The sequence below is a fragment of the Mobula hypostoma genome, chromosome 8, assembly GCF_963921235.1.
Source record: "Mobula hypostoma chromosome 8, sMobHyp1.1, whole genome shotgun sequence".
Classification (NCBI taxonomy): Eukaryota; Metazoa; Chordata; class Chondrichthyes; order Myliobatiformes; family Myliobatidae; genus Mobula; species Mobula hypostoma.
In genome coordinates, this window is record NC_086104.1 from 61,459,667 (window position 1) to 61,748,024 (window position 288,358).

Sequence of the window (288,358 nt, forward strand, 5' to 3'; positions counted from 1 at the left end):
CATGATTCAGTGATGCCTACAACATCACACTTGCCAATCTGTAACTGTGATGTAGTGTCATCAACCCTATTCCGTATACTGCACGCATTCAAATATAACACCTCCAGTCTTGTATTCACCCTTCTCGATTTTGTCCACCTTTTACACTACAGCTCATCTGCAAACTTGTTAGGAGTCCCACTACACATTGCCTCTGTTTGTAAACTAGCTACCTCATCTTCAGCACTATCACTCCAGGTCCACCCCCTGCTGAAATAGTTTGTTGCAACATTTATGTTCCAAATTATGTTGCAAAATTTGAGAAACAAGTAGATTGGAAACATGCATGATGGAATAAAAGAGGAGTTGAGTGACCATCCTAATATGTAACTCCCTTGTGATATGGTAAATATATGATAACTTGGTAAAGGTAGTGCTGAGTAGAGATACTGAACAAAGTGATTTATAGGGAGAGACTCTAAAACGTGCAGTTAGAAAGAGCATGGATAAAGTGCATGGCAAGTGGATGTTGCTAAGTTGTGTAACTGAAGGAGCTATGGAAATAAGTAAATGAATAGGTATAATTATTTTTCTGGTTATATATTTAAGAAAGTAGATTTATATTAACTGAGTGATGAATGACAGTATTTAAAGGATCTTAAATGCATGAAAACAATGTGAAGAAGCAGGAGTAAAGAAGATAGTTTTTTTGAGACAACAGTAAAACTAGCTGCAATGGTATCTTTAATCCTGTAAAAGACAACATCAGGATTTTGCACGTGGAAGCAAATACAGAAATTTGGAAATTACTATCAGTGATTCATTGCTGGACTCCAGACTGTGACATGAACTCCTCATGGATTTCAGTGAGAGAAAAGAAATTTGGGCTAACTGTCTTATACTTGGACTTCAGCTTCAATGGAGAATTCTATGCCTTGTTTTGATTGGAAGGGATAGGCAGCAAGAGACTCAAGAAAGCGTTCAGCAATTTAATTTAATAAAATCATTTTAGAGAGACTGTTAACTTAAAAACTCTTTTAAATATTTCCAAGATTTTTTTTAATCTAATGCCTCATTAATTTCTGACAGTGCGTTTAGAATTTTTGTGAAGTTTTTAGATCTTTTGAGTTTTTAAGTTTCTTTTCAAGTTTTTTTAAAGTTTTTGAAAATTATTTTAATGCCTCAGGAGCATTCAAAACATCTGTAAGCAACACAAGAACACAGGTTACTGAAAGTTTGACTTAGCCTGACTTAGTCTTTGCTTCTCAACTTCTGAGTGGGACTCATTTTGTATTCTCTAGAAAAAGTTCCTTACGGTGTGGAAGACAAATAAGTGAATTCTTTGCTCAGTATGTTTCCCCATGAATGAGGAAAGAACCCATATTAGTCCTCACACTGGACAATGACGAGGAAAAGATATCACTGTTTTAGGAGGTTCAGAGCAGTTATGCAAAAATAGGTAGAACTCTTGAACGTGAAAATGCTCATATGTTGGAGAGCTAATTTCAATGAGTCTAAAGCATCTTGGCTTTGTTGGATTGGAAATGAAGATTGGCAGGTAAAACAATAAATGAGCAGTGAGCAGTCTTGAGAGAGGAAATAGTTTGTTTACAAACGGGGCACATTCTTGCAGGGAAGAAGGAAATGTGTAGTTAACTAGAGCCTCCAGGAAGATCGAATGTATTGAGATTGAAATGAAACACAACAAAATGGCTTATAATGCATTGATAATTTCTTGTCAATAGAAAAATATGGATAAAATAACATATGTCAAATGAAGAAATAAAGGGCAAAGAGAATACATAAATATTACATTAAAGAACACTAAAGTCATAAATAGGCCACTAATTAAAGCATAAGCAAGGGAATGATGGAGTTGATTATGAACAAGAAAGGAGATCTTCTTTAAAGAGGCTGGAATGTGTATTCATTCACTAAATGAATCTCACCATGAAAGAAGAGGGTGGTAGAGCACTTGGATATGATAAATGTAGATAAAGAAGATGTATTCAAAATGTAGAATGATAATCAGGTCCAGATGGAGCAAATCTTATTTTACTGAGGGAGGTGAGGATGGAAAGTATAAAGGCTCTGATATGAACTGCTGATCCTCCTTAGATGAGTGTGCTATCGGAGGACCAGAAAATTGCAAACATTGCCCAAAAAAATGTGAATGGAGTAAAAACATCAACTACAATAGTCAACTGTCACTGCTGCGAATAATGTGGGAACACAAAATAATAATAACTGGTATCAACAAAAATAATTGATTAAGTATTTTGATGAAAAGAGAGTTGCTAAGAGCAGTGTTGTTGAAGTTGTAGGTAAGGACTTCTGAAAGACTTTTAAAAAGCCTGCACAAGATAGGCCTGTTAAATTTAAAGTCAATAGGATTAAAAAAAGCAGCTTGTGCATGGAAATGAATTGACTACAGGACAGACCACAAAGTGAGATGATAAATGGTTATTTTTTCAAATTTAAAGGATATGTGGACTGTTGGTCTTCAGGGATCAATAAATTATATGAACTGCCTAGACTAGGGTATATTGGTCATCATTTCTAAACTTGTATTTGACAGCAAACTCGGTATTGAAGTAAACATTGATAAGGATACTAATGTGGTTGAAAATCAACACAGACTAGTGAAATGGGTTGAATGAAGTCCAATGATAGAAGGTAAATATCCAAGTTGAAGTGATCCACGTTGGCAGGAATAATGAGGAAAAACAATATAAATAGCACAAATTTAAAGGGATCCAGGTATAGAGATTTCAGGGACACACAAGCATAAGTCTTTCAAAGGATCAAAGAGGTTAAGAAGGCTACTATAAAAACATACAATATATTATAAGAAGATGTCTGAATAGAAAACAACAGAAATAAGATTATAATAAATCTTTCTGAAAAAAATCCGGATCAATGTATTTTGGCTAATTAAGGTAACTATATGGATGTGAGTCACAAGCTTGGAAAGAGTGCAACGGAAATTTATTTGAATAGTATTAGGGAGTAAGAACATTTGTTATCAAAAGTGATCGTTTTTCCAAGAGTAGTGAATGTAAAGGAGGGATTTGATGCTCGTGTTCAAAACCGTGAAGGGTTTTAATGGAGCAAGTAAAGGAGAAACCATTTCCAGTGACAGAAGAATGAGGAAGAAAGCCACTGATTTAAGGATAATGGTGAAGAACTAAAGTAAAAAATATACATCAAGCTGTTATGACTTAGAATGTACTACTTGAAAGGATAGTGGAAGTAGATTCAATAATAACTTTCAAAATGTAAAATTTAAAGCTCTGGGGAAAGAACAAGTAAGAGAAGCAAGTTGAATTGTTCCACATAAAACCCAACACAGAAACAATGGGCTACTTGATTTTCTTCTGTGCCAAATCATTCTATGATTCTTTCCTTCTCTTTGTGTGGGACCGAATTTTACAAATCTGCCCAGAATGTGATGCATTTTTAGATGATGAAAAACGAGCTGGTTAGCAGAGCAATTGCAATAACAATAGATTGCAATAGATTTTAGCATAAGTTCTCAAATTACGATTTGAAAATTGAATATTTCAATTTTTATTTTTGGCCCAGTTGGTTTTTGTCAGTGTTTCGCAAAATTATTGAGAAGAATGATACACAATTCCCAGTCCTTTAAAACACAATCACGGATTGGTTCAGGCTGTAATCTTAATTATTTACTAGACAAGGTCTTCAATTTATTTGTTGTTCAACCCAATTACATATTTTTACCCGTCCTTCCTTCTTCACAACTTCCACTCCAGTCTCTGATCACTCGGGTGGGAACATGTTCAAATACTGTTTCCCTCAAGCACCATGTCAGTAAAGGAAAGTCATATTCTTCAAATGTCAGTTGAAGGAAGTATCAGGCTCATTGGGACCCACCATCAATAACAGAGAATGGCCTATTTGCAGAATGGACAATCTCAAAACCTTTGATAAGAACCATAATTTTGCTTCAACACTGGACTTACCCAACAGTACTGCCTTCTAAGTAAAGCTGGATCAGGTCCTCACCCTCTGTTGAAGGCATGCTTCTGTGTTAAGGACCCTCACTGTACCATAACTCTATGAGCACTAAAAATACTCCCAGCATCAATGTCAATCATGCTTTACACATCTATGTTGTGTGTTCTGTGTCCTCCATTTAGTACATATACACATATTGCCGATTGAAGCTAGCAGTTTAACTATCTTGATTTACAAAAGCTCTGTTCTGGTTTTATGCCCTTTTGTATCTTCATCTTTTTATTAAATGAAAACCAGAACTGTACCCAAAATATATGTGATCTAAGCCAAGTCTGAATCAAGTTCAAGATGATTTCTCTGCTTTTTCCTCCAAGAGGACTATGACCTTGTCATAGGGTTTGCCTCAATGACCCAGAGATCAGTGTTGACTGGAGTCAGGGCTTTATATTTTGGCTCTTGGTAGGATCATCCATGCCAAAGAGGTCTATGGGGAGAGGCCAGACTAGGAGTGGTCCACCAGTTCTCCAGATTCAGGGGTTCAGCTCAGGGTTAACAACCCTGACTGGTCAGACTGTTACAGAACTAGCAATGAAGAATCCTTCTACATCTGAGTGCAATGGTATTTCTGAGTCTCCACACAGAACTTGCAAGACTGACAGAAGTGAAAACTGAGGGCTGATATGATGAAGGAAGCCATGAACATTGCTAGAGAGGTAGGACTTCACTGTTGCCTTAAACGCCAGTGGCATAATGGGTAGTATATAGATAGGTCTCTGCTTTTTAATTTTTCCTTCAAAAGAAAATTCACTTCTTTTTTCGTCATTTTAAGGCTTCATTAACCTGTGCTGCTGCTTTCAGTGACTTGTGAATCTGCACCTACAAATCTCATGTCTTCTCTCCCTCCCCCCCTTAAATTCTTATTTTCAAGTAACATTCAGCCTTCCTATTCTTCCTGTCAAAGTTAACCACCTCACAATTTTTGGCATTGAAATAACTTACTGGTTCCCTGTCCATTTGGTGAGAGTATTATTGGTCTCGTATTTTATTCCATTCTTCGTAAGCATTACCTGTAACTTCCAATCCAGTGTCACTCACAAAGGAGAAGAATTTCAGGTACAAGAAGCTCTTAGATGCCCTCAGAGTAAATTGTGCATTTTGTTAATCTGAGCTAATCAAATGATGCTATAAATTACTGTATGTTTAAGACTACTTTTTTAGAAACCAACCACTTTCCATCCCCATCTGGACTGTGTCCTTCTTGTTCTCTTAATCAGATGATAAACTAGGGCCAGTTGACCTCTTTGCCTTCTACTCCAATGCATGTAGGCTGAGATAACAGGAAACAAAGCACAAGCCAGTACTTTTGCACTGTTTCAATGCAGGCAGATGCCACAGCCAATATTTTCTCAGACGCACATACAACAATAAGTAACATGCTCACAGGGGTGACTTTAGTCTTACTCCTTCCTTCTCTAGCATGAGCGAGGCACTGTAGAAAATGAAAATGAGTAGAAAACATTACTGTCCCCCTGACAGCATCGAGCAATTTAGCCAGTCATTGCTCCCAATGAAACTGAAAGGAGCCTCTTGCTAATGCTGATTTATCTATCTTTATATCTCAGACACAGGTGTGATTTTGCCCTTGCTGGGATGAGAGATCAGACTGTGCAAGTCTCACTCGGTGGTGTACCCAAACCATGCTGAACACTGGTCAGAAAACAGAAAGTTTGTTGTATGCTGCTGATCTTTGTTGAGCCAAGAGGAGTCACTTTAAGGTCGCCTGCTCATCTGCCTCCACAAAGGAGCTGCCAAATTTCCTGACCCCCACCCCCTCTCCTCCACACGCCCCTGATCATCAAGCTGCCTGACAGCACTCATTAAGCGCTGGCAGCCCTCCAGTTTTAATATAGATGACGGCCAATTATCAAAATCAGTTCAGCCTTCTTCCATTGACATTAGGCAGGTAATTCAAGTGGGATATGAAAACCTCCAATGTGTTTGGTGATTCTGGAATGAAGATTGAGGTGGGCCAAGAGAATACCCTGCTCCTTATCCAAATGCATAACAAATTCCTCAAGCTAATCTGAGAGGCAGTGGGGACATTGGTTTAACATTACATCTGAAGCACAGCACCTCAGACCTTGGGTCTATACTGAATTGTCAGCTGGAAATATGCACTTAATCCCCCCCTTTTTTTAAAGCCAAAGATCAGAATTTATCCCTAAGTTGAAGTGAGAAACTGAGATTTTTTGGGAAATATACACAAAATGCTGGAGAAACTCAGCAAGTCGGGCAGTATCTACAGAGGGAAATAGACACTCAACATTTTGTGCTGAGACCCTTCATCAGAATCAGAATCAGGTTTAATAAAATCAGCATGTGCCATGAAATTTGTTAACTTAGCAGCAGCAGTACAATGCAATACATGGTAATATAGAAAAAATGAATAAGTAAATCAATTATAGTAAGTGTATATATATATATGTGTGTGTGTGTGTGTGTGTGTGTATTAAATAGTTAACTTAAAAATAGTGCGAAAGCAGGAATAATAAAAAAAAAAAGTAAGGTAGTATTCATGGTTTCAATATCCATTTAGGAATCGGTTGGCAGAGGGGAAGAAGCTGTTCCTGAATCGCTGAGCGTGTGCCTTCAGGCTTCTGTACCTCCTACCTAAAACTAACAACGAGAAGAGGGCATGTCCTGGATGATGGGGCTCCTTAATGTTGGACGAAGCCTTTCTAAGGCTCCACTCCTTGAAGATGTCTTGGATACTATGGAGTGGAGAGCAATGGGGCAGAAGCCAGAATAAGAAGGTGGGGGTGAGTTGTCAGGTGATTGTTAAGACCAGGTGAGTGGACAGGTGTGTGAGTGGGGTGAGGGAATGAAGTAAGAACCCATGGGGGGTGGGTGGCGAGGTGATAAGTGGAAGAGGTAAAGGGCTGAAAAGGAAGGAATCTAAAAGGAGAGGATAGTGCACCATGGAAAAAAGTGAAGGAGGAGGGGAACTAGAGGGAAGTGATGGGAAGTGCTGAGGAGAAGGGTAAGGGAGAGAGGGTAACCAGAAAGGGGAATGGAAAAAGAGAGAAGGGGAAAAGCGGAGTGACTACTGGAAGTTAGGAAAATCGATGTTCATCCCATCAGGTTGGAGGCTACCCAGATGGAATATGAGATGTTGCTCCTCCAGCCTGAATTTGACCTCATTGCTGCAGCAGAGGAAGCCATGGTCAGACATGTAAAAATGGGAATGGGGAATCAAATTAAAATGGGTAACCATATTTTGCACCAAAAAGAGCGAAGGTGCTCGACGAACTGGTTATCCCCAATCTACATCAGGTCTCACGAATGTAGTAGAGGCACTAGGAGGACCAGATATAACAGACAGACTTGCAGGTGATGTGTTGCCTCACCTGGAAGGAGTGTTCAGAGCCCTCAATGATAGTGATGGAGAAGGTGTAGTGCCTGTCACATTTGCAGGAATAAGTGCCAGGAGGGAAAACAGTGGATAGTCAAAGGAGGATAGTCAAAGGAGTCCTATAGAGGGTGATACCTACAGAAGGCAGAGGATGCAAAGTTCAGTGGCGTTTTTCTCCTTACACTTCAGGTTGTGAAATAATGAAATTAGTTAGACAAAACTGTGATCCCTTGATCACATAAAAAGATGGGTCCCACATTAACCTGATATCCATGCTACACCAAAAATTCGGGCTCCAAATGAATTTCTGATCACTCGTTCACACTAGTATTGTGCTCCAGATTAAAGTGAAAACTGCCTGTTCACCCCAAAATGTGGACCTCGCTCCAGCCTGCGGTCCCTTGCTCCTACCAGAGCTTGTTGAGCTGTGAAGTTAAACTGGGGAACAATGACTGGCATCTCAATCAGCTGATTGAACAAGACGTAAAGTCCAGGGACTGGAAAGGAGGGTGTAGTTTCAGCAAACGTGTGAAAATTGCTGCCGTGGAATTCAAAGTGTCTAATGAGGAAAATGGAACTTGAAGGGAACTGCAGCAACCAGCCAGCTGCGTGTACAGTATGTAGGCCGAGCCTTGCTTTCTAATGGAGCACTTGCTTCTGACCATAGGCCCTCATATAAGATGGCAGAAAGCTGAATGTTTTGTTTTATGTGGAGACCTTTCATACTGAACCTTTTCACAGTGCAGCTGCCAGTGTGGTCTTTCAAGCATCAGATGTTTTCTCAGAGCACACTGCCGCTGCTCTGCCCTGCTCTCTGGGCTGTCTGCATGCTGCTGGCCTAAAGCTCCCTTGCAGCATCCCTGCCCAACAGGCCACAGCTTAGCAGCGCAGAAACAGCTTCATCTGTTTTCCTTGCTGTGCCCATTAGAAGAACAAAAGCATTGCCGTTCAGTTGCCCCCTCCTCCCAAGCCCCCAATCTCCCTGCACCTTAACTTGGAATTGTGGGGCATAAAGGATCTGAGCCCACCTCCTTAACTTCAAATCAGTGGTTCCTCTCGTCACTGTGCCATGTCAAAAAATTAAAAAGTAAACAAAGGTCCTACAAATCCCCTGATTGCATTAATCATTCAAATGACGTATTAGCATTCTTCATACTCTGCTGTTTTGCTTCCAAATTAACACCTCCAGGTTCAAGGGAATAGAAATTAACTGAATTATCTGGCAGCCCCAGATGTCCTGGCGTGTTCTTCCCTGTGACTGATTTAATATGCCTCGAGAACAGCTCTGATGCATAAAAACTGCTAATGGTCAAGAAATAATTTATGACATTTGTAACAGATATGCTGAGCTTTGCTGGCACACGAAAAGTACCAATCATGTGTTGGCTCATCTAGCCAGCTTAATCTCTGCTAGAGTGGTGCCAGCTCGGCCAAGACAGACACCCGATCTGTCCCTCGGTATTATTAAATGCATGCCCAGAGTGATATTTGCATACAATATTCAGAGAATGGATTTTTTTTATTGTCCTTAATCAAAATAAAAGAATGACATCAAAAATAAACGAAGTTGCAAGTGGATGTATATTTTCGTATTGCATAAAGATTGTGCTTTTTTATCCCAGTTATTACAGCTCGTATTGAGAAAGTGGAATTTCTGGAAATGTGGTAATCAATGGAGGAGCTACATATGGCAGGGATCAAAGGTGTTACATAGTGTGTGGTTATGCTTTATTGCCAGCCAATACTGTTAATTAGACAACAAGATCAGAGGCAATATTAAAATCCAATTAAATTGATATGAACAGATTGCCAAGTGATGTACACTAATGTATAATTGAGTATCAAGCAAATGCTAGTCCCCGTCTCCTGCTCCTACCTCCTGAATAAATGATGGAGCATAGAGGACAGAAACAAGTTTGCACATTAGCTCTGCAGCTCAGGGCTTTCATTTGCTTGTTTCTGAGCTGGTGGCTTTAGTTTTATCCCAGCAAATCATATGGTGACTGCATTTCACCATTGTTGTTGTCAGCCTGAATATGCTGCTTTCAGAATACTTAAACAGTGTTAGTGAGTCCACCCTGGTGCTTAGAGGCATCAGAGCTATAGAATCATCTGAAGCATGACTTTTTTTTGGAGATCTACAGTATATTGTATGCACTATTTATATTTACACAACTGCCCAAACCCCATCCCTAGTTCCCTATCCTGCAAGTATTCATGAGTCCCAGCAATTTATTCACACCACATACAAGTAAAGCCTTTCCATGAGTCAACCCCAGTTTCTGAATGTGAGTAGGTTGTATTTCCAGGAATGGTAATGCAATCATATCCAATCTTGTTCTTTGAATTACTTTGCAAATGTCAGGCTTCCCAAAGGAAACTCCAGAGAGCAATCTGTTATTGGGATCTTGGTTAAGATTTACCCACCCAATTCCACCTCCTAACCCCAACCTAAGCCAATTTAACAGCCACTGAAGATAACCCAGTAAACACTGTTCTGAAACTGGGATCTGGCTAACATATTCATGGTGGTTTTTTCCAGCTTTCTTTTAGTAAGGAGGATTCCAGAATCGCTGGGCTTTGAGGAGTTTGAATCGGCTGGCACCTGACCAGACTGCCAGTATGAAACTGACAGAGTTTGGTGTTCTTGTCGATATACTGTGAGGGCAGTGTCACACTCAAGAGCAGCACCACCCAGGTGAGATGGATTTCAAACTTAGGCCACCTCAATTCTGGCAACAGACCATTGGGAGATCCACTTTGGGATGGGCAGGTGAATTGTGAGCAAGGGAATAGGACAGATTTCAAAAATGAATTTGCAAACTACTATGAAGTGCGTGAAGGTACACTAGTTAGCCAAAGACAGACCTGCTAGAAGAACATAGCAGGCCTGGGCCCACAGCATTCAAAGAACAAATCAGGAAACGGCCCCCAGCTTGTCAAAGTAATAGTCACAGCAGAAGTATCATGCTCAGCTCCTGAACTGAATGCCTTTGCTCCATCTGCAAGGCAGGCACCATAGCGCATATTGTAACTGACACTTAGCTGCTCTCGTTGCACACTGCAAAATGCAAAAGTTAGTGCAGAGTGAGAAAGATTTTGGGCCAGAATATTCTGCAAGTTTATCAGTGTCATTCAAAATCAGATGGCACATAGATGAAAAGAAAATGGAGAGCTATGTAGGAGGGAAAAGTTTGATTGATCTTGGAGTAGGTTAGGGGGTAGGCACAACATCATGGGCCGAAGGGCCTACATGGTACTGTATTGTTCTGTGTTCTAAAAACAGTGCCACGATAACAAGGTTTCATTGCAAAGCCAAAGGGAGCCATTGTATTTTAATGATCTAATATGATGAACCAGCCAGTGGAGATCACCAGCAGTCCGTGTCATCACCCTTCAGTGCTACCAACTATCAATGTTAGTCTCCGCCATTTCTAACTGAACATTACTCAGAAGTGCAATGGAAGCAGACATTACTGAGCATAATTACTTATCATCAGTATCATCTTCATTGTGTATTTAAACTGAACACTTTGTAATAACTATTAATCCAGACTATTCATTTAACAAGTTGCACTGACTATTTTTGAATACTGTTGTATACTTATAATTTTATTTTCTCCTGTCTCTGCCTTTCCTTCCCTCCGCATGAGCTTTATGCACATGTCCGGTTCCAACACAATTACACTTTTATTCACCAAAGTAGGATGATGCTGTCAGAAGAGAGCCGGCACTAGAGACATGAATGGTGCAGCAATGAGAGAACCATCAACTTCAGAAGGACCCAGCCTTAAGATGGATAGATAGATACTTTATTGATCTCAAAGGAAATTACAGTGTCACAGTAGCATTACAAGTGCACAGATATACAAATTCACAAATATTACATGAGAAGTAAGAACGAATAAAAAATAAGTTACCTCATACAGTCTAACAGGAAGGGTCATCATTTCCCTGGCCAGAGGTTGACTCATTATGGAGCCTAATGGCCGAGGGTAAGAATGACCTCATACAGCGTTCTTTGGAGCGGTACAGGTGTCTTATTGCTGGCTTCCTTTTCCTAATCAGACAGTGTTTTAATTCTACCTGAACGAACAAAATGAGATTAAAGAGGATTGTGTTCATGGTGGTAGATCTAATGTATGTATTTTAAGGTAGCACATTCACTGAAGTCTGAAGTTAAAATCAGATCATCTTGAGAGTTCCTGTATTGTCAGTATTTTACTTGTAAGGTGTCTTTGAAGTCTAAGTGCTGAGAAGAAGGTTGTGGTTTCAGGACAACAGTTGCCTCTACCTCATTTCTCAGCTGCCGGCTTTGTGATGAGAAGCCCTGCATACAAAGTGCCAGTATCACTGATACATATTTCCACCTGCCAGCCGACCAGTTCCAATGGAGTAGTCACAGAGGACTTGTCTGCACTCTTCATTGGAGCCAGTGTGCCTTATGCTTGCCAAAGAAAATAGAAAAATATGATATAAAAATGTATTTCAATTCCAATTCCAAGTCTCATATTTCCTTACTACACAGGAGAAAGCCATTCATCCCTTCAAATCAATGCCAGCTCTTAGAGCAAGCCTTTCAATCCCATTGCCCAACAACCTATTCTCTCTCGCTTCCTTATCAACTCCACCAGTCCTCCTGTCACCTACCTACTGTACGTTCCAGCCAGCCCATCTTTGGACGTGGGAGGAAACCAGAGCAACCAAAGGTATAATGGACCAGTTCCAAAGAGGTAGCACCTAAAGTGGGGCTCAAAGCTGAGTCACTGGTGCTTTGAGGCAGCTCCTCTGTCAGGTAAGGTCACATCTTGTCTCATGTGCACAGTCATCAGCCTGACAATTAACCCACCATAGCATCCATCTAAATGTCCCCCTGCAATTAAATTATCCAACTACTTTAGCTTGCACTGATATGTTATTAGCAGCTCTGCTAATAACATAGTTGTGTTCAGATCACTGCAAGTGTTGCCCTGAAAATAAATCTGAGAAAAGCTGGGCTCCACGAGCACTTGATTCCCATCTTTTCATTTAGAAACACTTCAGTTCTTCTCCATCACCCAGTAAAACTAAAGCAAAGACCAGGAAGTTACATGGTGGAGAATAATGGGTGCTGACTCCTGTTCCACCAGCCTTTGTTTCATGGTGTTATCGCACCAGTGATCTCAGCCACAAGCCTACAGATAATACACAGCACAAAACTTCCATTTGCCAGAGCCCTCAGTGCATACACGTAACATAGTCTTACTACATTGCCCTGTCCATTATTTTTTGTGGCATGGGCATTAAATCACAAAGTAGAGAGAACAAAGGGAAATAGTGCAAGCATATTATGATCCATTTTAACCTCGAACACAGGCTGCAGTACAATACAACAGATCCTTGAAATACATTACAGCAATTCAGCTGAATATTACAACCGGAGGTATACAGAACACTGGAACTGATACTCCACATCGAGCTCCTCAGCTACTTTACTGTGACCAACAATGGGACAGACTTTGAAAGTGTGACTCATTAGAAAATAGGTCAACTACTTTCAAGACACAAAGAAAATGCAACGTTTGAAGCTTGAACTGAATGACTCTAACTGCTGAGGTTGTACCCAGTGCAAACCTGTATCAATCACTTCTCGATTCAGAGATACAGGACAATGCGTTTCTAAAACATTTGAAAGCCATGCTAGTTCTGGGAAAAAAAGAGTTAACTAGCTGGGTCTGCAGAAAAGCATCATCAGAGAAAAAACTCTTCCCAGCTGAAATAGCAGAATTAGGGCAGAGAGAAGAAAAAAAAAGTGGGATTAAGGTAACAGGTAGAAGTGTTGCGAATCCCTTGGAGTTCCCATTGGTGGCTGTACGAATGGGAGAATGATCCCAGCGGGGAGTTAATGCTCATCATCCCACGCTGCAGCTGAGGCTCACATGACTGACAGGCAGCTAGTACCTGAAAGAGCCATTGATATCCCACTACTGCTGGTACGTAGAGTTGAAAGAGATTTATGGCAGGATAATTAGCTGGGAGTATGGAGAGCAGTAAAAAAGATCAGCAATTAATGTTTGGTGAACAGTAAGAGGATAAACCAACCGAAGTTACCTCAAAGCCATGTATGGTTAGTCATTTTAGCAAAAGTGCAAATCTGTAGTTAAAAGGGAATGCCTGATTAGGGTTTATAATGCTGATTTTAAATCTGAGACTCTGAACAGGTGTCTCTATCTGGCCAAGTAATGAATGCAGATCCAACTAGGATAAAGGTATAGGTCATTAACAATTTTTGCCATTACAGGAATAGACAATGCAAGGGCTCTTACTACTACAGTGCTGGACAGCTCAGCAGGTGCACGCGAATACGAAAGGAAAATAAATAGGATGCTGAATGGGTGTACAAAGCCATTGCTTGTGCTATTGATTCAGTGGGCCAGCTGATGGTACCACAAGCCTTCTTCTATTCATTTCCAGAAGGTACATCTTTCTCTAAGCAGAATTGTCTTTGATTTAAACAGTTTTTTCCATGAAATTGAATCCAGTTTAGGCACAGCTGTCAGGCTTCGCAGTCTCTCCTGCCCACTGTGACTGACTTTACAGTTAATGAAACAAATACGGTAGTCCAAAAGTGGTTTTTGATCAATCATATTTATAATTTACTGAATATTCATCAAGGTTTAATAAAACGTGAACCAAAAGAATATTGTTTCAAATTGCATAGCAAGTATGTATAGCACTGCACTCTATTTCAGGCACAGAGAAATAGTCAATAGGTTTTAACCATTTACGGAATACAGGTCAATTCCACCAGTGGAACAGGCAATGAGTTCCAAAACTTACCAATTAGTATTAAGGAGGAATATCACACCCAGGTAAACAGTTCTAATTCCATCACCGCCACATCACATTCCTCCAATAGGTAATTACATGTGGTTCTATAATCAATTTGCAAACAATTTTTCTGTTACTTTTTAAACAACGACTCTGATCCAAAACATTAGCTTCATTATAGTTACCTTTCATTTATGGTGAACTTGACTCTTTTCCTTGGGAACTCACGAAGATTCATCATGACATCTAGAACTTCGACAAACTTCCATAGATGTGTGGTGTCGAGTGTATTGTCTAGCTGCGTCACAGCCTGGTATGGAAACACCAATGCCCTTGAATGGAAAATTTGACATAAAGTAGTGGATATGGCCTAGACCATCACGGGTAAAGCCCTCGCTACCATTGAGCACATCTGCACAGAGTGGTGTCGCAGGAAAGCAGCATCCATCATCAGGGACCCCCACCACCCAGGTTATGCCCCATCATTGAAATGTTCCCACAACCTATGGACTCACTTTCAAAGACTGCTCATCTCAAGTTCTTGATGTTTATTGCTTATTTATTTATTATAATAATTTTTTCTTTCTTTTTGAGGTTGCACAGTTTGTTGTCTTTTGTACACTGGTTGAGCTCCCAAGTTGGCGCAGTCTCTCATTGATTCTCTTACGTTTATTATTCTGTTATGGATTTATTGAGTATGCCTGGAAGAAAATTAATCTCAGGGTTGTATATGATGACACATATGTACTTTGATAATAAATTTCCTTTGAACTTTTAAATTACTAGAAGCTCTAAAAAAGCCTTTTCTTAAATGTCTAGGACACTCTGAACTAAATAACGATTCTCTAAAGGTCAAATTCAAGGAAACTGTAAAATAAGTTAGCCACCTTTGTACATTTGGAATGATTATTTTGATGAATTTCACATGCTTCTTTAAAGAAAATACAAATGACTTTCGTGCACTAATGAAGGTACAGTCACTTTATAACATATATCATACAGCTTTGCTTACTTAATTATGGCCAGCATATTTCAATCATACTTAATTGGAAAATTTACCTACTCAAGATAATTGATCTGTAAAAGCAATACATGAATTAAAAACAACTGATGAAAGATTTGAAGAATAATTTACTGAGTAAATAACTCTTAAATATACAATTCAGTCCTATCTAAAGTTATGATAGTGAAGGAAAGTCTCTGTGATTAAATGTCAATTTTACTCAAAATTAAATATTTTAATTAATGCTGTATGGCCTGTACAAATAAAAGGAAAATCCAGTTGTCGAATCTACTGTTCAAGATTCACTCTGTTGAGGGCTCTCTGAGTTGGTATAGTCTTTGGGCTTAGATAAACAAGTTTATTATTCTGTTACAGGACGCAGACATTGCTGATAATGCTGGTGATATCTGTCCACCCTTCTTTGCCCTTAATTTGAGGCTTCAGTTAAGAGTGAAACTTACTGGTCGATCCAGCCTCCTAGGAAGGTCAGACCAGGTACAGATGGCAGATTTCCTTCCCTGAAGGACATTAGTTTTATAACAACCTTGTAGTTTCATGGTTTCTCTAAAAAAAAATCCAGGTTCATTTGCTTGAATTCAAATTAATTCTTATCTTACTGTAATAAGGAGCATGTTATGATATTAAAGTCCCAAACTCCAATGCAAATAGTCTCAAGAACTGCTTTAAGTGATAGAGTATGAAAAATCAATTATACCGATGGCTAAAAAATAAGTCAATAAATCAAAACATGTTAAAATATGTTTTATATGGAGGTGCCTCAAAAGCATGTGTTATTCTTAAGGTGAAGGTGAAATGAATTCTTAGTTTTGTAAAAGCAAAGCAAGATGCTGGAGGCTTTAGTCAGATCCTTCCATGATACAGTTAACTAAAAGCAAAGGTCCTTAATGCACTCCATGTTGATGAAGGGCATGCATTTAACTTTGGCCATTACCCCATAGAAAAGCATAACATTGCAACCCAGACTACAGTGTGGTAAATTCCAAAGTTTTCATGAGATTATTTTAAGAAGGAACAGAAAGTAAAAAGGAGCTTCTTTGTGAAGGTTGTTCATGTTGCATTTGATGTTGGGAACAAAGGCCTTTGGCAGCCAGCGTACAGAACTTTATCCTTTAAATCTCTCTTCAAGATGCTGAATAATATCACAGCATCCAATATCCTATGAAAGTTTAAATTATTCAGTGAAGTGATTCTTTGACTTAAATACAGAAATATCACAAAGCTTCTACAAAATACACATGCTTGTTTTGCTCCCAGAATATGACCTTCCTGACATGGTTATACAATAAATAGAATTGCAGCTTTTAAAAATGAATGAATGATGAGCCCCTCCTTTAGCTTGTATAGCATGTTGCTATTCAGTCATATATTGCCCCATGGTTAATGTGCCAAGTCTGCTGAACTCATCCTGGACAGTGGACACACTTACGGTGTACATACCAAAGTGAAGGATAAATTGGTTTGGATCTTCACTCATTATTGTGACCTAATGAGTTGCATTAGAAAACAGACAGTGTGTGAGGACGGTGAAGACTCTTGTGATATTCCACAGTCCAGCTTCCACTTTTGACTGGCAGCAGATGGTGACCAATCTTGAGAATCCACTGGTGCATATGAACTTGAGAGATCCAAAGACTGGAAGAAAAATAAACTACAGGTAGAACTGAAGTAAGGGGCTGTAGAATAATAATATATCAACTTGCACAGTCAGTGTCAGAGGTGGCTTTAGAAATTTCTCTACAGACTGCTGGCTTGCAGTAAGTATCACCAATTAGAGAGAGTAGAATCTGAATGAGAAGACAATGTGAAGGGTACTGTACTCCTTAAGCACAGAGAAGACATTTATACATGATGTGAATAGGAGCAAACCAAGGGACAGTGGAGAGAAAGTGTCAAATAATGACACACTGTTCCCTAACTCCCTCTGCACCAGGATAAAATATCCTTAGACAAAACAAAGCAGATATAAAATGCTTCAATCCAAAACTTGAGTGATCTGTCTGCTAGTCGTCCCGCATGTGTCCATAATGATTTCAATGTTCTTCCTTAAATATCTTCATAGAATTATCAATAAAGGATTTGCACTTTGTACCAGCCTACTTTGCTGAAGATATATACCTAGGTACAAATTGCTAATCAAGAGATTTTTTTGTTCAATCTCATCCCCTTTCTTACCAATCAAAAATAAACCTCACTTTCTTTAGAATAAAGTCTCCACCATTAGCAAAATGATACTTCTATTTTCCATGTGACATCCAGGTGAGTGAAGAAAAGAATACATTTTGTGATCTAGTTATTTTATAAACTAGAAGACAGGACTTACCAAACAAGTCATTGTAGTGGTCAGCTGACCAAATCACGACTCTATTTATTCTTTCTACATTCTCCAGTTAGTAAAAGAAGAGCCAAAATTTTAGACGTCTGTGAACTGAAGTCTGAAGCCTTTAAGTTGGAGCTGAGCACCTGTGTTCCATCTCCCAGAAGAAGTGGGATCTCCCAGTGGCCACCCATTTTAATTCCACTTCCCATTCCCATTCCAACATGTCAGTCCGTGGCCTTCTCTACTGTTGCGATGAGGTCACACTCGGGTTGGAGGAGCAACATATTATATTCCGTCTGGGTAGCATCCAACCTGATGGCATGAACATCGAATTCTTGAACTTCTGGAAATGTCCCCCCTCTCCTTCACCATTCCCCATCCCCTTGTCCCTCTCTCACCTTATCTGCCCATCACCTCCCTCTACTGCTTTTCTTTCTTCCATGGTCTTCTGTCCTTTCCTATCAGATCCTCCCTTCACCAGTCCTGTACATCTTTCACCAATCAACTTCCCAGCTCTTTACTTCACCCTTCCCCCCTTCCCAGTTTCACCTAATGCCTTGTGTTTCTTCCTCCCCTCCCCTCACCTTCTAACTTTGACTCCTCATCTATTTTTCTCCCTAATGGATCATTGGGGATCTGAGTCACCCCAACCACAAACTGTTCCAGCTGTTACTATCTGGGAAACGGTACCGCAGCATTAAAGCCAGGACCAACAGGCTCCAGGACAGCTTCTTCCACCAGGCCACCAGACTGATTAATTCACGCTGATACAATTGTATTTTTATGTTCTATTGACTGTCCCACATACTATGTTCTACATACTACATACTTAAGTTCTACATACCATTTATTACAAATCACTATAAATTAGACATTGCACATTTAGACTGAGATGTAACATAAAGAATTTAACTCCTCATGTATGTGAAGGATGTAAGAAATAAAGTCAATTCAAGTCAATTTAATTCAATTCAATTCCTGATGAAGGGTCTCAGCCCGAAACGTTGAATGCACTCTTTTCCATAGATGCTGCCTGGCCTGCTGAGTTCCTCCAGCATTTTGTGTGTGTTCCAGCATCTGCAGATCTTCTCTTGTTTGTCCTTAACCCCTTTGCTTAATTATCCCTTCTACTTTATATCCTTGTTGGATAGGGCTTTGCTTCAGGAATATTAACATAAAACTGACTGCTAGATAAGGTTCTCCAATGTCTTCAGGTGCATGTTCACTTAGAACTCATATAAATGCCATCAGAGAAAGATTATAACTTAAAACACCTTCAAATACAAAAAGCAAAGCCAGAGAGCAAACTGACAACAGTCTGGAGTTTCACCAGATAACATGAAAATGGTTTACAGTGCAGGGCAGGAGTAAAACCAAAAGCATTGTGTGCTGTACTGGAAATGCAGAATGTACTGTAGCAGCTGCCTGATTTATAAAACTGAGTGACAGGAAACTGTGTGAGGGACGCAATGTAAACTGTTCCTGAAACAGTTTAATTCACTGCAAGGGGTGTTCTAGACAGGCCAGTGGGAGAAAACACCGGACAGGAGAGGATTAAAGGGCTCAAAAGAAATACTCATGAGTAAACAAAAACAGAAAATGTTGGCAACAATCCAATCAGGCAGTATTTGTGGAGAAAGAAATGGAGTTAAGGTTTATGATCAATAATCTTTCATCAGAACTTGCCTTTGCTTCCTTGGTCCTGTAAGGAAACTAAAATAGAATTACCTTCCTGCGCCTGGACCTCGCATGTTTTGATTCCAGGCTAGGCTCCACCGTCCCCCATCTCAAGCTTCTGGGGAAAGTGACAGAAGCCTCAGTGACACCGTAACAGCCCAACTCACTTGTTTAAATAGGACCTGGTGGATGGAGACAAATATCTTACCAACTTCAACTTGACACAGCAGTGGATCTGAATGTAGCAGAGTAAACATGTTTGAACTCCACTTAACGGTACCAAGTGGGCAAGTTTAACTTTACCAGTGCTATCCATTTCAGGAAAGTATTTGTTATTATATTTGCCTGGTGTTTTCAAACCAAAAAAAAAATTACGAACTATCCCCATGAAGCTCCATGTAACAAGCTAATGCAACTCTATGAATAAAATGTCAGGCCAAACAAAACCTTTCAAAAGTTTATCTAATTTTTATATTCTACTCACTCAGCAGAGCACAGAGTGAATACTACATAGTCAATTTGCTACTCATAAACGATTCTTGTGGTCAATTATAAAAGGTCACTTAATGGAAAATATTCTCTCTCCTAAACTGAACATGTTTAAATTGTCTAAGTTCTAAGACCCAAGCTGGAACAGTAAAGAATGTAAACAGTAACAGGATCTGAGAATATGCCAGATAGCCCAAGAAGAGAACTATAACAAGGATGTAAGAATCTGAAGCAGATTTTGCCATTCAGCCTCTCAAACCTGCTCTACCTTTCAATAAGATTATTACTGATCTTTTATCGAAGCACAACTTTCAATTCACTAACCCCATTTTCTCTTAATTTCCTCAGTATGAAAAATCTGTTGATCTGTCTTGACTATACTCAGTGACTGAGACTCCACTGTCCTCTTAAGTAGACAATTCAAAGGATTCAGCACCCTTGGGTGAAGAGATTTCTCCTCACCTTGTTTCTGAATGGCTGACCTCTTATTTTGAGACTGTGTCCCACATTCAGGACATTTAGCCTAGGGAAGCGTGATCACTACATCTACCCTGAGAAGACTTGTAAGAAGTTCGTATGCTTTGATACAACAACCTCTCATTTTTTTCTAAATTCCAGAGAGTATACTTGGTCAGCTAACCATCAAAGGACCATCTCCTCTTAGTCATCTGTCATTTTCTCCAAGTGATTCTTCTTATGAGTTTGGTATAGAAAAATCCAGAATTGTAATTTGCTTATTTCACATTTAGTAATGTGGAACTTTGTAGCCAAAGTAATTCCCTTTACCTTCCTCAATACTTATTTCTATTGTGAATGATCCAAGTATTACCTGACTGAAATCTCTCTACCAAAAGGTCTTGAAGCTAATCAATTTAAAAGTTCAAAACTGGCATTGTCTGAGTAATTAACGGTTGCAGAATCAAGAGAAGTGAATCAAGTTAAGATGCTTTTCCACTGTAATTTGGTTGATTGATTGCATAGTCCAGAGGGGTTAAATGCCATAATCCTGCACCATGTTCCTGTCATTGAGTTCAGATTCAAACAGGCCTGCCTCAAGTCTTTTCAAGGGGGGCTCTGTTGTTAAAGATGCTGAAAAAATAATTAGCCAATGGACCAAAAATTCTTCAGTCTCTAATAACATGTTAAACTAATATTGTTTGGGAGACCCCTGGCCATTTGGTTTGAAACAGCAATGTTCCATCATCCGCAAAGCTCACAATATTACATGATGGAATGGGCCTAATGCACAGGTTTCTAACTACCACAGTGAGCCTAAGAGAAGAGATGACACTGCAAACCACACATAGAGGTTAAGATACTGAGAGAGAGAACAGAGAGGTCATCTGTACGTTCAGAAGATGGCTAATGTTGTGCCTTTATTTAAGACAGGCTGCAAGGAAATGCCAGGACACCACGGGCCAGCGAGCCTATCATCAGTGGAAGAAAAGGTACAGGAGGGAATTCTGAAATACATCATCAATTTACATTTGCAAAGGCACAGATTAATTAGGAACATGAGAAACCCTCTTGATGCTGTAAATCCAAATCAAGACACACAAAATGCTGGAGGAACTCTGCAGACCAGGCAGCATCTATGGAAACGAAAACAGAGTTGACATTTCAGGCTGAGACCTTTCTTCAAGACTGGAAAGGGAGGGGGAATATGCCAGAATAAAAAGGTGGGGGAGGGGAAGGAGCATAGTGTGACAAGAATACACATAGATTAAGATGTTAGCTGGCCTGGGCTGGCACCAGTGGGATCAGCAGTTGGTCTGCCACCTGTCTTCAGGAGAAAGAGAGATAAGGAAAACAATGGAGCAGCATTTGGAGATGTTAATGAAAGGACGGGAGAGTTTAACGGAAGGAGAGCTGTCAAGATCGGCTCCCCCTTTGAACCCTGAACTGTTTGAAGTGATGGACAGGCGATACCCCAGCAGGGGGATAAAAAGGGACAGGTTCGCTAAGGCAGGACACACACGACACCCCGAGGTAACAAGACCCTGGAAGCGGTGTGTCTCCCACAAGTTGGTGGGAAGTTTTGGACGGCTGGTCGCGGAACAAGCCATAGACGCACAGGGTGGAAAGGCACGATCGGCGGGAACCTGGTGTGTGTCCACCCTTGCCTGGGTGCCAGGTTCACCGCAGAGAAATGATCGTATCTGGAAATGGAGGGGTCACGGTCGGTGACCTCAGATGACATCACAAAGGGCTCGCACGAAAGCTGACTGCGAAGAATATCGAAGGTCTGCGTGGAAGCCGTTTGAATATTCATTCATTTTGCTCTCTCTCTCCTTCCCCCACACTGTCCATCTCCCACGGCAGCGATTACTGCGAACTGAACTGAACTAAATTGAACTGAACTTTGCGTCACTTTGAAACTGGTGATTTACCCCTAGACAACGATAGAGCTTGATTGATCCTGTTATCTTAATTCTGTGTACATGTGTGTTTATCATTGCTGAACTGTTGCATTTATTATCCTTTGATTAGAGTACTGTGTTGTTTGTTTCTTTAATAAAACTTTCTTAGTTCTAGTAATCCAGACTCCAACTGAGTGATCCATTTCTGCTGGTTTGGCAACCCAGTTACGGGGTATGTAACAATAGCAAGAAGGTGATAGGTGAATTCAGGTGGGTAGGGAAGGTAAAGGGCTGGAAAGGAAGGAAACTGATAGGAGAGGAAAGTGGATTGTGGGAGAAAGGGAAGGAGGACAGGACTCGGAGAGACACAATAGCCAGTGAGAGACCAGTATGGGGAATAGAAGAAGAGCAGAGGTGGAGGAATATTTTTACTGTAAGGAGATATCAGTATTCATGCCATCAGGTTGAGGGTTACTCAGATTGAATAGAAGGTGTTGCTCCTCCACCCTGAGTGTGGCCTCATTGTGGCACATGTCAGAACAAGAACGGGAATTGGAATTCCAGGAAATTCTGCTTTTGGCGGATGGAACAGAGGTGCTTGACGAAGTGGTCCCCCAATTTACGATGGGTCTCACCAATGTAGAAGAGGCCACATTGGGAGCACCGGATGCAATAGACGACACCAGCAGATGGACAAATAAAGTGCTGCCTCTCTTGGAAGGACTGAATGGAGATGAGGGAGGAGATGAATGGGAAGGTGTAGCACTTTGGCCGTTTGCAGGGATAAGTGCTGGGAGGGAGATTAGTGGGGAGGGATGAATTAACAAGGGAATCACGGAGTGAAGAATCAGAATCAGAATCAGGTTTATCATCACTGGCGTGTGACGTGAAATTTGTTAACTTATCAGCAGCAGTTCAATGCAATACATAACCTAGCAGAGAGAGAGAAAAAATAATAAATAAAATAAAACATAATAAATAAACAAGTAAATCAATTACGTATATTGAATAGATTATTTTTTAAAATGTGCAAAAACAGAAATACTGTATATTAAAAAAAGTGAGCAAGTGTCTAAAGCTTCGAAGTCCATTTAGGAATCGGATGTCAGAGGGGAAGAAGCTGTTCCTGAATCGCTGAGTGTGTGCCTTCGGGCTTCTGTACCTCCTTCCTGATGGTAACAGTGAGAAAAGCGTGAAGCGAGAGTGAGGGTAGGTAAAGATAAGTTTGGTAGTAGGATCCCTTTGGAGATGGTAGAAGTTGTGGAGAGTGATATGCTGGATGTGGAGGCTCAAAGGGTAGTAGGTGAGGACAAGAGGAACTCTACCACTGTTATGGTGGTGGGAAGGTGGAGTAGAACAAATGTTCAGGAAATGGAGGAGATGCAGGTGAGGGCAGCATCAATGGTGAAGGCAGGAAAACTCTGTTCTTTGTTAAAATTGGCATCTCTGATGTCTTGAAAAGGAAAGCCACATCATGGGAACAGATGCGGCAGAGACGAAGGAACTGAGAAAACGGGATAGAATTTTTACAGAAGACAGGGTGGGAAGAGGTATAGTCAAAATAACCATGGGAATCTGTGGATAGTTTGTCCCCAAAGATAGAGACAGAGAGATCGAGAAAGCGAGGGAAGTGTCAGAAATGGACCAAGTGAATTTAAGGGCAGGATGGAAGTTGGAGGCAAAGTTGATGAAATTGCCAAGCTCAGCATGGGTGCATGAAGCGGCAGCAATGCAGTCGTCAATATAGTAGGAGTATTACCAGGGAAGGCTTCAAACATGGATTGTTCTACGTAACCAATGAAGAGTCAGGCATAGCTGGGACCCATGTGGGTGTGCGTGGCTACTCCTCGAGTCTGGAGAAAGTGGAAGAGGCCAAAGGAAAATTTGTTGAGGGTGAGGACCAGTTCTGCCAGACAGAGGAGGGTGGTAATGGAGGGGATCTGGGTGGTTCTTTTATTGAGAAAGAAGCAGAGAGTTTTAAGGCCTTCTTGATGGGGATAGATGTGTATAGGGACTGGATATCCATGGCGAAAATGAGCCGGTCAGAGCCAGGGAATTGAAAGTTAGTGAGGAGATTGAGATCTTGAGAAGTGTCATGGATGTAGGTGGAAAGACATTAAACCAAGGGGTATAGAATAGAGTCAAGGTATGAGGACACGAGTTTGGTGGAACAGGAGTTGGCAGAAACAATGGATCTTGGGTAGGAGGTAGAAGCAAGAATTGCTGGGTAAGGGAACTATGAGTTTAGTGGCAGTGGATATGAGTTCTCCAGAGTTGATGAGATCAGTAATGGTGTCGAAGACAGTTTTCTGTTGGTCCAGGGTGGGGTCCTCTTCAAGATGTAGGTATCAGACGTCTGAGATTTGCCACCTGGCCTCGGCAAGGCAGAGGCCAGTCTGCCACATTAGCACCCCCTTTGACTGTGGGTTTGTTGTAGGATTAATTAATGATGATCAGATGACTCAAGCTGAGTTTCTGAAGAGCTTACCACAGGAATTGATGAGGCCAGGGCAGTAAATGTTGTCTACATAGAGCTTATCAAGGCCTTTGACAAGGTCCTTCATGGTACACTGGTCTGGAAGATCAGATCACACGTTGAGCTAGCCAGGTGGCTACAAAATTGGCTTGGTGGAAGGAGTCAGTGGGTAATATTGATTTTTAAATTGTTGATCTGTAACCAGTAGTGTGTGGCAGGGATCAATGGAGAATACTCTGTTACTTGTGATACATATTAACAATTTAGGTGACGTGACAGGAAAGTTTGAGGATGGCAGTGAAAGTGGTGGTGTGTAGACAGTGAAGAGTTGTCAGTAGTTACAAAGGGATCTATCTCAACTGGGAAAATGGGCAAAGGGATGGCAGATGGAACTTAATTCAAACAAGTGTGAAGTGTTGCAATTTGGGGACATGCCACCACCACTACTTTATCATTTCATGTCTGAGTTACATTTTCCAGACACTCCTGTACCTAGTGTCACTTCATAATCAATCTATGTATATAAGCTATCTTATGCATTTATATTGCTTGTGTTTTAATATTAGGTGTTCTTTATCTTAGAGTGTTTTTATATGCTATATTGGAACAATTATTTCATTCTCCTTTAGATTGTGTACTGGAAATGACATTAAACAATTTTGAAATAAACCAGGGCAGGACAGTAAATGACAGGACCCTGGGGAGTGTCATAGAACAGTGAGACTTAGGAGTACAAGTATGTAGGTCCCTGAAGGTGGTAACATGTAGACAATATGATGAAGAAGGCATAGACACATTTGCCGTCATCAGATGGGGCCCTGAGTACAAGAGCTAGGACGCTGTGAGAGATGGAATTTTGTGTGCATTTATGATAGCCATACAAGAGAAAGAGTGTGATTAAACCAGAGAGGATGAAGAGATTCACAAGGACGTTGCTATTGAGGACTTGAGTAACAAAGAGAGACTGAATAAGCTAGGACTGGTTTTCCTGAAGCAAAGGAGACTGAGGGGCGTAGATGAGGTGGATGGCCAGAGAATTTTTCCCAGAGTTCAGAAGTCTGAAAGCCTGAAATGAGAGGGTGGGGGGATGGATTTAGAAAGGACCTGTGGGACAAGTCTTTTTAAAAAGCATTGTAGATGTATGAAATGAACTGCTAGCATATGTAATGAAATGTTTAAAAGACATTTGGACACGTTCATGGATAGAAAGTGTTTAGAGAGAAATGGGCCAAAGGCAGAAAAATGAGACAAGCTCAGGTAGATGTGTTGACCATCATGGGCAAGTTGGGCCAAATAGCCTGTTTCTATGACTCTAGGAAGGGCTAGACTGGAGATGGGGGTGACTTCATGTAACAACAGAAGGGATATTATTGAGGAAAGGTCTATGAGAGATGATTGAATAGTGATTCATACATGCATTTGGACAATGATTTTGGAGATGTGGAAGGAAGGACCTAGCAATAATCTTAAAAGAGGACCTCCATGCAAATAAATGGACAGCAGCAATCCAGGAAAAACAGGTTCCAATTAATGAATACCAGTTACAGGCCATTTCAATGATTGTTGTCTGCACCAGTAGCAGACTCTTCCAGCATAACTGAATTTTGGCTCAATGCCTCTCTGCATGTGTATGATGGACATTGAACATATTTTCCCAATGCAGTTACCTTTGTATTAAAAGACCCTGAACAGGTGTGAATTTGATTCCTTTGCACAGTAGCCCAAACATTGAAAGAATTTCTACAGTATCCCTGTGTCTTTAAAACATGCCCCTTGATCCCGCTGAAACCATTTCACCTCGAAAGAATGTTACTGTAAGTCATCGGTAAAACTGCGAGTGCATTCCCATTCTTGCTGCCAATGACATTGCTTTATTTTAATTTCATGTGGGTTTCAGTTTATAAAGTGTAATCCCTGTAAGAACAAGCTCAAACTGCTAAGTATTTACTAGAAATAATCAGATGAAGAATACACTGCTTTTCTCAATAAGGAGTTTTTATTATCATGAAAGAAAGGAGATCTACTGATACCACCTCCCCATGTGTTGTTTTCACAGATGTGTACAGGTGGCAATGATTTTTGTTCCAGTGATTAACTATAAGACTTAAGAGCAGAATTAGGCCATTTAGCCCAGCAAGTCAGCTCTGTACTTGAGTGTTCAAATACTTGTACAGTCCCAGAAGAAATCATGCAAGCCTCTTCTTGTACTACTGTCGATAATGAAGTCTCTCCTTCCCACTGTCTGTCACCTTCATCTTCACAATCCTCTGCATTCCCAGGATTTGGTGTTCTTCCCATACTTGTGATCATCTGATACTTCCATTCCAACTAACCGGACTGTGAGATTGACAGGGAATAATTGATTGAGCAGCTATGCTTGTGTGTATTTATGTTTTCTTGTATGCACAAAATTGTATATATCACTCTGTGTGTGTGTTTGTGTGTGTGTGTGTGTGTGTGTGTGTCTGCTGTTTCTGTGTCTAATGGAATGTGTGTACAGAAGTGTGTCTATTATTTATTAAAACCTGAGTATACAAGACATACTGTTTTTTCATTTTTGAAGAGACTGCAATAGAAGTTTTTCAATGAAAAAAAATTATTGTATCAATTATAAATTTTTTTTTATCCTGTTGTGTGGATCAAACACTAGAATTACACTACAGTCGATTCCAGTTACCCAGACTACTGGGGCAACTGCTTACCTGGGACAACTTTTAAAGACAAAAACAAATTGAGAAAATTGCCGGGATTCCCTGCATTTATTTGGGACACTATGCCATTTAATTGAGGCAGAAGACTCGCTGAACTGGTTCTACCTAGCGTCAGGCATGCACACTTGTGTAACCATTAGGCGGTACACCGTACTTAAAGCAAGCATTTTTAAAATAGCCACAGTTGTGTGTGTTCATGTTCAAAACGCAGTGATTTTTGTCACTGTTAGTTGGCGAGAAATAAGCAGCAAGACAATTCAGAATTGTTTTGCTCATTCCTGTTTAAAGCATTTAGGCTTGGAGATGACAGAAATGGCCAGGAGTGAAAATAAAATGATGTCACTACTTTAACAAGTTATTCAACAATGAAGAATTTAAAGGTATCTATTAGCAATCATCTTGAATACTATAATGAAAATGAAAATTTGGAGGTTGCAAGCATTAATAGCATTGTATGAAGGCAGTCCATTATCTGCACGAAATGCCTGCACTGATTTGGTTCGTTGTGTATACTGGATGAATTCCTCCATTGATAACTATTAGAAACTAATACACAGTTTTATAATACTGTAGTACTATTAATAGTGTTCTAAATTGTTCGGTATTTCATTTAAAAGCATAATTTGTTACTTATTTTGTCTTTTTATACCTTTTTAACCATTTCCATGAAACTTGAAATAAGTGGGGGTAGAAGGAGACTGTTTGCTTTAAGCATGGTGTAGCGTCTAACAGCCACACAAGTGCACATGACTGACGCTAGTTAGAACATGGTTAGCAAGTTTTCTGCCCCCATTAAGTGGCATAATGTCCCAAATAAATGAAGGGAATCCTGGCAATTTTCTCGACTTGTTTTTGTTCTTTAAGAGTTGTCCCAAATAAGCAGCTGCCCAGAAGCTTTGCCGCTGCTTGTGTGTGCGGGGGGGGGGGGAGGGGGAGGGGTCTTTGTAGCTCTGACGTTTTTCTATCATTCATTCTTTGGGGTTTTCTTCTGTTTCATGGATGTCTGTGAAAAGTAAGAATTTCAGGTTATTTATTGTGCTTGTTCTCTGATATTAAGCGGAAACATTGAACTGTTAAACTTCAGCTAATTGGGGCAGCCACTTAATTGAGCCAGAATGTACTGGTCCCGATGTGCCCCAATTAACCAGAATCCACTGTATTTCCAAATAACTCCGAATCTCAGTGGGTTTAAAATGTAAGAAGATTCGCCTTGGTGCAGTGAATGAGCGGTTTCATGTGGAGGGAAATGAAGGACAAGGCTGAGAAAAATCTGCAATAAATGGCATTGAAGACCAAGAGGTGGGCATTGTTTACGACAAACAATGTCAGGAGATTTTCAGCAGCTGATTTTGTGGTTTCAAGAGTGTCACTTCCCTTAATAGCTGCTCCATCAGCAAGTGAGGACAGAAGCAAATACTGGGGATTTGAAACAAAAACAGAAATTGCTGGAAACTCTCAACTCTGCAGGCCAGGCAGCATCTGTGGAGCAGAAAAACATGAGTTAACACTCAATGTCCATGACCTTTCTAATGGAAGGATCTAAGGTCAATAAATTCTTGAGCTTTTCATCTCGAGTCGATACCATAACAGACATCCCATCCTGTTGCCTATATTGTGTGGCACACTATTCATGCTCCCCAATCCCTGTTTCAAAATGATTAGGTTCTCAAAAAACTAAAGTAATGAATGAACTGCTTTGAGAATTTGGAGTTTATTGTTTCCATGCTGAATAGGGTTCTGCGTGATGGAGAAAACTGTACTGACTTTTAGAGATTGCTTCTGCATTTTGGTCTGCAGTAGAAGGAGGTCTCACCTTTTCTAGGGGATAGCAGTATTGCGGCACTGGGAAGCCCATGTGAAATATCTGAGAAAATTCACTCCTCATGGGCCTACCCATTTTTGAACAAAGAGAAAAACTTTTATAAAACTTATGACATTTGTCTCCACCCATCATGATTGTTTCTTCAGTGCTTCTGGACTCTTTCTCAGTATGAACCTTGGCAAAACTGGTCATCATCTATGGAGCTCACTCCAACGGATACACTCTTCAAGAAAGACAGCAAGTATAAACCAGGAAAAATTTCCCCATATCTATGTCCCTTGTAATTTCACATACCTTATTAAGTCCTGTACATACAACAGAGATGTATATAGAGATCATTGATGATAAATGATCATAGTTTTAGAGGAGATCAAAGGAAGATTTTTCTTTCACCCAGAATTGTAGGAATCTGGGGCATACTGGCTGAAGCAGAGACAGGCACAACATTAAACAAGTATCTGGGCAAGCACTTTAATTGCCAATACATAGAATGCTACCAAGCAGTGTTGGTAAGTGGGATCAGTATAGACAGGTCAGCTGGTAGGCTGACGGGCTATTTGACTCCGTTATGGGGGTCAGTCAGGAAAGTGGTTGGAGTAGAGTATCATGCATGATTTCACTGAATGGAGGAGATACATTGAGGATCCACATGGCCTACCCAATGCTTTCATTTGTTATTACCTCAGCTAAAAGACAACATAAAATCAAGTTCCAAGACCCAGTCAACTTGCATCACAATTCATTGAGAATGTGTCTGATCATCTTCATCAAATATACTGTCCATTTATTCACAATTGAATGAATGAATGAAAGAATGAATTTATTCACAATTCAATGAGAGCGTGTCTGATAGTCTTCATTGAATATACTGTCCATTTATTCACAATTCAATGAGAATTGCCTGATCGTTTTCAACTACACTGTACATTTATTCCATAATTCAATGAGAATATGTCTGATTGTCTTCACCAACTACACTGCCCATTTATTCCCATATCATGAATATTCTCACACTCCAGATTTGTGCTCTTTGTTGCTAGGTTGTCCTACAGCAGCCCTAACTGAAAATGTATCCTTGCTATATGAAAAAAAATTAAGTTTATTCCTCACTAACTTTCCATTCTATTATCTGAAATGCTCCATTTTACATCAGTTGACTCACCATAGAAAAGGAAATTAACCTGAACTGATCAGTCTTGGCTCAATCCCAGAATTCTTACCTCTGAGTCAGTATTAAAGTGTAAGGGATCCTTCTACACTCCAGAGAATGGAGCCCATAATCTAATTTGCCATTCCAGTATAGTACCAAGCAAGTGCAGTAAAGTACACTTTTAATGAGATGTTAAACTAATAGCTGCACTCATCCCCTTCATGTTTAAAAACGTAAACATGAGGAATTCTGCAGATGCTGGAAATTCAAGCAACACACATCAAGTTGCTGGTGAACGCAGCAGGCCAGGCAGCATTTCTAGGAAGAGGTACAGTCGATGTTTCGGGCCGAGACCCTTCGTCAGCTCTAACTGAAGGAAAAGCTAGTAAGAGATTTGAAAGTGGGAGGGGGAGGGGGAGATCCAAAATGATTGGAGAAGACAGGAGGGGGAGGGATGGAGCCAAGAGCAGGACAGGTGATTGGCAAAAGAGATAGGAGAGGATCATGGGACAGGAGGCCCAGGGAGAAGGAAAAGGGGGAGGGGGGGAAAACCCAGAGGATGGGCAAGGGGTATAGTCAGAAGGACAGAGGGAGAAAAAAGAGAGAGAGAGGAAGAATGTGTGTATATAAATAAATAACGGATGGGGTACGAAGGGGAGGTGGGGCATTAGCGGAAGTTAGAAAAGTCAATGTTCATGCCATCAGGGTGGAGGCTACCCAGACGGAATATGAGGTGTTGTTCCTCCAACCTGAGTGTGGCTTCATCTTTGCAGTAGAGGCTGTGGATAGACAGATCAGAATGAGAATGGGATGTGGAATTAAAATGTGTGGCCACTGGGAGATCCTGCTTTCTCTGGCGGACAGAGCTTAGATGCCGGATCTCCCAGTGGCCACACATTTTAGTTCCACATCCCATTCCCATTCTGATATGTCTATCCATGGCCTCCTCTACTGTAAAGATGAAGCCACACTCAGGTTGGAGGAACAACACCTCATATTCCGTCTGGGTAGCCTCCAACCTGATGGCATGAACATTGACTTCTCTAACTTCCGCTAATGCCCCACCTCCCCCTCGTACCCCATCCGTTATTTATTTATATACACACATTCTTTCTCTCTTTCTCCTTTTTCTCCCTCTGTCACTCTGACTATACCCCTTGCCCATCCTCTGGGTTCCCCCCCCCCTTTCCTTCTTCCTGGGCCTCCTGTCCCATGATCCTCTCATATCCCTTTTGCCAATCACCTGTCCAGCTCTTGGCTCCATCCCTCCCCCTCCTGTCTTTTCCTATCATTTTGGATCTCCCCCTCCCACTTTCAAATCTCTTACTAGCTCTTCCTTCAGTTAGTCCTGACGAAAGGTCTCGGCCCGAAACGTCGACTGTACCTCTTCCTAGAAATGCTGCCTGGCCTGCTGCATTCACCAGCAACTTTGATGTGTGTCCCTTCATGTTTAATTTGTTTTACTTGTGAATGCTGTTTATATTATGCCGCTGTCTTGCTGCTGTAGGTAAGTTTATCATTGCACCTGTGCATATGACAATGAATAGTCTTCAACCAACCTAGATAAAGAAAGTCTTTATTTATCTTAGTAACACACACAAAATGCTGGAGTAACTCAGCAGGCCAGGCAGCACCTATGGAAAATAGTACAGTCAACATTTCAGCCCGAAACATCATCTGTACTCTTTTCCATAGATGTTGCCTGGCCTGCTGAGTTCCTCCAGCATTTTGTGTATGTTGCTTGGATCTCCAGCATCTACAGATTTTCTGTTGTCTTCATTTATTTTAACCATGTTGTAAAACAAGCTTTGGTAATAGCAGCTGTGCTTAAAAAATACTAGATTGATCAAAAAGTACTTTGGTGTGTATGTGCATACTTCACATGAAAAAATCCATAAGCCATAAGATTTATGAACAGAATTAGGCCACTTGACCCATCAAGTCTACTCCACCATTTCATCATAGCTGAACCATTTCCCTCTCAGCCTCAATCTCCTGCCTTCTCCCCATAACACCTCATGTCCTGACTAACCTTGAATCTATCAACTTCTACCTTAAATCTGCCCGATGACAGCCTCCTTGGCCACCTGTGGTAATGAATTTCACAGTCTGCCTAAAGAAATTCCTCCTGATTCTGTTCTAAATGGACACCCCTCTATTCTGAGGCTGTGCCCTCTGGTCCCTACCATAGGAAACATCTTCTCCACATCTACTCTATAAGGCCTCTCAATATTCGATAGACTTCATTCTAATGAATTCCAGCAAGTCCATGTCTAGAGCCATCAACCAGTCCTTGTATGGTAATCCTTTCATTCCTGGAATCATTCTCGTGAACCTCCTCTAAACCCTCTTCAATGTCAGCACATCCTTACTTAGATCAGGGGCCACAACTGCTCAGAATACTCCAAGTGAGGACTCACCAGTGCCCTGGAAAACCTCAGCATTACATCCTTTCTATTCTAGTCCTCTTGAAATGAATGCTAACATTGCATTTGCTTTCCTCACCGTTGACTCAATCTGTAAATTAACCTTTAGGGAATCCTGCACAAGGACTCCCAAGTCCCTCTGCACCTCGGATCTTTAAATTTTCTTTCAAGTTAGAAAATAGTCCATACTTTAATTGCTTCTAACAAAGTGCACAAACTGTCTAAGTCCTTCTGCAGCCTCCTACTCCTCCACCTACGTTTGTATTGTTCACAAACCTGGCCACAAAGTCATCCATTCCGTCATCCAAATCATTGACATATAACATAAAAAGCCATCCCAACACAGACCTCTGTTGATCACCACTAGTCACTGGTAGCCAACCAGAAAAGGCTTCCTTTATTCCCACTCTTTACCTCCTGCCAATCAGCCAATGTTCTATCCATGCTAGTATCTTTCTTGTAGTACCATGGGCCCTTAACTTGTTAAGCAGCCTCATGTGCAGCATCTTGTTAAAGACCTTTGGAAAATCCAAGTACACAACATCCACCAATTCTCCTTTGTCTATCCTACTTGTTATTTCTTCAAAGAATTCCAACAGTTTTGTCAGGCAAGATTTTTCCTAAGGACCCTGGCAGAAATATTTAAAATGTCGCTGTCTACAGGTGAGGTGCCGGAGGACTGGAGAGTGGCTCATGTTGTTCCGTTGTTTAAAAAAGGATCGAAAAGTAATCCGGGAAATTATAGGCCGGTAAGTTTAACGTCGGTAGTAGGTAAGTTATTGGAGGGAGTACTAAGAGACAGAATCTACAAGCATTTGGATAGACAGGGACTTATTAGGGAGAGTCAACATGGCTTTGTGCGTGGTAGGTCATGTTTGACCAATCTATTGGAGTTTTTCGACGAGGTTACCAGGAAAGTGGATGAAGGGAAGGCAGTGGATATTGTCTACATGGACTTCAGTAAGGCCTTTGACAAGGTCCCGCATGGGAGGTTAGTTAGGAAAATTCAGTTGCTAGGTATACATGGAGAGGTGGTAAATTGGATTAGACATTGGCTCAATGGAAAAAACCAAAGAGTGGTGGTAGAGAATTGCTTCTCTGAGTGGAGACCTGTGACTAGTGGTGTGCCACAGGGATCAGTACTGGGTCCATTGTTATTTGTCATCTATATCAATGATCTAAATGATAATGTGGTAAATTGGATCAGCAAATTTGCTGATGATACAAAGATTGGAGGTGTAGTAGACAGTGAGGAAGGTTTTCAGAGCCTGCAGCAGGACTTGGACCAGCTGGAAAAATGGGATAAAAGATGGAGTTTAATACAGACAAGTGTGAGGTATTTTACGTTGGAAGGACAAACCAAGGTAGAACATACAGGGTTAATGGTAAGGCACTGAGGAGTGCAGTAGAACAGAGGGATCTGGGAATACAGATACAAAATTCCCTAAAAGTGGCGTCACAGGTAGATAGGGTCGTAAAGAGAGCTTTTGGTACATTGGCCTTTATTAATCAAAGTATTGAGTATAAGAGCTGGAATGTTATGATGAGGTTGTATAAGGCATTGGTGAGGCCGAATCTGGAGTATTGTGTTCAGTTTTGGTCGCCAAATTACAGGAAGGATATAAATAAGGTTGAAAGAGTGCAGAGAAGATTTACAAGGATGTTGCCGGGACTTGAGAAACTCAGTTACAGAGAAAGGTTGAATAGGTTGGGACTTTATTCCCTGGAGTGTAGAAGAATGAGGGGAGATTTGATAGAGGTATATAAAATTATGATGGGTATAGAGTGAATGCAAGCAGGCTTTTTCCACTGAGGCAAGGGGAGAAAAAAACCAGAGGACATGGGTTAAGGGTGAGGGGGGAAAAGTTTAAAGGGAATATTAGGGGGGGCTTCTTGACACAGAGAGTGGTGGGAGTATGGAATGAGCTGCCAGACGAGGTGGTAAATGCGGGTTCTTTTTTAACATTTAAGAATAAATTGGACAGATACATGGATGGGAGGTGTATGGAGGGATATGGTCCATGTGCAGGTCAGTGGGACTAGGCAGAAAATGGTTTGGCACAGCCAAGAAGGGCCAAAAGGCCTATTTCTATGCTGTAGTTTTTCTATGGTTTCTATGGAAACCACGTTGACATCCCATCACAAATCACTCCATCATCACTAATTCCAACCCTCTCCTCACCCATTGTTTCAGGTTGTAAAACAAACACTCTGATGTTTCTACACCTTAGCGTCCATTGTTCCAAACTTTATGAAGCACCAAAGAAACACTTTTGTTTTACATAAAGGGAATTATCAAAATATAAGTAATAAAGAAAAGTTGTTTGGCTCATCTCAGGGAACAGTTTAGTCAATAATACATTCTATCAATGAAACCAATTGCAGGGCTAACCCTTATTAACCTAAATTCCTTGCGTGATCATTTAGCACCTAAAAAGGTGATTTGGTAGTGCCTGAGGAGGGAGAAAATCCTCTGCTGTTCTCTGGGACTTGATGCAGTATTTTCCAGGTGCTTTAATAAAGTTTCTTCACGGGCTGAGCTGAAGATTCTTCATATGATACATTGTAACACCTTATAATCCAAATGCACGTTTAGGTTTCTGTTATTCCAGAAAAAAATATTAAATCTATTTAGTTTCACAGAACTCATTATAAAGGGAATTTAAGATGACGACATACCAAATTAATATAGTCCAAAATATGAAGCTGGTCCTCCTGTGGAATATAGAATATAATACTACACCAACTACACGATCATCTTAGGAACGAGTTATTGTCTTAAGTGATACATGCCCTTAACACTTTGTATTTTAACTTTCTCATTCCAGATACTAAAACCAAATCAAATTTCAAATAATCACTAAACACATTAATTATAATACAACAAAAAAAATTTATTGAAAGGAATACAAAATACATGTTTCTGAATCCAGGGTGACTTGCTGAAATAGAATACATTTCATAGCAGCATATATACACTGTCAGTACAATGTCTGGTTACAGCATTGTAAAAGGTTGACAAGGTGCTTAGTATTCTCATAACAAGCTCAAATGATTGTTCAGAAAGATTAAAGAATTGTCATTTTTTTAAAAAAACTGACTTTACAAGTTTATTTCTATGACCCTTTAAAATGGAGAGAAATGTGTTTTATTTTTACATTTAGGACATAAAACAAGGAATTCTAATAAATTTTGACTGTACTTACAATCATAGCAACACCAGCAATACCAGAGCATGCTGTAAGTAGTGTCCTTTTCATTCTGTTATAGTAACAGAATATGTCTTTCTCAGTTAATGAGCTGCCAATTCTGGTGTCATCTACAAAATGTAAAAATCTGTACATACAGAAGATCCCATACAGATGCAACTTTGAGACCAGCGTATTCCCGATAAACGGAATTTGTTCCCAAACATCAGTTCTGATTGTAACCATCAGTAATAGTGCAGTTAGACCTGTCACAGCTGAACTTGATTCTAATCCATTGCACAGTGCAGGACTCAACTGCGTTTATCTCTCTGCAAAGGAGAAAAATTGCACCAAGCAAACTCTGTTTAATAAATATGGATAGGCATCTGAGATGGTACCCCATTGCCTGATAAGTGGTAAAATGTGGACTAATTCCCGGGAATCTTCACATGACAAGTAGTAAGCAATGACGGAAAGGTGCATGCTGTTGAGGGACAGAACATTAGCAGAACAGTCCCTCTGGGCACATGGAAGAACCTTCTTGCTGGCCATTTGCAGAGTGAAATTAATGGAGTCTTGGCAATAGGCCACCTGCCCATTCATTCACTTTGCACAGTGCAAGGCAGAACCCAGAGGTGCAAACTAGGCTGAATATAGGGGCAGCAAAAAAATGATTCACAAATATTCCCTTGAATTATGCATAGGATTTTTGTTTGCCAGTAATGAAATGATTGGAATCTTACTAACAAGACCCCTTTTCTTAAAATAAAATCACACTAATTTTTGAAATTTGTAATTTTGCTTTGTTTCGATAGTGTATACTGATACCATTGGAGAACAGTTTGGAGAAGTTACCAATCCTAATGGTCTGTTGGGATTGAATATAGCGCAGGCAGCTGATGCCAAGGTAGTCCTCACTAATGGTGTTAATTGTGCTCCAACACACAGTCAAAATCAGTAAATAATCCAAGACCGCTCTTCATGATGCCATCAGGACCAAATACTTAAATAATTTGCAGTCAAAAAATTAATAGAAGTAGCCAAAGAAGAATAAACAGGCAAACAATCGTAGTCCTATGTAATGGGTTGATGATGAGACAGTCTCACTGGCATCACTCAATGCATTCATTAATTTTGTTTAAAGAAAAAGAATAATCTGTCTCATTATCAAGAACACTGTAAAAGTTTGATTTCTGGCCAACAGGAAGGGCACAGTGACCCAACTACAATCCTAAAGAGGCCAATTAAGAAGAATAGAAAATGAGTTGTCAGGAATTTCCAACTTGCAAGCCAAAAATACCTGAAAGGTAAAAAAAAAGAAACCAAATTTGCTTGGCAGTGCTGAAAAAGAGTGACAGGTGTGAGTGCATGGCAATCATTTCAACAACAATTTGATTAATGAGTTTACCCATAAAAACCAAGCTGCTCTAAGCAGTTACTAGAAATTCTCACCTTCCCCTCCTCCTGCAGATTAGCCACGCCCCTTTAAGGTTTTGGGTGGGGAATTTGTGTTTGTTTTTTAAATGCATATATATTTGACACTGATTGTAATTTAGCCTTTCACCCTACATAAATGCATTATCCTGTTTATGTGGAATGTCTTTATTTATTTTCATTGATCTGACACGCAAGTTCAATCAAAATTGCTCTCAGACATCAGGCATTATTGTATGTTCCTGCTTTCATTTCCTTCTAGCCATTCCAGTGCAGTCCCATACTCAAATCTCCATAAGAATCTGAAAATCCTACAGAATCCTATTAAATCCTATAAGGCAATAAAAAACCTCCAAAATTCCCACAGGATCCTATAGGTTATTAAACAGGATTTCCTTAGGGAATAATTTAATGGGATTCTAACTACTGACTAGTGGAAATGTCTTACTGCATTGCACAGTTTTAAATGTTACATATGAAAATTCTATAGAAAAAAAACAGTGCATTGCACAGAGAAATTCTACGGAAAAAGTGCCTTACCAGAGAGCGTCTTTATATCAAATATTTAAATGTTTTAAGTTATGAATCTCATACTTTTCAAGCACTAGCTTTAGAAAAAAATTACATTACTTCGTTTCCCTTCAAAAGGGAGAATGTCCACGTAGATTCCATCGGTTGGAACTTTGTTGATGGTGCTCCAGTCTCACCTTGCTGAGCGGCTGAGGCAACCTCTGTCTGTTTTTACTCCAGTGGACCTGTCCAGCTGGGTTTCACTGTGGCTGTAATTGAGACAGATAATAGCCGTAATACCTCACCTATAAGGATAAGATTTGGTGAATTAATAGACAAATACAAATCGAAGAAGAAATTTGAAATCCAGAGATTTCAGGAACAGTTAAATAAAATGAATGTTTGCAAACTGGATGTTCATCATTCACAGGGACAATGCAGCTTGGTTTGCCAAACCTCCAGGATTTCCCTGCAGTTTAACAAGAGTTAAAAACTGATCTGGAGGCTATCAAGGCAAATAATCAGTGGGGCATTCAAAATTGCACCTCAGGTAAAAAAAATAATTGGGCACTGTTCGTTAAAAGTTACAAAACCATGCTGGACTTGGACAAAGGATACTCAGAAGCCAGAAATTACCCAGTCAGTTGATGAAGAACTAATTAGTTTGGAAAGCAAGTGTGCTGCCAGGTGGAGCTGTCTGTGACCATTAGTGAGTTGTAAGGTCAAAGTCAGACACTTCAGGAATACAACTATCCAGAGCCGATGACCTTTTGATATCACAGCCATATAGATGTACAGCACAAAAATGGTCCCTTCAGCTTGCCTTTTTCAACCATTTTGCCCACAGCTTCCAATCAAAAAAGCATCTTTTCCCACCACCCTCCTTCCCCTATCCCCACGCAAATTTCAGATCCAATTAGCCAGTCTGTATTGGATTCCATGTGTCATAACTTTCTGGATCAGCATACAATACAGAAATTGTCAAATGCCCTGTTCAAGTCCATATACTGCCATGTCATCATCGGACTTAGTTACCACCTCAAAAACTCAAGCAATTAGGATTTCCCTTGCACGAAACATTGCCACTTTCCCTCATCAGCCACTGCCTTTCAAAATATTCACAAATCTTATCCCTTGGAAATTCCTCCAATAATTTCTCTACTACAGCCATAAGGCTCACTAGCCTGTTGTTACCTGGAACTAATTTAGCTATCCTCTAATCTTCTGGTACCTTACCAGAAGATGCAATAATCTCCCTCAGGGCCCCAGATATTTACCTTCCTTGCTTCCATAGCATTTTGGGATTTATCAATCCTAAGGCATTCCATGACACCTAATGCCCCTTCCCTAATACTGACGTGCACCAGACGATCAATATACACTTTCCATGAACTAACTTCCCTGTCCTTCTCCTAGGTGAATACAGAATCACTGCATTTATTCTGGATCCTCCCCACATCTTGTGGCACCACACACATTACCTCCTTTGTTCCTAAATGGACCCACTATTTCTCTGGGTACCCTTTTTTACTTAGTATAATAATATACTGTTTTTGGATTAATATTAATTTTACTTCCAATTATACTTCATAGCCTCTCTGTCGTCCTAATTTCTTTCTTAAATTCTCACTTACACGCTCAATATCCTCGATTCCAGTTATCTATAACTGCTGTATGCTTCCAAACCTTCAATATCCTTTGTCATCTGAGGTTTCCCAATCATACCATCTCTGCCCTTCATTTTACCAAAACATGCTGGCCTTGAATTCCTGCAAAATCTCTTTTAAGATTCCCACTTATCAGCTGTCATTTTACCTATATGCATTTGCTCCCAATCTTCTTTCGCCTAATCCTTTCTTATGCTATTAAGACAAGCCTTCTCCCAAATTAGGATCTTAACTTGAGGACCAGGCTTAACTCTTTCCTTAACTACTTTGAAACTTCAGAATTATGATCACTGTTCCCAAAGTGTTCACCCACTGGCATTTGTACTACCTGCCCAGTCTCATCTAGTTATCTAGATATCATCTCCAAAAACTCTCTTGGATGTACTTACAAATTCCACTCCATCAATGCCCCTTGCACCAAGGCAATCCCCAGTCAATATTAAGAAAGTTAAGATCTTCCACTACTGTAACCCTATTGCTCTTGCATCTTTCTGCATTGGAACTTCTGCAAACGCTGAGGCATCCTGTTCAGAAAACTCTTGGGAAGTGTCAACAGGTACAAAAAAATGCAGCTCCACTCAACATTCAGGTTAGAGAAAAGATTTTCAGGAGTTTTGCCAGTCTAACCTATTGCTGTAGCCAACTTCTGACCTGCAATGTTAACAGCTAACTTTACTGCACAAAATCAGTTGTAATGAATGAAAACAGTTTATATTTTAAGAAGATTTCATGATTAGTGTGCCACCCTATCTGACTCAGTCACTTCTATAAGCAAACACAGTTCCAACAAATGAAACAATAATTGGGGATGATTGTATTTCTTTTCACCTAAACCTAAATAAATCAAGAAAAGACGAATTGTCTTGTAGTATGCACTTAAATACCAATGATTCAGTTTGTGGTTGATCACATTATGATCTTCTTAACTCCCAATAATTAAGCTACAAACTGAGTTTCAAAGAATGAGAACTCAAAATGAACATCAGTTGTGTGAGTGGATTCACACAACTGTCACATCATCAGCTCTGGCCATCTCACACCTTACTGTCTGACTTTACTTTTAAATGGTATCTCAGTCAGGCTATACACTCTTCTTAGTACAACAAGAGCTTCTACACATGCACATCTTCCCACTTAGCTGTTCTTTTTTTAATCCAGTAATTGACTTCCACTGTCTTTTTAAGTTAATAGCACAGTTAAATATTACAAATCAAATCTGCAAAAATATTACAAAAATATTACAAAATGCATGAGTGCAAAAAATGAGAAAAAAGGAATACTATAAACTTAATAGCTTGATACAACAGAAGAAAAAATATCTATTCCTACTCAGAAATCACACTTCTCTACCTGGCAACAATCTACAATTAATCCAAACAGAAAATAACTCCTGAGTTACAGAAAGTTGTAAAGTTACTCGGCTCCATCATGAGTACTAGCCTCCACTGTATTCAAGACATCTTCAAGAAGTGGTGCATCAGAAAGGCAGCATCCATTATTAAGAACCCCCATCACCCAGGGCATACCCTCTTCTCACTGTTATCTTCAGGAAGGAGGTTCAGAATCCTGAAAGTACACACTCAGTGATTCAGGAACAGCTTCTTCCCCTCTCCCATCCGATTCCTATACAGATATTAAACCCATGAACACTACCTCACTTTTTTATATTATTTGTTTTTGCAGTATTTTTAATTTAATTAGTTAATATACATATATATACTTACTGTAATTGATTTCCTTATTCTTCTCTATATTATCATGTATTGCATTGTACTGTTGCCGCTGAGTTAACAGATTTTACAATATACTGTACGCCAGTGTTATTAAGCCTGATTCTGATTCTGATTCAGTTGTATTTACCCGAGATGATCTTTAGACCACCCAATTACACCGTTACTGAGTGTGCTTATTTCCATGTCAGTGATACGTCTCACTCCACTTCTGCCTCAGTTCATCTGATATTAAAGCCTTTGTATCCTTGATAGAATCCAAAACCACAAGTCACCATTTAAAAATAAGAGGATGGCCTTTTAAGACAGGGAATATTCATTCTCTATATATTCTCCCTGTTGAAACCCTCACAGCATTATATATTTCAAGGAAATTCCTTCTCACTCTTCTAGATGTCAGGCCGACTCCCCAACCTTTCCTCACATGACAACCTGACCTCTCCATGTGCTTTTTTTTTGCATAAGGGGATCACAAGAGGTGGAAGCAATCTTGAATGTTTTATTTTAAGAGAGAGGGTAAGCAAAGGGATGAAAGGTTACCGAAATTTGGTGGGAATGAGGAGGTGAGGTTACAATCAAATCAGCTTATTGAATAGTAGACACAAATCAAGAGTTCATATGGTCCATCCCTGTTCCTAATTCATATTCTCATATGTTTGCTGGCATGATAGCAAACAACATGTCCACTACAGACTTAACCTCAGTACATCATCACAACTTTCTTCTTAACCTTTCTCTTCAAAAGCAGACATCACATCTCTGGGCCTTTACTCACTAGAGTTTAGAAGAAAGAGGGAGAATCTCATTGAAACCTACTTAATATTGAAAAAGCTTAGATGGAGTGGGTATAGAGATGTTTTCAATAGTGGGAAAAACTAGGACTAGAGGGCACAGCCTCAGAAGAGAAGAACGTACTTTAGAACAGAGATGAGAAGGAATTTCTTTAGGCAGTGGGTGAATATGTGGAATTCATTGCCTGAAACAACTGTGAGGCCAAATCGTTGGGTATATTTAAAATGGAGGTTGATAGGTTCTTGACTATAGACAGCGTCAAAGGTTATGGGGAAAAGGTTGGATAATAAGGTCGAGAGGGAAAATAAATCAGCTTTGATCAAGTGGCAGAGCGGTCTTCATGGGCCAATCTCACATATATCTTATGGTCTCATGGGATTGGTACTAATGAGAAATTGTTGAATAATTTCATGTGAGAACCAGTGTTACTCGAACTTCTATTACTGAGCAGCAGTACACAGGTAACATCTCCATATGTTCGATAGCAAATTCACTTCACAGTCCAAAAGAATGGGCCTACATTAAATCTTTGCTAAACAAAGATCATCTACAAACCTACTGCCATTCCATGACAATAAAGATCCACAAATAAGTCCCAGTAAAATGTGAACTATTTCCCATATTATACGACTCACCTGTTTTACAAGGCAGGCACCTCTAGAACGGAAGTACAGGCATTGAACATCTAAATTAATGTAGTTGAAAATGAAAACCTAAAACTTAGAACTGAACTCGTGGTCTGCTGGGGAGGTTTTGGCCTTCCTGAACACATCTGAGGTATAGACTGCTGAAGGCAAGAACTAACATTGTTTCTGCAAAATCCTCCAAATCCATTGGCAGATAAGTGAACTAGTCTCAGTCGTCCCACCACCTCCACCAATCCCAACATCAAAGCCCTGATTACCCTCTGTCAGCAACAGACTCCTGCAACAAGCACTTTCAAAGAGCAGCGTAAGGGTTCGAGGATGTCTTCAAAGTCTCCTTGAGAAAATGTAATATTGTCCCCAACTAAGCAGCACATGACTACTCTAAATGGAGAAGAAGCAATAGGGATAGTAGTTACTATTTCAAATCCTATTAGGACCACACAGAAACCCATTGTAAACATCAGAAGAAATGTACCAGCTCAGAAAGCGTTCACCTGCCTACTTTGTCAGGCATCTCCTGCACCACCCCCAGCAAAGTTTGCAGATCCAATATTGACTTCAAAAGCTCCCGCAAAAACCACAATGGAAAAAACCATAATGGAAGAAAGTCTTTAGGGACTGACTCTCAGAAGAAGCTGTATAATAACAACAAACAAGCTGACGAAAGAACTCAACGTGTCAGGCAGCATCTGTAGAGGCAAAGGGATCATCGATGTTTTGGGTCATTTGGGTCATGATGCAGGGTCTCAATCCAGAGTATCGCCAATCCCATCCCACCTCCCCACCCCTCCCCCCACACTACCACAGATACAGCCTAACCTGCTGAGTTCCTCCATTAGCTTGCATGTTGCTTCAGATCCCAGCATCTGCACTAGTTTAGTGCTGGAAACCAAATACAACTTTCATTCCTTCTATCTTTCAGTATTTTGTGGAAGGTAGGAAATCGCACCCGGCTCTATTTCCCTTGCAATAGTTTTCAAATGTTATCGTTCCATCTTTCATTAGGTTTTGGATACTATTTTTAAAGTTCTCTCAGACTATTTCACTTTCAGCTTTCCATGCAGTTGTGCAATCCTTTTCTCAACCCATACTATACCCTTACTTATGAAACTGTAATGTGCACCCAGAACCTTGAAGCAGGTTTGTGGGGGAACCAACAGACCAAATACTGCATTGAATATCCACACAAAATGGTGTTGGAGCCACCATCAATGTATTTTTTGCATCTAATGACAGAATAGCATAAAAAATTATTTCAGTAAGACACTCTATTAACACAACATAAAATTTCGTAGCTAATGAAGGGAGCTGAGCATGATAACTAGGAGTAGGGTTCAGTACTGCTGAGCTTAGTTTCGGCCAGTTTGCTCAATCCCTACATCTCATTGCTGGTAAGTGAGATTTGGCTCTGTGCTATTAACACTGCCTGACTTTGTCAATGCCTTTAGAGGTTGGGAAAATGGCCAGTGCCTGGGTTTTCCATGACCACTGTTTGGAACTCAGTGACACCCTGCACAGTTGCGAGGTTTGACATTTCTCACTATTTAGGATGAATGTGAATGACTATATTAGAGAGGATGTCAGTGAACATGAAGCTCCAGTGCAATAACAACAACTCACATTTATGTGGCATTTTCAGTTGAGTAAAGCACCTCCAAAGGGAAAAATAAAGATATTCAGCAAAGCAGGGGAGAGTCAGGAAATAAAGAAAGGAAGGTTAAAGAGGAGGGGAGTTCCAACAATGTTTTGAAGATAAGGAGAGAAGAAATACAGTACAGGGACTGAGGACCTAAAGTGTACAATCAAGTTAGAGAAGACTGGAAAGAGAGAAGACATATACTTATCAAATCTGAGAGAGTTGATGGGAACATACAGAGCACAAGATAGGATTGATGTGCGATTTGTGTAAGTGCAGCATGGACTCAGTGGAACAAAGGGCCTATTCCCATGTTTCTTGACCCTGCATCTCCATCACAAGTTTAAAGTTCAAGTTCAAAGTAAATTTATTATCAGAGTACATATACGTTACCATATACAACCCTGAGATTTTTTTACATGCAGACATACACAGTAAATCCAAAAAAAAACACAACAGAATCAATGAGAGACTGCACCCAATCGGACAGATGACAACCAATATGCAAAAGACAACAAAATGTGCAAAACACAAATGAAAATAATAATAATAAACAAATAAGCAATAAATATTAAGAATGTGAGATGAAGAGTCCTTGAAAGCGAGCTGAAGTCAGGGCTTATTGCAATTGAGAGACAGGTTTCTGAATTCAGTGCATTGGGGAAAACAGTACAGACTGACAAGACAGGAAAAACAGGACAGTAAGTCTCGGCTGAGGAATGTCAGAGCTGAAGTTTCTGTAAGATGGAGGCTGAGATGTTATTTGAGCAGCAGGAAATCTGGAGGTGATAAAATGAGGATATAGGTCTCGTGGTGGGAATAAAGTGTGGAGGTGGAAATGATAAAGTGACCCTGGTGATGGACATGAAATAGATGGGTTGAAGTGGAGTTGAATGCCAAACAGAGAAACAAGCATCAGAGTAAATGGGGCTCGAGGGGGAGGCAACAGAGTGGAGTTTCCTTTGCCCACATCTTGACAAAAGCCAATCAGAATGGAGCTGAAGTTATAGGAAAAAGAGTTGGATGCTATCAACAAACATGCAAAAGCATGTAACCATCGTCCAGAGTTGAGGCCCTTGGGAGACGTGATGGTAAGAAAAACAATGAAAAGAAAAACTTTATGGAATTCTGAGCACTTCAAACATTGAACACAGTACACAGAAAGGTCAAGATTTGAAGAGCAGGGAAGGATAAAGTATTTATGCGTTCAACCTAACACCACACTCACCCTGCATAATAACCATCACCATCTTCACTCACTTAATACAATCCAATTCATTATAATCTGAAGTGATGGTAACAGCCTGTTCAGACACTGATGGAAGAGCTGGATGAAAGCTCTGCAGTCAGCTGAAGGTAGTGGTGGATCACTGCTCTTTTCACCTCATCATTTTAGATGCATTTTAATAAAATATCTAATTTCAGTCTCACTGGAAACTCTGTTACTTTTGCAGGCTTCATGCAACATTTACAGCTTCTACATTTTTCCTTAATTGGCTTTAAGACTGGCAGAGAAAGGGGCCAGTTCATGTTCAGAGAATGGAGTGGGTAGGAGGAAGGAAAAGGAGGAAAAGAAAGACTTGTTATGTAAAGTTTAGTGATTCAGGAAAGGCCCCATATGTCAACTGCATTTCCTTTCTGATTACCGTTTAATTAGTTTCTACAATTGAAAGCACTGTTTCTCAAGGACATACATGTAGATGATTGTGCCATCTGCCTGTAACATGGTTCTCAAGAATTTCAATTAGCTGCTTTATTTCTTTCTCCAAACAAGAAACCAGAAACTGAGCCCCACCCTTCTGCTGTCTCTTCTATTATTCTCCATTAAAATATAAGTGGCAAGTTTTTGTACGCCACAACTAATGGACTATTCTATTTTGTAGCTGACATTGTTTGCCGTGCCTCCCACAGGCCACCAGACAAAATGCTTTTTAACCTTTGAAGACCAGTGTGGTGAAAATGCTTTCAGAACTGCCGTCTCTCAGCTCACGCTTGTCGTTCTGCTGGAGAAGTGGGCCAAACATCCAGGATTTGACAGCTTGCGCTGAACTCTAACAGTTCCGAAGAGCAAACAATCATTTTAGAGACAAAATAAGGTGCTGTTGTAAACCTTATTGTTGAATTACCACTACAGGCAAAAGATTAAAAACTGGAAGGATTAAAAAAAGGCTAAAATTTCTGTCTGTCCGTGCTTTAGTTTCCTATTATTGGTTGATGTAAATGAGATAGTCCCAAGGACAGAGTATGTGGAAAATAGTGGGAGGGGCAAATCCGCTTTTGTTTAAAATAAACGCGTATCTGTGCACCCGTGCATCCACTTGGAACTTGCCTGCTGTTTAACTAATTAACGAGCAATTTTAACTAAAGGAGCTAGCTAAATTTTTTTTTGAGAGGGGAAGCCAAGAAATTAAGGCTGCATGCCATAAAACATTCCTGATATTGTCTACTAAATCTCGATTAAATTTATTTTTAAAATATAACTTGATCCGCTGCGTGTTAATTCCTGGTGATTAGAATGATTATTTTACAGGACTATTAATCATCCTGTTTCTAGCCTACCTAAGTCAATCAAAGTAGACTGTTTCATCTTGTCTTCCTTTATTTGATCCTTCCCCCTCCGCTCCAAAATCTCCCCAAGCCATTGTCAAATGATCCTTCCACCAATTCGGCAGTACTCTTCTTTCTGCCACCAGCACCTTAACTAAAAACTGCTTTTCATTTGAGTTAAACAGGTTATGATATGTGGGGGGTGGGGGCTTGATCCTACACTTATCCAATATCCTTACACACTCTTTCCAGTGGCTATTAATGCAATAGTGAGAAATGATAGCAATCACTGATTCTTCCTGTTTCTATACTCCAGGGACAAGGACACCTCTGAATGTTCCTCCAGCTCCTTCAGCTGTGATGAGTTAGCTCAGCTGGGACCCTGTCTCGATCACCCTAAATGGAAGAGTAAAGTGAAAGCTGTCAATATATTTGTAGTTCCGAGTGCCCGTGCCAGACCGTTCTCTCAGTATACAGTATATGTAAGCGTTCAAGGCTGTCCAGGAATACTGCCTCTTCTACCTGGGATGCCTCAGAGATGACGGCCAGTATCTGGTGGGGGTTGGCCTCTTGCACCCAGCTCCTCCGGGCGGCTTAGCCTCGACTAACAAAACTTGCTCTCTGGAGGAACTCTCAGTGCTAACAGCAGCAGCCACGGGCACTGCAGATCAGATCTCCACTCTGAAAAAAATCCCTCCTATCGGCAGTCGCCAGGGGAGTAAAATATACTAAATTACATTTTGCAGGACAAGTCTTGAAATACTGTACTTGAAAGAACGTTAATTTACGTTAACAAGCAGCCAATTACAGCAAAATGTTGTACATTGAATCTGCTACTAAATGGTTAAAAGAAAATACAGTGGGCCGGATTAAAACAAGTAAATGTAAAGTCTACCGCCTTTCATTTGGCTGACAATTCTAATTATAGGATTTTAAAATTTAAGTGCATGATTTATACAAGTAGATCTGACCTCTGCGGAAAATCTGCTCTCTCCATCTCCACCTGGCCCCTACCCCACCCTTTCCTAATGCCTGACATGAAAGGTCTACAACTGATTCCAATCAAAACAAGTTCCACTGGTACGTTGGGCTACTGTCCAAGAAATGTGTACATTTCGTGAGCTTGGCTATTTTGCCTGAAGCCAGCGATGTGCGCGGACATGCGTAGCTCGTTTTTTGCTCAGGTCAGACTAAGAATATCGGAAAAAAATCGTAATAAACCCCACGAAATCCCTTTACGTAATATCTTTCACTTCTGGCGTCATATTCGTCTGAATCTATCATTAACAATAATTCCCTGTCCGAAGAGTTGCGGTGTTAATTGCTAACTCTTCATTCAAAGCAGATTAAAACACAAATTTACTAGGGAGACCACGAGCAGTTCCGACATACATTAGAAAATAAAAGATTAAGATAAGCAGATAGCATGCAAGAGACCCTGCCAAGTTAAATGAAGGGCAAAGGGTGCGTACAATCACAGCCAAACGTTCACATGCTTGGCTGCAAGAAGAGGGATCTTTAGAAGCTTTGGCTCCACCTTGCCCCGCAGCGAGCTAACCTCGACTACAGCTGTACCATCTTTCACTCCAGTGGACTTGCTTTCCGTAGACAAATTGATTTGCAAAGGTTCAAACTGGCAGCTCTGTCTGCTTTGCATACAGAACGTTCCTCCGTGTCACAATAAAAGTATCTGAGGCAGACAGTGGGTCGCAGCGGGAACGGGCCGGTTCAAAGTCCAAACGACACCCTCCCTTCACCCTAGTCTGGTTTGAAAGGTCACCGCATGTCTAGGACAAAAAAAGTCTCAGGATCTGAGCCTTTATTAAAGGTCAGCATTATTCAACAGCAGTTCACACGCTGGTGCTCAGAAAGAGTGCGCGCGCACACACATAAAGCCCCTGGAGCTGCTCCGTGGTTACAACTGGAAAGGCCGGCTACTTGTGAAACAATACTCCCTGCCCAGTGCACACGGTAACCACTGGAGTCTGGAACGCTTTAGTGTGGCTTTGGCGCGTCTTTGCAGGGTTACAACACCTCAAAAGACAGTGAACTGCACCCACGACTGATTTGCTCCCTCGGGTATTTCCTGGAATCTTGTCAGTCCCGCATCATCAAGTTCAAGTTGATTGTTCTTGTTGGCTTAGTCTCGGACATTTTATCCACTTTTCAAAAGAACAAATGCAGATTCTTCTTTATACTCCTTTCATTTATGTCAACCATTGGTCTCAAACTCTAAGAGCAATTTAGTTCATTCACAAAACGGCACCTTGAAGAGTGAAGGTTATATCTTTGGCTGTCTTTGAATTCTTGATGTTCGAAGACATCATCATATTTTAGCTAAATTAATCCATTTTTTTTACTTATCGACCATTTTGTGGAAGAGTGGTTAATGGTCAGGAACTATTAATGGACTTTGTCAACATTGTGGTTGGAATACGGGATCCACAAAGTAAAATGGGGAGCAACAGGCAATCTGCTAGAGGAAAGGAATTGTCAACGTTGACAATTCCTCCACAACCTCAACCACACACACACACACACAAAACAGAATCTGCTTGACCTAATGAGTTCCTCCAGCAGATTGTTTGTTGATCCAGATTGTAGCATCTACAACACCTTGGGGAGTAGTTCTTGGCTGCTTTGAGGAGATTGGTGATAAACTTCCCCATAGGTGGTTGGAACTCTGATTTTTCTCATAACATCTAGTACATCATTCTCATCAAAGTCGTAGGAGATTCAGTTAAGGATTTGTGACCAAGTCCTCCTTACCTTTGTTCTAAAAGGTCACCCCTCAATTTTGAGGCTGTACCCTCTAGTTCTGGATACCCCCACCACAGGAAACATCCTCTCCACATCCACCCTATCTAGTCCTTTCAACATTCAGTAGGTTTTAGTAAGATCCCCATGCATTCTTCTAATTTCCAGTGAGTACAGGCCCAAAGCTGCCAAACACTCCTCATATGTTAACCCCTTCATTCCCAGAATCATCCTCATGAAGGTGCCTGAGAGTCAGGGTACTTGTATCAAGGAGAGAATCATGGGTTCAAAGTGTTCTTTTCATTAGGTCAAGACCTCCTCTCTGTCCTCCTCATGGACATAGGGGTAAGGTTTTCATGCAGACGATAACAGGTATCTGCAATTGACTGCCAGAGAAAGTGGTGGAGGCTTATTACAACATTTAAACAGCATCTCAACAAATTCTTGGACAGGGAGGGTAAGAGGGATAAAAGCCTAATGCAAACCAATGGAATTAACATTGTTTGGCATCATGAACTGTAAAGGCTAATTTCTCCGCTGTACAGTTCTATGATTCTAGCTTGTATCCATTCTTGGCTCTCAGCAGGTGGGCCGTCAGATGTTTTGACCTTACATGGCTCTAAAGGTATTGAAACCCCTGTACATGTTATGGTTAGTAGTGGGTCGTTGGACTGCTTGCTTTACTTCCATCATCTTTCCTTTAGCTGCCAGATTTTACATGGACCTCAATCTTCAGCAAAGCTATTTATTTTTCCTCAAGGCATGGTGGAGCTTCCATCAAAAATGACCCATAATTGTGGTTAATAAGCTCTTGTATCTCCTTGTCATTGTGATCAAATCAGTGGGGCTGCTATTTTTTTATTAGGTAGAGAAGCCAGGAGTCTCTTTACAGGTGCTAATAATAGTGAATTTCAGGCCAGTCCAGACATATTGTATGCTGTGAGAGTATCAGTGGTTGGAGTGTGTCAGATAGCCTATAAGATACTGCCTGATTAAATCTGCGATTGCAGGGCACTTGAGACCATCAACATTGAGATCCCATTTCTCTCACTGGAACAAAAGCAGAAATTCTGGGAGAACTCAGCCAAACAGGTAGGAGCTATGTAAAGAGAAACCTGTCACATTTCAGGTCCAGAACACATCCTCAGAACTCGGCCTTCATGAAGGGTTGAATCGAGCTGAAGTCTGTGTGGGATGAGCTGGAGCTAGAGACATCAGCTGAGGAAAGAAATGTGGCTACAGAAGCAAGTTTTGGTCAGAACCTTGTCAAAGAGAAGAAGGGAAACAGAAATAGAAACAGTGAGCAGAGTGGAGCAGATGATGGCATTCCCATCAGAATATTTTTTTTGAGATGGGGATATCCAGAAAAGAAGCCATAGTGAATTCAACAGAAATGGAAAACAATAAAACTTCAGATGCTGGGATCTTTCAGAAAAGTTCTGAGGAAAGGTTGCTGACCTGAAATGTTGACTGGTTTCTTTTTCTACAGATTCTGCATGAGCAGTGTTATCTGCTTTTGTTACAGGTTTGAGTATCTGCAGTTTATTTGTTTTCCACTTCTGTTGCTGGTGTTGTTTTCAGATAACAGAGTGGTTGAGAAATTAATCAGTCGACTTGTCATGGTAGATGTATGACACAGGTGGTATGGACCTCCTTGTAATTTCTCACTTGGATAATGAAATAATCCAGATTCCTTTCATCTGGAGGTGTAATGGACATACTTTCCAACATGCAACAACTCCAAGGGAAACAGGGCAGGGTGAATTAACTGCCATACATTTCTTTTTACCGTCTATTCAGTCAAGAAGGATTATGGAAGATCCTTCCAAACTTCCAGTCAGTAATTCGGCTCCATCTTATGCCGGCTTTATTATGCCATCCACTCTGTGGTCTTAGTGGGTTTACAACAGACTCAGCATCAAAGCAGAGTAATACCAAACAAGTATGCACTGACATGTTTCTCAGTCTTTCTCAGTGTGATGCTGCATCTCACCAGCAGCAAGCTTCCCCTTGGAGTAAAGACAATCAAAATGATAATGAAAACCTGTTCAGCCTGTGTCACATCAACTCCAGCACCAACATCATCTCAACTTCAGTCATCAAGCTGCACGATATGTATGCTTGGAGGCTAACCTCCAAATTATCAGTGACTAATTGACTGAACTAGACAAAATTGTGCTTTACATTTAATATACATGTATAAGGGCCTCTACCAACTTGTTCCTGTTGTACACCACCATTCTCTGATAAGGAAAGTCCATGATGATATTCTGAAAAATGTGAATTGCTTCTCATATCTTGGTTGTCATCCTCAGAGAAAGCAAACATTAATGATGAAGGTCACCATTGCCTTCAGTGAGCCAGCAGAACCTTTGGACATCTGAGGGAAAAAAAAGTTTAACCATCTTAAACCCAGCGTGGTTTACCAAGCTGTCATGATACCTTGCCTTCTACATGCTTCTGAATATCTACAGCAGATATCTCAAAGTATTGGGAAAATACCAACAAACTGACAGAAAAGTTAATCAAACAAAGATAAGCATCCTCTAGACTAATATATCCAGCACTAAAGCCCAAGTTACACTCAACCAATTCCTGTGTAGGCCACTTAACAGACACCAGATTCCCAAAACATGCACTCTGTGCTTAGGCAACACAAGACTGCTGATGCTGGAATTCGGAGCACAAAGAAAAAACATCAAAAACAGTACATTCGTGATGGAGAAAGACGGACATTTCAAACTGCAAGGGTAAGAGGTACGGAGAGAGAGTGGGAAAGTAGTGTCAAGGCCAAGACTAGATCAGCCACAATCTTATTGAATAGCAGAGCGGGACAAGGGACTGACTGACTGACTGACTGACCCCTACTCCTGTCCCTCTGAAGCTGGGTTGTGTATTCTCAAAGCCTCCTTGAGAAAGTGCAGCGTCCTCACAGACCCATGGCAACTCCTGGCAGCAGACCACCCAGAATGGAGAAGGAATGGTACTGAGACCCTGGAGACCATTATCAGGAACCCAGTATAGGGCACAGCAAGCTTGGTTTTTTTGTAAAAAAAAAACTGTCAGCTAAAGAGTGGCTGCTTGCAAAACCTCCAATGGTCAAGGTCAAAGTAGAAGGAGTCATCACCCACTTGGTCCCAGTTAACTCAACTCTGCTTGGAACCACGGCAGTCTGGTGGATACACTTAATCGGAGGGGGGGGGGGACAAACTTCTTCGACTTCATATAAAGAGTGAACGCACTAGGTGAGGAAAGAGAAGCGATGCTCCACCTATGGGAGATGCTGGCTGGCAATGCAGCTGCCTTACAAGTCATGCGAGTAATTCACTTGCTGAGTGACACTGGCTTTGCCGACAAGCCAATTCAATCGAGTGCCCCAACCAAAGTAACAGGAAAAATATAATAGATCATATTTACCCATTTTCTTTCAGACGTTTTTCGCTTCCTTGTCCCTCCTCTGCCGCGGAGGCGGTGACTCACGGTGGTGCGTTGTTCCATTGATATTGGTGGATTTATAACTCTTCGCCCAAGTGGCTGTCTATCATGTGTGGACCTGGACAGTGAGCATCACTAGGTTTAATGATCATTGAGAAGAGGTGCCTATTACATTGCCCAAGGTGCAAATCCAATGAGTTCAATAGCTGCATGTTAATCAGGAGTAAGAACCATGGACAAATATTCTCTTCCAAAAACAAGAAACAATTACAGTTATCATCTTGCTCTCCTCTATAACTGCACAGACTGTATGTCAAAGTTTGTGAAGGGCTACTTCTTTGAATTCATACATGTCAAAACAAAATTTTGTAACAAGACCAATGAATTTAGAATTAGTTCAATCAACATATGGCCCATTTATTCAAAATATGTCAACAAATCAATCCTTAATTTATTACACTATTATTTTGGGAAAGTATGCTTATCAGTAATGGCAAATCCATTGACAAGCCGAAGGTCAGCTTATTAATGGAACTGAAAAACTATCCTGTAAAATACTTTTTGTAGGGGCTTTAGCAGTAACACCTATAATGACACCTGCATGGTAAAAACTCTTTAAAAGTGAACTTCTTTACCTTCTAAGTTACCATGTAATTTATAGACCTAAGGCATATATCAGTCTTAAGACATGTTCATCTCAGAAACTGCAATCCCTTTATACATTTAAAGGGGTCATTTTTGTTAAATTTCCTACACCTGTAAATGCACAGAACATCTTCATTTCTTATGCCAGTTGGAAAGGGAGAAATTATTTCCATATATTACTGCTAATATATGAAATGATCAGTTGGAATTGTTCGTGGATGCTGTAATACCAATAGAAAACAGAAAATAGTGAAAGCATTCAGCAAATCAGCCTACAACTATGGAGGGAGAAAGTAAGTTAATATTTCAGTTGATGAGAGTGAAAGATAAAACTGTTCAAACAGGTGTGAAACGTTTTGAAGGAATGGAGTTAACTTTCAGCAACAGTGAAGGCATGGCAGAGATAGCCCATTTACACGTATCTGTTCATGGGATGTGGACTCAGCTGCTGTGCCACCATTGTATGTCCATCTAGAATTAAGTCAACTAGTAAAAATCAGAGAGATTTGCCAAACTGGAATTCCATCCAGGCCGGACAAGGTAAAGGTCCCAAAGGGACATTAGTTAACCAGGTTAGTTTTTACAAGAATCTGGTAGTTTCATGGCTGACATTTTTTTTTAATAGCAAGGTGTCACAGCTAAGCATAAACTGGGAACATGTATAAGGATGCATGTAAAATAAGGACAAACAGAGTGGAGACATTCCTTTAGTGAAAGGTAAAATGATACTAGCCAGAGAAGCATGATATTCTGAGTACTTCTCCCAAACCAGTTGCAGATAACAACATTTTGTAAAAGTAAAAGAAGGTAGTATTTTTAAGTTTCTAAAACTAATTTGTTATCTATAAGTGCCTGCACTTCACATCAATTTACCTCTGAGCAACTTTTTTATTTGCAAAGTATCTCAGAGTAAATAATACGCAATGACGAGCACTGTAGGCATGCTACGTTGGTGCCGAAATGTGTGGCGACACTTGCGGGCTTCCCCCAGCACGTCCTTGGCTTTGTTGGTTGTTGACACAAACAACACGTCTCACCGTATATTTCAATGTACATGTGACAAATAAATTTGAATCCTGAATCTACAGATGTCGACCAAAGCAAGAGTTCATACCTGATCTCGGTGCTGTTTACTTCACACTGCAGTGGGTACTTGTCTGGATCAAAATAAAAACTTCCTGTCTGCACATCCACCCAAATTACACAGTTTCAAGTAAAATTAAAAGACTGCCCTAGCTATTCATTCAGTAAAGTAAAAGAGAAAGCCCTGTATTTATATTGCACCATTCAGTATATAGTTTCACAGCCACTGAAACATCTTGTTATACAGTTACTGTTGTAATGTGCACCCATATCAGCTCATTTATGCATGGATGTTTTGCACAAACAGCAATGTGAAAATGATCACGTATACCCTCAGTGGCCCTTTATCAGGGAAATCCTGTACCTAATAAAGTGGCCACTCAGTGTATGTTCATGGTCTTCCGCTGCTGTACGTGTTGTGCATTCAGAGATGCTCTTCTGCACACCACTGTTGCAATGTGTGATTATTTAAGTTACTGTCACCTTCCTGTCGGCTTGAACCAGTCTGGCCATTCTCCTCTGACCTCTCATTAACAAGGCATTTTCACCCACAAAACTGCCACTCACTGAATGATTCTTTTTTTTTTGGGGGGGCGGGGTTTGCACCCCCCTGTAAATTATAGACAGTTGTGTGTGAAAATCCCAGAGAATCAGCAATTTCTGAGATACTTAAACCATCCTGTCTGGCGCCAACAATCATCCCATGGTCAAAGTCACTTTGATCACATTTTTCCCCGTTCTCTTTGGTCTGAACAACAACTGAACCTCTTGGCCATGCCTGCATGCTTTTATGCTTTGAGTTGCTGTCACAGGATTGGCTGATTAGATATGCATTTTAACAAGCAGATGTACAGGAGTACTTAATAAAGTGACCACTGAGTGTATATTATTGCAAATTTGTTTGATTGATAAATATTGCCCCTAACACCAGAAATAACATCTTGTTTTTTTCAAATAATATTCAGAGTCCTATAACATAGGACCCTGAATATTATTTGAAAATATAATGTCAGGAGCCATCGTTTAATAACCCAATGTAACTGCTGCCAAGGCCCAAAATGCCATTTCCATTTATACTTAATCATCAGTATAAGTATGATTATCTCAAATATACTATAGATAGTTGCATTGTTGATCCTTTCATTTCCATTGAACATATTTTATTTGTTTTATAGATATTAGAGGTGAGGTTATTCAAACATGGAGAGAGTGTGGGGAAGAACTTTACTCATCAATTATTGTACCTGGCCTGACCCAAACCTCAATGCATGTCTGAGTACTAAGTCAAATCCCATCAGTCTCAATTTGAGCAGCCAGGTTCTGCTAGGTTTAACCATCCAAAAGATGACATCTCTAACAGTTCAGTCCTTCATTAGTACTACACTGAAGTATGAACATCAACTTTTATGTTCAGGACTCTGGAGTGGGACCTGATGTCAGAGGCTTCAGACTCAGAGGTGAAAGTGTAACACATTAGCCATTTTCAAGAGCATCATGCAAACTAACGATATAAAATAAGACAACGGGACTGAATTAACAGTGAAGCAAAAAACAACTGGCTGGAGGAAATCAGTGAGTCAAGCAGCATCTGTGGAGGCAAAGGGCAAGTTGATGCTGACGCAGGGTCACGACCCAAAACTATTGCCTGACGAGCTGTATTCGTCCAGCAGTGTGCTTTTTGCTCCAGCTTTCAGCACCCGCAGTCTCTCATGTCTCTAAATTAACAACAGGCTTGATTATTACCTCGTACAACAGATCTAAATTTATTAAACAAAAATATCTTCCTTAGCCCATTGTAATATTTCACTACATCAGAACGGACAGAACTCTGCTGATCAAATGGATTCATACAAGAGCTGTCTCTCATACTCTAAAGGGTTATAAGTTATCATAAATTAAGCTATTTTTGTAAATATAGACATGTTATCAATTGATGAGATGTCTAGAATTATGGAACCACAAAACTCCTCCCTAACTGATACTTCATCCTTGTTCTCACTAGACATTGCGATTACCATTGACAAAAAAATTATATTCAAGCAATTTGGACAGTCTAAAAGTTACATCTTAGAAAATACATCTTTTTATATTATTTACTTTTCTCTCCATTTATAAATAATGTCCTATCATTTCTAACTGGTTTGGTCAGGGAACCTTGTTCTTTCCCACTGCCCCTAGGTTGCTGTGCGTGCTATACTATCTCTTCCTTGAAAATACTCTGGCTACAAAATGCCCCGTTAAGACCCTTAGATCATGAGTGACCTCATTTGCATAGGGAAGCCCCTTTTAATTGTATTTTTATCCATTTTGCAAGGCAATCACTCTCTGAAAAAGGCCACATATTATCATAAGAAAAATGGAGGAAGGCTCTGAATAAACAGTAATTAAATGCAAGAAGTCATGTGATGTCTGACCTGGCTTCAACAACACAAAGCTTTTCATTTGAAGTAATTCACGATCTATGGTGGTATTAGGGTACAACTCCTGACATCCGCTGAAACACTTGGGGACCGGTAGGTGCAGTAGGAGAAAAATGACCAAGTTTAAAAGCCGAAGAAGCAGACTGAATTGCTGAATCATTTGTCGATGAATTTATGTGAAATAGCCAAACATATTTATAGCTTTCAAAACCTTCACGACCATTTTACAAGTTACAATGGTCCACAGGCTTTTTAATATACTAGAAACTGTATGTGATTGTGCAAAGCCCCAGGCGTTTTACATATATTATATAAAGACCTCACAATGCAGACGTCAGGCTCCCAGACAACAAAATCCAGACAGCACTACTACACAGAAATGTTTGACAAAGGTGTCATGTGATGTTAAGCATGAAACCTAACACATGAACACTAACCTTTAGACCTCTCTCAGTATTTGAAATTTAGATTTGGTTTAGTTACAGAATCCCTTCTATAGGTCTGAACTGAAAGTCTGCACTAGTACTGCACTGACATTACTGTAAAAGGTTTCCATCTTGTATATGAGATTTATGCCACTAGACATAACATAGATTTGAATTTCTAAATGCTTTCAGGAACACTGGTCTGTGCTAAATCTCAAACTTATATATTATGTTGTTTGAAATGAAGCACAGTTTAGCAGCAGTGGCTGTAGAAGTGAGCCAGCAGATTTGCCATGCACACACTTATACATGTGGTAAAGCACTTCTGCTAGAAACAAAACATAATATTCTCTTAAAGTGACTGTAGCCCTTGCTGTTGGCCTGTATTCCTTCTCTGCCAGAACTAATTTCTTAAACACATCTCCCACTCTCAATTTCAGTCAATAAATGTCCATGTAATTGCTTGGAAATCTGGTTTCATTGCTTCCAAAAAAAGCCTCCAGTGAATCTTAAAAGATAACATGCATGTCGACCATTAGATTTGTGAATTAAAGTAAACTCTGCATCTAAAGTGTGATGCTTTGATTTTTTTTTTCTTTTTTAGTTGTGCTAAGGAAAAAGGGGCCCAATTTCCATTCCTTGGCTTCAAAAAGGAGGTACTCCTGACATGAAGACAAAGCAAGGTCTTATGGTAGTTTCTTCAGAAATTGATGTCAAAGGATTATAGCACAAAAAAAATCAAACAGTAGAATCATTTCAGGTGGGGCTAAGAAATAACAAGAGTCAGGAAAGATTGGTGAGTAAATTGATGGTATATGAACAGGTAAGGATCAAGAGATATACTGTAGACCACGTGTAGGCAGATTGAAATAGATTAAAAGATGTTTATTTTTTTCAATAGGTATGTTTAGAACCAACAAGTACTTCAGATCTTCTGTGGTGTAATAAGAAAGGGTTAGTAATAATCTGTAATTAAGAATTTGAAGGGAAGAGTAATCTTAATATTATAGAATTTTACATAAAGAACACAAACGTTTACTTCAATCCAAACTCAGGACCTTAAATCTAAACTGCAAACATAAGGGATGTGAGCTGGCTTTAGTAAAGTAACAAACTACATTGGACGATATGAAATAAAACATATAATTATTAATATTTGAAGAAACAGTACATAATTTACATCTATATTTATCTCTATAGGCAAAAAAATGTAAAGTGAAAATATTGTAGTCAACAAGTTAACAATAATAAATTCTCATTTAGTCTGTATTTCTATGGACTTATTGTGCAATTGACAAAGATTTCTAAGCATATTAAACAATTTCAAATTACTTTTCAAAAGTGTAAGTTTGTCTGGGGTCCTGACGCAACTTTGTTCACATGCCCCTATTATCCTATAGCACAGTGAAATAGTAATCTAGTCCAGTGCACTAAAGTCTATGCAACAAAACAGTCTTATGTGTGTTATGAAACTAAACTCTAACAGTAAAATTGATTTCAAATATCATGTTAATGTGAAAAAACATTTTTAATGGATTGCATTTTTGTAAGGATATTGCAGTAGTAGGAAGGCAAGCGGTGCCTTGACCTGTAGTGTAAGAGTAGAAACGTCTTGCTCTTATTATATACAACCCTTATGAGACCGTATTTGGAATACTGTGTATACGTCTGGTCTCCCTTCCTCAGGAAGTATATATTGGCAACAAAAGGAGTGCAAGAACAGTTCACTAAATTGACACCTGAAAGCATATGGGAAGAAGTTAAGCAGATGAAGCCTAGATTCTCAACTTCAGAAGAATAAGAGGTGAGCTCAATGATAAATATAACATTTTTACCGGGGGGGGGGGCGGGTGTTGACAGAGAAGATGGCTTCACAAGCTGGGGTGTCTCCTGAACCAGGAATCATTGTCTCAAAGTTATGGGTCAGCCTTTAATTATATTGATTTTTTTTTTAAGTTTTCTACCAAAGGGCGCTGTGGAGGTTCAGCCATTGGTAGATTTTTGGATATAATGGGATAGGGCTAGTGAAGGAAAATGGCCCTGAGAAAAAGGTCAGGTATCAATGACTGGCAGAGTAGGCATAGTGGCACAGCTGGAAGAAGCACTGCCGGACAGTTCCAGAGAGACAGGTGGACTCCTGACCTCGACGTTCTCTCACCAACCAGCTGGGTTTCCTTTGGCTGCAGTTTCCTTCCATGTTCCAAAGTGTGTTGGTTGGTAGTTGTTACTAATGTACAAGGAGGAAGAGAAAAAACAAGGAATTATAGACCAGTTAGCCTGACGTTGGTGGTGGGAAAGATGCTGGAGCCAATTATAAAAGATGAAATTACGACACATCTGGATTGCAGTGACAGGATCGGTCCAAGTCAGCATGGATTTATGAAGGGGAAATTGTGCTTGACTAATCTTCTAGAATTTTTTGAGGATGTAACTATGAAAATGGATAAGGGAGAGCCAGTGGATGTAGTGTACCTAGACTTTCAGAAAGCCTTTGATAAAGTCCCACATAGGTGATTAGTGGGCAAAATTAGGGCACATGGTACTGGGGGCAGAGTACTGACATGGATTGAAAATTGGCTGGCTGACGGAAAACAAAGAGTAGCGATTAACGGTTCCCTTTCGGAATGGCAGGCGGTGACCAGTGGGGTACCGCAGGGTTCAGTGCTGGGACCGCAGCTGTTTACAATTTATATTAATGATTTAGATGAGGGAATTAAAAGTAACATTAGCAAATTTGCCGATGACACAAAGCTGGGTGGCAGTGTGAAATGTGAGGAGGATGTTATGAGAATGCAGGGTGACTTGGACAGGTTGGGTGAGTGGGCAGATGCATGGCAGATGCAGTTTAATGTGGATAAATGTGAGGTTATCCACTTTGGTGGTAAGAACAGGAAGGCAGATTATTATCTAAATAGAGTCAAGTTAGGAAAAGGGGAAGCACAACGAGATCTGGGTGTTCTTGTACATCAGTCACTGAAAGCAAGCATGCAAGTACAGCAGGCAGTGAAGAAAGCTAATGGCATGCTGGCCTTCGTTATGAATGGGAATTAAGTATAAGAGCAAAAAGGTCCTTCTGCAGCTGTACAGGGCCCTGGCGAGGCCACACCTGGAGTACTGTGTGCAGTTTTTGTATCCAAATTTGAGGAAGGACATTCTTGCTATTGAGGGAGTGCAGCGTAGGTTCACAAGGTTAATTCCCGGGATGGCGGGACTGTCATATGTCAAAAGATTGGAGCAACTGGGCTTGTATACTCTGGAATTTGGAAGGCTGAGAGGGGATCTTATTGAAATATATAAGATTATTAAGGGATTGGACACGCTGGAGGCAGGAAGCATGTTCCCGCTGATGGGTGAGTCCAGAACCAGAGGCCACAGTTTTAGAATTAGGGGTAGGCCATTTAGAACGGAGTTGAGGAAAAACTTTTTCACCCAGGGAGTGGTGGATATATGGAATGCTCTGCCCCAGAAGGCTGTGGAGGCCAAGTCTCTGGATGCTTTCAAAAAAGAGATGGATAGAGCTCTTAAAGGTTATGGGGATAAGGCAGGAACTGGATACTGATTGTGGATGATAAGCCATGATCACAGTGAATGGCGCTGGCTCGAAGGGCCGAATGGCCTACTCCTGCGCCTATTGTCTATTGTCTAGGTAAGTGACACAGTACAATCAAGGTGTGGGGAGTGGGTGACTGAGGAGTTGATGTGAGTGTGCGGAGAATAAAACAGAACAAGAATGAGTAAATGAGTGTTTGATGATTGACACTCACTCTGTGGACCTTTTTCCCTGCTCAATGACTATTCTTCTGCCATTTCTTATGCTCATACAGTATCTTGGTTTGCACTTATGCCACAAAACATAAAGTACAGCAGCACCCAAGGTAGGACGAAGCTTTTTACTGCTTACTATTGAATTCTTAATGTGCTGATTGATGGTTCTTCAATGTCACGAAAGCAAGGCATGAGCAAAAAAACAGTCTTATGACATAGAATATAATTTTCAGTGCAGAAATTCAAAAAAACAAAACTTTTTTCTACCTATTAAAAAGAGGGAAAGTTGTTTAAGGAAAATTGGTCTGAACACTATTGGATATGTCATCATATGCTATGAAGAAACATTGGTGACTATGATTCCATTTACAGCTCCTCTTCGCATAGTTGGTAACTTACGTGGACAGTGGTTTTAGCACCGTGGTGGCAAAAAAACAACAGGGGTTCGCTCACAATAAGGTTATCCTAGATGGAACAGAATGACAGTGATCTTCCATAAAAGACTTGAAAACAAGTCATTCACCTCTTGTGCGCCCACAAATGGCTGGCAGAGATTGAACTTCAGTTACAGGATATCTGCCTTATCTGGAAGTTAGAGAAATCATGGAAGTCACACAGGCATAGAGAGGGTGCAAGAAACAATCAACATAGACAAGGAAATATACAGTTTACAGAATGGGGGGAAACAAATTAAGCCCACTGAAGAGGGTTACAATAACATCATTAAACCATCAAGAAAAATTAAGAAGCAATTTTAATGCCAGTCGGAGTTGCAATTGTCCTGGTGCATAGGGAAAATATGTTAATTGAGACTCATTTAACTATGATTTTAAAACATTAAATGTTTCTGTATGCACAATTTTTACACTATTATTATAACAATGTCAGAACATTCAGGTATCTTGCACAATATAATAATCTATACACAGAACATCACATGTATAATTTAGTACTTAAACAACTTCTAGGTGGCCTTATTAAGGTTGTGATTATGTCTCATATGTTATTTTGATAAACCACCTTAGTCCTTTGTTCTTACTTGGATAACATTTCATCATTTTCTAATTAAAATCTATCTGGTGGTCAGAGCTATTTGATATTGTGGTATCCCATCCACAGTACCTATAAAACAAAATTTTAGCTACACACACAGAATGTTGGAGGAACTCAGCAGGCCAGGCAAGAGTACAGAAAAGAGTACAGTCGACATTTTGGGCTGGGACCTTTCATCAGGACTCAATTAAAAACAAAATTTTAATTGAGTGGCATAAAAATATTGTTCTGCATAAACTTATATGCATGTCTGAACAATGTCTGTAATCTATTCATGATTTACTGGCACAACAGCTTAAATAACTTATAATCAAGCTTTGCAGTAATGCTCCCCATGGCCAGGACTTGCTACAACAGTTTTCCGCATGTATTTACTGTTTTCTGATAGGCTAAAGGTTAAATCATACAAAAGTAAGCTCAGTATAGTTTACTTTGACTTTCTAATGCTGTCTGTGCCAGCTAACCTTTGGTCTCCAGACCAGTAAATGCATATGTTAGATGAACTTCACCTTTGTACCCTACCCTTTAAAAAAAACACATAACAAAACCAAACCACACAATAAAACATTATTAGACAGGCTTAGTTCCTAGGGGGGAAAAAACTCTCCTAATCTTTAAATAGTTCACAAAGCCTGAAGGGCACTTGGAGATTGAATACTGTATTTAAGAAGACCAGATCACTTCCCCTCCCACAACCCCTTTTCAGACTAACAGCTGACCTTTCATCCTTTAAAATGGACAAAAAGCAGACAAAACACATCAGTGTTCAGCCACTTGCTTATCTCAGCTGTCCACACCTTGCATTCCAGGACCAACTATCTGTAGACTTTAACCTTGTATATTTGACAAACAGTTGGGTCCTGAGTAAGGGCAGCAATATATGTCATTTATATATGTGTGTACGTGAAAACAACCACAAGAGAACAGGGATATCAAGGGGGAAAAATGGGTTCATAAGCGTTTAAAAGACACTTCCTGAGGCTGGTGTTTCAGAATGAGCAGTTTTAGATGCAGTTGAGTTTCGTGTTTCACTGGACTGACATCAAAGTGCTTGATAGCATTAAAACGTGCTTAAAATCTAGTCAAATATGCATTATAAATGACTGATGGAAAATTAATTTTACAATCTTTGAAGTTCTGCTGGATTGAAAAAGCCACATTCTACTTTCATTTTGTTAGTTCTGTGGTTCTTTTTCTAAATCTAGGAAAACTTAAAGGACTATTATTGCTTTTAATCCTTTTGAATTGAACTACATTCAAGTTACTGTCAGTTTAAGCACTTAAATCTTTATTTTACAGCTATCCAGAATACCAGAGGAAATCTTTGAAATTCATATCACAAAATCCATGAATAAACTACATCAGATCATTAAAACTATTCAAAAATATCTAATGTTTCTTATTAAAACTACATGCTTGTCATCAAGCTTGAATACAAGGCAACAACAACAAATCTTTTCAGGCAACAGATGACAATGCTATACCTTTAAATAAGGTTCTTGCCAACAACTCCACCACTTTAACTAAAATTGATAACAAATTACAAACGCAAACAACAAATTACAAAACTTTTTTTGTGATATTTAAAATGCACTGGTCAATGAAAGCAAAAATATTTTAACTGCTCCCATCTTCCTCTTCCCGTTTTATTGCTTGTAATTTCCTGAATTATTTACGAATTCTTCTCTTTATTTTATGTTAAATTTTTTTCTCTCTCCCTCACATGCACCTTAGGAATATCTTCTATTGTCATTCCTACATCTCTGTTCATCCATCATTCTTTTACAAACACATCTTCATGTCACAAAACCAGAGTGAAATGTGAAAGTATATTTCTCTCACTCTCAGTTACATTTCAAAACATCAACTAACCTACTTCCTTTGTTCTGGCAGTGGCAGAGATCCACTTTTTTGAAGATATTGGAATCATTGTCTCCAGTTCTGGACAAGGGCTGACAAAGTGCCAGGTAGAAGCATCAAAGTGATGTATAGCATCAGGACACAGATATACAGTCTCAAGAAGTGCCAAAGCAACAGAACCATGTAGTGAAACCAGTCCTGATGAAGGGTGTCGGCCTGAAACATTGACTGTTTATTCCTTTCCATAGATGCTGCCTAGCCTGGTGAGTTTCTCCACCATTCTGTGTTTGTTGTGCAAATAGTGAAACTTGTCTTGTTAAAAATGCTGCATCTATGGGGCAGGAGAGACAGTCAGGGAGTAAGCAATACCCAGCACTCAGAGGGTTGAGGAAAGGAGAGTCTGCATTGGAGGTGTAGGGCACATTTCACTGACTGGAAATTGTGCCTTGTGGGGAGGTGTGGTGGGATTGAAGCCTCCATCACGGAGTTGTTGATTTGAAATGGAGGGTGGTGGGGGGGGGGAGGTGAATAGTGGGTCAGAAGAGGTGGGGAAAGCAGATGTCAGGGAAGGGAGTAGAAATATTGGTGGTTTTGGAGGGGAGAATTATGAACGATAGGTGATGGACGGAGTCCAAGTCTAGCTCATGCGATGAAAACAGGTTATCCTATGAGTATTCTCTGAATCACACTCTTAATTATGTTTGTGATGAGAGGATTGCTGTCAGAATACATCTCCTGACAAAGCCTGATAGTATCAGAGAGTTGTACAGATAAGAAACGGCCCTTCAGCCCCCTTCATCCATGCCAACAGTGATGCTAATCCCATTTGCTTACATTAGGTCCACATTCCTCTACAGATTTCCTGTCTGAGTACCCATCCAATTAGCTTTTAAAGATTCTGACTACCTATGCCCCTCATAGCTTTATAAACTGCTACAAGGCCATCATACAGCATTGTACATTCCAGTGAGAATAAACCCACCTATCCATTCCCGGTAAATCTTATCTGGGCTCTCTCTTATGCTGCCACGTCTTCCTACAGTGTGGTGACCAAAGTTGTGCACAATATTATAAGTGCAGTCAAACCTGTTGCAACATTGCCACCCAACTCCTATATCAATGCTTCAGCATATAAAGGCAAGTATACCAAACGATTTCTTCATTATCCTTTTCACCCCACTCCATTTTTGTGGGCCTATGGACTTTCACCCTAAGGTCCTCCTATACATCAATGTTCCCGAAGTCCCTACCTACCATATCCTACCAAAACCTTGCAAAGTATATTACCTCTTCCTTCAGTTAGTCCTGACGAAGGGTCTCGGCCTGAAACGTCGACTGCGCCTCTTCCTATAGATGCTGCCTGGCCTGCTGCGTTCACCAGCAACTTTGATGTGTGTTGCTTGAATTTCCAGCATCTGCAGAATTCCTGTTGTTAAAGTATATTACCTTACACTTGTCTGTATTAAATTCCATCCACCACCACCTCACCCAACTTCCCAGCCTCCTCCCTCCTACCCTTCCTCTCATAATCATCTACCTTCTCCTCTTTCATCTTATTCTCTACTCCTGCTAACACGTACAGGCCCTACATAATTACCAGGCTTTGGAACATAGCCACAACTCAGAGACCTGCTCTTAAGTATCCTGCTGTGCACTTCAGAATCAGTCCAGGCAGCAGAAGGGTTGATTGGGACACTGATGGCCTGCTGAACAATGTTCCAGGTGGCAGCAAAGCTTACTAAGGTCCTGAGTCACCCTTGTGTCCAGCTGGCATTGAGGGCCAGGTTTTCAAGGGGCCTCATTTGTTCTCAAGCACTTGACTTCTTGTCTGGCATGCCAACGCAAAATTGAGAGCACCGTGGACAGAACCAGGAACAACAAATCATAACTGCTTCCTATTTATCAAGCATTCTCCTTTCTTGGGGGAATACCTGCAAAACTCAGGGAATTTCCAACAACCCATAGATTTTTTTTTAAACACAATCAAATATGGCTGCAATCCTTCAGAGCCCCTTGATGTCAATCTGTTGCTGGTCTCCACTAATGTTGTGAATACAGTATTGCAGCTGGCATTCCCTAGTGCTTGTAAAGAATCTGGATGGACAGAAGTAGACGGGACATGGAATGGAAAAGGATAATTGGTCACAAATTTCAATGACCTCACGGTTACTACCAGTGAAGAATGGGTGGATGACCAAAATATCAGAGTAAAACCGGTGAAATTCATGTACACTGGAGAGTGGAACTGCGAACATGCACAGAAACACGAGAAACTGCAAATGCTAGAACATTTGAGCAAAACACACAAAACGTTGGAGGAATTCAGCAAGTCAGGCGGCATTTATGAAAGGGAATAAACAGTCAACAAGACCCTTTATCAGGGCTGGAAAGAAAGAAGGCAGAAGCCAGAATAAGAAGTGGGAGGAGGGGAAGGAGTACAAGTTGTAGGTGATAAGTAAGACCAGATGAGGGGGAAGATGGGTGGGTGGGTGGGGGAGGGCGGGATTAAGTAAAAATTGGGGAGGGGGTGGTGATAAGTGGAACAGGTAAAGGGTTGAAGGAATATAAAAGGAGAGGATAGTGGACGATGGAAGAAAAGGAAGGAGGGGAACTAGAGGGAAGTGATGAACAGACGAGGGGAGAGAGGGTAACCAGAATGGGGAAGAGTGAAAGAGAGAAGGAGGGAGGGTGGAGTGATAACCAGAAGTTGGATGAATCCATGTTCATGCTATCAGGTTGGAGACTACCAGACAGAAAATGAGGTCTTGCTCCTGAGTTCCATTTCGTCACAGCAGTAGAGGAGGCAATGGGCAGACACGTCAATATGGGAATAGAAGTTGAATTGAAATGGGTAGCCACTAGGAGATCCTGCCTTTTGTGGTGGACAGAGTGAAAATGCTCGAGAAACCAGTAGGCCTAATCTGCATTGAGTCTCACCAATGCGGAAGAGGCTGCACCAGGAGCTTAGGATTCTATAGGTGGCCCCGACAGACTCACAGGTGAAGTGTCACTTTGTCAGTCCTAATGAGGGGTCTTGACCCATTATGCCAACTATTTATTCCCCTCCATAGATACTGCCTTGATCTGCTGAATTCCTCCAGCATTTTGTGTATGTAGCTCAATATGCACAAGACTTTGCTTTCAACATTATTTCAAATGTGCTGATTCGTCTGAGTGCACGTAAAGAACGTGGATGCTCACATCCATCAACAGAATCATTCTGTTAAATGTAATGCACACACTTATCCATTCCAGATACCAATGAGTTAACGCATCAAGAAGCATTAGCTTGCAATCTGTGGAACGATACGACTCTGCATGTGAACCTGAGTTTGAAATATACTATTTACAGGGGAAGCGACACCAACTCAAATAACAAAATGGGGCAGATCTTGCACCCAGCCGCCAGCATTCTTTTGGACTTAGCCACATCTCTCCACTGAATTCCTAAATTCTACTGCTGCTGTAGATTAATCCACGCTGCCTGTGTCACCAACTGAGCTTGAACTTCACTTCTGTGCTTTACATGGAGTCCAGCAGGGCAGAACAACGTTACACAGACTATCCAACTCTGCGGCTGGGCTATCTGCTCACCGAGTCTGTACCAGGTTAATTCTAAAAGAAGACTACTGAGAGATGAGTAAATAGACCTTTTTTGTTTGATTTACTACAATCAGTATGTTGTTAATTGTTTCAAACTCTATACAAAGGTCTATTTTTAGGGGTTTTTTTTACATTTTTTGAATGTTATTCTGATTTTTAAATAATTCTCAAGTAGCTTTTGAATGTTTGTGAAAGCCTTTTACAATGTCAGTGACAGTTTTGACAGCTGGTGAGCCTATGGGTAGGACCTCATTGAGTGTCAAAGCCCGGTGGTCAGTACAGCTGGCTATTTATGCTGAGAGAGGCTTTACACTGTGCAGACAACACCAGTGTGCAAGGAGCCTACCTTTCAGTAGTAAGATAACAATACAAACTATGCTGGAAGAAACTGATCCAAGCTCAGTGGAAGGCTTGCTTCAAAACACTGAAATGTAAGAAATATATGGGTATAGTCACCTTTTCTGTAATCTAAAATAGTGAATTACAAACATCCAAATAAAGATTGAGCTCTTTATTCATCCTTATGATAGAGTATGATATTAAATGGTTCCCTAGCATGATAAATGGGGTCTTGACCTCACAAACTACCTCGTTATGACCTTGCACCTTATTGTTTCCCTGCACTGCACTCTCTCTGTAGTTGTTACACTTCATTCTGCATCATCACTCTACCTCAATACACTATGTAATGATGTGATCTGTATGAACAGCATGCAAAACAAGCTTTTCACTGTGTCTTGGTGCATGTGACAGTAATAAATACTCTTGTCCCAATTGCATAATCACTCACAAGCACAAATATTATTCACTTGCTACAGGACAGAGTGAGAATTCTGTTTAATTAACATATCATATCATTGCAGAATCTGTTTCCAAAACTTAGGAAGCTCCAAGAGGAGCCAGCACAGGAAGAATAGCTACAAGGGACGTTCAACCCGCAGCCACCTTAGCCACTGGGAAGTTAGTGGCTTCTTTCAAGAGTCCTAATTTAAAGAGCTTCTGAGGACTTGAGAGAACTTGATAGCAAAATTGCTCAGGAACACAGAGGAAAGTTTTTGGCTTTGTTTGGGAATGAAAGGTAGAAAGGCTTTCCAAATGCTATGCTCAGTACGGAGTGGCACAGTAGTATAGCAGTCAGCATAATGCTATTACATCACCAGCGAACGAAGGCGCATTTCCACTCCTGTCTACAAGGAGTTTGTAGGTTGCTCCCACATTCCAAAAATGTACGGGTTAGTAGGTTAATTGGCCACATGGGTATAACTGGGTGGTGCAGGCTCGTCACACTGGAAGGGCCTGTTACCATGTATCTCTAAATCTAAATCCACAGCCTAGCTGAATGCTGTTAACGATATGAAAAAATGTCTGCATATCTTGAGCTTCTATGCATGACATTCTGATATACTGACTTGTAGAAAGTGCCCAAATGAGGACCTGTTGAGGGTTAATTGGTCAATGAAGAGTGTCCAACGATTTAGAGCTGTGGTAGGTTTTCTTGAACTCTGAACTTAAACTGTGGTCCTGGCATTCATTCTGCCACTCTGCTGTCCTCATCAGAGATGAATACAACCTCCAGTGATACCGATGTTAAATCAAGATCTTGCATGAAATTTCGATTCACTTTCAGAAATACTGTCATAGACATCAGTAACACTGGCACAGGATATTCAGAGAACTTACTTTTTTTCAAGTTTCTAATAAAGCAAGCTGAGTAAACAAGACATTGTGAAGCGTTATTTGAAAATACATGTTTACAGGCAGATTCTTATCAAGGAACATATTATTTCACACTTGCCAGACTGTTTAGGCTCTAAAGATGGACTATCTCCTCAGACTAGATGATAATGTTTAACCACAGAAGGCCAAAGCTATTTTTTGATACACAGCATTTTTAAGAAAGTCGTAAAACCATATAGTTGTGCAGTAATTAACTACCTTTATGGGAATTTGTGGCCCATGACCCATGCCTGCCTTTGACCTGTTACTGTTGTTATTTTTGATTTGTTTCCAAAGAAAATATATTTGAATTTAATAAAATGCGTTCTTAAAGAAAACATTTGAACCTTGTATAAAGTTAATGGCTAGAAGTCTAATTTTGATCTCAACATTTTGACTCTATTCTCTGTTTTGACCATCTTGTTGCCTGATATTCATGGAAATTTAATGATTATATGCCTCCAAATAAAGCTACAAAGGAACCTTTAGCCCACTCACTTAATCCTGATGAAGGGTCTCGACCCAAAACATTGACCGTTTATTCCCCTCCGTAGATGCTGCCTGACCCGCTGATTTCCTCCGGAATTTGTGTGTCTGTGTTACTCTGGATTTCCAGCATCTGCAGAATCTCTTGTGTTTATGCCGTTAACATTTACCACCTATCTTTACAAATGTTAGTAGATTGTAAAATGCTGACTCCTAAGGCATTTCATTAGTGACAGCATTCTAAACTATTTATCCAAACGTTTGCCTACTGTCTATTAACAAAACTTATTTCATTGCAACCAGTTGCTGCCAATCCCATAAACCTTATGTGTGCCTTATTGAATGCCTTTTGGAAAACTAAGAACACCCTACAACTACTGGTAAGCCTTAACTCAGCTAGCAAAGAATACTAATTACTTCAAAGACATAAACAAGATCCAACTTATCCTCACCCAGTCACAAACCCTAGAGAGAGACAGGTAGTTAAGGTGTCCTGGGTTATGTATTAAACATTATTCCACTTTCATAAAAGTATATTGACTTAGCCTAATCATGTTATGCTTTTCTGGGTGGTCTGTTATCAGTTCCTTACAGGATTTCAGCAATTACCTGACAACTCACATCAGATTAGTTTGCTTGCAGTTTCCTGTTTTCCCTTTTCCTCCTTTTATGAAATACTGTGTTTGTTAGATCTGCTGCTTCCCTGTCTACTATAAAATTTTCACAACAAGGAGAGTTTTGCAAGATGACAATGAGCGCACTATCTCTGCAGCCATTTCTTCTACACTCCTAAAATCCAAGCCTTCAGGTTCAAGTGGATTTGTCAGCCCTTCCTCCCATCAGTTAGTCTCATGCTTTTTCTCTTGTGATATCACAGATGAATGAACAATTCACCCAGAAAATTCTGGTTAAAATCTGACACCACAAATACTAAATTACCTGGGACACTTTAACTACTTGTCTCCTTAGGGTCTATGACAGAGTAGGATAAAATGACTTCAATGCCTCGTTATTTGTGTCTTTGAAGTAAAACAAGCTCAGCTCTATTTCAAACCACTCGTAGGGTTAGGGCTGGGGGTTAGTGGGAGGGGTAAAAGGATTTATAAGATGTGTATTTACAAAAAATGTGCAACAACCCAGAACAAAGCACATCTCCATTCATTCGTCCCCTGTCCTCCAGTTTGCTGCAGTCACACAATGCAAATATTACAATTAATGTCAATTTTTATATACCTTGGGGCCAATTCAGGAATCCATTTTACTATGAACTTGATAGTGACAGACATTATGAATTGTACACATGTGCAGAGATTTGTCTGAAGATTCCACTGTTCATTTATCTTGCTGCCTGAATTTCCAAAATTACTTCTGGCAGGGGAGAAGGGAGTGGTTGGAAGCTGCAACAGGAAAAAGTAGGGGGCCTAGACAGAACATTTCAACATTGAAGTAAAACTGCATTCTAATTCCCTCCATGTTATTCTCCTGTCCTTGCACCAATACGGCATAGGTCATACTGTGACTGCAGCAACAAGAGGTACAAGGAAGTCTGGTTAAGGTTTGGAGTGAATATTTATTCAGAAATTCTGAACATACTACAAAACTAATTTTCCTTTCTCTTCCAGCTGGTTTACATCACAAGCAGAGCCAGTACCAAAAGGAGAGCAAGATGGCGGGGGGGGGGGCACGGGGGGAGGAACAACACCTTATAATCCATCTGGGTAGCCTCCAACCTGATGGCATGAACATTGACTCCTCTAACTTCCGTTACTGCCCCACCTCCCCCTCATACCCCATCCCTTATTGCCCATCCTCTGGGCTTCCCCCCCTCTCCCTTTCTTTCTCCCTGGGCCTCCTGTCCCATGATCCTCTCGTATCCCTTTTGCCAATCACCGGTCCAGCTCTTGGCTCCATCCCTCCCCCTCCTGTCTTCTCCTATCATTTTGGATCTCCCCCTCCCCCTTCCACTTTTAAATCTGTTACTAGCTCTTCTTTCAGTTAGTCCTGACGAAGGGTCTCAGCCCGAAACGTTGACTGTACCTCTTCCTATAGATGCTGCCTGGCCTGCTGCGTTCACCAGCAACTTTTATGTGTGTTGCTTGGCAAATCAGTTTGTTGGGTTTCTCACAACAGCCCAAACGTGCAGATGTACCTAATTGCTAGAGTAATATTCATCCCATAACCCACCTCGAACCCTTCATGGGAAGCTGGTTCTGCCACTGGAGTCCTCTTTTATAATTCAGTGGAGCTACCAATGGATTCCCAACGTGACAGAAAAACAATCTAAGAAACGTCTAGAATACCATAGCAGGGATGTGATGCCGAGACTTTATAAGGCACAGGTGAGGCCTCACCTTGAGTATTGTGAACACTTTTGGGCTCCTTATCTAAGAAAAGATGTGCTGGCATTGGAGTTGGTTCAGAGGAGGTGCACAAGGATGATTCCAGGAATGAAAGGATTATCATATGAGGAATGTTTGATGGCTCTGGGTCTGTACTAGCTGGAAATTAGAAGGATGGGGGCGGGGGGGGGAAATCGCATCTAATCCTTTTGAATGTTGAAAGGCCTAGACAAAGTAGATGTGGAAAGGATGTTTCCCATGGTGGGGGAGTCTAGGTTAAGAGGGTACAGCCTCAGGATAGAGGGGTGTCCATTTAAAACAGAGATGCAGAGAAATTTCTTTAGTCAGAGGGTGGAGAATTTGTGGAATTTACTACCACAAGCGGCTGTGGAGGCCAGGAGTATTTAAGGCAGAGTTTGATAGGTTCTTGATTGGACATGGCATCAAAGGTCACGGGGAGAAGGTTATGGGGAGTGCAGCTGAGGAGAGGAGAAAAGGATCAGCCATGATTGAATAGCACAGCAGACTTGATGGGCCAAATGGCCTAATTCTGCTTCTATGTCTTATGGTCTTAAGTTAGGGTCAACTTTGTTCTACTGAGATTCTGCCTTTTGCATTAAGGATCCTCATTTCCAAAAGAGATTCTGATATAGGCAACGACAATGACAACACAAGTCTGTGAATGTCTGTCTTGGTGCAATGCTGCATGTACTTAAACTCTATATATCATGCCAGTGCAAGACCAAAGTCACACCACAGTGTTCACCTTTCATTGTAATCCAATCGGCTATGTCCACCAACTGATTAGCAGCCATATATACAGGTAGTATTACAGTCTCCTGCCAAAAAAAAGACAGACTTCGCAGGTTGCAAGTTCTGCACAACAGTGACATCTGTTGCAAGGACAACCACAATATAACTCACACTATCAGGACAACATGACAGGGACAGTCCTCTCAACTGCAATCTCAAGTCTATCTCCATACATACTGTTCTAATGATCTAAAATTGGTTTACAAAAGAACCAATAGAAGCAATGAAAGCAGGCAAAAAGAGTAGTGCAGGGGTTCCAAACTTTTTTTATGCCATGGACCAACCATTAATCAAGCTTAGGAACCCATGGAGTAGACTAAGATTGATTAGATTGATAAGCTGACTGATGTAGGATGTTCAAAATGGGTTTGAAAATTAAATTAGGGATTGTCCACAAATAAAAGTAGTGAAAAAGTGCATGTTTGGCACCTGTGGAGAAATTGGGGGCAGTAACCGTTTGCGATTATTTTCAAAATAAAATGTTGAATCTCTTAAATATGGCAATTTTAAGTCTTGTTCATGAAGCAGTGGTAAACTGGTTCATGAATTTTAGAGTTTCATATACCACTCAACATTAATTTAATGATCAATTTTATATGCCTGTGTGCTTACAAAAGGTGGCTTTGAAAGGATTGGTTTCTGACTATCACAGACAGCCTTATCTAATGACCTTGGTAGGACACCCTTAACAAAATTGCTCCAACTTTGTAACGTCCATGCCGACAACATGAAACATAGATTTATCCCCAGAATTAATGGTGTTGGATGCACAAGGATTATTGGGTAAGGAGCATCAATAGAATAATATTTCCCATTAGTCTTCATGAGACTGATTGACACATATCTGCAAACAAGATGAGGCAGCCAATATTCAAACAGATTCTTTACCAAAGGTAAGTCATGGATATTAAGGATTTAAAGCTCCCATGACAATTACTCTTAGCCAAAACCAATGAACAAAAAATCAAAGGTCAGCTTACTGTAGATCTGAAGTTGGAAAGGACAAGACATAACACAAGTAAAAAGCTTGGGACTGATAGAGCAAAAGCAAGAGCAATCAATAAAGTTCATAAAGATCCAGCTACTTCATAATCAACCATCACTATGATCAAATACTGAGTCTTTCAAATGTACTATTCAAAAAGTACAGTAAATGATTTGAATTACAATGTGGTCATTGCTATTCACAGTGCACTGAATAAAACATAGATTAGGGCATGGACTGTATACAAAGATCTAGTCTTCAGGAAGTCAACAGCCATTAGTATATTACTCAAACATAATAAATATCTTGGATGGTACACGCCCAAAACATTATTGCCCCAAAGATATTTATTTTTTATCCTGACCAAACAGCAATACAACTTCACTTTAACAAGTAAATTGTCAGAGGTTTGTTCACCTCAAGGAAATAACAATAGAAAGGCATCATCAAACCATCACAACAGAAGAATATAAATTAGAACACTTTAAACAGAAGCTAGTGGAAATGAAGTGAATGAATCAGAAGACGAGATGTCCAACATGGCTTATGGGCACTGTGGATCAGCCACCCATTATCAAAACTATTTAACTGAGGTAATACCATCTATCCCTTAAACTCTGTGTTAGCATTGTGGCAATGGTTTCCTCTCAATCTTACTTAATAAAGAATCTCTTGTTATCTTTAGGCCAAGAAGTGTGAAAATCTGATCAAGAAATACAACAATTTAATTGCTTCCTCTTACTTACAGAGATCCCATATGCTTAAAAGCACTGCAAATCAACTATGAGGAAAATCTCTAGTGTTCAGTGAGACTTTTCTTCTGAACTTGTGTGTTTCTGTCATATCGGCTAATTTCTGTTTGTTTCAGCAGAAAGCTGTACTTTTTTCTGACCCATAATAGATAAAATTCCATGGTAATGTAGAACTAGGATATTAGTGCTGAGGCTTTTTTCCCCCTAGAGGTAAGGTCAAAAGCTTGTCTAGTTACGAGCTTAGACAAAGTAAAGTAGTTCAGTCTAAACTGTATCTATTTCCACTGAGCTATGTATAATATTACACTGAAGTCACTAATTTAGGGATGTCAGAACCAGGCCTTTTGGCCTTGAAGCAGCAATGTGTCCACACTTCAATTTATACTGATACCTTGGTCCTGGACAAGTACCTCAAGGCATTATTTGAGCACCTGAAAGTATGTGGTGTACAAACATAAATGGTTCAAAAGATGTATCAATACAATTAGAAATATGAAGTAAATAATTGTACTAAAGTTTCGATTTCTGTTAACTGAAACCTGGTTTCATCCAGCAATTAAGGACCTCACATACCACAATATATAAGAGATCATTATAGAAAAGTTTGGATTGCTTCTGAAAAACAGATATAGTTCAGTTCATGGTATTTTTTTGTTTCCCGCTTCACAGAAAGTTCACTCAGGACAAACAGGTAAACAGATATCTGAGTTTATTCAGGCAATAAAGAGCCCAAGGACTGATGACACAAAGTAATAAAAGTTAATTGCAATTCATTCCTTTTCTACCTAGGAATTGTACAATACACTATACTAATCACTCAGAGATTGTATCTCCATTAGCAAGAGAATATAGGCCAAAGGATCCATCGTGATCATCAAAATTAAATGATCTTGGGTGGCAGTAGTGCTGCATTTTAGAATTTAATCTGGTTTTTAGCTTTCTAGACAAATAAGCTTGTATCTAAAATATAAACTGACCATTGCTTATTACAAATCAATCTTTTCATTTTGATGCATGAAGCCAGAATTGATTCTCACACCTCAAGCTCAAGGAGACACTCTCTTAACCCTTGAGGTAACACTCCTGCTGTTATTTGTAATTCTATGGGGTTTTTTGATCCAATACAATTTGCAACCTGAAAACCGATTCTTTCCATCTAAAAAATGGGGATTTTGAGTACTGACATTCTAATGCATTTTACTGAACTAATAATATAAAACTAAAATAGCTCTCACAAAGAGATTTTTTACAAATAATATGGTTTCTTTTCTGGTATAAGAAATCTTGTATCCCTATAAATGGAATAATACATTTTCTGCCAATCACATTCTTTCCAATAGAAACATACAATTCCTGATTCTTATCTATCTGAGGAATCATATTTCATCCCAGATGGGACACATTCACTGCAGGGTGTCCACACAGATCTTCTGTGATTATGTTGCATACCAAGCAATGAACAATGATGCACAATGAGGCACTTCATCACGTCAGCAAAAGATGATCAATTAAAATGTGAGATTGCTAATCCTGTTTGTCCCCCTGTCAATGGGCCATCCCATTAGTGTGTTGTGTGACCTATTAGAGGGAGAGAACAGAAATATCTCTTTTTCTCTTCACGTTCTCGTCTCTTCATCCCGACCCACTCCTCCCCACCAAATATGCCAGTGGACAAATAATCACGATTGTACAAGATTCAGACAATTCAGTCCCATGATCAAATCTTTTTCCTCGACTGAAGGAGCTGCTTTCAGCAAGGCCTAGAATCGAGCCTCTGAAAGTACTCAAAGTATACCAGGCTAAGGAGGAGGAGAGAAATTCGCCCTGGATTTCTACTCCTGATCGCTAGCCAGCACCCTTGATACAACCATGCGATAAATGGCTGTTGGATCAGGCTCGGCTGTGATGCTCCTGCAGTCAAACAGCCTACCAGCACTCACTGTCTGGGCTCACACATGAAGAATGGCCACACAGACGAGGTATTGCAGAGCTGCCAACATTCATTGATCCGTATCCACTGTGAGTCACTGCCTCCCGGAGATGAAGGGAAAGAAGAGAAAAATTGAAAGAAGAGGTTAAAAAGACACAACTTCAAGTAACGTGAATAGTTTTTAAAATCAACACAAACAAAGAGCAGCAAAGAAAGACAAGGAAGAATTGTAAAGAAGGGAAAACACCATTTGTACTTGGAAATGATCTAGGCTTTGGATTCAAAATTAACAACAGGAATAAAAATTGCGTGCTTTCAGAAACTCAATCTCACCCCCCTCCGCCCCCTCCCGTACCATCCCAGCCGCAATAATTTTACACTTTTAACGTATAAAGTACCCAGGATAGGCCAGCAGCACTTCATTACCAAACCCAATTTGTTAAGGAACAAATGCGACTGCATTGTGTTATTAATCCCCCTACTGCTTGTGTGTCATTTAAACATTTTGTTAAATAAAAGGAAATTTGTTGAGTCTTACATCTCAACAATAAAGTATTACTATATTTAAATTTAAGTAAACATTAATCAGAAATTCAAAATTTGCATCATTTACAAGCACCATGCAAAAATTTCTTCCAGATATAAAAATGCACTCTTTGTACAAGCAAATGCATAATGGAAGCTCTATGTACAATTTATAGCCATGCCATTCTCTACTGCAGTATTAATGCTATGAGAGCATTGATGTGAAGTAAAAGCAGCACAGTATTGCAAAGCAAACAACATTTTGAAAAAAGCTTTTTAAAAGATGCCATTGAGTAAGGGAAGGTTTGTTGTACAACAAAGTTCTCTAATTTTTATCTAGGTCAAATAAACAATAGAATCACAGTATTGACCATATGGATGAGTGAAGATAATACCATTTTACTGTCTGTAGATTGTAATAATGTTTATATAATTTAGCTCATCATTCTTTTTAAAGTACTTGTTTGCAGAGTTTTCCCTTAAATAACTTTTTGAAATGGGATTTTTGGATTGGCAATCAGTAACTGGCGGATAAATGCTGGATCCTGAATTATTTAACCTTTTCTGATTGCTTGGACGAAGAGACCAAGGGTACTGCAGCCAAATCTGCTGGTAGGCTAGCAACTTGTTAGGAGGACACAAAGAGTCTGCAAAGGGATATAGATTGGATAGGTGAGTGGGGCAAGAGCCAATAGATATAATATAATCTGGAATATAGCAACAGCATTCACTTTGGAAGAATTAAAAACAAGTTATTATAGAAATGGAGTGTAACAACAAATTGTTGCAGTTCAAAGGGTCTGGGGCTCTTGTACAGGAAACACAAAAAGCTGGCATGCAAATATGTCAAGTAATTGGGAAGGCTAATGGACTATTTGCCTTTCTTGCAAGGAGTATGGGGTGTAAAAGCAGGGAACATACGAAACAATTTTGTAGGATGCTGATGAGACATTATCTGAAGGATTGTGTACGGTTTTGGCTCCATATTTATAGAAAAATGTGTTTGCATTGGCGGTAGTGCGGAGTGAGTTCACTAGGCTATTTCTGGGACAAAGGTATGAAAGTAAAACAAAAGATTGAGCCTATGATCATTGAATTTTATGAACATAAATGATTCTAAGGAGGATTGTCGAGATGGATATCAATAAGTTGTTACCCCCCCAACCCCCATAGTAGAGGTGTCTGGAACAAGGGGGCAAACTTTAAGTCTGAGATGATGAAGAGTTTCTTCTCAGAGAATCATATCCCCTCTACTCTAGACAATTATGGAGATGTGAGTCCATAAGTATATGTAAGGCAGTGACACAGACATTAAAACTACAAAGAAGTTGAAGAGAATGAAAGTGGGGAAAGTGGTGTTAAGTCCAAGATTGGATCAGCCAAGATCTTATTAGATGGTGGATAAACTTCAAGGGGCCAACTGGTATATTCCTGTTTCTCATGATGTTGTATTATAAACTTTTGCATAGGTCGTTATTAAGGAAAATCTGTTTGAAGTAATCAAAAATGTTTAGATTTTTTTACGGAGGGAAATTAATACTTTTTTCAATAACATTTTTTGAGATTAATTACACATATATGTGCCAGCAGCTGGTGACATTTTGCCAGTTTAGAACATTTTCTTTTCTCCAGCAGATTTTCCAACATTTGGATGAGATGAACTGAAATGATCAGACTGTGGGCGATGTATTTGACAAGTGCCCCATTATACAGTAGAACAGGATTCCCAATATGGACTGAGTAGCCAGCACTGTCACACATTTGAGACCTTGGAGATGCCCCAGATGGAAAACTACTGCACAGACAACTCACCACAAACCATTCTCTCACAGCCATCTCAAGAAATGCACTGAGATAAACCTGTCAGCCATCTACCTTCTTGAAAATGAATGATGCAAGTCCTTGGAAGACAAAAAGGGAGCCCAAACCAAAAAATGTACAGATTAGAAAATTCATGTGAACACATTGGTGAATCAACTTGCAAAAATAGAGTATTTAACCCGATCAGAAAAGGTTTTGATTTCTTCTCTTTAATTTGGAATTTCAATTGATTTAGTTCATTGGAAAAGGAAAAAAGAATCACAATGTCTCAAAAACTGAATAGGAGAAAAATTAGCCTCAGGTTCCCACCACTAAACATGAGTGCAAACGCTGCCATTGTTAACGTTCGTCTCCACACAATCAGCTTCCCTATGAAATTGAACAAGTGCCAGTGAGTTCAACTGGTAACTAAAATGCTCACACATGTTCAGAGCTGGTGACTAGAAGTTAATTCCTTCCCAATATTTATTATTTACCACTGAATGTGCAACATTAGTACAATAAAGCATTCATCTGCCACATTGTTTGCAACTTCCAGTATACTATCTGTTGCCAAGGTGCGTGAAACATAATTTAGTGAAGGTCAAATAGTTAACACAATAAAGATATTTTTCTAGTTGAAGTTACAACAGATCATTTCTAGTTTACTCAGCGTCAAGTACCTAAACAAAGGCTTCATTAATTACTAATGAAAAGTGGTTTAGAACAAGTGTCGTTAAAGGGAAATTCAGGCTTCAAACAGCTTCTATTTAATACACAGATCATCATCCATTACCTACTTCGCAGTAGTAAATTTATTTTCATCGCTTTATTTACATAGAGAAAGGAAGTTCCAGTCTAAAGATCCTCCATTTACTGCACAGCAGTCATTAACTGCTTTGAAGAGATTAACAGATTTTTGTCACCAGGGAGCTGAAATATCTGTCTTTCCTAATTTTAGTAGTAAAGATAAAAGTGACAAGAATGAAAAGAGTTATTCTACATTTTAGTTAATATTAGGGAAAGCAGAATCTCAGCCATGAGATGAGATTTGAGTGTTCACTGCAGCTACAAAAACAGAATTGGAATCATGAACAGAGAGGAATGCTGGACAGTGGTAGGCCATTCAGTGCTTCAAATTCTGTCATTCAATTAGATCGTATCTGATTGCTACCTCAACTTTAGTCATTACTATACTCTCTTTTGACCGTGTCCAACAGAAAGAATCCATCTCACTTCTGGAATATTCAACTGACTACATATTTACATTTTGAGCATGTAGGGGAGGGGAGCTATAGTCAGGGACTGAAATGTAGTTCCAGATTTTTACAGCCCTTGTGCCTTGTTCAATTTTAAGCTTACCCAACCTTACCTGGACTCCTGCCACCCAGGAAACAGTTTCACTATATTTAACCAATCAACTCTTTCATTCAGTTAAATCTGATCCACATTCAAAAGAGATGTAACAATAATCTCTTGAATCTTGACTCAATCCCTTCCATAACCATACAAACAAATCTCTGCTTCAGCAACCCCCAACCCCACTGAGGCCAGGCCAATACATCCATCCTCGGGTGTGGAAGCTGGAAGTGACCGAAGCACTAGATAGGATCAAATCAGTTTTATGTGCCTGTAACAATAACTCCATCCTTTTCTATTTCGATCCTTTAGAGATAAAGCCAATTATGTCCTGTTTTGGCAAAACTCATTAATCTGAAATATTCACTGCCTCTCTCTCCAACATTATCTGATTCTGCTGAGCAATTCCCAAATTATTTAAAATTCCACGACCTTTTAAATTAATTTTCGTACCTGTCTACTAAGTTGCATTAATTACAAAACTTGAGTTGCTAAGACTCTGCTCCTAGGTTACTATTTAAAGAGTGTATTGATCTATATTTACTTATTCATATTTATTGAGACACAATGCAGAATAGGATCCTCTTGCCCTTCGAGCCATCCTACTCAGCAACCCCCAATCTAACCCTAGCCTAATCACAGAACAAATTACAGTGAACAATTAACCTACTAAACTGTACATCTTTGGACTGTGGAAAGAAACCAGAGAGCCCGAAGAAAACCCATGCCTTCCACGGGGAGGACACACAGATTCTTAACAAATGACATCAGAATTGAACTCCTATGCGCCAAGCTGTAATAGCCCCACACTAACTGCAACACTATCATGACACTCAGAAAATGAGTATTTCAAAAAGATGAGCGTGGAAAAAAAAATCACACAGAATGCAGCCAATATAAACCCAATAGTTTTGGCGTCTTAACTTGTTTTGGCCCTGGCCTTCTCTCCCCTACACATGGTGCACTGTTATACGGTCAGTAAACATGGCGATCCGGTTCTCTGTTCTTTGTTATACATTTGATAATTTTTTTTGAAAAGCAGAGTCATCAGCATACGTCCTTGGAGGACATCACTTGCCACTCTAAATTGACCCAAGGGAATACATCAATGCTGAACTCTGGAGCAAGTAAATGGGAATGAGGACAGAATATAGTAAAATGTTTAAAAATTGACTATGTATACATGAGTGCTTGATTGAGGGATTGGAGATGGTGTGCTGAAGGGTCTGGTATTGTGCTGTCCAACACCATGATTCTATGATGTCCAACCATCTGGAGCAAATGGCTATATTTCCCCATTGTCAGCATATCTTCTGTGGGAGGAATTACTTTTATAGATGATATTTAGCTACAATCAACTCTAATGGAAAGGAACAAAACATTGAAAACAAAAATACTGAAGCCTGAGATTTTCACATTTCAGAATCCAGAAAATATTGCAATCTGGTGCACTGGTGCAGATCTGGCAATTCATGACCACCATTTAGTTAAATCAAGGCAGTCACGTTGAAGTTGTTTTGAGAGTGATATACTGGGTTTAATATTAAATTCACTTTCTATGCTTCAAAAGCAAAAAAAATAGTTCAGCATAAGGAAAAGGTCCTGGAGATCTCAGTACTCAAGAAAAAAATCGATTCTTTTCATCTATTTTTTTCCTATTCACATTAAACTCTTCCACAGACACCACCAAATTTAATAAGGCTCAGCTCCCCTATTTTACAGTCAGTAATGGGATAGAATGTCAGAAGCTAGAAGTGCTCCAGGAATATGAAACACTTCTTAAAGTACTGGTATATAACATCTATACAATGCAATTAAGCCAATATGACACCTTGGAATTGTGTCAATGTGCACCATTGGTTAACATTAACAATGGGAAAGAATGCTAAGGAAATTTGAGTCCTGGGGAAGGGTCTCAGCCCAAAATGTCAACTATCTATTCATTTCCATAGATACTGCCTGACTTGCAAAGTTCCTCCGGCATTTTGTTTGTGTTGCTTGGGAAAGAATGGCAGCTGTTAGAGGAAATTAATTTATGCCCTTCTTTAAAAAGATAGGAGTGTCTTTGATTGGAATTCCACTGTGCACCTGGAGTTGCAGTAAATGCCATCTAATCAAAGTTTTACAGTTTCTGACTCATAGCCTTATTTAACGCTTATTCTAGGAGCAAACTACACTACATAATAATACTAGCAATCAGCAGTTATATACTTCAATACACTGACTTGGCAACAGTAAAACATTAATAAACCCAACAAGTGATACCAAACCTCTTCATGTGAGTCTTACTGCACACCATTATCAACTTGAAGAGTATTTTCACATTTCATTTACTGGAAGTGACACTACTTTGCAAGTGCAGTATCTACTAAACAAAACTCCTCAAAGTTACCTAAGATGCTTTCGCTGCAGCCTATCTAACAATTTATTCCCAATGTAAAGTTAATAAAAAGAGAAATTTAATATGACATAAGAAGCATGAAGGATTAATTTGCCAGCATTTGTTTTCAGTAATAGCATAAGGACATCCAACACAGTTTGCCAATCTGAAACAAGTGACATTCAAACATGAGTTGAGCAAAGATGGATTGGGTGCTTCATAGTGGAGAGTCAGCACAGAACAATGTGTGTTAGGGAAGACTGTGTCTGGGTAATTTGGTTAGTGTGGTGCCTTTCAGGAAGGCAACTAGAGCAACAGTGCAAGTAGAGCCCATAAATATCATCCCACCCACACAGCGGGATTTCACACCACTCGAATGCTACCAATAGTGGTAGTTAACTTAATTAGCAAAATATAACTTTCTGAAAAGTTAGACAAACATTGTTTAGAAACAGTTAATGTAACTCCAAATCACGAATTGTTTTGTTTTTTTTTACTATTCCAAAGCCATCATCAGTAAAAGCAGTTGGATCTTCATAAATGTTTCTAATCTCCTAAAATTCTTATGTAGTGCCTTTAACTTCACAGGACTATTATCAAGCAACATTTCACAGTGGAACAATGGAAATTAGGATCACACAAATAATCACAATTGAATAAGATTTAAAGATGGAAGAGTTTTCAGATAAAGAGACTGAACATGGATTTGAACCTGTACAGTTGGTTCTTATCTGCTTTGTATCAAGGCTGATCAAGTGACTCATGGGTAACCAGGGTTGGACAATAAATATAAGTAACACCACAGCCCCAAAACATGCTTTCTTAAAAAAAAGCAGATTAAAAAGCAGCAAGTTGTTTGTACAAAAGCAGTTATTTTCCATGTAGCAAAACTCCACCAAAAGCAATGAGATGAAATTGGTTAGATGAAATTAGATGTATTAGTTAATCAATTTCTGTTCTATTTGCAGAGTGAGTAATGTTAGTTAGGCCACTAACTGAACTTTCGGATCTTCAGATGAGTCCAAATTAAAAGGTGAGGTTCAGAATTTATATTTTAAGAAAGAAATTGTCCTTGAATCATGGATCACTTTACATCTTTGTTCGATGGAGCTGTTCCTTCAAGGAAAGAAAACTTATTTCTAATGTCTTTCCCTTTTTCCCCCTTTGCTTTTCTGGTGCTACTTTGTATGTTAGTTACAGATCCTAACATTCCTAATGAAATGCACACTTTTCTGAAATAAAAGGATCTGTGAAACAAACTGATTTTTAGTGTGCATAGAAAGTTAAATTACCTCAGCATATGTTTTAAAATAACAATATGATTGAATAAATCACATCAATTGAAGTTGGAATACCTAATGCAGAGAATCTGTCCTAAAAATATCCTTAAAGCAGACCTGGAATTTTCAACTCTTAAGCAAGTGATCGCACCATCTAATGCTAATAGATTTGTACATTTGCAGTTTTCAAAGGCTGACAGTTAGAGAATGGTGCCTTTGATTTGTTACACTATTCTTATCAAATGTTGTAACTTAATAATGCCATAAACAAAATAAGGTATTGCAACATCTGCAGCTTCTAGATCCCTGAAAAGAGACTTAAATCCTTTGTGCATCAGCAATGCAGAGCTAATGGCCTAATTCTGCTCCTATGTCTAAAGGTCTTTACAGGTGTCTCCCTTTATACCCACCCTTTCCTTTTACCAAAGCAAAAACTGTTTCTTTAGAAACTTACCAATGTATTTAAATTTAAAATATTGTTTTTATGTGAATTGTTAAAACTGCAAAGGAAGTACTGTAAGTGTATCCAAAATTTATGAGAACATGGGGTCACACTTGTATATGGTTTTACAATAGTGCCTTCCATGTTATGCCTGTCACATAAATCTGCCCATGAAATTCTCATAAATGCACAAAGGGCTTACAGGTTCACGATTTTATAATGCAATTAATGTGTAACAGTTCGGGGAAAACACCATTTCCTTTTGCCACTTTGATTGCAGTATTTGGGCTACGTGGTGCATGCATCTATGAGTTGTTTTAAGTATGATAGTTGGTGTACAAAGAGAGCCAATATAAATACACAAGTTCACGAAGGTTTAAAGCAGCAGGGTTCTCCATTTGGCAAAACTGAACATGAAGCAAGTTAACTTTTAAAAAATACATTTTCCAATTAAATCATACACTGGAAAAAAAAAGTGCAACGGAAATTTGGAAAATAGACTCAGAGACATCATCGTATGAAAGAACAAAATAATAGTTCAGGTTTATTTCTAGATTCTGTTAGACATTTTCAGCATTTGGTACTATACAACCTACACTTCACATAAATAGTGAAGAAAACTATGGTTCAGTTCTACACTTCCTGCTCAAACCTCAGGAAGAGTTTTCAAACAGGAATTTGAGACAAAAATAAAGTGGGAATCCAATGTTTTATTAATATTTTCCCAAAAAGTCTACTTTTTGGCTAGGCATGATTTCTGTTTATAATTTCAATATTTGACGATGCCCTTAAAGCCAAGGTGGTTTACTAAAGACACAAGAGATTCTGCAGATGATGGAAATCTTGACCAGCACACACACACACGTTGTAGGAACTCAGCAGGTCAGGCAGCATCTATGGAGGGAAACAAACTGCCGACATTTTGGGCCAAGACCCTTTTTCTGGACTCAGATGAAGGGTCTGAGCCCGAAACATCAACCTTTTAATTCCCTCCATGGATGCTGCCTGACCCGAAGAGTTCCTTCAGTATTTTGTATGTGGTTTACTGAAAATATTTCCATGCTAAAGATGACAGGTTATGGCTAAATTGTTATTCCATAAGGATATTCCAGAGATCTTCAACTTATTATGAAAACTCTGAGTGATAATCTACTCATTCCCCTTCTAAATAAGTAAGACAAGTAAAACAAAAGGAAGTGTGCACTGATATAAAGCTACTTTCTAAACTGAAAAGGACAGAAATGAATGATACTGTAGCTACAATACAGATTTAAGAGATTAATCTATTACTTGGTCATGTAAATCATAGATTGAAAATGCTTAGCTAATGTAGTAAAAGACAACTAAAGCAGAAGGAAATAAGCTACAAACTACTGAATGGGATATGGGATAAAGCAGTTAAGGTATTTCCATGCCACACGTGTTCATTGTTAAAACAATGATTCCTGAAATAATCATAAACAGAATCACAGGTAAACATAATTGTTAATTTTGCCAAAGATAGTTTATATCATAAAATTAGTTAAAACATGGGGGGAAATATCTAATATTGAGCTTCAACATAATTATCAACTTTTATAAAGGGAGGGATCACATTTACAGGATGCCCAAATGAGTGAGCTGGTTAAGCCATGGGCGCAAAATTGGTCTGCACCGGTGATGCAAGACATATCCAAAGCAAATCAGCAGGCTTCCTTATCTGATTTTCCATTCCACTGAACTCAATTGCTTGCACTGCAAAACAGGCTGCCAAACTGAAGGCTTATTTTCTGCTTGTGGCAAAATCCAATTTTACTGCCATTGTGTAGCTGACCCACACAGGCAGAAGATTCCATTTGTGATTCCTATCTTGTGCCAAGTCATTAGCTGCCAATTCAAGGCTTAGACTAGGGAGCTGGGAAAAATATAGCCAGTCAGGATCCCCAATCCCAATTCTCCTCCAGTTACTCTTGTTGCATGTGTGCCTGCTTCAGGAAAGGAGCAGTCTCACTGAGGTGTCTTTCGTGATCAAAACGTCTGTGAGCATTCAGTGTCTCAATATCAGTTTTAAGAATGGCAAGCTGGGGAACGAATATGGCTTCAGAAGAAGTAAGAAAATGCCAAAAGGTGTGATTTGAGTATCTTAATTCCAAACTTTTGACTAAAACATACATATGCACATTTCCCTTTATTACACGCTTGCATGAAAATCCTGAAATTATAAACAATCCTTAATTCAAATCAATTAAAAAGGAACTTTAAATCAGGCAATCTGATATTCAATAAGTAAATTCACTGCCCACTGCCATACTGAGTCATGCAAACCAGATTCATCTACATCCTACACCAAGGAAGTCGATGCAGATGATGGAGACAGAACGAATGTAGTCAACATCCAAAATAAGGCTAAGAATAAAATCTCTCAATACTGAGCAGTACTGAGATACATCGCTCAAGGGAGAATTGGACTCTCCTGTCTTTGGAGACACACATCATTATGTCACCGCATTGAAAATGAAGAAACAAAACTGAAAGAGATGTTTGAGAACACACTCTGGGTTGTGTTCTAAACAAAATTTGAGAAATTACAGGATTCTTATCGATGAGATGAACCCAACTGATGTGAATTAGATTTTCCTGCAACTGCATAAGGCGCAGCAACACCACCAAAAAAATGTTAGTGCCTGTCATTTTACCAAGTTATAAAATTTTAGACATCAACTCTCAAAGAAAATACCTCATAAGCAGAAGATGCAACATTAATAGTACCATTAGAATAACTACACTCAACAGTTTGCTGACTCACCTCATGGAAGGTCCAGGTAAATGGACTTAGCAATTAATTGATCTGTTGTAATTTACTTAATAGGTAGTGCTTGTATTTTCAACTACCACCTGATCATCATTTAATTCTAAATGTATGGATATGGTGCACAAGTATGAAGATATTCATGCACTTTTAGCGGAGAGGAATTGTGGGAGAGAAATTGGCATCAATTAATTGATCATTTTACTTAGACATTGCTAGCAACAAAGAATTTATTGTATGCTTCATTCATTTCATTGATTTATGATTATATTATTTTTGGATAGCCAATGAACCTGCACAGTCCTGCTATGTAGCCAGCAACCCCCTCACCCACACAGGAAATAAAGCTGCGGATGGCACACAGTGAATTTCCTGGTTGTCTGATATGTTAAACCCTTTCTGAAGGCAGGCAAATTTCTGCAGCCTGCTACCAAACTCTATATGGGTCAGAGAAAGGGGTCACTGCAGAGATCTACTCAGCTGAGCAAAAGCTGTGTACTTTGATTATGCCATACAAAAACAAATGACTAAATAAATTTAAAAACTAAAATAATGAGGAAAGCAATAAATAAGCACACACAAGGTTCACCAATTAGCTTTAAATTTTTTATTAATTTTTTTCATAAAGGGACAAAATGGGCATGTGAACAGGATAATGCAGACAACTGCCAAAACACAGACAGTGGTTTCCAATAGACTCCTGAACTTAACAAAGACCAGAAACAAATACAATAAAAGCCAGGTTGTAATGACCTTTGGTCACTTAAACAAAAAAAATAAAAAATAAAATGAAAAAAAGATCAATTTGGTGCATCTGTTTTAAACAGCGCACATAAGCAATAATAAATAGTGAATCCCATAGTAAAAGATAAATGTCAAGTTACAACAACAGCTTTTATTACAGGAATAGAAAAGGCCGATAACAAAATATTCTGCATTGCCATTTACAAAAAAGTATTGACTCAAGCGGCTTTAATATGCTTTGCATATGAAATTTTCCCAATCTAAATATAAAGCACCATTTAGTTTTTGGCAATGAAAAAACTGCAAACATTTAATTTACTGCATATGAAGTTAGATGCTGGAATGTAGTAGGTGAGAGGTTAGGAGACAGAAGCACACTACAGAACAAACATTAGCTTGCAGTACTGTATACAGTATGGCAGCAGGAAGGGAAAGATATGTACAACCATCCACTTTGACCATTGGCGCGACGTTCTAAAGTTTCCCCAAGCAGCCGTTATACGACCTCTTATCTGTACAATGTCACGGGTGTATTCTTTTTTTGTTTGTTTGTTTTTTTGTTGAAACATACAAATAATTCGCACTATATTATCCTGCCAAATTAAAAAAATATACTGTGGCAGCCTGTTTTTTTTTCCACTACCAAAAAAAGGTACATTGATACCTTTAAAGAACAAGCAACAGTTAAAAATACAAGCTTCAATATAAATACTATAGTGCCTACACTAGGTGAACATTTATTTCAAATAACCATTCTAGAAATACAGAAAAGTAGAGACCATAAATGTGTTTAGCATAGGAATCAACATGTGTGCATTTTCCTATAGTTAAGTACTATATATATATAAAACATATATATATATATAATCTTAAACCTTTCCCAATGCAAGTTTATACAACCTGAAGAGCTGTGTACCCAAGGCAGAGTATCCACTAACTGTTAAAACATGTATAAGTCTTGGCAACCACCAAGACACTGAAACCCTAAAATATAGTTCTCCCTAACTTAATGAAGTGTTTTCTTAAAAAAAATCTTACCATTTATACTTAAAAAATCTGTACAAAAATTGTTGCACTGTAGTAGTGAGATTATTTATTCTAATTGACTGCAGTCCCATTATCATCCGCTGAGGAGACATGCTGTTAAATCGTGTTGCTTTACATTTTATATTTAGCCAGGTGCACTATTCTAGTCAATGACTGGCAAATTGACTCTAAACAATCCGTTCATTTTTCTTTCCTTAGTATTTTAGGATTTTTTCCCCTTAATTATATGTTTGTAAACTGGGAAAATTGTACAGTGCACTTAATTGTCCTATCCAAACTGTCTTTTATCCTTTTGTCTTTTTGCTCAGCCTCTGTACCCCTGATTAAAGAAAGGGCATAGGAGTCACAAGCGGAGTCAAGTGCTATTAAAATACAAGCTCGGGGTGGGTGGGGGGGGCTGGTAGGAGTATTAATGTATCATCTTTATGTTTATACAACTACTGTGTGGTGCATGAACCAAGCATGACTTTACGGATCACAGATAGGTGCTGTGAGATTAATGGAATTGTCAAGACATTTTCCTCCTTTGTTCCTACTATTTTGTTACTTCATTTTATTTATATATTGAGTATTGGTTAACTCGCTGGTAGCCAAAACTATCAAGTGCATGATGCAGAAGCATCACTTGGGTTCAGCACAAACCCAAGGCTACTCCTCCAGAAACTAACTGAAGAACAGAAAGAAAACCAATACAGTTTCAAAAGATCCAAGGCACTCAGATTATTCTTTTTTCCTTTAACCAAACAATGGCATTCACCCAATTTTCATCTTCAGTTTTATTTCCTTTGCCAAAGTCAAGGCCAACAATTGTTCTTATGGTCTAATTTAATATATTAACATTTCAAGACAAATTTTCCTTTTGTAAAAAAAAAGGACGGCTTTAACAGTGCGAATTCCAGCCTGTCCATAGAGGGTTAAATAAAGGAATCTACTTGGCGGGGAGGAGGGAGGAAATTCCCCCTTTTTTGTCTTCCCTCTCTGTGTTACGACCCAAACTATACATGGTGTGTGTTACAGGACACTATGCAGCATGGTAGTCTTCTTTCAAAAACCAAAGAAAGGACAAAGGGTTGGTTACTCAGCACTAACCGAGGACAGAATTAAATTGCCGAACATACCATACATGCTGTCTAAAAGAAAAAAACATACACAACACGTAAATTATTGCACAAGAGAAAGGCTCGAATTTGCGTAAATGCAATAGTATTGCCCCGATACAAATCATGCATTCATCAGTGACATTAAAACCAGTTGTACTGGCATCAAGCACATGTTCCTTACGTCCTCAGCTTCCACTTGGTTTTGATCACAAGAGAATAGAAAAAGCTATAGGGAACTTGAGCACCAAAACACCTAATCAGTTTTTATATCATTATTTAACAAGCGCTCACTGTGCCATTTTTTCATGTGTTTCTCGAGGGTACTATACACGCTAAAAGGCATCTGACAAATTTCACATTTGTAAACGTCTTTCCCCACCTGACCGTGCGTTTTCATGTGTCGCGTAAGCTTGCTACTCTGGGCACAGGCGTAGTTGCACAGGTCACATTTGTACGGTCTCTCGCCCGTGTGGCTTCTCCGGTGGACGGTGAGATTGCTGCAGTTCTTGAAGATTTTCCCGCAAAATTCACATGTGTCACTTCGCTTGCCCTCTTTGGAGCTGGGCCTTCCCGGGCCAGGTCCAGTGATGTGGGGCGTGCTGCCCCCACTTCCTGTGCCACTCCGACCTGAGATCCCACCGTCCATCTCTCCTGGAGGAGTGGAAAAGCGTAAACTTCCATTTTCTGAAGAGTGCTCTGATGAAGTTGCAAAAGGCGATTGTCTGGAGTCTCCAAAGCTGAGGAATGGGTCTTTCATCTGCCGTGAGGCAGCATAACCAGCAAGCCACTGTGAGTAAACATTATCTGTGGGAGGCAAAGGTGCTGAGGGCAGGTCAAAGTCTTTCTCAAGCTTAATGCGTTTGGAAAAAGGGCTGAGGGATGTCGGGCTACCCAAGATAGGCTTTTTTGATATGCCCCCAGAAGCTGATTCACCTGGAGAGGAACCTCTCCCATTGACTGTACCATCATCTGTGCGATCAGATTCACCAGCGACCGAGTCTTCATCATAAGTGTCTCTGTGAACTTCTGCTTCAGAGGAGAGATGAGTCCGCTTGTGTTTTTCAACAAGAACTTGATGGAAGGCCTCACCATAGTGCTGCATGGTGTTCATGGCAATGTTGTGCATCACTTCAGGTAATGAGCTCTTCTCCTCTATGGGCCTTGAGCTGTTCTCGTGATGGCGCCCACCCTCAAGACTGACACCAAAGGCAAATTCAGACCTATTTTCATTCTCGGTTTCCTCCTCTTCCTCCTCCTCCTCCTCCTCCTCTTCTTCCTCTTCCTCTTCCTCCTCTTCTTCCTCTCCATTTTCTGGAATCATATTGGCATCGGTTTCACTCTTGTACTTGGCTACCACAGATTTGAGAGCACTGCTGGCACTGCCAACAAGGTCACTAGTACCAGGTTCAGGAGAGCTTGCAGTGGAGAGTCCATCATCCGACTTGACCGTCATCGGTGATGACTTGTGTAAGTGTGTTTTCATGTGCCTCTTTAACTTGCTGGCCTGAGTGCAGGCATGATCACATAGGTGGCACTTGTATGGTTTCTCACCAGTGTGACTTCGGCGGTGCACTATCAAGTTACTCTGAAACTTAAAGGTTTTCCCACAGAATTCACAAGACTTGGACTTGAGCACACTCTGGGCAGGAGCCGATGTGGACTGGAGGGGTGGGAGGGGTGGTGTGCTGAGAAAAGGGGATTTGTTAGTTGATTGGAATGGTTGCAATAGCCTTTGCATAGGACTAGGCCTGTTCGGTGACAACGGAGGAGTGGAGGTATTGCCAGCTAATTCCCTAAGTCTCCTAGAGAAATCCATTGATGGTGGCTCAATAGGTATGGAATTAAGACGCAGTACCCTGTCAAAGGCACTGTTGTGATGTGCTGCCGCCATAGCCATCTCCTCAGCACTCAGCCGATCCATTCGATGGGGGTCTAGGTGATGCCGGGGTGGAGGGCTAAACAACGGAGGCGTAGGGGGGAAGCGGCCTTCTACAAGCCCTGGTGTTTCCCGAGAGACGGGCCCAGACATTCTCAGCAGGTTGAAAGGACTATTATCTGCTACATGAAGTCCATGAAGCGGGGGCTGAGGGCCACAATCTGCCCCAAGTCCTGAAGGAATGCCAACCCGTGGGGTCAAGGGACTTCCATGCTCAGTCTCCAAGTAAATTCGGAATCCATGGGTGTTCTGGGCATGTTGGAGGAGAAACCATGCGCTGCTGAATGGCTGTTTGCAAGTTGTGCAAGTGTAACTGCTCGGCTCATCCTTCCCTGCAAGAGAAAACAAATAATGCCAACATGAAGACCATGCAAACCACGCTCAGCTGCCAGCTTCAAACATTTACATAAAAAGAAACTTCCAACCCAAATTTAATGGAAAATGTAAAAACACCAGCAGACAACTTCAACCAAGTTGAAACTGAACCAATTTAATCTTCATCCAAAGCGACCAAACTATGAAGAGATCTACAACTTCACATGGTAACGCTGTTGCAGTGGTCACTAAGGTCATCAAGTATATTTATTTATGCTGACTTTATAGGTGTATCAGTGTTAATTAGCAGAACAAAGCAGGCAGTAACTATTAATTTCCCTGAATTTTATGTAGATACTTTAACTAGGAGTTGATTTCTCTTGGTAACAAATCTGAAAGACTCTTATAATTAAATAGGAAACAATATATGAACATTTCTCATTATTCTGGACAAACCACACACCATTGCTCATCTACTTAAATAACCTCACTTGTAATGGTAATTTTTCTTCTGCCAGGTAAATAAAGTCGCTATAGAACACATATTTCTCCAACTGTCTTGGATGTTTGCTATCTTTTAAAATGTTGTTCAACCTTTAAATGTGTGTCAGTCTATAAAAGAAGAATATTTGATTAAAACAAGATGAAGACAACAGTTAGAAAGGCTCCTAACAGGGGGAAAACACATCCACAAATGTGTCTTCATTTCAATCCCCTATGTAATCACGCAAACCTATCCTTTCCTATGTTTGAGAAGATCAGATTCATAACTATTTTTATCCCTTCTTTCCTCGTCTTCAAATTTATCAGTTAAGGATTGGTACAGTGTTATTTTTCCCACTTTATCTCCTCCATCAATCCATTTGATGTTTGTCTGGGTAATAGAGAAGTGGAGTGCTACATAGCTGAGGCACAAGGTGGGGGGTAACTGAACAATAAGTCCCGTAATTTCCCTTGAGACAGATGAAGACATTCTCAGCAGATAGAAAGACTACTATTTGCATGAAACGTGTGACATGAAGGTCTCACCCAGGTGTTGGTCACCTTCCAAGATTTCATGTAGGCATAAATCCAAAGCAGAAGATGCTGCCCAGACATCCTGATCTACTTCTCCCTCCCTTACTCCCGGGCTGCTGACTTCTGCTGCTGCTCAGCTGAAATCAGGTTGAGCATCAAAATGACCATCTTCTCAACTGTGAGAGTCACTGGGCAACAGGAGCAACATGTCTAACATATATTGACAAGAATTTTAAGAAGATAACACAGAATAACCAAACCTGCAGCAATAAATCCGAAGAGAAAGCAGTGTGAAGCAGTTAATAGGCTTTGGTGGAGATCTATTGAAAATTGGGTTGAAATCTTCAAAAGGTTAGAATCAGTCTGTGCTTTTGCCAGGTACGTTTTGCAGCACCCTTACATTTAGGTCATCATGAACAAACTCAGATATTAGGATATCCCACTTTTGCAAAGCCACCAACCCCTTAAACAGACAGTGTGGATATTCTGCAGGCATTAGAGGGAGTGACAGCAGTTCCCAAGTGAGGCCCCACAACCTCACACCAAGGGATATGACCCTATTGAATGTCTCCCGGCACTTCATTTCTTTTAGGTCCCTCCAAGAGACAGTCTCCCGAAATTTAGCCCAAGACTTTTTTTCTTCCTTTCTCCCCGGTAGGAGATTGCACAGCAAGTATGTTTATAGGTAGGGAGAATGACAAAAGTTACATCCTTTCAACATAGCACATTACAATAGTTGGTCTTTGATTGTCCTTTTCCAGACATCTGTGAAATAAATGAAGTGTAAGCTGGTTCCCACAGTGCAATTTCATGCCTGGAAGTTCTCCTTAAAAGGATGTTGGCTCCCAAGATGACATCAAGACTTTAAACGGCAGCAATTCCTGGAATAATCAGCATCATAATAAATCATAATTCAACCCCCATCTGATTATTTAGTACACAACTTCAATATTAAGCACTAAAAATATCATTGATAAATTTTATTCATTTCTTAAATTTATTATCTACATTGTTCAAATTCTTTATGCATTTCCCACTATTAAGATGACTCCTGTAGTGGACAGTGGAGGTAGACCTGTCTCTCTGGATGAAGCGTTGCCACCTGTTTCCTATTCCATGTAGCAATAGCCTATATTTTGTACTGCTTTGGTGAATTTTCAAATTATTTAATCTCCTTGAGTCAAATTTAATAAAAAAAAACTGGGTTAGAACCACTGTAATTGGACGCCAGCTCCCTCAACGAATTGTTGGCAGAGGCACTGTTTTTGAAATTTTTGATCAGTGGTCTCTCTTTTGAAGTATCCGGATAGAAAGGGAACACTTTGCACAATGCATTAATATTACAAACATGCATTTGATTAACTTAGTCTGTATTCTCCCAAATTCCCCACAAAATATTTAGGATGAACTTACTATTATTTATTCATGTCGATTTGCAGTAAATATTTCAGTCGTTTTTGCTTTGTCCCTAAAAATCTTTTTTTCACTTCATGCTGATTTAAGTACTATCTCAATCTCCATCTCCTCTAGCCTTTTAGACCTTCACCATATGTAGTTGTACACAACATGCAGGCCATTGTTTATATTGCATTTGAATGGCATTATTATGCAGCTTATGATATTTAAAGCTGCATCAGAATATTTTCTGAGATGTTCTCTGCTTGACAGAGGAACTAAATGAGTAAAACTATAAATGGAGAGGATATCAACCACAGCATTGCAACCACAGAGTTCAAATATCCAGCCCAGGCAAACACACCTTGTATATTTAAGCCACTTGATAGGTAGGGTGGCTATCTCATTATTGCCATTCCTCACGTTATTAATATAGGCAGTATATATACTCAGTGGCCACTTTACTAGGAGCAGGAATGTGCTATTCTGCTGTTGTAGCCCATCCACTTCAACGTTCAACTTGTTATTTGAGTTACTGTCCCCTTCTTGTCAGCTTGAACCAGTCTTCTGACCTCTCTCATTAACAAGGTGTTTTCACCCACAGAACTAGCTGTTTTTTGTTTTCCTCACCATCCTCTGTAAACTCTAGAAACTGTTGTGAGTGAAAATTCCAGGAGCTCAGTACTTTCTGAGATACTCAAACCACCTAATCTGGCACCAATAATCATTCCACAGTCAAAGTCACTTGGATCACATTTCTTCCCCGTTCCGATGTTTAGTCTGAACAACAACCAAATCTCCTGACGATGTTTGCATGCTTCCATGTATTGAGTTGCTGCCACATGATTGGCTGATTAGATATTTCCATTAACAAGCATATATACCTAATAAAATGGCCAATATGTGTACACATATATTAGTAATGTGAGGAATGGCCAGGGGTGAGGAATGTCACAAAACTTTCAATGGACAGGAAACAGACTGGGCCGTGCAGAGACAGTGGTTTCAGTGTGCTGGGGAAGGCTTGTGAAGTCAGACTGTTGGTGTGCAGGGGAGAAGGTTGGGGGTGTAGGTGATTATGTTATCTTGAGAGCTAGAAATGATGGTTTGCTGGTGGGATATATTAGAGGCAGTTGAATTAAATTGAATCTCTTTGTCAGCAAGCTGGCAATGCTGCCTTGGCCATGAAAATCTCGCAATGGACTCTCACTGTACTTGTGTTTCCTGTAAGACTGATCATCCTGATCAGCAGGGTTACACACTTTGCAGCAAGCCACCATCACTGTGGTAAATGTGGGTGTTCAGACAGGGAGACTTCAGTACTCCACCACACTGGGCTGAAGGATGAGCTTGTGCTAATGAAGGGAAAGGCAGAGGCTTAGCCTAAAGTCAGCTCTTGTTTCCTGGGACATGAAGATCATAACCTTAGCAGTTTCGTGGTACAATATTATGAGCTGTGAGCAGAATGGGGAATGGTGGGGCAAACCACTATTACATTTCTATTTACACACCTCTGTATTGAATTCATATTTTTTAAACATTTAAAAATTACAGTAAAACATATCTATCACTGGGCACTTTAGTACATTAATAGCAGGGGGGCATATTAGCAAGATCTATAATAATAGCTGCATAACATAGATTACAGTACTTTATTGCCTAGAGGTACAAACATGTAGTTCAGCCCTCAGCACATCAGAGCATGGTGACACTGTGCCTTCCTACCTAGCTACCACACAGCCCTTTGCTCGTAAAAATGTTACCAAATTTTATTGTGGCAAAGGAGTAGAGAGATGTATCTAAAGAAAGATCTTACCTATTTACATGCCCTTTTATTGGAATATCTTTAAGAGGGTCCATGCAAAAATTTTTGAAATGGGTAATTTTCTCAGTATGAAAGTACGGAAAAGGCCTATCCTCAGCATTCTGTTGAAACATCTTATTTTTGTCAAACACTCCTCGTACAACGTAAATGGAAATCATCCAGCACCAACAGTATTATGAGGGATTGATCAGTAAAGCCCCAGAATGGCAGCTTACCTCCCATCTGCTATTTCTAACTTGGAATTAATTGCTCCAAATCTTCAGCTCCATGGACAAAATAAACAGGCAAACTCAGGTCCTTATTGTTGTCATGTTCAAGTCTTTCCACTAGATACTGCTAGTGAGCGCCATACATACTCTGGTGACCTCTAGTGGCAGAAAGCTGAGCACTGCAATTAAGTGGGGCTGACAACTTTAGCAGGGTGAAAGGTAAACTGTTTAAAGGGAACATGAGAGGGAACATTTGTTCAGAGGGTGGTGAGAGTGTGGATGAGCTGCCAGTGGGAGTGGTGAATTCAGGTTCAATTTCAACATGTGAAGACGAATTTCGATAGGTACTGGACAGATAGGGTATGAAGGGCTATGGTCCAGGTGCAGGTCGATGGAACTAGGCAGATTAATAGTTTGGCATAGACTAAATGGGCTGAAAGGCCTGGTTCGGTGCTGTGATGCTATGACTCCTCGACTCCTCTGAGACGTCATCTCCCCAAAACACTTGTTTCAAGAAAAACAAGTGCTGCAAAATCAATCTCCCATATTTCATTCTTCTCGTGTGGTGTCTACTTCCTGGAAGAGAAAACTATAGAGCTGCAGATTTGAGGTTGTTGTCATTGGGTCACTTTGCTTTGCTGATAAGAGGTACTTCAGGGTTTATATCCCAGAAGCTTTGAGGTCCAGGACTGTGTTCAGCCAAACAAATGTGATGAATGAGTGACTCTCAAGATTCCTAACGGAAGGAAAGGCAGGTCTTGAGCACAGTTATGTCCCAACCCTTTCCCAGAGGAAATGGTATACCTGACCATATAGAACTGGAAATAAAAGGCAGCTTTTGTTCTGAGGTTTTCTGCACAGTGGTGGCTCCTTTACAATAATGTACATAAGTGAGTTGTGTGGCACTGAATGTCCTGCTCTCAGTCCCCGTTTGGTGGCGTCATGGTCAGGGGTGCTAAACCTTTCCAAAGGGATGTTGTACAGTAAAATACTTCAGTGGGGCAGATTGTTCTTGGTACTGTAGGTATAAGAGTGGCAGTAGGAGAAACCTGAGACGGCCAGAACTCCTCCATCCTCAGCCCCGCCCCCCACAGCTTCAGTATATGACAACGGAGGGCAGACCTCAAACTGACAAAGTATATCACGAAAAATATCTGAAAGGTAAGGATAGATTCCCTCCTCATATTTAACTGAGAGGTTCCATTATTTTGGTTTTCCCTATTTACCTTGTGACCAATAACTGGGAAGAGAGTCCACAACTTGTGAGATGAGTCTAGCATATTGGATTTCAAAGGGTAATTGAACAAATATCCATCACTAGGGACCTAGAGATATCCATCTGGTAAACCAACATGTCAACTCTGCACCCATGATGTGGTTAATAGCTACTCACTAGTGAGGCTTTCAAAAAGAAATAAACCCTGTAACCAAAATTACTACATATTATTAACCTATGAATTTGTCTGTGAATGTGTTCATTCACTCCACACTGCTACCATGAGATTATTTGCTACAGCTTGAGTAGATACAGTAATGATGCTGTTTGGCATCACTATGGGATCAGGGATGAGGATATGAGAAAGTAAATGTTGCCTTTAATAGTGAGAAAGATGAAATGGTTCAAATTTACACGGCAATATTTTCTGTTTTATTGCACAAAAACAATGTAAAATTAAATCTGGTAGAGATGGCTACATCCATGAATATAAATGTACACTAAACAGAATATCCTGCAATTAAGTGGCATATTTTACAAGACAAAAGAAAAGATCAGAGTAGCTTGCAGAGCCTCAGATAAATATTAGTGATATGCATTGATGAACAATGTGATTAAGTGTGACTGTCTGTATTTAAACCGCAAAAAGGCTTAATATATAATCATCCAATTGACAAATGCACATGGGCAGCATGAATTTCATCTGCATGAATTTGACTGAATTGAGAAGCTAGTGAGCTTACAATTACCGAACATGGCCTTCTCGTTTTTCCCTAGCTAAATGAGGTTTGATCAAGAGAACAGTGGTAACATTTTCATGTAAAAGCATGGCATAAAAATATGGACAATCAGTATAATCATAATTTCATAAAACCATATCAGTGATTTAACAGAAACATTTCAACGGTAAAGAACCAGAAAGAAACTAATAATTACTATTAGTTATCTAGAGTTCTATGCTTCTTAATCACCAGAGTTTAATTTCATTCATGTCAAGCTCGTTTAACTGCATTTTGCTTGCAGTTCAGTGGCTGCATTCATGTACTTATATTTTGGCTCAGCTTAAGCATTAGGCTTTTAAAATGTGCTATCATAAAGCATAAAGGCCCCCATCAACCTTTTAAATCAGTCCCTATGTTTAAACTTCAAAATTTGGCCCACTATCAGTCCCGAAATTGTACTTAGTGTGACCAGCCAGGAGCAGACTAGTTTGGATCTACCACTGGGCTTCTTTCTTCTATCAGGAGGGTGAGGCAGGTTAGGCTACAGACCCCTCTATTACTCCGTCAACATAACTGCTGTGATTGACCTATAGAGGGGAAAAAGGGCGATTTACTTCAAAGCAGTCTGACATTTTTCCCCAGCCCTACAATAAATTCATTATACTTCTAAGTCAGTTTAAAGGCGCATATATATTTGAGTTCAGCCTCCAGGAGAGTAGTGTCTGAGCAGAGAGCTGCAATGTGTTTCCTGCTCAATTCAAGGCTATTTCATCAGTTAATGAGGCAAACATCTTAAGTGCAGTATCACTAGGAACCTTTGGTTATCCCTTATGTCAATCCAACAATTCCCAACCATCCATGTGGTTAATAGATACTCACTGGCAGTATATTCAACAAGAAACAAAACTTAACAGCAAAGGTATTGTACATTTCTATGCTGACATGAGATTTTGTGTTAAAGTACTTATAATGTAGTACTATTAAGGCTCTATATAGCTACGTATGACGTTGGAATGTGTTAAATGCAGCTTTCCCATTTTTAGTGCCTTTATGTGGTTTGTGGTCCTGTGAGAGAGCCTATAGAAAGTAATACTTGTTTTTAAAGCCTCTGATATTCATCCATGAATGTTGGCCTATGGGCAAAATTTACGTATAGAGGCAACCTGCTTTACATTACAGCTTTCCAAAGCCAGCAAAGACTACCTCATTCCCATTGCCAATGGCACATCAACAGTCTAAAAATATCAAAGAAATAATATTTACTCCACATATCGTTCTTCTTTTGACAAGTAAATGGGCAACAATGACTGCGTTCTGTCTAGCCCTTCATTATGGACCACAATGTTTCAATGGTCACCAGCTAAGTCAAACCACACAGGAATGTCCCACTCCCTTGGGATACTAAAATTGGCAGAAATATGCTGACGCCTGCACACCCTCTGAAGAGTTTCAGAATCTCATCATAATCACCAAAACAAGGAAACTCCATTTCCATTTTATAATGTTCCAATTTCATAAAAACCAACAGTTCCAAAGAAATAACCATTCTCTCTCTCTCTCCTGTCTCTGTCTGCCTGTCTCTCTCTCTCTCTCTCTCTGCTATAAGTTCCAATTTTACCCAGGGCTCGTGCATCATCTGTTAATACACTCCTTGTCAGATCCCATCTGTACTTCATTCACTGAACCAGCAGCAGGAAAGACAAATGTTTTAAAAAAAAACATTTTTGTGGAAAAATTCTTAAGAATCTGCCAGTGGCATGGAACTCTTGGGAGGAGAATAACTTTGTCATTTCTTTTTTGCTGGTTGGATCGTATTGTTTTAGCACTTAGAAGCTCATTTCTTTCTCAATGTCAGAAACTCAAAAAGAGGTCTCCCAAACAAAGTGACATAATTCCTTTCTCTGCACCCTCACCCGACCACTTGTTTAAATAAAGACTAGTGTTGCTTGGTTACGTTCCAGGTGCACTCCTCGTCTTAGTGAGCACTTGATAACTCCATGGGAGTAGTTTCTTTCCCAGATTGTGTGGTTATTTAAAATTGACTTTCATCTGTCATAAATGTGGTCTACCAAGCCTATGGCCAGCCATCAGGTACCCAGCGATACTAGCCCCATTTTCCAACTCTTGGCCCACAGTCTTCTTTGCTACTGCATTTCCGGCTCTCGTATTAACACTGTTTCTGTCAGAACCTATCCTCACCATCCCCTCAGGATGTGTGTTCCAGATTTCAACTACCTACTGGATGATCTTCGAACTTTGAAAATAATTCTTCCTCAAATCACCCTAAATCTCTGACCTATTATCATAAAAAGACCATAAAACCATAAGATTTATGAGCAGAATCGAGCCATTTGACCCATCAAGTCTGCTCTGCCATTTCATCATGGTTGAACCATTTCCCTCTCAGCTTCAATCTCCTGCCTTCTCCCCATAACCCCTCATGTCCTGACTAATCAAGAATCTATCAACTTCTACCTTAAATATGACTTTGCCTCCACATCCACCTGTGGCAATGAATTTCACAGTATGGCTAAAGAAATTCCTTCTCATTCTGTTCTAAATGGACATCCCTCTGTTCTGAGGCTGTGCCCTCTGGTCCTAGACTCCCCCACCATAGGAAACTTCCTCTCCACATCCACTCTATCGAGGCTTTTCAATATTCGATAGGTTTCAACGAGATCCTCCCTCATTCTTCTGAATTCCAGCAAGTCCATGTCTAGAGCCATCAACCAGTCCTCGTATGGTAACCCTTTCATTCCTGGAATCATTCTCGTGAACCTCCTCTGAAACCTCTCCAATGTCAGCATATTCATTCTTAGATAAGGAACTCAAAACTGCTCACAATACTCCAAATGAGGACCTACCAGTGCATTAGAAAGCCTCAGCATTACATCCTTTCATTTAGATTCTAGTCCTCTTTTCTCTCCATTTAGAAAATAGTCCATACTTTCCTTTTATCCACCAAAGTGCATTACCATACACTAAGTCCTTCTGTAGCATTCCTGCTCCTCCACCTATCTTTATATTGTTCGCAAAGTCATCAATTCAATCATCCAAATCATTGACACATAACGTAAAAAGCGGTCCTAACAAAGACCTCTGTTGATCACCTCTAGTCAGTGACAGCCAACCAGAAAAGGTTTCCTTTATTCCCACTCTTTGTCTCCTGTCAATCAGTCAATGCTCTAATCTTGCCAGTATCTTTCCTGTAGTACCATGGGTTCCTAACTTGTTAAGCAACCTCATGTGCTGCACCTTGTCAAAGGACTTTGGAAAATCCAAGTACACAACATCCACCAATTCTCCTTTGTCTATCCTGCCTGTAATTTCTTTAAAGTATTCCAACAGATTTGTCAGGCAAGATTTTCCCTTAAGGGAATCTTGCTGATATCGGCCTATTTTATCATGTGCCTCCAAGTACCCCAAACCCACATCCTTAACAGTCAACTCCAACAACTTCCCAACCACTGTGGTCAGACTAATTGGCCTATAATTTCCTTTCTTCTGCCTCTCTCCTTTCTTGAAGAGTGGAGTGGCATTTGTAGTTTTCCAGTCATCCAGAACCATGCCAGAACTTACTGAGTCTTGAAAGATGCCTCCACAATTTCTTCAGCCACCTCTTTCAGAAGCCTGCATGTAAAATATCTAATCCAGGTGATTTATCTACTTTCAGACCTTTCAGTTTTCCAAGCACTTTCTCCCTAGTAATGGCAACTTCACTCACTTCTGCCTGCTGACACTCTCGAACTTCCAGCATACTGTTCATGTCTTCCATGATGAAGACTGATGCAAAATACTTATTCAGTTCATCCACTATTTGCTTGTCCCCCATTACTATCTCTCCAGCATCATTTTCCTGTAGTCCAATATCTACTCTTGCCTCTTTTTTTTACACGTTAGATATCTGAAGAAACTTTTCGTATCCTCAAATAACAAATAAATTCTTCTCAGGCTTCCACTTGGGTACAGGTATCAAATATAAACGATACTTCTAAGAAGATGGCAGAGTTTATCATCAAACGTTGGTTGTAATTGATACCTGTACCCAGGTGGAAGCCAGAGAAGAATGTATTCGACATACATGCCCGGAAAGCACTAGATCTTTTTGGTATTCTCAATAATATTATTGGCCAGCTTACCTTCATATTCCATCTTTTTCCTCTTTATGACTTTTTTTAGTTGCCTTCTGTTGTTTTTTAAAAAATTCTCAATCCTTTAACTTCCCACTAATTTTTACTCGATTATATGCCCTCTCTTTGGCTTTTATGCTGGCTTTGAATTCCCTTGAAAGCCACAGTTGCATCATCCTGCCTTTAGAATGCTTCTTCTTCTTTGGGATGTATCTATCCTGCACCTTCCAAATTGCTCCTAGAAACTCCAGCCTTTGCTGTTCTGTCGTCATCCCTGCTAGTGTGCCCTTCCAATCAACTTTGCCTTGTTCCTCTGTCACGCCTCCGTAACTCCCTTTACTCCATTGTAATACTGATACACCCGACTTCAGCTTCTCCCTCTCAAATTGCAGGGTGAATTCTACCATATTATGATCATTGCTCCCCCAAGGGTTCCTCTAATGAATTTCAGTTCAATGTACAATAAACAATCCGGAATAGCTGATCCCCTAGTGGACTCAACCACAGGCTGCTCCAAAAAGCCATCTTGTAGCATCCTACAAGTTCCTCCTCTTGGGATCCAGCACTAAGTTGATTTTCCCAATCTACCTGTATATTGAAATTTCCCTTGATTATTTAACATTGCCCTATTGACATAGCTTTTCTATCTCTTGTAATTTGCAGCCCACATTTTCGCTACAGATCAGAGGCCAGAATATTATTCCCATCAGGCTCTTGTTACCCTTGCAGTTTCTTAGTTCTACCCACAATGATTCTACACCTTCTAATCCTATGTCACCTCATTCTAAGGATTGATTTCATTTTTTTTACCTACTTGCCCTGCCAATCTGCTTGTCCTTTCGATACAATGTGTTTCCTTGGGTGTTAAGCTCACAGGATTGTGAGCCTCTGACCTGCTCCTGGAGACCCATTATATAGATGCTATTGCAATTTCAGTTTCTGGTCAATGGGAACTCCTAGGATATTGAAAGTGGATCCAGTGAGATAATGCCATTGAAGGTCAGGGGGTGATAGGTGGCTATCACAGCTGCATTACACATGTGTGGCATAAATGACTCTTGACACCTATCGACACAGTATTAATCTACAGTGCATCTTTGGGATGGGCAAAAACAAAGAATGAATGGAAATTTACACGGTCATGCGAAGAACATGCAAACCTCACACAGGCTCAATGTCATGACTGAATCCAGGTCCATGAAGCTGCAAGGCAGCAGCACCCTTTTCTTAAGCCTGGTCTTAATTAAAAAATCATTACTCTCCTTTTTGCTGATTCCTTCCATTTCCATTCTTTCTCCCTATCCTTCTCTTGTTTCCTTTAAAGTCCTGATGACTTGGTTCCATAGCTATACCTTTCCATTCTCCCGCTATCATTCTCGAGAAAATGTAGGAAGCATCACAACAGGCCCTTAAGCTGTCCTGGTCCATTGACCAGACATACAGTAGATACTCTTTCCAGTAGGGACAATGAGAAAGAGTGATCAACTTTTCTCCAGCCTAGACCAGCATCAAGATTAATTGGAGCACCCTCTTCTCAGATGCTACAAATACCATCCACTTAGAAACATTTTTACAGGGCTCTTAATTACAAGTGTGAGAACCATGTGCAAAGTATGCTTAATCAATGAGTTTAACTCTTACTAAGTGTTTTTGTCAGGGTTTGGGATTTGACAGCAAAACAAAGTTTTGGCAACATAGTTCATAGCAGGCCTGTCAGCCCAACCGATCAGTTGTGACCATCAACTTCTCAATTACACCATCCTATTTCATTTCACCTGCTTCCCATCAACTTCACTGAGATTCTACCACTTATCCCATACACTATGTGCAAGTTACAACAACCTGCCTACCAACTGCACATCATTAGCTTATGAGAGGAATCGAGGCACCTGGAGGAAACCTACACAGTAGAAGGGGAAAGGTGCAAACTCCACAGAGACAGCAGCCGAGGTCAAACTGAGCCCAGGTCTCTAATACTATGAGGCAGTGGCTCTACTGTGCCACAACGCACCACTAAGGATCTGGCGACTGTGACTGTGATTGTAATTTATCTGAAATCAGCCAAACCAGAGTAAAAGATCAGGTACTTGTTAAATCGATTGCAAGTCTTTTCAGCTGGTTTAAAAAACACACACATTACACTGAAAGCTGATTCTACCCACAGAACTGCCTTTGAAGCCTTGGAGGAAAGTACACAAATTAAGAATTTTGCTGGAAAGGAACTATGACACACCTTTCAAAACATTTAAAATGTTTGTTACAAAACTGTTTTTGTGCACTATTGTAAATAGCAAATCAGACTATACATAACTTTGTTCATTTTTTAGTGATTAAAAATCTCAACAAACACATTGAAGTGTGAATTTTCTTCTGATAACTTGGCTTCCACTCTTAAAATTTTATGACAGAGTTCTTCTTTTTTAAAAATTCAAGGTGATAAAATAATTACTTTCTAAAGCTCGACCTGATTCTGCTAGTTCACAGAAGGTTTTACATTTGTGATTAGGCCAATGTATTTGAGTGAAAACTTGAACCAGGTCTCTGGAAAAGCAGCAGAATTCTTTTGCGCCCTGCTTGCCAGCAAAATAGTCCAATTTCCTTTCTTAGAACTGTAAAGAAAAGCAGAGGTGGGGGGGATAATCCGAGTCTTAAATTCCCCTGTGAGTGTTGATGAACTTTGTGCTCTCTACAAAGCCACACGGTTCCCGGCTCAAGTTCAATGATGTTAGTTATGACACATTAATTGAGAATTACAATTAAATTACTTGAATTAACCCTTCTTTCACATTGAAAACAACACTCTTCAATATGGAGAGCACTTTTGATGGCTCTGCCCTAATGATGTTAACAAATGTATGACAGCATCAAAGGTTCAACCACCTTGACATTACAAGAGTTATTTTCCCCTCTCCATTATATTTAAACTCACTAGTTAGTACACTTATACCAAAACCATGTCTGTTTTACTTTAATCACAGTCATTTGAAATAAATACATTACAAAAAGTGATTGACAAATAAGCACTGCTCACAGAGAAAAACAAACTAAATTGTGAATTTTTACTTGCGATCACTCTTCCAGTTATTCTAGTTTAAGCAGTTCCAGGAATCGCACTACCCACATAACAAAAAGAAAGGCACATAAACATCCCTGCTTTCTAAGAGCCACTTCAAGAAAAATTGGTTTTATCAAGATTTCTAGTAGCTTGTGAGAATGTTCAAATTGAAAACAGACCATCAAGAGTAGCAGACAAGTACTGTTTCATAAAAAGAACTCAAAAAAGTGTTTTCAGCTGTCTTCTAGAGGATACTAAAACTCTTTTATTTACCAGCATATAGGCTTAAATTGTCCATGTTATTGTTCACTTCAGTTCAATGTTTTAAAAACACTATATACCAAACTAGCACGATGTAAAGAAACATATGGAATCTGTTTGTTCCTGGCCTAGTTATTACTGACATTACTACTCTTGTTCAGGGCTAAATTTAACCAACAATTAATCCTGGCCTGTAGATTAGAATCTGAACTCCATGATGCTCTAATCAAAATCATATTTTGACACGTTTCTTCCCCCCCCCCCACAACGTGTGCATTTCATTAAATAAGGTTGCAATATTAAATCTGAAAATGCAACATTTTCCAAACAAGACAAATGCAGCAAGTTGAAAGTGATGGTTTCTACATTATGTCAGAGCCTCACTGTTCATGAAATTAGAAGTCTTGGATCCAGCTTTTACTTTTTATTAATGTAGCACACTGCAAAAATAGGACAAGATATTAAAAACCAAAGCAATTAGTAAAATTTGTCTCAGGGAAGGCATTTTCCCCAGAACTTTTCCACTGGCTAATACTTCATTAAAGGGGATGAGCAGCTTTAATTGGGTAGTAATGATAATAACCATTGTAGAACCAACTCCCTATTTCAGGCAATGGAAGGGTTTTGCAATTCATGCAACATCCCTTTTTTGGAATTGCTCTTTCATTTCAATGCAACATTGCTAATGGACTAATAAAACGTCTTGACCCGAGAAGCTATTTTGTTTTCTTTTGAAAATTGGAATTTGCAACAGTAAAGATTATGGGTTGTAATCATTTTACCAGCCGCACACAATTAAAACCAAATTATTTCTATTAGGTCAAAACAAAGATGGATTATGCAGAAATTAAATTAGCCAAGCAGAAAATATATCTAAATTTAAAAGTTTTCCAGTCAAAGACGTTAAATGTCACGGAAGTAGGGCCTGAGGAGGCAATGAAAAATGAATAAAAAGTAATCTTAAATACAATTTCTTCACTTAATGATTGTTAATCTACCAGTTAATATAAAAAATGGAAAACCCTGGCGTTATTCAAAATACATTTAATGGTAGAACAAATGTATTGATAAGCCAACTTTGCTCATGTCATTGTTCCCAACTTTTTTGGGGCCTTTTGGATAATCAATAGCTCACAATAAGGCACAAAGTACAAGACCCAATTGAGATACTCTGTTGCAAATCTAAAGCTCAGTCCGTCAAATGTCACTCATTCTGAGTGCCAATCACTCATTTAGATTTAAAATTGTGACCTATTTTGATGAATGTCAGCCTTAAAAATAAACACAGCTCCATTTGTTTAAATGGGTCTGCAAGCCATGTCACTCTCGCTGTTCATAAATGCCACTCTGAACATTTCCCCTAGTGTCGACAGCCCTGAAAGAGGTTTATGAGCATCAGCAGAATTGTGAGTGTGAATTATTACCTTGTATCTCTCTGTCAGATGTTTGTCATTCTTTCTCATGTTTACTTGAGACAACATGATATAGGTGAAAGGGTGATAAAGAGGATGGTGATGGAAGAGCTAAGACACGTGACTGTGCAAGGATACCTTCAGCCACACAACTGTCACACGGGGCAGCAAACCGGTACAACAACTTATCACAATGCATGATTCCCCCATGAGCTGAATTTCCACTCTTTGCCATGGAGAGTCATTGTACAGGGGGCGCCACTTGCCCATTCAGGAGAGATATGAAGAGAAACAAAACATAGCCAGTCTCTTAGCATGTAATCTGCTGGAAAGCCTGGGGTTGAGTCAAAAGCTGATTACAGTAATAGATGTACAAAATTTAAATTGTTTTAAAATACATTCCGCAATCCAGCAGTGAAACTAACACTAGTAGTCAATGTATCTTACCTTGGATGGATTTAATCTCATTTCCACATAAATTCAATTGACCGGTTCACAAGAAGCTGTCAAACAAAAAGAGCAGCTTCTACTTTCTGAAGGGATTCAGGGCACGCAATAGCAAGAATGGGCACCACAGTAGCGTAGTGGTTAGCGCGACGCTATTACAGCTCAGGGCATCGGAGTTCACAGTTCAATCCCAGCATCCTCTGTAAGGAGTCTCTATATGTCCTCCCCGTGGAATGTGTGGGTTTTCTCTGGGTCCTTCGGTTTCCGCCCACAGTCCAAAGACTTACCAGCTAGGTTAATAGGTCATTGTAAATTGCCCCATGATTAGAATACCGCTAAATATGGTTTGTCAGCTCGAAGCACCAGAAGGGCCTATTCTATGCTGTATCTCTAAGTAAAAAAAAATGCTTCTACATGTCTTGGCAACCATGAAACCAATAGGAAATTCAGGTTCTCCTATGTAAACGTCACCCTTAGTGCAATCACAATGCTGCCATTTTCTTGACTATACAAGCTCCTTATTTCAAGCTTGACCTTTCCTTTCCCCAAAATACAAGGATATTTAAAGTGGGAGCGGCTTCAAGTTTCCGGGTATCAGCATCTTGTGAGATCCATCCAGGGCCTAACGTATTAATGTAATCATGAAGCAGATCTATTTTGTTAGGTGCTTGAGAAGATTTTGTACGTCTCCAAGGACCCTTGCAAATTTCTGTGGATGGACAGTGGAGAGCACATTGACTGGCTGCATCACAGCCTGGTACGGAGATTCCAATGCACAGGATCACAAGAGGCCGCAGAGGGCTGTAGACAGTCAGCTCCATCACGGACACAACCCTCCCCATCACCGAGGACTTCTATAGGAGGCAGTGCCTCAAGGCAGCAGCAGCTTCACTAAAGATTCTCACCATCCAGGGCATGCCCTCTTCTCATTGCTACCTTCAGGGAGGAGGTACAGGAGCCTGAAGACCCACATTCATCATCTTAGAAACAGCATCTTTCCCTCTGTCATCACATGTCTGAATGGTCCACGAACATTACCCTCATTATTTTGTAGTATTTATTCTATAATTTATGGTGATTTTCTGTCCTTACACTGTACTGCTGCCACAAAGCAACAAATTACATGATGTACAAATCATGATAATAAACCTGGCTCTCAAAACATTCAACTGGACTGGATATTGCAACAAATAATGCTAGCACTGACAAAGTGTTGAATGATTATTCATCAACAGGGCATAGCAAGAATTTTAACTTCATAAACATTTCTCCAAAACTGTAGACCAAACAGTAATGGAAACCAAAAAAGAAAAATAAATGCAGATGTGGTGAATCTGAAAAACCAAAAAAAAATGCTGGAAATTCTTAGATCAGACTCATTCAAATAAAGGTTCTCTGACCTGCAAAATTAATGGTTTCTCTTTCCACAGATGCTGCCCGACCTGCTGAGTGTTTCCAGCCTTTTTTTTCCAACAAACATTAATGAATTGCATTCAATATTATGCACTTTCCCAAGTCTGCAAAGCCAATCAAAATATCTGCCAGAGGATATTTGATTTCAAGTTTGATTCAGTATTTATGGCAAAAATTTGTAAGAATGAATGGAACTTCAAACCAAACAAACTCTCTCGTGTAAAGCAGCATTAGTACAATCTGGATTAATCCTGGTTAATGCTATACTGCAACTCTGCTAACATTGCTCCATCAACCTGTTATATCTTATATACAGAATACAGACTTTTAAACAGCAAAAAAACAAAACTGTAGGTTAACAGCATTCCATTTCTACAAGAAACGAGAATGCCCAGTATGTAGAACTGGTCTAACATAGTTAAATGTTGGGTAGTAGCATCTGTTTTACCCACAGGACTGTATTTTTATCGTTGGATTAAACGGTATCATGAGCCAACTCAGGAGACTCAATTAGCTACTGAGGAATGGATTCAATATCATTCATTTCATATTTTGCTCCCTTAAAGTCAATCTGGTCTTCAAGGGGCTGCTGAAGTCAGAGTTTGTTAGATGTAATGATTAGCTGCAGCTCGACACTTAGAGCATTGGAAGTGAATGGCAGTACAGCTCAGCTTCAATTTGCAGATCCTCAGTTAATTAGAAAGCCCTCAAATTCACACAGATGTGGGTCACTATTGACAGTTCTATCTTTGAAGCTTCCTGTGTGACAGTTGTTGAGTTGACCTTCCCCGAGCTTGTAGGATTACCCAGAATTTTACAGTGTGGGGAATTCAATCACTTCTGCCTTCAACAGGAAACTACTGGCAAGGTTACTTCACTGTGCAGTTCCCACATTAAACAAATACTGATGACACCCATATTGCCCTGAAACTAAAAATGCACACTGGAGAAGGTCTAAGGAATTTTGAAAAAAAATTATGCAGGCCTGTGTGTGGTGTAACAATTTTCTTTGAAGACAAAATCTTTCTCTTGAATCTTGTGATTTGTTTACAATTGCTCAATACAGCGTGACTGCCATTATAAAAATCTGGTTAGTATACCTTAATATATTGCATTAGCTTCACAAGCTATAAACTAACTTTCCGTGACCAAATATGTCAAATTATGGCACTTGCACTGTTTCAGGGAATGCGTTTTCATTTTAATTACAGCTGATGGTTTAAGATGAATGGACATGTTTAAATTTGTTTTTCTTGCATGGAATCCCAGAACCTTCATTGGGGTTTTGGAAGTTACATTCTGCTCTTCTGGCATTTTGTTCCATAAAAACCAAATGGTCTGTTATCTTGTAATCCAAGTAGATAAAAATATCAGAGGATGTGACACATGATTCCACATACATTTTGATAACACGTTTTTACTCTATCACCAAAATCATGCCAGACAATTTTCACATTATACACAAAAAAAATCACAGATCAAAGAAACACATCAGTTTGCCAGCAAGAATTTATTTTTATACGAAAGATTCACCATCTGGTGTGCAGTACAAACTGTAATATCAAGAGAAATTTGCAAGTGCATTTAAATTCATAATATAATTGAGAAGGTTCTGTTTATGACTTTAAAATGTATATTTGAAGAAATAAAGATGGGTGGGGGGGGGGAATAGTCTTTTATGGTAAGTGGAATTTGCCAAAGCTTCTGGGTGCGAGGACTTCCAGTGACAGCATTTACTACTGTCATCTCCAAGGGATTCAGGTGGCACATTAAAAGTCAGCTGACCAACGAGTGAACAGCTAGCAAAGAAAGTGGGAAAAATTGAGTAAATTAATAAATCTTCAAGGATGTAGGATCAGGATGACAATAGCAGCTGCACAACAGTTTATTAATGACACTGGAATCTTTAGATTGGGCTGATTTTATGTTTCAAAGCAGTCAGCAATCCCTGTAGCTCTCCTTCCCTATTGAAAAGAATGGTGAGCCTAAGTGGCTCATTTTTGAAGGGCAGGGTCATAGGATCTTTTCCCATGGGATCGAGGTTCAATGCCAGTGCAAACTGCAGGAGTCCAAGTAGGAGGACTATCTAAGCTTCTGGGAATGAGCACACAACTTTATAAAACCTTATTTCAATGCAAATTCATCAATAATCCTCTGATCCAGAACATTCCACATTTATGTTTGATAAGATCAAGTACAATCAGGAGGTTGTGGTGCTTATTGAGTTCTAACTGGGTAAAGAGATAAAATTTCATAAGCCAAACCCTGTCACCCCATTTTAAGAAATTAAGCATGATTGTTTATTTGGAATTGCTTTTTTGAAAACCACTTCTGTGGGCTGGTTAATTAAAACAGTAAACACCATGCTGTAAAAGCAAATGCATGACATCAAAGCAACTCTGTCCCCACAAACATTCACCGCAGAGCTGTTCTTGCAATTTATACAATGTCAATGTCATCGCCAGCCTTTTTATTTTGAATGGGATAACACTGAGCATGAAAATAATGTCAATGGGAAATCCGTGTTTTAGGTTCAAAAAAATAGGTCTGGATTCTGAAAGATGCTACTCGTTGGGATAAATGTAGGTGTAAGAAGTTTCAGTTCACAAATTGGCAATTATCTGGAGTAAGACTCAGAATGAACACCATTGTGTCAGTTAAATCCATATAGATTTATATTCTCTAATTTTAAATTACCTAACTAAATTATTTTTGTGTCTAATCAAATAAAAAGATTGGCCATTTTCTTGAGTGGACATCGTCAAGGTCTGATGCATATTGCATTTCAAGCCTTCAGCATTTATGCATCCCTTTAATAATTTCTAAACTGATTACTACTGTAAACTGCAATTTTCTTCCATGTGATAAAAAGCAATTGAATATTGGGTCTACAGTATTTGCTGTTTAAATAATGACAATTCTGTGTTGCAATATACTTTCAGTCTAATTCCTTGGCTCCACAAACAATGGTCCATATGCAGGCTAGCTGCTTAAGTTCCAAGCATTTTAAGAGGCATAAAGACATTTTTGTAGGATTTATTTCAAAATATGTAAAGTTGGGTACTGCCAAAAACACACAAACTTGAAATACAAAATTTAGAATAATGCTGTCTTATTTCAATGATCCTCTAGATGATGATTTTTGTCTTGAATATGGTTGTCTATATACTTTTGCTAAGGAGCCCTCATTATATTAGAATATCTGCAAAAGATCTTAATCTTCTGCAACCATCCAGAAGCCATGAAAAATGGCACACGCATAGAAGCATGGAACTATACAACACTGAAACAGGCCCTTATGACCCACTCCGTCCTTGTCAACCCCAAAGCCTTTTTATGCTAATCACAGATGCTTGCATCAGGCCTGTATCCCACTATTGCTTTCCTATCCAAGTACATGCCCACGTGCCTTTTAAATGTTTTAGTAGTTTGCCTCCTCTACTTCTGGGGACAGTTCACCACCCTCTGTGTGAAAATATTACTTCACCTCTCAGATCGATTTTAAATTTCTCCCTCCTAACTTTAAATGTGGGCCCCCTACCTTTCGACTCCCCAGTTCAGGGAAAAAAAATCCTGGCTACCTTTTTTTTTCCAGTCCTGCCAAAGGGTTTCGGCCTGAAACATCAGCTGTACTTTTTTCCATAGATGCTGCCTAGCCTGCTGAGTTCTTCCAGCATTTTGTGTGTGTTGCTCAGATTTCCAGCCTCTGCAGATTTTCTCCTGTTGGTGTTCTGGCCATCTATTCAATCTTTGCCCCTCATAATTTTGGAAACCCTTAAAGGATTGCCCCTTATCCTCCTAAATTCCAAAGAGAATAAACTAATCCTCTTCAATCTCTCCCTATAACTGCAGTCCTCCATTCCAGCTGACATCCTGATGACAATTTCTGCATTCTCTCTATTACTACCACATCCTTCCTATAACGTGATGACCAGAGCTGTACAACACTTTAAGTACAATCTAAACAAATGTTTTGATATCCCAACTCCTATACTCAATACAAATCACCTCTTCACTATCCTATCCACCAGTGATGCTGCTTTCAGGGAGCTATAGACTTGCATCCTAAGGTCTTACTGCACTTCAACATTCCTACTGTCTCCGCTACTAATTCTCTACGTCCTAACAGAACTTGACCTCCCAAGTCCATTACCTTACACTTGTCTGCACTGAATTCCACTCTGCCCAATTTACCAGCTGATCTATGTCCTGCTGCACATGCACAGAAACTTCCTTGCCATTTACATGCAAGTCTTCTTTTCAGTAAATGCACCACTTGGCAGAACTAACAAATTATCTTACAACCTCACTCTGTCCAAAATTGCAAGGAGTTTCGCTACTTTTTTGCTGAGCCAACATAAAAGTGCATCCGTTAGTCTTGCGAGACCATGGATCTGTGCCTGGTAAGTCTTCACTCTCCAGGTCACAGGCCTGGGCAAGGTTGTATGGAAGACCAGCAGTTGCCCATGCTGCAAGTCTCCCCTCTCCACGACACCAATGTCGTCCAAGGGAAGGGCATTAGGACCCATACAGCTTGGCACCAGTGTCATCGCAGAGCAATGTGTGATTAAGTGCCTTGCTCAAGGACACAACACGTTCCCTCAGCTGCGGCTCGAACTCATGACCTTCAGGTAGCTAGTCCAATGCCTTAACCACTTGGCCACGGGCCCACACAAAAGTGCAAAGTAGATGCTAATAAAAATCTAAGCACTTGTCTCTCGTTTTAACAGATAAACCTGCTTCCCCAAAATAGAGCAGCCATCAGTTTTTCCAAAGATCATTGTGGGCTAGAAAGCATCCAATATCAAAAACGTACATTTCTACCAAGCGGGAATGTTCCTTCCAGCTTTAGTATTAAAATCAGGCATCCTCCTGATGCATTTCCCTCTCAGACTTACTTGAATTACCAAAGGTTGCCTTCAAAGTCAGAACAACCCCCTCAATTTTGCCTGGAATGGTAACTGTGTGATATGTATACAGGTCCTAGAGGAAACAGAAGTTATGACTGATGACAGAGAGTTTGATTAAGTTATTGAGAAGTTTTCTTCAAAATGGCGTTGGTGAACCATGGCAACTTGTTGTGGGCTACATATAAAACTTCTAAATTAGTTATGAATTACTCTCACTGCAATCTACAGCCTGTACTTTCCCTTTAAGCAACGTACTTTTGAACTGTCTTGATGAACTAGATTTCATGATCTTAACCCTCAAGCATGCAGATATGGAACCTTTAAGCAGTACATCATGATGGCTGGAAGACAAGGAGGAGGGGAGGACTTCAAGCCAGACTGAAACGCCAAGCAATAAAAGCTCCTCTACCCAGCATCTTGTTAGCAAATGCAACAGTCGCTGGAGAACAAGATTGAGGACCCAAGGGCAAGATTGTTGTATCGGAGGGAAATGAGGAATTGCTGTGTTTTCTTTTCAAAGAGACATGGCTCACTCTGAACACACCAGATATGTCAGTAAGACCTAAAAGCTTCCTGATATACAGAACGGACTGGACTGCTAATTCAAAGAAGGCAAAAGGTGGGTGTCTGTGCTTCATGATAAACTCTTTGTGGCGCTCAGATGTGACGGTTTTATCGCACTCTTGTTCCCCCGACCTGGAACATCTAACGATTAAGTGTCAACCATTCTTCTTATCAAGAGAGTTCTCCTCTGTGATTCTAACTGCAGTTTACATACAGCCAAAAGCTGATGTTAATCAGGCACTCGAGATATCGAATGCTGCCACAAGGAACAGCCATCCCAACACATTTCAAACCATAGTCAGGGACTTCATAGGCTTGTTTGAAGAAACTTCAACCCATTTATCACCGGCATATAACCCGCAGCACTAATGACCCAATACAGTACTACTGCTATACTACAATAAGGAATACCTGCCATTCAATGCCTAGACCCTATTTCAGGAATTGTGATTACTCAGTTGTCCTTTTCCTACCTGCAGACAGGCAGAATCTAAAGAGCAAGGCTCCAGAGATAAGGACAACAAAAAGGAGGTTGCTGGGAGCGGCTGTGTGATTGCTTCGAGTGATTGGACTGGGCTCTGTGCTCATCAGACGAGCTGAATGAATACACCATGGTGGTCATAGACTTCATATTAACAGTCTTAGACAAGTGTGTCCCCACAAAATCATTCTGTCTTCCCTAAGCTCTGGATGAACCACGAAATCCACAATCTGCTGAGGACCAGATCAGTAGTGTTCAAGTCTAGTAACCAAATAAGAGACGAGATCCAGGTACGATCCCCCGAAAGTCATCTCACATGTGAAGTGGCAAATCCAAGCCAAACTTGAATCACTGAAGGATGCTCGGCAGCTGTGACAGGGCTTGAATGCTATCATCTCCTACAAAGTGAAGCCAAGCAACATCAGTAACAAAAAGGCTTGCTCCCAGATAAACTCTGTACTCACTTTGATCAACAAAACATGGAGGAAACTTCAGAGACTTCCACAGCCCATGATAACCATGACCCTGTGGTTTCAGTCTCTAAGAGCATCCCTCAGGAAAGCATCCAGCCCAGACGGGGTACCTGGCTGAGTACTAAAGACTTGTGCTGATCAACTGAAAGGTTAACCAATATCTTTATCCTGTCACTCTGATGTACCCACCTGCTTCAAGCAGGCTCCAGTTATACCAGCGCCTAAGAAGAACAAGGTAATCTGCCTCAATTACGATCGTCAAGTTGCACTTTCATCCACTGTGATAAAGTGTTTTGAGAGGTTGGTGATGAAGCATATCAACTCCTGCTTGAGAAACAACTTGGATGCACTCCAATTTGCCAACCAGCACAACAGGCCAACAACAGATGCCATTTCATTGTGAGCATCTGGACAGCCAAGATGCGTATATCAGGATGCTATTTATCGATTATAGTTCGGTATTCACTACTATCATCCCCTCAAAACTGGTCATTAAGCTTCAAGGTCTTGCCTTCAATACCTCCTTGTACAACAGGATCCTCAATTTCCTCACTTACAGATCCCAGTCAGTTCAGATTGGCAACAACAACTCCTCCACAATTGCCATTACCACAGGTGCACCACAAGGCTGTGTGCTTAGACCCCGCTCTACTTGCTTTATATTTATGACCGTGAGGCTAAGCACAGCTCAAATGCCACTATTTAAGTTTGATGATAACACCACTATCTTTGGCTGAATCAAAGGTGGTGACAAATCAACATATAGGAGGGAGACTGATGCGCATCTGTCCTGCACCCAGCAAGTAAGTGCCATTACAAAGAAAGCACAGCAGTGCCTCTGCTTCTGTAAAAATTTGTGAAGATTCAGCATGACATCTGAACACCAATGCCCTTGAAGAGAAAATCTTACTAGTGGTAGTGGGTATGGCCCAGTCCATCACTTGTTATGCCCTCCCCACCATTGAGCATATCGACACAGATCACTGTTATAGGAAAGCAGCATCCATCATCAAGGACTCTCACCACCCAGGCCATGCTCTCATCTTGCTGCTGCCGTCAGGAAGAAGGTACAGGACTAACGACACCAGGTTCAGGAACAGTTATTACCCCTCAGGCTCTTGACCCAGAGGGGATAACTTCAGTCAACATCACTAGCCCACTGTCTGGTACTGCACAGGACCAAAAGAAGAAAGTTGTAAATCTAGTCAGCTCCATCTTGGGCACTAGCCTACAAAGTACCCAGGACATCTTTAGGGAGCCGTGTCTCAGAAAGGCAGCGTCTATTATTAACGACCTCCAGCACCCAGGGCATGCCCTTTTCTTACTGTTACCATCAGGTACGAGGTACAGAAGCATGAAGGCACACACTCAGTGATTCAGGAACAGCTTCTTCCCCTCTGCCATCTGATTCCTAAATGGACATTGAAGCTTTGGACACTACCTCACTTTTTAAAAAATATACAGTATTTCTGTTTTTGCATGATTTTTAAAAATCTATTCAATATATGTCATTGATATACTTGTTTATTTATTATTATTTCAGTTTTATTTATTTTTTTTTCTCTCTGCTAGATTATGTACTGCATTGAGCTGCTGCTGCTAAGCTAACAAATTTCACGTCACATATTAGTGATAATAAACCTGATTCTGATTCTGACCTATGGTCTCCCCTTCAAGGACTCTTCATCTCATGTTTTCAATACTTGTTGCTTATTTATTTATTATTATTATTTTTCTCTTTTGTATTTGCATTGCTTGTTGTCTTTTGCACACCAGTTGTTTGTCTGTCCTGTTGGATATGGTCTTTCATTGATTCTATTGTGTTTCTTGGATTTACTGTGTATGCCCGCAAGAAAATAGATCTCTGGGTTGTAACATGGTGACATATACACACTTCGATAATAAACTTAATTGAACTTTGAGACGAGCTCAGGCATATCATTGGCTGGTCTTGCATCTCTGGCATGGGTGTACTGCCCGAGTATAAAATCAAATTTAAAACCAACATTCCAGTAGCACTAAGGTATAGTTGGTACTATAAATTTTGACAGTCTTGCTGAACATTCTTAAGTGAGTCCATTTTGCTGCCTTCTCCAAGTTCTATGTGGTGGCATTAAAGAAATCACAGTGAAGCACAATTATCCTAGAGATCTAAATAAATGTGCTATAGTTCTCCAAGAAGAAATCCATTCACACTTTTGTTTCTAATTCATTGGCCATGACATCATGAGAAGAGATTTTGATTTGTCATCCATCAGATCATTGTAGAATTGAACCTATTAGCCTCCACTTTAAATTTATTCAATGACTTGGCCTCCGGAGCCATCTGGGGCAATGAATTCCACAGATTCATCACTAAATTTCTTAAATAAAGAGATACCTCATCTTCCCTGTTCTAAAGAGATGTCATTGCTTTCTGAGGCTACGCCCTCTGGTACTAGACTCCCCCACTATTGAAAATATCCTGTCCACATCTATTCCTCATGGAGAAGGAAAGTGGGAAAAGATTTAGATAATGTTGAAAGAACATAGCCAAGGACTTCCTTAAAGAAGTCCTGCTCATTCTAGTCACGGACATGGTTGGAAATGTATCTGGCATTTCACTCCCTTCCTTCAACGTCAAGTGTCCCACGCACTGAAGCTGGATGGCACAATGGTGCAGCGAGTAGAACCGCTGCCAAAGTGCAGCAAGTTGGGTTCAGCCCTGACATCCTGTGCTGCGTGTGCAGTTAGCATGCTCTCCCTGTGGCCATGGAGGTTTCATGAAGGTGCTCAGGTTTCTTCCTACGCAAGATGAAAGGTTTATTGGACATTGTAATTTGCTCCTTATGTAGGAGAATGATATAATCTGTGGAAGTTAATTGGAATGTGGGGAGAATAAAAACTGAGATTAGTTTAGGACTATATTTTTAAAAGAAGGGTGCCCAATGATTGGCACAGACTTGGTAGGCTGAAGAGCCTGTTACTGTGCTGTAAAACCTACCTTTCTAATACAACCTCATTAGAAAGTAATCACAGACCCAAATACACTCTAAACCTGCCGTGATTAAACCAGAAGCAAGCAGTGTCAATGAGGATTGGGGTGAAGTTTAACTTACAGTACTTGCCTGCTCCGTCATCTGCCAATTCATACACATAATCCTGACTAACTTTTAGTTCCTTGCTAAGACCTAAATTTGTGACTTAGCTCAAGTGCAAATGTACACTGATGTCAATACCGAGGGACAGATGTGAAACTAAGGCTCCACACCCCATGTCTGCTCAGCTAGACACAAAAGATACACTGGCACTGTTTGTAGACAAGCTCACTGGCCAATTTACTCTCAGACAAGAGCATTAAATCAATTAAATCAATTAAATATTGCTGTTTGCAAAACCTTGTATTGTGTTACCTTTACCTTGTAACTGTGACGACATCTTGAAATTAAAGTATTCATTGAAACCACCTTGTCACAGATTTGCCCATTTGCTGTATAGGTATGTACGTTCTATAATTTAAAACTACGCCTGTACAGTGTCCCAGCATTTGTGTCATCTATAAACTTTAACACTTGGCTTCCTAACCTATCACTACCAATTGCATGTCAACAATGCATCTTCAATCCCATGGGCTTCAAAGTTTAGCCAACTCTGATATATGGATTTTTATCAAATGTTTTCTCAAGGTCCACATAAACAAAATTTACTGATCTTACATTCCATTGTCCACACCTGTAGTCCCCTTTTCAAAAACAAGTTCAGTCAGGTTCAACAGACATGATCTTTCTTATACAAATCCAAATGAAACTTGAAGTGAACTCCACACTCTTAAACTGTTGTTTGCCTGCTGAGCTGTTATTTTATATCCTCCTTCAGCAATTGTATACAATCCTGGCTATCACAGTAAAAGCAGAAAACAGTGGAGAAGAAACATTTTAAAATTTCAAGTGTAATCCCTGAAACCACCATGCACTGTAAATCCGCCATCACCCAAGTTTTTGCAGGCTATCTGCATTCCTGATCGCAAGGAATCAACATTGTTGAAATGATATTTTGACAGCTCTCTCAATGAGGTAAATTTTCTGAGATTTCACGCTGGACAAAGGTTTCACAAAATGTACCCTTATGCTTATAGGAAGCCAGTCAGAACTAAGACAAGCAGAAATGCACTAACATCTGATATCCAGGGAACTGAAACCATTTAAAATAAGACTTTTATCTTCTCTTTAAAGCAAGAGGCCCAGTATACAATGCTAAGAGTGTTGCACTTAACATCTCCTTTCACAATTGTGAAGCTGAGATCTTTCTCAAATGCTTGTCTAAGGTTGTTATGTTATTGTTTGCAGGGGGTGTAATTTTCAAATGCACCAAGGTACTTTCACATTAAGCAGCAAAGTTTTATTGATCTGCCATCAATCTTTCTTTAATCCATTTCCAAGGCGAAGGTAATGGAGTGGGGCTACAACGAAGAAAGACCAGTCAATTTTTTTCTATTTTTGATAAATCATAGAATCATACAATTTGCAAGGATACAGAGGAAGAGCCGGGGGTGGGGAGGTAGGGTTGAAATGAGTGTGCTACTCTGGTACAGAGCTGAACACGATGGCTATTCAATTGATCGTGTGCCTTTCTGCTCTCTACCAGAGGTGCTCACTGTTTTCAATCCCTACTCCTGGCCTTGCTCTGTAGCCTTCCAATGTTTTCTTCACTCTCTATTTACCTAGTCCCTTCATACAGGTCACAATGGAATGCTTCTAACCCCATGCCCTGTAACAAGTTTTTGCCTCATGTCACTTTCAATTTCCTTCCCCTTTATTTTGTATGTGTGATCTTTAATCTTTAAACTTCTCTACCAAAGGAAACAGTTTCCCACTATCCAATCTGTCCACACTGCCCATCACTTAACATGTTTCTATCAAATCTCCACTCAGCCTTCTCCAAAGAAAACAGTCTCAACATCGCTGATCTATCGTTATAACAGTAATCCTTCATTTCAAAAAAACGTTTGGAAATCTTTTCTGAACCCTGCCTAATACCTTCATGTTCTTTCTATGTGGAAACCATATCTGAACAGGATACTCCATTCGAGGCTGAGCTAATGGTGACATGGTAACATAGTGGTTAGCACAACGCTTTATAGTACCAGCGACCCAGGTTCAATTCCCACCACAGTCTGTAAGGAGTTTATACGTTCTCCCCATCACCGCATGGATTTCCTCCTGGTGCTCTCGTTTCCTCCCCCAGTCCAAAAAAAACCTACCAGTTGGTAGGCTAATTGGTCATTGCGAATTGTCCCGTGACTAGGCTAGGGTTAAATCCGGAGTTGCTGGGCGGTGCAGTTCAGGGGCCGGAAGGGCCTGTTGTGTGCTGTAGCTCAACAAATAGATAAATATTGTCTTATGTAGGTACAGCTTGATTCCACTGCTTTTGTATGCTATGCCTATGTACACTCAGTGACGATATTATTAAGTACCTCCTGTACCTAGAAAAGTGGCCATTGAGTGTACATTCGGACTCGTCTCCTGTTGTAGCCCATCCACTTCAAGGTTCAATATATTGTGCATTCAGAGATGTTCCTCTGCACACACCATTTGTAACATGTGGCTTCTTGAGTTATAGTTACCTTCCTATCAGCTTGAACCAGTCTGGCCATTCTCCTCAGACCTCTCTTATTAGCAAGGCATTTTCCCCCCACAAGACTTCCACTCTCTGGATGTTATTTTCTGGACCATTCTTCGTAAACGCCAGAGACTGTTGTGCGTGAAAATCCCAAAAGATCAGTAGTTTCTGGGAATCTTAAACCACCCAGTCAACAATCATTCCACAGTCAAAGGCACCTAGATCACATTTCTTCCCTATTCTGATGTTTGATCTGAACAAAAACTGAACCTCTTGATCATGTCTGCATGCTTTTATATATTGAGTTGATTCCACATGATTGGCTGATTAGATATTTGCATTAAAGGGTAGGTATGCAGGTGTACCCAAAAATGGCCTCTGAGAGGATATTTTGAACCTATCCTTCCATTTCCAACTGTTTGTACACGTTCCCCCAGATCTCTCTGCTCCTGCATCTGTATTAGAAGAGCATCCTTTATTAATATTTATTCAAAAGTACCCTTATTGGCTTTTGCATACTAAAACACATCACCTCATATTTCCCTGCATTAAACTTCACCTATCATGCATCTACCCTTTCCAATAATCTGTTTATATCTTATTATAATTTATTACTAATTAACCACCATTCACAGTACTGAAAATTTTTGTCGTCTGCAAATTTAGAAATTGCAGCTTGCATTCCATTTCTGGATCATTGATATGGATCAAAAAAGCAAAGACCCTACACATCAACCCTTGGGGAATGCTTCCTCCATTAATGACATCGAGGAATATTTCATTTCTGTAATTTACAGCCTGCCGAGATAATTTGAAGTTGTACATTATTAACAACAATTTTTGGGATAAATTATTTAAGAAATAATATTAATTAATGCTGTTTCTCATATAATCCATATCTGGGGTGAGAAAGGTTGCACATTTCCTTTCCTAAATAACAGCTGGTAATTACCAAATATTATCAAATCGAAGTTTAGTCAGCGAAAGATTAGAATCAGAGACGCCCATGTAGATCAGGAACATAGAATGAAGGAGACATGCACTACAGCATGGACCAAAAGCTGCAGACGAACAAAAGGGAGCGAAAACAGCCACTGGTAGGACAGGAGGTACTTGGCTGGGGAGGGGGTGCTTCTGCAATTGAAAGATGGTGCACTCCTTCCATCAGCTGTACTGGGCTCCTTCTGCATGGCCCTGTAAGATCGGGTTCTTGGTGCCATTCCAAATGCTCCTTTACCATTTAGATCTTCAGTTTTCTTCCTTAGACAGCCAGAGACTGTGCTGGCCCACTGAAGGCGATGATCAATGTCATCGCTGATACCTGCCTCCGTTGAGAACTGCTCCCAATGTTGTTTGCTTTCAATACTGTTTTTCTGTCAATTTGTGTTCCTTGCCCATAAGTTGGATGAAAAACTTTGAAGCACATCCAGCTTATTAAATATGGATTTACCCCTAGTCTTTCACCCTCCAAACCAGCAATGAGCTCGAGATACATTTTAATCATTCACATGAATGTGATTAGCACTGGTACAGTTCATCCAGCTTCCCTTATATAACATAAAATTATGGTTCAGGAAAAGCATGTGCACTTTAAATATAACGTATTTTTAGGATTTAGTGACCTTTGAGTCGAAATTAATTTTCAATAAGAGTCTACTTCAAGCAACTTACACATGTTACCTCTTTCAATGTTTTAGCCAGTGAAACACCCGTTCCCAAGCTTGCTTGGATTTTTTCATCCTAACTATGCAGTTAATGCCCAGTGAGTGACTACTGCTCAGTGCAGTATCACAGCTGTCTCTGTGTAATAGCAAAACAGCTTTCTCATTGTCCGATGCTCAGTGCTTTGTTTGTGGTCAGTCACTCAGCACACAACAAAAGCTTGTTTGACCAACAGTGGTTCCAAAACAAAACCATGTTGGAGGAAGTGTTGTTAACAGAATGAATTGATGTTCAGACAGCCTCCAAATAGCATTCTCTTAATAAACATACATAGTAAAAAGTGAACAAAGGCATTTGTTATCCCTGTTAAATGAAAATGGACAATTGAAAGATCCACAATTAACAGTGATAACAAAGTTCAGACGTTTACTGGGCATCAGTAATGCTCTGAGGGCTTAACAACTTCAAGATTTTTTTAATCAACTCTTCAGTTGAATGGATTGGATAGACAGATACAATGTATGCAACATAGAACTGTAGAGCACAAGTCAGACCCCTTGGCCCACGATATCTGTGCTGAACGAGGTGCCAATTTAAACCACATGTTCTGTATCACTCCATTTCCTGCATGCTCACGTATTCGTCTTAAACAGTGTTTCGTATCTGCTTCTACCACCGCCCTGGGCAACTCTTGTATCACCACTTCCAGGGAGCTAATGGCTCACACCTCAACATCCCTCCATTCCTCAATCTCCTGCCATTCACTGTATACTTTCTTCTTAAATTTGACTTGCATTCATAGAGCACTACAGTATAGGAACAGGCCCTTCATCCCACCTAGACTATTCCATGATAGTGTAGTGATTAGAATGACCCTATTACAGCTCGGGGCGTTATGGACGTCCGAATTCAATTCTGCCACCGTCTGTAAGGAGTTTGTTCGCTCTCCCCATGAACTGCTTAGGTTTCCTCCGGATGCTCCAGTTTCCTCCCACAGTCCAAAGACGTACTGGTTAGTAGGTTAATTAGTCATTGTAAATTGTCCTGTGATTAAGCTAGTGTCAAATAGATGGCTGTTGGGCAGTGTGACTCGTGGGGCCAGAGGGCCTGTTCCATGCTGTAGCTCTAAAAAAAATTAAAAAAAAGTGGAAAGATAAATAAATAAATTATATTCTGCCTAGTTGCATTGACGTGCACCTAGACCATAGCCCTCTGTACCCCTCCCATCCATGTTGCTATTCAAACTTTCCTTAAATGTTGAAATCAAACCCATATCCACCACTTCCACTAGCAGCTCATTCCACACTCTGACTACCATCTGAGTTAAGACGTTCTCTCTCATGTTCCCCTTTAATATTTCAATTTTCACCCTTACCCCTTTGACCTCTAGTTTTAGTCTCACCCAACCTCAATGGAAAAAACCTGCTTGCATTTACCCTGTCTATAACCCTCAATTTTTAAAATCTCTGTCAAATTTCCCCTCATGCTCCTATGCTGCAGGGAATAGTCTGAACCTATTCAGCCTTTCAGATGACTCAGGTCCTCAAGTCCTGGCAACATTTTTGCAAATTTTCTCTGTACTCTTTCAATCTTAATATCATCTTTCCTGTAGATAGGCGACCAAAATTGCACACAATGCTCCAACTTTGGCCTCACCAACATCTTATACAATTTCAACATAACATCCCAATTCAGGTACTCAGTACTCTGATTAATGAAGTCCAATGTGCTGAGACCTCTCTTTACAACTCCTTCTACCTGCGATACCATGTGGAATCTATACTCTTAGATCCCTCAGTTCTACAATACTCCTAGATGCCTTACTATGTTAATCCTACTCTGATTCGTCCTCCCAAACTGCAACACCTCTCACTTCCCTGCATTAAGTTCCATCTCCCCCTCCTCCCATCTCTCCGCTTTCCACAGGGATCGCTCCCTCCGTGATTCCCTTGTCCATTTGTCCCTCCCCACTAATCTCCCTCATGGCATTTATCCGGTCCGCGCCAATGCGGCCTCCTTTACATTGGTGACACCCATCGTAAGTTGGGGGACCACTTCGTCAAGTGTCTCCATTCCATCCGCCAGAAGTTGAACTTCATGGTGGCCAAATATTTTAATACCAATTCTCATTCCTGTCCTGACACATCAGTCCATGGCTTCCTCTTGTGCCACAATGAGGCCGTCCTTAGGGTGGAGGTGCAACACCTTTATTTCATCTGGGTAGCCTCCAACCTAGTAACATGAATATTGATTTCTCCTTCTAGTTAAAAAAAAATCCCTCTGCATCCCCTCTGCTTCTATTCCACACTCTGGCCCCTTACCTCTTCTCACCTGCTTATCACCTCCCCCTGGGTCCCCTCCTCCTTCCCTTTCTCCTATGGTCCACTCACCTCTCCTATCAGATTCCTTCATCTTCAGCCCTTTACCCTTCCCACCCACCTGGCTTCACCTATCACCTTCTAGCTATTTCCCTTTCCCCTCCCCCCACTTTTTTATTCAAAGTGCATTTATTATCAAACAAAAATTCAAAGTGCATTTATTCTGTCATCTTCACTCTTTCTTTCCAGTCCTGAAGAAGTTTCTCGGCCCGAAATGTCAACTATTTATTCATTCCATTGATGCTGCCTGTCCTGCTGAGTTTCTCCAGTATTTTGTGCACATTGCTTTAAATTCCATCTGCCATTTTTTAGTCCTTTTTTTTCCAGATGGTCCAAACCCTACTCCTAGATACCTTACTGTGTCAATCAGTAAGCTTTGATAGCCTTCCTTGCTGTCCACCATACCCACAATCTTGGGTCATCCACGAAGTTGCCGACCCAGTTTATCACATTGTCATCAAGATCGTTGATATTGATGACACACAACAATGATTGCAGCATGAATTCCTACGGCATGCCACTCGTCACAAGGTTCCAGTCTGCCATTCACTGGCTTCTCCCGCAAAGCCATTGCTGGATCCAATTTACTGCCTCATCTTGAATGCCAAGCAACTGAACCTTCTGAAACTTCCCACAGTGCAACATCCAACACTTGCCCAAAATAAACTCCATCAATTTCTCTACTCACATTTCCAACGGGTCTATAACTCACTGAATTCTTTGATAATTTTCCTCACAATTCACAGCTCTGCTAATTTTTACACTGTCTGCAAATTTACTCATCAGACCATTTACATTTCATCCAAATCATATACATCACAAACAGCGGTCCCAGCAAAGATTCGGAATATCACTCCTCCACCCACCACTACTCCCTGTTTTCAAAAGCTAGAAGTGATTTATTTCCACACCAACATTGTCGAGAGGTAGCTGACGAAGACAGCATAGGAGCTGCAGACTCTACCATTCTAGAAGAGATATGGTACCGTAGGGGTGTGGGGACAGGTGGCAGAGAAGGTGTGTCTGGCGGGGGTACCGACACACCCGGCCCTGAGACACCAGGCAAGGTCATTTGATTCCAAACAATTGGTTTATCGATCATTACGGAATGTCTCTCTGATGCTTCCCACTCCCACCCTTTAAATAGCATACATAAATAGCATACTTGACACATAGTTGACTGGGTGGGCAGTTAGGGAAGTGATGCAGTTCTACTGTATATCAGTTACATTGGGTTTCTTCAAAAAGATCAAGTCCTTGGTGTGATGCCCTTCTGAACATTCCTTTCTATTTAGATCCTATTTGCATAGAAACCTTGAACAGCTCCTGGAAAATATTATTATTCAAAATGTAAAATGGCCTAGTTTTCTTCCCTTCTCTCCAGACCTCATAGAGCTCTCCGGATACAGACCTGCTGTCTCTGTATCATTCCAGGGAAAAGTTTTCATTGACTCCAGCCACATCCAGTCTACTATTCAATTAGATCTCAGCTATCTATGCCCACCACAACAGTCTTCTTTGATACATATCTCTTCTAGAATGAAGGAGTTTTTTTCCTGTCTTCTTCTTGTCCTTATTTTGAGAGTGATCCGTGGTTCTAGACATCCTAGCAAAGGGAAGCATCAATCTTAAATTTGTTTGTCAAGCTCAGAAGAATTTAGTTTGTTTCTATTAAATCAACTCTCATTCTTCTAAAATCAAGAGAGTACAGGCCCTGTCTGTTCAATCTCTCCTCGTATGACAAAACTGCCATCCGAGGAATCAATCTGGTGAATCTTTGATATAATCCCTCAATGACAAGTATATCACTCCTTAGGGAAGGAGACCAGACATGTACACAATATCCCAGACGCAGTCTCATCAGAGCTCAATATAATCAGAGCCAAACTTGTTGCAAAAAGAGGCCAACATGCCATTTCCTAATCTTCCAAATTGCTCGCCATTCATGCATGTTAACATTCAATAATTCATATATGAGGAATCTAAGGTCACTCTGAAAAGCAATACTTTTCAAATTCTCAATTTAAAAGTAGACCACGTACTACCTTTACTACCAAAGTGACTGACTGTTTCCACCATTCTTACAGGCAGGACCATACACCGGAGTGAAAGCCTCCCACATCTGTTCAACGGGCAGCAGCAGCCCATCCGGTAACTCAGCAGCCCAGAAGCAACATTAGCAGACTCACAACAGCCAAACATAATCTGTCTTCACCATGGTTCTGTATTTGTACACTTCATACCGCATGTCCAGAGCTGGTTCAGATACCACACAGCCCCCTCCTCTCAGGGCTAAGGTCTGCAAACCAAAGAGTGGTGCCTTCTCACACAGCAAATTTGTTCATTGTGTTGTATGAAAGAAAGGGAGACACTATTATTTTAAACAAGGACCCTGTTTCATAAACTGATTTATGACTATTCCAGCCATCAGCTGATGGAAATGTTCCGGTCAGAAACAGACAATAATAAGGACTGCTAAATTACAGTAATGGATTTGCAGTTCAGTAATATTGCCATTTACAGTTTATAGAATCCTACAACACAGACAGAGGTCATTCAGCCCACTACTGTGCCAGATATTTGAAAGAGCTATCCAATTAGTCACTTCCCCACCTTTTCCCCCTTAATCCTGCAAACTTGTCATTTTTAATTACTTATTCAATCCCTTTAGTAACTTACTACTTACTCTGCTCCCACCACCCTTTTGCACTCCAGATCTAACGCACAGTGAGTAAAATTTTTTTTAAATCCTTCGTATCCCATCTCCTTTGCCAATCGCACTAAATTATGCACATACAGACAACATTCCTGCAGTTATGCTTTTATTTAGGCTTATTTTATTTGTCAATACAGTCATCCACCATTCCCAAGGTACAAGGCTGTTCCAGGCATATTTTAAATGAACCTCACTGCATGCAAGTGCAAGTTGTACGGATTCCAGGTTCTATTTACCTTGTGCTCTAATAAATCTGTCCAGTTGTCTTAATTCCCAAAGTCAGGGCACTGCCTTTGCAGCTTCACCATCAATGAACTGCAAGAGCTGGGTGTCAGAACAACCTTTAAGCTTTAGACTACAAACCCAACGCTGGAGAAAACCAGCTTCACTTAATGTCTAGCGTAAAACCCTCAAAACTCTAGTTAGCAGCAGTCCACTGGAAAAGAATATCATTGTGTCAGGATTATTATTGAAAACATATGTTTGAAAGTGAATGTGAATTCCAGATGTAAAAATAATTTTTACCATTACACAATAAAATAAACTTCAACTAATCAACTGGGGATTTGTTGCTGCTGTGACTTACAACAAGCTTTTCACCTTAAGGACCTAGACATAAATCTTGCTCAGTTTGATATGGTTGAAATCTTTTCTCTGAAGACTAATGGATCCCAATGTGAATAAGTTTTCACAATTTAAACCTAATTCAAGAAAGCTCAAACCCAGATGGTGAAATTACCAAAATTTGGTTCTCCTACTCTGAAACACCACAAAAAAGATTGCTATTTAAATTATAATTGTATCATCGGGGAGTTTTGGGTTACAGGGAATCTGTTGAAAGATCTTTACACTACCATATAGCTATGGCAGAGAATAATGATTGTACTGGGACAAAGAGACTGCAGATGCTGGAGACTAGAACAAGGAGAAAACTTTGGAAGAAAATAGCTGGTCAAACAGCTTCTGTGGAGGCAAAAGGGATAAGTCAACACATTGAAGTGACCCTAGATCAAGACTTAGAGGGAACAGGAAAGTTAGCTAATAAAGAGCAATGTGCACATAAGTAGGATACAGGCTGGCAGATGATAGGTGGAACCAGATGAGGAGGGGGTACCAGACAGATGAAACCAGATGAGAGAGGAAGAGGGACAGAGGCTGGTAGGTGATTGGTTAAGCCAGATGGGGAAGGGATGATGGATAGATGGAACTATTTGGAGAGAAAGAATAGGAGGAAGAAGACAACTAGGTGGATAGTTATGTGGGAGGACAGCAGTGTGTTACCTGAAATTGGGAAAAGTATCTTTATGTCATTGGATTGTAAGTAGAATATGTAATGTTGTCTTCCAGTTTGCATTTGGCCTCTCTGTAGCAAAGGTGAAAGGCCTTTGATATATAGGTTGCTTTGTGAGTGGAATGGGAATTAAAATGACAGGCAAGCAGAAGTTCAAATTGGCCAGTGTGGACAGAGCACAAAGGTTCTGCAAATCAGACACCTTGTCTACACTTGTTTTTACCCCATTAGAAGAGACTACATCATGAGCACTGAATGCAATGAGTCCGGATGGGAAGAGGTGTGGGTGAATCTCTGCCTCACTTGGACAGGTTGTATTGGTACCAAGAGACTATAGATGCTGGAATCTAGAACAAAGAGAAAACATTGAAAGAATGGTCACTGGATAGTGGTGAGTAGAGAGGTGAGGGAGCTCAAGTGTTGCATTTCCTTTGGCAGCAAGGGAGAGTGCCAGATATGGGAAGGGGTGAGTGGGGAGGGACGAATGGACTAAGGAGTCATGAGTAGAGTAGAAAGGAGAGGGGAAGATACGACTGGTAGTGAGATCATGATGGAGCTGGCAGTGATGTTTTGGATGCAGAGGGAGCTGTATTGCTGTTCTATCAGGGGAGTAGGGGTGGGGGATAATGTCAGTGCAGACATGTAGGAATTAGAGAAATATGTGTGAGGGCTTGAATTGGACTTGCAATCTAGAGTTCACAGGTTTAAATCACACCATAGCATGAAAAAAAACTCTGCATGAGCTAGGTGTCAAGAGACCTTTTTCACTAGCAACCTTTGCCAACTAGTTATCAGCTAGCAAACATGCACAGAGAAAGTTGTCTGCTTTCTCAATTGGACATATACTGTAAACTCTCTGACATTATTAGAAGGACAGTCATCTCCAATATCTTGGCCATTATCAATATTACACACAATGTTAGTAGAAACAAATTTGGTCATTATCACCTTGTTGTGGGAGCTGCGCTGCTGTGCACAAATTGGCTGCTGCATTTTCTTCATTACAACCGTGATGTCACTTCAAAAATTCTTTGGTGTAAAGTACTTTGAATATCCTGAAAGCAATGTGTAAAACTCTGCATCAATCTTTTCCTGATCTGTACCAAACAATCCCAGAATCAAATGCAACCATGTAGTGGCACTATGACTACAACCCTAAGAGACAGCAGATATCCCCAGACTCTAGATTTCCCAATCCTTCCCACCACCTCCTAGCCTGGCTACCTGCTGTTCCCAAGTCTGCTCTCTTGATTTATAGGCCCGACTCAATTACTCACATGCTCTGCTTCAAACCAGATCTTGCCACAGTTATTCCCACTCTAAATCTCCTCCTGCTGTCTCTCTCCAGATGTTCCTGTGTTTCAGCTCCAGGCTCTACTCCAGTCCCAGAGTTCATGAGTTGTTTCTTTCCCTCCTTGCTAGATTCTTAACTCCTTACTCCCTTCCAATAAAAATAACTTCCAAAGACTCAGGTCTAACTCCTAATTATTTTACTGCAATGGGTGTGTAACTTCAAATCATTCACAGAAATCATTTCATGCATTTTACACAAAATAATACTTAAAAACAAGACCTTAAATCATAATGGTAAACTTAAGGATTTTAAGCAACATGTTTCGGAAAAATAAATAAAATGCATGATTAGAGAATAATTCAAACATAAATTTAATTTCCTAATTATTTTTAAATTGTACTTAATATCTTTAAACCATTAACAATTTTCCCATGAGAATTAACTCATAATTTCCACCAAAAATAATAAACTCCAGGTGTGATTATTGTTATAATTTACCCATTTAACTTCTGCAATGGACAGGACACACAGAAGTCTGACAGTAGTAATATTGATGTGTATGCCTTTCCCTAAGTGTGATACTGTTCCCTAACTATAGCAAATCACATTGTGCCTGAAAAATTTCTACTTCTTTAATTGAACAACACACACAAAGTGCTGGAGGAACTCAGCAGACCAGACAGCGTCTATGGAAAAGAGTATACTGTCGATGTTTCACGCCAAGACCCTTCATCAGGACTGGAGAAAAAAAAGATGAAGTCAGACTAAGAAAGTGGGGGGAGTGGAAAAAGAAGTACAAGGTAATAAGGGACAGGTGAAACCAGGAGAGGTGGAGAGGGTGAACTAATGAGCAGAGAAGTCGACTGGTGAAAGGGATAAAGGCAGGAGAAGAGGAAATCTGATAGGAGAAGGCCATGGAAGAAAGCGGGAAGAGCACCAGAGGGAGATGATGGGCAGGTAAGGAGGTAAGGTGAGATCTCCTGCCCCTTGTTCTTGATTAGCCAGGGCATCAAAGGGTATGGTGTGAAAGCAGGGGAGTGGGGATGACTGGATGAAGTGGATCAGCCCATGATTGAATGGGGAAGCAGACTCGATGGGCCGAACGGCCTACTTCTGCTCCTATAGCTTATGGTCTTATGGTCTTTTGCATTTTGCATGTGTTGCTTGGATTTCCAGCATCTGCAGATTTTCTCTTCTTTGTGAATTGGACTTCTTTAACTGTTTTAGATTGATGACTAGTAAAGGTTGACAAGTACGGTCTGCTTTAAAACAAGGATTCAGCACGGACTTAAGGTAGGAAGGACAGAACAGATTCTCTACACCAAATGGTAACTAGCTCTAGATTTTCTTAACAACAGCTTTTCCAGTCAAACTGTAGCAAGACATGTCCACCAAGGAAGTGGAGAAGAACAATCTTCAACAGGCTTTGTGCAACTGAACCTTGAGGCAGGGCAGAATCTGGAGCTTTCCTCAGACCAAACTCATATTTTAGAAACGATCACCCTGCAATCAATATTCATCTTTAGGATGGGGAACAGGGAGCCGTATTTGTTCACTTCTGCAACACCAGCTATGCAGGAAGACAACAGCACACTGATATTACTGTTTTGCAGTAGTTATGCAAAATGTGACCCATGGCATTAAATTTTGGCAAACATCTACAAAAAGGAAAACCCTAGAAGTGATCAAACATCTTGGCACAGCTGATGGACTAACTCCCTTTTGATGTCCCACGTATCAATTTCTAAAATCCAGACTCAGAGTTTACCACAAAGGTAATCAGGGTTAATTAGGGAATTTCCAGAAGTATTTGGACAAAAACATTTCATATATACAGAAAATTCTGTTGTTTTTTTTTATTCATAGAATTGATAAATGTATTTGTTCAACTTAGTGTTTTAAAGCAAGGCCTTAAATTACAAAGATAAACATAATTATTTCAAGCAACACGTTTGGGAAAAATAAACAAAGCACTTGATTACATGATAATTTAAACATTCATTTTAATATCCTGATTACATTTAAATTTTAAAACCATCATACCTTGCCCCTTGAAAAATGAAAAAGAGATGCAAGGTCTCCCAGAGAGTATTTGTTAAAATAACATTTGAATTTGTAAGGGCCAAAACACTCTCACACACACACCCTCACTCTCCACTCACTCTCTCACTCTCTCTCTCTCTCACACACACACACACACACACACACACACACAAAATAGAGAAAGAAGAAAACACATCTGCTGAGATCAATACAGGACATGCAGAAGAAGCTATCTGAGTATTTTCTAACTAGTGAATTATGGCCAGCAATAGCACCCTAAAATCACAGAACATGACAGATAAAAAATTAGAAAGCCTAAGTGTCTTACGTGGAGCTGCTTGTATTTCTGGTGTTTATGAGTGCTCGGTATTTCTATACAATTACCTACTGTAATACATTATTCATCTATTTTCACTGCATCTGGAACAATTTAGTGATTAATATGCAATAGCCATGGTGTCTGGTTTAATTAGGATTTAGTAACCAGCAGATTCTGAACACTGACAAACTATTTGGGAATCTATTGAACATATAGTACAGAACTGGTTGCAGTTACTGCTTTATTTCAGAGCGGTACTATTAAACCAACGCCAAAAGATGAAGCAAGTATGTTCCTCAGGGTATGGTCCATAATCGTCGTCAGAAAGGAGCATCCTAATTGAACCTGGAACAAGTCTAGCGGCTCATAGCCGTTTCACCACTTTTAATATTTCACCAAATATTATTTGCTTTAAAAGTCAATTGAATAAAATCAAAGTCATCAGCCCTCATTACCCAGAGTTGTTCAACCGGAAGGAGCCATGTCGGACCATTACAGTCTTGTCTTGTTAAAAAAAATGACATCTTTTATCCCCCATTCTTTTCTTAGTTCTGTAAATTTCTCTTGGCCATATCAATTGTGACTCAGTTGATAAATTTCCTGGTTAAATCAGAACATTTTTGAGTTTACGTCTACACCAAAGGACAGGGGAAAATTCTAACTGGCACTTTTGTCCACGGCTTACAGGGTACTGATCAATTGGAGGTACTCTAGTATAACAAGGCCTCAATCCATCGTTAGAAAGCGATGAGTTAATTCAGCTCTTTTTCTTGCAAGTAGAATATGCCAAGTATATAGAATCATTTTGATTTGTGGTTTTGCATGTGAACCATTGCCTCAACAAGAGGCACCTAACAAATATAAGAAATAACTGTCAGGACAAAGCTGGAATGCAGTTGATGATTTATGTGCTTGCTTGCTGTCAGCTATGGAGAAGTCAGTACAGAACGGGACAATAGTGTTTAAACTTGCTACTTAAAATAGTGAGACAACTAGTGGATTCTGACCACAGAAAGAGTTGCAGCTAGAACTACACCATTGCTTATTTTTAGTTAGGAAAATAGGGTAGTCAATGTTCAAGGTCACAATAAGCTGAAGTCAATAATAAAGATTCACTGACCCACCGTGTAATATGAATGGTGTGATGTACTCAGAGGTAACGACAGAGATTTTGGATTCTCAGAAAGTGGTTATGAAGGTAGTATGATGGTGTTTCAGATTATCCTGTCACAAACAGAAACCATCAAGATCTGCTAAAGATATAAGACCTGAAGATCTGGTTGTTTCCTTCCTTTTCCTTCCACTTGAGATGTGAAAAGAATGCCCAGTGTGACCCAGTGTCAGCACTGTCTCCTATAACTACCGCCTGTCCAGTGTGACCCAGTGTCAGCACTGTCTCCTATAACTACCGCCTGTCCAGTGTGACCCAGTGTCAGCACTGTCTCCTATAACTACCGTCTGTCCAGTGTGACCCGGTGCCAGCACTGTCTCCTATAACTACCTTCTGTCCAGTGTGAGCCAGTGCCAGCACTGTCTCCTATAACTACCATCTACCCAATATGACCCAGTGCCAGCACTGTCTCCTATAACTACCGTCTGTCCAGTGTGACCCAGTGTCAGCACTGTCTCCTATAACTACCGCCTGTCCAGTGTGACCCAGTGTCAGCACTGTCTCCTATAACTACCGTCTGTCCAGTGTGACCCAGTGCCAGCACTGTCTCCTATAACTACCTTCTGTCCAGTGTGACCCAGTGCCAGCACTGTCTCCTGTAACTACCATCTGCCCAATATGACCCAGTGCCAGCACTGTCTCCTATAACTACCATCTGTCCAGTGTGACCCAGTGCCAGCACTGTCTCCTATAACTATCATCTGTCCAGTGTGACCCAGTGCCAGCACTGTCTCCTATAACTATCTTCCGTCCAGTGTATTTCAACAACTGTATGACCATTCCATACTATTGTTCCTGCTGCATAACTAGTACATTATAATCAGATATGATTATCTAATAAGTCTGTCATAACTCACCAACCTGGTATAGCAACAAGCTAGTTATTGCTAAAATTAATCAACTGCTTGCCCTTTCAGGTGAAGGTAAGAGACCCGATGATAATTTTGATGAAGAGCAGAGTGTTATCTCATGTTCTGGCTAATAACCCTCGCCAACCCTTTGTGGAAAAACACATTATCTGATTATTATCCTGCTTCTTTACTACCTACATTACAACCTTATCTCTTTCATCTGGGAGCATGCCAGGAGAACTCAGATGCTGTAATTATAACTCTCTTTAAGAAAAGAGAAGTCCAATTGTAGTCATTATAGAAGGATTTCCCAGTCTTCTCCCAGTGGCAGGCGAGTTTCCTATAGAGTCACGATACGCATTCTATTCATCAAGAGGTACATTTGACGTGAATATCACCACACAACTAATCCACAAATAGAAACAGTGAGCAGCACCAATGACATAGCCTTTATCAGCCTTGCAAAAGCCCTCAGTGTTATCAATTGGGGATTATGGAGAATCCATTTCAAATTTGTTACAATTTAATGTCTGTGTATGATCTGCTTATGCAAGCCATGATTCAACCAACAAATCCATCACAGACTGGGGTTGATTAAAACCATAATATTGCACTAACTCTTTCTTAATAATCCTTGCTGCTATACTCTCTTTTGCTTTGGAATTCCCTGAGGAACAAGGAAGACTCACTTCCACTCCAGCTTTGTGGGTTCTTAGGTGGTTAACAAAACTCAGAAGGATGTGGTGGCTGATGAGGCGAGTGGGGGGTAGTTTAAGACATGCAGTCCTCCTTTAACTGCTTCACCCTACGTGCTCACAATGCACAACCAAAGGGCTCTCAATAGCATCAGGCACGTCAAAGGCCAGAGGTTTCCATTAGTCAGTAGGGTTTTTGCTCTTTTTCAAGGAAGAACTGAGCATTTAATATTTTCAAATCTTAGTTATTGTCTACCTACAATCTTCTCCAACATCAGACCTACGAGTATTTGTTGCTAGAGACTGGTGCTGAGGATGTGAGTGACATAGCCTGTAGATGTGGCTAGAGCCTCAAAACTGGGAATGTTGGCCTGGAAGAGGAAGTAGACATTGGCTCAGTTACCTTTCCTGTAAGTTTGGTGGGTTTTGAAGAGCATTAGTTATATTCTCCATTGTTTCAAGATGTCTCACTTATTACAAGCTCCACAATGGGATGGAATTAATCTACAGGATAAGCAGAAAACAGTTCAACCCCCTCCTGTTTCCATTTCAGGTCTTTAACTGTTGACTTACAGTACACACAGGATACTTGTCTATGTGCATATTTAGAGCTGCACTTTGTACCAACCATCTGGAAAGCAAAGATCTTTTATTTGGTTGTTTCCTTCCTCTTTGACCATCAGTGAAAACGGGATCACTCTCCATTTCTCAGAAATCTTCTTTCAGCAAAAGCAATAATCAATTGCATGTATCACCAGTGCACTAACAGAAACTCCAACTAACTGAGGGAAGAGGAAGGCTCCAAAGATCAAGACAACTAAGACGTGGTTACAGGAGACTCTCCATTTGGTATGGAAGCAGTCGAGCATCAGACCAGAAGTCTCTACAAAGGACTGTGAGAACAACTGAGAGGATCATAGGGTCTCGCTACAATCCATCAGGGACATTTATCAGGAGCAGGACCCCGGTACTATTAAGGATCCTGCCCATCCATTCAGCATCCTCTTTGACTTTCTACCATCAGGCAGGAGACTACAATGCATAAAAACAAGAACGGTCAGGATGAGAAACGGTTTCTTCCCCAGGCCCTTGCTTCTAAACTCCCTGCCGTATCGTATTCAAAGTGTCACTGGTTAATCTGTTCAGTGCCAAACAATATTTAATATTAATGGACTGTAGTTTGTTATTTTTGTGTGATTCCTCTGTAGATTTTATCTGCACCTTCCATGTTATTGTGTGTTATGTGTACTACCGTGCTTTACACCCTGGTTCAAAGAAAGATTGTCTCATTTCTATATACATTATATGGTTATATATGTTACATACATGTATATAGTTAAATGACAATAAACTTGTCTTGAAAGCATGTTTGAGGATCAAAACCACCAGAAAAGTCATAGATTACCAATTACCAGAGATCCTTCCTAGGTGTTTGGGAGACTTGGGCAACCAACCACAGACACCTTAGAACACAGGAGTAGTACCAATGTCATTGTCTGTGCAAAATCCTCCAAATCCATCTGCAAGATAGGTGGACCAATGCCAATATCCTCACCTAAGAACCATCCATCTTGATGGTTCAGATTAGAGTGAACCAGCGCCAACAGGAGGGGCCACATTGTTCACAACCAAGTTCTCAGAACCACAGAGCTGAAATAGAAGCCTATCAGTTGAGGATCTTCCTGAAAATAGACAACAATAATAGCATCACTTCATGACTGAATTGTGTTTCAAGATCTTCTGAAAAGTGCAAATAAAAACATCTTCCTTTTTCATTCCAATTCTTTCTCAAGCTCTGGCGTTTTGTATCCCATGGTCCTGATTACTCTACAATAATTTATTTGATAGTAATGTCCATCAGACTATGAGCCATCATCATCATTATGCGCCATGCCGTACAACATAGGCGATCACGTTCTCATGACCATGATCATTCTTGGCAGATTTTTCTCAGGAAGTGGGGTGCTATTGCCTTCTTCTGGGCAGTGTCTTTACAATTGGGGTGATCCCATTCATTAACAATACACTTCAGAGATTGTCTGCCTGGTGTCAGTGGTTTGCATAACTAGGACTTATTATCAACCAGCTACTCATACGGCCATCCATCATCTGCTCCCAAGGCTTCACGTGACCCTGACTGGGGGTCTAAGCAGGTGCTACACACTGCCCAAGGGTGACCAGCAGGCTAGGGAGGGAAGCAATGCCTTACACCTCCTTTAGTAGAGACGTGTCCCTACCCTGCCACCCTACCATAAGACATAGGAACAGAATTAGGCCACTTGGCCCATCGAGTTAGCTCTGTTCATATTAAAATACCTTCCCAAATTTCTCAAAACAAATCAAATTAGTTTATGATGCAAATATCAGATGAAATGTGGTTCCACTGCCTTCAAAGTCAGCAGGAGGTGCGCAAACCAATTGCTACCATTTCAGCCCCCCAGGACTGTAGAACTAGAAACACTACAGATATAGAAATTCTACTAAACCCTCATACCTTCATTAAGTACAAACTGAAAGATTCCTATGTGGAAGCATAAGCAAATCCTGTTGCCTGTTCAAATCACCATCATTATGTGTTTAAACTATATCTGGAATCCACTCATTTCTGTTACTCAAGACCATGAACAGTGATTTTAGCATTTATTTTAAAGCAGGCAACTATAGCTCCAATAAAGTGCCAGTGTACAAATGCACTATTATGATACTGCATTCATTTGCTTCTGGTGAGGACTGTCAAACAACTTGAATGGTTTCTGAGGGGTTCTCTCTCAAATGCAGAAGTCACAAACTTTGTGGAAGATCCTCACTGCAGTCATTCTGACTGCAATCTAATGCTGAACTTCTCATGGGGATCCGGAACAATGGAGTGCTAACTTCCTGCAGTTTCTCTTCAGTTCCCACAGGATATCTGGGTGCTCAACCTGTGCCCGGCTGTGGACATATTTTGAAATAATTAAACTCACTTCCATGTAATTAACTAATTCATTTCTATTGTTCAATGCTTGAACTGTGTTTGTCTGTTTAATGATATTACTTGCAACGTAACAGAAAACTTCTTCTGATATTTTTGATGTTCAGCAAGTCTATAGGTATGGCTTATATTTGAAGTTGGTTAACTCTTCTTCACTTTGTGCTAGCCATTCATTGATTCAATTTAAAATTGTACATCATTATCATTTGACAAAGGAGAGACTTTCTAAAATCTTTCCTAATGTTGATAGTCATTGTGATAGATGTAAATCTGAGATAGCTACACTGACACATATGTTTTGGTCTTGTTCTATATTGGAACAGTTCTGGAAGTCGGTTTTCTCAACAATTTCTAAAGCACTTAAAATTAATTTACAACTTAATAAATTAACTGTGCTTTTTGGAATAGTTCCTCAAAATATTCATAGTGTTTCTGTGTCTGACCAACATGTTATTGCATTTGTTACATTGATAGCTAGGAGGGCCATTTTATTGAAGTGGAAGGATATATCAGCTCCCACTTTGTCACAATGGTTCTCTCAAGTGATGCTATGTCTTAGTTTGGAGAAACTTAGAAGTCGAACCTTTGAACCTTTATTTGATTTTGAGAAAAGATGGGGCTCATTTGCTCGTTATTATCATTTGAGTTAACTGATATAATTTTTCCACGATCTAATTGTAAATGTTTTCAGTATAGTTTCTTTTCTTGCTGGCGGTTTGATGTTTATTTTTAGAAGTATGACACATGGCTCCGGGGTTGTACACCTAATGGGTTCTTTTTTTTTCTCACTTTTCTGCTCAGTAGGTTTTTTTTGTTATCACAAAATTTTTGTTTTCAATCTTTAAGATGATGGGTTTTTTTGAGGCATTGTAAGTGTTGTTACTTCAATGTACTCATGTTATTTTTCCTATATATACAATAAAAAGATTTGAAAAGAAAAGGTATGGCTTAACCAGCTGTAGAGGCAGTTGTTTCAGTATGTAATCCTTGTGCTACATGGACCTTATCCATCAGTAGTCAACATCAGGGATCAAATTGCTACCGAAGGTAAATTCAGGCAAGCTAATAATGAGCACAGGCAGCACTGAACAGACCAGATGCTGTTCCACATCTGTACTAGGTTCACAGATACGGGTGGCGCAGTGGCAAGACTAGAAGAGCTGTTGCCTCGCAGCTACGAAACCCGAGTCCTAACCCAACCTTGCGGGCAGTCTGTGTGGAGTTTGCATGTTCTCGTGTAAATAGGCAGGTTTTACTCTCGGCACTCTAGTTTCCTCCCACATTGCCACATTCTTGGTGTTAATAGAGGAGTTCGGCTGGGACCAGCACCTAAGTGCCATCACAAAGAATGCAGGGCAGCGCCTCTTCTTTCACAGACGTCTGTGGCGATTCCGCATGTCATCAAAAACTTTGACAAACTTCTATTGATGCACAGTGGAGAGTATCCAGATTGGTTGCATCACAACCTGAAATCGAAACACTAATGCCCAAGAATGGAAAAGCCTGCTAAAAGTACTGGATACAGCCGTGTCCATCAGAGGAAAAGCCTTCCCCATCTACAAGGAATGCTGCCACAAGAAAGCAACATCCATCATCAAGGATCTTCGCCATCCAGGCCACGCTCTCTCCTTACTGCTGCCATCAGAAAGGGGGTACAGGGGTCTTAGGTCCAGGTTCAGGAACAGTTATTTCCCTTCAACCATCAGGCTTCTGAACCAGCATGGATAATTTCACACGCCTCAACTCTGAACTGATTTCACAACCTATAGACTCAATTTTAAGGCCTCTACAACTCATGTTCTCAGTATTATTTATTTATAATATTATTTGTATTGCACAGTTTGTCTTCTTTTACACGATGGCTGCTTGTCAGTCTGTATTTGCATGTAGATTTTCATTGATTCTGTTCAATTTCTTTGTCCTCCTCTGAATGCCTGCAAGGAAATGAGTCTCAGGGTAGTAATATGGTACTGTATATATATACAATGATGATAAAGCTACTTTGAACAGCTCAAAGATTCAACAATGTGCAGGTTGGAAGCCACTGTAAATTGTCCTGAGTCTGAAGGTGACTGGTGGAATTGGGGGGTGGGGGGGGGGGTTGAAATTGGGTGAGTGATTTGGGGAGAATAAAATGGGATTAGTGCAAATGGGGCCTAGGTAGACAGCAGAGACTTAATGGACCAAAGTGCCTGTTACAGTGCACTATGATTCCATGACCTAGATTGGCCCTTACACTGGTTAGTTTGCCAATCTCATTTAGGGCTGTAGTTGTCCTGGCAGAATGGAAAAACCAGCTCAAATTCCATGCTGTGCACATGCGTACATATTGAGTGATAATAGGAATGGGCTTGTCGGTGTTGCCCCTAATAGCTGTGTGTGGTCACACGCAAGGATATCCACATGGAGAACAATAACCTGGATGTGTGCCTTTGAAAGCACATTCCTGCATAAACTATTGCTTCAGGAGCAAAGGAAGGATGAAGATAAAAGTGTTCTTCATCATAAAGCAGTAAAGAGTGTATTAAATCATTTAAGAACAAACTAAGTATGAATGGGAGCAGAACTATGCCAAGGTATATTTTACTGCCCTTTCAATGCATTAAAACTGATGAGCTAAAATTCTCAGCATGGCACCATTCTAGACTGAACAACAGCTGTAATTCCATTCTCTAATCTAGAATTTAGAATCCCTAATCTACATGAGAATTTAGGTAGACCGTGAAGATAGAACTGAATTTTTGGTAAGGTACAAAAATAATGTCAGCCACTCAAACCATCTTCCTCCAGATGGCCCAACAGTCTGTTCCATACTCAGGAGCAGTCATAGATTTTGTTTCCTCCTCAATGGTGCATAACCATTTCCTCAAAATATAATTTTTTTTTTGAAAATGGTTGTGTTAGAATAACTGTATGGTGATTTTTTAAAATCATAACTCAGTGAAATCTCTTGAAAGTTTTTATTTGGTCATCAGTATTAGCAGAAATATCCAAATGCTTTTTAAATAAAAGATTTTCTATATTTATGTTGCTTCAAATATAAGTTGTGCCAATAAAAAGTAAGGTTTAAGGGGACCAGCCATTGTTGGAGTGGACAGAGCTGAATGGGGAACTGAAGCTTTGGCAAGAAGAGGTGGCGGCTAAAGTCCTGGAGGCCATTTTGAATTGGCCATTGTGTGAGTGGGCCAGTGTAGGAATCTGAGGTCTGATGCTTTGGCTCAAGAAGTTTCATCAAGGAAACAGTGGTGAATAGCAGGTAAGGGCAGGTAGGAGTATTTTTTATGCAGTAGTTAATTATAAGAATAACAAATTAAATAAAATAGAGCTTCAGGATCAAGTAATGTGTCGTAGCTGCATGATGTGGGAGCTGGTGGACCCCATTGTGGTTCCTGGCGATCACATCTACAGCAAATATTGGTTGTTCGAGGAACTCAGACTCAAAGTTGATGATCTAGAATCTGAGCTTCAAAAACTGCAAAGCATCAGGAAAGGGAAGTGTTACCTGGATACTGTGTTTCACACCCATTAGATTAACTACTTCAAATTCAATCTATGACAAGAGGGTGTGACTGTGAGTAAGGCAGTTAAGGGGGGCCATGAGGTAGTACTGGAGGAGCCTCAGACCTTAAGCGTGCCCAAAAAAAGTCTGAGACCATTGCCCCCTGTGAGGATGAGAGTGGGGGCTGTAGGTAAGATGAGCTACTTAACCTTGGTACTGTGTGTTCAGGAAACCATTCGGAGGGGAGGGGAGAAGGGAAATATAGCGATAATTCAGGATAGTATAGTCAGGGAAATAGATAATTCTCTGTTGCAAGCATCAAGAGACGTGAGGGCTGTGCTGTCTGCTGGTGACCAGGTTTAGTACATCTCATCTGACCCACAGAGAAATTTGGATTGGGAGGGGAAACATCTAGTTGTTGTGGTCAACCTGAGTAGCAACATGTAAGAAGAACAAGGAAATGGGTTTTGCTGAGGGAATTTGAGCAGCTAGGACCAAATTAAAATGCAGAATCTAAAAAGTTAATCGTCCAAAGAGCCACTGGCATAGGGTTAACAAAATCACAGGGCTAAATACATGGCTCAGATTGGTGAGCGAGAAGTGGGTTTGAATTTGTGGGACAGCACCAGTACTGGGGAAGGAGAGAGCTGTTCCGATGGGACAGGCTCAACCCAAACCATGCTGGGACCAGGGTCCTGGCAAATCACTTAACTAGGGCTTTAAACTAAATAGTAGGGGGGAGAGGACTGTAAAAGTATGGATGGAGAAAGTAAAAGGGAAAGACAGTGCAGGAGAGGTTATGAAAGTCTCCAGAATAAAGAACAAGATGAGAATTTTAGAAAGGGCTAAGAATTTAACTTCAAACAAAATAAAATTGAAAAGCATGGTGAATACAGGACAGAAGGTGTCATACTTGAATGCACTCAGTATACAAAATAAGGTCCTATATTGCATTTAGAAATTGGCAGGTATAGCATTGTGGACATCACTGAGTCATTGTTGAAATAAAATCACAGCTGCAAGCTTAATATAAAAGGATACACATCATATTGAAAGGACAGGCAGGTAGGCAGAAGGGGTGGGGTGGCGTTGTTGGTAAAAAAAAAATTAAATCAAATCCTGAGAAAGAAGTGACATATGATCAAAGTATGTATAATCCTTCTGAGTAGAATTAAGAAACTGCAAGGGAAAAATGACTGATGAGAATTCTGTACAGGCCTCCAAACAGTAGCCAGGATGTGGGATAAAAATTACAATGGGAGATAGAAAAAAACGCAAAAGGGCAATGCTATGATAGACATGGGGATTTCCAATAGATTAGATTAAACTTTATTGTCATTGTGCCGAGTACAGATACAAAGCCAATGAAATGCAATTAGCACCTGACCAGAAGTGCAAAAGAATAGTATTTTTACAAGATAACTGTGAATAAAAAGTAAGTGCTACAGCATACAAATATAAAAGTGCTGAGACAGTCCAATATGGGTGCAATACTGCTTAGCGTGATGTGAGGTTCAGCAGGGTCACAGCATCAGGGAAGAAGCTCTTCCTGTGTCTGCTGGTGCGGGAGTGGAGGCTCCTGTAGTGCCTACCGGATGGGAGGAGAGTAAAAAGTCCATGGTTAGGGTGAGATGCATCCTTGACAATGCTTTTCGCTCTGCCCAGGCAGCGTTTATGTTCTCAATGGTGGGCAATTGGGTGCTAATAATCCACTGGGCAGTTTTCAGCACCGGCTGGAGTGCTTTGCGGTCCGATACGAGACAATTGCCATACCACACTGAGATGCAGTTGGTGAGTATGCTCTCAATGGTACAGCGGTAAAAGTCCATCAGTATCCTGGGACAGGGGTGAGCTTTCTTGATGCTCCGCAGGAAATAAAGGCCCTGTTGCAGGTAGCAGATTGAGAAAATCAGGTTGGTGCTGGATCCCAAGAAAAGGAATTTGTAAAATATCTATGAGATTACTTTTAAGAACAGCTTGTGGTCGAACCCAATAGGGAAAGACAAATTTGGATTGGGTGTTGCGTAATGAAGTAGATTTGATTAGGGAGCTTAAGGTAAAGGAACCCTTAGGAGGGTGATCATAATATGATAGAATTCACCCTGTAATTTGAGAGGGAAAAGTTAAAATCAGATGTATAGTCATTACGGTGAAGTAAAGGAAACTATATAGGCATGAGAGAGGAGCTGGCTCAACTTAATTGGAAGGAGGCACTAGCAGGGGTGACAATAGAGCAATGGCTGGAGTTCCTGGGAGTAGTTCAGAAGGATCAGTCCCACTCAAAGAAGAAAAACAAGGTATCTAAAGGGAGAATGAAGCAACCATGGCTAACAACAGAAATCAAAAACAGAAGAAAGCAAAAGAAAGGTAAACAACATAGCGATAATTAGTGGTAAGCTAGAGGACTGGTAAGTTTTTAAAAACCAACGGAAGAGAGTTTAAAAAGCAATTAGGAGCTGAAAGAAGGTAAGCTAGCCAAAAGTATAACAAAGGATACCAAAAGTTTCTAGAAATTTTATAGGAAGATATATTTTCAGATATATAAAGAGTAAAAGAGAGGCAAGAGTGGACATATAACTGCTGGAAAATGATGCTGGAGAGGTAGTAATGGGAGACAAAGAAATGGTGGACAAACTGAATAAGTAATTTATGTCAGTCCTCTCTGTGGAAGAGTCAGGTAAGTGCCAGAAATTGGAGTGTAGCTATTACTGCTAAGGAGAAGTTGACTAGGAATCTGAAAGATCTGTTGGTAGATAAGTCACCTGGATTGTATAGCCTACACCCAGGGTTCTGAAAGAGGTAGCTGTGGAGATTGAGGAAGCATTAGTAGTGATCTTTCAAGAATCACAAGATTCTGGAATGGTTCCATTGGGCTTGAAATATGCAATCATCAATCAATTTTTTAAGGAGAGGGAGGCAAAAGACAGGAAATTATAGGCCAATTAGCCTGACTTCAGTGGCTGGCAAGCTGATAGGGTCCATTATTAAGATGATGTTTTGGGGCACTTAGAGGCACACAATAAAATAAGCCAAGGTCAACGTAGTTTCCTTAAGTGGAATGCCAGTTGATGCAGTAGAAAGGAAGACAAATGCAATGTTAGCATTTATTTCAAAAGGACTAGAATGCAAAAGCGAGGATGTAATGTTGAGGCTTTTTAAGATTTTGCTCAGACTGTATTTGGTGTACTGAACATAATTTTGGACCCCAAATCTGAGAAAAATATGCCAACAGTGGAGAGAGTCCCGAGGAGGTTCAGAAGAATGATCCTGGTAATTAAATGGTTAATATACGAGGAGCGTCTGAGCGTTCGTGGCTTATACTTGCTGGAGTTTAGAAGAATGAAGGTGTCATTGATAGCAACTGAACATTGAAAGGCCTAGGCTGAGCGGAGTTGGAGGGGATGTTTCCGATAGGGGGCGCAGACTCGGAATAGAAGAGATATCCTTTTAGAACAGAGTTGAGGAGGAAATTCTTTAGCCAGAAGAAGGAATTCATTGCTATTGACGACTGTGGAGGACAAGTCACTGGGTATATTTAAAGAGGGGGTTGATAGGTTCTTGATTAGTAAAGGCATCAAAAGTTACAGGGAGGAGAATGGGTTTGAAAGAGAAAATAAATCAGCCATTATTGAATGGCAGAGCAGCTTCGATAGGCTGAATGACTTAATTCTGCTCTAGATCTTATGGTCTAAATATGCCAAGGAGTTTTCCAAAATTAATCACACAAAAAGATGCTAAAACAGAAGAGAAAATCAAAAATAACTTTATTTCTTTTCCCACAGATACAGCCTGACCTGCTGATTATTTTTAACATTCTGTGTTATTATTTTAGTTGTGGAAAAAAAGACAAAAATTCACAAAACAATTGTTTATTTCATTAATGAAACATTTTAATTTGTGGAAAACACCACCTAGCTTACTTTTTTTGATTAAAAATATTGCAATAATAACACGATACACAAAGGGTTAATTATCAAATACCAATGAAGATTTCCTCAAACACAACAAATTAATTAAAAAGTGTGCAGTGCAGCACAAAGCCCCAGAGGTTCACTCCCCTGAGCAATATTTCGAGTCCAAAAATAGACGCCACAAAGTACAACGCAACAGCAGTCCGAAACAGAAAGGTACAAGTTTATTTAAAATTGTCTTACTGGTAAATAGAATACCCCTGTGGCAATACCATCATTCCAATAAATGTTGGGAAATAATAAATAACTGAATAATTGTTCTCTTCCAAGCGACAACCCCTTTATCAAACTCCTCTCATCTTTTTCCACAATTTTCTCTCTTCTTCTTAAAATTTGCTCAAAATACTAAAAAAGTCCTTGATTTTGAATTTTTATTTCACCAAGTGACTCAGAAAATAAATGTACATCATTAGATAGTTTAGCAGGTCCCGAGATTGAATTGAAATCTTTTGATATGCTTGCTAAGTGCACTACAACCCCTGTTCTTTAGGCAGAGAAGAGTGAACAGAGGGTAGGGGAAAAGCCTTTCATTTTTAATATTTCTCACTAAAACTTGGCTGGAAAAAAATTACTTTGTGATATTGTCCTCCACCATTAAATAGCCATAAAGGCATCACTGTGAATGCACCCAACAAACGTTTGATGCTCAAGCTACTATGGGTTGTCAGTAGCTCAAGCCACTGTAGATCCAAACATTAAACACCAAATCAAAAAAAAAATGAGGCGCAAAGAAATGAATTAAAGTCTAATTCAATAAGGCCATGAACATGGGGACAAGGATCGCAACATGCAATTAACCTGCATCCGAGCAGGAATATGCAGGCAGCACGCCAACTTCGCACTGCCCGCTAATTGTCACAGCTCAACATCAGGCCAGTGCTAAACTGGCTATTCATTAGCTGGGAGCCTCAGCAGGGAATAAATACTGAGTGGATAGTATCATCTGCTAAAACCAACCTTCACTTTTGACAAAAGAAATTGAGGCTGGAGTGGGAGTTGACACTGCTTCACATCTCATGCTGACTGGGAGAACTAAAAGTGGCACAAAATTGAACAACATTTGATCCACAGGTTTCCAAGCATGATACCATAATATTTGGCGAGGGAAATTGACAGGTGAAAGATTAACTACAAAGGAGGTCTAGAGCCCTTCAAAAGTCAGACATAGAAAGCAGAATGGAAGCAGGTTACCCTTGTGGTCAAGCCCTGAAGACCTGATTACTAAAAGCCCAGAAGTTCAAAACGTAGAAAAACTGTATGAATGCATCCTCAAATCCCAAGATTCATCAGTGTATCAGCCACTGTCCCAAAGGCATTGCTCATTAAACTTCTCCACCTCCAGTCTCTCATCAAAAATCTCCGTCGATCATGCCTCATTCATTACATTTCTGTCCCTCTTGTAGAAAAAAAATGTGGCCCAAACTGGCAGAAAGGAAAACTCATGTAAAATTCCAGGCAGGGTTGCCAAACCTGTGACCAGCAGTGGGATAAAATAAATAAAAAGATGACAAGCTCATATCGACTGTTCTTTCACACAACCTACCTCCTCTGCAATCCACACTATCCTAGGATTTTCAATGGCATGGTGAGAACTCATACGTATTATTTTCCTTTCTTGCTGGCGTTTCAAACTGTCACATTATCTCAGAAATCCTACGACCATTGATATGGCACCCATGTTGAACACTTCTGATGAAATGCTGTCTATCAGAAACATCAACTCCAATTCACTCTCTGCAGACTTTGCCTGACTTGCTGAATATCTCCAGTATTTTCAGTGATAAATCTTACAGATTTCTACCATTTGTAATTTTATTTTCAATGACTTTCGTTTAGAATATGGCAGGATTTAATTCATGTATTTGGTTTGGAAGCAGTTACTTTGCTTTTGCATTTTGACCCGGGGTACTGTAATAGTTAGTGACTGTGATAATTTGTGGGAATCTTAGCAAATGAGGAACTGGAGATGGAATTACTTATTTGTCAACGGGATGTATTTAATATAGCTAAACAGAGAGGTAATGTCCAGATAACCTTCTGTCTTCGCCCTCTTGCTTTTTTCTCACCAGCTCCTTGCCATTTATCCAGTGCCAGGACTAGCACTTCTTGGTTAGGTTGTCAACCATGAGCAACCTTTGATTTTCTATAGTAGTTCAAAAGACAGCTGGCCCTGGAGATTACTCCAGAATGAAGGTGTTGTGGGTTTAATATTTCGGTAATATTTGAGTAATATTGTAAATATATTGTTTGATTAAGCATTCTTTGTTGTTTAAAGAATAATTCATCATAATTATATGTATGAAGCACATGATACATGAGTGCCTCGCTTAAAGTAAAAACGAAACTAGACATGCGTTATCTCCCGGCTCCGTGCTTTTCTTTTGGTCCATTTCAGTGTATGTCACTGAATTGAAGAAGTTGTCTCAACATTATCAATTTGGTAATGGGCTTAATGATGCACTGAGAGATTGTTTCGTTTCTGGAATCTTACAAGAAAACATTCAAAAACGGCTCCTAACTGAAGCGCAATTTATATTTAAAACAGCAGTTGAAATAGCTATATCAATGGAAACAGCAGACAGAGATGCAACTGTGTTGCATTCAGGAATTAAAGTGAGTGTGAACAAAATTGCAACATCCAGACCAATGCCGGCTTAAAGGTGAAACTTGCAGAAAATGCAACAAAGTAGGACACATACAAAGAGCATATCAGACAGACAAAAGTAAATGGACTGCAGAGGGAAGAGAATAATATAAGAAGTCAAGTTGCAGTTTCAAAAACAACACTAATCTACAGGCTGTTGATGAACAATCTGATAACGATGAGAGTTACACGGGACTAGGTATCCTTGAGATTTATAACGTGAAAACTAACAATAGACAAGCAACATGGCTTACGCCAGAAGTGAACAGCAAACTAATTAAAAATGGAATTGGACAATGGCTCAGTGGTTTCAGTCATTCCACAAAATGAGTTTGAATGGCACTTCAAAGATACTGAACTGAAGCCTGCAGGTATCCAACTAAGAAATAATGCTGGAGAAAAGATACCTCCTGTGGGAATGACATATGTAACAGTGAACTACAACAAACAACAAGCCACACTAGGTTTGTATGTGATAAAAACAGGATGGTCAGCATTTACGGGGTGTGAGTGGCTGAGACAATAACTCTATTGGAGATCCAACCATTATTTGTATGCTACATCCCCTGTAAAAGAGTCAACTGAAACCAAATTAAGAAAGGTACAGAATGATGCCACAACTGTCTCCATGCCGTACGCCATGAAGTGTTGCCCAACAGAGGACAGACAGGTGTCAGTGCCAACTTCTGTTCCTCTGGTTGGAAAGCATATTCGACCATGGAAGGACCATGCTGCTCAGAAGAACCTTGAAAATAATGACATTAGTGGTTCAATTACAACAGTTTTGGTAGGCAACATATCTGAGAAAGATTGTGATATGTTAATCGGGCAGTTACATGTGAAATGTGCCTTGTTTTTAAGCTGGAAGAGCATTCAAGGAGCTTAGGAAAGTTGCAAGCATTCGGATGTTGTTGGTACAAAGGACTAGAATCTGCATTAAGGTTATTGCATGAGCTTCAAATGGGAGACAAAAAGCTGCTTGTAAAAGTAGATGTAAAGACCAAAGCCCAGCTAGATGAATGGAAGACCAGAAAGAAAGGAGTCAATGGAGACATAAAAAGAGAATATTTACCAGATGATGTTGTGGATGAGGAAACCAAATGGAGAGATCAAATTGTAAAGGGATCAACAAAAGGATTAATAAGAGAACACTCCAGTGAACTAAATGCAATTTCCCAAGGGCACAAGAGAAAGGAAAAGAAAGAGAAAACCGTGAAAGAGAAAAGGAATATGAGGAAGAATGAGAGCGGGAACATACTGTGAGCAAAACCGTGATAGAGATTTTGAGAGAAACAAGGATAAGGAAAAGGAGCACAACCAAGAAACTGATCCGGATTAAGAGAGAAAGAAGCTGGGACCGGGAGAGAAGCAAGAATCAAAATAGATCCAGAGAGAAAAGCCGAGAAAAGGAGAAGGTAGGTGGCTAGAGCTGTCAGAATCACTTCCAGCAGTTTCAGCTCGTACAACCACCACAGAGAGGGCCCCACAACATGAGATTATTTTCACAGCCACAAGTCTCACCTGTCAAACAGACTGACCTCCCTTGTCAGGAAAGATAATGTCCCACAAGAGTAAGAAATCCTGCATAGCGATTAAATCTTTAGGCCTGAATGGGAGGAGTGTCGTATATTTAATATTTCAGTAATATTGTAAATATATTGTTTAATTAAGCTTTCTTTGTGGTATACATAATTCATTATGGTTATATGTACGAAGCACGTGAATGGCATTTGTCATTACACCACCATGTCATTTACGCGTGCCTCACTTGAAGTAAAAACAAAACTAGACACAAATTATCCCCTGGCTCCATGTTTTTCTTTTAATTAGTTTTTATGTTTTGGAGTTACAAAACATAACTGAAAGCATCATAATATAACTGAAATACTTACTAATGGAAAGGTACGTTGCATCCGGAGTTTCTCCGGTTAGCGGACTATTTCCCTCCACGCCTCTCTGACATAGTGGGGAATCGCGTACAAGGCAAGTTACAGCAGTGGTTTACCATTGCCTTCTGTCGGGTGAATTTCCAAAGAGATCACCAGCTCGTAACCCAGCACGGATGGAAAGCGTGCAGGGGAGCCGGCTGGATTCAAACTCTGGTCCTTTCTGTCCCAAAGTCCGGTACTGATGCCACTACGCCACCAGCCGGGTCACTTACTAATGAAACAACATAAAATAAATTTGGAAAAAAACTCAGCAAGTCAAGCAGCATCTCCACATAAAAGAACAATCAGCGTTTCAAGTCTTCAACAGAACTGGGGAAGAGGACTCAAACTAAAATAGAAGATACAGCATGAGTTGCCTTTCAATTTGAATATAATGCAACGTTGGCATTGCCTGGGATCAAATGTGAGTGTGAGTGTGTGCGCGAGCATGTACACATGCACACATGTTGCCCATTTCTCACCATGCTGATCGGTAAGGAGGAATGAAATATCACTGGTTCTTGTTAAATAGAGAAGCTCAAGAGTGTAAGTGAGAGAGGACACACACAGGTCTTGCAAGTATCTCTGCAAAGAACAGATAATTAAGCTCATGGCCACAATCACCTTGACAGCTACTGAAAACATGTTCCTTGTTCTGATGTGAGGCTGTAGTTGTGGCTCCAGCCACAGACAGTACCATTTTGAATCTTGAAGGACTCTTGCCTACTCAAAAAAACAGGTTCCAACAGTCCCATTGTGTATTGTCTTTACATCTTTTATCACTAATCACTTTATCAAAAGAGTTTTTTTTACAATTCACAGTTGCTTGGTCATCATTCAGTGCTGTGGCCAGAAGAATTCCTTATAAAAATAATTTCATAAGGAATCCCAGAAAAATTCCAAGTTATACAATGTTTTCATAAATTTTTAACATTGTTACCAGTTAAAAAAGCAATATATTTTCATTGTTTATAAATAGTGCTTACTTTTACATATTATAGATCAAAATTAATGTCTGCATCATAAGCTTAGAGCAGGTCAAAGTCATCAAAATGCCTTTAGGCAACATTCTCATGAAATCCATTTGACAGTGCTAACCAAACTAAAAAGATGTCATGATTTACACTGGTATTCCAGAGAGAAAAATAGATTAAGGCACTGACATTATGGTTCAGAAAAAATAATCTTAGGGTTAAAAAGAGTGAAAAGAGAATGCAAGAAGGGACCTTTTACTAGACAGAATCCATCAAATGTTCAGAGAGATAAAATAATGTATTGTATCATAACCACGGCAAACATATCACACCAAATGCACAGATTTTAGTCCATAGCACTCATCTCCCAATTTTAATGATTTACACTACAAAGAGACACACAGTTTAAGTGGAGATTAAGTTAGAGTGACATCACAGAAAATAAAAGGGCAGACTAATATATTTCACATTGTGCTTCACCAAAGAACAATGCAAAGCACATTACAATCAGGACATTGCCAAACAGAATCTAGCTGTGTCTATACAGTACATGCTCATGCACCAAAATTCAGCAGCCAACATGAGATATGGATAAGTCAAAATTTAGATGCCAGCTAAAGCTCACACAGCAAAAACGAAGAGAAAAGATACAAAATGGCTTTTTTTTTAAAGGCATTCAATCAAACATTCAAAGCTGGTATTGAGGTAGTTTTTGTGTAAATGGAAAACTGGAAAATTGAATGGTGTTCAATAATAAATGGATGTAACAACACTTCATTAATTTTAATACCAGCAGTGAAAATTGTTCATGCAATCATTTCCCAAAATACTTAAGTATAGCTTCTTTCTAATCAAAAATTTCAAATGCTGTTTTCTTTTTTTGAAAAAAAAATCAGTGCAGGAAGTGTATACAGCTGCTAAATGTACCTCTCTGCAGTCACTTCCTGTGATCTTCCTCTTCTCAGGAACTAAAATTAACTTCAAAATGCTTTAAAAGATGCAAACAGTCTTCAAACTTCTAACAATGCTTTGGTTCATATTAGCAGTTAAATTGTTAGTACAATTACACTCTATAGTCCTGCAAAAGTGAGCCATCATTTTCTGAGCTTAGTATACACCTTGGGAGGTGGGTAGAAAAGTTCACAGTGTTTGAATACCATTTTGTCATTTCGCTGGATGAGTGCAGGTAGAATGGATGCCCCCTGTGATGACATCACTTGCAAGTTGCAATTTTATTGGTTGATTCAAAGTATGCCATTGCAACCCGACTGACATATCCTGCTTAACATTTACAATTTTTATATGCACAGTTTGAGTACTGCTTTCCAGTGCCAGTAGTGCCCTTTTAAATATTATTTCCCCTGGAGAATCTAAGAGTGCGCACCTCCAGCAGCAAATGAGATCAGGGGTCATTCACAACAGCAGCATATCATGAGGCACCAAGATGGTCTTTAAAAAAATACTGCAACTCCTGAGCCTTTCTCACAATGGATAAAAGCTGAAAAGATTGCAGATGATTCTGGAGGATGCATTTTAATGGCACGAAGGTGTAAGTGACCCAGAAACAACAAATGCCTCGGCTCATTCAGAGATTATGAATCATTTGTACACTGGAAAGTTCTCCAATAGTTTTGGATGAAATTCTGATTCCTTAAGAACCATTTCGAATTGACTCTTCCCCCGCCCCCAGCTATAAATGTGAAATATATTTACTGTGTATAACTATTTGACATTTAGTTAGCCATCTCCCAAACAGAGTGCACTCTGATACTTTGCCCACGGTGAGCAGAAATGAACAACTGCAGTTTACTGGAGGATCATCCTTTTAGAAGTTATATTAAAACTTTGCAATATTTCAGAATATGCTGGCAATGTACTTGGCTAAATGCCTTACTCTAAATATTCTACAGGATTTATAATATATCACAAACTTCACATGCCCTTCCAAGCTTTAGAAGTCTGCCAAAACCACATTTAAGTGATCAGGATTCATGGCAACCATTGCCAAATACATTCAAATGCCATGTCTACTTACCTGGCATAGCACAACTACAAGTCATAGATTCAGTTTTAGGATCTGGATGCCCGTGACAAGGATAGCATTTATTGCTCTTCTCCAATTACCCTTCAGGATATATATATATATATACACACACATACATATACACAAATAATATATAATCAACACCTCCATCCACTAACTCACCCCTCCACACCCCCAACCACCACTACTTTATTATTTCCTGTTAGTCACCTTATGTAGACACTCCTGTGACTAGTGTCACTTTATCTATCAATACAATCAATGTAGAAAGCTATCTTATGTATTATTATTATGGTTTTATTATGTTTTTTATTATTGTGTTTTTTATCTTTTGTGTTTTTTTGTGCTGCATCAGATCCAAAGTGAGAAGTATTTTGTTCCCGTTTACACTTGAGTACAGAAAATTACTTGAAACAATCTTGCTAAGCTGCCTTTCTGAACTGTTACAGTCCTTCTGGGAAAGATACTCCCACTGTCTTACTGCACAGGGAATTCCAGGATATCACAGATCAATACATTTTCAGAATACTTTTGAAAACTATATACGACAAATAACAAAAGGCAAGTTTACCAGCAATTTGATTACAGTGAAGTGTATGTTCTACTGGTTTGTGGTGAAATGGTCCCTTTGAGTTCTGAAGAGGCCTAAACCTACCATATAGCAGAAGTTATAGTCTGAAGCCCATACACTTGGAAGATGACCAATGCTGAAGGAGATCATCACCAGGCATATTAGGCAACGTTCAGAGAAGAATTTAAATGCTGAAGGCAATGAAGCATGCAACAGGGTAAACTCCCTGATTATTTGCCTGTTCTAAGAGGAAGGGCCAAATTCACACAGTTTCATATATAATACCACAATTTTGCCCAGTTAAGGTATACACCTATCCTAAAACCATCACCCATGTTCATGAACTAATTAAGCAACACTTCTAGTTTGTAATTCTCAGCCTTGTTTTCAGAACTACGTGCAACCTTGTGCAGCCACCACACACTACGAACCTTGAGAGATACCAAGTCTCTAGCCTGTTATACATCAGGTGGCACCACAACGAAACTTTCTTTATGTTACACTAGTCCTACCACCAAGAGCAACCCCTTGAATTTTTCTGCCTCTCTGAGTCTCTTAAAATTCTGTTTTGCTCTTTGCTTTGATCTATCCCAATATCACCTTATTCAACTCATTGCCAATTTGGTTTGATACCACTTTTTGTGAAAGAACAAAGGGTGCCTATGTTTCAGCCCCATTTACAGGCCATACCTGCCAAGAGGATAAACTGTTGGACCTTTGCAAATCCTCACTCCAGAGAGTGGAATCCAGGTAGAATGAAAGTAACATCAGAGCTCAAATTCAGTGCAGGCATAATGAAAAGGATGGCCGCCACCTTCCTGAATGAACTAATCATTTGGCATGTACGTATAACAATCCAGTTTGTTGTTAGTTTTTCTTCTGGGGAAGAAATTGTTTAACGGTTCAAAGCACGGTACACAATTCAGTTGAAAATAATGTTAATGCTTTGAACCTTGTTGAGTTTGCATATAAAGCAAGCTGCCTATATAGTTGGGCAAAGTTGGAACAATAAATAGAGATTAACAGAGTCATGTTGAGATGAACAGTGATGCAACAATATTGATCAAACATTGAAAACATCACTATTTGTTATATTCATGTGAGACTCAATGGAATACAGCCTGATTTGCAGACAATACCAGTCAGCTGGGGGAGTAAAATCAAAGGAGATGCAGAGTCGGACCGATAAAATATGTAAGTGGGTAGAAAATGGCAGACAAAAATAATTGCAAATAAATGCAAAGCACTTGACATTAGGTAACAAAACTAGGTGACAAATACAGTCAGGATCTAGTGGTCCTGGAACATTCTATGCCCACCTTGTTCTATATACACAGAGACAATCATTAAAACTAATGGCATGTTAAACCACACAGCCAAAATAGAACACAAGATCTAAGTTTGATCTAACTCAATGTGCTGATCAGACTGCATTTTGAGATCATGGTCAGTTCTGTTTGCCGACAGACGACAACATTCAAGCATTGGAGGCAGGGCAGAATTTGCACCGCACTGTTCAAGAAACAGCTATTGAACACCGGACCTCCTTCGGTTTGAAAATTGGAATCTAGGATACATAATGTAACTAAACCCCTCTAAAATAAGCATTCCTACTTTCAGTCAAAATTATCTTTTAAAAAAAAATTACACCATCGCTTGAATATTTGCTTACTTTAGCAATCAGGTTTAACCACGAGTTTTGTTGCAATTTCCTCTGTAGTTCAGCACTAGTTTAATTGCTACTTCGCAACCCAAATTTGTTTTAATTTGTATTAATTACAACATTAAATCCACCTGGAATGATTTCCTCATAATTCTAGGTTTCATTCAAAATAAACTTTAATGTATTGAGCAATGCAGATATTGTAGCCTTAGTTTCCACTTCAAGCAACATTATTAATACAGACTCAGTTGGTGCTGCAATTGGTAAGCCAGATAAAAAAATAGTTAACCTTGCATTGAATAATCCAACCAAAACAGAAATCATTTACTACTGACTAAACTGGACAATGCAATATCTACTGGACTGAATAATCCAAGTAACAAACAATCTGGACAATATCACCACTGCACAAAATGACCTGAATAATGGAGAAGCCAACCACTACTATAAAATTCCAAATAATACAGAATTTAGCAACTACTACTATAAACAGCCCCAGTAATGTAAAGCACAATCAGTTACATGTCCAACAGAATAATTATCAGACTAAATGTTAGAGAGGCCTTGACAGGCAATGATGTCAAATCAGAATCGACTGCTGATCTAGCTCGAAATTCCAGTTATGCTTTCTGACACTCTGCAGTGACTACTGTAATACACAGTGCTTCTGGTAGTCATTTGCATTTGAATGACGAGACACTGAACAGATATTAGCGAATACCAGACAAACTGCACAGAATGTAGGCACCTGTCCCAGTAGATTGTTGGATTGGATACCTGCGTGTATTTTATGAGCTCATCAAAACCTGGTGACATCTTGTGCTCCAACCACAAACAAGAGAAAATCTGCAGACGCTGGAAATCCAAGCAACACACACAAAATGCTGGAGGAACTCAGCAGGCCAGGCAGCATCTATGGAAAAAAATGCAGTTGACATTTCAAGCTGAGACCCTTCATCAGGCTGGAGAAAAAAAGCTGAGCAATAGATTTCCACCTTTTAAATCTACTCCTCAGCTTTTTTTTCTCCAGCCTTCTGAAGGGTCTCAGCCCAAAACGTCCACTGTACTCCTTTCTGTAGATGCTGCCTGGCCTGCTGAGTTCCTCCAGCATTTTGTGTGTGTTGCTGACATCTTGTGCTAATGATTTATAGGTCACATAGGAGGTTACTGATCTCAGATTCAAATCTAAAAGTTCAAAATAAATTTATTATCAAAGTACATAAATGTTACCACATACTGTACAACCCTGAGATTCATTTTCTTGTGGGCATACTTTACAAATCTATAGAATAATAACCATATTATCTCTCTCTGTCTCTGGCTATCCATCCCATAGGATGATGATCGTTCCTTTCAGTCAGTTAGTGGGTTTGATATGTGCGTCCTGGAGTGACTGTACAGGCCGATCCTTGATGGGCACTGCATGCCACATACTTGACAGGTGAGGCCTGGAGGGGCAGCAGGGGCAGAATCTCTGTTGTGGCACTTCCTGTGCCTTTCCTCTGTTGCCTCGTTGAGCTTGTTCTCAGCAGCGGCCACACCTTTTCTGATGGCATCCCTCCACTGTGAGCAACCTTGAGCCAGATCCTCCCATGTTAATGGGGCAATGTCAGATTTCTTGAGGCTCCCGTGCAGAACATCCTTGTACCGTAGTCACTGGCCTCCTTGTTTTCAGGTACCACTAGACAGTTGGCCGTACAAGATGTCCTTGGGCAGCTTTCCATCAGGCATTCTGACAACATGTCCCGCCCAGCGCAGTTAGGCTGACATCACCAAGGTTGAACAGATTCAATGAAAGACCACCCAACTTCGGCATTCAACCAGAGTGAAGAAGACAACAAGCGGTGCAAAAAATAATATATATAACTATTGAGAACATGAGCTTATGAGTCCTTGAAAGAGAGTCCATTGGTTGTGGGAACATTTCAAAGATGGGGCAAGTGAAGTTATCCCCCCTGGTTCAAGAGCCTGATGGTTAAGAGGTAGTAACTGTTCCTGAACCTAGGGGTGTAAGTCTTGAGGTTCCTGCACCTTCTTTCTGACAGCAGCAGCGAGATAAGTGTATGTCCTGGATGGTAAGGGTTCCTGACTGATGGATGCTACTTTCCTGTGGCAGTATTTCAGGTAGATGTGCTCAATGGTGGGACTGGGCCATAACCACTACTTTTTGGAGGATTTTCCACTTAAGTGCATTGGTGTTTCCATACCAGGCTGCAATGCAGCCAGCCAATATACTCTCCACTACACATCAATAGAAGTTTGTCACAATTTTAGATGTCATGCCAAATGTTCACAAACTTCGAAGGAAGTGGAGGCACTGCCATGCTTTCTTCATAATTGGACGTAAGTGCTTGGCCCAGGACAGGTCCTCCAAAATAATAACACTGGGGAACTTAAAGTTGCAGATCATTTCCACATCTGATTGTCCAATGAGGGCTGGCTCATGGACCTCTGGTTTCCTTCTCCTGAAATCAATAATCAGCTCCTTGGTCTTGCTAACATTGAGTAAGAGGTCTGCAGATTTTCAAACTCCCTCCTACATTCTGATTCATGACCACATTAGATTCAGTCAACAACAGTGGTGTCATCAACAAACTTGAATATGGCATTGTAGCTGTGCTTAGCCACAGTCATTAAGTGTAAAGCAAGCAGAGCAGGGGCAAAACACAGGTTTGTGGTGCACCTGTGCTGATGGGGATTGTGAAGATGTTTTTGCCAATCTGAACCAACTGTGGCTTGCAAGTGAGGAAATTGAGGATCCAATTGCACAAGGTATTGAGGCCAAGGCCTTGAAGCTTATTGATTAGTTTTGAGGGAATGATAGTATTGAATGCCAATATGTCGATATACTCTCTAACACACATCTATAGAAGTTTGTCAAAGGCTTAGATGATGCGCCGAATCTTTGCAAACTCCTAAGTAAGTAGAGGCACTGCCTTGCTTTCTTTGTAACTGCACTTGCATGCTGGGCAGGTCCTCACTGAGGAATTTAAAGTTACTGACCCTCTCTACCCCTAATCCCCCAACGAGGACTGGCTCATGGACCTCTGGTTTCCTCCTGCTGGCATCAATAATCAGCCCCTTGGTCTTCCTAACATTGAGTAAAAGGTTGTTGTTGTGGCCCCAGTCAACCAGATTTTCAATCGCCCTCCTACGTACTGATTCGTCACCACTTTTGATTCGGCCTATGACAGTGGTGTCACAACAAACTTGAATATGGTATTGGAGCTGTGTTTAGCCTCACAGTCTTAAGTGTAAAGTGAGAAGAGCAGGGAACTAAGCACACACCCTTGTGAGGTACCTTTGCTGATGGAGATCATGGAGCAGATGTTGTTGCCAATCCAAAATGACTGGTGTTTGCAAGTGAGGAAATCGAAGATCCAATTGCACAAGGAGGCCAAGATCTTGGAGCTTATTGATTAGTTTTAAAGGGATGATAGTATTGAATGCTGAGTTGTAGTCGATAAAGAGCATCCTGATGTATACATCTTTGCTGCCCAGATATTCCAGGGTTGAGCGAAAAGCCAATGAGATGGGTTCCACTGTGAACCTGCTGCTCCAGTAGGAAAAATTGGAGTGGATCTAAGCCACTTCTCAGGCGGGAGTTGATATGCTTATCAGGTTACCAGGACTGGCAAAGCCTTCAAGTACAAGAACATGCATGAAAAGAATTCCTGCAAGATAATCAATGCTGTTATAGAGGAGTGCCTACCTCTTTCAGTTCCATCACCACCTGCCTGGCAGTACAATATAGAAAGATGCCAGTTTTAAAATGATTTCCTGTTTTCTCCCACACTGTTAAATGTAGATTTGCTCATCTGGTGAAAACACCTCCCCCCTCTTGGTATATTCCTCTACCCATAATGGGGAAATTTCATAAATAAAACAGAGAGAACTAAAATATTCCAGTCATCACATCATTCCTAGAAATGTCATCTGTCAAAGGATTACTTTATAATAAAAGACACAGCATATCCCTGGAATACATAAAGGGAAAAGGTAAATAACTGTGCCCAAAAGTCACCAGACCTTTTCCTCTACTCTAAGAAAACTCTACTTACCAAAGTATGGCATTTTTTGAATTAATTACAGAATACAACATAAAATCATAGTATATTAAAATTAAGACATTGTATATAACAGGATTATGAGTATCGTGCCCTGGTTTAATACTGGTCTGCCTTTAATCACACTTCACACAAAGATTCCTCTTAGTCTCAATTCCCAACATCACACTATGGGAGATTAGCTGGTATTATTCTTGTATACACATCTTTTTGATCCCTTGTGATAAGAGCACAGCCAGGAGGATGTTAAAACTGGTAAAATAATCTATGGATTCAGATAACATTCATCAACTGCTTAAGCTTTCCTCCCTCACAGGTATGCATTATTCTGAGTGTGAGATTGGCACTGTCGAGTGGATCTGATGTGAAGTGTTTGCTTTTAATCATACTGCAGAATCAAAACAAAATTTTAAAAACTCAGTGTGTCAATGTCATTGCAATTATCACCGTACAGTTTATTTAACCAGCTTTTCACTTACGAGTTCTGAAACACCCAACAAAAACACTAACAAGGACTATCAATCAAAGGACCAAAGGACCATTCATTAAAGTGCTGATTCGCCAATATTGCTGTTAGATCAACGTTACTCAGTCATCTAAATTCATAAGCAGGCACTGTTCTCAAACCGCAGTGCCCAGGCAGTATAGCAATAGAATTAGAGCTTAATTTTCCCCAGACCTAAATACCAGCCCAACAGCCAATAAATGAATGGTGTGTTTCACAACCATCTTCCTGTTCCCTCTTTCAGAGCTGTTTAACTGCTGAGGAAATAAAAAAAGAAAATTGACTAAGCATAAATATTTAATAATAAAAAGAGCATTTAAATATTTTGGATATAGATTTTGATTAGAAGGCAGTTTTTGTGAGGTGCATGCATTTTTGGCTTTTGTAAAGAAAGATTTCATAACATGCACAGTTCTGGAGTTAGGTCAAGAACTTAGAATATTAACAAATACTGGAATGAGCTATTCCATTTCAATTTACAAGAGTCTTTCTACTTTCATGATTTTGCTGTGACATGTTCATAAACAATAACCTGTGGTATATAATTTATGTTTCCTTAACATTGTTATAGCCAGAGGTGGGGTGGGGGGTGGGTAGTTGGGATAAGTTCCCACTAACTATTAGATGCCCCCGATGTCATGCATCTCAAATAGCCTCTGACAACCAAGTCCAGCTTCTGGCCTCCACGTGTGGCTTAGATACTAGGCCCGGTAGAACCGCCTCTTCTGACAGGATAAGGAGCAAAGGCAAGGTTACTCATGTCTAAAAACCGGTCACTTTGAGCAGATGTGGCTCATCAGCATGGTTCGCAGCTCATTTAGGAGAAGGAAAACCCTAATCTCAAACCTTCACCAACTTGCAGCTATACCTACTTATGGTGAAGGCTTCAGGAGTAAACCCCGAGGAAAAATCTGGAGCTAGAGTCCCTAAGGCAGTCCTACGTTGACTGGCATCTCCTTTGGAGCCACTGGTGCCAAACTGTATCGGTCTCTGCCATTCCTTTGGATTCAACAAATGGAGCCTGCTGCGTAAGTAACAGATTGTTTTGTCCTGGCTTGTGTATACATCTAGGACACAATATCCATGGTCAACCCCAACCAACAGAAGGCCTGCCTCTATCTAATGCTGAAAGAAATCAGTAGCATTACAATTTATTTCAGCTTCCTTTTTGCCGTCTATTTGCTGCTGGTTATAAAAACACAAAATGAAACAGATAGTTAAATTGGTAATACCTTAATTGCATTTTAAATAAGACACCTGCACTGACAATAACTGTACAGCAGAGATTTTTAGCTGATAGGCTTGCAAACAGAGTAAAACACCAATTACCACAAAGTTATACAATCCTCAGAAAGGTCAGATCTAAAGTTTTGTGGCTCAGCATCATTTTAACCACAACTGCAAAGTTCAAAGTAAATTTATTACCATATTCTATCTTAAGATTCATTTTCTTGCAGACATTTGCAGCAAAAATAGTAATGCATTAAAATTTACAAAACAAAATAAGTAAACAAAGGCTGACAAACAACCACTGTGCAAAAGAAACATTATGCAAATAAAACAATAATACTGAGAACATGAGTTGTGAAGAATCCTTAAAAGTGAGTCAGTGGGTTGTAGAATCAGTTCAGTGTAGTGTGACTGAAGTTATCCTCGCCAGTTCAGGAGCTCAGTGGTTGAGGGGTAATAACCTTTCCTGAACCTGGTGGTGTGGGATCTATGGCACCTGTACCTCCTGCCTGATGGTAGCAGCAAGAAGAGAGCATGACCTGGATGGTGGGGGTCTTGAATGATGGATGCTGCTTTCCTGCGTAAGCGCTCTGCATAAATGTACTCAATCGTAGGGAAGGTTTTGCCTGCGATGGATTGAGCTGCTCTGCCTTTTCTCGTTCCTGAGTATACCAGGCTGTGATACAACTAGTTACGATACTCTCCACTGTGCATCTACAGAAGTTTGTCAAAGTTTTTTTGCGATATATCAAAGCTACGCAAACTTTTTTTTAAAGTATAGGCGCTGCCATGCCAGCTTTGTGATGACTCTTACGTGCTAGTCCTAGGGTAGATCCTCTGTAATGTTAACATCACCATATTTGATTCAGCCAACAACACTGATGTTGTCAGTAAACTTAAATAGGGCATTGGAGCTGTACTTAGCCACACAATCATAAGTATAAATTGAGTAGAGAGGGCTACTCACCGAGTCACACTATACAATTTCACAGTGATGGCAAACCCCAGAGGTGCTACAAGTACAGTTCTATTGACACAAAATAGGCCTTCACATCTGAGAATTTTAAGACCAGTGTTTTACGTCCTGTATGCTTTAAGGTTCTTTTTGATCATGACTACTTGTGATATCTTAGAAAATTATTTTCTTTGCAAAATGCTTTTTAGTTTATCATTTCAGAATAGTAACAGATTATCTGGGGGATTAAACACACAAATGCACAGGATGCCATTTTCTATAACATAGCTAACGGTTAAATGCAAATCTGATAACAACATGGGTTTTGTACAATGTCAGAAAAGCAACAGATATACAAATGTAAAAATGTTATCATTTTGAATGCCAAGTCTATTCCATCAATTAGATCATGGCTGATCCATTATGCAACAGCATATCCACCTCATTTTTGCAGTAACTTTGCCCAATGGGGGTAAAAAATTATATCTCAGTTTTAGGTTTTCAATTGGCATGGCCTTAACAGTTTTATGAGGGAAGAGATTTCATGATTTTGATCTTGCCCTACCTAGCTACCCCAACCATCCACCTAACACGTCCTGGACAGGCTGGGATGACAGGTCAGAGGAAAAATTGGCTGATCATTCAAAAAAACAATAAATGTAACATTATTCTAATTATCATCTTCTTCCCTAATACCTACTTTCCTGTTACACCCCAACACGATTACCTCCAAACAGCAAAAAGTTCCTTTACAAACAGTTAGAGCAGGTATTATTTATAAGGTAAACTTCATCCAATTATCAACGGTATTCTCCAACCACATATAAATCTCCAAAACCCAAAAAAAATACTTAAGCAAAATAAAAACAGTTCAACCAAGCTCTGGACTCTTTTTGATCCCTAAAGCCAATTTGAAAAAAATTTCTTTGACATGATTAAACATATTTTGAATGAGCAGTTAATCTTCCCAGGTATAGATATCACTGTGGCATTCAGTACATGTCTGTACATTATATGATATTTATTTTTAAATGGCTCTCGGGAAGAGAAAGAAATGAAAATTAATGAAAACAAAACAGAAGCAGAATAAAAAAAGAACTTCCATTAAGTGTTATTGCGCATCCAGTATATTCCATTTGCAAGTCTCTTTTTTTCCAATGGAAAGTGACAAGCAATTAGTTTTAATGAGAGAGGTGTGGAAGACAGTAGCTTGAATTAAATATTCCCATTCGTCACATACAGCACAGGTCAGCAGTTCCACCAGCAACTTGAGAAGGCAGCCACAGCAGAGGATTTGTTTGGACTTGCAGTTACTTTTGAGACAGCCCAAAAAGCAGCTGTCTGACCCAGAACCACTCAGCAGAGTTGGTAACAGGGTGGGCCAAGTTCAGGCTGGACAAACTTTTCAACTAAATTAATCAACGCAACGCTCCTTGTCCTCCTGATACTTGCAGTCTCCACCATTTTATTTTAGCCTTTCAATCAACACTGCATGCAGGTGCTTATTATTCAACACCAGTGATGAGTGTTAGTAATACAACCACACGGATGACAGAGGGTGTGGATGGGTTTAGCACAGCCAATGGGCATCACACACACATCCGTAGTTGTATTGTCCACTCAATGGCAGAAACCACTACCAAGGCATATTGTGCTTATTTCTAATCTCTACATATTGCCTCTTTTTTTTTCTCCTTTAAGTAGAACCTGCCTACATTCATCGAAACTTAAATTGAGGCCACACAAAGGTAACACAGGAGCTAGCTAGTAAATGCTGAAATGCAGGTTATTTTATTCAGGAAGCAGCTTGAGACCTAAATATAGATATGTTCAGGTCCTGTGCTTTAAATACTCAGAAATCATTGTCAATATCCTTTTCTGGGCCCTTAAATATCACAGGGCAAATATTAACATATAAAATGCTTAGCGTATTCACAATCATTTCCTCTCCTGTTTAACTGAGGGCTTAACTATTTAAAAATGAATACTAAAATGAAAAGAAAACAAGAATTTTGGATGTAGCACAGTACAGATCAATCCCATGCTTCTTCGTCAAAGAAAAGCCAATGCTTTTACGTTCCTCATAGAGTGGCTTTGCAAACTAGACACCGTTCTAGAAACTCCAAACACGGACACAGCATTTTATTGATGACCTAAACCCGACTTCCACAAATCATTTGATTAAAAGGTAGAACATATTCTATAAAGAGGAACAGGGGAGGCAAATATCTCTATTAACTATTCTCCACATAAAAAAATGGAGATTTGAACACAAGAAAGACGTGGGAAAATTACAAATTAATAAGATTATGAGTTGATTTAAGAGTGTTAGAATAATCCCCTCCTTTATGTAAGGAGTTTTCCCTCAGAAAAAATCATCGTATGTTAGAGTTACAATGGAAAATTAATACAGAGGATTAGACCATTCAGTTTTTCTTGCCTGTTCCACTATTCATTACAAATATAGCTGATCTTCCCTCAGTTCCAATCTCTCTATATTACTCTCATTCCCAAAAACTCATAAATGAATCATAGGTAAATTATTGATGTATAACTGTCACGTGCAAAACCTGTTTTGAATATATTCAGTGGCTGAATTCCGGCACAAATCACTAACAAATTTAAAAAATATAAAAATCTTCAAGTTATATTAGCCTTTGGTAAACAAAAGGTTTATTGGATATCTGTTTTTACAAAAAGATTATTTAATTTGGATAGAAACCACTGAGTTGATCAGTTAAGTTAAATTATGAATTGAACTTCACGCCAGCTAAATTTGGTTTTATGTAGTTAGGTTGCTAAGTTGAACAGTTTTGTATCCTCAGAGGATGGGATTTGTACATGAATGATAGTATGTCATTAAGAGTTAACAGTGTTCAGTAAAGGATGTTTTATTGGTAATTCTACTTATCATTTGCCTAGATGTGCCGAAGACCAAAAAGCCTAAGGACACAACATTGGCGAGGATGGGAAATTGCTGCTTGAAGGAGTAGCAGGACAATAATCAAGTGTGAAGTTTATAAAGAATAGGGTACTCTAGCTGGGGCTGAAGTGACAGCAGGTATTAAATAAGGTAGATATGTCAGCAGGTTTAAGAGATATGACTGGTGTCAGCCATTTGCTCTGGAATAAGTTCCAAGACTGAATGAGATTAACAAAATTCTGAGAGAGGATAATGATCAGAGGAACATGACCATATATGAAGGAAGGAAGGTAGAAATATTGCTGGTAATAAAGCCAGAGATTATGAAGCATTGGTAGAATCTTGTCACAAATCTAATACAATCAATTACGAAGGTACTATAAAAACACTGAATGTACATTCAGACCATGTTAAATTGGCAGCTGCAGCGCTGCTTTGTGTATGTAATGGCAAATGAATGAATTCAGGCAAAACTATTCCCAGTAAGCATGTAGAATAACCAAAAGAATGAGCTTGGAACATAAAATTGTAAAACAGTTTAAGTCGGGACATCATGGTGCAAGCAGGAAACAAACAAGCCCACAAAAGAGGCAACAAGGAGCACTGTCCCTTCACAGTTAAGGCAAATGGATACGAGCAGTGGATTCAGCAGGAAAGTGCCTTTGGAGTGCTAAAGCTGGGAGGAGCTTATCATGTGGTTATTGAAACTTCAGGCCTTAGAATGTCCTTTGAAGACTGCCCAGGGTAGCTAAGGGTAGTTAAGAAATCTTATGGGATGTTAGCTTTCATAAGTCAAGGGATAGCATTTAAGCGTCGCGAGGTAATGATGCAGGTCTATAAAACTATGGTTAGGCCACACTTGGAGTACTGTGTCCAGTTCTGGTCGCCTCACTATAGGAAGGATGTGAAAGCATTGGAAAGGGTACAGAGGAGATTTACCAGAATGCTGCCTGGTTTAGAGAGTATGGATTATGATCAGAGATTAAGGGAGCTAGGGCTTTACTCTTTGGAGAGAAGGAGGATGAGAGGAGACATGATAGAGGTGTACAAGATAATAAGAGGAATAGATAGAGTGGACAGCCAGCACCTCTTCCCCAGGGCACCACTGCTCAATACAAGAGGACATGGCTTTAAGGTAAGGGGTGGGAAGTTCAAGGGGGATATTAGAGGAAGGTTTTTTACTTAGAGAGTGGTTGGTGCGTGGAATGCACTGCCTGAGTCAGTGGTGGAGGCAGATACACTAGTGAAATTTAAGAGACTACTAGACAGGTATATGGAGAAATTTAAGTTGGGGGTTATGTGGGAGGCAGGGTTTGAGGGTCGGCACAACATTGTGGGCCAAAGGGCCTGTGCTGTGCTATTCTATGTTCTATAATAACAACAAGACACAAAAACAAATTTGTACATTACTGAATTGTAGTACTCACTACAATTTTGCAAAATATACCTGCAAAGGAAGTTTTTTTACTAACTAGTATTAGTCCAGGGTGAAACGAGCCTGAGTGGAGGGCAGCTTGTTGTCAGCTGTCAGCTGATTGGTGATTGAGCATTTTTTGAGCAATGGGAATATTTATAATCTCCAACAAGTCGCTTAAGAGTAGTTGATAATTTATCAATCAGAGGGAAATGGTTCACGCGTTCCAAGAAGATGGTTGTAGCATCCTAAGAATATAATAATGCATCTTAAGGTGGAAGGCAAAGGACTGAGCATGAAATACCGAGGTTGAGCTAAATTCAAATGATGTCTGGCTTAAATGATACTATTGCAGAACATGTGGCTGCATTAGTTTTGGGGAAGAGCTCAGTGCCTACCAAGATTCTACTGTTTATGGAAACACAATGTCCTAAAATGGGCCCAAGCAATGTTAGAAATACCAAGCAAGTTAGTCAGCATCTGCAGAGAGAGAAAAACTGAGTTAGTTACTGTCACCTTTACATTACAGGATGATAACCCCATGTACTCTGACACTGTTCATATATCAGCAATGATATCTTTTTGTACCAGTCACTGGTAACTTCAGAAGTCGACTGCCTTCCATAAAGGATGTTTTATTATTGGCTCTACTGTTTACCTGAGTAAACAACAGCACCAAAGAATGAATGGACATTAAAAGGATAGCAGTGAGATAGGGAGAGTAGAGGAAATAGGTGTGAAATGGCATGACTGGTCATATAATCATAAAACCAAACCTCCCACATAGTAAGAATAAACAAAGAAACTATTTCATCATCAAGGTCACATTGTCAACAAAGAAAGAAAGTATGACCCATGCTAAACATGTTATCAATATTGCTGTCTTACTATCAGAGGTCAACAGGACTTTTACCTTACTTTGACACGGCTCAGATCATGTTCAGAGGGTTCTGAGTGCTCTGGACATACAAGAAGTTGGAATCTTTCACAGGTCCAGTAAGGACAGTCAGGCCAGTGAACACAGCATTGACCTATCTACTCAACTGCTTTCACCTTAGCTTTCTGAAGCACATGAGATATCACAGGCCATAACTTCACAATTCTCCCCCCAGACCCTCACTGCACAATGTTACATGGCTGCAGAGTTTCAATTTCTGGAGACAGCCCCTTTACTTCCAACGATTTGATCAAGCACCAAACTTAATCAACAGAAGTAGTAGCATTTCTGTCATTGTTAAATGAGTATTGGCAGAGACATCTGCTCCAAACATAAAGCCTCTCAGTGTGTAGCAGATAGAACAGTTGTTTAATGGTTAAAATGTATATATTCAATCGATAGAGAAGAAGGGGGGAGGGGTCAAGGAAGAGAAAGGGGAAGGAAAAGAGGGTCTGGAGAGAGGAAAAGGGGAGAGAAGAGCTACAGGAGAGAGGGGCAAAGGTAAAGAGGGGGAGGGAGGGAAAAAGGAGGCAGAAACAGAGGAGCAAGAATTAAAAAAAACCTGGCAGAAGCAAGTGATTGAATTACCTCACTGAACATAGTTCTGCTTAACTGGTTACTCTGCTTCTGCATAAATCGCCATATAGAGCAGTTCTGCTTCCACATTTCAAACACCTGCACAAACCCCAACAGACCGGCTCGAAGTTGAGAATCCTCACACATGCACAACTTTGCTCTAAGAGAGCAGAGAAAGGAATCATGGGCAAGTATTTTTCACCCACAGGGAATATCCACAACCTGCTGCACTAATACTCTAATTCTATAATTCACTAACTTCTGGTTTAAATATTTGCATATACAATTTGTAAATAATTTCCCTGCATTTAAACAGCTCCATCTTCCCCAATACTATTACTCCCAGGGAACTTAAAGAACCCACCAGTCCTCCCACTCTTTGCCCAAGAAAGCATTTGGTAGAGGACTTTACTTTAAAATTGTACTTGCTCTTAACAGCCGTTCATGAAGGGAGTGGAACTTTTAGAATCAAGCTACTCCACTTCCCATTAAAATAGGAAGTGGAACAAAACAGGTTTCAGCATGTTGATGGGCTGATGATGTCATCAACATGGGAGGGAGGTGGTATCAGGAGAGGACAACGCCTGTGTCTGCTTTCAGTAATCTAAATAACAAATTATCTTAAAACACAGGAGACTTGAAGGTTCTTGGGTTGGGGGATGGGGGATGCAGTAAGGTGAGTGGGAAACCATTTATACTCACTTTTCCAGCTTGGGAATAGGCTTTCTAAAGAAGTATCCTGTCCCATTCTAAATGTAGCAAGAAACAGCAACATAAGAAACATCAAAAATCTGTCAAAGGCAAAAAGCACTGTTGCAATTGAAATTAAATGGAAAGAAAAACTTTGCCACATATTAACATATACTGTAAAGGTTAATGTCCTGGTCTTGAAAAACTCAACCAATTTAAAGCAAACAAATTAATGAGAATAAACATGTTTTGATCTGCTTTCTTGAATGGATGCCCCATGACACATTTTACTTGAAGAGGAAAGATTTTCACATTGGCTAATTTAGAATTTTCACAGTAGAGATGCATCATAAATTAGGCTGATTCCTGGGATGGAGGATCTGTTATATGAGGATGGCGCCTCAGCTCTCAAATTTAGAAAAATAAGCAGTGATCTCAAAGATTTAATTTTTTTTTACAGGGCTTTACAGGGTAGATGCAAGGTTGTTGTTTGCTTTGGCTGACAAGCCTACAACCAGGGGTCACAATCAGTAAATAAGAGGTCAGCCTTTAAGAACTGATACTAGAACACATTCCCTCACCTAGACGATAGTGAATCTTAAGAATTCTCTAAACAAGAGGGCTGCAGGAGCTCAGTTATTGATAGTATTTGACTCAGACTGATTGATTTTTAATGTTAAGGGAATTGAGGAGTATGGGATTAATGCAGGAAATAGGCGATGTACCACAATCTCATGGAATAGTAGAGCAGGCAGAATGGACCAAATAGCTTCATCCTACTTCCATATCTTGTGCACTAAAATCAATTAGTCAGTCCTAGGCATCCAAAGTACAACAACCAAAACTGTGTCTGGAACTATTCGATTTAGTTAGCTTGAATAAAAAATATATAGTTAATGAGAAAAAAGTGAGGTCACTAATTTGTCTCAACTCTTATGGTGCCATTCTCCAATACTCATTCTTCACATTCACAAACTGTTCTTTCCTCTGTTTGCAAGCACTGTAGTGGTAGCATCCCAAAGTGACCCCACACCCACAGTGGTTAGGACAAGTGATTTGCTGTCACTCAGACATAATCGCAGACCACAACATTCACAGTCTGTGGGATATTTTAAAGCAAAATTGTACCATAAAGGTAGCAAATTAATCAACAGAATGAGCACAAATTTTGTGGATTTGTGACATTGAATTACAAACAGTTGTTTTAGAGAGGAACAGATTTTTTACTGCAACTATCACAAACATCCAATACATTGCATCAATAAAAACAAAATGCTTTATATGTAATAGATGGACCCATGCTCCTTTTCCCCCAAATCTCTTGGGATGCTGACCTGCCTATTTTTCAATTTTTACTTGTGAAAACTAGGTACAAGGTTGAATGCTGAACTTCAGTCCTTGAAATCTAAATTTACGCCTCTGCTGCCATTCTCCCTCTCTGCTCAAAAGTCTTAATGTTTCCTTTCGGCCCAAAGCAAAGAAGCAACAGGCCCCATTACACTCATGCAATCTTCCTCAACAGATAATCCCTCAATGCCTTATGACAGGTCATTTCTAAATGGCAAGCACGAGGAGAGTGCAATCTGCATATGCTCTTAAACAGTACAGCTCTGAACTACTTTCAGTTGTGTCTCAGTGCATGAATGCAGTAACCCGAAGGTTACCTAACAAAGCGCAGTCCTTAATGAACGTCAGGGTAGCTCATCTTCATCATGGAGACTATATCATTTACTACAATGGGCCCCACGCTCACAAACCAGCAAAGGAGACAAATAATAAAGCAAAGTTTTCACTTCTCCTGCTATCCAATGTGCTAATAGTATGCTCCAATGTTATAACAACAGGGGAGACAATTCAACCCACCAGGGTCACAATAGCTCCCACTAGCACAGTCCCATTAGTTGCTTCCCCCTCCGTAGTTTCCCTGTAATGCTGCCACTTATTCACTCACATATGTGCTGGTCAATTCTGCTTTGATATTTCACCACAAGCTTACACAAGCAGAGAATTTACAGTAGCCAGTTAATATACCAGCACATTTTTTGTGGTGTGGAGGACACCAGAGCACCCAGTGGAATCCTTGTGGCCATGAAGAGAAACGGAAAGCTTAACACAGACAACACCAAGGTCAGGATCAAAACTCGCTCCTTGAAACTAAGGCAGCAGCACTAACTGCTACCCCACCATACCACCTCGGCTCAACGAAATGTATGTTTGCATGAGGAGGAGCTTAGTAGGATTAATGGCGCCTAACAGCAACTCCTTTGCTTGCATCTTCGGAAACAACTCTATTTACATTTTTAATATCTCTATTTTTCCCTTTCAAGTTTCCTTTGAAGACCCGGAGCTGGAGTTACACGCTGACTACGGTTCTTTGCGGGAATGGGACCCGCTCTCGGGGTTTCAAGAGTGGCCACTGTTCGGCACGCCAAGGTCTCAGCCTAAGAGCTCAGCTCATCTTCGGAGGGCCAAGATCTCGTGGCTCTGGAGATGGGTGGATTGAAGGTCACTGTTGGGGCAGATCAGGGTGTCGTGTGAGATGGTCTGTGTGTGCCCAGAGACCGGAGATCTTTGGACCCAGAGCTCGGAAAAAGTGATGCAACGGACTTTTAACATCGTAAACCAGTGAGTTGTTTGTTATGGCTCCCCTCTTGCTGTGAAATGAAGACACCTCTTTCTCCCTTATTAGGGAGAGAGACAGCCTGTGATGTGTTGAATACTGGGTGAACAAGTAGTCTTTGGAGTATTGCAGGTCTGTGTCTTTTTTGCTGCTTTGCTCACGATTGAGTGTTCGGTGGCGATACCAATGCTTCTCTCATGCCGGTAGGGGAGGGGGGTATTGTTGCTTGCTGCTGCTTACACACAGGAGGGAGGCGAGCTGAGGGAGGGGACTTTGGGGTTCTAACATTTAACTGTCATTCATTCTTTGGGGACACTCTTCTGTTTTCATGGATGTTTGCGAAGAAAAAGCATTTCAGGATGTATATTGTATACATTTCTCTGATATTAAATGTACCTGTGAATCTTTGAAACACAAGAGGAACTGCAGATGCTGGAAATCTTGAAGCAAACACACAAAATGTTGGAGAAACTACCTGGCTGAGCACTGAACACCCGTGCTATTCAACAGGCTGGTGTGTTCACTGATATCTTTATCATCTCGCTTCAAGCAGTCTTCAATTATAATGGTGCCCAAGAAGAACGTGGTAACCTGCCTAAATGACTATTGTCCAATAGCATTTGCATCCACTGTGATGAAGTGCCTTGCGAGGTTGACGATGAAGCACAGCAATGCCCGAGGAGCTCCTATTTACCTACCGTCATGACAGGCCAACATCATGGGATATTTCATTAGCTCTCCACTCAGCTCTGGAACATCTGGACAGCGAGGATGCACAATTCAAGATACTCTTCATTGACTACAGCTCAGTATTCAATACCATCATCCCCTCAAAACTAATCAATAAGCACCAAGATCTTGGCCTCAATACCTCCTTGCGCAATTGAATCCTCGATTTCCTCACTTCCAGACCCCTATCAGTTCGGATTGGCAACAACATCTGCTCCACAATCAATATCAGCACAAGTACACCACAAGACTGTGTGCTTAGCAACCTGATCTACTCGCTTCATAATTACAACTCCCATCCCATATTAAAGGTTACTGACGATGCCACTTTTGTGGGCCGCATTCATCAAAGGTGGTGATGAATCAGCACACTGTAATAGGTGGGAGATTGAAAATCTGGCTGAATGGTGCCATAACCTCTCACTCAATGTCAGCAAAACCAAGGAGCTGATTATTGACAAGAGGAGGAAGCTGGAATTCTATGAGCTAGCCCGCATCAGGAGATCAGAGGTGGAGACAGTCAGCAATTTTAAATTCCTCAGTGTTATCATTTCAGAGGAACTCTCTTAGAACTTTGTGCAGATTCGGCTTGTCATCAAAAACTCTGACAAGCCTCTATAGACGCACAGTGAAGAGTGTACCTGGTATGGGAACACCAATGCTCAGGAAAGGAGAAAACCAATAAAAAGAAGTGGATACAGCCCAGTCCATCACAGGTAAAGTCCACCTCACCATCGAGCACGTTCACGAGGAGCACTGTCGCAGGAAACAGTTTTCATTCAGGACCCCCACCATCCAGGCCATGCTCTCTTCTCACAGCTTCCATCAGGAAGGAGGTACAAGAGCTTCAGGACATATGCCGCTAGGATCAGGAACAGTAATTACACTTCAACCACCAGGCTCTTGAACCAGAGGGGACAACTTACTCATCCCAACACTTAACTGATTCTACCACCTATGGGCTTACTTTTAAGGGCTCTACAGCTTGTGTTCTCAATATGTATTGCTTGCTTGCTTATTTATTTATTTGTTTGTTTGTTTGTTTATTCAGTCATTCATTTATTTTTGCACTTGCAGTTTGTTGTCTTTTGCACTTTGGTTGCTTATCGATCATGTCTCGTTTTTCATTGATTCTTTTGTTTCTTTCTATTTACTATGATGCCCACAAGAAAATGAATGCATCTCAGGGTAGTTTATGGTGACATACATGTACTTTGAACTCAGCAGGCAGGGCAGCATTTATGGAGAGGAATAAACAATTGACATTTTGGAGCAAAATTCTTCATCTGTTCTTGTGTGTGTATGTTTGCATGAATTGTTGCACTCTATTTGCACCTACTCAGCAAATGGAGCTGCTCACCCATGCACACATCAACTTTTGGACATGGGCTAATAAGTAGCAAGTAACTTTAATGCTATAAAAGTCCAAGGCAATGATGACCATCTCCACCAAGAGAGTCTAACCACATACATGATATTCAACAATACAGGTTGATTACTCCTTATCTGAAATTCCAAAGCCTCCAAAATCTGAATTTTTTTTGAGTGCTGAAATGATGTCACAAATGGAAAATTACACAAGATATTGGGAAGTTTCGAGGCAATGTGCAGGTCTCTGTGCACCGCGGGTAGTTCTGAGAAGTGACTTAGTGACCTCATATGTAATGACAGTTCACTAATGAAAAAAATTAGAAAAAATTGCATAAAGTGAAAAATGAAGATCTCGATTGTGTATCGTCAATGGAATGAACATATACCACTCATCGGTAAGCTGATCATGAAACAAGCAAAGATCTATCACAACAAACTGAAAATTGAAGGCAATTGTGAACATTCGGGAGGCTGGTTGCAAAACTTTAAAAAGAGGCATGGTATTAAATTTTTAAAGACCATAAGCTGTGGGAGCAGAATTAAGCCATTTGGCCCATCGAATCTGCTCCACCATTTCATCATGGCTAATCCATTTTCCTCTCAGCCCCAAACTCCTGCTTCACCCCATATCCCTTAAAGCATCCGTTGATCACGAAAATCTAGCACCAGAACAAGTCTACAATGCTGATTGCTCTTATACCTTACATCAAACCTAAAAATAAGTAACATACAAATACAGTGTATTGCTACTCTTAATCAAAACACAACATCGTAGGTGGAACCATTGTTTGTTGGTGATTCAGGTAATGCCCAACGAAGGCCTCTCATGGTCTGAGTCGACGTTCCCCCCCCCCCCCGACCCCAGGTAATCTCCCGATGTTGCTGTGCTGCTTTTGTTACCCTGCACACATTATATTTTCATTATGTTAATTATATGATGAACAAATGTAAGACAAAGTCTGTTTATATTAATTCAGAGTCGGAAAATTATGGCAATCCCTAGCTACTTCACTATATATTCCAAAACACTTCCAGCCCCAATAAATTGTACTCAATCAGTAATGCCACCACCAATATTATCATTATATAATTGACCGAAAACTCATCTGGACCAGCACATAAAAGCTGCAGCTAACAGAACAGGTCGAAGACTGGATGGTCTGCAACAACTAACTTATCACCCCACACTCCAATGACTTACCACCATTCTCAAGGCATAAATTAGTGTTTAATAGAATACTGCCCATTCGCCTGGACGAGTGCAACTCCAAAAACACTCAAAGAGCCAAGCACCATCTCGGGGCAAAGCCTGCTTGGCACCCCACTCATTACCATAAGCCTTCATTCCCTCCATTACCATCATACTGGGGCTGCAGAGTACCCCATCTATAAAATGCACTGGTATTACTCACATAAGCTCCTCCCTTAACCATGACCTTGACCGCCGTAGTGGCTTCAGATACACAAATCTTGCCTTGGAAATAAATTGTCTTTGCTTCATTGCTGAGCCTAAATCTAGAATTCTTACTCTGCAGCACAGTGGAAGAAATGAAGGACTGCAGCTGTTCAAGAAGGTGGCTCACCCCTATCTTCAAGGGCAAGGAGTTATGAATGCTGACCTCACCAGGGTCATTCAGATCCGAAAAACTGAAGAAAGTAGGTTTGACTGCAAGTCCTCAAAGATTACCTAACCTACCAACACTCAACATCTAGGTGTGAATGTGAAGAAGAGTGTGGAAAACAGAGGTTTCAGCATGAGTGTCTATCATCAGGGGAGAAAACTGAGAAGAGAGAAAGCATTTAAAATCAAGCCTAGCTAGCCACAAGTTTTCACCTTTCCCTTCAGAGCAGTCTGGTCACATTGTTGTATTAAGAAAACTCTAAACTTAGACTAATGTTTAGATCTGAACTAAAGTGAAGCAGGTACCTCTGGCAATATTGTTCCTGGTAACAGAAGCAAATGTTTCAGAAGGTTTGGATTAAAACTCTCCCATGGTGCAGAGCACACTGGTGACATTGTAGCTCTAGCCAGACAAGAAGGTTTTCTGGTTAATCTGCTGCCAGAAAACATTTTACAGTAGCTCTTCAGTACAGCTGTCTGCTCTACACCATGACATACAACAGAGCACACACCATTTACGGCTTCTTCACTATTACAGGAACCAGATAAATACCCCTCACTCCAGTACAGTTTGGGTCGAACTCCCACCTTATATGGACACTATACATCATGTAAACAAACATTATATAAGATGCCATGGCATGCGACACAAAGACCTGAAAGAGAAGAGGCTATTCAGTCAAATAAAGTGCCCACTGAGAATGTCACAGATCATTCTCATCCATCGCTGCCTTGGCACCAAACCAGCCAACTTATGCCAGTTGAATTAGCAATTAGTGTTAGGGCACACTTCATAAATCACCATATATCAGGCGGCACCTCGAGTTATATTTAAAGCTGCAGCTTTCTTAAAATTATATATCCCTTGCCTCCACCTTACTCATCTACTACTGAGAACAGGCCACCTTATCATCTTCCAGTGCCTTTTCTTACTGGTGTTCAGAAGGTCATGAACATCCTCCTGAACTGCTCCAACATTTGTCATTAAATGACCCACAGTGCTCTAGACTTGTCATTCCAGGAGTGCGATCCCACCGCCCCCCCAGGAATATTGGAGGAATGCACAATACCAGTCCAAATTAGAGTCCCAGGCCTTCCCTTGGGTGCGACAGGGCGTACAAGCTATCACAGTCTAGGCAGCATTGCTGACAACAGTGCTCCTTTCCTGATGAGTTTAATGCACTCTATGCAGTCTGAATGAAGGCGACTGGAATGCAACCACCTTAGCAGCCTCCAATGCACTGGAACCAACAGTCACCACTGCAGTCTTATGGAGAGTGAACCTGCAGTAAGTATCTGGCCTGGAAAGGGACACCAGCTGTGTCTTTAGGCTCTGTGCAGATCAGCTGCCGGGGCTACTTACAAACATCCTTAACCCTCTCTGCTTTAATACGAGGTTCCCATCAGCTTTGAGAAGATCACTATCACACTAGTACCCAAGAAAAAATAGGTAACTACTATCCAGTGACTCTAACATCCACTATTCTCAAGTGCTTTAACAGGGTGGTCATAACACACATTAACCCCAGTCTCCCAGACAACCTCGACCCACTGCAATTTGCCTACCACTGAAACAGGTCTTCAGTAAATGGCATCTCCCTGGCACCTGAACCCCAAGTTAGCCTATTATTTATTGACTACAGCTCAGCTTTCAATACTATAATAACAAGCACCCACAGAAAGCATCTAGCCGGTGCCCAGATTATATCTTCACATTTGTCATAAGAAATCAAATTTAAAGTGCTTACTAAACCATGCGTACTCAAGAATGAAGATGGTGAATATTGTAAAGAATTGAAAGGATTTCTAATAACTTTGGGCTGGAAAAACTCTTAAGAAAAAGGAAAAGATGCTTAGCTCCACAACAGGAATCTTCTTTGTGATGGCAAGACTTCCTAAGGTCACCAGCACACCAAGACATTAACATAAATATAATAAGAAACACAAACAAAATGTTCTCCAGTTGCTGAGGGGAAAAAAAATTGAGAGTGAAATTTCAAGAACCAAAGGAATCTTTCAATCATTATTTATTTTTTATGTAGGGATACAGCACGGTAAAAAGCAGTTCCGTCCTACAAGTGTGCACTGCCCAATTGCACCCAGGTGACCAGTTAACCTGTTAACCTACTAAACTACACGTCTTTGCAACATACGAGGAGACTGGAGCACCCAGGGAAAATCCACTCAGTCACAGGGAGAATGAATATAGGAAGACCAAGTCCAGAATCGTGAAAATGCTTTGTGATCATCCAAAGTTTTACTTTGGTGAAATCCTGTTTCTTTTCGAGTACCAGTATTGACGTCCCCAATTGGTTATTGGGAATGGGGTTGCTGTAGATTGTTCTTAAACGTGACATCCTCTTTATCTACAATAAATAAATCATTATTGTTAAATTGCTCAAGAAATTGCTGAAATTATTTCTTCATTGTTATTACGTTGTATTGCAAAAAACATTTCCATTTTACCCTGGATAGAATTATACCAGCTCTTCAGATTTTGGTGTCTTTCCAGGGAAATATTACTGTAATAAGAACACCATTTTATTTCCACTGCTTCCTGAAATACAAAATTCCCTTTCCACTATAGCCAGACCAGTTTAAATAAAATGAATCCAAAAAAATTTCCAGATTCCACAACAAAAGTGTCCCAGTCTTCTCTGCCTCGGCTCGCTGATAAGATGGGTACACAGGCAATGCATTTTCAGATTCTATGGATTTTGAATCTGGGAAAATTTTGTTTTATGTTTTCAAGCCCTGCCCCCATCACCTAAGAACCCATAAATTGAACACAGTGGGACTCCTGAATTAATTTGACCATTTAAAAGTCAATGATTTATTCTCAAAATGACCAAATGAAGGATGCAGTGCTACCTCCATGGACAAATGCACCACCAAGCTCAGCTCTAGGGTATTAACATCACAAAGCCTACAATCCTGCTGGTTGGTCTTTGCCAGCTAATTGAAGGCATTCCAGTCAACAGTGATGAATTGATGTCAGTGTTTCTGAGCTGCAGTGCTCCCTACAGTCTAACCGTCAGCTGACACATGCTACTCCAACTCTCACACCCACAACTCTGGATCAAGTGGCTGAAGGACAGATAATTCCTCTACCATAAGCAGCAGCTTAAAATGTGAAAAACAAAGAACACGGTAATACATCGTAACCAAGGACTTGAAACACTGAGGTCAGGAACTCACCAAAGTCGGAGACATACTACCCCACAAACAAACCCATGCCAGAATTTCTATGTTCTGAATCACAGATATAGAGTACAGGTATACTTCTTAATGACAATCAGAACTGATTTAGAATGGTCTCCATTTAAAACAGATTCTAAATGAATTGGTTAAACAGTTTAATCAATTACAAATTAAATAAGAGATTTGTCATTATGCCAGCATGTACTGGCATGATGCAAGACTGTGTACACACACTGGACTCAGTCATTCAGATCCTGTTCCAGAGGAAACAGCTGATGTAAAGCTAACAAAATAAATACTGAAGTGGAATTCTGATCTTTAGCTGGTCAATTAACATTCACCCCAGCCAAATATCCCATCCATAAAACCTGGAGTGTATTTCCTGGGGATAGTTTGGAATCTGTGATGAATGAGGAAGTATTTCTTTTTAAACGATGATTGGGATAAACAGCAAATTAAAGTTTAATAAATATGTTCCGTTCTTTGAATGTTCCATTACAGTACTAGGGTTACAATTTCACTTACATTCCTCTGTTACACTCTTTACATTTTCCAGCTGCTCCTTAAAAATACAATGATGGACAATAGGCAGAGCACTGATCTCAAGGGGAAAGTGCTCTGAGTGCTAGCATTAGTTAGCAATGTAACTAATAGTTCACAGCCTGATACTTAGAAGCACAGAGCTTCTAATTTTAACAGAGTAGCAGAATTTGTGTGGAACAGAATGAGACTAACTCAGAAGATAATGTTGAAAAGAGCTACACAGTTTTCTTGCTCATTCCCTTATGTCAAGTGCTCTCGTCTACACCCTGTTTTTTCCCCTCCAAAGGCTGCACTCTCTATACCAGAACCATGTTGAACCAAGCAGCTAATCAAATGCCCTGATTGTCAATCAGATTCACTCACTGATCAGCAGGCAAATCAAAGTATTTGCTTAAATTGAAACTTAACGTTATCATATCGGTTAATCCCAAGTGCCAAAGTCACCAAGCCCTTACTCTTCTTGTGACCTTCATGTTAATAACTAAACAAAAAGTAATGTTTTACAACTCAAAAGATCTAACACCTCTACTGGATGTTGCATGGAAAGCCAGATTCCAAGCATGAAAGTGTAGACAAACATCCCAATTACAATTGTAGACGATGATTGCCAGATGATCAAAACCAATGTTTATTGATAGTTTTAATTAAAAGGTAAAAGCATAGAATGAAGATCCAATTAAGAACACACATCTCAAACTCCCTAGCCCTACATCACAGATCTCTGTGGTCGCATTCTGTCCCTTAGAAATGTCCAATTTTTTACTCCACCTTCGGTGGCCTTGCCTTTAGTTACTCAAATCAAACCTCTGAAATTCATTCCCCATGTTTTGTTTCTGAATAGACATTAAAACAAGGCATCATGTGGTCAATCCAGTCATTGTAAAAGATCCCAAAGTGTAATTTCAGACAGCTGAGGAAGCATCCCCAGTGTGCGTGTACCCCTCAATCAGTATTACTAAAGACAAATTATCAAGCAATTATCACACCGCTGCTTGTCAGAGTTTGATATTTGCAAGCTACTTCCTAAGTTTCTACAATGACTCATTTCAAAATTGTCAGTAAACTGTTTTGGGACATGCTGAAAGACATAAAACATACATTTAATTCTTCCTTTTATTACATTTCACCAACATTCTCTTGTCCAGGAAATTCCCTGGAAGCTAGCTCTGTGCCCTTTGTACAATTCAGTAACACACCTTGTAAAGATGCATTGTTTATGCTGCATTGCTGCTGTCAATCCCAACTTCATTGCACAATTGCTCGATACTAGCCAGACAAAGAATAATACTCAGCCCCCATATATAAACCTCTCTCCCTCTCTAAAAGCCCACTTTAGAATATTAGGAACCAACTTTTTCCACTTTGTCCACCTTAGATTTTCCTATAAATCACCCATCCCAATATAGTTACTTCACATCTAAAGGATTTCCATTTCAAATCAGGCGAAATATAAATTTGATAAACATTTGCATTATAAATAGTTAATTCTATAACAGATCAATTGTAAAAACTTTAGTGAAATCTTTCTTTACACCTTGCTTGCACTTTCAGACATATTACACATCCTTCATGGACAGACAGTTTTCGTTACTTGTCCTCTGGTTGCTTTCCCCACAGTCTCTGACGTATGGTTACTTGATAAAAGAATGAAACAAAAATACAAAGCACAATAACCTCATGACAGCCTTCAGCCCATCCAGCAACTTAATCCAGCGTACCGCAGGACTCGTGCTGGTTTGAATTTTAAAGATAAATTAACATTTCAAAGAATAACCAGAAACAAAAAGGGGGAAAAAAACGACTCTGCTGATTGGCTATAATGCTAACAATTAGCATCCTGTTGGTTTGAAAAATAAAATCTCTTGTTATTAAATTCTACACCAGGAAGGAGCCCCAAAAATCAAAACACAAAACTTAAATCCTGTAATTCAATATTTAAGATTGAAAAATCTATTTCCTCAAACTGAAAGTTTTACAATTAGATTAAACAAAATACTGTGCTACCAGTCTTAATCAGCAAGAATTAAGTTTTGTTTTGAGTAACACACACAAAATGCTGGAGGAACTCAGCAGGTCAGGCAGCATCTATGAAAATGAATAAAGAGTCGACATTTCTGGCCGAGACCTTTGTTCTGCACACTTTGCTGCATCTTTGATAATTCTCCACTTTGTAGTTTTAAGCCAGTTCACTTTCCTTTAATGCTATCTCTGGAAACTTTCCTGTATCAAACCAACGTCACCACTCATGAGCATGTATCCCTTTCCAAGTAATGAGCTTTGTACAGAAGTGCACACAGAGCCTCGCAAATGCTGGAAGTTTATTCAATCACTATAACTAACATTCTTGCAATGAGATCAGACTCTCATTGGTAACTGGCTTTCACCTGTCCATCAACATTTCTGTCATCGTGACTGACCACATCTACGCCAACAGGCAGACAAAAAAATTAAAATTTATTCATTTACTGAAGGCTGTTAAATTAGCCCAGGATTCATACTGAAATCTGACTGAGGCAGTTAAAGAAACTACCTTTGAGAAGCCAAGTGACAAGTCATTTTTCTGTTCTTTTGTTGTGGAGAAGTATGACATCAGTGCTACAATACCATATACAAACAGCATAATAGGACAAGATGCAACACTGTGTTCATCACTGAAGCCAGGAATTAGGAGCTGCTTTAAAGCTCTACTCTTCATGCCTACCTTAATGAGCAGCAAAATAGAGCAAGCTTCAGACTCTAAACAGAAAGCAACATGCAAACATATAGAGAGACACAAATCAGTCAAGTTACAGATACCTCATGAACTCACCTGACTCATGTGCAATGTTTTTAAGCAAGCATTAAACCATTAATCGAAAATAGCACAGGTTGGAATATGGTTCAAACATAAGAGATTCTACAGATGCTGGAAATCCAAAGTAACACACATAAATTGCTGGAGGTACTTAGCAGGTCAGGCAACATCTACACAGAGAAACAGAATCAACATTTTGGGCCAAGACCCTTTATTGGGGCTCAGAGTGAAGGGTCTTCAACTGTGATCTTTCCCCATACAGAGCTTTTGGGGCAACTTCACTAATCCTTTAAGAAAACCCCTGCACATAGACTTAGGTCATGGAGTGTCCAGACCACAACTTTCTGCCATGGGATCTCCTTAAAGGGCATTTCAGGCATTCTTTTTCTGAGTTGATAATCTTCCAACAGCTATTACGATTGGTCCTAGTCAAGCATCCCTGACAACAGAGCCCTATGATGCAACAGTTTCTGGAATGAGCCTCAACATAGACCCCTGCATCTCTTTCTAGACTTCCTTGACAAATATGAATTCCAGAAGTGTATTCTTAACTGTTTCATTCCCAGTGAAGACACTGCTAATGGAAAGCACACATGGCGATGCACTCTGGCTGTTCAAGGAGGGCAATAACAAGGAGTGCCCTTCCCGCCATCACTCAATCAAGGTGCTAGCGTTTTCTTGAACGTTCTGGTGATCAGACATTTGGCCACGTGACTTCGACAGTTTGATCAAGGAATGATTCTTCAAGATTTATTGTCTCCTTCCCCCAGAGGGCTTCAGGGCATTTGTGCAAACTGCTGCCTGAATTACATGCACAAACATGTTCTTCTGGGATTAGGCGGAAAGGGACAAGCATAGCTCAGCGACAAGGGATGTTCCATGGCCATAGGAACAGGTTCATACTTCGCAACACCAGAGTCAGATAGGATCGCACAACATGGTGAATCATGGTGTTTGTGTGTATCTTAAGGCATCAACACAGCATGATTGCAATTAGGATTATGGCCACATTGGGTGCATTTCCCCCTTTTCTCTGGAGATCTGTATAGACCAGTGCATTTTCAATCTCCAAACAAACTGAAATTGCTAAAGCACAGAGGGCTATTAGATGTGGTTTGCACAGTAGAGGCTTGATAGTGGCCTGGGCAAGGTGAACTGAAGAACTTTTTCTGTGCCACACAATGTTCCCTCTAAGGTGTACATGAAGGCGTGCACACTCATCTTTTGATACTAGCGCAAAAAAAGGAATTTAAACTGCGCACAAAAAGTTGTCACCCTCTAATTTGTTGGCAAATTAAGTATATTCCACAACTGTACACAATCACATTTCCTTTTCTAGTTTCTGATGTGGACAGTGTTGACAACATGGAGTTTGCAATGATTTGTCTGCAGATTTTTGAACTGCCTTATTTATACTGTTTTTATTGAACAAATTATTGATTCACTATGTCAAATTCCAAAGAAGTAAAGGGTGTGAAGCACAAAAGAACTGCTAGTTCATTTAAAACAGAATGGCCCTATGAAACAGTAGAAACTGCTACACCAAAAGCTCATGAGGTCAGGAATGTGCAGCTAGAAGAAATATTTATGCACAATACAGAAACTGATGTCATCAGTGTCATTGTCACAATGCACAAGCTACTGGAGAATTTGCAAGTGGGAAGAAATGGAGTGATATTTGGGAACTTTACTTTTTAAAGTATCATTTAGCAAGCAAATTACACATGGATGGTGTGCACAAGCTCAAGCACGAGAAAATCCTTCATTACCCACTACAGACCTGCTACATTTGTTTTGTGAGAGTGCAGATGAACGAGAGCTAAAATGATCAAACCCAGAGGAGATCAAAGTTCTTATTGACAGTGTTTTGCTAGCTGTTAAAATGAAAACCTCTATATGTACAATTCAGAGCACACATGTTGTCATTGGGCAAAAAAAATTGCACAGCACAAGATTTTTGTGCATACTGGTCATTACAAATTACAGGAAACAATGGTGCGACATGACTTACTGAAATTAACGGAGTGAGTGCCATAGAACAAGTGCAGAATATAGATTCCACCTGCCAGTGTAGCCTACACAGAGTGTACTACACATCGATAGCTAGATTGGTTCCCACAATCAAGGAATACTGTTGCCACAATTCCAGGATCTGCTTCGCCTTAGCTGTATGCTTAGTCCAGGATTTCTGATGCATGTTAGGTAGAGTTATAGAGTCACCAAGCACAGAAATAGTTGCTTTGTTCCACTATATCCACAGCCACCTTCTTCTCCAGTAACCCTATTTGCCTGCACATTTTGTCTCCCTTTCCGTCATCTTCGGGCAGAAAGATCTGATTGAGAAGGGGGACAAGGATGAATTGGGCCAGTTGCCAAAGAATACAACTTGGTTTTGCTGCAAGTGAATTTGGTCTGGTAGCTAACGCTGAAATGGTATCAGATGGCCAGTGGATCGAAGCAGAAGATGACAAGGTCATTCACGTACAAAGGGTTTTTGACTTGAGTGCCTCTGCTCCCAGGAGTTGTCACTGTTTAGCAGAATGAAGAACAACCAATCACAATGACCAGGCTATAATTTCAAACTGGCCTGGCATGTTCTCTGTTATGATCCCCAAGAACAGATAAAGTATCTAGTAAAAAAAAAAGCTCAAGAGAAAGTTATAACAACACCATTTAGGACCTTCCTAATCCTGATTTGATCAAGATCTATACTCAAACACCGGCCATTCCACCATGTCTTTGATTCTCAATTTAAGTGGGTTATTCAGTCCATCTAGTTCATCCCTCTTACGGGAAGTAACAGTTTCATGATTCCAGGGTCTTTATATTCACTATCTACTTCAGATGATTATGCCAAGTACAGTATGTTTGAGGAGATGGTCCTTGACATCAGTTTTAAACTTTGCTTTATTAGCTTGTACCTTTATCTAGTTAATCCAAAACTGTGCTTAGGGTTAAGTGTGAAACTGTGCTTAGGGTTGACCTCCACTGTTCCATTATTTCTCTTATACACCTTCACTATCAAATAATACCATAAGATATAGGAGCAGAATTAGGTAATTTGGTCCATCACGTCTGCTCCAACATTACATCATGGCTGATCCAATTTTCCTCACAGCCCCAATCTCCTGCCTTCCCCAGGTATCCCTTCATCTCCTGACCAATCCAGAATCTATCAACCTCTGCCTTAAATATACATAAAGACTTGGTCTCCACAGCTGCCTGTGGCAAAGGATTCCACAGATTTATCACTCTCTGGCTAAAGAAATTACTCCTCATCTCCATACTAAAAGGACGCCCCTCTATTCTGAGGCTGTCCCCTCTGGTCTTAGACTTTTCCACCATAGAAAAAATCCTCTCCACATCCACTCTATCAAGGCCTTTCACCATCTGAAGGGTATCAATGAGGTCACCCCGAACGCAACAGGTGAAAAATAGCAAGATTGTCAAATCGTTCTTCATTACTTCAAAATATATCAAGTTTTAGCGTCCCTTTTAAATATTTGCTTGTATCTGTAAAATCAGGACAGCACATATTTACCAAGAAATTTTAGAACATCTCAAAATTGAAAATGGAGCTGCAGTGCCACACCCAGCATCTGCTTCAGTTGTGCACATAGTCCTGTAACCTCAGTATCAGCAAAAACTCGCAGCCCGGCATTGCCCATTTTCACGAACTCGGAAAGAAGGGCAGGTGGGATAGCTCAGTTTGGTACAGGAAGAGCATGCTAGTGGTGATAGACCTGATCCCAGTAATGCAAAGCGTGGGAATATTTTCAATCACGTAACACAGAAATAAACAGTGCAATGTGATCTAATTGATAGACTCATATTGTTAAGGGTCAGGAAGACTAAATCACTAAAATGTTTCTTCAGCCTCAGACCTGTACCCCACAGATCCAGCACTCAGGTGTTCTGTTGGATTTCTTCAACTGTCACTTAATGATGAGTGGGCATGGCCAATAATCAATTGTCATTCCTAACTTCAGCCTCGTCCTAAACCCATTCACTGTGCATGTCTGTTTTGCTCTAATGCGCAACATCTTTCTGCCTTATGATTTTGTTCACCTACGAATATTGTCTCAGTTCTTTCTGTACCTTCTCCCATTTCCTCCAACCCAAATTGGCATCATCTACAAATTAGATGAATTCCTACTTTTCGGTATAGACTATCTAACCCAGAAACTGGACCATCAAGCCATTCCAACTGACATCAAGTTCTTGCCCAGGCAATGCTAAGAGCAGAGCCTCAGACTGTTTCAACTCTGTGGTGACCTACACTGCTACTTCCACAAAGCCACTGCCAGAGAAGCAATTCAGAGATTTGGGTGTAAAGAGGGAGGAATACGGAGAAGTATTTATTGAAGGAGGGATGAAAGATATACTTTTGTTAAACATTTAACTGAATGGTCAGTCCTGAATTTCAATCTGTGGTGCATTTGTAGCCAAGCAAGAGAAAACCAAGAAACAACTGTACTTGTGCCAAAAATTAACAGCTCCCAAGATTTGGGTGCAGGAGCCTCCTGCACGAATTTCAGGAAATTTAATGAACATGGCTCAGCCACAATCAAATTGAATGAAATAGGCTTGAAAGGATAAATTACTTATTCTAACACTAACTTGTACCACTTGTATATAAAAACACAGCATTTCTCTGCGAAATGCACCAAATAATTAAATTTTATGTTAGGGACAAGAGTGGAACTTCATGAATCCAGAAAAAAAAATATTGGCATGGGGACTACAGAAGTATAATGTTATCACTTATTTCAAACAAGCAGCTGAAAGGTGTGCATCCCAGAGGGCCCCAGCTGGCTGCAATTCAACATCCCGCCCACATTTCCGTGTTTAAAATAAGTCCTGTGGAGCAGCCCTGCGGCCTTGCAGCATGCAACAGTTGTAGCTGCACAGGCCCACTGTGCAGCTGACTATTACTACTGACTGTCCTTTCACTATGTTTCAAAAAAAATCTTTCATCTTTTTATATAAAGAAATCCAGCCAACTCCGGGAGCAAAATTGCAAAAAATCTGAAGAGTCTGGCAGCCAGGAAGCAAACTCTCTCTTAACATGAGGCTAAGAACTGAGACACTTGAAAATATTTCAAATTCTCAGAAAGAAAATTGGAGTTCAATTGACAAATGCCAAAATTAAAAATCTGTTGCCACTGCCCATTAAAACTCTAGATTACAATTTTAAAAATATAACACATTAGTCATGCTACATTTGTTTGTTGGTGCTGGATTACAGTTCCGTGGTGGTTGTTTCTTTTGTCTAGTTTAATTGAAGCCAAACCAGCCTAAAACCTCATTTATTCTGATGTAAACCAAGTGTCAAGCACTAAAGGGGCAGCTAAAAGTGCCACTTTCAGATAGCCAAATGCCTCATTCTAATAATAGCTAAAGTCCAGATTGGGAGCAGACATTTTGTGACAATGATGAGGCACCTATGCATTGGAGTACCTCAGGTGCAGCTTCAAACTCGTTTCCTCAGAACCTGCAGAAATTCCAAAACCAGCCCTCAACTTCACTAATTCCAACAGTGACCTTTCCTGTTCTCTCTGCACTGCTCGCTGACTGTGTGGAGGAAGGGGTTGGAATACAGCCACAATTATCAACTGCTCTCCAATGTAAACTACCCTTTCTGTTGTTGCAATAAAAATGCAAATTAAGTGGGATGCGAGGATCAATATCCTCCCTCAAAAGTAAATGACATTTTGAAAATAAAATCTGCATTAATTAGCTATCATTTACTGTACTGGGCCAATCCGAACTAACATTTATAATGTATTAAAAATATTTAATGTGTATCCTTATGAACCTTATCCACATCAAAAACTGATGAAGGGGAATTGGCAAGCAATGCTATAGTGCGACAGTGACAAAGAAAATCTCTGCCATACAAACTACAAAGAAGGTGGCCGTTCAGCCCAGTGAGCCCACATGACTCTCAGAAGAGCAATCACACTTTCCCTTATCATAAACCCCTGCACTTTTGCAACCTTTCCTCTTTCACAAGCCCACCAATTTCTTGTTCAATCATTCTGCCAGTTACCTGCACTGGGGGCAATTTACTTTGGCTAATTAGCCTAATGGTATGCCTTGGGGATGCAGGAGAAATTTGGAGCACCCGGAGGAAAGCTGTTGTCACAGAAGAATATACACACTGTAGCCAAGGTCAGGAATGAACCACTACCCCCACCCCCCAACAACCCAGATCCCTGGAACTGTGAGGAAGCAGCATTAACTAACATCAACTGCATCAAGATGCAGTTAAAAGTGAAACAGTAGTCTGATCAAGTGTGTCTGCACACATTGAACATTGCTATTCATCACTTATTTGCCAAGTACTAAATCTTTCATACGACTCTGTGGTCCATGGGCTGTTTCCAGGGAAGCATACATAGACAAACATTGACTACTGCTGAAAGATTATCAAGGCAATCTGGTCAGGCCAAAACTTGCTGGTTGCCCACAAAAAGGAGTTGACCACAACTGAATATTGCAGACAAAATCATTCCAAGGTGTTGAAGAACTCACTGAACTCAGTCATCTCCACAAAACCCAGAATTGAAGACCCTCCTGATATTGCACATTGTGGGGCTGGAAATCCTTGGACTTGTGAATGGAAAGCATGTGGAGGAAAAATTTGTCAGATACAATGTAAAGCTTGTAAGCAAAAGGACTCTCATAATATGAATGGCAACATATTAATATATATTTACAAATGTTATACTTTTGGAAAAATGGAATTAACACCCTTCCTTAAGGGGAAGTTTGCTGCTCAAAATGTTAAAATCAGTTTAATGATGCTCATTTGTAGCTCTATGACTCAGAAATCAACTATCTGGAGTGAGATCACTGATTGACAGAACAAATAATATTCTCAATCCCACTCAAAAATTACAGCTATAGAAAAACCACAGCTGTTTTGACTAAATACACAATAAAATGTTTAGGTTTGTAGGAGGCAGGGAAAAAAAACTCTCATAATATAATACAAAATGGTTCAAGACCCTCCGCAAATTAGAAGAACGATTTATAAATGATCTCAGTATATTCCCATGTTATCCCAAGCAATTTAGCAACCAATGACTGACCTTAACACTGCACTGACAGTAGTTATAGAGGCCTCTTGATTACTTCCAAATTTAATCACTCCATTGACAGTCTTTCAGATGCCCAGACAGAGCTCACATCCTATCTCTCTAACTCAGCTTCATCTAAGACTTTACCTTTTTAACTAATCATCTATTATCATCCCCAGCTCTATTCCCCACTCCCCTCCTCTACTTAGCATAATCTGACCATCACCTTACACCTCTCATCTGTCATATTACGTCTCTCCTCTGTTCACCAATTGCCTTGGACTCCTTTCTCACCACTCCCCTTCTTCGCTTTGTAAGGCCATCACATCTCTTAACTCTCAAGTCATGAAGCAGGGCTTTGACCTGAAACACCAAAATCCTTTCCTCCTCTAGATGTTGTCTGGCCCATTATGTTCCTCTCACTAATTGTCTGTTGCTCCAGATTCCAGCATCTGCATTCTCTTGTCTCCATCATCTTCCCTGAATGGAGGGTGGAGTTTCGGATGATGGCGCCTAACAGCGACTCCTTTGCTTGTATCTTTGGAAACAGCTCTATTTTTATCTTTACTATCTTTTTTTTTTCCTTTTCAAGGTTCTTTTGAAGACCCTGACCCAGAGTTACATGCTGACCGGTTTTTTGTGGGAATGGGATCCGCCCTCAGGGCCTCACGACTGGCCATTTTTCGATATGCCAAGGACGTGGCCTAGAAGACTAGCACACCTTCAGGGTGCTGGATTTTCATGGCTCTGGAGGTGGGCAGATTCAAGGCCGGTGCCACCGCCTGATGTGTTGTGGAAATACACGGAAGATCGAAAGCAGCAAGCCCAGAGGCCTGAGATCTTTGGGCACAAATCTCGGAAAAAGCGACGCAACAGACTTTTAACACCATAAATCGGTGAGTTGTTTTGTTATGTTTCACCTCTCGCTGTGAAACAGGGACACCTCTTTTTTCCCTTATTAAGGAGAGAGAGAGCCTGTGGTATGTTGAATACCGGGTGAACGAGTAGTCTTTGGGGTACTGCAAGTCTGTGTCTTTATTGATGTTTTGCTGTACGCTTGAGTGCTCAGTGGGGGGTGCAGATGCTTTTTTGCCGATGGGGGGTGGGGGGAAATCAGTGCTGTGCTGCTGCTTATGTGTGGGAGGGGAGACTTTGGGGTTCTAACGTTTAACTGTCATTCATTCTTTGGGGCACTCCTCTGTTTTTGTGGATGCTTGCAAAGAAATAGAATTTTAGAATGTATATTGTATATGTTTCTCTGACATTAAATTGAACCTATTGATAATTTGCTATGCACCTTAACTTACGTTCCTGTGAAGCAGTGGGCCGTTGTACTGCCCTTTAGGTGCTTTAGATAGTTGTAGTATTTGTTATGTGGGTCAATGTGACAGGTAATTTGTGCGATGCAAAGTCCACAATGAATTAAAATGCTAGAACCAAGACACAAATGTTGGCCAAAACACCAAAGAACCCCGTGGTTCATTTGAATAATGCTTTTTTTTCCCTCCATAATCAGCCAAACACAGTCTAGAGCTTGAGTTAGCATCAATGTTTAAAGTCAGCACATTAGATAATTCAGCACTCCCTCATTTCTGCAGTGAACTACCATCTTCAATAATACATTCAGGGTCCAAGCTATGATTTAATCTACAATTTCTCACTCAGTTTCTAAGATGCAATGATCCAAATCAGGCTGACACAGATTAAGGGAGCAGGAAAGAGAAGAATCCCAGTGTTACCTCCCACATAAAAAAGAATGAATAAATAGAATTTTGTGTACACAAGGGCTAGTGTACAGACTCAACATCATCCACCATCTGTGCAGCAGATTGTACATTTTCTATAAGGACTGAAAGCAGATACTGCCGTTACAAGTTGTGACAAACTGGATTTCTGGCTGCCTTACTGACAGGAACTAGCATTACAAAAACCACGGCTGTCAAATCCCCATTCTTGAAGAGCAAATAGCTTCTCTTGGTTGTGCTTGTGGTTGGGGGTATTGCTTCTATCATGATAGCCAATACAGTGAGCACCCTGCATCAAGAGGACATTACCTTCCCCACAGACTGCAAGCACCTGAGAAAGTATAAGGAGGTTTGATCATAGCCTTGGGAAAAAAAAATGCAAAATAGAATGGAACCCTGTTCTATGTAGGAGGCCAGGACTAACTAAAGGCATGCAGCTAATAACACTTAAGGGTTGTCTAGAATGGCTACTTATGTCTAACAACTCCAAATGTGGCACTTGGTGACAATTTGCTTCTCTTCAAATTACTTCATACTGTGGTGCCACAATAGCACAGCTCTGCAGTGAAAGACTTTCAAATAAGCAGCTCAAATTTGGTTCTGCTTCTGGACTGGCATTCACTTGTTGGGGGGCGGGGGGCAGTATCAGCCTTTAGGGGAAAGCAGATTACACCAGCTTCAATGGCATCTTTATGAGGGGAGAAAGGAGTCACTTTTTCATTGCTCAAGACCACCTCCTAGTGAATGAATCCAAGTGCAGCATGCCTAACTGTGCTGGTCCACCCACAGATCAGCTCTCCATCACAGACAGGATAGATGTGTGAGAAGTGTAAGGGGCACAAACATTTGCGCTGCTATTAAATTTTTAAATGTAACATACTATTGTACTGTATTCCGTTTCTTTGTTTCAGTTGTATTTTAGGCACATACAGCTCCAATTCACTACAGCATACAAAGGGAAATAACATACTGTATGACATTTTTAATATTTATCAGCACAGTGTGGAATCTTACCTAACAACTCTTGGTTCTAAAATACAATGAGTAATGCATATTGGAAGGGCTAATAAAACTAGAACATACACAATGAATGGTGGGACTCTGGGAAGTACTGAGAAACAGTGGCACCTTTGTATATATGTTCTGGGATCCCTGAAGGCAACTGCACAGTTAGATAAGGTAGTTAAGGCGGCATGTGGTTATTTGCCTTCATTAGCTGGGGCATAGAATATAAACGGAGTGAGGCACTGGTGCATCATACAAAGCACTGCTGGAGTATTGAGTCCAGTCCTGTCACTGCACTGCAGGGAGAACGTGATGGCGATTGTACTGGAGGAACTGCAGAGGAGATTCACAAGGATGTTTCCTGCAATCCCAGTTTCTTTCCATTATGTGGGAAAAGCCATAAAGGCAGACTAGGTTTTCCTTAGACTGGAGCAAGATTAGGGTAGAGGCGGTGCAGGGCAGGGGCGGGAGATGTTCTGTTTAAGCAATACAAGATTACGAAAGGCATAGAGAGGGTAGATTGCACCACCGGGTTCAAAGACGATATAACCATCAGGCTCCTGAACCGACGTGGATAACTTCATGCCCATCAAACTCTGAACTGAATCCACGACCTACAGATCCACTTTCAAGGCTTCTACAACCCCTGTTCTTGGCAGTATTTTTTATTTGCATGATTTGTCTTCTTTCTCACATTGGTTGTTTGTCAGTCTTTGCTTTTAGTTTTTCATAAATTTGAATGAATGTCTTTATTTTCCTGTAAATGCCTACAAGAAATGAATCTCAAGGTAGCATATGGTGAGATACACTCAATGGCCACGTTGTTAAGTACAGGAGGTACCTAATAATGTGGCCATTAAATGCATGTTCATGGTCTTTTGCTGCTGTAGATCATCCACTTCAAGGTTTGGCATGTTGTGCTTTCAGTAATGCTCATCTGCACATCATTGTTGTATTACATGATTATTTAAGTCACTGTGGGCTTCTTGTCAGCTTGAACCAGTCTGGCCATTCTCCTCTGATCTCTTTCAAGGTGTTTTCACCCACAGAACTGCTGCTCACTAGATTTTTGTTATTGTTTTTCACACCATTCTCTGAACACTCTTGAGGCTGTTGTACGTGAAATCCCAGAAGATTGACAGTTTCTGAGATATAATCCCGTCGGGCACCAACAAGCATTCCACAGTCAAAGTCATTTAGATACATTTCTTCCCCATTCTGATGTTTGGTCTGAACAATAAATGAACCTCTTGACCATGTCTGCATGCTTTGTGCACTGAGTTGCTGCCACATGATTGGCTGATTAGATATTTGCTTTAACAGGCAGGTGTATGGGTCTAACAAATAAAGTGACCACTAAGTGTATACTTAATAATAAATTTACTTTCACTTTGACTAATGAGAAACACCTTTCCTTGGCAATGGTGTCCACTAAAAGAGAGCACTGGATTAAAGTAAGGGGTAGGAGATTAAAAAGGGATTTGTAGAAAGGTATTTTTCACCCAGTGAGAGAAATTTTGAGAACACTGACGAAGATGGTGACAGAGGCAGATCCTCTGACATGTGACAAGTACCTGGAGAGCTGGGAAATAGAAATACCTAAGAATGAGGTGGGCCAAAGAATATGCTTTCATGCTGTTTGACTTTATGATTCTCATATCCTCAAAGAAAACACAATTTGACTGAAGGGCAGCAATCTCCCTCAGATATCTATAGAACAGTACAGTATAGGAACAGACCATTCAGCCCAAGGTTTCTGTGCCGACCATGATGCTAATGTAAACTAATCTGATCTGCCTGCAGAATTATTCCCTGTCTGCTTGTCTAACTGCCTCCCAAATGTTACTATGGTATCTGCTTTCACCTGGCATCACCAGGCACCCACCACTCTCTGTGTGTAAACAAAAATTACACCACATCCTCTATCAAACTTTCTTCCTCTTACTTTAAAGCTACACCCTCTGGTATTGAACACATCCACTTTGGGAAAAAGACTGACAACCTACTCTACCTATCACTCTCATAACTTTACCTCAGCTTTTGATAGTCCAGAGAAATTCATCCAAGTTTGTCTACTTTCTCCTTATAACTTAAACTCTCTAAAAAAAGGATTTAGCTCTTTCTGGGTATATATGACAAATAAACTCTTCTCGGGCTTCCAGCCGGATACAGGTATCAATTATAACCAACATTTCAATGACAAACTCTGCCATCGTCTTCGGAGATGATGCCTGGGCATGTCTAGTCTGGTGGTATTTATACCCCTGTATTCATCCCTCCTGACTGGATGAAAACTTACCAGTTTTCTGCAATGTTCTGCCACCGCCGATTTCTCAGCAGGATGCATGGTGGAAACCCGCAACAAGGGGTGGAGGAGGTGTATCCGTTTGGATTACTCGGAGAAATCAGCGGTAGCAAAACATTACATTCGCAATGGCCATAGGATTCACTCCAACACCACAAGACTATCGTGCTGCGCCAATAGCTTTTGGGATCACCTGGTAAAGGAAGCCATTGAAATAAAACTAAAGGAAAAGAATTTTAACAAAGATGAAGGTTTCACTCCAAGTCAGATCTGGAATTCAATTATAAACAAGGTGGGAGAGCGGAAACCTGATTGGATGAGGACTAACCAATCATGAGGGATGGAATACAGTGGTATAAATACCACCGGACTAGACATGCCCAGACATCATCCCTGAAGATGGCAGAGTTTTTCATTGAAACGTCAGTCATAATCAATACCTGTACCAGGCCTGAAGCCCAAGAAGAGTTTATTCGTTAAACTCCCTAATTCAAGCAACCTCCTGGTGAACCTCTTTTGCACCCATTCCAAAGCCTCCACGTCCTTCCTGTAATGCAATCATCAAAACTACACACAGTCATAAAAGGCATGCTGGTACTTAATCATATAACAATACGTTGGATCACAATGTCCCCTTTATCCAGCACTAAAGCTAGAAGCAAGCATATTCAAATGAGGCTGCTCAACTCAACTTTATGGCAACCCACTGAGTGACACAAATTTACCAGCATTTGGAGAGAAGGCCACAGGGATACAAGGTAGACACTGGTCAAGCTCCTTCCTTGGCCCTTTTCGAATGGCTCTAAGTCACACTGAGCTAAGCAGGGATCCCTCCAGAAGTAGCGTGAATGTTTGTGATCCCGAAAGTAAAATGTCAGGAACAATTGAAAGGAAGGGATTACCCACACAATCCCTTACATCTTTCAGAAATACCACCAAATGTGCAGAGGGCAATTTATAACACAATTAAAACAAAAAGTGAAAGAATTAAAATGTATAACTTAAAATTGCCGGATCTCTCCTGGTAAAGTTACAGTAAGATGATGTGCAATTGTAAGGCCAAAAGCATTGTTTCATGTAGCACAAAATGGTCCATAATATCCTACAAATGAAACACTACATAACAATGGAGCTGAGTTCCTCAATAGACACACCCACAAAATCTTATGCCAAAATGATTTATACTAGTTTTCCGCCAAAACATCACCACGTGCAAATTTCTTCAATCCATAAATTACATCCACCAAAATTTTACTTTGATTGTTAATGGAGCTCCCCTCCATGAAGGACACCAGAGAATACATTGCTCCTGGATTGGCACCCACTCTGAATAGGCATAGATTTAATTTTTAAAGATGTTATTACTAATGTTTTATAATGATTTGCTTTTAGAGAATGAATTTTCATTTCTCCTTAGTAAAACTTGCATTATATTTTGATTAATCATTTTCCATGATATCAGAGGTTAAGGAGAAAATTTCCTTAAATATCTGTTAACAGTTCGTAAATAATGGTTTAATATCTTTAAACATCATATTGATAATAAGAATGGTCAATCAGAGCTTAAAAGGATGTATGTTTCATTCTTCAAGTTCTGATTTAGTTTACTGTGCCCATTTTTAAATATTAAATCACTTCTCATTGAGATTCCCAGGAAATCTGCATCAATAAGATAATTATGAAAACTATGTTAATGCAGGCATAATATTGGGGTAAATTAGTTTAAGGAAATTCAGGGTCATTGTTTTATTTTACAAGTTAGGTACAACTCTTCTTTTCAGCACATAGCATCTGATTGGTCTTACTAGAAAACAAAAGGCCATCACTATTAAATTGTTGTTTGTTGAAATATCTCGAAATTGGTTTTGAATAGATCTGTAAGTAAAACAACTTTGATCACAACCGAATGTTCCTGAATAAAACTTATTCCAAGACACAGTTAAAAAATGCCAATAATCAAAAATGGAAACTCAGCACCACAGAAAATGTAATTGAATACATTGTTGTACAATCATCAGTTACTTCACATCAAGGAAGCTGTGAAATCAACAGTGAACAGCATTTAAGAAACTGCAATATAAACTAAAACAAAATAGATGGTACAGTCAATACATAATTCAATTCATACCAGCAGAGACTATGCAGTCAAACAATTGTGCTAGCATTATATCCAGCTTTGCAATAGGCTAAAAATGATTGCAGGATAATAGTCTGTTACAGGCATACAGCCACAAACACCAGGTTTCATTTTCAACCAGTAAACAAAAAATATTTAAAACATTCAAGAACCAAGAGTGCAATTATAAAGGATGTATTTTATGTATCTGTGAAACATGTATTTTTTAAATTAAATTGCCAGTGAACTTGCTTTCCATAATATACAGTTGATGTCAATTATTGAGAAAGCAAAAATCGCAGAGCCACAAAGGTTTTGAGTGATTCGAGTGATTGTCTTTCAACCACTGGTAGATTTAGCTTACTGTCCAATCCCAAATTGTTGTCCACATTTGTCATCAATCAGCCTTCATGAATACTCTTTACTTGTAGGTACTTGCCTCTTCACTTCTAGCATATCATTTGTTTATGAATACAAAATAGAAGTTAGAAGTAAATGAAAAACAGAAATTTATAAAATTCAAGAGTATGCCATGATACATTCTTAAGTGGTGTGGACCAAATGATATCAGATGTATCTTTTAATAGTAAAAATCATAGCCCTGTATAAATGGAAATGAGAGTAAATATTAAATGTCAAAGAGGCTTAGTATTGCTTCAGCTACTAAACTGGTCATTAGAATAAGAACAACAGTCAGGGAAATTTCCCCTTTCGGTTTTTAGAATGCACATGTTACTAAGAAAAAGTAGTATTTATACACATAAAATTGCAACAACTAATTTCAGAGTCAGCTCATGTGGTTTTATTTTAATGCCTGATACAGTATTTAGTAAATCTGCGAGAAGGTAATTTCTAATTATTGTTACAATTTTTTTAAATCAACCTGACCAAGACATGGAAAAATAAATATGAAGACAACTCCAAATAACTGTTATTTCAATTTAGATTAATTTTCCTAGATTCTGCTAGATATTACATTAAAACAGTGACAATGACAACGTTTCCAAACGAACTTCAATGCTTGTAAAACACTGAGACAAACAAAGGTCGTGAAAGATGTGATACAAATGCAACTTCCTTCCACAATCTATGGTTAATTCTTCGTACACAAATCACAGTCTGATCAAGTTTAGTATTAAAATGAGACACTAATGTTTATGCTTACACTGTGATTTCAACAATAAAATAATTCACAGCACATCAAGTGATGTACTTTTTATAATGCAGTACCTATTAAGAAAACAAAGACATAATAAGTATGGTACAGGGAGAAAGAAGAAAACAGAGGAATTAATAGATCAGTAATTCTGCTCATGCACATTCTTATTTTAAGTATAGTGGGGTTAGCCTCGAGATGAATTACTCACCCTCAGTTGGCTTTTTTTAAAATATCAGATTAGAAATCTAGTGAATCTGAATCTAACAGACTGGGATGTATAGGAGATAATACACAAGAAGCAATGAGAGATTTTAAATGAACTTAAAACAAATTGAGAAGTATTAAAAATAGTAAAATAAAATGGAATTTTGTTAACACTCGTAGCTTTAGTATCAACCAATCCCAGGTCCCGGAGTAAAGGACGGCAAAATACTAGTGAAGGACTATGTTTAAAGTTTAATTTGCCACCTTTATTTTGGACCTGATGATATTGAGGTTCAAAGAGAAGACAATTTTCAGAATTAATTAGTGTCCATTCGCATGTCCCCACTCCTTTCTTGATCAGCTCCACTAACTGATTTAGGGTTTGGGGCACAGGAAACAGTCAGCTGAAGACCTGCAACACACATCAAAGTTGCTGGTGAACGCAGCAGGCCAGGCAGCATCTATAGGAAGAGACACAGTCGACGTTTCAGGCCGAGACCCTTCGTCAGGACTTCTTCAGCTGAAGACCTGTTTTGGTTGAGTAAATTGTAACATTTCCCCTTGCCCAAGACTTACCTCAACATCTTGAGAACCAGAAAGTGAACTTTGTTCATCAGCATAATTCATGCTGTGACAGTAATTTCAATGATAGTGGGCATTGTCAGTAGGGTGGAAAGAGCAATTTAAATTTCTCCTTTCACTTTTGTGAGCCCCTTGCATATGTGAAACCTGATCCATCATGGTGGAACTTCACTCAAAGAGATCAGACAGGCAGAATGGCTTTGAGAATGAGCACAAGCAACACATATGAACATATCCACATATGAACACAGGACAAAATACAGTCAGTACAAAGGCAAACAGTTCTATTTAAAAGAACAAGTACCTAGACAGCAATGGGCATAGGATACGAGTGATTCTTTGGAAATCCAGGATAAATTTATTTTTTTTAATGAAGTTTATTTATAACTCTGACAACACGAGGATTTTTTAAAACCGCCTCCTTGGCTCAATCAATAACAGTACTTATGTCCTGGGTTCTCTTCTCACTTTCAGCCAGATAGTCAACAGAGGTTATATAGGCTTAAATTAGGATCTATACCTTTCTGTGTAAAAGCAGATTCACTCAAGTTCCAAAATATATTTTTTGGATTTGGCGTAAAAACTTGTGTGGGGTAACCTTCAATCTGCCTTGCAGTGTAATTGGAAATCAGTCAACTTTGAGCCATTTACATGTATTTAATTATATTTTACAAACTTTAACAAGTGTACCCTGTGAGTCAACAACAGTGACACCTCCCTTCCTGTTTGACCAACTGAATTATGTGACATCGAGGAAAGCCCCTTCTCTTCCCTCAGCCAAGGTGAGGAGGACACTAGCCAGGGTAAACCTACACCAAACTGCAGGGCTGGTCAACGTACCTGGTCAGATGCTCAGGGACTGTGCGGTCAGTCTAACAGAGGTTTGAATGGACACCTTTTAATATCTCTCTGAAGCAGTTCACTGTCCCTACAGGCTTCATGGCAGCCACCATCATTCCGATGCCTGAGTGACAGTAACCAACCTAAATGATTCCACCCCAGCCACCCCCCCCCAACCGGTGGCACTGACTTCAACAATCATGAAGTGCTTTGAGCAGCTGGTAATGGATCATATAAAATCCTATCTTCCAGCTACACTGAACCCTTTCCCATTCACCTACACTCAAACAGGTCCACTGATGATGCCATAGCCTCAGCTCTCCACTCCATCTAAAGAACAATATCTGATACACTGATCACAGTCAGCTCGGCGTTTAACATGAACACCCCTCAGAGGACAGTGGGTAAACAGCCCTCGTTTGGACTCAGCACCTTCCTCTGTAACTGGATCTTGGACTTCTTGACAGAAAGTCCCCAGTCGGTCTGAGTTGGCAGCAACATCTCAAGCTCCATCACACTGAGCACTGGTGCCCCCCGCCCCCCCCCCGTGCTCAGTCCGCTGCTGAATCACAACTGTACTGCCAGATTCCACTCAAACCGCATAATCCATTTCGCTGATGATACTACAGTGGTTGGCCTCATGAGCAACAATGATGAGCCGGCATAGAGAGAGGAGGTAGGGAGGTTTGTGAGAACAACCACCTGAGTCGCAACATGGACAAGACAAGAGATGATTGTGGACTTCAGGAAGGTGCAGGTCAACCACTCTCCATTGCACATCAACGTCTCTGCCTTGGAGAGAGAGAAGAGCACAAAGTTCCTTGGTGGGCGCATAACAGATAATCTAACCTGGACCCACAACTCCTTCTCACTAGTCAAAAAGGCACAGCAGTTTTTAAACTTTCTGAGAAGAATGAGATGTGCAAGGTTTCCTGTCCCCATTCTAACGACTTTCTACAGAAGCACTATCAAGAGTATCTTTCCTGGCTGCATCACTGTGTTGTATGGAAGCTGCAAGGCATTGGACCGCAAGACCCTACAGAGGACAATAGAAACCACTGACAAGATCAGTGCGGTCTCCCTCCCCATATAGTGACATTTACTGGAAGCATTGCAGAGGGCCCAAAGCATTACTGAGGATCCTTACCACCCACCCTACAATATTGCTGGCCTACTGCCATCAGGAAGGAGGTACTGTTTACCTGCACTGCGCTTTACTACACGCATTTTCAATTATATTTTATCAATTTATTTATAGTATAATATATTTGGATTATGTGCTGTGTGTGATACATGTTGTGTGGGTGCACTGTGGTCCGGAGGTGCATTGTTTCATTTGGTTGTATATATGTACAGTTAGATGACAATAATCTTGAACTTGAATAGTATCCATGGCTTACAATGGTTTGTACTGATTGGCAACTTTGAGAACTATTTGAAACTGGAGATCAATTTCATTTATCTTCCCATCCAAATTGCATGGCTCAACCTCCAACAAGACGTGTCATAGTAAATATAGCATCACTTTTTGTAACTGGCTGCCTCATTAGAGAGCTATGACAGAAATAGCATGAGTATTCTACTGTATAATTAGCTGCATAGAATACTTTGGCAATTTCTTGAAATACATTTTGGCAAATAGATGATTCTGTGCTTTCAGCGGTTTCATTCAGAGTCTTAAGAGTGAAAATGTGCATGATCTTCCTTTCTGTGCATTTCAAATGAGCTGCAGAACAGGAATATGCCTGTTTACCAGGACACTGAGGCAACCAAAAGCCTGAAGCTTGGGCGGTAATGATAGCACATGACTACTGCCCAGGTGTTCTTACTACTCCTCAAAGATCCTCCCACCACCCCATCTCTCTCTCTCTCTCTCTCTTTCAATGGCTGGGAACAACCAGCGTAAGTAAACCTGCAAACTGATTTTAGGGCAGTCATTTCTATTGAGAAATGTAATTAGTCAGTGGTAAAAGAACAGGCTTTTTTGAGAAGATGAAAAAATAGTACAGAACCCAAAAGAATTTTAAAACTGGGAAGAACATGATGAATATGAGGCTGCTCAGACTTATAGTATATAACTAATAAAAAAAGTAGCATCAGGGCTGATCTCTGATGAAGTAACACTAACAGTTAAAACAATGTGCTTCAATTTTAATCCTAATATTTCCCAATTTGCAGGAGTAACTATACAATTCCTTGAAGGGAAAGGATCCGTAACCAGGGTTTGAAAAAAGGTGAGTGGGTGGTTTTATCACTAATTTTAAATGATACTCAAAATATCAACATATTACCCTACTCTAAGTTGCAATTCCATTTTTTTCCACAGAAACAAGGTGAACTTAGATTTTGTCATCAGTTCCTCACTAAAATCAAGAAAACTTTAGCTCCACATTCTTAGCTGTAGGTTAAGATCTGAAGTATTTTACTAGTAATCATTCTTCAGTACCAAGAGGTCACTTATGAACTTGTAAAATCCCGGTCATATTCTGTGGTAATAAAGCTTGGACAGATTCCCTCCCCCCCCAAAAAAAAATCTAATGAAACACTCCAGATCCTAATGTTACTCTACTTCTATGAATCAAGAGCAGATTGATCCTTAACTGGACTGTGTATCTTGCTTTACAACTGTGGTATATTAAAAGGATCTAGTATCTAGATTAATATGCCTGTACTGACAATCCTCAGCTGAAGATCATAAAATATAACATATCATCCTGAAATATAGTACAAAATGACAACTGGTAAACTGGTTCTAAAAAGCTCTAAAAATATCATCCAGATAATTGTGATATCAAATTAGATTTCATTCTTTTGTCTTACAGTAAAAAAAAGTATCTCCAAGACTTTAAGAACTTAAATACGCTGTTAAAGTACTTTTTTAAGAAAGCCATTTTTAATAAATTACATTTCATTTCTCTTAATTCCATAGAATATGATATCAAAAATCCATCTTTACTGAAGTTCACAGGGTCTAACTTGAGCAGAAGCACAAAGTTCATTTTTTTTAAACACTACAAGGCCATTTCAGAAAATGCGAGTCTGAACTTCGTTATTGTTTTAATTTCTTTACACGCTCAATTTTATGGAACCACTCAATATTAGCAGTTCTTTTTTGCCAATTGCCTAAATTAAGAGAAATTGAAACAACAGCAGCAAATAAAAGATCTCTCTCCAAAACTTCCTGCTGTCTCTATCGTCCATTTGTTCACTACAGAAAATATGGGCAAGGACAAGGACCACTTTTTAAAATCAGTCACCTAAATATTCTCCTAGGATGAGCTGCAAGAGCTCGGGTATATCCGCAGCGTAATCCAAAGTTAAAATTTATACTCAGAACTGGCTTCTTTTGTCCTCATAGGGCACAATTCCTAAGGAATATATCACTAATTCATCTTTTCAAGAGGCAGATATTGTCAAAAAAGATGCAATGATCATGTCTTTTTCTTGCTAGTGAGTTCTTAAAATAATGACATCGATTTCAAAACTTTTTGTTTTGGCAAAAGCAGCTTTCTCCTCAGGCCATATTTGTGTGTGTGACAGCAGCTTGTTTAAATGATACCATGCCACAACCAAGCCAGGAAATAGTGTCCAAAACCACATGGATGTGGGCAACAAAATTCTCCAAATGGCCGTCTTTGAAAATAACAACCTTCCTCACACATAGATTAGATCTTTAAATTTACACTTATGGGTTTTCTTTACAAAATAAAGTGATTAAATTACTCAATCTATGTGTAATTTTAGCAACATCTAACCACAAACACCAATAATTGTATGCAGTATAGTCATCAATATCTGTATCAGCTATCTAAAGTGCAAGATCTCACTGATTTTATTAGAAGTAAGCGTGCTCGTGTAGCAAAGTGAGCCTTCTCTTAAAATTCAGGCCATGGCATCACATCAGTAACTCAACATAGGCCTCACAAGTGAAACCAATCTGTTGAACTCCTTCAGAATGGGTCCTGCTAACTTCTATATTCGGCTGGCCTGTACTTACAGTATCAAAAGTAAATTATTTTAATCACCTCTGGCAGGAGCACTGTACATAGTTGATGTTGTTTAAACGGGCAGCACAGTGGCTTAGCAGTTAGTGCTGCTGTTAAGGACAGTCGAGTGGCAGAGTGACGAGCGGCATTAAGGCGTGGGTGGTATTGTGTCTCAGTGGTTAATACAGCTCCAGTGATACCAGTTTGAGCCTGACCTTCATTGCTGTCTGTGAGGGGCTTGCATGTTCTTCTTGTGACCTTGTGGGTTTCCCCAGGGTGCTTCACTCTTCTTCCACATTCTGATGGCATGCCCATTGAAAGGTTAATTTGCTCTTGTAAATTACCCCTAATGTGGATGGGTGGTGGGTTAATAGGCAGATGAAAGGGAACAGGCTACAGGAAAATAAATGAAGGAATAGGATCTATGGGATTTTTCCAAGGGCCAGCACAGGCTTGATGAGCTCAATGGTTTTGAGAAGATGTAAATAAGGCCAACGAACGGTATTTGTGAACATAAGTATGCTAATCACTATCACAAAGTAGCTTGTCTAGTGACATAAGAAACTGGACAAAAAAATAACACCAGAATAAACTCAACCTTCAAACTATACACAACCTAAAGGCTGGGGTGCAATAATGATAAAATCTACCCTTCTGGATACCAAAATCATGGCTTTGGGGGCAAAAGAAAAAACAGCTTTCTCAAGAAGTCTTTAGTATAAATATTTCAGAGCTATAGCTTCAGAAGAACTGTCAGCTCCATGCTGGAGTATTGATTAGGTTCTCGGTTGTGAACCAAAGGCATTTCCTTCCATTCTTAGCAGCCCATTAAGCTGATCAGAGTACAACAACCCTCCTACCACCACCCCCCCCGCAAAAAAACCTTTTCCACAAAACAATGATTGATATCATTGCTGTGTGGCTCACACCTACACACCAAAAGTAAACTGCAATGAAAATCTTCAATGTGTGAAGGCACTCATAAATTATACAAGAACAGCATTAAGATATTCTGAGGAAACATTTTTTTTAACGAAAAAGGAATGACCTACAACAGACATGATGCATTGTGACAGAAATAAAATGCTGGAGAACTGCTCTTTGTACTGGGAGCTCATCATCCAGTACCAGAATAGTTAGCACTCACAGCACTGTAAATTATCACTAGTCAAGGCCATTGATTTTCTGTGTATTATTTCCTTGGGATCAGAGGAACAATGCAGCCCTGCTAACCCCTTCCCAGCAGCTTTACCATTCACAAGACCAGGGTCTGATTTTCCAGCATCAGCTCCTTTAATTTTTTTTCCACCCTTTTTCCCTCAGTCTTGTGTCCATCATTTACAATGCATCCTTTTGTCCTAGTATTCCCCCCCCCCACTTGCTGTCACATCACGTTTCTAGACACCACGTGTGGATTAGTTTGCAGATGATTTCTATAGGGCAAGTTCAACCTCTCCCATTTATGAAAGACTCTCAATTTAATTTGCTTGCACAAACACCAAACCTCCCTCTCTCTTTTCTCTTACCCCTCCCTCCCTGCACCACCCCTCTCCCCAGCCACCATCCTCTCCACCCACCCACCACCACCTCCACCCCCGTGTCCAAAGCCCTCGGGTTACTGGCATTATCACAAGTCTTTACAACACAAGCCAGGAAAGACGATAAGAGCCCGCCCGCAAGGCCAGGCAGACCAGTCTCAACTGGTTCTCAAGATAAAAATTGAGCCGTGTCAGCTTTTTACCCCCTCAGCCAAAAGACCCAGGAGCATTAATGCTGTCAGCAGGTAAAGAAAAAAAAACTGCTCGATGACTATGACACTTTCATCAAAAGTCTGGAGGCAAGCCAAGTTCATATATGTTAATGGACAGCATCATCGGGGCCTCCAATCACCTCCCCTCCCCCACCAAGCCCTCCTCCGCCCTGCCAGTCTACTCTTCTACCCCTCAGCTCCTAAAAGCTAGACATAGATTATGCCTGCCTTTCCCTTTCTATTCGGGATAAACAAAGTGCTTCAAGTTCAGGGCACACCCTGGGACCTATGACAAAGCAATCTATCATTCTGTCTGCTAAACCAGTCTGGCTGCACCAAGGCTAAAGAGACTAATAGTTCAAATGTACAATTTCCCTTTGTGCTGCTGCCCCGGTGCTGCTAACCCCTTTTCTTTCCCGTCTTCAGACGAGCAGATGTGCTTGACCGCTCTGCATAAGCCCCTCCCGGCCAAGTTAGGTTTAATAAAAAGCCGAAGAGGAAGAAAAACACAAAGCTGTGGTAAATGAAAATAGAGTGGCTATTCCTTTCCCCTGCTTGAAAAGTTTAAAAAAGAAATTCATGTGTCCGGAATGAAAGTAATTTCTAAGTAACAGGATTTTAAAAGCTGCTGCTGGTGATCCTGAGAAAAATAGGGTCAGGGAAACAGCAAGTAAATTATTACAGGATGCCCTTACCTACTTCAATGTTTCACTTGTGGCAAATAGGTTTGGAAAACATTTCTGTTAGAACTTCCTTTGCTACAAAAAGATTTCAAACTGCTTTCCCTTCTAGCTGCTTACACAGAAACACTTGCTCACATCACACATCCCTAATTCTGTTTGTCTCTGTGTACATTAGACATTTTAAAGTACTTCAGTCTGCTCTTGATCACTTGTATCTGTGCACATTTAAGGCAGCATCAGGTTTAGATTGATCTTTAATAAATCTACTCTGGGGGTGGTTTATTTTAGATAAACCATTTTCTGTGCTGGTGTGCACAGATTGGTTCATTAACAGCTCATGCAGCGAGCTGAATCCATTCACGTCTGCACAGGGAAACCAATTCAGATTGATCTGAAATAGGGAAATTACCATAGGGAGCATACAGCCAAACGGGTCGGACTCAAGCTGTCAATAAGCTGATTTATTAAAGACCGATTCAAACCGATGTCGCTATTCACAGAGTCTTTAAGCAGCGACACTCATCGACTCTCCCAACCTCACACTTCTTCACTGCCAGTACCTGATGTGAACTCATCAAAACCAAAAATAAGCAGACTCCGAACTCAAACTTTCGAAGGAATCTCTCATAAAAGTCCCCGCTATTATATGCTAGATTTATTCAGCTTGCATTTCTTGTGAGGAAAGTCACAATTCTGCATTGCATTAGAGGACAAGAACTCCCGCACATTTACTTTGCTCCAGCTGGCTTTCCATCCCTGTGTGCGAATTACAACCCATAACCACAGAGATTAAAACGATTGAAAATAGGCTGGTGTCAACCAAAAAATAACATTTTAACTTAAACAACGGCAGCTAACCGTCCCTCAGAAAGAACAGCATTCTCAAAAGAATGAAATGTAGCTGTTCGGGATGACCGGGGATATTATGTTCAGCGTTTGCATCCCGATTATTACCTGCTCATTCCAAATAGTGAGAATAGGTACGGTCGTCCTTCGTATTAATTTGAATAGAAATTGCCCTGTTTATTATCAAGGTTCCTTACACCTTAATTCCTAGGTAGAAATCGGTTTTATCAATCGCACGGGTTTCCTTGATACAAAGATCAGCGATGAAAAGTAGCAGTTTTAAATTGGCTATCTCTTCATCGGTCTGCAGTAATAATGATCTCGGAAGAATTCTTTTTAAGCACTTCATGAAATTGTACTGTTTTTCTGGAGATAAATTCTCTCCAGCAAACTCAGGCAATAGGGTACATTTATTTTTTCCATTGTGTTTCTGAGGGGACAATGTTCGGCGCCTTGAACATTTAAACACAAATTCCTCAATACGTTTGAGTGCTGCGGGATCACCAGTGAGTTGGGAGGGGACATTATTTTCCTCGCTCCAAACTGAAACGCAACTGTTTTTATCAAACAGTAAAATGAGAGGTTTAATTCAGTAGTATTTAACTATTTTGTTGAGAAGAGGGCATGATGCCAAAGTCAAGTCATTCTAACTGCTCTGCAGACACACGACAGCGGAACAAACAACGTGGCATGGAGCACCTTGTTCATACTTTTAACACTAGACTCACTTTCTCACCCACTCGACCCTTCCCTTCCCTTCCCTTTGGTCTTCAATTCTTTCCGTACAAAAAAAGGGGGGAAACGTAAATTATCCATTAGATTTCATCGTATCTTACTAATGCAATTACATCAAGAAAATGATAGCGCGTGTGGAATCAATTATGCATGCACTTGGACCAGGACCAAAGGCTACGAAGTCAGATTGGACTGCGCACACGGAAAAAAAAACTAGAACTCACAGATGGACCCCATCAGTTCATCTTACTGTCTAAAAAGTTCATGCACTTAATAATTTATTTGTGTTCTGGATACTGTTTCGCCAATGAATATTAACAACTCTAAAGCACGCTTTCAGCATAGCAGAACTGGAGGAAAGCGGGCGGCTTGCAGCTTTTGACTACAGCATCTTTGGGAAATGAGCCACAGTGGCAGCTTCTGTGCTAATGCAGAAAACATGATCAAAAGTGATTAACAACAGCTTCATATGCAAATTACATTAATAAAGGAGTGCAAAGTCATCATGTAAATTAAATATGTCAAATCTCTTGGTGAACTTTCAATCTTGAGGAAAGAGGAAAAAATAGCACTGCTTTAATTTACAACATCAATTTTCCTAGCTCTGAAATACTCAAATCTTGGCGATACAAACAATTTTCACCTTTTCTTCTGCAGCATCCTGACAAGCCAGCCTGATGCGTGCTGAATGCACATGTTAATAGGCCAATCAAAAATGCAAAACAATTGGCAATTACAGCGAGGACCTAATGGTCATTAGAATTTACAACTAGGTAATGAACTAAAGTCTGCCCACACCATGCATATTCATAAAGCAATTTAGCCTTTGAAGATTAAAGAAGTGCTTAAAATTCAAATGAGCTTTGGTAAATTATCAGCAAGATTCATCCAGGAAGCGCAGGTTGTTCTAAGCTATTTCTTTAAGTTTTTTTAATGCAAAAATATTAGGTTCGTTAATCTAAGTGTGCTACAAATAAAGATGCTAAAACAAGTCATAGGAACAATAACACCAGAATAACAACATGTATTGGCATCCATGGACCCAAATTCTCTTTTGGAAACTTAACAATTGATACTCAACAATAAGCAACATACCTATGTAATAAACAAACATAGATTGAAAAACACACATATGACAATTAGCTAACTGCCAATGCTGCGATGTAATATAGCACACAGCACAACATTTGCAATCTTCAGTCTCAGGCTATTGAACAATGGCTATCTCCAAAACATAGTCCAACAGCAAATGAATTATTTAAAAATTCTGGTGTTTTCATCAACATGTATGGATGCCCACGGTGCCTAATGCTTCTCAGCTTATTCTCTGCATTTCCAAAAATATTCGGCAACGATCAGTGTTACACAGGAAAAGTGCAATAAAGAAAACAAATACAATGACTTTGTGGGAAAAAAAATAGCTCAAAATTATCAAGCTTACTTAATTTATGATTGCATAAATATTAGCGCCTTAGAGCATGTTGCCCACTAGTCTCTATTTTACATCAGGGTCCATCAAGGAACTCTGTAATCACCACACCCCTGAACAGGGCTGTGGAAATGAAGAGGAAATGACAAGCAGCTGCTCCATCAAATAGCCACAGTCATTTGAGCATCTCAAAGGAAAACCCAGGAGTAACAAGAGCAAAACACTTGTGGCCATGCGTTCTTCTGAACCGATTGCTGCTCTTCTATGTTAACAACATTTCAAGTATAAGGCAGCTTCCTAACTGCAGCTCACCATGGAAGAACGTTTCATTGTCTAAATATCACAAAGTGGGGTGGACTCATCGCTTCATCTTTCTCACCGCTAATTCTGACCAAACAATTTCCCTTATTAAGCAATAATGTTATATCACAAAGTGATCAAATGCACACTAAACAAACAAACAGCTGCTGTTAAAATTTGGACAGCTAATCCAACACAAACTATAAGTGGCAGAGAGCAAATCTTCCTTGTCCCTTTCTCCCCCAGTACCTTTCTCTCACTCAGGCCAACAACAATACACATTAAAATTACAACGCATGTTTATTTGATTGAACAAATAATATTCTCCCTTTATTAATTAAACAATTCTATCTATTTAAATACTACGTTACACATTCATAAAAATGGCCTGGTATCCCATTTAAAGTGCACTGAGAAACATGCACACTGTGTTAACATCACAAGCAATTAGCCCAGGCTAACTGGCATCATATTTGCTCGCCAAAACACATGACATTTTCTTAAGCAAAACATTTAAAATGATGATGAAATTTTTTATTTTAAAATTGTGATTTAACTGATATTTTTGAAGAAAAAGTGTGTTAACTGCTCCAACATACATGTAGGTACCAATGTAACAAACGTAACTCACAACTTTCATTTTTCGGGGGAAAATTGGCAATGTCCTGCACATTGTAAAATTCATTTATCATTAGTTAATATTCATCATGTAACAGTGAAACTCTTCAGAAGAATTTCCATTTGTTTAAAAAGGTCTGTGCCCATTTCCCAAATGGTGCCAGGCCCAGAGCTGCCATTTCTAGCCTAGCGCAATATTACAGTGCACTCATGAATAACATTAATATTACAGCATGGCATCTCACAGGACATTTACATGATCCCATCTGAGCTTACACCTGAGGGCCACACTCAGGCTTGATAATTGAGCTCTGATTGTAAAGGCAAATGAAGAACACTAAAATCCTGCTGGGATCTGCATTGACCTCTTTCCACTCTGCACCTTGCTCTTTCCAGTGCCAAGGTGTTTTTCTGACACTGAATAGGAACATATTAAGACACTGGTGCCTAATCAATATTGGGTGGGGGAGGGGAGTTTGTGAACAGAGGGAAGAGAATATCATAAGATGAGAAGAACCCAGCGGGCTGGGCATGCACTGCTGCACCAGTGTTCAATATTAAACTAGTACAGAGCACGAAGCTGAATACTTAAGATACCCAGTGCTTTGAGCTTTTGGGAAAGAGGTGGCATGATGCCAGGAAATGGCCGACTAGGCACTAAATGCTTTTATTCCACAAAGCCTGGCCAATATGAATGTAAAAATTTAGACAATGAATTATTCTACACTAAATAATGCAGTTTTTAAAAAATCTGTCTTCGTAATTTAAAATACTATATTCCAAAAAAAAAGATTGTATATTTTTATGAAGTACTATTTATCACAAAAAGCAAAAAAAAGCAGGTGCCCTAGCTAGGTTGGTGTCAGTAGACAGTCACCACATTACAATACTGGCCTTGCTTCTACTTCTTGCAAAACTAGAATTACATAAAGCTCTCACCTAAACATTATCTAATTAAAGAAATCCACAAACCATTTTCAAATAAATGGAAGTAACAAAAAAAACTGCTTATTTTCTCTGTCTTCCAGTGTACACCTAAAAGCTCAGCACCATCAAAATAAGCAATAAAACTTCTAATGATCAGTCTGTTTAATGTAACGAGCAGCTCAGAACAGTACTGCAATATTTTTCTTCGCAATATTTCATAATAGGGTAATAATTACATTGACTAGAATTTCAACAATTACTCGGGAACCCTTTTCAATACATACTCTGAGATTGCGTGGTGTGAAATTACAGCAAATTTGTCAGAAGACACTTTTTCAACCACTGCAACTGAGGAAGTGACAGGGCAGAGCGTGCTAGGAAATGTATATGCAATCGCATTGCTAAGTTTGCAAAATGCATCGTATTATAAGGCACATAGTATGTTTGGTGTTAAAATATTTTAAAACACTAAATGTTTAATTAACGATAATTCTGATAAAAGTTTTATGAAGTTTTTATCATTTTACCCTTAAGATGGTCTTGAATGGGTAACATTGCTCATCTTCTCCATTATCACATTAACGCAGGGGCTCATACACGGCATTTCAGAGTCTTAGACACCTGCTATACAAGTGCAGCTTTGTGGGCATGCAGAGCTACTGTACACTCTGCTGGCTTTCAGGTACTGCTCAACGTAATCTAGACCACATTTGTTTGACGGTAGCTGTGTGGCATGTCTTCTGAGCTGCTTTCCTCAATATGTAAATAGGAGGTTGCATCACTCTAACAATAATCCATATTTGGTGATTTAGCATGGCTTTTGCAGTCTCTAAAGCCTAGAAGCCCCTTCCACCAAACTCCAGATTCATTAATCATGCCCTGTATGTGTGTTCATTGTACTTCACATCTGAGACAGCACATGTAAATGGTCACTGCATTACTTGTCCCCTCAAAGTATCTCTAACCTACTTCTTAAAGGAAAAAAGCAGCTTCACTTACAGTATGTAGCAATAATAATGTAACCCACTAACCTTCAGAGTGAGAAGCAAAATTGTAATTTATCTTCTATGAAATGTTGTAGGAAAATGTATATTCTAAATAAAAGTATTGTCTCCGCTATGTGCCATGCATGTTCCTATATAATTGGCCATTGTTAAGTAAACATAATCTATAATTCACCTTTTATTTTGTTTTTTTGGGAGGCATTAACATCTGTATGAGCAAAAATAAAAGCCATATTCTGCTTTGAAAATTAGCAAATCAATGTGCACACAGACTTTAAGATTTGTTTAAACTGAGAAACAAGTCCTTGAAACAACTCCTGTTCACCAGGAAATAAACCACACCATTAGAATTAACCAGAAAACTTTAACAACATCTTCATTAAGAAAAATCCTAACATCACAACTCTGACATTAAACATGGAGCTCACCTAGAAATGAACACAACTATTATTTTCTGTCATCACAAACTGCTTGTAAAGAGGATTTCTGGAGATTTAGTTATTTCAAATCAGACATATAAATGGACATTAGAATAAGACTCAGTCATAATTGACACACATGCCAAAAGCCTTAAAATGTTCTTTGGTATTTTCTTTTAATATTTTAAAGAAACCACAAAACAAATAAACAGGGAAGAAAAATTGCTGTCAAATTTCTGTCTTGATTCAAGTGAATCAAGACCTCACATAATTTCTCAAGAGGATACACGAGGTTGTGCAAGGACCTGGAAATGGGACAGAACGGAAGATGGAGTGAATGCAAGTATGAGAGATGGAGGAGGGCTTGAAAAGTGAAAGAGAAGGAAGGAAGGGGAGGTACATGCCGGAAAGAAAAAGGCAGAGTATGAGGGATGGATAGACAGACACTGGAGAGAGGTGACACGGACCAGAACATCCATCAGAGAAAGGGAACACACGTGAGGGGAAGCAGGCAAGAGCTGTGAGGGAGCGCACAAGCACGTGGGAAAGAGCAGCACAAGGAGAGAAACTGGCCCATGAGAAACAGCGAGAAGGGATATGAATGCAATAGCACCTGTGTGTGTTAAGGAAGCTGACAGAACAACAGGGGAAACCCAGAGTGAGAGGCAGAGATAGGAATACAAGCAGAGGAGGGGTGTGCACATGTGCTGGGAAGGCAAGAACATGAAGTGGGAATGCACATTCAACAGCACACATGAGAAAGAGAGCGTGACTGTGAGAGCGAGTTTGTGAGAGGATGTACAATAGAGAATGAATGCATGAAAAAGAGAGAGCAAAAGAGGGTATGAGAGAGGGTGACAGCATGAGACAGAATGAGGGTGAGTGTGAAAGGGAAAAAGGGAAAGACGCTGGTGAGAGAGGCAGTGAGCAGAGTGTGCACAAGACAGTGGAGGACAACGCACGCAAAAGGTGAAGCATGAGAGCCAGGGTGCAGAGCAAGCACGTGCAAAAGAGCGTGAACGAGAAGAGAAAATACCACACACACTCACCAGGGAAGGATGCAGAAAGAGTGAGCACGTGCCACAGAGAAAGAGCATACAACCCGAAGCGATGACAGAGAGGGAGAGTGTAGAGAGAGAGAGAGAGAGAAAGAGAGGGAGACTGCAAATAGACAAAGTTGAAAGAGATGGAAGAATACCGATGTGCAAGGAGAGAGTACACTCAAGTGAGGAAGGATGGGAAGAGACAGCACGTACTTGAGAGCATGCAAGAAAGAGCATTAAAGAGACTACAAGAGATTGAATAAGAGGGAGAGCAGAGCATGAGAAAGGCAGACAGCTTGAGAAAAAGAGCACAATATAGAAACAGGCAAATAGAGATAGCATGCGGCAAGAGAAAAAGACAGAGTGTGCATGCGACAGACAGCATAAAAGAGAAAGCACAAAGCAGGGAGGGAGAAAAGGTCCAAGTGTGTGAAATGTTGCAGAGAAATGAATAAAGGGAAAATCAAGATACATCTGTCAGAATCATATCAGGAACAGGGAGAGTACGAGGGCCATTTATCATTTCACTGAGGAGACATGGTGCATCCAGTGGCCTTTCCTGTCAACCAACCTTTGAAATTTCCAACATGCCCTTAAACTTTCAAATAAGCATGCCTAAACGCTTGAGTAACTGCCCTCTTAACTCTGGCCTGGCTGGTATAAATGGCATCTTAAAGTCAAGGTCACCCATGTCACTTTGCCATGGGGCCGTGTTTAATTACAGAGCAAATGCTGACTGCTGATACAGACTCAGGACTAGCAGCCGCAGTTTGATTAATGCAAGAAAAATAAATAAAAAGTATACAAGGAGGCATGTGTTTTTCTTTTCCCTACTTGTTTCTGTTTGTGTAAGGTGGAGTGTTTTGTCTGTTTTTACCTGTTGCTGTGTTTTCCTGTTTGGGGCAAATTCCCTTGGATGAAGTAGAGAGACAATCATCATCATCTGGTGTGACCTGGATGCCAATCTCAACAGGTGTAGATGCCTTTTTGAGTTCACTGGGAGAAGGCGACGGTGGCTTATCCACAGCTTTGTCCAGACAGAGGCCGCCATTGCACTGCTTCCTTTTGTGCTCAATAAACATTAGAATGTCCCCCAGTGGGAAATTCATCTGACACTGGCCACAGGTAAGGAGGTCGTGGTCACCCTCAGGAGCTCCCAAGGTGCCATGTTCCTCTTCTTCATCCGTGAGAATGGCTTCGAGGGAATCAGCTGCAGCAGAGGAACACAAACCGGAGAGCAACAATAATGAAAATCAGGTGACTCTTAGCAAATTGATTTCACTCCAGCCTCCCCCCTTACCATAGTAAGAGATCCAGTTGACATGAATAGCAGTGCTTAGAGCGAGAGGGTAACGGTTCTTTTTTAACTGTATGCATCTCACAGGAATTTATCACAGGATGTCAATCAATTGAGCAAAGCACCAAATTTTCAAAACTGCTTAATTCAATTTTAAATGAATTAGCTTCTTCCGCAAAAGCAAAAACTAACCAGAATTTGTAATTGATGAACTGACTGCTTTAGGAAACGCTGGTAATTTGAATTACAATGGAAGTACCGCAAGTCATTTCAGGTCAATTTTCTTCGTCAAAATAAATTAAAATTTGTCATTTTACAAAAGTCATAGAAATAATGTGACTTGGTTGGTGCTAAGGAATTGGCTTGATTATGTCAGTTCTGGTAGCCAAATGAAACAGCTGGCTGCTTTACATTGCTGGGCTTCACATACTCATATTTAGGTTGTCCTTTGTGATGGAAGCACTTTTCTCCCTCAGTGCTTTTGTTAAATGCTTCCTATCAAAACTCAAATAGCCATTTTGTCTGCACTTAGCACAAGCATTATTATATTATTTTACCATAAACGTTAATAACTTTGAAAGGGTTGCCCTTCATCTGTAACATATCATAACCCCTTTTCACAGAATGCCAACAAATTGGTTTTAATTACACAAAGATGCAAAGAATCACATATCCATTTTAGACCTACATTGTAGAGTTCTAAAGTTTTTATCTCTAGGATTCCGATTACTGCAAGATTAATTCGTTTTTCTGGTAATGAAAGAATCAATTTACAGCAGACATTTCAGGATAACTTATTAAAGTAAATGTTAACACACTTCCCAGACCAAGTAACTAACTTTGACATTAAAGCATCCACTATTTAGAAAATTATAAGTTAATCAAATCAAACACACAATCTGCATTGCAAGTCAACTAAGTACATCATTACAATAAAATATTTGCATAAAATGTGTAAAAGATGTCCACTGTAATTTGATGCAATTTAAAAGAATTAAGCTAGTTGAATAGAATTTCCACTAGCAGAGTAAGACAAACTATATAACTATGAAAATATCTTGCAAACTCGATTTTTAACCTTTTGAAAACAAAAACCACTAAGGCACTAGAAAGAGATTATGTAGAATTATTTCAGCTATCCTCTAGATTTTTCATGATCCATTTTGAATGGGAATTTGTCTTTCATTGTCTTTTGAATGGAAACTAAGGAGAGGGTATGCCCTCAAAAAAATAAACATAACACGTTGAAAAAAAATCTTGATTTTAAAAATGCAGTTATCCAATCAGCATTGTAATCCAAACAATTAGCTCTATGATTTTTCCACTGAATTTGAAACAGCGATACATACTCATTATTAAGCAATAGCATCTGTCTTTACATCTAAACACAGTTAGTGCTTCATCCAAGAGCTTTCCTTTCATCAAATTAATAGCTTTTTTGTAGCAAAATATTACAGCTCCATACTTCAGCCCTTATGAGACCGGCTTTATGAATTTGAAGATCTGTCATTGCTATTTCCTAAGCTGATACTGTCAGTCCTAGAGGTTGCTCATGGGCTTTGGGGTAGTTTCAATAAGAAATGGTATATCTTTCTTGACAATATGAAAAGCAAAATTACACCGTTTCAAATCGCGAGAACAATATTACATTTCTACATGATACCAGGTTTAAATTTGTTTTCGATTATTTGTGATCATTATTTCGGAGAGTAATGCAGAATTACAAACAGCACAATTCAGAGACACACACACTGTAAACAAGCGACTTGACCATCGTCGCATTGAGTTCCCAACGAAACTGCAAGCTTGATTTTTTGAAATATTTATTTATATTTGTCTCGTCAACGCTATCTTGAGTTTCAGCTGTCAACATCTATGGAAACAGCACGATGTATTTCTATCTGAGTAAGAGACTCCGCACCTTTGGGCGAATCTGCAATAACACTGTGGGAAGCATCATCTAATTTTTATACAAATATCATGGCAAGTGTCGAGTCGAAAAGGTTTGCGAATGACAATAAAAAGTTACGAACGATGCAGAGAGTGCTGGGTGAAATCTGTGCAACGGTGGGCGCGAGAAACCGAGCGAGGAGTCGGTCTTGACAAACTAAGACTTGCTCGCCGAAACTCCTCATTGTTTCGGGCTTGTGTTCTGTTTCAAAGCCTTTTCCGCAATAATAAAACCATCAGCGAACACCACACTCCGCACACGTGCATCAAAGCAAAGGATTCACACAACAAACTGAACTGTCTATATTAGCAATTGTATTTATGGAAACAACTGCTTTCCCTTTGATCCGGGTATCTAACTGAACGAGATAGGATACTGTAAATGAAAAGCCATATTCCGATTAAAAAAAAACTGCTTTATTCAATCATCGATTTTAACACACGGTGAAGTTCGGGCCAGTTTATCTCAGTGCGCCGAGCACTCGAGCAGTTTAGCTTCAAAAGGTTCCTTTACCTGAAATACCATCGGATAAGAAACGGCCACCGAAGCGGAGAGGGTATTTTTTGGGGGGCGGGGTGGGAGGGTTTTAATTTCTTTCTTTTTTTCGGATGGGGTGAGTGTGAGAGAGAAGAAATCAGAACAGTTTTTAAGAAATGGTGTTGAAGTTTGTACAGGCTGCAGTCTTGCTCCTGGAGTTGTTCTTTATGTTATTCTGCCTCCTAGCGACATAAACGGACTACATCGACCCCCCCCCCCCCCCATTAAACAACTTGACACATCTCTCTCACTACAACCACTGTGCCAATACTCTGCACTTACTTACACAATCCAACGCTGACTTGACTTAGAAATATACAGGAACCTGAAAGCTTGGCATTTTACCGACTATTACGGTGAAACCGCTGTTAGCTTCCACTTCCTCGCTTATTGGCAATAAATACACTTTTTTTCTACAACTATTGTTTCTTCTAACAAGAAAAGATTTTTACTGTAAAACGAACTCCTCCTCTTGAATTGGTCACGTTAGACTCGCCAGGCTGTTGGTTTTAACGCTTAAAGCTGGCCAGCCCCCCTTTCCAGTGAGGGCAACTGAGCCCCGTGAGCCGAGTACGGTCCGTCACCTCACCGCAACAACACTCTCTGGTGAGAAACTAACTGGTTTCCCCCCAAAAAAATACATTAAGTGTCATATATACGCACGCAGACACGAGAGAAAACTCCCCTTTCCCTGAAAAACTGCTGAACAATTTCCAGTGAGTTTGTGGGCGGGAGGCACAGTGGTTGGAAACGCGTGGACTTTTCCCCGCCAAAGCGGCGATCTCCAGAGCAGGCGGCCGTGGAGGCTGCCGAGTCCGCAGCCCGGAGCCCAAGGACTGAACATAGGCTCCAAGGCACGTGCGCTCAACCCCGAGTGCCTGAAAGTATCGTGCCGAGACTCTGTGGCTCCAATAACGCTAAGGGTTAAACATTTCAACTGAGTTTGCCGATTAATATTAATAATAATGCTATTTATCGGGCGGGAGGGGGTGTGATCGGCGGCAGTAGCAGCGCCGGCAACACGGGAGCTGGGCTGTGCTGGAGGTTCCGCACACGAGGAGCCGCAGCTCGTTGTAAACATTCAGCACGAGATTTTTCCCAATCACAAGCAAGTTTCAGCTTTTTTTTGAAATTTTTCCAAAAAAACAATTGCGAGGAAGGAATCGAAAGTTGAGCGGCAACTAAAGTTAGGAGCCACGAGAAAGTGCGGCGATTGCAGCCGGCTCAAGGGAGGGTGAAGATAGAGAGGAGAGGGGGTACTATGGGGGGTGGGGGGACAAGGCGGCAGTGTCCAACAGCGCGGAGATCGGCTGCCCTTTGGGGGCTCTGCGGGATCACTGGTGCAAATTCACTTGCAGTCAAACACCGGGACTGATCAAACTCTCTCGATCCGCAACTCTGAAGAAGGGGCAACTGTGTGCCTGCGCCCGTCCGTCTGCCGGGGTCGGCACCAGCCTTGCCCCCTCCCACCAGCCCTCGCCGCTCCTGCCCCAGCTGCCCCTCTCTCCCCGGCTGCCCCTCGCGTGTTTCCGCGCTCCCTTTACTCTAGCCGCCCGCTGTCAAGCCTTCAGCACTCCTCGGTCATTAACTCTTGTTTCCCCCTTTCCCTTTACTCTTTACTTTCACATGGACAACTACAAGCTTTTTTTCTCGTTTTAAATATAATTATAGAGAAAAGTGCAAGAACAACAAAAAAATCAAAAGATACTTACGTGAAAATTCCCGTTTGCTCAAGTGCTGAGGGTTGCCCTGCTTGCGGCGAGACATGCTCGGTCACATCGGGAGCGGGAAGAAGGAGACTCCAGAGAAAATATCTTCATCAATGGCTTGACATAAAATAAATTAGAAATAATACAAAGATGGCGGATGGAGATGGATTGTGGGATAGCCGTCATGGCTTTAAAACCACCAAGTTCAAGTGCGTACGTGACGTGCCCGCGAACTTGAACGTCAGGAGGTGGCTGGGCAGGGCGAGAGGAGAGAGCAAGCCAATGATACATACCCAGGGACACGGGGCTGGACAAACCCCTGTGATCAGAGAGAGAAAGAGGGAGAGGGAGGGAGACACACACACTCACACAATCACACACACAGCCGCGCTCATCCAATAGGCGCTGCTTCAAGCTGCTTCCAATCAATCCATCATCCCTCCCCTCCCCTCTCTCAAAGCCACGCCACCCTCCACCCCCCACCCCCCCCCCCCCGCTTCTTCTCTCTGCCAGCACAGGGCTGTTTGTAACTCATGGGCATAGAGTTATTGGCCAAAACCATGCAAATAAGCTATGGACTTACAGATCTTCTGCACAACTGCAATGAATCAAAGATTACAAAGCGCACACGCACATAAATGTGTGTACCTATAAATGTGTACATGTATGCGTGCGAAAGTTATTTTTGTTAACTACAGTAAAGGGTCAGTTTTATTCCTAAGGCTAATTATTGGGAAAATAAACGAGGTTTGCGAAGTATTCTGAATAAATGACAAAACAGAGATTATCAATTTTCAAAGGCGTACCCGCGAACTCAGATTGTGCAGATGGAGAATAAAATATATTTACATTTGAAAATAATTCTAAATTAACATCGGAAATGTTGCCAATGAATTTCCCACACTCTCGTGTAAAAGAAAACTGTTTGTGGAGATTGCTGACACTTTGTGTGCGTACGTAGTTTTATATATATATATATATATATATTGTTTATTTTGTAAATATTAAAAGTCCTGGACCATCTGGTGGGACATTACCTGTTAACCGCAGCTCTGTTGTTTTCGGTTACTTGTCGGTGAATATTTCACAAGACTTAAAATGCATCAAGTGAATCTATAATGCAAAGTGAAAATAACAAGCCTATTATTTTTCTCCCCTTTGTGCCGCTCTTCTATGCAGTATATTAAACCGAGGGCGGATTAATAATTGAGCTTCACACATTTCATTCCCGTTTTTCAATGGATTTGCAGGTATTTTGGTTGCAGGTATTTGAGTTGAATGTAAATCATAGTTAAAATAGCAATGCTGCTTCTCGTTTCGAGACACACACACTTTTCATTTATCTGAGATGAGAAGAGTTTTCAAGTAACGTTTTATGATTTTGCACCTGCATCGATCGTTTTATTTAAAAAGTAATAAGATTTCAAAGCACATTATTTTTTAAAGGAAAAATGATTCCATGTTAATGACGTTGCCCATGGTGATACTTGAAAGGTTTCATTAAAGACGATAGATGGAACTCTGATAAATCAATAACAAAATAAAACAGTTTTTTACTAAATCTGCCTTTCCGTGTCGATTTTAAACAAAATGTGCACAACAAAACCCGAAAAAACGTGCGCATTGCAATTAGAGATTCATAAATGAGGAAGAATATGCCAGCGAATACATGGCAATGGAATTCTGCAAAATATCGACCTGAGCGGATAGTTTTATGCCTTTAAAACTTGGACTATACTCTATACAGCAAATTGATGCAACGGAGATCTGAAAATACGGAAGGTTTGAGAATCGTCTTAAGTCATTGTTTCCGTGAAGTATGAGAACTGTACACTACCACCTTCCCCATCAAACCCGCCCCTAATCCCAAAACGTAACCTGTGTGTGCGTGTGGTGGTGCTTATTTTATGGAGTATAAACGCTTCTAGCTGGAGGCTCTGAACGTGAATGCGGCCAACAAGATAGTTCAGGCAGCAGAAGTGAAATTGAACTCATTTGTGATCAATGATGGGCTGTGTTAACAGAAACTACGCCATTTTTTTGTTTTCACTTGATGTGGCAAGTGGTTGAAGGGTTAACTATTTTTACTCTGACACTCAACGATCAGATAAGACTTGCGGTTGCAGCTGTACAGTCCCTCTTTCAGGAGGAAGTTAGGTTACTTTAAGTAATGGATTTTAAACAAAATGGTTTTGTAACTCCTAACCCAGGGTAGATGGCACTTCTATTAAAACGGTGAAAGTACATTTCCCATCTGTAAGGAGTCCAAATGACTGCAGGTTGTTTTGTTTTGAACGTGCGGTTTTCTGCAGGAAAGGGCTCTGTAAATTTATAGGGAGAGAGGGCAAAGAACCGCAGAACTGCTTGAGAGCCAAGTTCCTTCCAGCAGACCTCCCCCATTTCTAATGCAAAATGATTTCTGATCTAATCTGCATCTGGAAGCAGGCTGCTAACCTGGTCATCTCTTATCTGCCATTTTGCCCAGTAGTCACTGAACTGAGATCGCTGATGCATTTATTGCCGAGTCCCAGCCAAACTAAAACGTAGTCCTGGATTCTTCACTCTTTCGTGATTAAACTATTGGAGCAGCCAAATGAAAAGTTACTTTTGTGTTTGCAACATTCGCCTTCTGAAACTCCGAGTCCGCAGCACAATGATCCACACAAAAACGATCGAATGACTAGTGAAGGGAAGGGGCGGTTAAACGCTTTAGGCTGCGAATTGTGGACAAGTCTGTAACGAAGGAGTTAATTCTATCTTTTGATTAGCTCACTAACAATAACTTTATGCCATGCATCCAATGACTGGCGCTGTGTATTCAAAGTCGACTGATTTGTTTAATAAATGTGTCGAGCGTATATCTGCGTGTGTTTTTTTTTCAAAGAAGTGTTTGGCTACTCGTATTTTTAATGCATCTAATAATTATTTTAGCATTCAGAGCAGCGTCGAACCGTTTCACTTGTGACTCCTTTTATTCGCAGAAACCCCTATGGGTGCCTCCAAGCAAAGCAAGTCAACGATCTATCACGCAGCCGATTCAATAGCAGGCTGAGCTAACCTTGACCTTTACCTAGACCTCGCTCCATCTGGTGCCAGGGTGTTTTTCATAATGTTGATGCCTTGCAGTCAAAATTGATCAACGCGGAATCGACCGCCTGACCTCCTCAAGGGGCGTTGCGAGGTAACCTGACTGCTTGAAAATCGAGAGAGCCATGTGCAAAACATGGGCAGGAAAATTGAGTGTCCGCTTGGTCGCATTTCAATATGTAAATGATCAGGCATTAGCAGTCGCGACCCATCCGCCAAATAAATCAAACCACTCTGCTGTTCTGTCATTATTTTTTTCTACATCATTTAGTAAATTGACTTTTTTAAAGCCTTGCCTTCAGAACGTGTGTTGCAGAATTTGTCTCCCCCCCCCCCCCCTTACACGGCGATCAGGCCTTGCTGTTACTGATTGTGATCAGATGTTTTGCATAATCTACATAGCTGCACTGGCCAGTGGGCAGCGGTCGGATTAATTCTAAAGTTTATTTCCATTGTCAGACAGATAAGGACAGGGTTTTAGTAGTATGACAACCAATGAACGAATAGCCAATTGATAACTCTTAGATACTTAGCACATTATTTTGTTACAAAGTTAGAAAATGAACACGTCCTTTTTGTTTTTTTTTAAAAAACTGTTGTATTAGAAAAGTGGGCATTTGTACCGTGCGACTCTCTGTTTTCACCGCATTGAAGTGAATGCATTATTTGAATCTATCCTATCCGTTAACAAGACGGATCCAACAGCAGTAATGCAACATTTTCCTATATTTTCCCTCATTATTAGATACGATGCGCTTTATTGAAGCGGCCCGCTGCAGTACCCATTGAAGATAAAGGCGAACTTGGCGGTGTTTTTGTATTGTCTGTAGCGTCTTGAGGACGTGCCAGTGCTTGCCAGTAAAAATGAGTGTCAATTACAAGCTTCCATATTCCATCCCACATATTAGGAGGCACTTGAGCAGAAAGCGTTCAGATGACGTTTGCACTATATTCAGAAGTGCAAATCGTGTAGGCTTTGTACCAAAACTAATCGCGAACAAAAGATATGTGTCTCGGCATACAAAATTGAGTGAGAAAGTGTAACGTTTGAAATGCCCCTGCTGTACAATCCAAACGTAATTGGTGGCATGCATGCTGTGTGTTATGTTATACATATGGATCTGGTGCTATAATATTCATTGCCTTTGTTCAAGATGAGACAGGCAACCAAGAGGTAGTAGTACAACAAAGATTGTTTTGTCTGTAGCTGAATCTGTGTTGCGCCCCCCTTCCCTCCCCCAACGTCCCGTCCAGGTGTGAGAAAAAAAGGAAACTCGTAAAACTGGATTTAGGTTCCAACACGGAGCGTGAAACAAGTACCTTTCATTAAAATACATAGTGCTTTCCTTTGAAAAAAAATCGTAGGGACGGTCCATTGCAAAGTACTGCTACTTTAAGAAATTGTAACACTGATTATGCCATGCTGACTTTTTCCACTTTCTCTTGGTCTTTTTAAAGCTCCATACCCAAATGACAACGTTGTTCCATACAGGTCGCGAAAACTCTTCGGGGCTTCAGTTTCGAGAGATATACAATGAGCCGGATATCATCTTTCCATTCCTCATCAACACTATCTTTATAGAAGCCTAATATGTTTAAATTCTCTCTGTCTTATTTTAAATTTAGCATTCAAATTTGAACCAGGAATTGTGTTTAACCTCAAATTGAAGTTTTGTAACTTTGCTCACTTTGGGGGGGAAAAGTCAAATTAGACGATAATCCTCTTAACCTATTCCCCTTGGTGATAATTTGTAAATAATATCTGGCTTCTTAAAATAAATGTACTCTTTTCCATTTTCTGTTTCCTTACATGGGCGCATTTTGCAGGTGTTATGCGAGGCCAGATATTGTCTAGGTGTGCTTAATACTGATTCTTTTATTTAAGGAAACAATTTAACCCTTTGCTTGTATTATACTGGAATTCCTATACATCAAAAGATGCGCCCTGTTTGACATCATTTTGAGTTTCGTTTCATCCAACGGTCACTACTTTGGTAAACACTTGAACATTTAGTTAGTCCAGTTACAGGCCATTTCACCTTTTGGGGGCCAGACATAAGCACACAGGACCTATTGAATCTGTCTGGACTCAAGTGCCGACAGATGGACGGCGCACAGAGCCAAGAGGTTACGTTTGCCAAGCCCTACATCGACCCTTTCAGGGGGACTCCACTCAGCCAGTCTGTTGTTAGAGCTGAATTATAGCCCTGCGCAGACACACAAAACATTCTCAATAACAGTACTGCACATTATTAACCGGCTAGCGACCACTTTAGATTGGAGGTTCGCTTCGAAGTGTATTACTTTTTTTTTACGAAACCATCTGAAACTACTCAGAAGGTTCAGCCAAAACATGCGTCAGAATTTCTAGTCTTCGTATAATATTTAGGGAGTAAATAAAGCGGGAGTGGAAAATTGTCACTGCAATGCATACACGTGATTTTACTGTGAGCTTCTTTATATTGTTATAGCAAAATGTAATGTGCGCTTCACCGGAGGACTAATAGGCATGGATTAATTTATACACAAGATGGTGATCGGAATCTAAATTAATTGTATATTACCCGCCAACTGCTGCAAGATTCTGAAATACTGTACTTTCAAACAATCAAAACTCTTGGAAGTCCTGTTCAAAACCCACCAGCATCCTGCGGAAATGTATAACATATAGCCCACCTACGAACATTTCACAATCAATATTCTTGACAAAAATGCACTTTAATTATATACCGTTTAGTAGTCTTTATAAATAAGTATGTATCTGAGTATATTAGAAGATTATTAGTGTTGTCCATGTAAAGCTGAAATAATAAAACAATATTTGGATAGAAAGGAGCAATTTCTAGGTTATTTAGCATATTAGATATTATTTTAAATAACGAATTAAGGATGACGTTAAATTCTCATCTACTGCAGTATCATGTTTTTGTTGAAAAGACAACCGTCTGTTTTAGCAGTTCAGCTATCAGAACAGGTTTAAATCGGTGGCTTACAATGAATATTAATGTGAAGATTTCATACTGGGTATTATCATACTGTGTAACGAGTATATTATCCAGGTTTTGGCAAGCATTGGTCGTAATCAAGAGGGATTACCTGATCAGCAGAAAAAAAGAACCAATTTTATGTTTTGTCCATGTTTTTACTTTGTTCTAAAAGTACAGTTTGTAGGATTTGTATGAGATGTATGAGTAACATAAATTGTCCCATCCTTCCTAGTGATAGATTGTTATACTATATCTTAAACATTATGGTCGTGCCCTGTATAGAAAAATACTATAATCTGAACAATTCTTTCATGTCATTAAAGTGTGTTATACAAAAATTAATTATTCATACATAGCAATAACTTTAAAAATGCGAAATCATACATATACGTTACATAACGCAACCAAGCTTTGTAAAACTGTGCGTGAATACAACCTAGTTTTCAAAGCAACACTATTTAATATTAAATAAAATCATACATATAAACATATACTGTTTATAAATGTAACTTGGGGTCTACGTATTTGCTGAACTTACACTTTTCTGTCAAACGCGAACCACCGTATATGAAAAAGTCAATTAAACTCCTCATTTTTTTTTTAGTTTTTTAATCGTTTGTTTCACAGCGTACTTGGCTGATTATTGCTGCCCACTGTCCATCAATCTATCGTAATGCATGATCTTGTTTATAACTGGTGTAGTTAAGTTGTTGTTAATTTTACACTAAACGGTTGTTATGATGACAAATGAGGAGGCTGTGATCACACACATGGGACCACAAACAATTTATCTCACGCGTGAAAAGCAGGATTTTGATTCGGGAGTTTGGCATTTCTTCAACATGCATCGGATGGGAAGTAGCTGAAGATCCCCGTAACTTTACAAAAACCTTTCATCGTTGGAATCTGGGAAAGCAGCTAGTTGAGCCAACATATGGAAAGGGAAGATTTATTTTAAATGGGGCTGTGCAACTTTGTGGTTCCAAAGGAAACGTGCATATATTGCGCCATCTATATACCGCATTAAAAGAACAACAAATGATTTACAATCGTATGTATATTAGCAGAAATAATTTGATAGAATTTTTAATCCATCTTTAAGATCAATACACAAAGGTGGGCGTATTTATTCCGTAATATTTATACGTTGTTCTAATCACTAGATATATACTTAGATATTCTATTTAAACATGGGTTAAACCTGAACTTTACTGATTACTTAAATGGTTCATTTTTCTTTGGGACTTTTTTTTCTCTTTTTAAAAAATATATCTTACATAGGATTGGTTTTGTTAGCGTGCCATGCTCAAGCGCTAATCAGGAATACTGCAGATCAAAGCGGGAAAAGGACAGCCAACAATAAAGATCAATTTCAATTTTGTGTGGACAGATTGAAAAAGTTATGCGTTTAGATCAGCTCAGATAAACGCGCCTTTCAGTGGTTAGCAGATTGGCAGAGAAAGAAGGGAGTTCGCGGATCTTTGTCAGAGGTGCCTCACTGTCCGACAGTTTGTAATGAACGTGCGCCATCAACAGGGCAAAGGCGGCATTATACACCCTACAACCGCAGAACTAGGTCACAGTGAACATCAAACACAGTATTAAAGGTCTGGTCAAGCGTCTATCAGATCTGTTGCTAAGACAAATATTTCGCAAAGAGTTCATAAGCGTTTCTATATAAATAATATGGCTGAGGTTTCCGTTCTTCCAATTCTGATATTGAAAACAATACGAAACAGGAGTTGCACTAACTCTACCACATAGTTTCAATCAATAATGCCTGATTAAAGAAGAATATAGATTACGATTTATTAATAATCTTTGGTTCCACTGGGTTAAAATTGAACACGTTTTTAGATGGACAGAAGAAAATGTATAAAATAAATTTAGAGTAACAATTAATTTGAAATTTCACATATTTTCTCTCCAGTCTGCAAGAACTGAATCACATTTCATGTTAAACACATACATATAGATAGATAGATGTGTGCTGCTTTGCTCCAAACTATAAAGATGAAAATACAAGAATTATTTACCATGTGTCCCCCGTTTCTTCCGTACAACAGGAAATCTCACGACATTTGTAAGTGCAAATGCACCTGATTCTGATTCTGATCCAGCATTGGCGAAGAACCAATAAAAACAAGTAATGATAAAACAAGAACATCAAAAAAATATTGGAAACTACCCTGACAAATTGGCAAAAGAACCAAGCAATAAAGTTCTGAATCTATATCCTTATGGCAAAGATAAGGTAGAAGTTCAGAAGATAACCTGATTAAAGGTAATGGTGAGGTTGGGGAATGTGATAGCAAGGAGATAACATCAGCATTTAGTCGATCTTGTGGGTATACACAATGCATAGTAAGAAATGTTAATTACAATTAAAAGTGTGGTTGATCTAGGAGAAAGTGAATCGTACATTTATATCGTACATTTGGCTTCGAACTGTTATGTGAGATGAAATGTGGTCCAAAATTATAGGTAGTTTCAGAAGTTAAACAAAGGATTCTGAGACCAAGAGGTAGTCCTGAAATGGAAGGAAAATCTTGAGAACAAATAGAAGAAATGATGGATGAATATAGGGGGGAAGGTGTCCTCAGGGGCAGAAAAATCAATGAGGAGAAGTGTTCGCAGCAGCAAAAGGTTCCTGCATTCAGTCTCCATGAACTACTACAGCCATCAAGGTCCCCCTGGTGGATAAAGGTTTATACTATGCAAAGGAACAAGACGGAACAGATAAAATGACATTAAAACTCTAAGATAAGGAGCAACCCTAAAGAGATGAATAACTGAATATTCTCAATGTGGGTAGCAAGTTATCTTGTTAAATCAAACTTTTGAAAAATGAGATTATTAATACCTTGAGAGGGAAATTGACAACTTTTTGACTTTTGATGTAGCCAGAATGACACCTCACTCAACCTGAAACTATTTTTGAAGCTGGTCACATTTTTCACTTTTGTGTGCTTAAGAGTTAGATCTTCAACTTGACTCGTAGGCTGTACTCTCACTTTCAGACCAAATGTAATATTCATAATGTAGAAATTTTGAGAAACAACAGTTTATCTTCATTCTTCTGCCCGTTCCTTTTTATCTTCTATGGGCACCTTCGCAAGAGTAAGGACCTTAAACTGATAGACATCAATGACCTTAAATATAAACTGTTCCATTCACTACACATGCTGCCTTGACTGCTGAGTACTTCCAACATCTTCTTCATAGGTCAGGGCAGAGACTAAAAGAGTTGGGATCTTGTATTACTATTTTATAAAACACTGGGTGGGCTGTACTTGGAATATTATATGCAGGTCTGCCAATCACACTGTAGGAAGGATGAAAGAACGTAGAGGAGATTCATCAAGAGGTTGCCTGGATTGGAGAGTTTTAGTTACAGGGAAACATTGCAAAGGATGTGCTTATTTTCAATGGAGGCTGAGAGCTCTGCCATGGACGGTCCCAAGCCCAGTTGTGAAAGGCTGAGGATTTGGCATGGGGCTAGCAACCCCATCCTGTAAAACCCCAGAGATACATAAACACCGAAAGACCGGGATAGAGTACTCTGGCAAGCTGCTGTCAATGGCCGATGCCTCACAGGCGTGATGGAGTGAAGAAGGGAGGCTGAGGGGGAGTCGTGGTAGAGATATATAAGATCATAGGCAGGGAGTGTCAAAATCTATTTCCCATGGTATAAAAAATAGGGTATATGTTTAAGGTGAGAAGAAAGAGTATTGAAAGTACCTGAGTGGTAAGTTTCAAAGTTTCAGAGAGGGGTTGACATCTGGAACCCACTGCCAGAGGATGTGAAGGAATCAGATACACACACTATTTTTAAGACAAAAGTAGACAAATAATTAAATTGCCACGGCATTGAAAGATACAGTCCTACGGCAGACAAATGGAATTAGTGTAGATGGATGAAACGGTCAGAGTAGATGTGGTGGGCTAAAGAGCCTGTACAATATGACTTTACAATTTCTCATTTTTAAATTTATTATTTGAGAAAGTTTGCAAAACCTAAGCCAAAAAGCACTGCTTCACAACATATCAATTAAACCAATAGTTAAGAAAAGAAAATAGTGGACTTAGTGGACTTGCCCTGAAAAAAACATGAAACTATCCACAACAAGAAGGAAAGGGTCATGAAAAGCTGAATACACCTCAGAAAGAGGAAACACAGAATGAAAAAGAGCATGAAAGTTGTAATGACGCAGCTGAGTCTGAGTACTGTACCCGGGGCATAGATAAAATATTTTATATTGTGAACAGTGACAGTGCTGCATAAGTCAATTTCATTAGCTGATTAGGAAGTGAACATTCCACACTGAAGTGGTAGACTGGACCACAGAAGTCTACCCCGAGACAAAGGAAAATAAGTGAAGACACTAGAGACTGCAGATGCCGTAATCTAGAGGAATTCAGCAGGTCAAGCAGCATCTGAACAGGGAAAGGAATTATCAATGTTTTAGTCAGGAGAGGGAAGATAACTGGTGTAAAGAGGGGAGGAGGAGTTAGTAGGTGATAGACGGAGTTAGATATGGCCCTGTGGCTAAAGGGATCAGGGGGTATGGGGGGAAGGCTGGTACAGGGTTCTGAGTTGGATGATCAGCCATGATCATATTGAATGGTGGTGCAGGCTCGAAGGGCCGAATTGCCTACTCCTGCACCTATTTTCTATGTTTCTATGTTTCTATAAGTGGACCAAGGAAGGGTGAGATAAATCAACATGGGAGTGGAACGGAGTAAAGTTGGAAGACATGCAGGTCAGTTATAGGTAAGACATTCGAGGAAGATGGGGACCAGGGGTGGGGTGGGGGGGGGGTGTGATTAGAGGAGATGGAGCCAGGTCAGGGAAAGGGTAATTAAACGTAGAGAAAGAGACTGAAGGGTGATGAGCAGGGACACAAAGACTACTGGTGTGGCAACTGATAAGCGAGGTGATAATGGAAACATTTCAAGGGTGAGATGGGCATCTGATGGGTGAAATATGTGGGTAGTTAGGTAGATGGAACCATAGTGGAGAGAAGAGTAGGTGTTGGGGAGGGGCTTGCTTGAGAGTGGGTATGGGAAAGATAACCCAACCAGGAGGAGCAGGGATGGATCGGAAGGAGAGAGGGGTGCAGCACAGTAGCTAAGAGTTACCTGACATTGAAAAATGCAATGTTTATACCATTGGGTTGTGGACTATGAAATATCATTGTCTTGTTTGCGCTTGGCCTCACCCTGGCCGTACAGAAGGATGGGTCAATGTGGGAATGGGCGGGGAGTTAAAATGGCATGTAAACAGGAGCTCAGGATGGCTAGTGCAGACAGAGCTCAGTCACCTGCTCTGTACTGGGTCTCGCTGTTGGAGAGGAAGCCATATCAAGAGCACTGAATGCAATAGATGAGGACGAGGTTGGAGGAGATGTATTTGAATCTTTGCCTCACCTGGAAGGGCAATTTGGGCCCTAGAGTGGTGGTTAGGGAGGAGCCCATAGGAACAAGTGTTGCCCCTCCTGTGGTTGCAGGAGAAAGTGCCAAGGTTCAGGGCACGATGGCTAGCGAGGGACGAGCGGGCCAGGGAGTCATAAAGAAAGCAGTCCCTGTGGAAGGTGGGAAGGGGTGGGGAGGGGAAGGTGTGTCTAGTCATCCTAATGCAGTTGATGGAAATGATAAAGGATTATGTGCTTCACCAGAAGAAAAGGGGAGGCTTTAAGACCTTTGTGATGGGGGATCATGGTGTTTCAAGACGGCAAATAAAAATAAGTAACATCTTTTTCAGTCACTGGAAGTAGACAAATCAGAATACAAATGTTGGCTGATACAATCAGAATTTATTTTTACTACTCAGTGTTTGATTGGAGAACTAAAGATTCATTAGCCTCTCTCAACCACAGTTAGATAAAAATATAAATAGTGGTGCATTAGTAAATAGAGGGGTGTCATAAGATCATTAATATTGGTGAAAAAAGCAGGAATTAAAATATTTGTTTTGTTTCAGGAAATTACGAATTTACAATCTTAAAGGAAATCATCAAGCATCTATGCCTTAGACAAGGAATTACAAAGGCTCAGATTCCATGAAAATAGCCTGTGGCCCCACCACAGTGACAAAATAGAACAAATTGTGTAATTCAAAAGCTGTGCTTGGTGAGGTACTAAGGACTATCTGAAGTAACAGCTGCTGTATATACACTTAATCTGTAATCTCGCAACTCAGCACTTCCCTCACTCTACCATGTCAGTCAAGCCAAGGGAGCATCTGATTCAGTGAAAAGTGCAGAAGGCTGGGGAGTCAGACATTCTTTGCGGTTATTGCCTGGCATCTTTGTGGGAAATTGTGGCACAAATGTACTGTAATTTCTGGGAACAATGTCAGGCATACCTAAAAATATGATGCCAATTTTGTGAAGCTGCAACTTAGTACAACACGAATGTTAAGCAATAAAGAACTAACATGCAACAAACAGAGGTAAGCAATCCTATAACAAAGCAATCCTGCCACATTTAGTTGTGAACACATGGATCACTAACAGGTGAGGGAGGTTCCAAGAACATCCTCATCCTCAATAAAGGCAAGGAGTATGAGTATCAAAGATAAGGTGGGAACATTTCCAACCATGCCCAAACACAAATGCCAATTGGATGATCAATTCAGCTTCCTTATGAGGTACCCACCAACATTCTGCCAGTTTGATCCTGTTCACATGATCTCAAGAAACAATGGAAGGCACTGGATACAGGAAAGACCAAGAGACAAGACAACATTTGACTATAGTACAGAGGACCTGAGCTCCGGAACTGGTCATGCCTCTAGCCAAGTGTTGCACTGGAAATCAGTTGATAATAGAAAAAAATTAATTGCCCACAAATAAGCTAATTACTTCCCAGTTAAACTATTTACAATCATCTTCAAAATGATGGATGGTGTCATAAACAGTGCTATCAAATGGCACAAACACGTCAATGTACAGTTCGTGTTCTGGTGGGACAACATGGTACTAAGCCTCATCACAACCTTGGCCCAGACAAGAGGTGAAAGTGACCCGTTTATATCAAAACACTTTCTGTATGGGTGTGGCATGAAGGAGTCTTGGTAAAACTGAAATCAATTGCGATCAAGGAGAAAGCACTTCAATGGTTGCATTCATACCTCAGGCAAGCAAAGATGGTTGTTAGTATTGGAGGTCAATCTTTGCTTGACTTCATTCTCACTGCTGCACCACTCCCCCACCCCCACCCCCCCCCCCGTGCGCGCGCGCGCACACACACACACACACACATTACTGCTGCAGTTTCTTTGGCCCATTCATCTTCAGCCTTCAATGTTTTTCTTCCCTTCTTGAGGACAGAAGTGGAGATATTTGCTGACAGTTGCACAATGTTTTATTCCAATGTTTTGCTCCTCAGCAAATAAAACAGGCCATCAGTACATGCGGCATGCCAAAGGCACCATTCAGTCCTGGCCTGAAATAGGCCAGGAAGTAATTCTTGGCAACGATGATCTGTAACAAGAGTGTCTAAGCAGTTACAGTACCTTTGATCTTCAATGGAACTTCTGTTGCCAGGTTGTCACCATCAACATCCTGGAAATCGTCATTGACCAGATACTAAACTGGGTCAGCCACATACTGTAGATGCCACAGATACAAAAGAAAGCCAGAAGCTGGGTATCTCAAAGTGAGTAACTCACCCCACCCCAACATCCCAAAGCTTTTCTAACATCTGCAACATGCAGAAGTGTGATGAGATTCTTTCAATTCACCCGGATGACTGCAGCTCCAAGAAGCTTGAGAATCAACCCAGGACAAAGCAGCCTGACCAGCACATACCCCACCTACTACTCTAAACATTCCTTCCTTCCACCACCAGTGCAACGTGGCTGTGGTTCATTCCATCTACAAAATACACTGCAGCTATCCAGCTGGGCTAATCAGAAAATGCCCCTCAAATCTGGGAGCGCTACCAAAATGAAGGCTAGGGTCAGCCGAACAACACCATCAGACAAATTCGTACACAAGAAGGACCACGACAGTTCATGGAAGTGGCCAGCACCATCTTCTCAAGGGCAATGTTCAGTGCACAATAAATGCTTTCCAGAGACACCTTTATCTCAAAAATTGAGTAAGTAACTGTAAGCTTTCTAATTCCAGAAATATGATGTACTGGGATTCCTGCAGCCCTGGAACTTGCTCTATTGGTGCTGTAAGTGGATTTCACAGATCTAGTAGATGCATACAGGGAAGTACATGTGGAGTAATTTAAAGTACCAACCACAGATTTCACTTTTCACACTGTGGACTTTCTGCAATGGCTGTCAAGTGTTTGTGTGAACTAGTAGCTATGCCCTGTCTGTGCTAAATGATTGCGAATTTTGCCCACAACTGGAAGCCACAGTTTGCCTTTGGCAGAAAACATGTACGATTCATAAAGTGGAATTTGACTTAGTCACCAGATTCAGTGGTTTTAAAATATATGGAGTACAAGTAAATTTTAAGGGTTCAGAAAATAGGCAAAATTGGCAACATTCCTTCTACCACAGCACAAAGTGACAGCAGTTTATCAAGATCCCCCTCTCAGCCTCGCAGATGTGGTCCAAAGGAATGCGAAGTGGTACATTTGGCATCAGCTTGGCTGCAGGAGCTGCCAGGAGGTGACATGATACATCATTCAACCGCCTTAGGGGCTCCGCTCCGGATTTGTGTAGGGTTTACTTCTTAGCCTTCTCTTCTCGCGAGATACCCACAAGGCAGTGGGATCCGTAACCCTGGACAGGGGCCCATACCAGGTACTGTCAGTCGGAGCCAGCTGAGCCCGGGACTCGTGTAAGGTAGGGTCGTCACGCCCTGTAGTAGTGACATATGGAGCCACTACCCACTACCTAAGCTATACACCTAGTCTAATCAGAAAGTATATCTCATATCTGGGATTTCTACCATAATGAAGGCCTGGGACAGCAGAACACCATCAGCCGAATTCTGACACAAGAAGGATGTTAAGGCCATAATTCCATTAAGTCCATCTAGATATTTCAACAAAAATGTGTAAGAAACCGATGGGCACATTAAAATTTAATTACTCCTTTTATCAGTATTCAGTTTAAAATGTGTAAGTTTCTGTGAAAAGATTCATGTCTTTCATATTCTGTTAAAGAAGTGGAATAGTTCTTCCACATAAACACATTTGGTTTGTGAAATCCATTCAAGGTGTATGCACTTGAATTGAGAATTATTTATCTCGATAAAGTTCTTCGTTCTGAAATTAGTCGATACAGTAAAAAAAGCTTTTGTCAAATTTATCTGCCTATTTATATGAGACAAGTTCCCCAATGTCTTAAATTTCTTTACATCTGCCTTATTTTCCAGGTAGCATCAGGTGACCTTTTCATATTCATCAGGCAGCTGGTCAGCATTGTATCGTGGTCACTGATGTTCTGTTCAGAAGGCCTGTTTAGCTTCTATCCCTCCCAGTGGAACAAAGAGAGACAGTGAGAAAAAGAGATCCATGTTTCCACATGTGTAAAGAAAAATTGACAGAGTACTTGTGCCCCCAAATCATTCTATGACATACCCCTCAGTGACATAAACAGGAAATATTTTCATTTTTTGTTAGGTTATTGTGAAATGAAGGCATTATGACAGCTTCTTGTATACTGACACCAATCACCTTACAATGAGTGTCAGGGTCAGGTATACAAGAAGCTGTCATAATGCTTTCTGTTCACAAAAGTCTATCTTAAGGCATATGGCTGTGTATCCAAATAACAACATAGATTTATTTAGCATTTTAATATTATTAGAAGTACAGTGACATTTCATATGACTGTGATAGCTAGTCACATAAAAAGTTTTAGGATAGTCAACCAAAAGAATCAAATTCATAGAAATTAAGGAGTAACCTATTGAAGAAGAGATAGGCAGAGAGGCTTAGAGAAATGATCTAGAAATGACCGAGAAATTATTCAGATTCTAAGTTATCTGAAGTTAAATCGCCAGCGGAGGGGCGAAAGAAAATCAAGCTAGTGCTGGAGAAGCCAATTTCTTGGAAGGTTGCAGGGCTGACACAGATTATAGTAATAGACAGAGACAATGCCATAGAGGCCTTTGAAAGCATGAATTGGAATTTATAAATCAATGTGTTTCTGGACTGGAAGCAATATAGTAAGCAAAGGGATGATGGCAACACTACATTGTACAAGTTAGGACATGGACAATAGTTTTGAATGAACTCAGTTGCAGAGGGTACAAAATCCTAGAAGTAACATGGACATATATGAGGGTTCCCTGATCAGATAACATCGGGTGGGATGGAGACAGCAAACAGGCTGAACTAGGCAACTTTGGTAATCAAACATATATACTGTAGATTTGAAAGCTAAACTAAAGAACTAAAAGATCGAAACTAAAATAAGGAGTTGCAAGAAGTTTGGTTCAAGTTCAGACAGCGGCCATGAAGAATAATGGAATTCTTGGTGAATTTATTACAAGGTGCCGATGCAATGGTTTCTGCCTTCCCAAAATTTGGTTGTAAGGAATTTACTTAAGCAACATGTGCGATCCACAGGATTAAGAATAGCAGAAACTATTGCAAGAGATTGGATTTTATGTGACTAAATCTAGATGCTGGAATCTTGAAACAAAAATGGAAGTGTTGGAAGAACTCAACCAGTCAAGCGGTAGTGTGGAAAGAGAAACCAGGGAACCTTATCTCTGGACTGCAAAAGATTCTTTAATGGCAGTTGCAAATAAGAATGGAATCAGGTGAGGTTGCCTTCTATTTTACCGTGGGGCTATTTTTGCTCAAAATTATCCTCTAGGATTATTTCATGACTCTGAAAAGTGGAGTGAAATTAATCAGGAACTCTCCAGTCAGATGTTTCTGTGTCTGTGAGTAAGACTCCAAGGTGGTGTGTGCCAGGATCAAGGATGTCTCTGAGCAGATACAGGACGTTCTGAGAAGGGAGGGTGAGTAGTCAGAGGTCATGGTCCAATGACATACTGTAGGCAAGAAGGGACATGAGCTCCGATAAATAAAGTTTAGATAGTTAAGTAGTAAGTTACAAAGTGGGACCTCCAGGGTTGTAATCTCAGGATTGTTACCAGTGCCATATATTAATAAGACAAGAAGTAGAATAACAGTGCAGTTGAATGTATGGCTAAGGAGGGAGGGTTTCAGATACCTGGATCATTGAGCTCTCTTGCAGGGGAGGTAGGACCTGCACAAAAAGGATGGGTTCCACCTAAACTGGAGCAGTAAATTAGTACATTGTTTTATCATTGACATATGTTCTGATATCCTTGCAGGTAGATTTGCTCTTGTTACTTGAGAAGATTTAAAAGAGTGTGGCATTGGATTGAGAACCAGAGCAATAGGCCAGCAGGTGGTGTGATTGACAACAAAGTAGAGGTTCAGACAAGTAAATCTAATGAGAAGGACAGGCAGAGCCAGGATAAGGAACACAGCAGGAAAAATAATCTGTAGTGTATTTATTTTAACATAGGGAGTATAACAGGTAGGATGAATGAGTTTAGAACTTGGATTAGTATATGGAAATATGATACTGTTGCCATTACAGAAATTTGGTTGACAGAACAGCGAGATAGGCAGCTTGATGTACCAGACATGATAAAGGAGGAAGTAAAGGATGTTGGAGAGTTGCATTACTAATATGGTTTAATGTCACAGCTGGACAGAGTAGACATCTGGGATGGCTCATCCAATGAGACCATATAGTTAGAGTTTAGGAATAACTAAGGTACAATCAATATGATGGAGTTATACTAGGGGCCTCCCAATAGCCAGTGGGAGATAGAGGAATGGATATGTTGACAGATTGACAGATCATGGAAAGATGTAAAAACAACAGGGGTATTGTAGTGGATTATTTTAACTTCCCCAATATTGACTGGAACTCTCTTAGTGTCAGGGTCTTAGCTGGAACAGAATTTATTTGGAGAATACAAGAGTGTTTCTTGGCCTCTTCCCTAACTGTAATTAGCCCAATTAGAGAAGAGGCCATACCAGACGTTGTACTGGGAAATAAGCCTGGCTGTATGATTGAAGTTTCAGTGTGGGAACAATTTGGGAACAATTTGGGAACAGTGATCATAATTCTCTAAGGTTTAAGATGATTGTGGAGAAGGATAAAACTCAGGGAAAATGTGAAATTTGGGTAAGAAACTGAGAAACCGAAGAAAGTAACTCTGAATAAAAGTAACACGAATCTGACACGTGGGACTCTTCTACAGGGAAGCTGGTTAGAGTTCAAGACCAGCGTATTACTGTGAAGATGAAAGGTATGAATGGAAAGATTCAGGAACCTTGGATGCTAAGGGATAAGAGAAATGAAGAGTATGTGAGGTTTAAGAAGATGAAATCTGATGAGGAATCTAAATGAAGCTGGGAAATAGGAGAGCTAAAAGGTGTCATAAAATTTTCTTGGCAAATGGGATTAAGGGGATCCCAAGGCACTATTAGGATCAAGAGAGTAACTAGGAAAAGGAGAGGAGGGAAGTACGTGTGGAGCCAGTGTCAAGGTGGTGGCTGGGAACGGACCCAAGTGCAAGACACAGACACTAAAGTACTATGGACAGGACTAGGATACAGGGTGAGGGCTAGGACATGGACACGAAAACTGGGAACCCGGAACAAGACTGGACAAGAGAGCTAGGAGCCCAGGCTTGGACTCCGAGCCAGAGACTGGACAAGGTCCCAGAACCTGGGTCTTGCCTCTGGCTCGGACCCCAGAACTAGGCAAGGACATGATTTGGCTGGCAGGCAGGATGAGGCTGGAGACCAGAGACTTGAGGCGAGGCTGGGGACCAAAGACTTGAGGCGAGGCTGGGGACGAGAGACTGGAGGCGAGGCTGGGGACCAGAGACTGGATGCGGTACTGGGGACCAGAAACTTGAGGTGAGGCTGGGGACCAGCAACTTGAGGCAAGGCTTGAGACCAGAGACTTGAGGCTTGGGGTCTTGAAGCTTGGCTTGGGGTGAGGCTCAAGGCTTGGAGTCTTGAAGCTCCTCCTGGGCAGGGTGCGGTACTCCTGGGCAGGGCACGGATCACCTGGGCAGGGCGCGGATCACCACCCGACGAAGGTGGGGGACGGGAAGGGACAGAACCAACCGCTGGGTAACAGCAATACGGCCTGGCTTACCTAACGGAGGCAAGGGACAGGAAGGGACAGAACCAACCGTAGGTAACGGCAAGATGGCCTGGCTTACCCGACGGAGGCAAGGGACAGGAAGGGAGCTAGGTACAGGGTGGCTCCAAGACAAGACTACAGGCGAAGCAAGACAAGAGTTACCGGCAAGACAAGCCAGGACTTCAGGTGAAGAACCAGAAGGCAGGGGAAGGGATACGAGGAGTAAGAACAAGAACAATCCAGCCGCCACGCCCTGGTCTCTGGAGGTATTTATGCAGCCAGCCCCAATGAGAATCAGCTGCCTCAATTAGTGCTCAACAAAAACAGGGTAGACAGGAAAACCTGGAGCAAGGATCAATGGACCGGACCATGAACCGGAATGCGGACTTCATGGACCAGACCATGACAGCCAGAGGAAGTGGTGAAGTCCTGAATGATTCATCAAGGAGAAGGACATGGAAAATGGTGAAAACAAGAGATTTTTTAGATACTGGAAATCCGGAGCAACACCCACAAAATTCTAGAGGAACTCAGCAGGACAGGCAGCATCTATGAAATTAACAAACTTGACATTTTGGGCCAAGACCCTTCTTCAGGACCGGAAAGGAAGGCAGAAGACTCCCAAATAAAAAGATGGAAGGAACAGAAGGAGGACTAGCTAGAAGGTGATAGGTGAAGATAGGTGGGTGGGAAAGGTGACGGGCTGGAAAAGAAGGAAACTGATAGGAGAGGAGAGTGGACCATGGGAGAAAGGAAAGAAGGTGGGGCATCAGGGGGAGGTGGTAGGCAGGTGAAGAAAAGAGGTAAAAATTAACAGAGTGGGGAATAGAGAAGAGAGAAGGGGGAGGGAAAAAATTGCCAGGAGAAATTGATGTTCATGCCATCAGGTTTGATGCTACCTATGTGATTGATATCCTAGGGAATAGTTAATATATTTTAAGTGGGAAGAACTGATGGATGTAATGAAAAATGTTAAGTGAGATAAATTGCCAGGGCATGATGGAATATATCCCAATGGTACTGGGTGAGGCAAGGGAGATGTTTACTGGGTCTTTGACAGAGATCTTAATATCTTCTTTAGTGCTATGTGAGGTCCCAGAATACTGAAGAATAATTTTGTTCCTTTGTTTAAGAAGGGTAATGGAGACGTCCTATGTCTTATGTCTATGTCTTAACATCAGTGATAGGGCTTATTTTAGGTAAGTGCTCTTCTATAAAATAAGTAATCCTGCAAATGAAACTCCAGGATTATTTATTTAAAAATTGAAACAGTTGCCTGGCATTTCACCATATCCAGCAATTTCTGCACACTGTGGGAAGTTCACTGCAAAGCACTGCAAATGTTAGCAATGAATATCATCCATCCTCTTAGCCTCATGTTTAGCATATCTTCCATACAAGACAAGTACATCCAAATCAAAGCTCTATTCAACATTGGGTCTCTGGGATCTGTAGCTTTAGCCTCTCAATCATTTAGTCCTCATCCATTATGCATTACTGCATTCCTTTCCTCGGTTTCCAGGTCCTCATTCCTACAATGTTCCCTGCTTAAACCATTTACAGTCTCCTTCAACAGGTGCGTCTGCTTTAACAATTAGGGTATTATGAAGCTGATCATGAAACAGCGGGAACTATGGAGCTAGATGTGCATGTGGTCAAGGGAGCAATTGGAAATTCCACTAAGGCAACACAAATATAAATAAAATATTTGTGTCACTTTGCACAGAGTGATACTCCACTTTTAAGAAATTAGTGCTGTGTGTAAGTATGTAGAATATAAAGCTGAGACTGATGAATTGGTTCCAGTCCTTACCAATTTTCTATTTGCATCTTGACTTTCTATGATATTCTCCACAATCAGTCTTCCCAAGGAACAAGGTTAGCTCTTCTTGCTTTCTACTGTTGCATTCTCCAAACCACTACTAAGGATAAACTCTTCATTTTGAGGAAGGAGAATGCTTGAGAAGTGCGTGTAAGAACTTATCTCATATGAGAATATATCCTATAATAGAAGAGGAGCAAATTTTATCACTTTAATTAAAATATCTTTGAGAATTAGTAAAAACCTTTGTGGTTTTGTGAAAGACAATAATTGGCAAAGTAGCTGCTGGGTTCAAATAATCAAGTGCTTTATCAGATAAAAGAATTTATGGAGAGACCATGCATCCATATTTTGCTATGCCTCTGCTACACAGGGTCAAGTAGCCTCCGATAGAATTTATTGCAGACTCTCCCTAGACCTTGCTGCCATATATACAAAGAACGATTGCAGAAAGGACACAATCCTTAAAGTTTTACCAACCCAATCAACAAAACCTAATTTCACCCCATATATGACTTTGCATGAGAGTCTTCAATCTAATGGATTAATCTACACGCAATCAAGTGTTTTCATGCACAATACTGGGGAAAGGTATGAACCGAATAATATCTTGAGTGTGACTTGTGTTCCAAAACTATTAAACACCCAGCCAAGCTAAAAGTGAAAACATTGTTTTAATAATAACAGAATGAAAATAACAAAATGCAGAATTAAGTGTAACAGTTACATATAAAGCATCGGGCAGGCAGACAATAAGGCAGTAACAAGGTAGATTATGAGGCCAAAAGGAGACTACTCAATAATCTTATAACATCAGGACAAAAACTGTCATTGGACCCAGTCAGGTGTGCTTTTTGGCTTCTGTATCTTCTGCCCAGGGAGAGATGGAAGAAGAGAGATTGTTTAGGTACAATATTGGTATCTACTTGATTAAGTGGGAAATTATCAGGCTAAGTTCTGCCTAAGAAAATAAACAAAATCCAAACTGGGCAATAGCCATTTGGCATCTGTTTCCCACCACTTGTTGACCTAAGTTGGTGGCGATAGTAGGCGACCTTTTCAATGGATTGCCTCATTAAGTACTCACAATGCTGTTAGAAAGAATTCTGCCAACAAGAAAGAAGTATTGATACTTGTCCAAATCTGGATTGTGTAACACTAGCAGGAGAGCTAATATTGGGAGTACAATAGTGTTGTGGTAAATTACTGAGCAAGCAGCCAGGTTTCTGGACCATTCATCCACAGACAAGAGTTCTGATTCTGCTCTGACAGCTGGAGAATTTAAATTCAGGTCATAAATCTGGAATTAAGAGGGAAAAAATAAAGTTAGACTCAGTAACTGGAGCCATGAAAGCCACCAGGTTATTGTTACCATCTGGCCCATTGTTATACTTCAGGACAGGGGATCTACCATCCTTATCATTTGGGTGACTCCATGCCCATTGTAATGCTGTTGACTGTTAACTGTCTTCTCAGATGGGTTATCAGGAATGAACATTAAATGGTGGTTTGCCAGTGACTGTTACATCTTGTGAAGTTATTTTTTTAAACGTCTGAGATAATGTTTCCATTGACCTGCTACCTTTATCCTTCTGGATGGAACCTTCTCCAACCCACCAATCCCAGGTGACTAGTGGTATTCCTCAGGGGTCAGTATTGGGACAGCTGCTTTTTTCATTGTTTGCCAGTGATTTAGATAATGGAATTGATGGCTTTGTGGATAAGTTTGCACATGATACAAAGATAAGTGGAGGGGCAGGTACTGCTGAGGAAGCGATGCGATTGCAGCAGGACTTAGACAATTTGGAAAAATGGGCAAAAAGGTGGCAGATGGAATACAGTGCTGGGAAATGTATGATAATGTATTTTGGTAAATGGAACAATAGTGCAGACTATTATCTATATGGGGAGAAGGTCCAATCATCAGAAGTGCAGAGGGAATTAAGAGTCCTCATGCAAGACTCCCAGAAGGTTAATTTGAGTTTGTGGTAAAGAATGCAAATGTAATGTTGGGATTTATTTCAAGGGGAGTAAAATATAAAAGTAAAGAGATAATGTTGAGCCTTTAAAAGGCACTAGTCAGGCCACACTTGGAGTATTGTCAACGGTTTTGGGCACCATATCTCAGAAAGGGTGTGTTGTCATTGGAAAGAGTCCAGAGGAGGTTCACAAGGATGATTCTGGAATGAAGGAGTTAACATATGAGGAGAGTTTGGCAGCTTTGGGCCTGTACTCATTGGAATTTAGAAGAATGTGTGAGGATCTTATTGAAACCTATCGAATGTTGAAAGGACTAGATAGGGTGGAGGTGGAGAGGATGTTTCCTGTGGTGGGGTTATCCAGAACTACAGGGCACAGCCCCAAAATTGAAGGGCAACCATTTAGAACAGAGGTAAGGAGGAATTTTTTTAGCCAGAGAGTAGCAAATCTGTGGAATGCTCTGCCACAGACTGCAGTGGAAGCCAAGTCTATGGATATATTTAAGGCAGAAGTTAATTATTTCCTGATCGGGCAGGGCATCAAAGGATATAGCAAGAAGGCAGTGTATGGAGTTGAGTGGGATCTGCAATCAGGCATGATGGAATGGTGGAGCAGACTCAATGGGCTGAATGGCCTAACTCGGCTCCATTGTCCTGCGGTTTTATGGTCGAATCCCCTTAATTCTGGTTTCTTGTGCATCTACTCCCAGTTACCTGACCATTCACAACACTGACTATAATGATCCAGGCCATATTTTCCCAAAGCTCTTCCATCCTTCTGCCACATTCACCTCTTTAATACCCACATCACTGAATGATCAGTAATGCTGTCTATAATTCTGGAATAGTTCTTGTATAAAACAAATTGAGCAGCAACCAGGAGAAGTTGTGTGAAAGAACAAGAGCACTGAAGGCAACTCAGTCAGTGATCATTTATGACCATGAATAGATTCCACTTGATTTTAATTGGCAAGTGGTTAAAAATTATATTACTATTTAAGATGCTTTCTGACCTTTTGGCTTCATCCAAGCCAGCAATCATGGTAGTTTAAAGAAACACACACAAAATACTGGAGGAACCCAGCAGGCCAGGCAGCATCTATAAAAAAGAGTAAACAGTTGGCATTTCAGGCAGAGACCCTTCATCTAGTCCTGATGAAGAGTCTTAGCCCAAAAAGTCGATTGTTTTCTCTTTTCTATAGATGCTGCTTCACCTGTTTGTATAGTTTGGACTTTGCTTACAATTACTGTATCTCTTTCACACAAATTTTTCTCCTTCTTAAAAATAAATCAGACAACTTATCGGTCATCATAGTAAAAATTTCAACATAAATACACAACTGCAGTTCCCCTTTAAGAAAAATGGAAGTAGGGACACCACATTGGTTTACAGGTATGATTGAGTCGCACAGGCTTTAGACTTCCACTTTCAACTATCCCCCAGCAAATGTACAATCTCTGGAAGATATAACTGAAGACCTCGGAACAAGACTGCTGTACCAGAGGGACATCAGGGACTGCTGTACCAGAGGGACATCAGGGACTGCTGTATACTCTGCTTTATAGAAACGTGGCTCAGACCAGCATTTTGGATGCAGCGCTGCAGTCTGATGGCTTCACCATTCTCCGCAAAGACAGGACAGCTCAGTCTTTTAAAGGCAGAGGAATGCAGTGTGCTTTATGATTAACTCATCATGGTGCACAAACATGGTGGTTTTGTTTCAGTTTTGCTCAACTGACCTCTAATATCCAATGGTCAAATATTGCCCTTTTTATCTGCTGAAGGAGTTTTCCACCATCATCCTGGCAGTGGTATACATTCCACTTCAGGCCAATGTCAGGCAAGCACTGGAGGAACTGAGTAACATAATCAACAGGTGCAAAACTGCGCACTCCGCCGCCTTCCTGTCGTTGTGGGGGATTTCAACCAGGCCAGCTTGAAGAAGACTCTGAGCAACTACCACCAACATATCACCTGTGGAAGCAGAAGAGCCAACACACTTGGCAAATGTAATACCATCGTCAAGAACACTTACCATGCCATCCCACACCCACTCTTTGGAACATCCAATCACCTGGCTGTACTTCTACTCCCAGCATATAAGCAAAGACTTAAGACCACAGCACTGCTGAGGACCAAGAAGGGAGGCAGAGGAGTGCTTAGAGGACTGCTTTGAGTCAGTGAACTGGACAATATTCGAGGATTCATCTAAGTCTAAATGAATACACCACGGTTGTCACCTGAACCTCCATCTCTTCCTCTGCCACACAATCCTGGGTGTAGGGAGAGTAAAGCAGTGGGCATAGCACGCATCCTTGAGGTGCACCAGTGTTGATTGTCAGTGAAGAGGAGATGTTATTTCTGATCCTCACAGACTGCAGTCTCCTGGTGAGGAAGTCAGGGATCCAGTAGCAGAGGGAAGTACAGAAAATCAAGAAAAGAACATGGATGCTGGATGCCTGAAATAAAAACAAAAAGTGCTAGAAATGCTTAGCAGAAACAAACTCAACATTTCAGGTTGAAGGTTCTTCATCAAGTCCTTGACTGGAATAATAAAAGTTTTTTTTTTAACCACACAGATGCTGCCTGACCTGCTGAATGTTTCCAACATTTTCTGTTTTTGTTATTGAACTGATTGTAGACAAAGGCATTTTTAACAGAGGTATTTACACATCAGACAATTACATATTATACAGTTCCTCAATCTTTAACTTAGCTAGCCTGCATCCAATTCTGTCTTAAGATCACAATTTTACAACCATAACAAACTAAATAATAAGAGGGGCTTAATGAGATACTTCTCCCCCTTAATTGTTATTGTCTAATTATCTTCCATTGAAGTAATTCCAATGTTGGGTAATGAGCTGCCGAGGTGAGCAACTTTTCAGTAGGAGAACAGTTAGGGAACAGTGACCACAACTCCTTACATTTTAAGATAGCTAGTCTTACTAACTTGATTGAGTTTTTTGATGAAGTGAATAGGAGATAGTTTATAGGTAATGCTCCGCTGTGTTTTAAAAGTTGATAGTTAGGCTTCTGAAATAATCATGTCATTGTGTCCTCTGGCCTCACTGTGTGACCAAATATTGGGTGTGTAAAGGGATATATTTCATATTTACTTATTTAGTGAGACAACACAGAACAGGTGCTTCCAGCCCTTTGAGCCACACTACCCCAGTGACTCCGGACAACCCCGATTTAACCCGAACCTGATCATGGGACACCTTACAATGATCAATTAATCTGCCAAGTGCGACTTTGCACTGTGGGAGGATACTGGAGCACACAGGAAAAAGCCACGCATTCCACAGGAAAGACTCCTTACAGGTGATGCCAGAATTGAACTCTGAACTCCAACCCCCGGCTGCAATAACGTTGTGTTAACTACTACATTACCGTGGCGCTCAATAACAGCCAAGGCGTTTAAAGTGAAAATGCAAAATAGAAAGTGGCATGAAGTTCATAATGTAAACGAGGTTTCTTTTTAGATCTAAAGAGAAGCAATAAACAGAACACTCCCATGCTGATGTTTGAAAGGTATTTTTGTCATGACAATTTGTTTTAAATTTCAGTATTATAGTCGGGGTGCACTTCAATTTTAAAAGGTTGCTATTGCTCAGTAAATATTAGTATATTGATGTCTATCTCTGATTTAATGCCACTATAAGTCCTTCATACAGCCACTTAGCCATAAATTGAAACTCGATGAAAGAAGTTCTGTTCCAATAACCTCTGATAAGATGAGTTCTTTTTCCAGGAAATACATCTTTTAAATCATTCTACATAAAGAAATATTTTCTCTGAGATCACAGACTAAAATCGGCATTGTCAAAGGATCTCTGACATGCTACTTAAGATTCCAAGTGCCCCAACCTGCACTGTGAAACATGCTAGCAGTGGGTTCCCCCACAGCCACTGCCAGAACTTACACGGAGATCACCACTTTCTATGACGATGGTTGTTGAATTGTCAGATAACTCCACCTTCTAATTTCAAATCCTCGTGATTCAGGTCCCTGCCTGAATCACAAGCATTTATTGCTGAGAATGGTAACAAGCTAGCCGTCCAGATGACAGGCTTTTGCTTTTTCACTGTCACCTCTAATTGTGTAATGTTGCATACTGAATACAAACTGTCAATTAAGCCATAGGCTGTTCTGATGTACTCCATTCTATAGCTGAGGTGCTAGGTTTCTGTTTGTCTGTGTCAAGGCAGGAAGGTTGATGGTAGAAGTGTATGTATGGAGGGACCAGGAGGTTCATAACCCCTTCCAGTAATAATTGTGTTTGCTAAGGGCATTGGTGCACACTCCTATGGGTAAAAATGTATCCAGCTGAGAGAACTGATGCCATAACTGTTGATAATTTTTATTATGAGGATCTCTTTCGAGGTTTGGGATCCCTGAGAAAATCTCAAGTGAAAACGACCTCACTTTATGGTAAAGTTATCTGAGTTGAATGAAAGCCATGTAGTGTAAGCATCATTTCACTTGTCCTTACCACCCTCCAGCTTATGGGGCGGCTAAATTGCAGAATGGAGCCCAGAAATGCAGGTTAGCTAAATTGCATGATGAGACCGAGCTAAAATGGCCAGAGGAGCTTCCACTGGCCCTCATGACAATCTGCAGCGCTCCAAGCTCATAACAGGCCTATCTCCACTTGAGATATTTTGGGACGTCCCATGCACTTGCCAGTCACCCCCCCCCACCTTTTTAATTAAACAGATGGCCATCCATATTAAGAGAGGAAGCATATTGCATTATTGTATAGCTCTAACACAGACTCTTAAAGTTTCCCATGAACAGGTACTTAAAGACAAGATCATCATGCTGGCGGCAGAGTACCACACCTACCAGCATGGAGATTGGGTACTAGTGAGAGCCTACAGATGAAAGAACTGCCTGGACCCTTGCTGGGAGGGTCCATTTCAAGTGCTGCTGACCACATATACTGTACCTTCTTAAAGATCCAAGGAAATCCAATGCGGATACACACCTTGCATGTTAAGCCAGTGGTACCATCAGACCAGGGGCAGGTGGCCTGAAGAACTTGGATGGTAAGGACAGATGGACTGATCTCTTAATATTTGCTATTTGCCACCTTAAGTAACCAAAATGTATTATATGTTTTGGGTAATCTGAACATCTTTTTTCTGCCGCAAAGCAGAAGTATCTCATGACCTTAATACTCCTAACACTTTCCTTTGCCTTAGCTATGAATATGCATCATGTACTAACTGGTCAGGCTGTTGGATGTGTTCCAGAGAGTGCCTGTACATTCAGAAGATGGCTTGCCAATGCGCTTATACCCCTGAATCATTGTGAGTTTGATTCCGTGTCTCACTTCAACAGCAAGATTAGTACTGCAGCGGACTGCACTGCCCATGGGAATGACTCTTGCCAATGCAACTGTTTTGGGAATAGTATCAACCAACTTACAATGATCGCATGACACCCCTTGTTCTGAAGCTGCTTCATTGAGAAAGAGGTGAAATAGGTTACCGTAACCATCAAATGACAGGACTAGACTTGGGGAACAGTACATGCAATGTTGAGACTACTGGTGACCCTCCGAATCCTATTAGCGGTACATTTCTGGGTATGTGGCCAACAGGCCTATCACTGACTGCCAGGGGTATCCCTTCTAAAATGGGATTTCAGGTCTGAATGAAAGCCATGGAGGGTCTGTTGTTACCTGGTGTACCTCCTGCCTACTCCCTCTCTACATCCTACTGTGTGGGGCATCAAAGGACTATGGAGACTGAGTAGTACTAGATTGTAGTGTTGTTATTCTGGTGATTTGCCAGACAGGCTCGAGAAAGCAATAACATGGCCTTAGCACTGCTGGAGAAACTGGTTACTAACGCAGCCTTAGTGCGACACGACAGGAGTGAGGCCATCAATGACATTACTGCCGAAATGCTGGCAATCCACGCTGTGGCCCTTCAAAATCGATTAGGACTAGCCTTTCTGTTATCTAAGACAAGTGGTACTTCTGCCATTATTATCCAGGAGTGTTGCATGTATGTCCCTGATATCAACAGCCAACTGTCCCTGATGAAACTGTCATGGAGTTCCAGAGACTCTGTGCTATTGATATTCAGTAAGATTCTTGCTGTCTTCTACAGGACAAAGAGGAGAGAGTGTGGAAGTTGTGGCACAGCAAGGGTTAAAGACAACATTCTGGTGAGGATGACTACAGTGATGTCTACTCAAACCCAGACAAGGGAAACCTTTGAAGTGAGACAACCAAAGCTAACATTGCCCTTTGCAAACAGATAGGTAGGGGTGACTGAGGCAGTGTCTACTCAAGCCAGATTAATGAGGCCTCTGTCATGAGAATTTTCTAGAGGTCTTCCTGAAACAGAGTGTCACCTTGTACAATAGGGGGTGCCAGAGACAGACGAGATACGAATAATGGAAGGATGTGAAATACACCCTAAAATGAAGGGGAAATTGCTTTACTCCTACTGTACTACTACATCGACTCAGGCCTAGGGGGTTAGCAAATTGCTTTGCTAACTTCAAAATATCATCAGTTGTCAGCTTGAAGTTTTGATTGACTTTTAACACCTCTACTGTGAATAGCAATTGATCTTGCAAGTAAGGAATTAAAAATATATAGTTTATCAAATGATCAATATCCATAACCAATTAGCCAATCAATTCTGTATAAAATTAGCAGCTTTCTGACCGGGCTTCAGAACAGAGTGGGTAAAAGGGCCATGCTGTTCTTCTTGCGCATAAGTAAAATAACAACACTTTTGAGTCATAAGTGTCCATGTGTTCTGGGCCCAGTTATTTTAGTTTTTTTAATTTTACTTTATTATCGTCGACAACAAAAACACCACCAAATACACCTGTTTCAGTATTCCCAGACATTCAATATTCAACCAACCCCAACACACATTACCCATCCCATCACACATTCCAAGACGAGCACAAAAGATATACAACCTGTCTCATTACTTCTATTCTTCCCAAAACCATGTGCCAGATATTCTGTGCTGGTCAAACTGATGGATCTTTTGATCTAGTGCACTGTATTCACTGCGCAGTGTGGTCTCATCTACAGCAGTGAGACAAAATCAGATTGAGTGACTACTTTGTGGCAGACTGATGAAGGGTCTCAGCCCGAAATGTTGACTGTTTATTCACCTCCATAGATGCTGGCTGACCTGCTGAATTTGCTGGGAGCAGCATCAGGCATGGCTAAAAATTATGGGACGAGTGGATTTGCAATATAGGACTACATGCACCTCAGCTGGAAAGATGCAATCAGTGAAAGGCCAGTATGATTTGCTTCTGGGGCTGACAGCTGAGGAGAGACAGCAATGATTCTTAAGGAGACACATGACAAGCAAGTGGCAAGCAGGCCATCATTAGCAAGTATGTAATGGTTTTACAAAATATAATGTAAATTAAGCTGTTTTCCCCTCCAGAAACAAATAATGCCTACTGACATCAAAATTACTGCTATTAATAATGAGCCAATAACAATATCATCTGAATTATGCAATGCATCCACATACTCTTGAAATTAACCTGTCATTTAGGTAGGGCCTTAATGATCAGTATTTTGTTCAATTGCATTTCTCGTTTTTATTGCACCACTAGAGGGGGCATGATGACATTGTAAAGGGCTAAAAATATACTATATTTCCATACTGTATGTAGCTCCACTATAGTGACTAAAGAAGTAGTTTCAGGAGTAAGCCAATATAAAGAAGTATAAATGAAATTTTATAAACATGTTTAGTTGCATTTCAATCCACCAACTGGTACACTTGCATTAAAATATTGTTAAAATAATTGTTCCGCATAGAACACAAAACATTACAGCACAAAACAGGCTTTTTGGCCCATATTGTTGTTTGGACCTTTCAACCAACCTTAAATTCAATCTAACCCTTTCCTCCTACATAGCCTTCCGTTTTTCTATCACCCATGTGCCTCACCAAGAGTTTCTTAAATGTCCCTACTGTATCTGCTTCTATCATCACCCCCAGCAGGGCATTTCATGCATCCAGCACTCTCCGTTTAAATTACTTTCCTCTAACATCCCCCTATACTTTCCACCAATCATCTTAAAATTATGCCCCCAGGAAAAAGTCTGTCTATCCACTTGATCCATGCCTTTTATTATCTTGTACACTTCTATCTATTCACCTCACATTTGTGTTCAAAAGAGAAAAGCCCTAGCTTGCTCAACCTGTCCTCATAAAACATGCCCTCTAATCCAGGCAGCATCCTGGTGAACCTCCTCCACCCTCTCTAAAGCTTCCACATTTTTCCTACATTCTGGTGACCAGAACTGAACACAATATTCCAGATGCGGGCTAACTTGCGTTTTTATAGACCTGCCACATTACTTCACAGATCTTGAACTCAATCCAGTAACTAATGAAGGCCAATGCATCATATGCCTACTTAACAACCCTATCAACTTGTGCAGCAACTTTAGAGGGATCTATGGATATGGAAACCAAGATCCCTCTGTTCCTCCACACTTACAGGAATTCTGCCATTATCCCTGTATTCTGCCTATAAATACATCCATTAAAGTAAAATAGTGCAAAAATACACAATTACCATTTTTTCCTGCTGCACCTAGAGCACACTCCTTTAATGAAAATAATGCACACTTCTTTTTAAAGATTCCCTTTTAATAAAAGAGTTCTTTATGTTTTATTTCCAATCTGTGCTATATAATGAATATATAACATTGAAAGACAAATTAAATTGACTTAAATTCGGACAAAATTTAAAAAATGAGAAAATATGAGATAGAGGTTAAAAGGGGACTAAGTTTTGGTGACTGAAATTCTTATAGGGATTCAGAACCCAAAATGGAAAAAGGAATGTCTGGTAGAATTTCACTCAGAAAGTGTGAAGCAATGCATTTATTTGGAAATTAAATCAAGGCAGGACATACACAGTAAATGAAAGGGCCTGTTTGGAACTGCAGAGGGGACTTGACTCACAAGCAGAGCAGCAGAGATGATTCACTGGTGGACGATAACTTTAATAACAGACAGCAGAGTAACAACCCATAAGGACCACAGAACAGGAGAGAACAGAAACTAAACACAACAGGCAACAAAGTAACTTTAGGCAGGGAGAGTGGAAGCTAGGAGCAACTGGTCGAGGTTGACTGGTTCGATGAGTGAACAAGGACTGTGGATGAGTACTGGGGCTAAATAGGCCGCAGGTGATGAGTCTGGAATGAGTGGCAGCTGGATCCTATTAGCTGGGTGGAGACTGGGAGGAGCCTGCAAGTGCAGGCCGGGAGGAGTCAGCAGGAGCAGGCCGGACTGGACTCCTCCCATACGACTGGCCCATGATGGGCCAAGATGATCCGGATGAGTCCAGAGGAACTTATCAAAGAGTGATGGATCCAAGATATAACTGTCCAGCACCCAAGACCTCTCCTCTGGGCCATACACTTCCCAGTTGACCGGGTACTGAACACCTTGTCCACAGTGACATGAATCCATCAACTGCCAAACTGTTCTTCCACCATCCTAGGCTCCGGAGGTACAGGTTCAGGTGGGTTGAGTTGTCATAGACAACAGGCTTGCGGCAGGATATGTGGAAGGTAGGTGCGATCCTAGGGGATGGTGGCCGCTGGATACAGTGAGTGAGTGGATTGATGTGATGGATCTTGAACAGACCAATGAACTGGGGCGAGAGCTTGAGGGAGTTTGTGCCAAAGGTGGACAGCCAAACACATTCCCCAGGCCAGAGTAGCTAAGAAGTGCTTCAAAGAGTGATGTACCCATGGCAGAGGAGATGTGTAGATTGTGAGACAGCTCGACCCGGAACAGATACTTCTTCCATGTGGAAGGGCTGGAGGCAGCAAAACATCGCGTAAACTTCTCCACTTGCTGATTGTCTCTTTCTTTTTTTTTGGCATGTGCCTGCGTGCGTGCGTGTCTGTGTGCGTCCGTGATGATGTCTTGTTCATGGCTTTTTACAGGGCGCGGAGCGAGAGAGAGACTGTGAGGCACGTCACTCCTCACACTGACATTTTCACAATATTCTTCCCTTTATTTTACGAAGTCGAGTTGCAATCTCGACACTCAACCCAGCACGGATGGAAAGTGTACTCGGGAGCGGACCTGACTGGTTTTGAACCCAGGTCCGGCGCCGACTGATTGTCTCTTTCTGACTGACTGCTGATCTGCGGGTGACAGCCAGAGGACAAGCTCACTGAGGTGCAGAGGAGGGAGCAGAAGGTTCATCAGAAGTGGGGGACAAATTGTGGGCCCCAGTCAGCACAATGTCCTGAGGGAAGCCGTGGAGGCGAAATACATGTTGGGGAACGAGGTCCACTGTCTCAGCGGCTGACGGGAGCTTAGGAAGGGCAGTGAAGTGGGCCACCTTGGTGAACCATTTCACCAGCATCGTGATCACTGTGGCCCCATCGGAAGGTGGCAAACCTGGGATGAAATCCACAGCAATATGGGATGAGGAGATCTTAGGAATGGTAAGGGCCGCAAGAGCCCAGAGAGCTGCTAGTTGGAGGAATTAGACTGGAACACTCAGGGCAGACAGCGAGAAACAGATGTACATCTGCGATCATGGTGGGGCAGCAGAGCTAGTGTCACAGAATATCCAGAGCTCACCGTGCACCTAGATGGCCAGAGGGGAGTGAGGAGTGGGCCCAGCGGAATGTGTCCATGCACACGACTTCCGGCATGTACATGCTGCCATCAGGTTTGTCGGCAAGAGGAGGCTCACACTGTAGGCTGATCTGGTTCTCAGGGTCCCAGACAATCGGTGCGAGGATATGAGAAGGTGGAATGATGGGCTGAGGATCAGTCTTCATTTCCACTGGATCAAACTGTCATGACAGAGCAACCACCTTTGTGTTGTTGGAACCAGGTCAGTAGGAGATGAAGGTAAATTGTTTGAAGAAGAGCCTGACGTGGGTTGAGTTGGTGGGTCCATTCAATGGATATGAGGTTCTGGTGGTCAGTTCATATAAGGAAGGAGTTGGTGTTTCCCATTAGCCAACATCTCCATTCCTCCAAGGCCCATTTAATAGTGAGTAGCTCCATGCCTCCTACTCCATAACGGCACTGTGTAGAGTTGAACATGTGTGAGAAGTAGGCACAAGGGTGTGTCTTCCTGTCTGCTCCTCACTGGGAGAGGTTGGCTCCAGCAACCACACCATAAGCATCCTCCTCTACCACGAAAAGACTGGAGAGCTCTGGATGGCAGAGAATCGGAGCGGCGGTGGAGCATTTCTTGAGCTCCTCGGAAGTGCAGCACAGCAGCAAGCCAGGTTATTTGTGAGATGGGCGACTTGGACAGCGAGGTGACAGGAGTGGTGATTTGGTTGTAGTTTCTGATGAAACTTTGGTAGGAGAAGCCTAATAAGCAGTTAGATGATTCAGGGTGCGTGGTAAGGGCCATCCAACGACAGCACGCACTTTCTCTGGATCCATGGGGTAAAAGGAATAACCCAGGAAGGAGGTGACTGGGCTGTGGAATTAGCACTTTTCTAACTTGCGGTGCAGTTGATTTTCGAGAAGATGCTGAAGAACCAAATGGATGTGCCAGATATGATGTTGAGTGTTCTTGGAGAAGATGAGGATGTCACTGAGGTAGACAAACACATACCTGCATAGCATGACTTGGAGCGTCTCATTAATAAATGCTTAGAAAACAGGTGGACTGTTGACAGGTCCAAAAGGCATCACCAAGTATTCATCGGGGCCAGTGGATGTTATGAATGCTGCTTTCTACTCATCCCTTTGGCAGATGCTGATCAAATTGCATGTACTTCATAGATCCAGTTTGGTGAAGATCTGGGCCCCGTGGAGTGTTTCAAATGTGGATAGGGGATAGGACAGCTGTTCTTAATAGTGATTTTGTTGAGTCCACAGTAGTCAGTGCAGGGACAAAGACCCCCATCTTTCTTTTTAACAAAGAAGAATTCTTCTGAGAACTGGAATAAGTGAATGAAGTTGTACAGTAGTGCTTCAGCAATGTAGTCATTCATAGCTTGGGTCTTAGGAAGAGTGAGGGAGGATACCGAAATTTAGGGGTACAAGTACCTAGTACCCCAAAACTGTCACAAATTCAGACAGGATACTGAAGAAAACATATACCACGCTTGCTTTCACAGATGGGACATTGAATACAAGATTTGGTATGTTAGATGTCTGATTTGTGAGAGTGCATCTGGAATAATTTGTACAGTTCTAAATGCCATACTGAATGACTAAGCTAGAGAGGGTGCAGAAAAGGTTCACCTAGATGTTGCCGGGATTGGAGGGCTTGAGTTATGAGAAGAGATTAGACAGGCTGGAATATTTTTCCCTGGAATGAACAAGTTGAGGGGAAATCTTAAAAAGATTTATAAGTTCATCAGAGACAGAGACAAAGTGGATGGTCACACTCTTCCATCGGGATGGAAGAATCTAAAACTAGAGGGTGTGGTGACCCACTTTCTACACAAGCGAACCGGCTCACAAAATAACCCACGCGCGGGGAGAGACTTTTGTAATGCACCTCTGATGTCATTTCCGCCTGGAGAGGGCTGGAAGGGAACTGCGTAAAAGCCGGTGCCGCAAAGTTTGAATAAACTAGTCTTGAGTGCAACTTACAGACTGCGTGTCGTTATTCCTAGCTTTGAGTGTAGCACATTGCTACATTGGTGACCCCGATGGTCCAAACGGGATTTGGACCAAAGATGATCGACTCTTCTTCATCTGTTCACACAGTTTCACTAAAATTGCCAACTTTCTGGAAGCTGCGACCACGCGTGTGGTTTGACCAAGCAGAAGCCCAGTTCCAAATTCGGCAGATATCTTTGGATTCCACACGTTACTATTACGTGGTGAACTCCCTTGACCAGGAGACAGCCGCACGTGTTGGGGATTTCATACAGTCACCTCCCCCCGAAGAAGGCAAATATGCAGCATTCAAAGTGCTGCTCTTAGAGACCTTTGGCCTCTCACGGCGTGAGCGAGGTGCCCGTTTGCTGCACCTGGATGGTTTGGGTGACAGGCCACCGTCAGCATTAATGAACGAGATGCTGGCCCTGGCTGAAGGACTCAAGCCCTGCCTCATGTTTGAGCAGGCATTCCTGGAACAACTGCCCGAGGACATACATCTGCTGCTGGCTGACGCAGATTTCAGTGACCCCCAGAAGGTGGCGGCCCGGGCAGACGTGCTGTGGAAAGCCAAGAGGGAGAGCAGGGCGTCCATCGGACAGATTACCAAGTCACGTGCCCAACAGCAGACCAGACCAGGCCTGGCAATGGAGCGCACACAACTCAGAGGCAGGAGTGAGGAGACCAAGGAACAGTGGTGTTTCTACCACCAGCGGTGGGGCACAGAAGCCTGACGTTGTTGCCTGCCCTGCAAGTTCCCAGGAAACGCCAGGGCCAGCCGCCACTAATGGCTACAGTGGCTGGCCACCAGGACAGCCTCCTGTACGTCTGGGACAAGCAGTCGGGACGCCGCTTTTTGGTCGACACTGGAGCGGAGATCAGCGTCTTACCCCGACGGGGTACGACACCCGCAACAGGGCGACGGGACCCACCCTGAGGGCCGCAAACAGCAGCACAATTCGGACCTATGGCACCCGCACAGTGCAGCTACAGTTTGGCGCCAGCCAGTTCACATGGGACTTCACACTGGCTGCCGTGGCCCAACCACTCCTGGGGGTGGACTTCTTGCGAGCCCACAGCCTGCTGGGCAACTTGCAAGGGAAAAGACTGGTCCATGCCAAGACTTTCCAGACATTCTCCCTGGGTGAAGCCAAGTTGCTGGCCCCACACCTGGACTCTATCACACTGTCGGACAACGAGTTCACCAGAATCCTGGCGGACTTTCCATCAGTTCTGGCACCGCAATTCATGGCAGCCATGCCCAGACACGGAGTACAGCACCACATTCTGACCCGGGAACCACCCCTCCACGCCCCGGACAAGCTCCGCCTGGCAAAGGAGGAGTTCAAGAGGATGGAGGAATTGGGGATTGTGTGGCGGTCCGACAGCCTATGGGCCTCCCCCTTGAACATGGTGCCCAAAGCAGCCGGGGGCTGGAGACCAGGAAGCGACTACTGCAGACTGAACGAGGCTACAACTCCAGACCGTTACCCTGTGCCGCACATACAGGACTTTGCAGCAAACCTGCACGGGGCAAGCATCTTTTCCAAAGTAGACCCTGTCTGGGGATACCATCAAATCCCGGTACACCCTGAAGACATCCCCAAAACAGCACTCATCACCCCGTTCGGCCTGTTCGAATTCCTCCGAATGTCGTTCGGACTGAAGAATGCTGCACAGACGTTCCAGCGGCTAATGGATGCGGTGGGACGCGACCGGGACTTTGCGTTCATCTATTTGGATGACATCCTCATAGCCAGCAGTAGTTGTCAGGAGCATCTGTCCCACCTCCGCCAGCTCTACTCCAACCTGAGTGATTTCGGCCTCACGATCAACCCGTCCAAATGCCAGTTCAAACTCGACACCATCGACTTCCTGGGCCACAGGATTACTAAAGACGGGGCAACCCCTCTGCCCACCAAGGTAGACCCGATCCGCCACTTCGTCCAGCCCAACACAGTCAAAGGCCTGCTGGAGTTCGTTGGTATGGTGAACTTCTACCACCGCTTCCTCCCCTCAGCAGCCTGTATCATGCACCCTTTGTTCACCCTGATGTCGGGTAAAGGCACGGACATTACTTGGGACGAAGAGGCCGCGGCCGCTTTCGTTAAAGCCAAGGAAGCCTTAGCAGATGCCGCAATGCTGGTGCACCCCTGAATAGACGTTTCAACCACCCTCACAGTGGACGCATCCAACACAGCAGTCGGTGGGGTGCTGGAGCAGGTCATCGAGGGGAGCTGGCAACCCCTGGCATTCTTCAGCAGGCAGCTACGGCCACCCAAACTCAAGTACAGTGCCTTCGACCGGGAGCTGTTGGCACTATATCTGGCAATCCGGCATTTCAGGTACTTCTTAGAAGGCAGGCCGTTCACTGCATTCACGGACCACAAACCATTAACTTTCACGTTCACGAAGGTGTCCGATCCCTGGTCAGCCCGCCAGCAGCGACATCTGTCCTACATCTCTGAGTACCCGGCAGACATCCAGCATGTCTCGGGAAAGGACAACGTCGTGGCGGATGCACTCTCCAGACCAGCTATCCAGGCCCTGTCCCACGGGGTGGACGATGCAGCACTGGCGGAGGCGCAGCAGGCAGACGACGAGATGCCCAGCTACAGGACCGCAGTCTCGGGTTTGCAGCTGCAAGACTTCCTCGTAGGCCCAGGTGAGAGGACCCTCCTGTGTGACATGGCTACCGGCCAACCTCACCCCATTGTCCCGGCAGCCTGGCGGTGGTGAGTTTTCAACTCCATACACGGCTTGGTGCACCCATCTATCAGGCCAACCATCCAGATGGTCTCCGGCAAGTTTGTGTGGCACGGACTTCGCAAACAGGTCAGCGAATGGGCCAAAACGTGCACGCAGTGCCAAACAGCCAAGGTGCAGTGGCGCACCAAAGCCCCGCTGCAGCAGTTCAAACCCACCCGCCGGAGGTTCGACCACATTCATATGGATATCGTGGGGCCCCTGCCAGTGTCGCGAGGAGCGCGGTACCTCCTAACTATGATAGACCGGTTCACCAGATGGCCAGAGGCAGTCCCGCTCAACGACACCGCCACTGATTCCTGCGCCCGAGCGCTGATTGCAAACTGGGTAGCACGCTTCAGGATACCGGCCCACATTACCTCTGACAGAGGCGCCCAGTTCACTCCAGTCTGTGATCGGCTGTGGCCAGCCTGTTGGGAACACAATTACATCACACAACTGCCTATCACCCACAGTCAAACGGACTAGTGGAACACTTCCACCGTCACCTGAAGTCGGCTCTCATGGCCCGCCTGAAAGGGCCTAAGTGGGTGGACAAGCTTCCCTGGGTCCTGCTCGGAATCCACACAGCGCCCAAAGAGGATCTGCACACCTCGTCGGCCGAGTTGGTGTGCGGCACACCCCTGGTTGTCCCAGGAGAGTTCATACTAGCCTCAAGGGGGCAAGGGGAACAACCCGCAGCAGTCCTGGACAGATTACGTGAAAGGCTCGGCAACCTGGCCCCCGTACCAACTCCACAACATGGACGGATCCTGACCTGCGTACCCAAAGACCTGCAGAACTGTAAGTTTGTACTCGTACGAAGGGGCGCACACCGGGCACCGCTACAGCGGCCATACGAGGGGCCGTTCAAGGTGATCAGTAACAATGGGTCCACGTATGTTGTGGACATTGGGGGGAAAGAGGAGGATTTCACGGTGGACCGACTCAAACCGGCCCATGTGGACTTGGTGCAGCCGGTCGAGGTTCAGGCACCACAGCGCAGAGGCAGACCGCCCAAACAGAGACTGATCCAGACTGTGGACATTGGGGGTGTATCACTGGTTCTGGTGGGGGGTTATGTGGTGACCCACTTTCTACACAAGCAAACCAGCTCACAAAATAGCCCGCGCGCGGGGAGGGACTTTTGTAATACACCTCTGACATCATTTCCGCCCGGAGAGGGCTGGAAGGGAACTGTGTAAAAGCCGGTGCCGCGAAGTTTGAATAAACTAGTCTCGAGTGCAACTTACAGACTGCGTGTCGTTATTTCTAGCTCTGTGTGCAGCACATCGCTACAAGGGCACATTTTTTAAGGTGATGGGGGATGATTTAAAGGGGAGCTGATGGGCAAGTTTTTTCACACAGAGGGTGGTAGATATTTTTCACATGGAGGAAGTCATAGAGGCAGGTTCATCATCAAAAAGACATTTGGATTGGAAAGATTTAGAGGGATTTGGGCCAAAAGGAACTAGTTCAGGAGGGCATCTTGGTCAGCATGGGGAAGTTGAGTCCATGCTGTACTGTATATCTGTTATGACTCTAACTGTATGACAGGTAACTAACTTATTTAGCATGCAATAAAGCTACTCATAACGTATATAAATTCTGCTTATGGACAACCAACTTTAACAGTTCTTACAGCTGCATAAATGAAACGATTATTGAATAATATTATGTGTTAAAGCTATTTAAGTTTTCTCCTTTAACACCTCAATATGTTTTTAATTAGCTTTGGTTTGTTACAACAAACTATATCTTAAGGACTAAATTGTAATGAAGGGAGAGTATATGATTTAAAATACATTCTGGACTGTGTGAAATAGCCACATAACAATGTCATCGAATCTCAGATTCCTCCAGGGAGGATTACAGAAATCAAAAACCCAGGTGTGGGAAGTTGATAACTCAAATCCCCATCTATGATCAGTCAGATGTTAAGATCCAATTACATGTTCCAGGAGCTCAATAAAGGAGCATCCATATCTATATTCACAATGCTAATAGTTAGGCATATGATCCAACTGACTAATTATGCAGTAAATTGGTGTACTGTACTTCGTTTTCAACGAACTAAAAAAATGAGCATTGGGTTGCTGTTAACATATGGAATTTTAGTATTTTAAGTAAATTTGTCGTTAGATAATAAGACTATTAAAAAGCAATACTGCAAGAAGTAGGATTATATGGTTTTGCCACAAACTGGTGATCCAATGTACAGTGTAATTGTGGCTTTTACTTCAGTTGCCTCCATTTAGTTGAATTTACAATGAATTAAACCCAAAACATGTGGAGGAGTATCAAGTTTTTCAATTAGCTGAGCCGGTGCAGACAGCACATTGAATTTGTGCTGTTCACTTTTGTAATGACTTCAGTGGTAGCCAGTACTAACTGACCTGTTTGGAAGGCCCAAATTAATGAGTGGTTACACCAATTAAAGGTACTTATAGTTAGTCTGCAGCTTTTAAAGGGGAAATTCTTTCTGATGTCAGCAAACACTAGCAGGCATTCCAGAACTGAAATTCACCTGGAAGCATTCAATAAAGGTCCAAGAAGGAAGCGAGCAGGTTGCATGCCTTTCTGCTAAGCCTAAACTAATGAATCTTGCACTAGCTTTGCCGCAGGCTTTAGACAAGCCTGGATCTTTCCACTTGAAGACAGAAGAGATGCCCAACTCCTTTCATACATAATAGTGTTTGGTAGCTGACATTGCATTATCAACAGTAGCACAAGCCAGCCAAGACCTGGGTACTATAGTAGAAGCTGATACCCCCATAATGCACTCTCAGCTTGCTGCCTTGCAAACTCACACTGGTGCCACCATTGCTGAGAGCACTTATGTTCAAAGGCATTTGCAGGATGTCACAGCTGTCCAACAACCTGTCCTTCAACAGATTATTGTTAAGATGGCATATCAGAAATGTGGTAATGGGTCCATAAAGAACAGATTTACTGTCCTCTCCCAGCATAATGGTATCTGTCAAATAGCCCTGAAAGTTGTCCAAATAGCTATAGTCTGAAGCTGAATCTCATCAGTCCGCAGCTGCTCAAGGACATACTCAAGGTCTCCTCCATTCACGATCACCAGTCTTCTAGCACTGCATCTTACTAGGATAACTGTTGTTTGTTGTTTACTAGGATAAGAAGCAAGCATTCAGGACAAATGTGATTAGTTGATATTTGCATGCCTTGACCCATAGGTTAGATCCAAAATGTTTGGCTTTACATTCCAACATACAGTAGTTGTCCATAGTTACTGTCAGATCTTCAGGAACAGAATGGAAAAAATGTCTGAGAATATTGATCCATGGAGAATTGTATACACAGTTGTAAGTCTCATAATTAAAGAAAACAACAGAATATATACATTATTGAACTTCTGAAATCCAGAAATCTAGAGAAATGAAGTCAAGTCCCATTATAGGAGCTGGAAAACTTAAATGTGCCTAATTAAGTAACCTGGCCTGAAGAGCAAGACTCTGAAATAGTAAGAATGAGAGCACTAGATTGTTGTCGATAATGATTCCAATTCACAATGTCCATTATGGAGCTAAAAAAAATTCTTCCTTACCCTTTCTAGATACCAGATCTACAGGAATAAAATGGCCTAACAAGCTGTTCAGTGGTATCATATAAATGGATCACTGACAGAGGAGATTCACTAAAGGTGGTGGCACTATCAGGAAGGCCTGCCTGGGAGTCCTCAACATTAACTCCAGACCTTAGAAAGTCACATTGCATTAAACCAAACACAGGGAAGGAATTGTGTTTACTATATCCTAATATCTGCTCTCGAATCAGTGTTCTGTCATTGAGCACTACATCAAAGAAGAATTGAATAGCAATGACACAAAGTATATTCCATGTAAATGCTTCAAGATCCATCATTTAAAGTGGTAGACTAGCACCATCACTAGACATAACTGTCAAATAGGGCCACTGCAGTGGGTGAGGTAATCAACATGGTGTATAAGCCAACCTTGTCAACAACCTACCTCTCACAGACGCATCAGTTCATTATTAGAGACAGATTTTCTGTCCATCACCATTGAGAATAATGCTCCTAATCCAGCCCTCAGTTTTGAGGAGTGAAAGATGGTCTGCAAGAATTATTTTTTTAAAGGGGAGGCTGTTGCACACAATCTACCAGCTACACAGGAGAGTGAGGTGTCCATCCAACATCATAGCAACTGGCCACTGGGCTCTGCTGTACAGACTGTGTGCCCGAATTGTCATGATCTTCAATCTCCTTCATTCCTCTTCCATCATTCCCTATCCCTCTCAGCTTTCTCTTCCTCTTTTTACCTCCATATCCCCATACTCTTGATTCTTCCCTCCTCCTCAGCTCTCTGATTGTCAATGGTTTGCACCTGCCTAGAGTGAGGCTACCCCTGACTCCAAACTTTGTAGCCTGGCCCCAAACCCTAATCCCTTCCCCCAAATCTCTCCCAGGAAACCAGAGATGTTAAGGGATTGTAGTCTCTCAGTGCTCCATGGATAGCTGGTAGATCCTGGAGTATGACACCCTCACACACCACTTAGTTACTTCAATCAGGTGTGCATACACCATATTGAAATCAGAGAACCTGCAGAAGGAAAATCCTTAAAATATGGGTCAATTATCTCTAGACTGGACATTCATGAGCTAGTCTGGGTTATCTGACTTACATGGACTGCCTACGCTGCATTCTGTGGCATGTAACTGGTGGATGGATCTCCAATCAAGTTGTAGTTGTCTCAGCCACTCAATGCTGGCCCTCTGTTTTCACCACATACAGGCCCAATGTTGCTCGATGGTTGTTCATTTCACTGTGACAGATGTTATTCCCACTGGAGTTGATTTTTTCTCCAGTAGGAGTTCTTAGTTGGATATATGCAGGTTTTAGTTGAGTATCATTGAAATGTCGTTCAAATTCATTCTGCAGAATGACTGAAACAACCAAATCAGTGTCCAATTTCATTTTAATTAATTTGCCATTCACTTCTGTTATAAGCCATATTGCTTGTCTCTTGTTAACTTTCATTGTAAATCTCAGGGGTACCCAGTCCTGTGCTACTCTCGTCATTATCAGATTTTTCGTCAACAGCATGCGGATTAGTGCTCTTTTGACAGTGCAATTTCAATTTTTTATCTCTTTCTATTACCTGTGCAGACCATTAATGTTTCTCTGTTGAACATGCTCTTTACAGGTGTTGTATTTTGTTGCATTTTGTATAAGTTTCACCTTTGAACTTACGTTGGGCTGGTGTATATGAGCCTCTGCCACAAGGGTAACAAGATTTGTTTGGTCAGTCAGGTTTCTGCTTAGGCATTGCAATTCTGTTCACGCTCACTTTCATTCCTGCCTGCAACTCAATTGTGTCTCTGTCTGCAGTTTCCATTGATATAGCAATTTGTACTGCTCTTTTAAATGTCAGGTGTGCTTCAGTTAGGAGCCATTTTTGAATGATTTCCTGTAAGATTCCATAAACTAAACAGTCTCTCAATGCATCATTAAGATCATTACCAAGCTGACTATGCTCAGACAACTTATTCAATTCAGCCACATCTGCTGAGATGGACTCCCCTTCCTTTTGATCCTGCTTATGAAACCTAAGATGTTCTGCAACAACAATAGCTTTGGTTCTAAATGATCTTGCATTACTTTCACTATTTCAGCTGGTTTGGCTGGAGAAGTCTAACTTCTTAGCAAACTGTATGTCTTTAAACCCCCAATGCACTCAACAAAATTGATATTCATTTCTCATTGGCTATTTCATTTGCTTTAATGTACTGCTCAATCCTCTCTATACATATTCCAGCTATCTCTTATGTATCATTCCGATGTACCCAGCCGTTTCTACTTCTCTTAAACCTATAATTATGATCATCCAGTACTCACTTTGGAAACTTGTGAATTTGTCAGTTTTCTGCTTTTTTTTAAAGGAGGAAAATGTGCTGCTCTGATGAAAAATGAATGTCCTGTGCTTTTTCTTAACTCGACTGTTTCTCACCGTGCTTTTTTTTATACTGGAGTGTTCACTACACTTCACAGGTAGGTAGTCGCTTGGGTTCATTTAAAACTCTCTTGTTGAAAAGTTATGCTTTGTAATTCCAAAATATAAAAACTAATTGAAAGCAAAACATGGAGCGGAGAATAACATGTCTTAGTTTTGTTTTTATTTTAAGTGAGATGCACACAGATGACATGGTACCATAATGATATATGCCATTTACATACTTCTACATATAACCCGCAATGCATTATGTAAACAACAAAGAGTGCTTAACAAGCAGTATATTTACAATATAGCTCAATGTAAAAGACACTGATAATGTACACATAGATATCGGTTACCATGGAGGAGCCAATTTGCCACTCAAGCAAGGGATGCAGTAGGGCCAAATTCTGCATTCCTAGTTTGCAGCATGTTATGTTGAGAGGTGGTAACATATTCATTTACCCCCATGAGTTCAGCAGAGACCTTTTCTTAAATCAAGCAGATGTTAAGGAATCCAAAACACAGTATATCTTCCACTGATACTCCCTCAAAACCTAGATCCTTGTTGAGCATAGAACATAGAAAATTACATCACATTACAGGCCCTTCAGCCCACAATGTTGTGCTGACCATGTAATCTACTCCAGAAACTGCCTAGAATTAACCTGCTGCATAGGCATCTGTTTGCCTAAGCTCCAGGTACAAGACCCTATTGTATCCACCTCCATTACCGCTGCCAGCAGTGCATTCCACGCACCGAACACTCTCTGTGTGAAAAACCTACCTCTGACATCCCCTCTGTACCTACTTCTTTGCATCTTAAAACTATGCCTCTTCATGTCAGCCATTTCAGTCCTGGGAGAAAGCCTCTGACTATCCACACGATCAATATCTCTCATCATCTTATATACCTCTATCAAGTCACCCCTCATCCTCCATCATTCCAAGGAGAAAAGGCCAAGTTCACTCCACCTATTCTCGTAAGGCATGCTCTCCAATCCAGGAAACATCCTTGTAAATTTCCTCTGCCCTCTCTCTATAGTATCCACATCCTTCCTGTAGTGAGGTGACCAGAACTGAACACAGTACTCCAAGTGGAGTCTGACCAAGTTCTTATATGTTGTAATATTACCTCACAGCTCTTGAACTCTATCCCATAGTTGATGAATGCCAACATGCTATACACCTTCTTAACAACACTGTCAACCTATGCAGCAGCATTGAGTGTTCTATGGACACAGACCCCAAGATCTCTCAGATCCTCCACACTGCCAAGAGTCTCACCATTAATATTATATTCTGTCTTTAAATTTGACCTCCCGAAATGAACCACTTCACACTTATCTGCATTGAACCCCATCTGCCATTTCTCAGCCCAGTTCTGCATCCTATCGATGTCCCACTGTAACCTCTGACAACCTTCCAGATTATCCACAACACCCCCAACCTTTGTGACATCAGCAAACTTACTAACCCATCCTTCTACTTCTTCATCCAGGTCATTTATAAAAATTACAAAGAGGAGGGGTCCCGGAACAGTTCCCTACAGAACACCGCTGGTCACCAACCTCCATGCAGAATACGAACCATCTACAACTACCCTTTGCCTTCTGTGAGCAAACCAGTTCTGGATCCACAAAGCAACTTCTCCTTGGATCCCATGCCTCCTTATTTTCTGAATGAGCCTGGCATGGGCAACCTTATCAAATGCCTTACTGAAATCCCTATACACTACGTCCACTGCTGTACTTTCATCAATGTGTTTTGTTACATCCTCAAAGAATTCAATCAGGCTCGTAAGGCATGACTTCCCCTTGACAAAGCCATACTGACTATCCTTAACCAGGCTATGTCTCTCCAAATGCTCATAAATCCTGTCTCTCAGGATCCTCTCCAACAACTTACTTACTACTGAAGTAAAGCTCACCAGTCTATAATTTCCTGGGTTATCTCTACACCCTTTCTCGAACAAGGGAACAACATTTGCAACACTCCAATCCTCTGGTACTTCTTCCATCCCTATTGATAATGCAAAGATCATCACCAGAGGCACAGCAATCTTCTCCCTCACTTCCCACAGTAGCCTGGTGTATATCTCGTCCGGACCCAGCGACATATCCAACTTAATGTTTTTCAAAAGCGCCAGCACATCGTCTTTCTTAATGTCTATATGCTCAGGTATTTCAGACTGCTGTAAGTCATCACCACAATTGCCAAGGTCCTTCTTCCTGGGGAATACTGAAGCAAAGTATTCTTTAGTACATCTGCTACCTCCTCTGACTCCATGCACACGTTTCCACTGTCACACCTGCTTGGTCCTATTCTCACACGGCTCATCCTCTTGCTCTTCACATACTTATAGAATGCCTTGGCATTTTCCTTAACCCTGCTCATCAAGGCCTTCTCATGGCCCCTTCTAGCTCTGCTAAGTTCTTTCTTATGCTCCTTCCTGGCACTCCTGTAATTTTCTAGAGCTCTAACTGTACCTAGTTGCTTGAACCTTTCCTAATCTTTTCTCTTCCTCTTAACTAGATTTTCCACATCCTTTGTACACCATGGTTCTTTTACCCTACCATTGTTTCCATGCCTCAATAGAACATACATATGCAGAATGCCATGCAAATATTCCCATTACATTTGCCACATTTCTGCTGTGAATTTTCTTGAGAACATTTGCTCCCAAATTATGCTCCCATGTTCCTGCCTAATAGCATCATATTTCCCCCTACCCCAATTAAATGTTTTCCCAAATTATCTGCTCCTATCCCTCTCCAGTGCTATGGTAAAGGAGATAGAGTTGTGATCACTACCTCCAAATCGCTCTCCCACTGAGAGATCTGACACCTGACCAGTTTCATTTCCCAATATCAGATCAAGTACAGCCTCTCCTCTGGTTGGCTTATCTACATATTGCATCAAGAAACCTTCCTGAACACACCTAACAAACTCCATCCCATCTAAACCCGTCGCTCTAGGGAGATGCCAATCGATACTTGGGAAATTAACATCTCCCATCACGACAACCCTGTCATTATTACACCTTTCCAGAATCTGCCTACCTTTCTGCTCCTCAATGTTGCTGTTACTATAAGGGGTCTATGAAAAACATCCAGTAGAGTTATTGCCCCCTTCCTATTTCTGATTTCCACCCACACTGACCCAGTAGATAATCCCTCCACGACTTTCTCCTTTTCTGGAGCTGTGACATTATCCCTGACTAGCAATGCCACACACCCCCTCTTTTGTCTCCCTCCCTGTCCTTTTTGAAATATCTAAAGCCTGGCACACTCAGCAGCCATTCCTACCCCTGAGACATCCAAGCCTCTATAATGGCCACAATGTCATAGTTCCACGTATTGATCCACACTCTAAGTTCATTGGATTGTTGAATTAACTTTCTGGATACCTTTCTAAAATAAAAAAGTAAGTTACCTTCATCATACTTGTTAAGTTAAAGTTACAACTTACTGTAGTATTCTGATACAAATTTTCCTAATTTTTTATAATTTTGGAAATTATGAAGTTCTACATCAGACTCAGATTTTTGTTTGAAAGGATTATGTATTGGAAAATTGGGCATTGAGGTCATTTTCAACTTTAATGACTTTAATGGCTGGATAATTAGGAGCACTGTGAGTCACCTCTGTGCACAATCATTGGGGCGCAAGTCTTCATGTGCTCATAGCATCCATTCATTGTCAAATTTATGAGCTATTATTTTAACAACATACAAACGATATCTGATATGCAGAAAAGAAAAATAGCAAATCTTCAGGTTACAATAAGGTTTCCACTGCTCATTTTTTTTGTAATTCAAATTTTTATTATTATTTATTCTAATTTTACAAAGCAGCACAGCATAACATAGAGCAGATACAGTACTGCATATTTACACAGCCATCCCATGACAGGAAGACAAGTAAAACTTAGAAACAGAAAGAAGTTCTAATTTAAGTTTAAATTAACATACAACCAAAATTGATCCCACGCGTCTTGCACTTTTCCCTCACTGTTAATTCTTCCCAACATGTGTTCATATGATAAAATCTTAATCATTTCCTCAGTCCATTCCTTCACAGTGGGACATCTGGGTTTTTTCCAGTTTTGCAATATAGTTCTTGCAGCTGTGATGAGACCCACTTTTAAAATAGTGAACTTGTCATTGTTTACATTAGGTATCATTGTCCTGTCACCCAGGAGACAAAGCTGTGGGCACAAGTTCAGTGTGGAACCCGACCAACTCCCTAACAAATAAAGAACTTTACACCAAAATAGACGAACCATAGAGCACTTCCAAATAATGTGAAAATATGTGCCCACCTCACTTTTACATTTCCAGCATAAATTATCAACAATCCCCATTTAGTAGAGTCCAGCTGGTGTCCAATAATATGTGTACTATCTTACATTGAATAAATTTCCCTCTCGCTTCCCTAATATGTCTACCCACATTTGATAAAATAGTTGATCACTCATTATTTTCAATATCACTTCCAAGATCCTTCTGCCATACTGCTTTGAGATTGTTACACGATTCGCCCACAGAATGCTTGAACATTTTATAAAACACTGATGCTTTATGAACTTCCTGTGGTAATGTATTCAGTTAAAGGGTTACTTCGTGGGTCATCGTTCTTGAATATGCTACTAACGCAATGTCTTATTTGCAAATATTTCCAAAAATCCCCTTTATTTACAGTTATATTTCCTCTGCAAATCCACATATGACGTAAAAATCCCGTTCTCACAGAGATCACCTACTGTATTTACACCTTTAATCTTCCATTCTGTCCAGTACACCATTCTTTTCCCAATGCGTACCTCAGGGTTATCCCAGAGCAAGGAGTATAACTGGGTTAAATGTGACATTCTACAAGCTTTATGAATTGTACTCCACACACTCCATGAGTGAAATAGTATAGGATTTAGATTAGTCTTGTTTTCCACGTACTGTGAGAGGATGTTAAGGGGAGAATGTGGTGCAGCCAGGCTCCGTTCTATAATTACCCAATCTAAATCAACATCAGCCCTGTCCCAATGTTTAGCTAACTTGGTCATTTCAAAGGATAATTTATATGCCCTGACGTCTGGTAGACTGAGCCCACCCATGTCCCTATACATACACATCTCACTCATTTTAATTCTGGGCTTCTTCTTATCTCATAGAAAATCCCTGATAATTTTCTTTTATTGCTTGTAGATCAAATCTGATATATTTAAAGGAAGCATCATAGAAAGGTAGTTAAACTGAGGTGCTGTGACCATTTTAACTACATTGACTTTACCCCAGAGTGACAGTCTCAGTGCCCCCTACTTATCCAGATTATTTCTTATCCTACTTGATAATGGATCATAATATAAAGTAATTATTTCATCCAAATTCTGACTGAGTTTGACCCCTAGATACTTCATTCCAACTGGCACCCATCTGAAAATAAACTGAGATAATGAATTTGAAAAACACAATTTTGACATTGGCATAGCCTCAGATTTATTGCAGTTGATTTTATAACCAGATACCTCAGAGTATAATTGACTTGTTTTCATTAGTGGGGGTAAGGAGTTAGAAGGGTCACTAATCAGTAATAAAATATCGTCAGCATATAACATCAGCTTATGCTCCTTTCCACCTCCCTTCACTCCTCTAACATTTGGATCTGCTCTAATCATGATTGCCAGCGGTTCCAAAAAAATCATAAATAACAGTGGGAAGAGGGGGCTGCCTTGGCGTGTACCCCCTGAGATGTTGAAAAATGGGGATCTGATACCATTTGTAATAACTGCAGCCTTAGGGTTTTTATACAAAACTCTAATCCATGATTTAAAGATAGAGCCAAACCCAAAGAATGACAAGGCTGTGGTTAAAAATCTCCACTCAACCCTGTCAAAGGCCTTTTCAGCATCCAGGGAGATGGCAGTAACTGGGATACTACTTGGGGAGTTCAGTCATACTAAGTGCAGTGATCTCCTTAAATTGTCAGTTCAGGATCTGCCTTTAATGAAGCCAACCTGGTCAGTATTAATTATAGATGGCAATACTTTCTCTAATCGCAAAGCCAGTATTTTAGTCAGTATCTTACAGTCCACATTAATTAAGCTTATAAGCCTATAATTGGAGGGATCTATTGCCTCCCTGTCTTTTTTTGGGATCAACGATATTAATGCTTCCTTAAATGTATTCGGTAAAGATTCCAAATTAAGTGCTTCTGAATAGATTTTTGTTATAATAGGAGCCAATATGTCCAGAAATTTCTTATAATATTCAAATGGGAAGCCATCCATACCTGGAGATTTCCCTATTTTCATCGCCGCAACAGCTCGTCTGACCACATCCTCAGTAACTGGGGCATCCAAGGACACAGCTTGTTGTGGGGATAATGTAGGCAATTTTATGTTAGCAAAAAACTGATTCAGCTCCTCCTGGTCATGGTTAAACGGTGATGCATATAGACGTTCATAGTACTGTCGAAAGACTTCGTTTATTTCTTTAGATGATGACACTAATGTATCCCCTTTCTTAATTACAGGTATAACATTATTCCTATTCTGCTGCTTTAAATATAGTGCCAGCAGCTTACCAGCTTTGTCACCACCTTTGCAGAAACTTGTTTTTAATCTAAATAATGCATATTCTGCTTCTTTGTTATATATGTTATTTAGCTGGAATTTCAAATTGCACAGATCTTTGTATAAATCATCGGTATATTGTCTTGCTAAAACCTTTTCCAATGTGGTTATTTCTGCCTCCAGATTTTTTATTTGCTCCATACTTTCTTTCTTCCTTTTAGGTGTTTGTGCTATTAATTTTCCTCTTATATACGCCTTGGATGCCTCCCATACCGAGGACAGCTTTACTGTGGTCCCTACATTCAATTCAAAAAACGAAGGCAGATCCTCAGCCAGCTTATCCCCACCTTTTAACAGCATAGTATTCATTCGCCATCTACCCCTCCTTCCCCTTTCAGTATTTAAATCAATTTGAATTTCAACCGGTGCATAGTCTGATAATGCTATCAGGCCAATTTTACAGTCTATTCCCTGTTCAACAATGGAGTTGGATATTAGAAAAAAATCTATTCTAGAGTAGGATTTATGTCAGTGAGAGAAAAATGTATATTCTTTTCTGGATGGATTCACCAATCGCCATACATCCACCAGACCGATATCCTCAATAAGTTGATGTAAGGCAGCCCTGTCCCTGGGTACTGGTGATGTCCAAAATTTGCTTTTATCAATAACAGGGTCCATTACTTGGTTAAAGTCTCCTGCTGAAATTATTTTTCCTTCCTTGGTGCCTAAAATTTCGTTCACCTCGTTAAGAAAGTCTGGGTCTTCCTTATTAGGTGCATATATGTTACAAAGTACTACTTTCACCCCATTAATGTGCATCTGTACAAATTATCCTGCCTTCCTTGTCTTTAAATTTTCCAAGCAATATAAAATTAAGTTTTTTGTTAATTAAAATCATTGTCCTATTTTGTTTGCTATTAAGTGAAGAATAGAATACCTGGCCCACCCAATCTCTTCTAAATTTCAGTGCTTCAACATCTTTAAAATGTGTTTCCTGGACAAATGCAATATCAATTTGTTTACCTTTAAAGTACACATGTGCAAAAATATACATTTTCCCGGACGGCTGAGTCTGGAATGCAATAACTCCGAAAAAATTGTCCAAAAAAAACCCTGCTGTACTCTATCCCCATGCTCAATTACTACCAAAAAACACTGCAAATACTGCGCTCTCAAACAACAAGTAAACAACCAACATAACCCAAAAACATATAAATAATATATTCCTGCCACATTAACTAACAAATAAAAACAAACAGGCAGGATAAGCTCCACAAAGAAACAGAAAAGAAAAAGGCACGTGATATGGTCCACAAAGTGCCGTGCCAGCTAGCAAGCCTCACCCTAATCAGACCGCTTTAACCAGCTCCCCACCCACCCTGTTATACCTAAAAAGTTATCTCCACCTATTACTGTGATCAAATCCTGTCTCTCAGTCAATGCCAGTGCCACAGCTTTTCTGAATGAATTTCTCTGCTTCTGCAGCAGTAGCAAAGAACTTGTTCTTTCCTTTCCACGTGAAGCGCAGAAGTGCTGGATAAGTGAGTGTGTACCTCATGTTGACTTTTTGCAGCATTTTCCGAGCCGTAGTAAATGCCCTCCGTTTTTCAGTTAATTCTCTGGACATATCTGGAAAGAAGGAAACTTTGCATCCCTCCCACTCAACTCTTCTCTTTGCTTTGGCCGCTTGCAGCACTTTCTCTCTGGTCGAGAAGCACAAGAATTGTATTAGGACCAGCCTAGGGGGGAGGGAGCGATCCTCACCCGGTCTGGGAGCCAAGGCCCAATGCGTCCTCTCAATCTCAAATTCTGCGTTCAGTTTGATGCCAAATCCTTTGGACATAATTCTTTGCACACACTTAATCAGACCGCCCATTTTCGCACCCTCCTTTAGACCGATCAGCCTGACGTTGTTGCGTCTGCTCCTGTTCTCAAGCTCCTCAACACGGTTCCACAGCAGGTCCAAGCGTTTTTTATTCTGCTCGCTAGCACCCACCAGTTGCACAGTAGTGTCCTCCACACTGGAGAGACAGCCCTCGGCTTCCGTCAGCCTCTCTTGAATGGCATTGACAGATTTCTTCAACTCCATTGTCATTTCCTTAATCATAGATACATCAGCAGCCACCACGAGTAGAGTGGAGCTCATACGACTACCCTCACGTAAATTCTCTATGTTGGAGCCTTGGTCCGTCTGTGTCGTTAGCGTAGTTTGAACTTCGGATTGTGGGCTCTGTCTTGTAGCCACATGGCTTGCTGTAGTGCTCTTAGATCTCGGCATCGTACAGAATTATCTCTCAAAGTTGTTTTTAGCCCTTTTAGTGAAAAAAACGAACAATTTTTAACTGCAGGACAGCTGTATCCAGACAAGGCCAGATAAATATGCTCTAATTAATAGAATTTCATGGTGGGTTGTCGGAGCTCCGCTAACGTACAGCCATCTTGCCCAGCACCCACGTGACTCCCCTCCACTGCTCATTATTAATATTAAAATCAGAAGCGCTTGCTTGATAATTGAGTTTATATTTTCACAATAAATAATGCACAGAACATTTCAGGTTCAGCTGATAAATTGGTAAGTCCCAAAGGAGTAGCTAAGCGACAGGACAAAATAAAGCCAGTAGATAAAACTAAATAAAATATGGGTGTGCTTCATAATTCTTCATATCAAGCTCATAATCCCTGAGCTGTAATTGGAAGTAACTGAGTACAGACTCTGTTTGCATGACCAAGGATTAGGAAATAGTTTCCAGGTAAAGCAAGACTTCTAAATGTGGCCACATATGAATGGAATCATATGAGGATAACCATGAAGATTTGTGATGCAAGAAGGTAAGTTTGATAGAAAAGCAGTCAGATATGAACTTTATATGACTTCTAAATTTCAGGCATATCTGGATTTTGATCACTCCAAAAGAACAAAAATCTAAAGTAGCATTTAAAAATGACTGGTGGAGCACTTCAGCCCCAAGGGCAGGATAATCATCTATCCCTTAACACCATATTCAATGGGTCAATAATTCACCATAGATCAGAAATCTCGAAATATGACCTCATAACAATGCAAGGTTGGCAGAAATGTGTCCCTGTTCATTTGTTTCTCTGCATTCTCTATCAGCATTTACGTCAAACTCCAAAAACATTGAAGAGTATCATTCCCTCATCATGTTTTCAGACTGCCAGTGGCCATGAGGTTGGGTTGGATCCAGGGATGAAAATATGGAGCAAGTATACCAGATATGACCCCAAAAATGACTTCCAAGAAATCTCGTAACATTTATCTTCGAAACAAACTGGTTCTTAATTTGCCAAAAAAAGCTTCCAAATCCATTTTAACTGATGCTACTTTGACTTATTTCACACAGTATTTTAATGGAGAAAACATTGATCACCAACAGAAATAACCAAGCAAAAATCCAGCTGAAGATTATTAAATGATATGCTACAAATGCAGCATTTTTAACTGAAAGGCTACAATAATTATCCTGAGAAATATTTATACCCCTCTATTAAAACAAAAAAATGGAATTCTTATTCATTATGTCAGATGGAGAAACAATGTCTCTCAATCATATTTTCAAACCCAAGTCCACATCAGTACAGTAATAATAACCACTAATTATAATTAGAAATAAATGAACTGAGTGGATTGATTATACATTTTTGTTCATATATAGGTAAGATTTCCAGATTAACAAGACAGAGATAAAACACACTTACTGTAATAAAAATCAGTTCAGATAAACAACAGATTGGGGAGCTCAGGAACACTAAACTAATCACTGAAACAGAAAAGAGAGCTTTAAAAAAATGTTTACCAAATGGCAAGTAGGATAACAAGAAACACAAGTGTAGTTACTCCAATAATAAAATATTTTCAGTGCTTGAAAATCGAAGTGAAATTATGCAGGAACTGAAAATTCACAACAATTTATCAAAAACATCTATTTTGACATATCCCTTGATTTAGTTGTCCAGAAGATGAAGCAAGAGTTATGTAATGGCATTTTATTCTGTATACTGCTCCATCCAGATATTAGGTTTGAATAGCACCAAATCATCCCACCCTTTTCACCAATGGATCTATGTTTACATGTTTCAATTACGAACCGCTTTATATACCCACCAGTATGTGGGTTCCAGAGAGGCTATGATTTATACTAAGCTATATAGACATAAAGAACCCATTAACAAGATTGGATTGGTAATGCAGAGATAAGTGTAGCACTTACCATACATTTAGCCATGTAAATTATCAGGGTGCTTTAACACAAGTTATATACTGATGGAGTCCAGTCCTATTTGCATAGCTGAAAGGAACTTGTGAAAAAAGCACTAAAAGCTGTATCAAGACAATATGCAACTCCATTAGCTTTCAGGAATCCTGCATTTCTGTGAAATAACTTTTTAATGCTATTATTAGTTTTCCATGGTAAAGGAAATGAAATTGTTTGCACAGTAAATCAACCTATAACATTTTCTCTATACAATAGAATACACACAACCTAAAATGTCAACTATTCCTTTGCCATCACAAAGTTCCTCCAGAATACAGTTGTTTTAGTTCCAGATTCTAGCGATAATATTGTGGTCTCTTGTGTCTCTAACAATCTCTGCATTTCCTGTAATGATGCTGAGGACTTTGTCTCCTCAGAAAATTAAGAGAGAGATCCACAATATTATTTTCTTGATTATCTTTTCTCTGCTGTTATGGACTGTTCTTTTGCAGCCTCAGAAAACTGTTCTTTTGTTCCCTCCTTTCTGAGAGCTCCTTATAATCTACTTCATTATCTCAGCTCTAATTTACCTGCCCAGGTATCTTCTTAAATAATTATGAGTGAAATTAAATTTAATATTTCACTCCTATGCAGAATCTTAGGATGTTTTCTCTTGATAAAGTTGCTAAATTTAAACATGTGGTTTTATTGTTTCTGTCGATTACAACAACGTACAGGAAGTTCTGAAGTACCTCTGTGGAAGAGTTTAGAAAGACTAGACAAGAGGGACTAGTTTGATTATTCAGGATCTGTCATGTGCTTATTTCTACAGATCCTAATGTAATAGCATTAAAATGAATGGTTTATGTATATTATACATTTATACATTATGCAGGCTTTCTAGATATGAACATTCCAAATGGTTTAAAACATAGCCTTTGAACTATGTTGCCAGCAACTTTGATGAACACTTTGAAGCTGCTTCATAGATTTATCTTCACAAGGACCATGTCAAATTATTTTGAAATGGCAAAATCAAAATTGAGCAGAAATCAAAAGAAAATTGTATCTCTTAAGGAGCTAGTGTTTGCAGCAATTTCATACTCAAGAAGTCACCATGATGAAGTAATACAAGATTTGTAATAATAATGCAGTAAACTGTTCAACACAGATTAAGCAATATTTCTGTGATCTATGTAGACTTATCAACAAGACCCACTTATAATTAATGAATATGAAGTTCCCACTGCTGTTAGTTATGTTTGTAAATTGCCTAACAGCATCACCTGAGTTCATTATTCTTCCAGCAACATTTTGTTACCAGGTTTGTCAACGTAACAAACTTAATGCATTTATAATCATTATAATCTTAAAAACATTGGATTCGCAAGCTTAACCTAACAACCACCATCATGCCTCCCAATGTAGACCAGTCCTTTCTACTGTGATTAAACCGTGCGAAAACTATTTCAGAGCCAGAGCATCTATATGAGGAAATAAGATGATTACACACGAGGTTCCTACAGAATGGCTACAATGTGAAGGAAATCAATCAAGCCCTTAAGAGGGCCGATGGGAAAAACCAGGAAACCCATCAATGAGAAGGAAACCATTGCTACCACCTGTCTTCTCTATATTTCCATGCTTTCTGAAAGGATCACCAGGATCCCGAAGAAATACCGGATCCACAAACCCGTAAGGAAGCTCAAATCGCAGCTTATGTGGGTCAAAGTTGACCTGGAAATATCGGCCAGATAGGGTGCACGGCGGAAACCCACATCAAGGAACATAGGAGGTATTCCTGTTTGGATTACCCTGAGAAGTCGGTGGTAGCAGAACTTAGTCTACACAATGACCACAGGATTGACATGGATGTGTCATGGTCTGGTCCGAAGTCTGCATTCCAGTTCACAGTCTGGTCCGCAGACTCCAGACTCCGGGTCTTCCGGCTGTCCCTGGTTTCAGTTGGACTTAACCACAAGCATCTGATGCTCATCTTGGGGCTGGGAGTATAAGTGGCCCTGGGATCGAGTGTGGTTGCTGGGTTGTCTCATCAGTCTCCCGTTGGAGCAACCCACCGGTGGAAGGCTAGTGCAGTCATTGAGATATGGATTTCGCTGTTCCATAGCCCGCTGAGGTTACCAGCTGCCTTCAGTCTTGGAGCCACCCCAGACCTAGCTCCCTTCCTGTCCCTTGCCTCCATCGGGTAAGCCAGGCTGATTGCCGTTACCCTGCAGTTGGTTCTGCCCCTTCCTGTCCTTGCCTCCGTGGGGGTGGAGTCCCGCGTCCTGCCCAAGAGTTGCTTCGAAGTACCCTTGCCCCGTCATACCCTCGTCTGTTCTCCAAGAACCCAAGCCTTATCGCATCTTTGCCTGGCCTCCAGGGACCCAAGACTCGTCGCGTCTTCGCCTGGCCTCCAGGGACCCAAGCCTCGTCGCGTCTTCGCCTGGCCTCCAGGGACCCAAGCCTCGTCGCGTCTTCGCCTGGCCTCCAGGGACCCAAGCCTCATCATGTTTTCGCTTGGCCTCCAGGGACCCAAGCCTCGTCGCGTCTTCGCCTAGCCTCCAGGGACCCAAGCCTTGTAATGTTTTCGCCTAGTTTTGGGATCCGAGCCCCAGTCAAGACCCAGGTTCTGGGTCCTTGTCCAGTCTCCAGCTCAGAGTCCACACCCAGTCTCCTTGTTCCCAGTCCCTCATCCTGGTCCTGCTTCCTTAGCCTAGTCTGTATTCCTGTCCCTACTCCTAGTTGGCGTCCTGTCCCTGTCATTTAGTTTTGTCCGTTCCTGTTCCTAGTACTTCAGTGTCTGTGTCCTGCATTTGGGTCCGTTCCCAGCAACCCCCTCCCCCCACCCCCATTATGACAGGATGGGACTGAACTACTGAGACATGCCAATGACTTTTGGGACCAACAGGTGAAGGAAGCCATTGAAATAAGACAAACATAAAATCTTCCATGATTACTCAGGGAGCTCCAATAGAATTAATAGCTTAACTTCCTATTAAAATGTATTTCTTCTGTACTTCGGGTACTGTTTTATTAATAAAGCCAAAAGTGGGTATATCATCAAAAATACTGTCAGTTGACCTATAGTGAACAATTTAATAATATTAAAGGCATGCATAATTCTAAATCTTTACATGAAAACCTTTGAAAAAAAGAGCAAAACTTAAGGAACCTCTACCAATGTAATTGATCGAAATTTATAATTCTAATCTGGGGATTTGGATTCTTAGGAGGACAGTGACCAATTTTGGAAAATTGAAAACTTAATAATTGAAAATTGAGTAAAGAATATGCAAATCAAAAGAGATGTTACATTGAAAAGATACACAGAAATACTATTGTGCTCAATTAGTTATTAGTATCTGTAACCAAAATCTACAAGAAAGATTGGGTTCTGTCGAATGTCTCAAGGACAGTGAGAGTGAAAGAGGCTTATAGGTTTTACACATCATCATTTTCTCCACATCCACTTTCATGCCAGTTCTTCAGCTGCAATCAAGCACATCCTACCTATCTCAAAAACTTGACTTTGCTAGGCTGCAAATCGATGTTTGATTCTTTTGACTCTATCTAGCCACTGGGAATTAACTCTTTCAGGCAGAGCTAGTGCCTGGCAATTATGGTTAAAAGCAGTCTGTCCCTTTTTTTCCCATTCAACTTTCAAAAGCAACAAATGCAAAGTATTAATGATGGATGTGGTTGTCTTCTCACTTCTGTCGACTCATCCATACTATTACAGCAAATCCCCTCCAATAGCACTAACTGTGCCAGAAATTGTCAGTATCCAAAAAGATATCCTTGGAGGTTACAAAGAGATTTGGAGATGGACCTCTAAAAACAGGGGATGGTCCAGCATAGTTCTTTTCTAAGCCATTTTCATTATTAAAATCATGCTACTTGCAAGTGATAGACTCACATATTTTAAAATATGTTGAGTTTACTGTGGTCAACATCCCACTTTTAAGTATTACAATAAATATTTCCCAATGCAAAATGAGAAAATTAAACTATTCCTTTTATGAACCTTAGTGTATATGTTGTCGAAATGAACAGAAATTTCAGCTTACAACTTATTTTAGAAAATCTTTGCGGTTTAAATTGGACCTTGCAACAGACTGCCAAATATAGTCAATGTGAAACTCTACTTAAGATGTTCCACATTAGAGAACTTGGTGAATCTCTTTCCCAGTCCTAAAAAGAAAACCATTAACTGTCTAGACAGTACAACTGAATCCATATTAAGTTCTAGTTGTGACAATGAAGAGGACTGAAAAACAGCAAGTAGTGATCAACAGCAGCCAGTAATTTCGGTGAAGGCCTTGAGGGATCATATGCAAGAAAACAAAGATTTCTTGTGGCTGCCTTCTAACGGTCCTTTTAATACTGGTGCAGACAATGTGAATACTGCACTACTGGATATGAGAAAGGTGATGGAAATTCAAATAAGAATCCTGGATTTGCACAGTAAATGTCCATTAGGTTAGTTTTTAGGATATATGCATCTGACACCAAGAATCACTAACTAGTTGTGACATAGTAGATCCTTCAACCCACAAAAGCAATCTAATTTCTGGTCCATTTATATTGAATGTTTATATTGAATCTATTTAAACTTATTTCATAATGCATGGTTTTAAAAAAAAAGATGTTCATTACCTTCCTTTCTCTCTTATTCAAATGTTCCTTAGAGCCTGACTTTGAAGCAGCCCAACATAACTCCTTACATGCCTTGATGTCCAATTTTGTTTATTATAATATTCGTGTAATGTCATGACTGGATGTTTTACAGTAATGGCACTAGAAATCCATATAAATATGTTATTTTTATATTCAAATCCAGATGAAAACTATAATACTGCAAAGTTCCACCCAATGTTTTCTGGAAATTGAGATATCAAGTAATAAGCATGGCCTGTACTTTGATTCAAGATTAAAGATTGTTCATTGCCATTCTTCAGTACACAAGTGTAAAGGAAAATAAAATGATTGTTACTCTACATACAATGCATAAAACACACACACAATAAGCATAAAGAACAGAGGAATAAGATGCAAAAACATACAATAATTATGAATATAAAAGCAATCCTATAAAACAATGTACAAGTAACTGTTATATACATACTTGTACAGATTGTACAGTATGCAAGTAGTCACACAAGATGACGCATATGTACATAAAGAGATGCCAGGTGATGTAAAAGCTGCATAAATTAACTCTAGGCAATTCTTCAGTAAAATTAAGCCTTAAATATACATTATTGTCCTGAAGCAAATCTAAAATTGTACTAAATGAGTTTAATGAGTAAGGGAAAAAGAAGATGAGGGTGATCATGAGATTGATCTAGCTGAACATGATCTGAGGGTAAACATTCAAAAATGCAAAATCTGAGACATATTTCTATCCTCATTACACCGCCTAATCAACATTATGACCTCCAAACTAATGCATAGCACAGCAATTGTAACCTGAAATGTATATGCTTAAAATTAGTTAAACAACTCTAGTTATTATCACTGAATATAGCTTTTACTAGTTACCACTTTTCCCTTTTTCGCTGTGCTGTAAAAATATCAATCACAAACTGCATTTCATAAAGTACAGATAAAACATCCTGCAGTGACACCACATACAGAAGGGACCACTTTCAAACTAGAAGCATTTTATTTTATAATATTGCGGGTGAATTTTCTTTTACAAATGGCTGTTCAAGGGATATGTGAACTTGGAGAACCATTGAGCATTAATTGAGGTAAAACTATGCATATTACTTTATTTGCAACAGTTTTGAAGTGATAAAAATGATTAATTATTCTCTGCTCCCCCCACCCCTCCAACTATATAACCTCAAATCACAGCGTGGACATGATCTTTTCCACATAACAATTCAGTAAAATAAAAGTGCAGGAAGCAGCACCAGCCACTTTTCAACCTCAACAAATACTATTGGAAAGAATTATGGAACACCGTTTACCTGCAAACGGAAATTCATCTCCATTGTATGTTTTTGGTTCATGATACAGGCAAACAATGATCATAAACAATGGGTCTACAACAGTGCAATCCCAGTGGAGACTGTGGTATGACAAAGTTGCTTCATCGCCCTATCACTTCCCCAATTTTTTCTTGCTGTAATGTTGCATCTCATCTCCCACAGATGTGGAGCTAATCTTCAGAACCAATGAGCAACACTTCAACTTATGATAACTACATTTCTAAACCAAGACCACCTGAACCTCAGATATCATTTACATTGTACATGATTAGTCATATCTGACCTGTTAACTGAGCATATGACAGGATGGGTCTTACACTCAACATTCACAAGACCAAGACCTTTTACCAAACCATTCCCATTGCACCACTTTCTCCTCCTATGATAAAGATTCATGAACAAGACCGTGGAAACACGTACTGCCTCCCATTATCTTGGGAACGTATATAATGAAATTCACTTTCACCTTATACAGTATGTGTCAACTATCCATTGTTTATATGCTTCTGAGAATATGTTCAGCAAATATTTCAAGGCACTGGTATGTTCCCATCAATAATGTCAACTTGATTATTCTAGACACTAGTGCTCCACAAGTTTGAAGCCTCAGCCCTTTATACCATTTCCTATGCACTGTGTGGCCAGATTCTGCTCCAACTCCACCGACAGGTTTGCAGATAATACAGTGCAATGGACCGTATCTCAAATAATGATGAGTCAGAGTAGAGAGCTTAGTAACATGGTGTCATGACAACAACCTTTCCTTCAATGTCAGCAAAATGAAAAAGCTAGTCATTGACTTCAGAAGGGGGCAGGATCAGTGCACATGTTTCTGTCAACATCACCCATGTTGAGTTTGAGAGGACTGAGAGCTTCAAATTCCTAAAAGTGAACATCACCAATAGCCTGTCCTGGTCCAATCATGTAGACAGCGAGGCCAAAAAGCTCACCCTTGCCTCTACCTCCTCAGAATGCTCAAGAAATTTGGCACATCCCATTGACTAATTCTTGTTGCTGCACCATAGAATGCACACCATCTGGATGCATAAAGGTTTGGTATGGCAACTGCTCTGCCCATGACCCCAAGAAATGGTAAGAGAGTTGTGGACACAGCTCAGCACATTATGGAAACCTACCTCCCCTTCATGGACTCTGTCTACACTTCCTGCTGCCTCAGTAAAGCATCCAGCATTATCAAAGATGCCACCCACCCAGGACATTCTCTCTTCTTCCCTCTTCCATCAGGCAGAAGATGCAAAGGCATGAAAGCACATACCAGAAGGCGCAAGGACAGTTTCTACCCAACTTGTATAAAACTATTAAATAGTTCCCCAATATGATAGGACTCTAGACCTCACAAATTATCTCATGATGATCTTGCACCTTATGATTTACCTTCGCTGCACTTTCTCTGTAGCTATTACATTGTTTTCATTGGTGAAGAAGGCAAATGCAATGTTAGCATTCACTCAATGAAACCTATTGAATGGTGAAAGCCCTTGACAGAGTGGATGTGGAGAGGATGTTTCCTATGGTGGGAGAGTTTAAGACCAGAAGCCACAGAATAGAGAGGTGTCCTTTAAGGATAGAGATGAGGAGTGATTTCTTTAGCCAGAGAGTGGTGAATCTGTGGAATTCATTGCCACAGGCAGCTATGGAGGCCAAGTCTTTATGTATATTTAAGGCAGAGGTTGATAGATTCTTGATTGGTCAGGGTATGAAGTGATACAGGCAGGAGATTGGGGCTGAGAGGAAAATTAGATCAGCCATGATGAAATGGCAGAGCAGATTCAATGGGCTAAATGGCCGAATTCTGCTCCTATAACTTATGGTTTTATATTCTGTATTCCCTTATTGTTTTACTTTGCTTTAGCTTGATACACTGCCTATTGATTTGACCTCCACAAACAGTACACATGGGAAGCTTTTCACTGTGTCTCAGTACACGTGACAATGATAACCCAATTCTAATTCCAATTCAAAAATTCTCTACATTCACTGGAGGGATAAGAAAACAAACATTAATGTCCTCTCCCAACTCAACATCTACAGCATTGAAGTCCGAGCTCCATTAGGCATTTAGTTTGCATGCCCAACACGAAGCTTCTGAAATAGGCACTTAATTTCAAGTCCTTTTAATGAAAAGAAATTACTGGACAAACAGAGGAAAAGATTCAAGGATTTCCACAAAGCCTCTTACAAAGTGCAAGAGGCTCCACTGACTCTTGGGAATGCTTGGCCATTGATACTCAAGTTGAAGATGGAGCATTAGAGACGTTACTGACAGGTCAAGGCTATGCATTAGGATCATGCAGAATCCCAGCATTTTATCCAATCTATGGAAGAGTCTGGTTCCCATACTAGCTGCATCAGCTATATCAGAACCTACAAAACTAGACTGGAAGCAAGGCTCCTTGTCTAAGAACACAGCAGGTCATAGGTCAGATAGAAAGTTGGGCGGAGCATTAACAGACAGAATTTGATCCTGACAAATGCAAGATGATGCATTTTTGGAGGTCCAATATAGGTAGGATAATTCCAGAAAATGATAGGTGACTAAGAAATAGTAATGAATAGAGAGATCTTGGAGTTTTGTCTACAGCTCCCTGAAAATTGCAAGTTATGGTTGTGAAGGCATATAGGATGTATCTGCCATCAAGAAGGCCTTAAAACTCTCTGCTTCTTCTCAGTAAAAGAACCAACCAATTCCCCTCCACCATCACCCTCTGCCAGTCTGGCAGAACTGGTCGTCACCCTCAACAACTTTTCCTTCAGTTCCTCGCACTTGCTCCAGATTCAAGCAATAGCCATGGACACCCACATCGTCCCCAACTATGCAGGCCTTTTTGTCGGCTACATAGAACAGTCCATGACCTAAACCTTCCCTGGTAATGCTCTCCAACTCTTCCTCCACTACATTGATGACTGCATTGGTGCTGCTTCATGCACCCATGCTGGGCTCATCAATTTCATCAACTTTGCCTCTAACTTCCACCCTAGCACTTGGTTCATTTCTGACACCTCCCTCACTTTTTTGATTTCTCTGTCTCCATTTCTGGAGACAAACTGTGGACTGACATCTTTTATAATTCTATTGATTTCCCACAATTATTTTGACTATACCGTTTCCACCCTGTCTCCTGTAAAAATGCGATTTCCTTTTCTCAGTTTCTTCATCTATGCCACATATGTTCCCTGGACGTGGCTTACACTTGCAGGACATCAGAGATGTCTTTCTTCTTTAAAGAACAGGGTTTCTCTTCCTCCACCATGGATCCTGCCCTCTCCTGCATCTTCTCCATTTGCCAAACATCTGCACTCACCCCATCTTCCCGATGCCCTAACAGTCATGAAGTTCCTCTTGTCTTTACCTACCTTCCTATCAGCGTCCGCAACCAATACATCATTTTCTGCAACTTCCACCAACTCCAAAAGAATCGTACCACAAAACATATCTTTATCTCCCTCCCTCTGCAAGGGTCAATCTCACTATGATTTCTTGTACATTTATCCCTCCCAGCACTTAACCTGCAAGTGGCCAAAGTACTTTACCTGCCAATTCGCCTCATCCTTCACCTCCATTCAGGGCCCCAAATAGTCATCCAGGTGAGGCAACACTTCACCTGCAGATCTGCTAGGGTTGTCTATTGTGTCCAGTGCTCCCAATGTGCTGTCCTCTACAATGGTGAGACCTTTTGTAAATTGGGGGCCTGCTTCGTCAAGCATCTTCGCTCCATCTGCCGGACGTGGAACTTCACAGTGACCAAACATTTTAATTCTGATTCCCATTCCCAATCTGACATGTTGGTACCTGGCCTCCTCTTGTGCTACCATGAGGCCACCCTCAGGGTTGAGGATCAATACCATGTATTCCATATGGGTAGCCTCCAATCTGATGGCATGAATACTGATTCTCCTTCTGATAAAAAAAAAATTTCCTCCCCCTCCCCTTTTCTTCTATTCCCCACACTTACCTCTTCTCACCAGCCTGTCACCTCTCCCTGGGTCCTCTCCTTCCCTTTCTCCTATGGTCCACTCTCCTCTCCTATGATTCCTTCCTGTCTTCCCCTTTGCTTTTCTTACCCACCTGGCTTCACCTACACCTTCTAGCTATCTTCCTTCCCCTCCCCCCCAACATTTTTTCTGGAGTTTTCCCCCTTCCTTTCCAGTCCTGAAAAAAGGTTGTGGTCTGAATGTGCAAAACGTGGACTGTTTATTCATTTCCATAGATGCTGCCTGACCTGCTGAGTTCCTCCAGCATTTTGGGTGTGTTGCTTTGGATTTCCAGCATCTGCGGAATTTCTCATGTTTATTATATAGGATATTTGCCTTCATAGCTCAGTTGACGTAATATAAAATTTGGGATGTTGCAACTTTACAAATCACTGGTTGGAATATTGTATGCAACTATGGTTGCTACACCATAGAGAAACGTGGTTGTGCTGGAGAGAGTGCAAGACAGATTCACTGGGATGCTGTCTGGATTGGTGGACTTTCATTATTTGTCGAGATCGGATAGCCTGGATTTATTTTACCTGGTGCAAAGTAAGCTGAGCGGTTACCTGATGGAGGTACAGTATACCAAATTATAAGAGATATAGTCAAATAGTCAAAATCTTTTTCCCATGGTAAGGGTATCGAAAATGAAAGGGAATAGATTTAATAATGATAGGAAGCAAATTTAAAGAGGAATTAAGGGGAATGGTTTTAAAACAAAAAGGTGTTGATGCATGGAAATGGAGGATGTAATAGAAAGAACATCTCCAATTAAGAGACATATAAACAGGCACTTAGATAAGCGAGAGAAGGAAATGGATATGAGTGTAGATGGGTGAATGGTTGGCATGGGCATGGGGGAAAAAGAGCCTGTTTCTATGTTGTTCAGCTCTATTCTAACACACACAAAATGCTGGAGGAACTTAGCAGGGCAGGCAGCATCTATGGAAATGAATAAACAGTCGACATTTTGCATGTTTCGGGACGAGACCCTTCATTGGGACTTTTAATCAATTTTGATGTACTGTATCTATTCCTTTGTTCTCTATTTTAATATTGCAATTAATTCATTTGCTTTGAGTGATTAATTATCTTTGTTGATCTTGGATACACTATGAAGCAAATTTTATAGACTCTAACAAACTCCACTGTCACCTCAAAAGTAACCACATCACCCAAAACCATCTGATTAGTCTATGAATTACTTCAGAATTAATCATAAAAAATAATGTTGGCTGTCCCAATATTTGACACAGCTTTTACACAGGAGACATGCTCAAGCCAACCTTTTCTGGTGCTGTCTCATTTCCTGAAATTATTGGAGAGAAGATGAATTAAAAATTTCAAACCTCCTGTGCATTGTACATTAACTGCCCATGAAACAGGCTTAATATTGGACAAATTTATTATTGAAATGCAAAGTATGTCACAGTCAATACCATACCTATATACACTAATTCAGTCCATCAGCTTTCTGGAATTAAAGAACATTCACAGTATTTTCTATGAGCAAATACTGTATTTTGACAACTATTTGTAAATGTAAAGTGCCATAATATCCCACAGGTATGAGAATTCCATATTATACAATATAATTTCTTAAAAATGCATGAAAGTATGCTGCTTAAATAGGTTATAAAATACAAATATTGTTACTGATAGGTGTCCCTATATTATTATTGAATATGTAAAATGTATTATATTATTTTAAAAAGATCATCATTATTTCTGGAATATTTCTCTTGCTGGATACTAGCACGAGAATTTGAAAAATTGCATTAGGGCAAAGCTATTTAGTCCTTCATGCATGCTCTGCATTTCATCAAGATTATAGTGGATTTTGTTTCTTGTACTAACTCCATATCCCATAATAATCTTAGTGACCAAAAATCTATCAGTTCTCTTGGGTAGAGAATTTCAAATATTCATTCCCCTTTTTGGGTAAAGAAGTTTCTTTTCACCTCACTCTTTCACAACTGATGAACTAATTCTGAGACTGCGATCCCTGTTCTAGGTGCTGGAGCCAGGGGAAACATTATCACTGTCAAAGTTCAATATGTACCAATGAAATCGCCTCTCAAATTTCTAAACTGTGGAGAGCATAATTCCAGTCTGTTTACTTTCTCATCATAGAACTAACTGCCCATTCCAAGAATCAATGTGGCAAACCTTTGGTGCATTTCTTGACTCACAAGTGAACAGTATCTTTCCTTGGGTATGAGGACCAAACCTGTACAGAACATTCCAGGCATGGTATCACCAGAACACTGTACAACTGCAGTGAGCTTGCAGTCTTCTTTACAATTTAACTCTCTTTTCAAGACAGGCTAGCTTAAAGCCTAGAAAATGCCTTGCCCAACTAAGCATTCAACATCTTTTTTCACAGTTAGTTGTAAATCAAAGACTGCCATATGATACTGAAAATTCCATGAGGTATTTCTATGAGGCCTATCAGTGTCATGGAAAACTCTGAAACCAATCGGCTTATGAATAGAATAGCGAAACATTTTTTGAAAAACATGTTTAAAATCAGAGTAAATGTCACAGGCTAATGAAGCTACATAAGCTAAAGATCAATTTTTGGAACTGAATAATCTATTCATGCCTTTCAGATAGATAAGCTTTCCAAACAACTACCCAATTAAGCAAGAACTTCCCTATTCTGGCACAATTTATCGTATTCATCAAATGTTTTTCCATGGGAATCAGATACGGATTACAGAGTCCAGTCATGAATCTTGTATTTTGAGTTGATGTCAGTGATAGAAACCCCATGACATAGCTTATGATCTAAATTTGCTAAACTGTGCTTTAGGCAACACTACCTCTTTGGTTAGGGAATAGCGTTTTAATGAATTTGCAAGTATTATAACTGTCCCTTTTAATGATTTAATGAACTGTTTCAGTATTCAGTGCAGTAGCCTTTAATTGAATACTACTTAAGAAATATTAGCTAATTTTATCTGTTTGGTTGGAAATGTTTGACCTGTTTCTGTGCTAATAACCTCAACCTATGAATATGCCCTTAATCTACAGCATCTGTTGCTGAGAAAATGATGCCACAGTCTGTTAGCAATGAAAGAACTCCTTGGTCCGGGTACAGGCAATCTCCATTCAACCTCAATTGGTTTGTTTGATACACTTCATGCATTGAACATTAATATACTGTAAGTCTGCAATTAGGTTCAATTTAGAATGTACCTAATATTAGATTTTGGACAGAAAACATCAGAACATGGCAAATATTGTTTCCATTACAATGATTTCTCTATTGTGCATTTCTGGAAATATGTTTTGCAGACAGTGTGCATTTGTTTTTTAGAAATAATACTAAGAACAGAATTTGATATCAAAAGTCACTTGAAGAAGCTAGTGGAATTCTTAATCCCAGCAAGTGGAAAGTGTTCTATTTACCCAGTTTAGAGAGTGTAATCATGCTGAAGCTGTTTTGTTTAATTTCAGGTCAGAAGAAAGATCATTTAAAATTTTGACCTAATGTGCCTCTTAATATCAATTTTGAATTACTACATTTTAGGGGAAACTCTCTGATGAGCTCTAAAGGTGTTTCATTGTCACCTCATATGCAATACCAATTCTTTGATTGAGGTTATTTTGGGATCTACACGTAATTTATGAACCTTTATATAAAGTGGATCTCAATTGATAGTCCTGCAAAAAATCAGATTCTGAACAGGAAATTCAGTCTACATTCCACAGTACAATAATTCAGGTGACAATTCAAGAATTTTTAATTTAGTTTAATGAAGAGATATCACAGGCATTTAGATAATTAAGGAAAAACGCTGGAGTTTGCAGACCTCCTTTTTGTAGCTGACATCCACTTAGCAACAATGACCCCATCTGGTACTTTCCAAGGAACTGCAACAGGAGTGGCTCCCAATAACAGCGGATGATTATCTCTTTTCATACAATAATCTTCCTCAAACTTCATGATCATCTTCAAACTCTTCAAACCATTGCTAAACTCTGGGAGGGCACCAGAAGACTGGAAAACAGCCATTCTTGTTCAAAGGAAGACAAAGAAAGAAAGCAGGGAGTTGCAGACCGGTTAGTTTAAAAGCTATTATTGACAAGATGCTAGAGTCAATGATCAAACAGGAAATAACTAATCATTAATATAAGCTAAATATAGTCAACATGGCTTTATGTTTGATAAATTTGCTTGAATCCTTTGTGAAAATAAAACACGGTGAATAAAGGGAAAGCCGGAGATGTAGTGGATCCAGATTTTCAAAGAGGCATTTCACAAAGTGCCACGTAAGAAGCTGGTGCATAAATTAAAAGCCATGGTAAGAGAGGAAATGCTAGAATGGATTGAAAACTGTGTGTCCCGTAGAAAACAAGATGGAATAAATAGGTCCTTTCAGATGAGA

General features: G+C 40.4%; 1 protein-coding gene across 6 annotated transcripts; it reads right to left on the reverse strand.

Moving 5' to 3' along the window:
* Nucleotides 1-35,568: 35,568 nt before the first annotated feature.
* bcl11aa (BCL11 transcription factor A a) lies at nucleotides 35,569-219,035 on the reverse strand. Of its 6 annotated transcripts, XR_010018937.1 has the most exons (5): nucleotides 218,836-219,035; nucleotides 214,216-214,548; nucleotides 90,697-92,585; nucleotides 37,887-38,071; nucleotides 35,569-37,122 (listed from the first exon to the last, which is right to left on the reverse strand). XR_010018937.1 is itself a non-coding variant. In XM_063055947.1 (4 exons), the coding sequence occupies exons 1-4, from the start codon at nucleotides 218,888-218,890 to the stop codon at nucleotides 38,027-38,029; spliced, it is 2,286 nt and encodes a 761-aa protein (XP_062912017.1). In that variant the 5' UTR covers nucleotides 218,891-219,035; the 3' UTR covers nucleotides 35,569-38,026. The 6 variants fall into 6 exon arrangements, 5 of the variants coding, with proteins under 5 accessions (XP_062912017.1, XP_062912016.1, XP_062912018.1 ...); XM_063055947.1 differs by having other exon boundaries at nucleotides 35,569-38,035; XM_063055946.1 differs by having other exon boundaries at nucleotides 35,569-38,071.
* Between the last annotated feature and the right edge of the window lie 69,323 nt (nucleotides 219,036-288,358).

Bases quoted from the DNA above. Each gene is read 5' to 3' on its own strand.
- bcl11aa (XM_063055944.1), bottom strand. From the start codon at position 218,890: ATGTCTCGCCGCAAGCAGGGCAACCCTCAGCACTTGAGCAAACGGGAA. The intron at 214,549-218,835 runs GTAAGTATCTTT...CCTCTGCTGCAG, and splicing joins GAGCAAACGGGAATTTTCAC to CTGATTCCCTCGAAGCCATT. The intron at 92,586-214,215 runs GTAAAAACAGAC...TTTCTCTTGCAG, and splicing joins ACAGGAAAACACAGCAACAG to GGAAGGATGAGCCGAGCAGT.